Source organism: Sitophilus oryzae, unplaced genomic scaffold (genome assembly GCF_002938485.1).
Source record: "Sitophilus oryzae breed Bouriz unplaced genomic scaffold, Soryzae_2.0 scaffold_1274_pilon_pilon, whole genome shotgun sequence".
Taxonomy (NCBI): domain Eukaryota; kingdom Metazoa; phylum Arthropoda; class Insecta; order Coleoptera; family Curculionidae; genus Sitophilus; species Sitophilus oryzae.
In genome coordinates, this window is record NW_022145920.1 from 1592950 (window position 1) to 1881307 (window position 288358).

Consider the following 288358-nt stretch of genomic DNA (forward strand, 5'->3'; position numbering starts at 1 on the left):
GAGATTTGTAAGCACTGTCTGTTTAACATATCCCCATAAAAAACTCCCAGACTAGATAAATCAGGAGAATTTAAGTATTCTATGAACGGGTGAATGTATGTACACTCCAGACATTAATTAATAGAATCATATCTCTCTAATGTTGGATAAGTTTTAATTTTCGGAAAATTTCTGAGAATTTGTTTTTTTTAACTGACACAAAATGATAGCTAGTTGTTAAAGTTGAGCTAATTTGACAGCTATGTTGAAGTAACGTCAGGCATATCACAGCCAACTAGATTTTTTTTATTAATTATCAAATAATAAAGATCTACTGACACCTCGACTGGCACTAAATCATGAAAATGAAAATATTTAGGAAAATCTTTGAGAGGTAGGCAACCTTGATAATATTTTGAAGGGACGTGAATTCTCCATAGAATATCGGAATTATATACTAGGTGTTCCATTTAAAATAGTCACTTACTTTTAAAGGTGGCCAATCTTCAATATTAATTTCGTCTCACCCTGTGTACTTTTTGAGTCAAGTTTTAATTTGATTTTAAAGTACAATGGCTATTTTAACCAAATATCAGGCTATACAGGGTAAATTGCAATTTAGGTAGCTTCTATTAAAATTTGAAATTTGTTCTTCGTTTTTAGAACATGTTAAATATTTCAAAAACCTTACATTTTATTCATATACTTCTTTAACAAAACACATCTCTTTTTCTCCTAGAATCCGAAAATCAATTAATATATAGGGTGTATCATTACAAAAAAACATTTTGATGTGTAACTTTTTATGGGGACACCCTGTAGAACTCTCTATATTTTTAAAAGATGCTTTCAATTAACCTACATATGCTCCTCAAATTTCATTTTGATATAAACTGCCGTTCTCCTTGAAGCCTCCTCGTCTATGAGAGGCGCCACCCTGTGCAGGGTGGGTCTTAAATATGTGAAAATGTTTTTAAGGGTAGTATATTTCGATCCTAGTAACAGTAATTAATTTTTTTGAAATGAATTTTAATTTTTTTTTAATTTTAAGTTAAAATAAATTAAAAACATATTTTGATAATATGGAAACATAGGTAGTAGATTAAATTTACAAGAAAAAAAAACAGAATAGAAAATTTAAGATCATATTTTTTTAAACCATGTTTTTTTTAATTTTCCAAGTAAAATAACTCGGTTATTTTGGATTTATTTGAAGAACGGTAAAACAAAAATATGTTTCTTTTATCAAAATCTACCAGCCCTGAAAATATTTGCATTTATTTAGACTCACCTTGTATAATGTATTTGTTCTAACTTTTGATAAAAGTCAACCAATATATCGAAACATCAAAACACATCGAAAATTAATATATACAGTGTGGTCCGAGTTGTATTCCGGAAACTTCGGTAGCATATTGTGCAGATAAAAATAACTAAAAAAGTTCGTATAAATGTATGTCCTAAAATGCTCAGTTTCGGAGATACATGGTGTAGAAGTTTCATTTTTATTTCGATTTTTTCCAAATAATTTCTGAAGTAATGTCAATATTTAAATGAAAATTGGTGTCTGGGAGTTTTTTGACATGAGAAATTTGATTTTGATGTCAATATGGCTGCTACTTGTACATTAGGGTGGATCGAATAATCGAAGTTTTAACAATCGTTTTGGAATACTACGCAAAAGTTGCCAATTGGTATTAGAAAACTAATATCTATTTATAGTTTTTCAATTTTTTTTTCATCTTCTGCCCTCTACCGGACTTTAAAAAAAGTAAAAAATACAAAAATATAAAGTTTTGATTTTTAGCCAAAATTTCAGGTAATAAGTAACTTTTGTAATTAGAAATAATATATCTTATTGAAATATGACATTTTAACCCCCCCTACTTAGTGTACCCTATGTACCAAGGTCAAACAATTTTTTTATAAATACCCAAATATTTACACACTTTAACAAAGAGTTAAAATGTGCCGAGCAGAACATTTAGAGCCGTTTTTCGCTTGTTTAACGATATTTTATGTATTCAGTATTGTTAAACAACCCAGAACTCACCACGGGGAGGTAACTGCTCGGCGAGTTCCATCCCACCCTCCCTCATCCATTTATTTTTGCTCACTTACTGATTGTAATCTTTTTTTTTCTCAAATTGTGGCATAAGTTTGCGTCTCTCTTTTGTATGCCTAGAACTGATAAAGATGCTTCGGTTACAAGTTTTACGCATCTCTCTACTGATTGAGTGTGACATGCGACATGCTGATTGACATGTGACATGGAAATGCAAATGGGATGTTATAATTGTTTCAGAAGAACTAAAAATCATATTTTTCAAATCATCTACTTCTAAAGTTTGGAGCAATGGGGGACATTTTTTTGCCAGTCAATTAAATCAACATAGTCATCTACGTCAAAATGAATTTGTGGGATGATAAAAGGTCGGATATTGCGTGAACGATTGTCTTGAGTTTTTGCATTTAGAATGCGGCGAAGTGCATGCAAGCTCTCTTATATGTGGGCGAGTATCATGCAGCAAACATATCAGAAGATTTTCGGGATGGAGAAAATAGATATTTCTTTGTATTACAGGGTCTATAACACTTTTTAAATCTTGCTGTAGGTATCGGCTACATTTTATTGTTTTTAAAATATGTTTGGCACCATTTGCACATGAAGAGTTACATTTAATTTGAAACCATAAAGGAGCATAAACCTTGACAATAAATTTGGCCAGTTCCTGTAATTGTAATGTTGTATTTTCGGTACTAATATAAAGATGTAAGGTGCCAAAGTGAGCCATCGAGAACGACTTAACTTTCCTGGGCTTCGATTTAATAAATCTACGGAGCACTCACCTGTAGAAACCGCAACACAAATTTCATACAGATATTTCTGATCGGCACTTAAGTCAAGAAAATCCACATCTGGTAAATCACAGTCAATAATGGTCTAGTTTACAACTGGCATATTTTCGCACTGTTGTATTTGATTTCCTATAGTTCCTGCAAAAGCTCATGGACCTAGGGTTTGACCGTCAAGCTTTTGAAAAAGATGCTTAAAAGGTAACTCATTAGCGTGAAGCTGGCAGACCAATCTTTAAAGGGCGTCCTAATTTTAATTCTAATTGAGAAATTGCACCATTTTTCCCTGTATTCACCACGGTTCCGTCACATCCTACTGCTACCAGTTCTTCTAGGTCATATTCATTACTTTCTAAGAAGTTCACAATACATGCTTAGAGACGATCCAGAACTGGGAACTGTGTGACCCAAAAATATAGAACCCGGCTCCTGAACTAAAGAAATATGTTCTTCAAGTACAGTTTTTCTGTGGGACTTGCCTTCAATATTTTCAATAACATAGGTTTTATCTTTCCTTCCGTCAAAATAAATGGCCTTCAAAGTTTCCGATGAGTTTTGCTTAAAACTGTGGCAGAAGTTGTGATTTTATCAAAAAGTTGTAATATTACTTTTTTATTATTATAACCAAAGGTAACTTTTAGTAGGTATTCCAGATCGACTATTAAGAAAAAAAAACTTTTTTTTCAATTTTTAACAGCCGGTAGAGGGCAGAAGACGTGATTTAATCAAAAAATTTTAAATAAACTTTTTTATCAATATTACTAAAGGTAACTTTTGATAGGTATTCCAAATCGATTTTTCAAAAAAAATATTTTTCATTTTTTAAGGGCTGGTAGAGGGCCGAAGATATGATTTTATTAAAAAGTTGTAATAACACTTTTTTATCAACATGACCAAAGGCAACTTTTCGTAGGTATTCCAAGTCGATGTTTTAAAAATTTTAAAATTTTGAGATTTACGATCCACCCTATTGTACAGGGCACCACCTACAGTACGTCTGTCCGTTCCGTAGCTACGAGGAATCCGAGAGAGGGGAAACGATATTCTCTCAATGTTTTTCGTAAAAAATAGACGACGCGTCCCATCAATAAAAATTCAACAAATTTGCAAGTAGCTAATAAAAAGAGTGGGCGGAGCGATTTGCGGTGACGCACTCGTCAAATCGACGTATAAAATATATTGCTGTTTATTTAAATGTTTTTTGTCCGCATTCCTTTCATAGACACAGAACCAACAGATGTACTGTACAAGTGTTTTAACTGTTTTGAAGAGTAATAACTTTTCGTCCGTACTTGTATAAAACTATGGAGTGAAAAAATATACATTTCCATGACTTTTTACGTAAAAAATGTCCCTTGATAAAAATCACTACGAGCAACCGTTCTCAAGATATTTAGAATGGAAATAGTCAATACATGTCATTACTGACAAAAAATAAACATATTGAGTAGATAGTTATTTGACTGAAATGATTAATTTGGAAACTTTATTTTTTTTAAATTAATCATAAATTTTTCTTCGAAAATATGATGAAAAAATAGCTTCTGTTGAACTTTTGGCCCAAAAACATTTCGAATTGATGAATTCAGAATTTCGAATTGAATGATTTCAGTCTAATAACTATTTGTCAACATGTTTAATTTATGTCAATGATGAGAGGTATTGATAATTTCGATTCCAAATATCTCAAGAACTATTAGTCGTAGCGATTTTTACCAAGAGACCTTTTCTACGTTAAAAACGTCGTAAATGTATATTTTTTTACTCAGTAGTTTTATACAGGTACGGTCAAAATGTTCTTAATATTCAAACCAGTTAAAAAATATGTAGGCGGCGCCCTCTACAAGTAGGAGTCATATTGACATCAAAATCAAATTTCTCGTGTAAAAAAACTTCCAGACACCAATTTTCATCTAAATATTAACGTTACTTCAGAAATTATTTGGAAAAAATCGAAATAAAAATAAAATTCTACACTCTGTATCTCCTGAACTAGGCATTTTAGAACATGTATTTATACGAACTTTTTTACTTATTTTTATCTGCAGAACATGCTGCTGAAGTTTCCGGAATACAGTTCGGACCACCCTGTATACTCAATGTAAAAAATACCTCTTGCAATTATAAATATAACTAACTTAAGGATTCTGTGCAAAGTAATTGTTAAGTATATTGTTCCATTAAACTACTAAATAACAATGTATTTTTACACAGTACCCTTTATGAAATGTGGAAATACAATTTTTCAACACTTACCTTAGAACTAAGCCAGAGAAGCTAAAGGAAAATCATAATCGGCCACTAAACATTATATTATACATATCACTTGACCCGATTTCTTTTCACATGGCGTACACGAGGCAAAATATTGATTATTTTCCAGTAGATCTACAATAGTTTCCACGTTCACATTGCAAAAATTACCCTACGTCCATTGCGCTTTAAATAAAAACTAAAAGTTTCCTTTTTTTAATACAAATTAATAAAATGAATGAAAAATATTAAAATTCCTCAGTGCTTAAAAGAAAGTTTGTTTCGATTTTTACAATTAAGAAATAATTCTAGTTTTTATTTTTGGAAATAAACTCGTTAATTCTTACTTGAATAAGAGAATAAGAATTTTAATTAAAACGAGAATAAAAGATTAAATTTTCTTTGAAGCTTTTTTTATTAAAAAACTATATTTTATTTGGTGGTTGGTCAGAAAATGGCAAAATAATACTCAATAACTTTTTAAGAGCAATAAATGATATTAAAAAATACTTAAATTTTTATTGAAAAAGGCGTACTTACTGTGCAATTAGATTAAAATACAATTAATAGAGTAGTGCTAATAAAAATGTGTTATTGTAAAGGACTGCAGCTGAATTAAAATTTAATCATCTAAGAAGTATAAAAATATTTTTATGATAGTTAACAGAACTTAAACGTGGCTGTTTTTTTAGCAGTTTAGACGATTAAAAAATACTAACTATTGTTTTAAAAAAGTTATTCTTGTTTGTTGTTTATTTACTATTTATAACTAACAAAATTTTAAATTATTTAATATACATACACGTTAGGACTAGAACAACTAGTAATTACCTATACCATAAATAGAGATTTATATTTTATTGCACACTCTGATGAAAAAAAAATTTCAGAATTAACAGTGGATGGGTATCACAGTTTCTTTGATCTTTGAGTACCGAAACCATTAATCAAATTACATTTATTTTTGAATAATAAAGTTCTAAATTATCATTATCCAATAAAAGACGATAGTTTTCTTTAAAATACAGAAATTATTTATTAAATATTAATTTTCCTAAATTATAAAAGTCTATTGTAGCACTATAGCGTAGAATTAATGCAGTTTTTGTAAAATACTGTTATTTGTCCAAAATATCAGATCATAGCAAAGTATTTTTTTAGGCTAATAATTATGAAAGGAAAGCCAAATTTTAAGTAATAATAATTATAACATAATTTTTCATATATTAAAATAGCTAAGTTTAGTTACTTAAATTGTCACTTTAAACTGCTCATTTTATTCTGGGGGCAAAAACTATAATAGAATAATACATGTAATAGTATATGCAGGATGAGTCTTAAATAGAGAAATAAAGTTCTTTTTCGCGAAAAAAAAAAATGTTGGAATTTTTTTAGTTAAAAAACATTATTCCTTGTTTCCATTCTTGTTATTTCTTGTTGTCATTCTTAACCCATAAAAGATCCTCAAAATTTAAGCAAAAAATCTTTTTTTTTGGAAATTTTCAAATTAAAATAAACTCCAAAGGAAAATATATTTCTTTTATCGAGTTCTACCAGTCCTGAAAATATTTACACATATTAAAGACTCACCCTGTATAACAATATATATAAAAATTATTTCGTACTGACTTTATTGTACAAGATTTTTTGTTGTAATATAAAATGCATACATAGAATCGTTGAAACCAATTTAAAAAAAAATCCAAAATACTTCAGTTGAAATTTAATAACATAAAATTTTAAATTAACGGGGGATTATTATTACAAAAAATCGCCTGATATTAACTTAACTATGAAAACGTACAACAGCTTTAAAAATAAATTTCCTTTGATTTACAAAATTAATGACTTGAAAAAATTAGTAGTTTGCGTGTGTTGAAAATGTATAGTCTGCAGTGAATGCACTTATTTGATATACCGGGTGTTTTTCAAAAATGGCTCAACCCCATACCTTTTTTTTATTTTTTCAGATAAAAAACCAGATTTGGTACGTTAGTGTATAACATAAATCAGTACTGATTGACGTACTCAATCATTTTCGTATTTTTTCCTGTTTCACTAGAAATTACTGTAACTTTTGGTTTTTCAATGACACCTTCGTTCCATTTGTAAAAATTGATATACGATTAAAAATACACCTTGCGCATCTTTTAGCGGGCCAGGACAAGACACGAAAAAACATTAACGATCACCATCTATTTTTCCAAGGCTTCTTGACTAAAAATTAGTGTTCTTAACACAGTCATGGCACTCTAGATTGAAATTTAAAATACGATTTTTTTGTAAGCGAATACCCCGGGTTTCATTTAAAAATCAAAAATAGCAGTAATTTCTTAGACTTAACTGAAAAATTAAAAAAGATTTTCTTCAAAAAAGTAACTTTTGAGAAACAGTAGGTATAATAACCAGTAAAAATAAAGTAATAAATACAAGCTTAAATTTTATAACAAAGAATAATTTAATTTCCTGCTAATTACTATGAAAAATAATTTATATATTTTTGAGAATAAGATATTCTAAATTTAACAAAATAAAAACATAAGAATTAAGGGTTTACATGCGTCAAAAATGTAAAGTGTGTAGTGATGGCAGTTGGTTGATTTATATTAATTAGTAAGAACAAACCAAAAAAAAAATAATTTTTATTGAAATATCTTCAAAACAAACTTAATTTCAAGCACTAAGACTGATTTATATTCAACATTTTATACGAAAGATAGGTGTGAAGGGATATATACGTAGCGAATATACGTGTGTAAAGCACAATGTAAAATGTGACTCGGCGAAAACGATTAGGGGCGTCGCGACGCAAGACTAGACTACTACCGACGCCGGCGGCTTTCCGTGACGGACTGACGGTAGCGTCGTCGATGACGTAACAAGCGCCGCGGCGGTGGTACACCCATTTTCTCTCTCTCTGCTTTGCGTACAGCGGAAAACAAAAGAAATATTCTCCCTCCTGCGATACACGCGCGGTTGGGCCAGAAGAAAATCCTAAGCAGAAAAGGGTTAGACGGAATGTAAAAGGTAAGAGTGACTAGACACTAGACAGCTCAAGTGATTAATTGCGTTCTAGATTTTTGTTCTTTTTTTTTGTCTCTCGTAGAATAATATTCTACTATCAGTTGATCCTCTTTAAAAAAATAGAGCGCGTACCGGGTGTTCCACTATGAATAGCTCACGGAAAAATATTTACATCTAAAGAAGCCACGAGAAAATTGCTGGAAGTTACTTTCAAGTTTGTAGAATGGTCGCTAGAGGGCGCAACTGCTACAGGAAATAAGTAAATAAAATGCTTATCTACGAACTAGGGCTTATTTAAAAAAGCATTCTTTACACTATATTATAACATATAAACAATTATACCATATAAACAATAATAATAAGGTGCCCGGTGGCGTAGAGGTACAGGCTCTCGTCTACCAATCTCAAGGTAGTGGGTTCGATTCCCACACCCGGCATTGCATCAGCCGACTATTTTTATTAAAATAAAAATAGTTTGGGTACCTAGGTCGACTCAGCCTTAAATGAGTACTTGGGATTCACAATCCTGAGGTAATAATAGGCGGATGAAGCGTAGTGCTAGCCACATTACCTTCCTTGTATACCGAACGGCTCTAGTATGGCAAGCTGTACCTTGCTACTCCCAAGGCGTTAAACGCTATATACGGGAGCTATTATTATTTCATTCCATTCTCTTCTCGCCTTCTTAATTGCCGGTAATAGGTGAATCCGGGTCTCAACAAGAGACCTAAGGTATTCACCCTAACACCTTTCGGAGTATGTGTGCTGTTCCCAGCAAAGCTATGTTCTGTACTTCGTTCGTTGATGGGTGGCCAGGTATAAGTTTGATGAAATTACTATGACCTTTAGTAAGCATACCCAGTGCACCAACTACTACTGGGACTACTTTCGACTTCGTGTTCCACATTCTGCTGATTTCAATTTCAAGATCTTTATACTTGCTGATCTTCTCTGCTTCTTTCGCTGATATGTTGTTGTCGTCTGGAACAGACATGTCGATCAGGAGGCAGATACTGTTTTTCTTGTCATGGAATACCAGGTCCAGCCTGTTGGTTAATATTGTTCGGTCTCTGATAATTGGTACATCCCATAGGACTACAGTGTCGTTTATATTTAGAACTTTCTCGGGAACGTGTTCATAATACTTGTCCTGCACCTGTACACCTAACTCTCTGCATATAATCCAATGTATGTATGCTGCAACCTTGTTATGTCTATGGGTGTATTTGTCGGAGCAAGTGTGGAGCATCCAGCTACCAGATGGCTGATATGTTCTTCCGCTCTATTGCACATTCTACATTTGCTGTCTATAGATTGTTTTAGGATGTTTTTCTGATAATATCTGGTCTTAAGTGCTTGATCCTGAGCGGCGATGATGAGACTCTCTGTTTCTCCTTTAAGTCCCGAACTTCTTAACCATGCTGTACTTCCTTCCCGATCAACTGTCGGTTTATTCAGATTTCGGTAGAATTGTCCATGCAAACGCTTTTGTTCTAAACTCTCTATTTTATTTCGATCTATACTATGTTTTAAATTTTCAATATTTTGTGTAGGTGTTTCTTGTTTAGAGAATTTGGCTAGGATATTGATAGCTTCTTTTTGAATAGAGTATTTGGCCTTCTTTTCATCGTGGGTTGCTATTGCCTTGCAGCATTTATCTCTGTTAAGAGCGATATAGTTGCTCAGACTTGTGATAGCAGAGTTGAAAGCCGACTCAATTTCTATTAACCCTCGTCCACCATTTCGTAGTTTAATATACAGCCTATGCACATCGGCCTTTGGGTGATGTAAGCCACCTATGGTAAGAAGCTTCCTAGTTTTGCAATCCACTTTTCCAAGTTCGCTTCTTGGCCAATCAACAATACCAAAACTATAAGTCATGAGCGGAACAGCTAATGTGTTGATCGCTTTTATTTTATTCGTTGCGTTTAATTCTGTACCTAATATCTTCCTTACTCGCCGGTAGTACTCTTTTGAAATTTTTGTCTTCATTTTATTGTTATCTATCCCGTCCATTTCTTATTAACAATAATAATAAATAAATTAGCAATTATCAACAGACGTTGGGGGACTCTGTCTTATAATTTAACAAACATTGCGCGCTTTTTTTCTAAACATTTAAATGCAATAGTATATATTATGTAATTTTCGCTGACATTAATGTGGGAGAAATAAAAGCTTAAAAAAGCAGCAAAATCCGCATCTTGATATATTTTTTTCAAATCAAAGATATTAACCTTATATTAGCAAAAATATAATAAATGTGAAAAACCATGCTCTTAACTACTTTATTTTTATAAGACGATATTAGTAGCCCTCTTTTATTATAAGATTAATTAATGGCAGTGAACAAAAAATATAAAGTATTGGTAGACTTTAACAAAAAGTTGCTTTTTAAGTATTAGTTAGATTCTATCGAGACCTCTACTCCAATGAGATAGAACCAAATAATCCCTCTTTATCACTACCACAAATCACTCGACGTGTACGAAATGGATCGAGGACTGTGGACAGATACAACACTCCTTCAGGACGGACTAACCTGGTATACAGATGAGTGAGAGACCGCCGAAGGAACAGGAGTTAGAGTATTTGGGGAAAGACCAAGAGTAAGCTTATCCTTTTGCTTGGGTAAATACTCAACCGTAGTCCAGACAGAAATATTTGATACTCTATAATGTGCGAGAGAAAATAACAGACGAGCTTATTCAGGTAAGCTCATCAATATATGTTCAGACAGTCAGGCGGCACTTGGGGCGCTTATGATTTTGTATGTAAAGGTGTATATAAAGGTGCCATCGAGACTCATCTGGGAATGCCTAGGTGAACTTCCCAGTTCTCTCGCTCTAGCACGAAGTAACAGAATTAACTATTCTGGGTGCCACAGCGGCATCTACGGCAACGAAAAAGCCAATGAGCTAGCTAGGCAAGGATCATCGGCATCCTATCCTGGTCTAGAGCTAGTATTGGGAATACCCAAATGTTAGACCCGTAGTGCAGTTAAACTCTGGATCAGGGAACAGCAGAATGTCCACTGGAGAAACAGAGGGGGCCACAGGCACAGCAAGGCCTTTATCCAAGGATCCTTTATCCTAGCTCTAAACCCACAAAAGAACTGCTAATGCTTAGCAGGTATAAAGTGCGGATTGCAACAGACCTCTTTACAGAACACATGGCTGTCTTTGCTGCAGACTCTGCAATAAAGCTCCTAAAACAGCGGAGCACATGATACGTCACTCCGGGGCTCTGGATCGCAAGCGACAATTTTTATTTGGGAAAGCTAGGCTATAACCGGAGGAACTATGCTCCCATCCTATCAAGGACCTGCATAAGTTAGTGCAGGGTACAGGGATAAGAGAATGTGTGCAGATATAGAAGGGGAACAAACACAATAGGCCTCACATGTCGAGTTTCCGGCAGAGGACTGCCCCCCTTGTTATTGGAAAAAAGTAGTTAGTTTTAAGTTTTAGTTTAAACATCAAACTATATATAATTATCAACATTTTGGCAGTTTCAGCGACATTTATTATCATTTGATTGATTTTCTAAAAATGTCCCTGCTACTTGAAGAAGCGGTTGATATCACTAGCTACGGCCGACTTTAGTCTAACGCTCGCGTTACTAGGAATTTGACAGATTGTTATAAATACAATACCCAAGTCTCTGACAATTATCCTGGTACTAACTTGGAGATCTGCACATTATGCCAAAATATGTACCCTGTTTTAAATTTAGTTCGACCTCTATATCGTCATCTACAAACAGGGCAATGAATACTTCCCGTAGTAAGAAAACGACAAGCCAAACGGTTGAACATTCTTTTGTCGTAATAGCGCCTTTGAAGATATTGAATTTGAAGTTTGGCAATATTTGCTATCTACTGCTTCTTCAACCAATGCCATACATTTTGAGAAAGCAATCAAATGATAAAAAAATGCTACTGAGACTATCAAAATGTTGATCTAATACCATCCTGACGTTTAAGCTACTAATTCAAAATTAACCTATTTACAAAGCTTTTAATATCTTTGATATCATTTGATTTGAAAGATGGGTCATGTATCAAGATGCAGTTTTCGCTAGCTGTTTGTTAAAATGTTTGTTAAAAAGTAAGAGGGAGCCCCTTAGCGTCTACTTTTAAATGCTTATTAAAATTATTGTTTATATGATATAATTTAGAGTATAGTCTGTCCAACGAGAAGATCCTTGACAGTGATAGATGTGTCTGTCATTTTAATTTCAAAGTAGTTTATTTTATTTTACAAAGAAATAAGTTGGTACAACTGGAACGCATAGCAGGAAATATTTAAAATTTGATTGACAAGATGACAAGTGATTACTTCAAAATATTGTGAAAAAAACTGTATAAAACTGAAAAAAATGTAATCGAGTTATTTTATTTAATAAAACCGGTATGTGTTAATACAAAACAAACAAGAACAAGACACTACATACCAAAAAAATATAAAAAAGAACTATTTTTTACTTTCAAGCTTTATGAAACTACCCGCATTTATGATTATATTTATTATTATTTATCAATATAACTTATGTACAAATACAAATTTGTAATATTCCACAGGAATAAATAAAACAACATAGGTAAATAAAACAAACTATTTTATTAATAATAACACCTACCAAATTTTATATCTTAAAGGTTGATTAATTAACTTTAATCTTAATTTTTTTAAACCAGTACCTTTTGAAATTATTTTTCTGCAGTACTAAAATCCATTATTTACCTATCGTGTGATGTCGATGTTTTACAGCTACTCCAGTTTTTAGTATGTGTTTAGTTTGATCCTTCTACCATATACGAGATGCACTTATCTACGACGAGATGGTATACAAACTTTAACGATGGCAACTTCTTTGGTGTATAAGACTTTCTGCCTGGGCAGCGAGTATTAACCATAAACTGTGCTCTGGGTCTACAGGTAATTTTCACTCGATTTTTCCTCCACTTGACTTCAAAAGACACAAAACACACGTAATAATACGAATCAAATGCATCATCTTCCAAAACGCAGGGTATTTAACAAAGTTGACACAAAATTATAACCTATAATTTGGCAAGACTTTGACAAGCGTCAAAAATGACAAAAATCTAAAGGCGAGTTCATACGCATCGGCGTCCGTTTATCGTTCATCGTTCCGTCAAACCAATAAAATTGAAATACGATCTGTCATTTTTAAATAAACCAATAAAACTGGTTAAAAACAACAAGACACGACGCATGACGGATTTATATTTAAACCCATCCATAGATAACTTAAAAATTATTAGAAACTTTTTTTAGTAAAATAAATAGATTGGTATGGGACGTCATCTGCTTTTCTTCTGTCATCGTCTGTCGAAATCTTACCTGAGAAAAAAAACAGAGTATAAGTAATTATATTTTAAACGAGCCTTAGTTCGTTGGATTCTGATTACCCACTGCGGAGTTATTAACATATAAATAAAATCAGATTTAACCACTACTTCATTTAGCAGATAGGTCAAACTTGTTTAAACAAAAAAATCCGAAATTTGCTTAGGATTATTACGCCATTATTTATAGTACCTTGTTTAAGCAAAATTTTGTAAATATTTCTTTTTCTTATATCACATAGCAGTTGCACGCTCTATCGGCCATTCTACCTTACGGCTAATACTTTCTGAGGTACAGCCGAAAGCTATTCTTGAAAAGCTATAAAGTGGAACACGCTGTACATATTTTTACTAGATATTTTTCGATAAACCGCTTTTTTTAAGAGTAATTTCGATATGCGGGGATTTTGAGTTGTGAGAGAACAAAAACTGATTTAACAAGAGCAATCCTTGGATTGAAACTTCGATTAAAACGTTTACTAAAATTTAGTTATCACCACCTTTTTTAGCGAAAACAGACTCAACTAATATCTTACCAATTCGGTAACAAATAAAAAATGTTATGTTTCATTTGTTTGAACCGTTAGTTGCTTTAACTAAGGGTTTCAAAAGGTTTTAAAGTTGCTTTCAATACTAAGAATTTTAGTTGATATAAATAAAAATTATAGTTCTTATAACTAAAATATTTATAATAAGAAATGCCCTTTTATTGCAGCAACTCATAAGTTAAGTAAGATGTAAGCTTTCGCACACACCGGCAAAATCGGTGTCGGAATATACTTGATATAACATTGTTTTAAAAGAACTTTTTCATGTCTGAGACAGTTACCTTTAAAACAATGTTATATCAAGTTTAGGCTCCGACTTTGTCCATTTGTGTGTAAACACACTGAAGATGGACTTTAAATAAGAGGTATAAACTTTTACAACAAATATCAATATTTTTATTAATACCTATTTATTTAAAAACCAAGTTCATGCATTACTAAACAAAAGGTGTCACCTCAAATGATGACACCTTAAATAAAACCACTAAAAGAGAAATAAGAAAAGATCTAAGGGAGTATAAGAGAACCAACCAACTTTTGGAAACAATTGAAAACAATAGAAGCATGAAAGTGTTAAGACGTAAGCAAATGCGCGGAAAACAAAAAATAATAAAGATAAGAAACACACATGGCATTATCACAACAGACAAACATGAAATTAGAAATGTAATATACAAATTCTACGAACAACTTTATCAGTCTGTTATACCAAACGAAGATAGAGTACAAAAACACATTACAAACGTAGGATCAGAAGACATGCCAGAAATATCAACCACAGAAATTAAATACGCACTTCAACAAATAAAAAATGGTAAAAGCCCAGGAGAAGATCGCATTACACCTGAAATGCTAAAGATGGGCGGATAACCAGTAGTGGATGCCGTAAAAGTATTGTTAAATAAATGTCTGATGAAGGGTAGAATTCCGGACGCATGGAAAAACGCAGAAGCTATTATACAAAAAGGGGATTATACAAATATAGAGAATTATAGACCAATAAGCCTTCTCTCGCACCTATACAAACTCTTCACTAGGATTATCAACAACCGACTGTCTACGAAACTAGATTCGTAGAAGGTTTTAGTATCATCGATCATCTACAAACAATTAAAACAGTCAATGAAAAAACAACTGAATACAATATACCGCTACATACTACCAAAAAGTTTTTAACCGCTATAGACTACCAAAAAGTTTTTGACAGCATCGAAACCTGGTCATTTCCAGCTGCAATGGAGCTTTACTTTATATGGTATTACCCCAATTTACTCTCTACATTAATGACCTTTGGTATTTTTATTTTAAAGCTAATTACCCAGATAGTATTTTAAAATATAACACATTATATATATATATATATATATATATATATATATATATATATATATATATATATATATATATATATATATATATATATATATATATATATATATATATATCCATTCCAATATCTAAAACAACTCAAACATAAAAGTTAGTTGTTTTAGTAACAAATACATGAATAATAAACTTCATATACGTACACTTGGCTGACTATGCTGAATATGCCGTTTTAAAATAGAAATATTTGTTTCATATATGAAGCGTATATTTACAAAGGGACAAGGTTTCAGCCACATTACCGTTTATTTGATTAAAAAACTTCCAAAACGAGGTTCGTTTTTTGATAATTTAGACTTAATCATTTAGTCACAAATTTAGGTACTTATTTAAATATTAAAGCAATGTAATTATAAAATTGCAACAAACAAGATATCGAAAATGTAAATTAAATTTTACTTGTAAAAATATAATTATTAAATTTGTTTTTTATTAAATTTGATTTCGAATGGAATCTGGTGATTGTCATTGCTTTGTCTATAAACATGTTGATTATCCTATTATACGTCGCTCTTTTGATATGTATATGTTATGGCTAAAATAGATACTGGCTAACTATACCGGGTGGTGCATCGTCGTTGGAAACATAGGAAATCCCATACAAATTTGCAAATAGATCTTTTTAAGGTCTACGTTTTGTAAACACACATGCCAAATTTGAACATTTTTTTTCCACCGATTTTGAGTAATTTGAAAAACTGAATCCATTTTTAAATTAAAACTGAATAGGTAACAATCAAACATCAGTCAAAAATCGATAGATATGTCTTAAGTTGTCAGCGTCATTTTCGAACGTAACGTAATTTTAATAAAAGTTTAATATTCAGTAGATACTAGTAATAATTTATTGTTATACACATGAAGAAAAAGTGAGCATGATAAAATGGTACTACGCGGGAAATAGCTCCGACAGTGTATCCGACATGTTTCAGTTAATTTTCCCTAAATATTAAAATTAAATTGTTTTTGACAATGACAAAATCATAGTCTGACCTAAGGTATGTCAGTTTTTGACTGGTGTTTGATTGTTACCTGTTCGGTTTAATTTAAAAATAAATACAACCTTTCTTAGATTACTCAAAAATCGGCTGATCCAAAATTGTCCAAATTTGGCATGTGTATTTACTTTTATCTTGTATAAACCTTTAAAAATGTATTTACGACTTCGGTCAAAGGGATGCCTGGCTAGATAGAAGACTAGTCTTTACCGGTCTCAACCTTGGGGCACCAGGGGACACCCCATTGTATTTACCCCTTACTTCTACATGCGCGACACTGTAGAAGTGGACTGATTATCACTAGCGACTCGTGGGAACACTATGAAATCTAGTATTAAAAACACCACCGGTGAAGCTGTGGGGAACCCCACTAGCGACACTGGGAACATTACTAATAAAAGTTCCAAGGGACCCAATTCAAAGGAAACTACAAAAGGGTCGGCTGACACTTGCTTGAGATCTTCATCCTCCACAGTGGTTCACAAGCTACCATCTTCTCCAGCAAGGGTCGGGAGCCTACCTCTAAATCCAATAAGCGACACAAGCTAAAGTTTCGTCTACCCGGCCTGGGTCAACCAGGGGGGCTAGACCATCCTCTGAGAGTAGATCTTAGCGGAGCAGAAGCACGAAGATACCTCCGACTGCTCCACGAAGGACTTGCTTCAGAGGAGTTAAAAGCGAAAAAACTCCTCCGAAAAGGCGGAGTAAAGAAACCAAGAAACAACCTGACTCAGCTCCACCAAAGGGAAAGAGAGGGAGCGAGAACCTCTCTCCTCTTCTCCGGCAAGGAGATAAAAAAGCCAGGATGGAAAGTCGTCTAAGACCGGGAGGCAAGCAGCGACGTATCACCAGCTTTGTCGCTATTGCTGGACAAGTGAAAATGGCGGTGCTGCCAAAAGATTTCTCAGAGGTTGCTTTGACTACCGACCAGCAAACGTCTCTAGAAGAGGCTATACTGGACGAAGTAATGGCGATCGGATCGCAACACAACGATCTACAAAATGTGGGTCAGTTGCGTTTTGCGGGGATACATTTTCGGGTGGTTTTTTTTATTTCCATTGGTGGAAATCGCACCTAAGCTTAAAAATTGGCAAGGGCCGCAACTGGTTGCAGTGAAGGGAGAAAACATCCCTAAAGGGGCGGCCATCACGGTATTTTTGCCGAGTAGTAAGGAGAAAGACACCACCTACCTGCAGAGCCTTATCCAGGATCAGAAGGGTCATGGTCAGGTCCTCACAATAGGAATTGACCTCAAATCCGAGGAGGTAATAGGGAAAGAGGGGCATATCCTCTATTATAGATACGGGACAACACCGATATCAGGTCTAAGGAGAGACCAAGTTAAAGAGGTGGAGAAAATGGAAACAGATCCTCCAGCCTATAACACCTAACAGATCTGTTACACGCACAGAGGCAAGTTCCTCAACTGTGAATGGCACGGAGGGCCAAACTCCAATCGTGGAAGGGTACCCTTGGAGGAAGGACATCTGTTGTCAGAGGAGGATACGAAATACCCTGTCCCCTCTACAACAGAGGTATGATGGGTTATAGACTGTGTTCTGAGTCAAGGAAGGGGGGCACAATGGATTTTAAGGTCGCAGTGATTAACCCCCCTCTCACTCATTTTACATTCTACAATAGTGCGTGTCAAGAGATTTTATACTCTTGCACCAGTTTTCAGACTATAAGTTCATACACTCTCAACATCTAACTAATAAACGGAGGCTAATTTAACAAGTTCGTGTTTCAAATTAATTTATTTTTTTAAATAATATGTAGGATACCTACCGAACGACTCTACATTAACAGGAAACGAATATGTTTTGTATACAACTTGGTAAGTATCTAAACTCATCAACTATTTTAGCTGACAAAAAATGTCTATTTTCATCAAAAAACATAAAAAGTATCGCCTTCAGGAGATTTTGTTTGCACACTAAGCAAAATATATTGTTGCTTGACATTCTTTCAGCTTCTACTGAAGTCCCTTTAGCTTAAGTACTAATATGTGATTTAGATTATTGTAGATTGTAAACTAGAAATTAACTTAGACTGTAAAACTTAGATTGTAAACTAGTTGCTGATTACAAAATAATATGCAATAATGAGCGGATTTCTTCGAAATAAGAACACTTTTAGTTAGTCTCCTATTAGCTGGTTAGTTTTAAAGTATCCATTTTAGCACTAACATGTTAATCAGTAGTTGTCATTTAAAAACTAAACTAACCTCGTTACTACTACATTTGAAATTACCAATCGAAATATCGCCAATGAAGTAAAGATAATTGTAACATCAAAGTTCAAGTAATACTAATTAGAAATGTTCATGTACGGAATCTGCAAACTTTGAATAGAAATGTTGAATTGAAAATTAAACTCAGCTGTCAATTTTAAATGTACAGTTAACTTTAACCATCAATTAGTAAATATCGGTTCCTCACATAAACATAGTTTTTATTACTTTAATAATATAGTATCCTGGCCATCAAATGATGTCACATGTTTGGTTTGGTAATTGTTATCATGTTATCGTTTGTGCCTATAGCCCACTTCATATAGTAATTACCAGAGGCGCATATACGGTAAGTGTGATCAGGAAGAAATTTATAAATAAGATGAAGTTTGATATAAAAAAATTGTGATAATAGAAATTAGTAATACCAATCAAAACAGAAAATCCCGGCCAATCCAACTACAATTCAAACAGTGAAGCCTAGACTGCCCCCACCCACTCTGCCCATGTAACATGACCACATCAGTAGAGGGTGCCATGGTATGACAGACAGGGTAGTCCCATCCGTTACATGTCTAGGTGAAATTTCCAGGTCACGACACTACAGCCAGGAACAAGATAGCAAGATAATTCTAAAATCCAACCAAAATGCCAGAGGGGATTCCCTCTAGGATATGACTAGGAGCTTTCCTACCAATGGTAAAGGTCATTTTTTACGGAATTTTTTCAAAAGGGTAATACAAATTATGAATATTTTCATAGAATTATACAAAAAAAAATCGTAATAAAAAATATCGCAATAAATCTATTGCTGTTGTAATAAAAATTCGAAATGAAATAAAAACTGAACATTTTCTGCGTTCTAGAAAATTTGGCTTCTGGCTTCTACTTTACTATACCGAATACGTCTCAAAAGTGGCTCACCCCTATAACTTTTTTACTTTTTCAGATAAAAAAACGACATTTAGTATGTTAGTATATGACATAAATTACGATTGGTTGGCGTACTCAATTCTTTTCAGTCACTTCCTGTTTCATCAGAAACGACTACAATTTTTGATTTTTAAATGGCACCCTCAGTATATTTTTACTTTATTCGATAGAAAATGATACTCTAAATATAATGGCATATCATATGTCAAATTTTGACAATTTTGCTTAAAACAAAATTGTATTTTAAATTTCAATCTAGAGTGCCATAGCTGTGTTAAAAACGCTAATTTTTTAATCAAGGAGCCTTGGCAGATTTGATCGTCTAATGTTTTTAGTGTCTTACCCTGGCTGGTTAAAAGATGCCCAAATGACATTTTAAATCATATCTCATTTTTTTCAAATGGAACAAGGGTGGCTCATTACCATATTTTGAAAAAGCATTTTTTACGAATAATTTGGTACCACACACTTGGTATTTTCAGTCAATTCGTCGTTATGAATCGCATGTTGCAATTTCAAGTAAATTATATATTTGTAATAATAATTGTATATTTTATATTCGAAAAAGTCAAAAGGTTGATATACCGGGTGCGTCTCAAAAGTGGCTCACCCCCTATAACTTTTTTATTTTTTCAGATAAAACAATGAGATTTGGTATGTTAGTATATGACATAAATCTGGATTGATTGACATATTCAATTGTTTTCGGTCACTTCCGATTTCACCGGAAATGACTACAACTTTTGATTTTTAAATGGCACCCTCGGTATTTTTTTACTTTATTCGATAGAAAATGACATTCTGAATAGAATGACATATCATATGTCAACTTTTGACATTTTCGCATATGGTTTATTTGACATTGTAACCTGCGGTTCATAACGAAAATTTGACTCGAAATACCAAGTGTGTGGTAACAAATTATTCGTAAAAAAATGTTTTTTTCAAATATGCTAATGAGCCACCCTCGTTCTATTTGAAATAATTGAGATATGATTAAAAATACGATTTGGGCATCTTTTAACCCGCCAGGACAAGACACTAAAAACATTAGACGATCAAATTTATTTTTCCAAGGTTCCTGGATTAAAAATTAGTGTTTTTAACACAGCCATGGGACTCTAGATTGAAATTTAAAATGCAATTTGTTTTTGAACAAATATGTCAAAAGTTGACATATGATATGTCATTCGATTCAGAATGTCATTTTCTATTGAATAAAGTAAAAAAATACCGAGGGTGCCATTTAAAAATCAAAAGTTGTAGTCATTTCCGGAGAAACAGGAAATGACCGAAAACAATTGAATACGTCAATCAATCTCAATTTATGTCATATACTAACATACCAAATCTCGTTTTTTTACCTGAAAAAATAAAAAAGTTATAGGGATGAGCCACTTTTGAGACGCACCCGGTATGTGTCATCATTGATGTATATGTCATTCTATTCAGAGTGTCATTTTCTATTGAATAAAGTAACAAAATACCGAAGGTGCCATTTAAAAATCAAAAGTTGTAATACCACTTGATATTTCGAGTCAAATTTTCGTTACAAACCACAAGTTACAATTTCAAATAAACCATATGCAAAAATGTCAAAAGTTGACATATAATATGTCATTCAGAGTGTTATTTTCTATCGAATAAAGTCAAAAATACCGAGGATGCTATTTGAAAATCAAAAGTTGTAGTCATTTCCGGTGAAACAGGAAGTGACCAAAAACAATTGAATACGTTAATCAATCCTAAATTACGTAATATACTACTTTTGAGTACGCCACTTTTGAGACGCACCCGGTATTTTTATAGTATATATTTATTTTTTAGTTACTTCCGAAATTACCAGTATTTGAAGACGATTTTCCAGTAATATTTTAGGGCGTTTTTGGACATTTAGCCGATTAATCAATAATCCGCTAATACAATCCCTAATTAATTATAATTATTCATTTAACTGTCGGACAATACATTTTATCTCTCCTTAAATAATTAATCCAATACTAGATTTACTTAAAACCAAAATATTTATACAATTTCAAGAAATCCTAGTATTTATCTAGACAAATTGATAGTTTTATACGATCAAAATGAACAGATCAATAAACTAGATGGAAGACCTTGTTTTGGTACAGTTAGTTATTAAATGAAAATTTATCTGTATCTCAGTTTGAATGGATGGTTTTATTATAAGAGACGTCATGGAAATTAATGCCAAACTTTTAGGATCCAATTAGATGGCTCAATTTGAATAATGCTTAAAGTTTAGATACTGTAGAGCCGTTGTAAACCAACTGGATATATGTAACATTTGAAATTTGTAATCTGGTTAAGATCTATCACAAATATTAATTAAAGTTTTCAAAATTTTATTAAATATCGTAACATAAATTTTCATTTATAATTACGATTTTTATCATTAAGAATAATAATTTGTTTATTTAATTTGCTCATTTTATTATAAGATAGGATAAACTTTAAATGGATCTACAGGGTGCTACAAATTCGAGATACGAGCATTGGTATCTCGAAAACCGTAATAGATACGAAGATGGTTTAATTGGGGCAAAGTTGCGCCTTGGGATGTTTACCAAGATGCCATCAAAAAAGTTTTCAAAATTTCAAGGATTGCTGAGTTTTTTTGGAAAAAACGGATTTTTTTGAAAATAATTTTTTTTTCCTGTCGTTACTTTTTAGAAAACCAAAAAACTAATTGCATATTCTCATAGCCACTTTATTAGGGCTCACTGATTGCATTTTTAGATTTTCAAATTAGCTGATAATTTGTGAGATACCGAGGCCGACCTATTTTTTTTAAATACGGACCTGCATTTTTTATTTCAGTTGTTGGAAGAACTCGGTCTCCTGAGTACAATGATATGCCACACTTTATACTTTTTTTTGTTTTGGGTACCTTAACAACAACAAAACTATTTAATAATTATTTAAAATATTTTAAAGCCCGGTCCCGGTTTTTAAATTATTTAATCTGATTATACTCATCACAACAATATTGATCAGCGCTAACTAACATTGAATAAGGAAAATCGAGCCAATTGATTATTTCAAATAAATAATATCCGTGTCAGCAATTTAAAGGTATTATTTTTAACTTTTTTTATTGTAAATTTGAAATCTCAGTGAAATAAATCAACTTCTACATACTAGTTTCTAACGCTCTCCATGTTCGGAGGGGTTACCACCCTACCTAATGCATGTAAAATCGCTTATTTTTGGGGCTTACTCAACCGGGTCTCACAATGCAAATTCACCTCAAATATCCATTTAGTTGGTCATTGGCAAGCACTCTCTCATTGTACATGAAAATAACAAAACAAACATTTACTGATCTGGATAAAATTGATAGTTAAATAATAAGACTCACCCGGGGGTACTTCGCCCCCTAGCCACTGACATCACTGACATTCTATTCAATATCTCATTCTATATTTTCCATCTAATTCAAATATTATTCGGATTTATTGGTTAATAATCTTCAACAACTAGCTAGTGTCACCTGAAATAGTATAGGGGCTTCTCCGGACGCAAATCTGCCGCTAAACAGATTCGCATCCCAATCGAATAGCTTAATTGGGGTAGCTCACTACCCCAACGCCACATCGTGTCAATCGAGAAGACAAGGGAGACCTCAAACTCTCAAGACCAACCTCGAAGGCAAGACGTCACAAGAGGTTTTCTTCCGGTCAAACGACCCATTGCCTTACAGTACTTGCAACGTTTATAGTCAAAAGACTCTCAACCCCCAAATATCAGCTCTTTGACAAAACACAACACAACAGCCTGCCGGCCTATCAACAACTGATTCGCCTCAGGCAAGCTAAGCCTCCTCTTACATCACAATTTTACCGGATCGTAAATATTTACATTACTTGCCAATGAATCATACTATTTTCTCTAATCGACTTTAAAATAGAGTGTTTTAGCATTACTAGATAAATAAATAGAGAGTTTCCGAATTATAAAACCATTATTATAACCAACTTATTTTCCAAGTTTTACATGCACAAATTTTTTTTTTCAATCTTATTTTGAACATAACTTCTTCAGAAAAAGAATGTTCAGAATGCATTTTGTACTCACTATTGTAAATGTTGAAATGTATTCATTTCACTTTTACAAATGATGCCAAGTAATGACCCATTAGTTATTGCATTTGACTTCTACAAACTAGTTTCTAATGCTCTACATGTTCGAAAGGGTTTCCACCATGCCTATTGCACAAATGTATTATTCGTTCAATTTTATTTATAGTTCTTTGAACATATCTTCTTCATATACTTCCTAATGCATTTTAAACTCTTTATTGTAAATATTGAAAAAAATATTTTTAATAAATAAAAACTTTTAGAAATGACTCGCTGGCCATTATATTTCTCTACAATTTCGAGTTCGTCTTCCGGGGAAATATTTGATTGATTATATTACATTATATTTATATTATTTATTTGATATTAATTTTTATTTTTTTATTGTATTTGATTTTTCGTATTCAATGTTTTACCCTAGGTCATAGTTAAGTTTGAAGGCTTATCAATATTGTAACAATGAATAGATTAAATATTAAAAAAAGCCGGACATGAAATTAGTTTAAATAAATTGTGTTCAAATGTCAAAAAACAAAAAAAAAGTATAAATTGTGGCATATCACTGTACTCAGGAGATCGAGTTCTTTCAAAATCTGAAATAAAAAATGCAGGTCCGTATTTAAAAAAATTAAGTCGGCCTCTGTATCTCACAAATTATCAGCTAATTTGAAAATCTAAAAATACGATCAGATAGTCCTAGTAAAGTGGCTATGAGAATGTACAATTAGTTTTTTGATTTTCTAAAAGTAACAACAGGAAAAAATAAAATTGTTTTTTAAAAAAAATCGTTTTTTTTATGGCATTTTGGTGAAAATCCCAAGGCGCATCCAATTTAACCATCTTCATATCTATTACGGTTACCAAATACCAATGCTCGTACCTCGAATTTGTAGAACCCTGTATAGAGTTAGTAGGCCAACTAGCAAAAAAAATTGATATCTAAAATTATTGAATTGAAACATAACAGTCGAATAGCGTCTTAAGTAATATATTATGTTTATATTAAGCGACTTATTGCGATTATTTTCTTTTAAAATAAAAATTTTTGTATTGATTTATTTTATCTCACCGTATGATCGGAAAAAACCGGCAAAGACGGAAATGGCAATCGATAATATTTTTGTCGAGGTCAATCTCTAGACGTCATTTATTAAAAAAAATTGACACTTTTTAAAAATTAACACTAATTATGAAAAGATTAGAAAAGGATAGAACCGTTTTCAGACATACAAATATTTTCCAGAAAATTATTTTTGCTCGAATTTTAAATTGCACCATTTAGAAATTATTTTTACTGGCTATAAAAATAAAATACAACCTTCTTAAGACCAACTGGTAGTAAGTAGAGCTGTACGGATCCGAGATTTTTAACGGATCCGGGATCCTTTAAAAAATCCGGATCGGGATTTATCCGTATCCCGATTTGAATATGCGATTCGGATCTGAGATTCGGATCTTAAAATCGGATCTGAAATCCAAATGTCAAATTCGGATCCCATATCCCGGTTATGGTAATTTCGGGGATAATTTATAAATTATGGGCATAAAAAAGTAGTTTAATTTGCATCGCAACATATTTAATTTTCAAACAAAACAAAACATTTTAATTTGATGTACCACCACTATTTTCATATAAAAATACTAGTATGTCTGTATTTTCCGAAGAAAGGCAACTTCTCTTAGCGCGAACAATATTCCCTGCTGTTGAAAAGTCGAAGTATGCGGATGCGGCATGCGCTTGTTATGCATGGAACGACGACTAGCAACAGTGAATACGAATACAACGATCCTTGATCCAGATCTTAAATCCAAATATTTAGACCCAGATCGATCCGATTCCGGATTGTACACCCTAAAAAATCCGGATCTGATGTACAGCACTAGTAGTAAGCGCTATTATAAAATAAAGAAGAGTACCCACAGAGGCCAAGTAATGACGTCTAGGGCTTGATCTTGCCAAAAATATAATCAATTGTCACTCGCCAACCGTCTCTGACACCGTTCTTGTTTCTATCATATGTTTTTTTACAATATATCCAGTGACACACTTTATAAGCAAGTACACTTTATAACACCTGTATACGTATAGTAGAACGTATACATGTATTTAAGAGTTCTATAGAACTAGTACCGTATGATCGAATAAAAACGGTGTCAGCGATGGCTATGAAATGAAGATCGCTGTCATGAGATTTATATGGAAAATGTCATCGATTGTCATAGTCATCGCTGACGCCGTTTTTATTCGATCATAGGGTAGTTGCAACGTTATAAAGTATTGTTTGTCTTAAAAGAATATTTTTATGTTCAACTGCCTTACATTATAAAAACTTGTCAATATGATTATGTCAGGAAAAGTGGTATGTAATATTATTATTATACAGTTTTATCATATGACAATTCATTCTAAAATGAAACATTATTATATATTAATTAGAATATCACAACTCCAAGCCGCGTTTTTAAAGATTTTATGTTTAAAACTTACTACATCATTATGACTTAATTAAAGGTTTTACATTCAATTGCTGCGGATGACCAGAGATTAACTAAATTGTGAGAACAATTTGTTTGAATATGGAAATAGTGTAGAAGACGATTCTCTTCAGCAGTGGCGTAGCTATCATAGGGCAGTTCGGTGCAAAGCACCGGCGCCTCAGGAAGCTCCCCCCGCCATCTATTCCTAACCTTATTTATGATAAAGATTTTATTAAAGTAATAATTCATTATATTCGTCTTGATTTTATAAAATAAATCACACACACATTTTTTACTGTTTCTAAAAAATATATACTATTCATATTTTAGTTTTTTGCTCAGGGGCTCCAAAAAATATCTTGCACCGAGGCCACCTGTTATCAAGCTATGCTCCTCCTCTGCAATTGTTCTTCCGTGTATACTGCATGTCCTTGATTCACAAGGACACATAATTTATATATTTTTTTTTGTTTATTTTTGTATAGAAATCATACAACTTCAGACAAAAAGTAATTTGTTTTATATTAATTAGTTATCGCACATATTTCTGCAATTTTCAGAGTATACATAGGCGACAAACAAGGCGTCAACAAACAATGTCAAACATACATCAGTGTTGCCAATTATTTGTAGCTGTGTTTCCAAATAGTATTTAAAAATATTTTTAGAACACCAATTTAGCATTATATGATTTTATTTTTGTGTCAAATTTATTTTTAAAGTAAATTAATAAGAATTAATAATATAGCATAAATATTTCCAAAACAATACACAGGGTGATTCACGGCTATGGCACGTTAGACGTTTATAGAGAACCGGTGATAGGATGTATTTGAAAATTTGGATTTTTACATTAAGGCACCTGCTCCTAAACTACGAAAAGTTGTAAGAGCCCGTATAAAACCAAGTCAATCAAGTTATTTTAGTTTCTATGGAAGTATTTTAGTTTCTATTCAACAACTTTGTTATAAATATTGTTATCTAATCAGTTACTCATAGATACAGGGATAGAGGGGTTTCTGGCAAAAACTCCATTAGTCAAAAAATGGGTAAAATGAGTTAATGGCGCTATCCGACAGTAATTTGTTAGTCATAACGTACCTACCAAACGAATTAGGGAAAAGTGCTATAAGTCAGCCCGTGGCATACGATCAAAAATACCATAATTCCGCAAGAACCCCACAAGTCACGATTCTTAACGGCAAACTCCACTAGTCCGCTACTTTTGTTGTGGTTTGGTTGTTTGTCGTTCGTAATCGTCCGAACAGTTGCTAAGAGGACTTCGTTGTTTCCACGGTTTTTGCCAAAATTCCAGCAAAAATACCACAAGTCAAACAAATTCACCCCCTTCCTAACTTAAAAATAAGAAAAAAATAAAGAAAACTAGTTTTCTGTAATTTCAGATTATAACCAGAGCTCACACAAAAAAAAACGACAATTTAAATTTAAATGGGACCAAGATATACGTTTTTTTTTAGTTTTTCCAAATTTCGAAATATCTGACTAATGGGGTTTTTGCCAGAAACCTCTCAATTATTTGAGATCGCGTACGTTTTACGCGATCTGGCACTGCTATAGCGGTTTGCTTAAAATAACCACAAACAAGGTTAGAAAGAATTTTCTCTTGTCGAAGTCAGAATCTTTAAAAATTATAAAATCTTCTAAAATTTAAACCGCCCTCATTGAAAAAAATACTATCTTGTGATATTAATTTAAATTTTATTTACACAAACCCCGTGATAATTATAGAAAAGTAAAAAATATTATAGGTATTATGTTAATTATTTTTTACTTCAAACTGCTGTTTTTATAGTTTTTCTAATATCTTTTAGGTATTTTATACATGTCCTTTTAATTTATAAAATTCAACAAAGTAATAAATTTGAATACATATTTGACGACATAATTCTGGAAAAAGCCGAATCACTCCGAAATTATCATTATAATTATTAATTATAAATTATGATATATTTGGGTCGCACCAGTTGCAAGAATAGCGCCAAATATTTACATTGTCCATGAGCACTTTCCAATCTAAACTTGTTTTATTTATCTACGCAATTACCTGAATACATTTATAGTGACCGTGTCCAATATTTGACAGCTATATATATTTCTATAATAACTATAATCACTTGACTCTCGCACGGCACCATAATTACAAAAGAATAATCAACCCACTATTAGTATTACTAAGTTAATCTAGATAGTTCATTTAAGAAAAAAGTATTTTAATTAGTGGCAGTGGCGTCTTAACCATGAGGTCAAATGGTCAATGCATCCCAAAAAAAATCAGGAGAAAATTAGAAAAACTTATTTTAATTATACTTTTTGTAAATCACTTTTCTTCCATCCTAAAATATTCAAAACTATTCCCAATTTGTCTAATTTTCGCTTGAAAACATTTTATTTCTCCCATTTTCTCTACTGCCGGTCAAAATTTCATTTTGTCCTTCGTTCCCGCTATGTTTTAGACGTTTAAACTCCAAGTGCCGCGGCTCGTGACGCCAACAAGGTAAGGTATACTACGTATAGAAAATATAATGAGTTAAGGTGCGATAGATATAGTTTATATTGGCCACTGACCGCGTCATTTATAAAAGGATTTGTAAGGTAGGCAACTTCATATACACTTTATATACACTATTTGGTGGTTTACTGACAGACGATATAAAAAGTGGCGATTTTTGCCTTTGTCTAGAAAGCAGCGTATTATTATTGTAATTTGTAATATTGTTTATTAGTTGAGAATCAATTTAGTTGATTAAGAAATATCGAGTGCATTATTTCTATATAAATATATTACAGGATTTCAGTCATACCGCTGGAAAAATTTTGCCGTTTGGGCAGTTTGGGTATTTATAAAAACTCAAATTATAAAACAACCTAGGTTTTTGTATCGTTTATCGCGTATAATGTTTGGTTTAGTCAATATAATCATAATATCAATAGTCAAATTTTTAATATCGAAAAAAAAATTAGTTTTAGTTGTCGTAGCTTTGTCGTAGCCAAATGTTTGAGATGCAGTTCGAAATTTGTGTAGGTAATAATTCATAATTTTCTGGTTCTGGATAAATGATGAACTCTTGTTGACTGATTTTGGAATAGATATTTTTAAATAGTGTGGTGTTTAGGTGTGGTTAACAACATATGGTGTTTAGTTTGTAAAATCGTGCGGTTAAATGAAAACAATTATTGCCTAAATTTCGAAAAACGTTTAGAGAAAGAATTTACTTAAAATATAAAAAATGTGAAATAAAACTTTTAAAAATGTGTATGTATTATTAAAACACATAAAAAAAAACTTTAAATACATATGTATTTATATTTTTGTGACATTATTATTTAAGTGTCTTTTAAATCCTACGGTGGAAAATTTGTGTTAAGAACATTGACTGGATTTTTAGTGATTGCACTAGACCACCTGTTTAAAAATGTAAGGGTAGGTTTCATTTTAACATAATTTGTATTTATTTTTAGATTTATTTTCCTTTAACTAAACGTACAAGTACCTTGTAAGTTACCAATTAAATTTGGTCGCGTCTTAAAAAAATCGACGCAATATTTTTAGATATTGACCTCCCTACAATAATAACCACGAGCCGCCACTGATTAGTAGTCAGTAATAGCACAAGTTGTCTGTGGTACTAGTCAAGTCATTATAGTTATTAAAGAAATAAGGTGTCTAATATTAATAGGATCACTATAAATATTGATAGGTAATTGATTTGATATCAATTTATAACAAATTTCTTGAATAGGTGCTTCCATAGACACTAATTAAAATAACTGAATTGGTTTTACATGAGATCATGAGATCTAACAACTTTTTGTGGCATTTTTTCAAATTTTATGTTTTTAATAGAATTTTTGTTTCTATAGATCATTGACATAAAATATAAAAATTAACGTTCTTTGTATTCTACAATTTAATGCGGGAAAGTAAAGAAAAATTAGTGCATTATAATTATTTTTGTCAAATTTGCTTTGCCTTATATGTTATTCATACAATAGAAATATGATTTTTTTGAAATATGTTTAGATTTTTAAGATAAATTTTTATTATTTTATAAGATTTAATTTTATATATCATTAAATAATTTAAGGTAATAGATGAATATATTTTCAAGTATATGCAAGTAGTGAAATATACATTATCTTGCGCATTCGCCAAAAAACAAAAATTGTTTTAAAATAAAACCCTACATATTTTACACAAAACGGACTTTATTTGAAAAAATAAACTACACAACAACACTGGTTTTATTTAGGTTTTTGCAATTGGTCATATCACTATCCGTATTGTTATTTTCGCCTTCTAGTTCTTGTGAATCATTTGCTAGTTCTACAGAGGACGTGGTAAGCTCGGTACTTGGGGAATTAAATAACGGACAATCGTCTGCAGGTGATATCGCATCGCTACCTGAATTAACTAAAAAAAGTATTCATTAGTGTATCACGACTCTAAAATATTGATTTATTAATTTTATAAATACAGTTCATACCAAATAAACTTTTAGTCACGTGATTAAGCTTGACAGCGTTGCCCACTTTTACATATTTTCTTTTAATCAAAATATATTTTAGGAAACAAAAATAAATTAATTATAAATATATAAACAGTTATTATTTACATCAACAAAACTTAAGTTCTTAACAGCGCTTAAAAGACATCATAAAGAGCCATTACTTCCGCTTCCCCGTTCAAAATATTTTAATAAAGTTGGGTTGAGCTTTTTACGGCTATTAAGCTATCTTGTACACTTCGCACTAAAGGAGGTATTTAAGAACAATGTTAGACTGCAAGGTCTGCTTGTAAACATTTTAAGTTTAAAGTATCACAACACTATTTATTTAAACCAAAAACTAGTAATACAAAACTAAAGTGTCAAAACGAATGACAATGTCAGGGAATAAATCAATAAATGCGGCAACTTGACATTTTTTACGGCAACTTGACATAAATTTACAGCAAAGCTACAACCTGAATCACCAGCGCAAAATTTTAATTCCAGTTAGTCAGCACGACGGCGCGGCGGCGCCGAACATGTCCATGGTTGGCAACAATGAATTTAAAAATCGCCTCCCCGATTACGTAACTAAAATTTGAATTGATATGAAATATATATTTTATATTTTAAACAGCAAAAAAATGGTTAAATTTTAACCACCTTTTTTACAATTACCTAGAAAAAAAATATAGGTTAATATTTTTTGGGGTAAATAAATACCTGAGAGAAATGAATTTTTCTTCAACCTTGTCTGATTTTCAACAATACTAACTAGTACTTCTGTAGAGCTACCGATAGCCAACGCGGGACTACTAGCTGCAACTATTTCTTGATCTTTGTTATTATCAGAAGGATATATCTTGCTCGAAAATGACAGTTTTCTTGAAGGGCTGTTGGATTTATCTTGAGGGGTATTTAAACAAGTTACATCTCTAGGTTCTGAGCTAGATTCTCTGTGAAAGCCTTCAGAAATAATATAAAATCAAAGAGAATTAGTTAAGAATTGCATAAAAATTGGTTCGTAATTACCAGGTAGATATTTTGGTTGGAGTGGCAAAGTTTCTATGCTCCCTGTAGTAGAAGGCCATATTACTAAACTAGAAGAGGTAGCTGGTAAAGCTGGTATTGCATCTATAACAATAGTAATACAATATTATGTGAACGTTTTATTTAAACAGGACATAGGTTGCTTAAATTAAATATAATTTCGATCCTGCTAAGTTGCTGTATCTCCTCTGCCAATAAAATTTTGAATAGAACTTTTACACGAAAATATACAGGGTCGTCCGAACTGTATTCCGGAAACTTCGGCAGCAAATTCTGCAGATAAAAAGAAGTTAAATGTTCTAAAATGCTTAGTTTCAGATATACAGGGTGTAGAAGTTTTATTTTTTTTTAGATTTTTTCCAAAAAATTTCTGAAGTAATAACGTCAATATTTGGATGAAAATTTCTGTCTAGGAGAAACTTGATTTTGATATCAATATGACTCCTACTTGTAAAGGACGCCACCTAAATATTTTTAACTGTTTTGAAGAGTAATAACTCGTCCGTATCTGTATATAACTATTAAGTACAAAAATATATATTCACGAAATTGTTTGCGTAAAAAAGGTCTCTTGGTAAAATTCGTCACGAGTAATGGTTCTCGAGATATTTGGAATCGACATTATCAATACCTGTCATCATTGACATAAATGTTGAAAACATGTTGAATGAAAAGTTATCAGACTGAAATCATAAATTTAAAAAAGTTTTTGTGCCAAAAGTTCAACATAAACTGTTTTATCATCATTGTTTCGAAGAAAAAAAGAAGATTAATTTAAAAAAAATAATTATTTAGAAAAAAATCGAAATAAAAATGACACTTCTACACCCTGTATCTCCGAATCTAAGCATTTTAGAACATACATTTATACGAAATTTTTTACTTATTTTTATTTGCAGAATAGGCTGCCGAAGTTTCCGGAATACTTTCGAACCACCCTGTATAGTACAGAGGAGTCGCGAATATCTGAGGTAATGCATGCGGGAGCAACCTCGGATAACTGAATACTAGGATAATCCAAAATTTAAGAATTAATCGTAAAAATACAACACAAAAACAATGTCAATCTCGTATATGCGATTATTATTATATTTTAGGTTAAAGCTAATATATTGTATAAATACCGTATGATCGAATAAAAACGGCGTCAGCAATGGCTATGAAATGAAGAGCGCTGTCATTTTATATATAAATTTATATGGAAAATGTCATCGATGTTCATTTCATAGCCATCGCTGAAGCTGTTTTTATTCGATCATACGGTAAATTTAACAAGAAATAGCTCAATAATAGAATAATAAGTGAAAAATTTCTAATCAAAATACGCAAAATAGGCACAGAAATACAAAATCGCCCAAAATAAAGTACTTTATAAAATAGAAATAAAAACTGCAAATCATAGTCCTTGAAATTATGTAACTAAGATCAAATATATCTGACTACTTACAACATTTAACAAATATTGTAATCTAAAAATTAGTTTCCAAAAAAGTATCCAAAATGTAACAAAAAAACTACTATAACTATTTTTTGCTATTTTTAACATAATTTGGTGGTCATTTAGAAAATACTATTATACCAAACCTTCCTTAAAAATATTCTGGGTTTTTTGCTATGCAAAAATCTACAAAATAAAAGTTATTTTTGTAGCACCATTAAATTCAACTTAATATTATAAACTTTATAAATGGGCAATAAAAACTTATCTCATGGTCTTTAAAATTATTCAACTAAACTAAAATACAATCGTCGTGAAATGACGATTCGATAGAAAATTGACATTAGGACGGAGATAACAACCTTTCCAAACAACGCAATATGGGTAAAAGACCATAAACAATTTTAGTATCTTATTTCTTTCACTATTTAATAAATAATGGTTCCCAGGTATTTATTTTAATATTATGTGATAACAAATTATTTTAGATGTAATAAACAGAGCAACATAACGATTTTTGGCTGTGCTCTACCTTTTTTTTTATAGAGGAGGAGGAAATCTTGCATAAGACGGCGTGTCAGATTCCTACTGACTAAAACCACCTCCCCTTCTCTACGACACATCACGCCCGTACCGCTTTCGCATATCTTCGACGTGAGGACTGTCTACGTATTTCTACGTGCTTCTTCCTCTTTAGTTTTTATGATTCCTCTTATCACTGTATAGGCCAGAGTCCAGTTTTTTTCTCCTCCTTTCAGGCTATTCATCATAGTTTCTGCTGTAAAAGGAATGTTCATAGCTATATAGTACTGATGTCTTAGCACCGACCATCTTGGACATTCAACAAGGTATGTTGAGCATCATCTAACTTGTTACAGTATACACAGTGGTTTGTTGGTGATTTCGTTCGATTAAATAGATAACTTTTGAAACACCCATGGCCCGACAGGGCCTGGGTGGTATAATAATCTACTTCACCATGTGGCCTCACTATCCATTCTCTAATATTAGGAATTAAACTATACGTCCACCTTCCATACTTGCCGTTGACCCATTCTTCTTGCCATTTTATCCATAGTCTATTTCGAGCTTCAGTTTTCAAAGTTCCTTGGTAGGTTTCAACTCGTTCTTGAATCAAGAGATGCATTGGGGGTATACCCGTTATAACGCGAACAGCCTCTGCAGAAATGGTTCTGTAGGCACTGCTGACTCTTATAGCCGCTGTACGCTGTACACTGTTTATTTTCTGCCTATATTTATTATTTTCCATTGCTTTGTACCATATAGGTGCAGCATATAGAAGTTGAGAGTGAATGACCCCCACTAGAACCCTTCTCTTAGAAGCTCTTGGTCCAGCGGCATTTGGAAGTAGACGCGACAGTAGGAAGTAGACATAGCATTACGCGACAGTAGGAAGTAGCATTTGGAAGTAGACGCGTACAGCTAATGTTTTGCTTGCTTTGGTTACCGTTTTATCAATGTGCTCGCCAAATTTCATTTTGGTATCAAGCCATACTCCTAAGTATCTATTGGTTTTGCTGAGTTTAATTTCTACGTCTTCAAGGTTAAAGTGTATTTCTGAAATTTTCCTTTTGGTTGTGAACAAAATTGCCTCCGTCTTGTATGCGGCTAATTGAAGTTTATTTTTTTTTCATCCAATTTAAGACTCTAATCAAACTAGTGTTGGCAGTGTTCATCAGTGCCTCTTCAGTTTTTGCCACTACCACCATTGCCAGGTCGCAAATCCAATTAGTTTGGTACCCTCAGCAATTTTTGTTTCAAGAAGGTCGCCGTATAAAATATTCCACAGAGTGGGACCCAATACCGAGCCCTGTGGTACCCCACTATTAATCTCCACAGTTTTAACCTGGTTATCTGCTGCTAGTATCAACTTCCTGTCTGATAGATATGATGCGATAAGTCGCATTAATCTCTTCTCGATGCCTCTCCTTTTTAATCTATCCAGAATAATTTGCCAAGATGCGCTATTAAATGCGTTTCTTACATCTAGAGTTATCATAGCACATAGCTTTCGGTTGTTCGGTGCGTAGTCCGCTGCTTCTAAAGCCTTTTTTAGCAATTCAGCAATTGCTCCAACCGTTTGTCTGCCTTTTCTAAAACCAAACTGATAGTTTGAGAGCCCTCCTGTTCTGTCTAGTTCTTCATTCAGTTTATTTAGTATCAAGTGCTCATATAGTTTACCCTGTAGTCGACTAATCGGACGGTAGGCTGCTGGACTTCGAATTGTACTTTCACCCTTTTGAAGTAGGATCAGCTTTGATTTTTTCCATTCCTCTGGGAAAATTTGTGCCATTACTAATCTATTATATACTTTTAATGTATATTCTGGTAGGTATAAAACTGCTTCTTTTAGTATCTCAGCGGGTATATTGCTTGGTCCTGGAGTTTTGCCATTTTTAAGTTTATTACAAGCCGCCAGTAGTTCGTCCTTATTAAAGCTTAGTATTCTATCACAGATCGTTTTATTATTATCACTATTATCACATTTTACGGTTTGATTTATATCACAGACGTTGTTATCACAGAAGTTATCACGGACTTTTGGGTGTATAGGGAAGAAGTAAGCTACTACTTCTTCCATACAATCCATATCCAAATTTGGTCTTGGTTGAAAACCATTTATCCATCTCATCACTGTGCTCTACCTAATTTTAATGTTACTGAGCAAACTATATTGTGTAAATAAGCTAGAATAAGTTATAATAAATTAGCTAGAACTACTTACATTATTTCGGCAGAAATAGGAATTTAAAAGTTTGTTACGACAAAAATATCTAGGACCTAAGAGACAAAATATATCATAATATTTAAATTTAACGTCATGGATCAAGTAATACTAAACAGAACAGGTTAGGTTAGGTTAGGTTGAACAAGTATTTAAATACAAATTTTTGTATTTAAATACTTGTTCTGTTTATTATTATATCTGTTTATTATGTTCTGTTTGGTTTGGTTTGGTTTGGTTAGGTTGTTTATTTACAGATTTTATTCTTAAGTTAATCCTTTTGATTATATTGAGAATAAAAAGTGTAAATCATAGTTTTTGAAATTATGTAACTCAGCTAAATTGCTACCGACAATTTACTACGTTTGACTGAAAAAAAAAGTTAAATATAATAATTGTCGCAAATAATGCCTAAGATTTAAAAACCAGTCTAAAAATGTTCGCTTTTACTTACGCAATTATAATATTACTGAGCAAGTTCTATTAAGCAAAACATATATAGATTAAATTAAAATTAATTTTAATGAGTTTCGTTAATAAACAAAAAAAATATGTCATATTTTTTGAATTTAAGTAACTAAGCTAAACTATAATTAACTTATACAACATTTAGCATTATTATTATTATATTGATATACTCAGCAAAGTTATTATTTTTAGCCCTATTTTATCTAGCTATTTATAATTATATCAACTTTAATTCATAAACTCAGTTTTTTATGAAGTATTTGACATATAATACAGGTTTAATCGAGAAGTTGTTTTTTTCCCTAACTTTAAAACACCCTGTAAAATAATTTCCTTTGTAATTTTTCCTAAGTTATAATTTTACGGTCAAAACCATGACTTCTAAGCATTTTTTTTATTATTGTCAATAATTTGCAATTTTTTCAATTTATCATTACTTTTTGATATAATTTTTTAATATGTTGAGATGGTTTTGGTATTGAATACTCTATACTAAATTTAAAAAAAACCTAAAAGCCTAACGATAGAGTCCTGATTTTAATAAACATTAATAGATAACAGAACCAACGATATTAAAAAAAACATCTGTAATACTCAAGTATACAAACAGAAAAAAAATGTAAAAAATACCCTAATAGTTTATCATATTGTGTTATATATCATATTGTGTTATGTTTTCCAATTCTTTTTTAAGGGCCAAGCGAAGTTCATTTAAAGAAGCTGGTATCGCTTCGCGACCTCTAACCCTCCTGTCAAGCATTTTCCAAACGTCGAACATGATGGGCAGTTCATAGTAATATATAGTTCACAAATTAGGGTAAAAAAACAACCCCTCGATTAACCCTGGATAATATACAAAATACTAAAATTTATAAAAAACTGAGTTTACGAATTAAAGTTGATATAATTATATACAGCTTGCTAAAAAAGCATGAAAATATGGCTAAAGATAACAAAAATATAATACTCTAAAAATATAAGCCGTTTTTTTTGCATCTGAGTGTAATACTTAATCAAATTTTAATATGCCAGAAGGGTGTAATAACTGATCAATATAAAATTATTTGCATTTTCTACAAAATGTTATTAATACTGAGTAAATTAAACATACACACACAGAACAAATATTCGCAGGAAAAAACGACATACCGAGTAGGACATAAACCTAGCATCGGGTGCACATCGGGCAAAAAAATACCCGTTAAGTTTCTGTTCGTTCGTCTGTATGTGTCTTAGTGTTAGCGGTTGGAATCTCCATGAATATTTGTAGGCATATAAATTAATATATTTTTTGGTGCCTGAAGAAACGACAATAAAGTCGCAAAACATAATTGTTTTCTTTCGAGCCTTTCCAAACACCCACGATTTTTTTTCTGCGTACTAACACCTGGGAACTAACAATAATCCGAGGGGTGTCTCACTTGGATAAAAAATGTACATGTACTGCCAAAATATAATTTTACTTTCAAGAGACTGCCACCGACTGTGAAGAAGACTGCCTATGATTGCCATCTAATTATTATAGGCGACTGCCGTACGACTGCCAATGACTGCCAGCGACTGCCAAAAAAATGTAAATTTAATTCCGATTTAAAGTGTGAGGTACCCCTCGAAATAATCATATTAGAACATATATTGTTCAAATTAAATTTAAGTTTGAGAACTTAATAAACGAACTATAAAAACGGTATATCATAATCTTTGAAATTATGTAAAATACCTTACTTATATAAAATACCTTACTTAATTTCAAAAGTATCTTAAAAGTTTGCTGCAAAAAAATACCCCAGGATTGTAAGCCACAAACACAAATTCCATATACAATTTTTTTGCAATTTAATACAAATATTTTTTTAGATTTTTTTTCCACTATCTAATAAAGATATGCAAGTTAAAAATATAAATAGATACCTTCGGGGGATTGTATACTATATGGTCCATTGTGAGATAATACTGCTAGATTAGGTACTGAAGGTCCTTGCAAAGATAAATTTATTACTGGTACTCCATTAGCATTACCTAAAAATTTAGATATTGTTTCTAAAAATTACAACAACCTGACAATTTTCTATAAAATATTATTGAGAGCTACAAATAAGTTTTTAAATATAACATCTCAAATAAGAAATATATCCTGTATGAGCTGGCGCCCTCTTTTACTGTTAGCCTCAAACATAAACCTGATACAAGGAAATCAATTTTACCTCTTAGCTGTTTAAATTTTACGACAGAGAACGTTTAAATATTTTAGTACAAGACGTTAAAATTAGGTAAGTTAATATAAAATAAAAATTATAATAAATTTTATGGCGTAATATTTATTAAAAGATAAGAAATCTTATATTAATTAAATAGTTATACAGTGCTTTTATTTTAACGGTGAAAGCAAAATAAAAACACTAAATCACCACAATACACCAAAACACTTTTACTTTTGCACTGGACGCGCGTTTCGCTAACCATGTTAGCATCATCAGCAGATGATTATAAACTTTATATTATAGGCTATGTTCACAGTTAAAATAAAAGCACTGTATATACTTAAATAATAAAATAGTTAATACTTAAATACTAAAAGCATTACCAATCTTGGTAGGTCCAAATGCATCTTTAATGATAGCTGGATGGTGATGTTTAATGGCATTTACTCTTCTATTTCCAACATTGTCGGTTTTCTTTCTTCTGGGCTGCTCTACAGGTAATACCCTTCTTCGACGCTTTGGTAATTTTGCTCTTGCCTAAAAATTTTCAACATACGATATATTATTTTTCATTTGTGGAAATTAATTACGGCGTTATTTTAGATAATTATACATTTTTGTGTCAGAAGGCGAAGAAGATTTAGAAAATCCATCTCAATCTATTTATTCGTGGAGATGTAAAATTTAGTTTTTTACATAACCAATTTATTAAAAGATTATTATCTTTTATTAAAAGATTATTAATGGAGAAAAATGACCTACTTTTCATACAAATTAGAATATATTTTAATCTCTAGAAGTATATCTCACCAAAATTAATATACATTTTTGTGGGGTATACTTTCTCTTTAAAATGTATTTTTTAGCCGACCATACCAACAGGTATGGTCGACAATTTTTTCGTTGCACTTCCACTTTAACCAGAAAAAGCTTTCTTACTAAAAATCTCTACTTAAATTTCTATAGTATTTTGTTAAACATTATATCAGGAGCATAGAATTTTATGCAAAATACTAAAATTGGATTATCTCAAATAGAATCTTCCATTTTTGTATTTTCCATTTTTTATCTTATTCTGCGTCAAAAATTTAAGGCAATCTTGTATAAAGTTGTTTTAAAAATGTATATATTATTTTATTTACAACCACATATATGTAATACTGACACTACTGACTTTTAAAAAATTTGAAAGTGTCATATCATCTACATTTCTTCCCTCTTCCATTTCTCTCATCCATTTCCCTCACTCGGTTTTTCTTATTTCTTGCCTCATTTAATTAAGCAAAATATTCTTGTAATATCTTTATTAAATACTTATCTAACATCAACAAAAATAAACAAGAAGATTAACAATAATAATTGAAGATTTTAATACATTTATTTGTTGAAGGTAAAAATGCTAGACTTCTTTGGCTTAAAACCTACATTCTGGCGTTTTAAAAAAGCGACGAGTTTGTGATATTTCGATATGTCAGTCTTTTCCCTTAATTCTAGCATTGTCCGTATCACGCTGTACGTAGCCTAAAGAGTAGATAGTTTTTCTTGCCTTGCCATGTCAATAAATATGGCATCAAGACTGTCTCCGAAGCAATATTCTTAGCATTTCTTTCGGCACACCATTTTTAATATACTTTCAATGCCATTTCATATCGTCCCCTACTTTTCTCTGGAAGTAAACTGGCTTCTGCTCTTTTTGCAGCTTCTGTAAGTTCTCATGGAATACCAATATTAAAGCAGTCTTCATTATCAGAACTTTCCGACTTCAAAATAAAATACTGTCCCTATTTTTTAATTAATGATGTGGTTGTAAATAAAATGGTATACAAACCTCGGAGGAAAGTTTTCATTATTGTCTCGAGATTTAGCTAATCTCGACGTCTCGATTAACAATATCAATCTCTAGAGATTAATGGGACACTTCCCTCCTCGGTATGTAATATACTATTAGTTTGCTATTAGTAACTTTTTCTTGTTACTAATATTGTATTTCTTTACATAATAGTAAATAACAGAGCACAACTAGCATGACGACAAATATCAGAAAACATTAACGATAAATAAAATATCGCTCATGTATTATCGATATGTTGCCTTTATTTTTATTTAACTATCGGATTTAGGTTTTATAGACAACTTTATACAGGGTGGCGCCTCTTATATAACGTGGAGGCTCCAAGGAGAACGACAGTGTGTATTCAAATGAAATTTTGTGAGCATATGTAGGTTATTTCTGAGCACTTTTAAAACTAAAAAAATATAGAGAGTTCTACAGGGTTTCCCCAAAAAAAGTTACACAATCAAAGTTGTGTTTTTTGTAATGGAACAGCATATATATTAATTGATTTTCGTATTCGAGCAGAAATAAAGGTGAGTTTTATTAAAGAAGTATATGCCTAATATATAAGGTTTTTGACATATTTAATATTTTCTAAAAATAAAGGACAATTTTTAAATTTTAATAAAAGCTGCCTAAATTGGAATTTACCCATATGTAGTTAACATAACTATTGTACAAATCAAATTAAAACTTGACCCAAAAAATTATACAGGGTGAGAAAAAATTAATATAGAACAATGGTTATCTTTAACCTACCTAAAATCAAGACCGAAATAGTAGCAGCTGACTACTATTATAATCATTAATATCACAAAATTGTACTTTTTACATTTGCATACGTGTAAATTTGGTTAGCGTCATCCATATAACTTGTTCCACAATATATCTTATAAGTTTAGAGATAACGCCTTGCTTTAATATTAACAATAATAGACCTACAGGTCATTACTCTGAATTTGTGTTCTAATATTGTATTTTCAAACTTATAAATTTCTTAGTACTTTTTGAAACATGAAATAGCTTTTTGACCAATAAAAATAGTTTTCCAATATAATAAACATGTTTTAGGTGAAAAAAAAAACGTTTGTAAAGTTAAAAAGGAAATTCATGTTCAGTACAAAGTAAACAAAATAACGTACCTGTGTGTGGGAATAAAACATGGAGAAGTTCGATACTATAACTGGAACAGGTAAGGCAATAGTGAGCACCCCGGCAAGCGCGCAAAGAGCCCCCACGAACATGCCCGCGTAGGTCTTAGGGGCCATGTCCCCATAACCTACCGTTGTCATGGTAACTATAGCCCACCACAGGCCTTCCGGTATACTTTTGAAGCTGTTCTCTTTATTATCCTGTCAATAAAAGAAAATATTATTTATTAATGTATGAAAAAACTAAAGTCCCATATTTTCTCCATTTGTAGATATATTTTGTACAGACATTTATGAACGAAACATATACAGGGTGGTCCGAACTGTATTCCGGAAACTTCGGCAGCATATTCTCCAGATAAAAAAAAAGTAAAAAAGATCATATAAAGTTCTGAAGTAACGTCAACATTTGGATGAAAATTGGTGTTTGGGTTTTTTTTTGACATGAGAAATTTGATTTTGATGTCAATATGACTCCTACTTGAAGGGGGCACCACCTACATATTTTTTAACTGATTTGAAGAGTAATAACTTTTCCTCCGTATCTGTATAAAACTACTAAAAACTAAAAAACTAACTAAGTAAAACTAGTAAGTAAAAAATAACTAGTAACTTAAATCGTTCGACGGCAGATGTTCGTTTTTAAAAATATATTTATTTTCAAAAACTTAGAAGCTAGTGTACAGTACGACAACAGAACAAGGAATGATTTATTAATACAATGTGATTTAAAAAGTAAACTACGTTTCCCACGATCTTGCTGAGTTGCAATGTCGATTCCTGGGACCAGAGTGATGATGCTCCGGTTCTCATGGGAATGGTCACATAACTCCTCCCTCCTTAAGATTCGAAAATAACGGATGTGGTTTTCGAATTCGGACCAATCTTCTTTTTCTTCGATTTATTGATCATTGATCTCCAAAATAATGCAATTTTCTTTCTTCTTATAATTATTAAGACAATAATTAATATAAAGCAAATACTGATTAAAATATTTATTATTGAAGTTTGATTATTTGTTGTTAATTCAATTGGTGGAATCAATTGATTTGCCATATCTTTTAACTTATAGATTTGATCAAAATTTTATTAATTAAATCTTTGAAAATATTTTGAAATTATAGCTCTAATTCAAACTTGCGTCTTTGAATCAAAATTAAAATTTCCGTTTCTTAAAAATAAAATATTTTCATTATATTGATCTAGAAGTATTTTGCGCTACTTTAAAAGGTCAAGTAATATTTTCCTAGCCTAAAAATTAATCAATAAACTTTTTATTTGTTTATTTTACTTTCTATTTTCTCTGAAATAGCTTTCGTTTTTTTTTGCTTATTTCTACGTGTTTTTGCCTTCAATAGACTGAACTAAATCTAATTTGCCCTAACTATTCCTATCGACGGCCTTAAACAGAGGATCAATAGGGTAAAAGAAAATGGCACTAACCTTAGGTTTTTCCAGTCCCTTTCCGACCCCTTGCTAGTTGTGGTCTGGTTCTTTTCGGATCACACTGGCGGATTTGAAAACCCGAGTAGGATTTCTCTCGATATACAGTCGAATTTACAGTTAAAGAAAGCACTACCGTGTAATCCTACCGTGTAATCCTACCGACTGCGCCACTTAAATCGTTCGACGGCAGAAGTTCGTTTTTAAAAATTTATTTATATTCAAAAACTTAGAAGCTTAGTACAGTACGACAACAGAACAAGGAATGATTTATTAATACAATGTGATTTAAAAAGTAAACTACGTCTCCCAGGATCTTGCTGAGTTGCAATGTCGATTCCTGGGACCAGAGTGATGATGCGCCGGTTCTCATGGGAATGGTCACATAACTAGTAACTACTAAAGTAAAAAATATACATTTACGACGTTTTTTTACGTAAAAAGGTTTCTTGGTAAAAATCGCTACGAGTAATGGTTCTCCAATTCCAAGTATCTCACTTGGAATTAAAGTTATTGTAGCTGCCATTATTGACATAAATTAAACATGTCGACTAAATAGTTATTAGACTGAAATCATAAATTTGAAATGTTTTTGTGCCAAAAGTTGAACAGCAACTCTTTTATCATCATTTTTTTCGCAGAAAAAATTATGATTAATTTAAAATATTATTTCCCAAATTTATTATTTCAGTCAAATAACTATCTACTCAACATGTTTATTTTTCGTCAATAATGGCATGTATTGACTATTTCCATTCTAAATATCTCAAGAACGGCTTCTCGTAGCGATTTCTACCAAGAGACAATTTTTACGTCACGGAAATATATATTACTATTAGTAGATTTATACAGGTACGGACGAAAAGTTACTACTCTTAAAAACAGTTAAAAGACATGTAGTTGGCGCCCCCTACAAATAGGAGTCATATTGATATCAAAATCAAATTTCTCATGGCAAAAAACTCCCAGACATCGATTTCATCGAAATATTGACGTTATTTCAGAAATTATTTGGAAAAAATCGAAATAAAAATGAATCTTCTACACCCGGTATCTCTCAAACTCAGCCTTTTGGGACCAGCATTTATACAAACTTTTTTATTTATTTTTATCTGCAGAATATGCTGCCGAAGTTTCTGGAATACAATTCGGACCACCCTGTATACGCGATATCAATTAAGCTTTTTGTTATGTAATCTAGGGCGCGATTTTTAAACCATTTTTGCTCACCAAGGACATATTCGGCGTCGGGCTGACTAACTGGAATTTAAATTTCCCGCTGGGGATTCAGGTGCCAGCTCTGGTATAAAAAAAGTCAAGTTGTCACATTTATTTATTTTCTAACATTTTAATTCGTTTTGACACTTTTGTTTTTGGTTTAAATGAATTGATTGTATTGTGATACTTTAAGCTTAGAAATGTTTACTAGCAGACCTTGCAGTCGAACATTGTTCTTTTTAGAACCTCTATTAGTGCGAAGTGGCTACAAGATATCTTAATAGCCGTGAAAAACTGATCGCAAACTTTTTAGAATATTTTGAATGGGAAAGCGGTAGTAATAGCCCTTTATGTCCATTGAGTGCTGTTAAGGAAGTGAGTTTTGTTGATGTAAATAATAACTGTTTATATAATTATAATTAATGTATTTTTGTTTCCGAAAATAATAATAATAGCTCCCGTATATAGCGTTTAACGCCTTGGGAGTAGCAAGGTACAGCTTGCTATACTAGAGCCGTTCGGTATACAAGGAAGGTAATGTGGCTAGCACTACGCTTCAACCGCCTATTATTACCTCAGGATTGTGAATCCCAAGTACTCATTTAAGGCTGAGTCGACCTCATTTAAGGCTGTTTCCGAAAATATTTTGATTAAAAGTGACTAAATCACGTGACTAAAAATTTATTTGATATGAACTATACAGACATGTATAGGCGGCTATAGACATGTAGGTATAGGCATAGTATAGGCGCAATAAAAGAGCACATTTAAAAATCTTATCTATCGTATAAGGGTTGGAATCTTAGGGTGATTCAAAAATATTTAGTATTTCAAATGCATAAGAAAATTATCCATCACACAAATCATACAATAAAGTCACGAAACGTCACACAAAAAACACCCTTTGGGCCTTTCCAATACTCAAACTACTAAATATTTTATATAGCATATGAGTGGTTTTTGAAATATGGCCCTTGGAAAATTATTTACTAACTAATAAAATGAATTTTAAAATTTTGAAAGAGCTTTAAATTTGCAGAAAATGATTTCTAGTAGTGTCCGTTTTAAAATCAATAAGTAACCATAATTGTATGATACCTATATGTATTTTGCTACATTATCTAATAACGCTTCAATATTTAATATAGAACTCCTTATTCAGGGTGTTTCCAAAAACATGTGCCATCTTTCGTGGGAAGAATTCTCACGTAAAAATAATACTTATTTTTTATATCAACATACGTCCGATTCTACCCTGGATTCTACTTTGTTTCGTAGCTACAAGGTGTTAAAATCATAATGGTCTCTCGATTTATTATAATTTTCTCCCAAGTACTTGTAGTAATTCGAATGAAATTTTGAAGGTAAAAGTTACTATAAGTGCTACATATTTTAATACTAAAAAAGTGTCCATATGGGTTATCACTGGAATATTTGGCATGTGCGCCACTGACTTTTTTGATATCAAAATTGTGTAAACCGTTTAATGCCAATTAAAAGTTATCTCTTGATATTTTGTCGAATTCCGCATCCTTGATGAGATAAACGTAATTTTATTAATCACAATTAATAAAATTAAAATAAAAATAAATTAATAAATTATATATTTTACCTAATTTATTATTAAATAAATTATTACCATTAATTATTATAATTCTAAAACTATGCATTTCCATGTACATGTTTATAAGAACATTTTTTCATATTTTTTGATGGGAAATCAGTGAGTACTTAGGTATTTAAAGCTTTCGCAAGTTAATGATATAAAAACATTTTAACTATTAGACTTGGATTAAGGCTTTTAATGCAAATTGTGCAAATTAATAAAATTGAGTTTATCTCGTTAAACAGACCGAAATCGACAAAATATCAAGAAACATTTATAATCGGCATTAAACTGCTTAAACTATTTCGCTAACAGGAAAAAAGTCAGTAGCGTACATGCTTTTTTTTAAATATTCCAGTGATAACCCATATGCATGTCCCTGGTGAGTATGTCGACACTTTTTTATCTTTAAAATATGTTGCATTTATAATAACTTTTACCAAAATTTAATTCGAAATGCTAAAAGTACTTGGAAAATATTATAATCAACTGAAAAAGTAATAAGATTTTAAAACCCTGTAGTTACGAAAAAAAGCAGAATCGAACCTATGTTGATATGAAAAATAAATATTATTTTTACGTGAGGAATCTCCCCACGAGAGATGGCACATGTTTTTTGAAACATCCTGTATTTTATCTTAGTTACATAATTTGAAGAACTATGATTTGCAGTTTTTATACCTCTTTTAAAGAAAAGTACTTTATTTTAAGCGATTTTGTGTTTCTGTGTCTATTTTGCGTATTTTGATTACAACTTCTACACTTCTTATGTTATTATTTAGCTATTTCCTATTACACTATTTTGTATCCAAATAAGTGTTCTGAAACTAATGTTTATAACCAAAACCAGTGTTTGTACAATAATTTTCTGTTTTTATAGTGATTATTTATTTTTTGCCGTTCAGCACAAAAATCATATCTACTAATTCACCAGATAGATATTTAATGTAAGATTAATTAACTTTTCAACAAATCAAATAAACCTTCATTTACTGACAAATATTTGATTTATAGAACGCCACTGGAACTCAGAATCCTCGTAGACACAAATACCTCGTGTCTCTTTACTTGAAACAAAAGCCACAAAGCACATTTCAAAGAGTATATTTTCCCTATTCTCGGAAGCAGAAAGATAAAACAATTTAAAACATGGACGACAAAAATTTAAACGGTGTTTGTTACAAATGCGTCATTTAGTTTTTGATGTTCCTTTACTAGATAACTTCATTTGATGTCAACAATTACCCCCTAATGCAAGTTACTGAATGAGTTAAAATCTTTGATGTAGACAGACTTTGACTACAACATCGTTGCAGAGGCTGCCATTTAATTCCAATTTATCAATGAATATGAAACTTAGATTTAAAAAAAATTCTACTATACAGGGTGCTAAAAATTACAGGGTATGCAAAGTTACGCTTTGGGATGTTCACCAAGATGCCGTAAAAGTTTTAAGAATTTCAAGAATTGCTGAGTTTTTTTGGAAAAAACGGATTTTTTTGAAAATCAATTTTATTTTTTCCTTTTTAGAAAATCAAAAAACTAATTCCACATTCTCATAGCCACTTTATTAGAGCTATCTGATAGTATTTTTAGATTTTCAAATTAGCTGATAATTTGTTGAACTTATTTTCTTTTAAATACGGACCTGCATTTTTTTATTTCAGGTTTTGAAAGAACTCGTTCTCCTGAGTACAAAGATGTGCTACATTTTATATTTTTTTTTGTTTTGGGTACCTTAACAACAACGAAACTATTTAATTGTTATTTAAAATAATTTCAAGTCCGATTCTGTTTTTTTTTAAATCTGATTATATTTATCTCAACAATATTGATCAGCGCTAATTAACATTGAATAAGGAACATCGAGCAGAAAAATGATATTCAGGTCAGCAACTTAAAGATATTATTTTTAACTTTTTTTATTTTGAATTTGAAATCTCAGTGTGCGATCTAAATAATATGCATAATATTAATCGTAGCTATTATAAATAAATCAACTTATTACAAAGTAGTTTCTAATGCTCTACATGTTCGGAATGGTTGCCATCCTTCCTATTGCACAAATTTATTTCTCGTTCAATTTTATTTATTTTTTAATATGACGAAGTGGCTTTGGTGACTACTGTCGTAATGTAATATTATTACGTCACAATTACATTTTGCATACCTACGATTGAATGTCGTTAGTGTGGTAGATTGTGGAAAAGCCGTTGCTCTTGTTCAAGATGAGCTAAAATATGAATATACTTGGAAAATTTGATATTCTTGAACCATGTTTCTAAATATTCTAAAATTTTTGATTTTCTTGGGATTTAGGTTCGGGAAAAAACGCTGATTAAGTTTTAATTTGATTTTTCATTATCTTTATTTAGTTAAAAAAAACGTTTCGGCTAACATTCATCAGTGTTGTTTCATATAAAAAAAAAGTGTCGAATACAATCCAAAAAATTACAAAAATATTCATACCACACACCACATAATCTTTGCTGCAATTCATAAACTAATATAAACTTGTCAAAAGATGACCACATATTTTTTAAAATTATTATTCTTAACGCGAAAACTATCTACACTGACTATGGCTGAAATACCACATAAAAAAAATGGCTGAAATACCACACAAATACCACACATACTGTACGATTGTACAGTATGTGTGGTTCTGTCCGAAAAATAAAGTTTCAGTAAAATTTACTAATGAAATTATTGCACAAGGTTTTTTAAAGTTAGAGTAACAAACAACCCTTCGGTTAACTCTGTATAATAATGCAAATACTAAAGTTTATAATAAACTGAGTTTACGAATTAAAGATGATTTATTTATATACGGTTTGCTAAAAAAATCATGAAAATAGGGTTAAAAATAAAAAATATATATCACTTTAAATTTGCCAGCGTGTGTAAAAGCGCTGTAAGAGTATAAACTAAAAAATGTATAAGGCCCTGTATAAATTCAAAGTAGGCAATACTTTTCAAAATGGCGGAGTACAGCGCGCACCGGTTTCATTCCAAATTCCGTTTGACAGAATTTTGTAGTCAGCCGCAGCAACTCTCTACCGGCTTACGCAAAACTGCCTAATGAATTATACAGAGTGGTCCAAATTTTATTCGCGAAACATCGCCAGCATATTCTGCAGATAAAAATAAATAGAAAAGTTCGTATAAATTTATGTCCTAAAATGCTTATTCGTTTCGGAGATATAGAGTGCAGAATTTGTATTTCTATTTTATCAAAATAATTTCTGGACTAACGTAGTTATTTAGACAAAAATTGGTGTCTGGGTGTTTTTTGACATGAGAAATTTGATTTTGACGCCAATATGACTTCTACTTATAAGCGACCCACCTACATATTTTTTAAATGATTTGAAAATTAATAACTTTTCGTCCGTTCTTGTATAAAACTATTGAGTAAAAAAATATAAATTTAAACTATTTTTACATAAAATTACCTTTTAACAAAAAAAGCCACGTGTAACCGTTCTCAAGATATTTGGAATGTAAATTACCAATAAATGTCATGATAGAAAAAGATAAACAGGTTGATTGACAACTAGATTTATTTGGCAAAATTTATAAATTCGGGAACTTGAACCTTTGGCGCAAAAACATTTCCAATTTGTAATTTCAGTATAATAACTATCGTACATCTAACTATCTTAGTAACATGTTCAATTTTTTTCGATGGGGACATGGTATTGATAATTAACATACCAAATATCTTGAGAACGGTTACTCGTAGCGATTTTTGACAAGATGCCTTTTTTACCAAGAAAATAGCGAAAATGTACTCAGTAGTTTTAAACAGGTACGGATGAAAAGTGATTGATAACTCCTACTAGATGTAGGGGGTTCCCCCTACAAGTAGGAGTTATATTCACATTGAAGTCAAATTTCCCATGCCAAGAAAGTCTCAGAAACCCAATTTTATCCAAACGTCGACGTTAGTTCAGAAATTACTTGGGAAAAATAGAAATCAAAATAAAATGTTTACATTCTATTTCTCCGAAATGAAACATTCTAAAACATACATTTATACAAACTTTTTGACTTATTTTTATCTGCGGAATAAGCTGCTGAAGTTTCGCGAATACAAGTCGGATCACCCTGTACGAGTAAATCATTTTGTTAATTTTCATTCAGTAAAATAGATATTTATGGTTCATATCAAATAAACTTTTAGTCACGTGATTAAACTTGACCGGCAGAGCATTGCCCACTTTTATATACTTTCTTTTAATCAAAATATTTTAGGAAACAAATAAATTAATTATAAATATAAAAACAGTTATTATCTACATCAACAAAACTCACCTTCTCAACAGCACTTAAGAGTCATTACTACCGCTTTCCTGTTCAAAATATTCTAATAAAGTTGCAATGAGTTTTTATGGCTCTTAAGCTATCTTGCACTAAAAGAGGTTCTAAAAAGAACAATGTTCGACTGCCAGATCTGCTACTAAACATGTTTAAGCTTAAAGTATCACAACACTATTTATTTAACAAAAAACTCGTAATATAAAACTAAAGTGTCAAAACGAACGACAATGTCAGGAAATAAATAAATAAATACGGCAACTTGACATTTTTTACAGCAGATCTACCACCTGAATCCCCAGCGCAAAATATAAATTCTAGTTAGTCAGCCCGGCGCCAAATATTTCCATGGTTGGCAACAATAAATTTAAAAATTCCGCCCTCGATTAATAGTATAAGAGCTAGCAACGTTTTCGAGAAAGTATTTTAAGACATCTGGCTCTTTGATATATCTTTTATTATGCTCTTTGGAACAGCGTGCAGGCCGTCTGGCTGCCGATACACGTTGCGTTCACTACTGCGCATCCAAAGAAGATCCTCTATTTTTTACTTAGCGCTTTAAATTCTAGTATTGAATAAAAATCCTGCAAATCTCCATTAACTCGGCGCGTAGAGCTTTCGCCTATGAAGCGAAGGTCAGTAGTTCGATACCGGCTGGGGTGTAACTTTTTATTTTTTTTTCGTTTATATTCTGATAGTAAAGTATTAAATATTTGCTTTTTTATCACCAGAACGGATAGCGTTTATAAGTTTATGATCCGTAATGTATATAAGTAGAATTTGATACTGTCATTTGTTTTGAAGGATTATTGTGGTAATTAATTAGGTAGGTTGCGTTCACTACTGCGGATCACATGGGTACAGGCTGTCTCATTTTCGTGCGTTTTTTGGGATTTAGGATATCTTGGATTTCTCGTTTATGAGTGAAGATACAATGATGCATTTTTTTTCACATTACTTTGCTAGTTTTTTATGTAACTAAATATTCTACCCTTAGATTTGCGCATTTTATACACATTAACATTAATCAATCTTGTTTAGAAAGTATTATTATTTTATTTTATTTAATTTAACCAGATAATTTTGTTTTCCATCGTTATCTTAACAAACTGAACTGAAAATAAACTTGTGTAGCTTTTAGATAACAATCTGTTAAAAAGTATTATTAAAATGATTATTAAAATAATAAACAACAGCTGAAAAAAATATTTTGAAGAAAGACAGGCAGAAATTACCTTAATAAAGCATTAAAATGTTAATTTTTATATATTATGTTTAAATCTTTAAAATGAAATTATAAACGAGAAATCCCAAAACACGCACAAAAATGGGACACCCTGTACACATGTGATGCGCAGTAGTGAACGCAACCTACCGGCGCGGCAGTCAAACCATCCTAAACCTGCCTAATAATTAATTACCACAATAATCCTTCAAAACAAATGAAAGTATCAAATTCTACTTATATACACTACGGATCATAAACCCATAAGCGCCATCCGTTCTGGTGATAAGAAAGCAAATATTTAATACTTTACTATCAGAATATAAACGAAAAAAAAATAAAAAAGTTCCACCCCCAGCCGGTATCGAACCACTGACCTTCGCTTCATAGGCGAAAGCTCTACGCGCCGAGTTAATGGAGACTTGCTCGATTTTTATTCAATACTAGAATTTAAAGCGCTAAGTAAAAAATAGAGGATCTTCTTTGGGTGCGCAGTGTGAACGCAACGGGTATCGGCAGCCAGACGGGCCGCATGCTATTCCAGAGAGCATAATAAAAGATATATCAAAGAGCCAGACGTCTTAAAATACTTGTTTTCCCGACGTTGCTAGCTCTCGTACTATAAGTAACTAAAAGTTTAATTGATATGAAATATAATGTGTCATTAAATAAGAGAAGTTTTACTTTTTGTCTAAAATGTACAAAATTATTTTTTTTTTCTCGAAATTTAGAATTGAAAGCGGTCCTATCAAAAATATTAGACGAATGACGTCTTATAAGTATAAAGTCTGATATTGTAATGTATTTTCAAAGACTAAATAAAATAGGCCAATAAAAAATACACTAAAATAATCATTTGTTGATTTCTCGTTGAGCAAAACAAATTTGTTATTAAATAAAAAAATAGTTATTGTGTGAAATGTTCAAATTAATTAATTATTGTTTTTGTATTAAGCAAAATACAGGGTGTCCCAATATTCAATTGACATAGAGCTACTACGTATTTTTGGAATTAAAATAACTTTATTGAACACAATTTACCTCTATACTTGCTTCGATTGTTCGTTAGAGGGCATCAAACATTAAAAAAATAAACACATTTTTTCAGATATTTTAACAAACGTTATTCCGATTTGACTGAGATTTCGAGTGTCTATGTTTTGCTAACTGCTCTAATATTTGACTTTCACAAAATTCGAGAAAAAGTGCGGGAAAGGTGAAAACTACTCCCACCCCTATCTAAATTTTAGTATAAATATTATCCAATTCCACCGACGGCCGATTTTCTTTTCGTAAAATAGTCCTTCTAGTATTTACTACTTTTTTGTCTGGTATATAAAACACCATCGTGCATATTTTTTGAGGAAAAAAATTATTTCTAAAAAGCTGACTTACAAAAAATGTTTTTGTCACATGAAATTATGGAGGTGTATGGTACCATATTAAAACCATAACAAATTATATTTCACGATCAGCTTCATAAAAAGGCTAAAAAAATAATAATTTTTAAATTAATTAACGTTCGAGTTTATCTTTGATTGATGCCCTCTAATGGTCAAACGAAGCACTTTTGTATAAAGGGAAATTATGTGCAATTAACTTATTTTGATCCAAAAAATACGTAGTTGTTCTATGTCCATGCAATATTGGAACTCCCTGTATATTTTTAGCTGTGCTTTGGAAAAATAAATTCTTTAAAAAAATTATCACAAAAACTATGCGATGTGGCGTTTTTTTTTCAAGACACAAAAAATGTATTAACAACTAGAAGGACCATTTTACGAAAAGAAAATCTGTTATCGGTGGAGTTGGAAAATATTTATACTAAAATTTATGAGGGGTGGGCGTAGAATGTAGAATGTAGAATGAGTAAGAGGGGGGGTTAATCACACAATCAGGGGAGTCATCACACAATCTATAACCCACCATACCCCTGTTGTAGAGAGGACAGGGTATTTCCCATCCTCGTCTGACAACAGTTTTTCCTCCGAAGGTACACTTACCCTTCCACGGTTGGAGTTTGGCCCTCCGTGCTGCTCTTCATAGTCGAGGAGCTTGCGTCCGGCTGAGGAACCCGTGAGGTGGAGGCTGGAAGATCTGTCTCCATTCTCTCTACCTCTTTAACTTGGTCTCTCCTTAGACCTACCGGTGTTGTCCCGTATCTATAATAGAGGATATGTCCCTCTTTCTCTATTGCCTCCTTGGATTTGAGGTCAATTCCTATTGTAAGGACCTGACCATGACCTTCCTCCCTCGAGTTAATGACTCGCCAACTCGATGTTCTTACATTGAAGTTCTGACCTCGGATAAGGCTCAGCAGGTAGGTGGTGTCTTTCCCCTTGCTCCTCGACAGAAAGACCGTTATGGCCGCCCCTTTAGGGATGTTTTCTCCCTTCACTGCAACCAGTTCCGGCCCTTGCCAATTTTTAAGCTTAAGTGCGATTTCCACCAACCAATTCGCCGATTCTTGAGATACACAATCTATGAGGATCATGCCCACTCGAAAGTGTATCCCCGCAAAACGCAGCTGACCCACATTTTGTAGATCGATGTGTTGCCATCCGACCGCCACTACTTCGTCCAGTATAGCTTCTTTTAGAGACGTTTGCTGGTCGGTAGTCAGAGCAACCTTTGGGAAATCCTTTGGCAGCACGCCATTTTCACTTGTCCAGCAATAGCGGCAAAGCTGGTGATACGTCCCTGCTTGCCTCCCGGTGTTGGACGGCTTTCCATCCTGGCTTCTTCTCTCCCTGCCCGAGAAGAGGTGAGAGGTTCTTGCTCCCTCTCTTACCCTTTGATGGAGATGAGTCAGGTTGTTTCTTAGTTTCTTTACCCTCCCCTTTTCGGAGAAGTCTTCAGGTATCTCCGGTCTTAGCGGAGCAGTCGGAGGTATCTCCGTGCTTCTACTCCGCTAAGACCTACTCTCAGAGGATCGTCTAGCCCGCCTGGTTGATCCAGGCCGGGTAGACGAAACGGTAGCTTATGTCTTATGTCGCTTATTGGGTCTAGAGGTAGGCTCCCGACCCTAGCCGGAGAAGGTGGTAACTTGTGTGCCACTTATGGAGGATGCCGCCCCTCCTGTAGTTTCCTTTGTGGTCCCTTGGAACTTTCATTTGTAATGTTCCCAGTGTCGCTAGGGTGCTTCCCCACAGCTTCACCGGTGGTGTTTTTAATACTAGATCTCATAGTGTTCACACGAGTCGCTAGGGATAGTCGGTCCACTTCTACAGAGCCCCGCATGCAGAAGTAAGGGGTAAATAAAATGGTGCGCCCCCTGATGCCCCAAGGTTGAGGCCAGTAATGGCTAGCCCTCTATCTAGCCACGCATCCCTTTGACCTGGTCCCGCCATCGTAGGATTTAGGTTTTTGGTGAGGTTGTCTCCTCTTGGTTCAGGCGGTTAAGCCAAGACCCCCCCCCACACCCTCTATCCGCGAGACACGACCAGAGTCAGTAGAGGGTGCCTGGTATGAAGGACAGAGGTAGCCCCGTCCAGCATCGTTATATGTCTTTATGCAATTCCCTGGCCACGACACTACAACCAAGGACAAGGATTAGACATGATGCTTCTTAGAGCGCTACGGATGTATACCTGCTAGAGAAGATTCCTCCAGCACCTGACAAGGAGCTTCCCCACCAACGACAAGGTCTTGCATCTCCTAGGGCAAGAGGGGTGGGGGTAGTTTTCACCCTTCCCGTACCTTTTCTGGAATTTTTTGAAAACCAAATGCTAAAGCACTTAGCAATACACAGACACCCAAAATATCATTCAAATCGAAAAACGGTTCTTAAAATATCTGAATTTTTTTAAAGTTTGATGCCCTCTGGCGGACAAATAAATCAGTTTTGTATAGAAGTAAATTGTGGTCCAATGAATTTTAATTCCAAAAATCCTGGATGAGATTGAGACATCCTGTTTTGCTCTTTGTTTGAAATATCAAAATTGATTCAATTTGTTTTTCAACATTTATGATAAAAATCAGTCATATTCCCTCTTCAACCCCCAGTCTAAATAAACTAGATAATTACTTCGCACGGAATAATAATCATTTCGTTTGTATAATAAGTTCCGGAATATATTCCGGGAGATAAAGTATCCCAAAGGATGAATACGCCCTCATGCAGACATTCTGATACACAGGATTAGGTCAAATCCTCACAAACTCTGACGCCCTTTCAATGCATAAAGCTAATCTCGCAGGAATGACGTTAAGGCAGCTCAGTCAGTATACATCCGTATGTATAAAATCTGTATATGCTTTTAATACCCTCCGCAAATATAACTTGTGTTTATATTTTTTATAATAAAATTGCTAAAGTTGGTTAAATAATGAACTCTTGACACTTTTGTCACCTTGTTTCTAATTATTAAAATTAAAAACCAATTCAAAAAACATCTAAGTATATTTCTTTGAAATCTATATTAAACATGATTTAAGAGTATTTCTATATTTTATGATTTATTTATTCATAACCTTAAAAAGGTTTCATATTTTGCTTATGTTAAATGTTCTCCTATTTACATACCAATTATTTATTTATTCTGTAAAATTGGAAATTTGTCTTTATTAAGAAAAATTAATTATATTTTTTATATTAACATGTTAACATTAATTAAATACAACGTTAGTGATAATTATTGAAATTATAATTGCGTTGCATCGCCTGACCTGAACATAATAAGAATACTCCTGAAGATAAGAAACCTGAACATAGGAAATTTATATTCTGAGGGGGTAAAATTAGGAGTAATATTTTTTAACAAAATATAATTAAAATCACTCCTAAGAATATGCAATTTTGCACACAGGTTCATAAAGTAACTGAGTACTAACCATTGGCGTAACTACAGGGGTGCCCGGGAGTGCCGCTCCCCCTGGTACCGCTGGGCACTGTCCAGAGAAATCTTGAATTTTGAGTGAACGATGACTCTTGGCTAAATATTAATTTTTATTTGCTTGTGATGTAGTAAAAATTATGTTTTCCATTTTTATTTATTACAATAATTCGGAAATTGTTGAATAATACAACATGTACCAGGTGTCCCACTAAGAATAGCTCTCGGCTGTATCTCGGCTTACGGAAAAAAATATTTATAACTAAAGGGGCTATGAGAAATTGCTGGAAATTATTTTCAAATTTGTAAACGGCCGCTGGTGGTGCAACTGCTATGAAAAATAAGAAAATACATTTTTTACAGAATTTTGCCTAGATAATGGGTACTATAAATAATAGCTTCATAATCTTGAGTAAATTTTGGGTTGTTTTGTTAGAACCATTTTCCCTTATCTGCTAAAATAAAGTGGAGGGGGAAGGTTAGATCTATCTGTATTTAAATGTTAATAACTCCGGACTGGATGATCAGAATCCAACAAACGAGGGTTCGTTGATAAGAACGAAAGTATTAATATCAAATAATTAAGATATTAATAATAGTGAACAAGAAACGATGATTCAGTGAAGTCATGGTAGGCTTTGGAAAAAAGTTGCTTTTTGCGTAATTTGCCTTTATTATTTGAAGTAGTTGAAGTTGTTGGCATTTTGAAGAAGTAATCAAAAGATAAAAAACGCTGCTAAGACTATCAAAATGTTGATCTAATAACAATTTGACGTTTATACTATTACGTCAAAAGTAACTTTTTTCCAAAGCCTACCATGACTTCACTGAATCGTTTCTTGTTCACTATTATTAATATCTTAATTATTAGATACTAATACATCTGATATTATGATATTGGGGTATATCGTCGATTTTAAAATAAACTAACTGTTTTCTATCTTATTTTTAGGTTAGAATGGGCATAATCAAGAGGGCTACTGATACCGTGTTGTAAAAATAAGGTAATTACGGGGCTTATTTTTTGGTATTTATTATAATTTGGCTAATATCTTCTGTTTGAAAGAAGATATCAAGATGCGGTTTTTTCTGACTTTTTAAGCTTTTACTCCTCTTTTAACTATCAGCTAACACTACATATACTATTGCATTTAATTTTTTTGAAAAAACGCTCAATATTTGTTAAATTGTAAGACAACGCCCCCTAGCGTCTACGTTCAAAAGCTTATTATTATTGTTTATATGGTACAATATAGAGTAAGAAACGCTCTTTTAAACGAGCTCTCGCTTGTTGGATTCCGATCATCCAGTTCAGAGTTATTAATATTCAAATAAAAACAGATCTAACCTTCCCCCACCACTTTATTTTGGTAGATAGGGGAAAATGGCTCTAACAAAAAATATTCAAAATTTACTGAAGATTATGAAGCTGTTACTTATAGTACACCTTGTCTAGGCAAAATTGTGTAAAAACTCTATTTTCTTATTTTTTGTTGCAGTTGCGCCCCCTAGCGGTCGTTCTACAAACTTGAAAATAATTTCCAGCAATTTCCAATAGCCTCTTAAGTTATAAATATTTCTTTCTGCAGCCGCTACGGCTAATACTTTCCGAGATACAGCCGAGAGCTATTCTTAGTGGGACACCCTGTACATAATCATAATACACACATAATGTACGTAAATTCAACAATTTCCCAAATATGAAATTTTGATTTTGAAATGTTAAACGAAAATTTTGTAATTTTGAGATTTTATATAATCTTATTTTATACATCTATGAATGCTAACTTTAAAACTAATGTCAAATATTATTAAGTATTATAGTTAAGAGGAGGTATAAGTATTATAGTTAATAGGAGTATTATACATAGGAGGAAGAAGAACATCAGAATCGTGGAAATTCATAAATTCCTTTCGAAATAATAAGAAGACCAAGCTAAAACTTCATGTATAATTGCGAACGATAGCTGGAAGGAATAGTTCGAAAAAATGTTAAATGAACACAGAGATGAATATAAATTACAACCAGAAGAACTACCATTTAATTTAGAAGGTGAAAAAGTTAACATCGAATTAAATCAATTCAAAACGGCAATTACCCAACTTAAAAATAAAAGATCAGCCGGCCCAGGAGGAATCCCCAATGAATTAATAAAATGTGGCACACCAAAACTTCACAATATTATTAAAACACTCTTTGAAAATTGTATAAATGGTCAACAAATACCACAGGAATGGAACGAAGGATGGATAACTCCAATACATAAAAAAGGCGCAATTAACATATGTGAGAATTATAGAGGTATTTCTGTTAACTGTTCATTGTATAGACTCTATGGAAAAATACTTAGCACATTAATAACAAACGACTATGATTTGTACCGAATTTTGACAGAAGAGCAGTCGGGTTTCAGAGCCGGTCGCTTAATGGTAGATAATATTTTCTGCATAACACAACTGAGTGAAAAAGTGTTAGCTATAGGTGGAGAGATACACATGATTTTTGTAGACCTAACCAAAGCGTATGATTCTATCCCAATAAAACAACTTTTTCACGTACTCGACCGGTCACCAATAAATATTACCCTAATAAAAGCAATAAAGGAAATCTACAAGAACCCGCTAGCACGAGTTAAAATTGGAGCCGAACTCACAACATCATTTAATATAAGTAAGGGCCTCCGACAAGGATGTGGTCTATCTCCAATTTTATTCAATATTTACTTAGATGCAGCACTGGAACAATGGAGACGAAAATGTAGTGGAATGGGCATACCACTCGAAAATAAAACAATATATACCATTCACTACGCCGACGATCAAGTAATACTGGCCCGAGATGTAGATGACATTGAGTACATGTTTAGAAAATTAAATGAGGAGTATGATAGATGGGGTTTACAAATAAATTTTAAAAAGACAGAATATCTATGCGTAGGCAACAAAGGACAAGACCTAGAAATGGAAAACGGAAACAAAATAAAATCATGTACAGAATTACACATATCTAGGTACCAACATACATAATAATGGAAAAAGCGACAATACCATCAATAATAGAATCAACAAAGCTAGAAACATTACAGTGGCACTAAATTATATTCTTTGGCAAAAAAATATAAATACCACAACAAAAACCCACATATATGACACTATAGTTAAGAGCACACTTACTTATGGCGCTGAAGTATGGCAGATGAGCAAGTCTATGGAAGGAAAGCTTTTAGCAACTGAAATGGACTTCCTCAGAAGATCGGCAAGAAAATCAAAATTGGAAAAAGTGCGAAATGAAGAAATAAGAAGAATAACGAAGAAAGAGATAACCATCATAGAAGAAATCCAAAAAAAACAATTAATCTGGTATGGGCATGTAAACAGAATGGGAGAAGAAAGGCTACCAAAGAATATAATGAAATGGATCCAAACTGGAAAAAGAAAACGAGAAAGACCCCGAGAGACATGGTTAAAGGGGGTAACAAAGGCAATGTCATTGCGCAGTTTACAAGCCGATGACTGGATGGACAGAAGGCAATGGCAGCAAAGAACCGGAAGGCGGATCACGCTGTAGAACCGGACTTATATATTATATATATTATAGTTAATAGGCATCGTTAAATAATGAAACCGAACACATCGAAATTAATTAAATATCGAATTGTTTAAGTGATATTTTCAAAAAGCCAATAACTCGGAAACGGTTGGTTTGAGGTACATTATGTGTATCTCGATTTTTGCTTAGAATTGAAGGAAGAACCGAAATATGCAATAATATACAGGTGGTTCCAATTAAAAAAATTAAACCTTGATGTGCCACAACTTTATGACCGACCCTGTTTACTTGAATGTATTACCCGCTAATAGATCTTTAAAAACCCTATAACTTTTATATTTAACTTTTTGCGGTACCTTTTATATTTTACCTAATAATCCACCGTTTCCATACATATCAGCGACCCTGTATATGTTATCAATTAATTAAATGCAACAGACTATTAAAGGACGTTCCTAACATTTTATTATTTAAGTAAAGGAATAAAATTCCTTTTATAACCTGTAGTAAAAGAACAGTATTAAATTACGTGGCCGTTGAACGGAAACAATAGAAACTTGCGCGGGCAAATTTTTCTCATCAAACCAAAGAGAAATACTTGACGGCTCTCGAATAATTCAGAACGCTGATCTAAAATCATATTAAAATTAATTTCAACAGAAAATATTCAACGTCATTATTAATTTTTCCATTATACTTTTTAGTTTATAAAAGAGTTTAGTTTATAAAAGAGTTTAGTTTATAAAAGTTTCAGATGTACCTATATTAATATAATTTGTTTTGTTAGAAATTAACTTTAGGAATATATATCAAAAGGAGAAGTTCCAGTGCTTTGTTATAAAATGACTTAATTTCTACAGTTGTAGAAAAATATTAAGTAATTATAATATTATAGTTGAATCAATTTCGCTTTCTTCTAAACTTACCCAAAATCTTCTCAATTTTTTAATTATAATTTTAAATTAAACCCTATGCATATTATTTAAAAAATTGACTGTTAAAATTGCTTTTCAAGGATATATAATTTTGCAGTACAACCATTTAAAAGAAATAGTTTTATTATAGTTTAATTTTAAGATGCTTTTGCTTTTGCACACTAATGCATCTGTCTTGAAAAAAAAAATCAAATAAAATTAATACTACTTTATAGAAATTTTAATATAATATTAAATTAGCAGTTTTAACTTTTAGCTGAAGAGAATAGTAGAATTTTTAGGTAGAAAATTAAGTATAACAAACGGTGATCCATTCATATTAAAATATCACGTAACCTAAAGGACAAATAGCTCTTTAGATTTCATGGTAAATTATTAATAAGAAGTATCTACTATATTACTCGCTCTACTACTATAATACACACTCCGATAAATAATAAAATATGTATATATGAAGGGTACATGAGAAAAACATATGCATTGCATAAAATATATTAATTTTTTTCAATTAAAATCACATGTATAATTACGACTCAAGTGCTCTACAGTAGAGCCTCTACTGGTTTTGCGGATTCTGCTGCTAACGCATAAAACACTCATTTTCTCTAATTCGGCTAGCGAAGGCATATCGAAGAAGGTGTCGAACTGAAAGCGACAGTGTTGCCATATTAAAATGTGTAATATCTGTAATACGTTTGACGACAATATCTTTGGATGAAAAATCTGCGTTATGTCCGGTACGTATTGAAAATCTATTCGTGTGTATTGAAAATTTATTAATGGTAATAAACAATAAAAATAAAAATTCTTTTATATAGGTACTGAATATTTCGTATTATCGAAAAAAGTCGTTTATTTGGATTGGAAATGACGAATTGTTGACGTTTGCCAAAATATTTTACCTATGAAATAGCAGCAATCTTCATTTCCAAGCAAACTCTGACGCCGTTCTTTATTTAATCATATTTGTTTTATTTGCTCTATCATATAATATTATATTAAACTGTTTAATGATAGAAAATCCGTATCATTAAGGTACTGTACCAAAATCCGTAAACCTACGAATTAATCCGTAATTCTGGCAACACTGTCCTCAGTAACCACCCACTCTGTCAACTCAAATTAGAACTACTGTACAGTAACTCTTTATCCGCTGCGCTGTAAATCAAAGGTTGTAAACGACTATCAGCGCGCAGGGGCGCAGGGCTAAACTAAATCTCGGACAGGTTGACTAGCGGCGACGGTATCGATAGCTACATCTCGGACAGGTTTTGTGCCACGAAATCGCCCATAAGGTTGCGCATGTTCTTACTTTTTCAATCAACGCTACATTGATAATCTAAGTAATCTAATGTAATAAATCTAATGTAATAAATCTAATGTAATAAATCTAATGTAATAAACCTAATGTAATAAATCTAATGTAATAAATCTAATGTAATAAATCTAATGTAATAAATCTAATGTAATAAATCTAATGTAATGAATCTAATGTAATAAATCTAATGTAATAAATACATACAATTTGTTAATTTGTTTATTACTCGCGGCAAGAGCTTTATGGTTGAAATATGGTAATCTCGGACCGCTCGTCGAGAGACGACGCAACGGTACGAGTCGGCAGCTTAGCTTAGTACTCGTTTGCAATGTAAACAGTGTTGCCATTCTGTTCCCTAATAAGTAACCGTCCAGTTAACAAAAAGTTATCGTTTAAAAAAAGTCAATCTACACTAGTGTTTCGACTACTGGCATGTGTATGACAATAAGTGCAATAGGTGTCATGGCGTTACTTAATGCTTTCTATGTTCGTTGTTTAATTGGGACGGCCCACGGTGGGGTATTAGCATGAAAAAGGTGATCGAAATTCGAAAAAGCAAATGTGTTTAAGATTTTCCTAAAAAGATAAATGATAAGTTAAATCATCTCTGCCATGAATGGCGTTGCTATGGGTGTGTTTAGTTGCATTCATTTGTTTCAACGAAACGTCAAAGTTGTTACTTCTCACAGATAAGAAGTAAATGGCTAAATTTTATGTTTAAAATTATAAATTGTTGTTGTTCTTGTGCTCTTTTTAGGTTTATATTATTGTTGTGATTGAAAATGGCTCAGCAAGCTGCAGGTATGTATTCTACAAAAACGTATTATTTATTTTGATATTCTCTATACTAACGATTTTTTTTGCAACTAAAAGTTAGGCGTTCAGAAAATTTGATTAAATTTGTGACATTTTTATTATACTTAGAAATTTAGTTGCGCATTTCGAAGAATTCAGCATATTGTCTATATACGTTTTACTTAGTAAACATTGGGCTTTCATACAGTAAAATAAAATACTGCGACTTTTTGCGACTTTGCTGATAAAATGAGAAAAACATTCTTGGTTTCCTCTAATTTGCCAATCAGTGATATACTAATGCCAGGTGTAAACCGCGGTAGCATTGTTGTGTACAAAGCGATCGCGTTAGTGTCATTAGCAGTATAGCACAATTTGGCATTAGTAGCGACTTTAGTGGTATGGGCATTGCTCGCGGATCAGTCGTAGCATTAGTAGTATTAGTTGCGATATTACTACTGACATTAGTGGCATTGACCGTGGAAACACTGGAACAGTGATTTTTCTTTCATTTTTTAGAATCGACGAATTATCCTTTATTTTGTTCATATTATTTCCTCTTTAATTGAAAATAGCAATAATTTATATAAAGTCTACATAAAAAAATTTCGATCAAATATCTGTGTCAAATACCCCACTGTGCGGCCGGTGAAGACACCGCGCGCATTCCACGCGTATTTATCAATGACCATTTGTATTTTCTTTGAATAAATTCCCTTTTTTGTGTTTTTTCTTTAAATATTGTTTATTAATGGAGTGTTTAAAGAGTCGCACTACTCATCACTAAAATTGCGTAGTTCTTCTCGGACGATAGAGACATGATTAACGACGAAACGAATGTTCGCGAGATTTCTATGGATCGCGGGATGTTCGTTAAAACAATTAACGCGGGGCCAAAGTTCTGCGCGCGCTCCGCGCGTTCGCGGCGCAGCGCACCAATGTATACGTACCATATTAATACAACTAAGCCTCGAGAACAAAATTATTATTTTCGAAAACTACATAATTAATAATAATAAATTAGTTTACCTACTTTAAATTAAATATATATGAAACATCCAGATTTGAATTCTAAAGAAAATTAAAGAGTACCTATAAAAAAAAATTGGAAAGTATTTAAATCAAATTAAAATATGTATATATGGAATTATTGTTTTTGTTTATTGCATTTCATTATGCAAATAATAATATATCTAACAGATAGGTGACGAAAGCCATTCACTTTATTCATAAATATAATGTGACATAAAATGGTAATCTTTCATAAAATGTTACTTAATACTAAATTTCTGTAAAATAATTATCCTAAACATACCTGTAGTTTTTCAGCATAATACACTAAACTTGCAAACACGACAATTCCCAATACAAGAAAAAACACTAAAAGTGCCAATTCTTTCGCTGACGCTTTGAAAGTGTGAATAAGTATTTTCAGTCCTGGAGAATGCCTAAAAATAAACTCGTCTTTAGTTTAATAAAATATAAATACTAGTGTTGGGAAAATTTGAATTAAATAATACGACTAATTCGATAGTAAATTAAAACTAACTAATTCGAATTATCTTTTTCGATATAATCGAGATAAAAATTAGTAGTATTTTATATTATATCTGTGGTAACCGAATTACAAATAAACATAAAACATAACCTCTTATGGACGAATACGAATATTAGTAATTAGTATAGTACTATTAGTAGTATTCTTTCGTTCTGAACGAACTGAAAATTTTCACTTAAACTGATTTATAAAGGGAATGGACAAAGAAAGGAACGATCCGATGTAGAAAAATCCAGAAATCATTGTTATTTCCTATACCACGTAGGAATATATCAGTTTAAGTGAAAATTTTCATTTCGTTCAGAACGAAAGAATACTACTATTATTTGGTTCATTTCCATCTCACCCAAATTTCACCGAACACCTGCCGAACACTAAAATTAATTTTCTTCTTTTATGTAACTAATTATTGATTGCAACTGATAAAATAAAAAGAAATACGAACCGCACGTAAGCAAGGACATACTTATATCGTTTTAGAAGAAGCTTTTATTTTAGATATGAGATTTTCAATAGGAATTGAAACAATCATAAACTCGGCACTTTTAAATTTAAAACTTTAAATTATGGTTTAATTTATTAAACGCCTTCGGCACAGTTAATAGAATACATTGAATAAAGAATATTTTTTTTTATTTTTTATTCAGTGATAGAATATAGATATGGCAATGGTTCAGAATTTGTTTAAAATAGCCCCTAGACGAGCACTAGCTGGGACGAATTTATTTTTAGGTTAAATTTATAATACTACTAAATAATTCGATTGTGAAATATGAATTATTACTAATTATTCGATGGTGAAAATAATTCGATTATTCCCATCACTAATAAATACTTGATACAAAATATAAAACATAAACACTGATGCTTATATTGGCCGTTGTACAGAGATTGCAGTAGTTGCCAATAAAAATATCACATGAATTTTTCCATCTAGAACGAAAACATACAGTTATATCCCCTGTAAATAATTTTAGAAAAATATATGTTAATTTGCACAAAATAATACGTATACGTTATACAGGGTCCAACAATAGTGCGTCGGGCATCTAGAGCTCATAGAAAAAAAACTTGAGAATTTGGTGCAAACCTAAAGTATGTAATAGATCGTATTTCAGGAAAATACTTTAACTTCTCTAGGGTGGCTCAAAAAAGTGTAAGAGAAACGTGATGTTTTTTTTAAATTTAACATCGTGTATACAGGGTGAGAAAATGAACAGTATTTAATATTGCCTCTACCGATGATAGTATGAAAATTTGGCGAAACACGTCAATTTACATATCAAGGGGGACAATTTTTGAAGCATTTGTTGTCGTGTTACTTTCAACCCCTTGACCCCCAGGGCACCTACCCCTAAAATGTTAAATAGCAACCCCTATTTCTTTTACCATTTACTGTGTTTCTTATAGAATTCTATATAAACACCATTATTTTTTAAATATTTATAAATATTTTAAAATTATTTGCCATGTATATCACAATTTGACTGCCTTAACTTTATAACCTCAATAAAACTATCGTTGCAGCGAATATTTTACGTTGTAACATATAAAAAGATATTAAGTAGTCGGTAATATTGCCACGCTGGGTTTAGGAAGTTCATATATTTTATATTTGTGCTCTTCCACGCAACCATCCAAACAAAATAAGTAAGAAAAGAGTAGTAAAATGAATAATCAAGCTATTACAGAAATATGATTAAGGATCTACATTATTCAATAATTAAGCCAGTGAGACTCCCTAAAGCACTCCGATATGTGATCAAATTTCCGTAAGTTATAAGAGTATCTTACACAAGCGCTCTCTAATTTTTGTAATGAATGCCGATCAACTAGACACAGAACAGGCCAATAAACTACGTCACAATATGAAATAAGTGAAAGAATTAGAGAGTCGTATAAACGGAGTTTAATTAGTGTGCTAAGAATGTCTCTGTATTTATAAAGTAATTTAAATTTCATATATGATTTTTTTAATATATATGTTTAACATGTGTTGAAAATCTTAAGTCAGTATCGAAATACAGGGTGGCGCCTCTCATACGCCGCGGAACCTCCAAGTAGAACGGTAGTTTATATCGAAATAAAATTTTGGCAGCATATGTAGGTTAACTGAAAGCATTTTATAAAAATATATACAGTTATACAGTTAATACAGTTTAATACAGTTATACAAAAAAAGTTACACATAAAAGTTGTGTTTTTTCTAATGGAACACCATATATATTAATTGATTTTCAGATTCTAGGAAACAAATAAAGCTGAGTTTTATTAAAGAAGCATATGCCTAAAATCTGAGGATTTTGACATATTTCACATATTGTGAAAATGAAAAGTAAATTTTAAATTACGATAACAGCTACCTAAATTTTAGTTGACCTTGTATAGGCTAATATTTAATTACAGTAACTATTGTATGTTAAACCAAATTGAAATTTGACCCAAAAAGTTATACAGGGTCAAGACTTGCAACGGTAGATAGGGTTGATACTGTTTTTGATCAGTATATCCCGGAAAGCTTAAAAACAGGGACAAGGGAGGCGAGAGGTTCTGAAGATAGGGTAAGCATAAAGTCCAATGTAGTAATTCCCAAAAATTTTAATTCCTTTTTGGCACACAGCCAAAATAAACAGGACTTGTTTTGGTTTTTGGCTCAAAACTTAGTAAAGATGGATGTACCGATTGGAAAGAAAATAATCTGCACATATGAGAACTTGGTCATTAGTTCCGATAATGGGGTTTCTTATAATCATATTTCCCCAACATTTCATGAAGAAGCAGATGCTCGACTCTTACTACATGTATGGCACGCTTCCACCTTTGAAGGACATACCAAAATTACTACATATAAAAACAGTAGATAGCGATGTAGTTGTTCTTGCAATATATGCTTTTCCGATGTTAGAGAACATGGGTTGAATATGGAACGGGAAAACTCTACAGTACCTTCCAGTTCACCAAATTCAGCAAAAACTTTCACCTGGTGTTTCAAACTTGCTTCCCTTCTTTCATGCTTTTTCGGGGGCAGATACTGTTTCAGGTTTTAGGGGAATCCGCAAAACTACAGCATGGAAAACATGGATGTCATATAGAGAAGTAGATAAAGCTTTTCTTAAATTTCAGAACATACCCTGCACCGAGACTATATTCCAAAACGAGAAAAACTTTTATGATTATTCAAAGATTTGTGGTACTTATATATCATTCAAAGCACTGCGGAAACTGTAAATGAAGCAAGGCGAATTCTTTTTTGCCAACATAACCGTTCCATCGAACATATTACGCCAACGTGTGAAGTTTTGCTAAATCATTTTAAAAGAGCAATTCTGCAGTGTTTCGTGTGGAGAAATTGCTTTCAACGAGATGCAGAGCAGCTAAATCCAGGCGGTTGGGGATCAATTTGAACCACTTTGGTCTACAAGTTCCGATACTTCAATGGAAAAATTACAAGAGCTTATCGCCTGTAAATGCACCAAAAGATGTACTTCAAAATGTCGTTGTGTAAAAAATACCTTAAGGTGCACAATGCTCTGCAGATGCGAAGGTCAATGTACCCGCGAATAGTTTTCTTTTATTTGGGAATATTGTACATATTATTATTAGTTACTATTTTTAATTATAACGAGGTTTTAATTATAACGAAGTTAAGTTAATTTTAAGTTATTTTTAGTTTAATAATGTATCCTCCCAAGTTATTTTTAAGAACATTTTTAGTTATTTTTTAGGAGAATTCAGAAGAACTTTCAGAGCTGGACAATACAATGCTCTGTAAACGCGAAGGCCATGCATCCGTGAAGTTTTCTTTTTTTGGGAATATTATACATATTATTATTAGTTACTATTTATAATTATAATTAATATGAAGTTAGGTTAATGTTAATTTTTAGTTTAAAAAAGTATCCTCTCAAGTTATTTTTAGGAACATTTTTATTCATTTTTTAGGAAGATTCAGAGGAATTTTGAGGGCTGGACAATGCTCTGTAAATGTCATGTACCCGCGAAGTTTTCTTTTGCTTGGGAATATTGTACATATAGTTACTATTTTTTAGTAATAAAATTAGTGTTAAGGTATTACTTTAATATTAATCTTAGATTTATTTTTATTGTTTAAGAAATATGTTATCGCAAAAGTTATTTTTAGCTTGAGAAATGTATCTTCTGAAGTCATTTTTAGGAAAATACTTTAAATACATATAATACTATAGAAAATCTAGAAACGCTATAATACTATACATATATACATTATACATTTTGATAAATTTTTAGGTGTATATGGGTTTGAGGGGTGGACAGGAACAAAAAAGAAAAGACTTAAGAGGAGTGTAGAAAAAATAAATATTTAAAAAATATTTATTTTTTGTACATTTTGTTTCTTCAAATAAAAAGTTTTATTTTGCTTTCAAAACAAATTTGTAACATTTCATAGACAAGGCAAGGGAGAGGGGGGTGTCGATGGGGGGAGGGGGGCAAAAAATAGTTAAAATTAAGAGTAATGTACGTAATAAACAATTTTTTTGTTTTGTTGTTTTATCGTTTCAATTTGTTTAGAATAAAACCGTCATTTTTCATTCAACCAAACCAAACCAAACCCCTCCTACAAAAAAAACTGAATATAGTTTTTTTAGCAAATTATTCAAGCTTTAAAATGAGCTAATAAAATCGGTTAAATATTAACAAAGTTACAAGTGATAATCCAATTTTATGCTAAAAATTTGGTCAGCCATTTTGACGACGTCATCAAAGGATGATCCGAAGATGCGGGAGATTGTCTCCCACCAATTTTTGAAGCCTTATTATCTCTAGAAAGCGTGTGCCAAATTTGGTGCTGGTGTCCGGCACTGAAATATTTTTAGGCTAACGCCACTGACTATTTGTTTTCTAAGCCAAAGATATTTTGCAAAAATTGTACAGCTCTTTTAGATATATCATGATAATATAACTTTTTATATAATAAAGAGTGGTTTAAATTATCAAACGCCTTACTATATATAGTCGAGTAAAATTAAACAAGTAATCAAACATTTATCCGTAGCAGTGAAAATATCGTCCGAAACTTTTAGTTCAGTACATGTACTATGCTGTGGAACTTATCCGGACTGAATAGGAGGTAGAATATTAGTTTGCGATATATATTCTCTTACTTGCTGTGAAATAATTTTCTCCAGTACTTTCGAAATGGTTGGCAAAATACTAATAGGCCTAAAATGTGAAATTTTCGTAGGGTTATTATTTTTAGGTATAGGTATCATATATGCCTGCTTCCAAACGTCAGGAAAAGTTCCCCTAACCGTTTGGTTAGGGGAACAATGGAATAAAGGTATTTACAATGTGTGTTAAATATTCGGTAAGTGTAGGAAAAAGATAATTCAGCATTTTCAAGGCATGGTTATCTGAACCCATGGCATTGCTCCTCAGAAGGCCAACGGTTTTAAAAACATCCTCAGGTGAAACTGTGCTAAAGGAAAATTCTCCAATTTCGAGAATTTTACGTTGATTCTCATAGCGATCTAAAATATCAAAAGTAATTTGAGGGTTTTCTTGAATGTTATTGGGAGAAGCACCTAAAAAATGGTTGTAAAGTATGACAATTGAAATTTGAAAGAAGATTGATATGTAAAGCATCAAAAACTGAATGGTTTAAATGATTGGAGGGGCTTTAAATTGTATATTTTTTGAGATAAAACATTTATTAAAAAAAATTGTAGGTTTCTTCTTGTAGGCTTTAAAAATAGGATCAACTGTCAAAAATCGGATTAAAAAAGTAGTATTCAAGTCCTTGTGCAATGCTATAAATATTCCAACATACAGATCAATCATATAGCTTTAATATCTTTGTTTGATCAAACAAAGAGGTATGGTTTTCCTAGGTTTCATTTTATTCTCTAATTATTTCGCTATACTAGAATATACTCATATGTAACTTCTTAAACCAGGATGGCATAAATATAATCCTTCTACTTAATAACTTTGAATCTTAGCATGTAGTAATATGTTTGCTGCATCAAAAGTTTTGATGGTATAAAATTAAAAGGCAATATACATTAATAATTAATTAAAGTGCTTTAAAAAAAAGTAAAAGGTTGATTCACTCAAAAAGTCTGATTTAATAATTTATTAAATATATGAAGGAAAGTATCTATTATACAGGGCTTAAATGTTTTTTTTTCGAAAAGAGGCCTTTATAAAATCAAGAAGTTTTCAAATAAAATATTTTTACATTCTGATTTTATAAATATCTTTAGGAATTAAAAGTTAGGCGTCTGGGCGCTACCGGCAACTATCTATCCAGTCGACAAAAAATTAGAAGAAGTTATTATAATTATTATTATATTTCTTACACAGAGTTTATAATTATTATAGAAATAAAGATATCTAATATTAATAATTAAAATTTATAACAATTATATTGAATAGGTGCTTTAATAGAAACTAAATAGAATAAACTGGCTTGGTTTTATATGTGATCTCACAACTTTTTGTAGTGGAAAAATTGCGTTGCGAGATTTGGCATTTTTACATTCAATGTTTTTGATGGGATGTCCTTACAAGATGTTCAAACATTGCAGGTTTCATTTGCAATGTTTAAGTATAATTTTTATCTCCCCATTAATTATCAAAAAAATTTGTGCGCTCATATTTGTGTGTGAAACTTCTTACTAACAGCCTGTTAAATTGAAGGATTTGAAGGACATGATTGGAAAAGTATAGTTTGAAATGTTGAAACAGTAATAAACCAAAAAAATATTTTTTACGTCTACCAAATAGTTTTTTACACGTAAAAAATAATTTTTGCGTGTAACAAATAGTTTTATGTGTAACAAATAGCTTTTTACACGTAATAATTTGATTTACTTTCACATAATTTGTATTAAAATATCGATATTTTTGATAAACATGTGGACTGCTCACAAAGTGACGTCGCGTCACTACGTATTTCTGTAGGCTGTCCTTACCACTTTTTCCATCGTTACCACTAGCTCATGTGTCACGGCCTTGAATTTTTACTCCCAGGACACGTAAAGAAGTTTCAGTTCAATAAAAAAAATCTACATCATAGCAGCCAATTTAGAAACGTCTTTGCCTCTACATAATTTTTCCACTTTGAACAATTAATTAGCAAAAATATATTATCAATATTAGTAATCTTATTAAGCCTAGGACAGATTCTTTCGCATTCGTTCGCATCAATTTGCACGTTAAATCTTTTGAAAAGCATATATGTAAAAAAGCTCCCTCATTTTTAAAAATGTAACCACCTCCTGAATTTTGTCGCGCATATTTATTTACACTCTGTATATTAACTAAAAGCATTAAAAATTATATAAAGGATTTATATAATTTTGAACTCTTGCGTAAGGGTATAAAAATATTTTTGGATTGTTATAAAAGGGATCACCTATATCAGAACTAAATTAATTAATTGAGGAGCAGACATTCTAGATGCATTTTGTCCATTTTTACGAATTTTGGCAAACAAAGAAAAGCTGCCACGCTTTTTGCAAGAAACTTACCGAAAAACTAGCATACTACTTGAAAAATGGATAAAAAATCATAAAAATAGTACACCTACATGTGAAAAATCTAGTTCTGATGATATCTGAAAAAACTGAAAAAAACTGTTGACTCTCCTTTAGACGTCAAATTTCTCTTTATTTTTCTGCTGCCACTGTCCGTATCTTCAACTACATGGTCCCCAGTCCTAGTTCCATTCATTATTTTAAGTAATATTATTCAAAAAATAGAGAAGTTGTAGTACAAAAAAAAATTCTTCATTTGGCAATGACAAACAAACAGCAGTATGTCAACAGCACACAAGGACATGGACATACAGTACATAGAAAGTCTGAGGTATTTTCGTCATTTAATTCGAATGGGGTAAAACGTATTTAACACGTCATTTCTGGCATTATATTGTAACTCCGTGTATGTCGTTTGCAATGCCACCTTTAGTTGAAAATTAAAAAAAAAAGGACAAAATACATTTCTTTGCAGTCTGCTCCTCAATTATGCCATTTATATGTTCTGGCATTGTTCCATAAGGAAGTTATAAAACTCGTAATTATATTCATACATACTTCTAATATTTTCCAAATTAGGTTCTGACATTACAATCTGTCGCCACACATATAATACCGTATGCTCGAAAAAAAGGCGTCAGCGATGGCTATGAAATGAAGATCGCTGTCATTTTACATGTAAATTTATATGGGAAATGTCATCGATCGTCATTTCCTAGCCAACTGGACGACGTTTTTTTCGATCATACGGTATGTATTTCATTTATTTAACAGTAGTTCCGGACATGCACGATGCATGCATGTTTTTTTCCTGAAATTGAGTATTTTATAATCAACACATAATACCTATATAAAAATTTTGTACTGAAACAACAAAAATTTCCAGATTATATAAAATTTAATTAGACTTTACCTTAACTGATACGTTTAATTTTTTTATTCTTATAATCATTTCATTCATAACAATACATTAGTTCCATTATATTTATAAAAAATAAACTGAGAGGATCATATTTTAAAATATTTTGAAGTTTATATAAACTGAAAATGGAAAAATATATAAGCTAGTTATTATAATGTCCCTGTAAAACTTTTGAATAAAATTTTATAAAGGGAGACATTTTCTCCGCTTTGTAGCGAACAAAATACAATTTTACTATGCAACACGATGAGATATGATACAGGAAAACATACTTAGATATATTGACGATCTGTATGTCTATTCACAAATATATCTGTCGAAGAAAAATAACATTTTAAAGCTTTTTGTACCGATCTTCATGTAAGTCGTTATATTTCCAATAGTTTAAGTTAAAATAGAATGCACAAGTATACGCCGAGGGACTCTAATCAATTTTGTATTCGATAGATTAACTAACATAAATATTTGAATTTATGTTTACGTTAGTTTCAGTACTATATCATATTGGATTTTAAATTAATTTAGATCCAGCAACTTATAGCTAACATACAAGTATCTGAAGTATAAATATTAAATTTAAATTATAAGTGTTCACCATATCCAGTTATGAATTCCTGTTATAAGTTAACGTTTAGCATATCTATAAAGAAATAATAGACGTAAGTCTCATAAAAAAATAAACATCAGTTATTTTGAAGAGGTCACCTAGAGGATAATGTACAGGGTATTTTATTTCGGTTTTCAATCACTTTGCTACTTTTTTATGAAACTAAAGCTGCTATACACAGACTGTCCAAGCCTTCTTGTGATCTAAAATACAGGGTGAATTTGAAAATGTTGCCAACCCCCTTCTTATGTCGATTATCTTTTAACTTATCTAAAAAGGGAAAACTTCCGTAGCTTCGTTCCGTAGCTTTTTTCGCGTAAAATTCTAGTTAATTACTAATTAACTAGCTTTTTGCTGGGAGCTATCAGTTTCGAAATATAACCCATACTTATGTTTTTCTTATATATTTTTTATTTTATTTACTTTGTTGAGCTGTCTAAAATCATAATATACTCTATACTTTATTTTCATTAATAAGATAAAAAAATGCGTTATTTAACTTTTTAACATAAATCAACCTACTTTAAAAGAGTAGATCTTATTATTTTATTTAATTCAACCAGACAATTTTGCTTTCCATCCTATTCCATCGTGTATCTTAATAAATTGCACCGAAAATAAACTTGTTCAGCTTTTAGATAACACGCTGTTAATCAGATTGATATTTTTTATGCACTTGTGCAATAAACCTACTCACAGAAACTAGCGTGTAATAGCCAATAAACAAAATTTGACGTCGAATAAATAAGTTGATTGTTTCGATTACCTAATTTAAACCGGATGCCTATGTTAAAAAAGTTAAATAATTCATGTTTACCTTGTTCGTGAGAATAAGTATAGAATAATCTACATATATAAAATGTTAATGTTTATGTGTCTTCTCTACTGAAGTAACGACTTGCTCGAGAAAGTTGCTTTTTTTACTAAAAGATAGCTAATTGGCTCCTTTAAAAACTGTCGTCGCGGAACTTTTTGTTTTTCATTTAATTAAAAAAAAATAAAAAGTATTTTTTTTTCTGATGTCGTGGCGGATGCACCAGGCTTCAACTAGTATATTATATTTTTAGAAAGCCAATAAGAAGGCAAAAAATAAAAAAAGATAATATACAGGGTATCCCATTTAAAAAAAATTGGTCATTTACTCAAATGCAAAAAAAACGCAACGGAGAAATTTTTGGTAAAATTTAAAATGTTAAATTTTTCTTATTTTTAGCCCTATTTTCATGATTTTTTTAGCAAGCTATATATAATTATATCAACTTTAATTCGTAAACTAAGTTTTTTATAATCTTTAATACACTTAGATCCATTTTATCACATACTAAACCAATAAATACAGAACAACAAACAAAAAATGTAATATACCAAATACCCTGTAAATGCGATAAATTTTACATTGGTGAAACATCTAGACCCTTAAATGTTAGAATTAAAGAACATAAAGATGATATTTAAGAAAGGGAGATTTTCACAAATCTAAGATTTGTCAGCATTCATGGGACACAGGGCACAGAATAAATTTTAATAACGCCAAAATTATAATGAAAGAAGCGATAGCCTCTAAAAGAAAAATAAAAGAGGCTTTTTTAATTCAATCTAATAAAAATAAATGTATTGCTCATGCATCTGTAGATGTTAGTAATGTATGGCAATCGCTTCTTTGATTTTAAAGAACATAATATAAATAAACATAACACACGTAAAATTTAAAAATAATCATACAGAAAGTTTGGGCTTTTTGGTTTTACCTTATTAAGTAATTGTTATCAGGTAGTAATTGTTAATTTTGAAGTTTAACTTAATATGTCATTTTAACAGAACGTCAACGATTTCTTGTAGACGTATCTGTTTTAAAAAGTAAAGTGTTCTCGAATAGTTCAATTTAAATATTTTAAATTGTTTTTTTCTTGATTCTTTATATTTTTTTTGCTTCCGACGACGGAAAGAGAAAACTTTCCGAAACGTTAAGCATTTTTTTCTTTGTTAGGCAAATTTTTATTACTGTAAACACAACTTCTGACAAGCAGCGTCCGTTTAGGTTTAACCCTTGTTTATATATTCTTAAAGTTGTTCAACCGACTAGACAAATTGTGCTGCCAACTGGAGGACAAATCGTGAACCTTTCGAGGCGGAGTCAAAAATATCGATTATTTTCGTTATTTTCCTCAGAGTAATGTAATAATATAGCCCCGAGTTTCTGCGAGCTTTAGTAGTGATCAGCTGATTAAGAAATTTAAACGAAACTTTTATTTTATTGTAAATTGTGGATTATTTTTGCCTGTTATTTTAAGAATTCTAAACCGAATTAACAAAGAAATTATTATTTCGATATGTTGGTACATTATTTATAATTTATGATAATGCTAATTGCTGTTAATTAATATTTAAAAAAAAGTTATATACCTATTTTAATTTGATTTAATGCAGGTTTATAAAAGAATCATTTCATTCTTAGATTATTTTATTCTAAATTGAGTGCTTTACCAATTTTACGATATTTTTTTTTGAAAACATAAAACTTTTTACATTTTTGATGACAACTAATTGGCATGGTATTATTGGTATGGGAATTAGCCAAGAAAGAAAAGAATTGGCTATAACTTGTAATTTTTCGAAAAAAACATATTATACCTATATCGCTGAAAAGCTTAAAGAATTGGGCTCTTTATGAAGTCATGGCCAACTAGGGTTTCCATTTTAAAAAGAAACTTAATGTTTGTGTCATATGTCAAAAATGACAGGCTTTAGAAAAAAAAAACAGAAAACACAAACTCATTAGCTATGTGATTATCTACAACTTTTATCTGAAAACTTTTTGTCTAAAATACCGTATGATCGAATAAAAACGGCGTCAGCGATGGCTATGAAATGACGATCGATGATATTTTCCATATAATTTTACATATAAAATGACAACAATCTTCATTTCATAGCCATCGTTGACGCCGTTTTTATTCGATCATACGGTAGATTATAATAGAATTAGAGACAAGTTTTAAAATAGCCAAAATTTGTTTTTTTTCGTAATATCTAGTAAGCCTTGAACTTCACCGAAAAATCCGAAAGGCGCATATTTAAAACCCCACAAAACTGCAGTTCTTTCCCCATTTAACCGACTCTCTGTCTCCAGTAGTTTCCGAGATACCCATAGCGAACATCGTAGGAAACTCACCCTGTATAGTATTTAGAAACTAACTATTATTATCATTTAACTAGATTTATTTGATTAATAAGACTCGATTAATTTATTTTAAAATAAATTTGATCAGATTTTTTTTTTCGTATATTCTACTACCAGAAAACCAAAATTATATGATAAGCACTTTTCAACGAAGTTGAAAGAAGATATAGTGTATCAATCACAATACTTAATAGAATTACTACAATTAGAAGAAAAACAAAAAGAAAAAATACCCAAATACCTTCACCACTCATCTACAAAATAAACGAATATAATCTCTTATAAAAACACTACACAACTACTTCTTGTACTTTACACTAAAAAAATGATCAAACTTACTAATTAACCAAACAAAAAGAAAAAATAACTAAATTATCCCTTCAATTCATCCTACTACTTAACTACAAAATAATAAACTATAAAAACACTACTAAACTAATTCTGGTATTCTACACTAAACATTATAATTAAACTTAATAAAATTAATCTAATTACTACAACCACAACAACTACAAAGAAATAAGAACATTTTTTAAAACTAGAAGAAACAGAACTTCGATACGTGCGACCAGTATAATAGATCAGGCTGACAAAGAATACAAAATACTTTAAAAATGTGCATTCAGAAAGAAAAAATATCTCGAAAATTATCTAAACAAACAAGTTTTTTTCTTATCAGTGAAAAGCATAGGCCTCGTCGGCCTTGCGGAATTTGTCGGGTATTTACAATGGTCGAATTGAATAATTACCAGCTTTTATAGCATATCTAATAGACAAAAAGTATCTGGTCGATTAGTAACCAATTGGCACAGTCCGAAAATTATCGATTTTTATTTTCTCTGTTTTTATTGGTCGCTTCAAAATTCAGAGTAACAAAAAATATTTTTCTGTAGTAAAAGACTGTGAAATACGCCCCGCCATCTGGCGCTTTACATCCATAAACGTCTTAGGTTGAGCTACTTTAAAAATTCATATACAAGGGTTTAACGCCAGAAGTGTTTACAAAAAATAACTATTTTATTTTGTAGATTTTTCTTGCAGTGCAGTGGCGAAATACCCATAAAGAATTTTTTTGGATAGATGAATCCGCCACATAGGTGTAGACATTTTTTATAATCTTTAATATTTGGCATATTATACAGGGTTAATCGAGGGGTTGTTGGTTTACCTTAACTTTAAAACACCCTGTGCGTAAATTTTTCTAAAATATAATTTTACGGTCAGAACCATAACTCCTGAGCATTTTGTTTTTTGATTCACGTCAATACATGCTTTGGTTAATTTTTAACAGCGAAATGAACTGATCACGATCCATTTTCAATTTTTCAATTATCATTACTTTTTGTTGTAATTTTTTAATATGACGGAATGGTTTTGGTGGATATTGTCATAACATCGTAATACGCTGCATTGTATACTCTATACTAAATTATATATCATTTTATATATCATTGTATACTTGTCACGCGTTTTGGCCTTAGCTTGGACCTTTTTAATTTTAAAAAAAATAGAAAAAAAATTGTACAAAAAAAATTAGAGCTATACTAAATGAAAAAAAAAACATTAAAAACTAACGATACAGTTCGGGTTTTAATAAACATTAATAACGATAACAGAACTAACGATATTAAAGAAAAAATCTGTAATACTCAAGTATACAAAAAGAAAAAAAAATGGAAAAAATACTCTAATACCTACTTTATATTGCCTCTACCTACTTTATATTGCCTACCTACTTTATATTGCCTCCTACGTCCGTTTATACTGTCATTGCAGCTGCATATATCATATTGCTTTATGTTTTCCTATTCTTCTTTAAGGGCCAAGTGAAGTTCATTTAATGAAGCTGGTAACGTTTCGCGACCTCTAATCCTTTTGTCAAGTATTTCGTAAACGTCGAACATGATGGGCAGTTCATAGTAGTGTATAGTTCACAATAATCACAAAGCCGCCTTGTCTTATTGAAAAATAACTTCAAAAAGAAATGATAATTGAAAAAAATTGCAAATTGTTGGGGGCAAGTTCATTTCGCTCTTAAAAATTAACCAAAGTATGTATTGACATGATCCAAAAAACGAAATGCTCAGGAGACATGGTTCTGACCGTAAAATTATAATTTAGAAAAATTGACACGCGAAATTATTGCACAAGGTGTTTTAAAGCTAGGGTAAAAAAACAACCCCTCGATTAACCCTGTATAATATGCCAAATACTAAAGTTTATAAAAAAACTGAGTATACAAATTAAAGTTGATATAATTATATATAGCTTGCTAAAAAATTCATAAAAATAGAGCTAAAAATAACAAAAATATAACACTTTAAATTTGACCAAAATTTTTTCCGTTGCGTTTTTTTTGCATCTGAGTGTATTTATTAATGGTAAAATACGAGCGAAAAATCGCCATATGAAATATAAAACCGCGAATATCTGCGAAACCTTTAAAAATTTTGAAATACTGTAAATACAAAAATTGTTTAATTTTTAAATATCTATCTATTGAAAAAGTTATGTACAAGGTGTTTCATTTAAAAGAACGAAGAAGAATTATTTTCTATTTTAAGAAATTTGGCGTAGAATTTTGAACACCCTGTATAATTTACAATTACCATATTTAGCAAAGTAAGTACAGGCCATGTAAAGTAAATAATTAATATCGTTTTGATTTCAGGACAGTTCTTGTATTTTTAATATTTTTTTTTAAGAACAGCTGAAAAATAAATATTTTTTATTTATTTATTAATATCTCTAAAACTATCGAAATAAATTTACACATATCTTAGGATTACGTAAAGTAATCTGAAATGAAGCTAAAAATGCGGTGATATACAGAGTGTTCCATTTAAAAAAAATCATCCCGATACACTCACTTTTTTGAGAAACCCTATGGAAGTTAAAATATTTTCTTGAAATAGATCCGAGTACATACTTTAAGTTTGCACTTAAACAAAATCCCCAAGTTTTTTATTCTAGTAATGAGATACAGATGCCCGACGCACTATTGCCGGACCCTGTATATGTCGATGACTTGCAGCTCGCGAATGACATTAGAGTGCAATAATTTTTTTAAACACAATATATTTCGGTAAACGGAGATTTTAGTTCTTCTAATAAAAAAGGATTCTTTGATTTGCAGCTTTAAGATGATGATTTGATAGCTCAAAGAGTGCCTTTTGGGCATGGTTACTTAACAATTTTTTTCAAAGTATATATATATATATATATATATATATATATATATATATATATATATATATATATATATATATATATATATATATATATATATATATATATATATATATATATATATATATATATATATATATATATATATATATGCCAGTATATGTATATGTTTTCTTGTATATGCCTGTAGGTGTAACATGAACTGTTTCTCTATCAGCTTTTCGTTCATGTTCCTATATTACAGCCTTCATAGAACTGAAAAATATTCACCAAAACGATAAAACAATATAAATATCTCTTTTAATTTGCTACACATTTATTTAGGTTATGGTTTATTAAATCTTATTTAGCTTAATACATAATACCCGACAGATATAGAGGTTCTCATTATTTTGCGTTTTATTTCTATTTGTGTGTGTCTATTGTGTAGTAAATACTAATCCAATGTTTTGATTAAATATTGGAATAAATCTAAATACGAACTGTACAGGTATTTGTCTGGTCTAATTCTTACCTTGTAAGTTTAAACAGCCTCAGTATCCTAATAATGCTGAAGAAGTCCAATATTTGAGATTTCTTCTCAAAAATTAGAATCATATCGATGTAGAAACTCAAAGTTGCGGCGAAATCGATTATATTCACCGGTGATTTGCTAAATTCGATTACATTAGGGGAAACCTACAAAAAAAGAGTAAAGGAAAAATCAGGAATGTCATTGGAAAAACTAGATATTAATTATAAAAACTAGACCTAATTATAAAAAAAATCCATTCTATGAGGTTAGAGCAGACATTTTTTTATAATATACCTACTTATAATGAACGTAATATTAATTCCAAATACATTAATGGCAACGAGAAAATATCAAGTAAGTTATAAACTAGTCAAAACGAATTATGGATAATTTTGATAAATTTTATTTAAACACAGAAAATATATTTATTTAAATTATTATTATTATCATGACCCATCTAAGGAAGAAGTGGCGAAGGAAATGACTTACCTTGGGCGTTAAACAAATGTCGCTCACACTGGAGAAGCTTGTTACAAAGGATAAGACCTGTATAAATCATAATATGCAACGGAAAAAGTCCATTTCAACGCAGACGGGCTCTATAGATCACCAAAATAGCTTTTATAGATTCGCCAAAAAAAATAGTTTCACCCGAAATAGTGTCATCGCAACCTCCTAAGGCCGCCATAAGAGAAGACTCGAATTATGTGGTGGTGTCCAGAATTCCACCTCCTTACACAGCGAATCAACTTGCGCACTATGTTAAGGAACAGCTAGAGATCCACCGATTTCATCAGATGCTTTCCAATGCTGAAAAGTAGACAGTTCCCATTCCGATATCAAAATTGGAGTGCAAAAGAGGTGTCACTTAGTGCAGCATAAGCTACCTCACCTACTTGACCCACCACTGGCAACTATGCCAAGGGAGGTAAGAACTATTAAGATTGGTTCTGATAGGAAGGCTATAGCTGCTTGCAAGTCCCTGGCGATGGAAAATCCAGTGCAGGGAAGTCCAGTGCAGCGCAAATAATTGTGCAGGGAAGTACGAAGAGAGATTGTTTGGTAGTTATGGACCCGATGACTCCACCTATGGCTGCCACCGTGCCACCGTGCGGCTGTCTCAGGACTCAGATGCGGTAAATGGACGTTACGTGTTGGCCAGGTTGAGGGAACCCTCCATTTTGAAATCTCTTAGGCTATTTCTTGCCTATCTCCACGACTAACCATCCAGTGTATGTTTTGAAGGACACACTAGTACTAGCATCAAATTGATGCTTGCATCAGAAGGGCTACCTAGTGACCTGGACTCCTTAAGTAATTTGTACTACCGCTTCCACAACGCCTATGGTATTGGTTCAACCGAAGTTGATGCAGATCTTTCAGCCTTCAGGTCATTCTTTTCTGCGGAGAGCCTTCTACGACTTCAAAAGATTAGGGAAAGTCATGGCAAATATTATTCCAGTGGCTCCCCAAATAAGAGTAAAAATTTTTAGTTCAATTGACGCGAACAGAGGATCAAGCACCCTCTGAAAAATTAAGCGATAGTAAGCTTGGTATATTCCTTATTAATATTCAGTCCTTAACATATAAAACAGATGAATTATATCTTTTACTAGAAGAATTTGAATTTCCAGATATCATTGCCATAACTGAGCACTACTTAAATTTTGATGAGCCTGCGTTGTCATCTTTTGATCCTAACTCCATCGCCTGCAACGTCTTTAGCTCGGGTCTCTCTGATCATAAAGCAGTTTTAACTGAATTTTCGATAAAGTCCAAAAGCAAAAATGCCTTTCGTAAATTATGCCGTATTTTTAAAAGAATGCTCAAAAGTTCAGCCACTTATGTAAAACAACCAACTGGGATACTCGCTCTTATGATGTCGACACCGAATTTTCTATTTTCGAAAAAACAAACAGTCTAGCGTTCAAATCCTTTCCTCTTAGGTCTATCAAAAATAAGCATAATAAACCTTGGGACCACTAAAGGTCTACGCATATATTCTAAAAACATGCGTTCATTATCTCACTTAAAAAAATTCTCTTTACACACAATTACGTAAAACTATACAGAAAAATTTATCATAAGACTATAAGGGCCGCTAAGGACTTTTATTATAATAGGAGAATAGTCAATTCTGGTAATGTTGCTAAAGAGATATTGTCTATTGTGAATGATTTGAGAAACAAAGCTTCTTCGTCAATATCTCTACCTCACCTGAGAACCTTAACGATTACTTTGTAAATGTAGCGAAAAACTTAACTAATACCATATGTCCTTCTCATGATCCACTTTCATATCTTTCTAATGATAAACTTACACAGTTTCTTTTTTTCGCCCGTAGTTTTAGAAGAGCTTCGCAGTACAATTAATACCATCAAAAATAAATCCTCATCTGGGACCGACGGGCTAACTTTAAAAATGTTTTCGAATCTGCCAGAAAGCACTCTCAATCACCTAACTACTTTAATAAACATGTCATTCCAAAATGGTATTTTTCCAAAATGTCTTAAGACGGCAATAATCATTCCTCTGCATAAAGGAGGAGAAGAAGATCGCCCAATTGCACTAACTATCGCCCAATTGCACTCCTTCCAACGCTATCTAAGATCATAGAAAGGTTGGTTAAAGGAAGGCTAGTATCTTTTTTGTTTAAGTACAAAATATTTACTGAACATCAATTTGGTTTTCTAAGCAACAAGTCCACAAATGACGCTGTGTTTTCCCTCCTTAATAAAGTTTACTCCAGCCTAAATAACCATCATTCTACAGCAACAATTTTCTGTGCTTTTTGTAAGGCGTTCGACTGTGTAAATCATAAGATCCTAATTAATAAACTGCATCACTATGGGTGCAGGGGAACATCTCTCGAATGGTTTAAGTCGTAACTGAGCAACAAACCAAACCAAACCAAACCACAACAGGAGTCAACTTGTGAGGATGGATACCACGTTGTCTTCTAGCAAGCCAATAGAATATGGAGTACCACAAGGCTCAGTACTAGGCCCTATTTTGTTTCTTCTTTTTATTAACGACATTGCTAACACAAACATCAGTGGCAAAATATGTCTTTTTGCGGACGACACTAGCTTCACTTGGAGCAACAAGGACGTCAAGGCACTTCATAGGATTATATCAAATGACTTAATCACCATTAAATTTTGGTGCGATTCGAACCTCCTGAGTCTCAACATTTCTAAAACTAAAGCTTTGTCGTATACAAACTCGCTGCAACCTTTTGTACTTAACAACACCACCATTGACGTCGTAAAATCTGTAATTCTTAGGGCTTGTTGTAGACAATTCTCTGAAATGGGACATACATATCGAAGCTTTGTCGAAAAAATTGAGCTCTGCCTGTTTTGCATTAAAATCTGTTTCTAAGGAGCTTAACTTGTCAATGGCTAGAACTGTTTATTATGCAATTTTTGAGTCGCACATCAGGTATACCCTTCCATTCTGGGGTACGTGTTGTGCGACTCAATTTGACCGCATTTTCAAGCTCCAGAAGAGAGCTGTTCGATATTCACTGGGACTAAACAGCAGAACTCATTGCCAGGATTAAAAATATTAACTCTTTCTTCCTTATTTATATTTGAATCCGTTTGCCTAATACGTAAGCATGTATCTCAAGAAAGGCCATCTCACATTTATCCACTCAGGAACGCGGAGCAAGATCATTATCTACCTACCCCACGCTCAGAGTTAGTTAGAAGTTCAATATTATACAACTCGAAAAAAATGCACAATCACCTGCCATTTGAAATCAAATCCATAACATCATTTTCTTCATTTCGCAAAGCATTGAACTCTTATTTACTAAACAAGGCTTTCTTTTTTTTACGCCGCAAATGAATTATATTTTGAAAATCGAATTTGATCTTGTAAACACTGGTCTAATGTTTGCTATTGCTATATTTACCAATGACACCGAAATAAATTTATTTAGAGGTCATTGATATTTACTATAAACTAACTAAATACTTTTGAATTTTATTTTTATTTTTTTTTATTCTTTGACATTGTAAACCTTTATAAATTTTTATTTTAAACGATAAGACTGACAATATTATTTGTATAATGTGTTTCTTTACTTTACCTTTGTCTACAAATTGTAAATTTTTTTGACAATAAAGGCATTTATTTAAACATATAAACTTAGCAATATGTTCCTTAGGAATTAAGATTGAATGTAGTGTATGCACCTTGGTGTTTATGACGAAAAAAGTTGTCAAACTGCTGCAAATTTTATTTTTATTACGTTATGAATGACTACGATATGTATCAAAAACAATGCTAAAGAAATTTTATCTACGGTTTCTACGCACTTCTGCACACCGATTTGTAATAGACTGAATGAGACTCCGAATAAGCTCTTCAGGAAAGGCGTTCCACTCATCTCGAAGATCTTCTACCAAAGTTTGAAGATCTGGTGGTTGCGGACGACTTTATAGTATTCTCTTTAGTAGATCCCAAAGGTGCTCAATAGGATTGAGATCAGGGCTATTAGCAGGCCAATCCATAATTGTGATATTAGACTCTTCAAGGTATCGAGTAACGACCCTTGAAGTATGAAGCCTGGCATTATCCTGTTGTAAGATTAATTCTGGACCATGCTAAGCAGCAAATGGAATAAAATATGGTTCGTTAATATCATTTTTGTATCGTTCAGGATTAAATATGCTGTTTAGAAACACATCCAAGTCCGTACGCCCATTTAAAGTTATACCTACCCCATACAATGACAAAACCTCCAACAAAATGAATCGCTTCTCTGACTGTTGTGTCCAGATACCGGTCATTCGGTCTTCTATAAACTCTCCACCGGACAACATTATGTCTTAGCGAAAACGGGAGTCCTCCGTAAAAAAAGGTGCCTCCACTGATCCACACCCCAGTGAAGATGTTCTTGAGCAAATATCCTTCGAGTCCTACGACGATTAGCAGTTAAATGCGGCACAACAACTGCTCGCCTTCACCGAATTTTAAATTCATGCAGCCTATTTCTTATAGTCTCAGTTGATATTCGAGTTCCTCTGGCGATCGTAAGAAGATTTTATCGGTTTCTTGCGGTAAGTGTTCTTTCAGGAAGAGTGGCTTGAACAAAATACCGATCTTCCCGCCTCGTTGTCCGCCTAAAGGTTGATTCTCACTATACCTTCCGTTTCCATTCCATATCCATTCCATATCCGTTCCGTATTTTTTATTGTATTGACGCTATACGTAAGCTTCCGTTCCGTATCAGTCCCATACATTTATATCATTACGAAAGTTTAATTTTAAAAACTTGTCTTTTGAAAAAGGTAATAGATTTAATTAAGAGATGAAAGAATAAACAAATATCAGCAAAATGTTAACAGAGCTGGCACAAATGTAAGAACTTGACAACGCTGTTTCCGATACGCTTCAGTCCGTCCCCCAAAAAAATGTATGGAAGGAAAGGATATGGAACGGAAGGGAAACGGAATGGAGCTGATACGGAAGATATAGTGAGAATCAACCTTTACTCGTTGAGAATATGGTTTGCGGACAACAAAACCATATTCTGTGTGTCGATTCCATAGTCTGGAAATGAGCGATCGTGTAACATGAAAAAGCTGCGACACGTATCGTTGCGACCTTCCCTCCTACAATAAAGTTGTGGCTCTGATGACTTCTTCAGTATTTAAACACCTTCTAACACCATTTGATCTTCCCAAAACAATAAAATTTGCCATATTTAACACCAATTTTGACGATCATAAGGCAAAATCACACTAAATAAAAACTGATTTTATGAAATTTATGCGTTTTCGAGTGTGTCTTTATTGTTATTTTTTATGTCGGGAAATATTTTCGTTTTTGTATCTATTTATGCATGAAAGTAAACGAAATCGTTCTGATTATATGCTGCTATAAATATACGGAGATCGGTCTACAAATATAGTAAATACAGATACACATAATATTGTATGTGATCCCTAATTCGTTTTGATTAGTTTAATTTTCATGAAGGTACTTAATTAAAGTTCCATATTTAAAATGTCCATATAATATAATGCACAGGAATAATAAATCAATATTTACTAAATATACCGAATAGGTACCCATAAATTACATTACATGTAATATTATAATAAATAGCATTATAATATTACTGATATATTATTGTCAAAGCCGCCTATAATAAATTGCTAGCCACTTTATTAAACGCGGCCAGATACCAATTATTAACAATTTGCGTACAAAAAGGACCTTTATTGTGCTGGTAATTTTAGCCATTTTTAAACGGGCTGGCCGGTTTATAAAAGAAAGAAAAATTTCTTAAAGAATTATGAACCGATGCCTTGGAAGTATTAACTACAGTACCTAACAGGAATAGGTTTCTGTTAATTTTCCTTTTGGTGAGTATCAAAACCGCTACAATCCTAAATAGATTCATTAAAAATTGATATTTTAACTATACTTAAACGGAGAGGAACTTAATTGGTAAGTCAATCAAAATATTAAATTTGCAAAATATAAACAAGGTATGGCAATTGAAAAATACATAGGTGCTATTGATAGATACCTATGTGCTAAAAGATCCAAATAACAACCCAAACATAACAACCATTTTAAGAACCGTTATTCTGATTTGAATGAGATTTGGGATACCTCTATGTTAAGGCCTATGTTAAGGTTTAAACCTAAGCGTTTTTACATCGTTTAGGTTAGGTACCTTTCATCGCACTTTCACAAAAATCAAGAAAAGGTACGACAAAGGTAAAAACTACTCCGACCTTTACATAAATTTTAGTAGAAATATTTTCCAACTGCACAGACGACTATTTTTTTTTGTAAAATGGTCCTTCTAGTATTTACTACTTTTTTAGTATTAAAGTATTATTTTACGTTTTGCCTCTTTTTGAGAAAAACATGCTTTTGAAGCTTTTTTTCCTAGGAAAATTTCTAGGAAAATAATATATAAACAACATTGTGTTTTCAATTGGATACTTAAGTAAGAGGTTTCCTAGGAAAGTGATCTCTTTGGACGCATCTCTTGGATATTCCCGTAGGAAATTTTGCAGCACTACAACTTAAAATATCTAGGCTCAGGTTACCGCTTGGGCGCCTAGGGTTTTAAACTTTATCTACTTGTATAAGCTAAACAGAATTCAGTGTTATTTGTAAAATGTTAACAAATAGAAATAAGAGAAATAATATAAACAAGATGATTAATAAATACACTTGGAGTGAAAGAGGACGGCAGTCGCTCATTGATTATACTTTAGTAAACGAGAATCTTATGAGAAATGTACACGATATACATGCATACAGGGGAGCAGAAATAAACACAGATCATTATTTAGTTGTCGGAAAAATACAAATTAAAAAATATAAAATAAATCAGAATAAAGACAAAGTAAAAGAATTCAGATATAAAGTAGACCTTTTACAAGATCCTTTTTTAAAGATGGGTTGAACGATACTAATTTGCCATTTAGACGATGTTTTAGCGAACGAAGATCCTATACCAGAGTGGATTAAATAAATTCTTACAACACTACCAACAAGCGACGACATTGAAAAAAACGTAGAAAACATACAGACGGCAATTAAAAAAGCAACAGAAAAAGCCTTAGGTAAAACACTAAAAATAACTAGAAAAGAAGGACTAAAAATATGGAATGACGAACTGAAAACAGTGATACAGAATAAAAAGAACGCTTATCTAAGGTGGATTCAAAACAAGGAAGATCAACATTCACATGAAGAATATAAGATTAAAAGAAATTTAGCTAAACGCGCTGTTCGAGAAGCACACCAACAGAGCTGGGACAAGTTTGTAACAGACCTTGAACATGATTTATACAACCAACAAAGAAGTATATTCAAAATAGTAAAACATCTAAATTCAGATGAGAAAAATACACTCAAAATAGATAATATAACAGAATATGAATGGTTAAGATTCTTTACAGAACTATGGACAGACAAAAATATAACAGGAGAAAATGATATTGATGAAAATTACAGAGGATATATAGATCCCCTCACCTTGGAAGAATTGAACGATGCTTTGGAGAGATGTAAAAATAAAAAAGCAACAGGCTCAGATGGTCTAAATATAGAACTTTGCAAGTATGGTGGGCTTCTCCTTAAACACCGTTTACTACACTTATATAATAATTGCTGGTACCATGCTAAAACATCGTTTAAATGGCAAATTACTATCGTTCAACCCATCTTTAAAAAAGGAAACAGATAAATTTGCAGTAATTATAGAGGTATCAGTCTTCTCAATTCAGAATATAAAATCTATGCAAAGATGATCTGTAAACGAGTACAAATAACATCAGAAAATATATTACTCGAAGAAAAGTAGATTTAGAAAAGGTCGCTCTACGATTGATAACCTTTTCTCATTACAGCAACTAATAGAAAAAAGACGAGAATTTAACCAACAGACCCACTTAGCTTTTATCTCGGCTTTTATAGACCTAGAAAAAGCCTTCGATTATGTAAATAGAGACAAGTTATGGAAAATAATGATAAAAAAAGGATTCCCCATGCATTTAATTTATGTATTAAAGAGCTGTTATCACAGAACTTATATTAAGATCGTAAAAGGGGATAATACAATAGAAGTTAATAGAGGCACAAGACAAGGATGTCCTCTATCCCCTACACTTTTTAATATATATGTGGACCAGGTTATAAGAGAATGGAAAGAAATAGCACCAAGAGGTATCCCAATAGACCGACAATATTTTCTGAATATACTACTGTTTGCAGACGACCAAGTGATAGTCGTACCAGACGAGGATACCTTACAAAGGCAGATTCATCTCCTAGACAAGATAATAACAAAATATGATGGAAAAATATCTACCGAAAAAACAAAAGTGATGGCACACTGGGGCAAAGACGGAATCCGCACCAAAATAGGTTTAAGAAAAAAACCACTAGGTATAGCAAATATCGGACTTCAACTTCTTGGGATGCCACATAATCCATGATAAAGATAATGACTACATGAGAAAAATAAATAAATTCCAATCAGTGTGTGGAACTATCGCAAAAACTTTTAAAAACAAAGCACGGCTAGAAACGCAAGTAAGACTATATTATAATACATTAACGGTACCGATAGTATTATACGGAAGTAAAGCCTGGACTACCACAAAAGTTAAAGTACAAAGACAACGGAGATGACGTTCAGAACAACGGAGATGACGTTCTTACGAAAAATAAAAGGAATTAGTTGAATTAATGGTTAAATTAAAGTTGAAGTCAGGTGTCATGTCTACAGTTTCTTTATTTTTTTAAGACCAATGCGCTAGAGAATACAATTCTTAATTCCTGCTTAAATATTCAAAAAGTTAAGATAACTTTGTACTTTCTTGATAATATAAATCAGATTTTTCATCAGACGTCACTTTTGCTTTGTCTAAAGTCGTTTCCCCACTAAATAATTACCATATAATTTCAATTATTTTCTAAAAACTCCCAAGCCATCTAAGTTTATAATCAAATAAAACATGCACCATTACTACACTGAATAGATGAATTATATTTTTAGCCGACCATACCTGTGACCATACCATCAGGTATGGTAGCTATTAAGATCGGCAAAAAAAAAAGTTTTTTTAATTTCACTCAAAATTAGTTATTTGGGTCATAAATGACATAAATACAAAATATTTTCATGGTGTCTGTCTGTCTGTCCGTCGGTAACACGATAACTCAAAAACCGTTAAACCGATTTTAACTAAATTTGGCACAAAAATACTGTGGCACCCGAGAATCTGGCTATTAGTTTTTGGTGGCGGTGGGGGTTGTTAAGGGGGTATGGGAGGGGGTTAAAAATTTTAAAAAATCGTAACTCCAAAATTACAGTAGCTAGCAAAACGCGGTTTTCAATTTAAGATTAGGAATAATATTTGCAACAAAATTTGTAATAACATCAAAATCAGTCAAAGTCGCAGTTTTTGAGATAAAAAAATTGGAAAATTCCTTTACTTTGAAACTAAAAGAACTGCCTACCAACTTTTTATTAACATGTTTTAGTATGGGCGGCTATACGTGCCCCCCGGCGCCAATTTTTTATTTTAGTTTTCTTGGGTATTAGGTTCTGGTTTCTTCTTTTCTCTAAATTAAGTCATAGGACAAATAAGGAGAAAAGCTACTTTTTTTCGTGATCTTTAATTTTCAAAAAATTATTATTTTAATTAGGACAAAAAAGGAGAATAATAATAATTATTATTATTGTTACAGAATGTCAAAATGTTAACACTGATGAAGGCTTTTGGCCGAAACGTTTGCTTTTGAAGATTAAAGATCACGAAAAGAAGTAGCTTTTCTCCTTATTTGTCCTATGACTTAATTTAGAGAAAAGAAGAATCCAGAACCTAATACCACAGAATATCTAGCTACGCAACAGAAAAATACTCGAAATGAAAGAGCTAAAATTGCACAAATAGAATACTAGATGGCGCGACAATATCATAATCAGAATATAATTAGAAATTTTGAACTTTCGGTTTTGGATCGACGGCTCGTCGACGGCCTTGTAGCTCGGCTAAATATGCACAGTTGCCAGATTCAAAAAGACTTGAATTGGCATCCCATTCTTTTTATTGTGTATAATGCAGTATGTGTTTCTTTCTATTCTTCTTTTCTTATCAGATACACTTATATTAATTATTCCTTTGGCTATTAAAATAGTTTTAAGTATATTGTTACAAAACATATACATTTTGAATATATACTACCTTATAATGTTAACTAAGAAAATACCTTTAATTACCTTTAAAATTAATAATATACAGGGCGATTGATAGTGATATTTATTAATGCTGGAACGTTAGTAATGAAATATAAGTTTAATAATAATGGAAATAATTTATTAAAATGCAGTACAAAAAATGTTAACTGACTAAAAAATACTATAATAACAAATTTCTTCGGTTTGCCACGTTATTTATATAGACCTAGGTAGATTTTAAAAAGTGACACAGGTACAATTAATAATATATTAGTTCGTCATAAAAATTGCTGTCACGACATGACGACATCGAACAATAAATAAAAATTCGTAAAATAAATTAAAATTATTAATTAAACAAATCTTTATAAAGAAACGCAAGTATACCAAATTTGGGCCCAATCGAACTCCAGGAAATGATATCATAATAGTGTACTATATTATGGTACCACTCGATATGCTTTAAGGTACCATAATATTGCAATGTCACCGAAAATCCGTAGTATACCAAATTTAAGAACAATCGAACGCCATGAAATGGTATCGTAATATGGTACTATATTAAGGTACCACTTTATATACATAATAGTACAATCATATTAAAATGTAACCGAAGATACGTAGTATACCAAGTTTGAGCCCAATCGAACGCCAAGAAATGGTATCGTAATATGGTACTATATTAAGGTACCACTTTATATGCATCATAGTACCATCATATTACAATGTCACCGAAAATACGTAGTATCCCAAATTGCCCAATCGAACGCCATGTACGTAATATAGTACTATATTATGGTACCAGTTGATATGCTTCATGGTACCATAATAATGCAATGTCATCAAAAATACGCAAGTCTATATCAAATATGAGCTCAATCGAACGCCAGGAAATGGTATTGGAATATGGTACTACATTAAGGTACCACCTTATATGCATCATAGTACCATCATATTACAATGTAACCGAAGATACGTAGTATACCAAGTTTAAGCCCAATCGAACGCCAGGAAATGGTATCGTAATATGGTACTATATTATGGTATCACTTGATATGCTTCATGGTACCATAATATTGTAATGTCATGAAAAATAGTATATATCAAATACCATATGATACCGAAACAAACGGCGTCCAGCTGGCTGGAAAAGGACGATCGATGACAATTCCCATATAAATTTACATATAAAATGACAGCGATATTCATTTCATAGCCATCGCTAACGCCGTTTTTTCCCGATTATACGATATGAACTTGGTATGAACACAATCGAACGTCAGGAAGTGGTATCATAATAGTAGAACAATACTTATTATATTGTCGCCGAATTACAATGAAAATTCAGGATTCAATTATACAATCAAACGTCAGGAAGTGATTGTAATTTAGCTCATAAGATTTAATTCCAACTAACATGGCAAACTGAAAAAATCAGCTCTGATCTATTTTAATATGTTTAATGATGTAGCAAATTTGAAGGTAGGCTTTATCAGGAAGTATTACGATATGAATTACACAATGGCAACACTGCACAAAATTCTTTTAAATTTTGTTTGTAGAAAACTGTTTTCTTTTAAATTTATTGCCCTCTATTATGTAGTAGCGAAACTACCACATAAAAATATCTGATTTGGAGACAGGCTTTAAAAGCCTGTCTCCTTTTGCTACCTACAATTTTATACATGTAACGAGGCTTCTGTTGCGTAGCTAGATATTCTGTGCTAATACCCAAGAAAACTAAAATAAAAAATATATTTTAAGGAAAAATATATTTTAAGGTTCAAGAACTCTCCCACCTTCTAAATTATATTTTATGTACTTATGTACTTTGTAATAATAGGTAATTCTGAACTACTGTCTAAATACCTCCGCTTATTTAAATTCATTATAGAATTACTCCGGCATGGTTTTTAACCCCTAAAATACAGCACTCGACGTCTACCTCCTTACGACGACGTGGAGAAAATTCAATTTTACCCTGAAGGCTTTTAAACGACAGCTAAACGCTATTAAAAATTCGGCTTTGCTCCGTGAATTTTCTCAAAATTTCTCCCTATTCTCCGTCTGAATGGAAAATGAGCGGCGAAACTGTTAGTACTCGGGCAATTAGCTCGAGCTGACACTCTGGAAAACCTAATTAAAAGCAAACAAACGAAAAGGTTGTGAGTTCTGCCCTATGGCTTGTTATGGACTTACAGCAAAAACGTTTCGCAGACAAATTGTTTTTAATTGCAGTGTATTTCAGTTTCTATCTCTTTTTTTAAATATCTACTATTAGAATTTAAATTAAACATATTTATTTATTCCAATTGATAAACTGTTGATATTTTACCGGATAAGATTTTCTTCACCCTTCAATATCAGTCTGTAAATAAGTAGAGATTTAAGTATATTTTTAATACACATTGCCTTTAAAATGTTAAGTATTTAATATTTAAAAAAAATAAGTGACCTTTTTTCTAGAAAATAAAGCCGCAAATGACCGAAAAGAAAAACAATCTTACTCGAAAATATTATAAAATAATTCAGCCATTTTTTGTTTTGCGACCCTTTAGTCTATAAAGCGGCGCGTCATCGGCAGTGGGCAGGCGAACGAGGAGCTGAACGAAAATCGCAGCCAGCATTACGATTGCGATTTTCGTTGGCACCGGCGCGGTGCGGCGCGGCGGCGCACAGTGTTGCGGCCCACGGACAAAAATACGAAAATCGAAATTTTGATTCTAATTTAAAAATGTGTTATTTTAGCAGTAAAATATCCGTACTTATTAAAAAAAAGTAAATAATTATCAGGAATGCCTTTAGATCACAAAAATTTGTTTATATTTCTACAAAAAAATTACTCGATAAAGCAGTAAGTGTTGGAACGATTTTTGCTGTCACTTTAGTAGCCGATTGTTTCTTTAATAGTATTTATATAAGTTTTGTTTTGCTATATTTGCTTTTAGTGAAGGTAAGTGTATTAAAAATAGTTAACAGAAATCGTGTGAGTTCATCACCCTAAATTTACAAAAAATTTAAACCAATCGTAGTTCAAAATATATTAAATAAAAGTATCAAACTTCAAGTAAGCTTTAAAAAAACATATCAAACAGATTTTGTGGATAAGTAGCCTCATATTTGGACATTATAAATCTGTGATCCGTTGCTGCTACTAACATGCACTTTTTGAGTTTTTTTCTTTTTTTAAGATAACGCAATTCTTGTTCCGAACACGGCTTTATTTGATATTATGGTATCAGCAAAAAAAGAAGACGATCTTCGAATGCTAATAAATAAATTAAAATTGGAAAAAACTTTTCAAATAAAAGATGCCCGGATGATATTTCGAAAATATTAAATGAAAAAATTAAATATTTTTGTTTAAATGTGGCAAGGCTTTGGAGAGATTGCTCTAGGAATACTCTGCGAACGAAAATCGCAATATTGTGATTTTCGTTCGCAGCTCCCAACTCATCGGCCTAGACTAGATCGCAAAATCACATTCGCAATTTAAAAAAAAAGTTCCCAAATTTATCATTTAAGTCAAATAACTATAATATACTCAACATGTTTATTTTTTGTTATTAATGTCATGTATTGACTATTTCCATTCTAAATATCTCGAGAACGGTTGCTCGTAGCCATTTTTACCAAGAGAAATTTCTTACGTAAAAAATCACGCAAATGTTTATTTTTTCACTCAGTAGTTTTATTTAAGTACGGGCGAAAAGTTATTACCCTTCAAAACAGTTAAAACCAAAAGTTAAAACACATGTAGGGTGGCGCCCCCTATAAATAAGAGTCATATTGACATCAAAATCAAATTTATTATGTCAAAAAACTCCTTGCTACCAATTTTCATCCAAATATTGACGCTACTTCACAAATTATTTGGAAAAAATCGAAATAAAAATGAAACTTCTACACCCTGTATCTCCGAAACTAAACATTTTCGGACATACAACTAAACGAACTTTTTTACTTATTTTTATCTGAAGAATATGCTGCCTTCTAACCCATAGTAATTAAAAAGCGGCTTTTTCACGAGGAAAATCGTCCCAGTTTAAAACTAAATAATTCACCGCTAGGTGTCATCCGGATTAGAAATGAGCAAATTGAAACTGCGATTGTGATTTATAAATCGCTGCGACTGAAACCTGCGATTGCGATTTTGATATTTTTAAATTGGTACGCTGTAAACTGGGAAACTCAATCCCAAAATTTTCAATAAAAACAGAATAAATAGCGGAATCATTTTTTTTATAAAAACTTACAAAGAAACTGTTGGGTGTTTCGATGCCATGTGCCTTTTAAAATTTGTAGTGCTTGTTTTTTATGATATTTTTGCTGCACACATATTGTACTTAAAATTTTCATCAATTACCAAAAAAAAATCCACAATTAACTTAGTTTTTTTTTAAACATGTTTGATTAGAACAGAATAAATTTAAAAGGGAAATTAAAAATACATAAAATGTTCAAAATATTCGAAAGTGCTTTTAGACAGTCTGTAGGTATACTAACGAAAAATTTATTATAAAAAAGGTTGCCGCCCACCTTACAGATAACTAGAAAAAAAACTGTTTATTTTTTCTTTTTTTCTTTTAAAAACATTTTCTATATGTAACTCAAAGAAGCCGACGCGCGACGCCGACGCGACGGTTTTGATACGGCCAGTTAAACCTAAGGTCAAACCAAGTGCAAACTTTCCAACTTTTAGATAAATAAAAGGACAATATTACATTTTATTATATTTGAAATTTCTCTAAAATTAAAAAACTGATTGTAACGGATGTATTTAAATTAACATAGCAGCCGATCCACAACTGTTAGTTAATATTCAGAAAATTATATTATATTATGGATTGTTATAAAAATGTTTATAATATAATATATAACAAAATATAATGAATAAAAAGGGCTGAAAAAAGTATCCATATTAAAAGAGTTTCTTTTCCGTACTCTATGTCTTCTAGTAAATAAAGGCTAAAAATAGATATTTTTTTATAATTTGAATCCAAAACTGTCCTTATGAATCATTTGTAAACAATCTGAATTATACCTGGGAGCAACTGTACTATAATTAGTCATAACCGAAAACAAGAATTTTTTAACCTTTTCAATCCATAATTATATTATAAAGCTAAAACTATTATCAAAATTTAAAACTAATAAATTATATATATTATGCTGTACATAACATAAGCCTATTTTCCAACGCTTCATAAAAATTACGGGGCCCCGATTGCGAATGTGATTTTGCGATCTAGTCTAGGCCGATGAGTTGGGAGCTGCGAACGAAAATCACAATATTGCGATTTTCGTTCGCAGAGTATTCCTAGAGCAATCTCTCCAAAGCCTTGCCACATTTAAACAAAAATATTTAATTTTTTCATTTAATATTTTCGAAATATCATCCGGGCATCTTTTATTTGAAAAGTTTCTTCCAATTTTAATTTATTTATTAGCATTCGAAGATCGTCTTCTTTTTTTGCTGATAGCATAATATCAAATAAAGCCGTGTTCGGAACAAGAATTGCGTTATCTTAAAAAAAGGAAAAAACTCAAAAAGTGCATGTTAGTAGCAGCAACGGATCACAGATTTATAATGTCCAAATATGAGGCTACTTATCCACAAAATCGGATAAATGGATGTCTTAAAATGCTTAGTTTCGGAGATACAGTATAATAAGGGTGTAGAAGTTTCATTTTTATTTCGATTTTTTCCAAATAATTTCTGCAGTAACGTCAATATTTGAATGATATTTGGTGTTTGGTGTTTAAAAAATTATAGATATAGAGTGTATCCAAAAGCAGATAACTAACACAAGTTTAAAAAACTTCAACATCAGAATAATATTTTTATTTATAAAATAAGTAGATAAATTATAATGAAATTTAAGTTTATTTAATATTAAATATATTTTTTGAACACCCTGTATAAATCGGTCCAAATTTCTGTACAGCTAGTTTAAGATACACTCTATATCAATATATTGTGGGCCTATGCAAAATGTACAATGCCTTTCGTACCATTTAGGACCAAATGTATGTCTATTGTTTACAGTCCCGCAATTTTGCGGTTCCGCGGAATTGATTGCTTTAATCCCGCAGGTTTGCGGGATTGAGATTTTGGTGCGGGATTGCATTCCCTAATCCGTACCTGTACAAAACTACTGAGTAAAAAAATATACATTTACGACGTTTTTTACGTAAAAGGGTCTCTTGGTAAAAACCGCTACGAGTAGTGATTTTCGAGATATTCGGAATTAAAATTATCAATACCTGTCATCATTGATATAAATTAAACATGTTGACTAAATAGTTATTAGACTGGGATCATAAATTTGAAATGTTTTTGTGCTAAAAGTTCAACAGAAACTGTCTTATCATCATGTTTTTGTAGAAAAATTTATGATTAATTTAAAACAATAAAAATTTCCCAAATTTATGATTTCAATGAAATAACTATCTATAGTCTGTCCAACGACAAGATCCTTGACAGTGATATATGTGTCTGTCATTTTAATTTCAAAGAAGTTTATTTGATTTTACAAAGAAATAAGTTGGTACAATTGGAACGCATAGCAGGAAATTAAGATATTTAAAATTTGAGTGACAAGTGATTACTTCAAAATATTGTGAAAAAAACTGTATTAAACTGAAAAAATCTTTTAAGTTATTTTATTTAAAAAAACGGTATGTGTTAATACAAAACAAACAAGAACAAAACTCCACGTGCCAAAAAAAATAAAAAAGAACTATATATTACTTTCGAGCTTCAAGAAACTTTCCGCATTTATTATTATATTAATCAATATAAGTTATGTACAAATACAAATTTGTAATATTCCACAGGAATAAATAAAACAATATAAATAGAACAAACTATTTTATTAATAATAACACATACCGAATTTTAAACCTTAAAGGTTGATTAATTAACTTTAATTTTAATTTTTTTACAGCAGTACCTTTTGACATTATTTTTCTGCAGTACTAAAATCTATTATTTACCTATCGTGTGATGTTCTTATTTTACAGCTACTGCAGCTTTTAGTATATTAAGTTTAGTACGATCCTTGTACTATATAAGAGATGCACTTATTTGTGACGAGATGATATACAAACTTTACTTATGGCAACTTTATTGGTGTATAAAACTTTCTGCCTGGGCATCGAGTATTAACTATAAACTGTGCTCTGGGTCTACAGTTAATTTTCCCTCGATTTTTCCTCCACTTGACTTCAAAAGACACAAAACACACGTAATAACACGAATCAAAATGCATCATCTTCCAAAACGCAAGGTATTTAACATAAGTTGACACAAAATTATAACCTATAATTTGGCAAGACTTTGAAAACTCTCAGAAATCTAAAGGCGGGTTCATACGCATCGGCGTCTGTTTGTCGTTCATCGTTCCGTTAAACCAATAAAATTGAAATATGATCTGTCATTTTTAAAATAAACCAATAAAACTGGTTAAAAACAACAAGAGACGACGCATGACGGATTTATATTTAAATCCATCCATAGTTAACTTAAAAAATATTAGAAACTTTTTTTTAGTAAAATAAATAGATTGGTATGGACGTCATCCGCTTTTCTTCTGTCATAGTCTGTCGAAATCTTACCTGAGAAAAAAACAGAAGTGTTTATTTTTTGTGAATAATTACATGTATTGACTATTTCCATTCTAAATAAATATCTTGAGAACGGTTGCTCATAGCGATTTTAACAAAAATATATTTTTTACGTAAAAAGACACAGAGATGTATATTTTTTCCCTCCGTAGTTTTATACAGGTACGGACAAAAAGTTATTACGCTTCAAAACAGTTAAAACACATGTAGGTGGTGCCCTCTACCAGTAGGAGTCATATTGACATCAAAATCAAATTTCTCATGTCAAAAAACTCCTAGACACAAATTTTCATCCAAATATTGACGTTACTTCAGAAATTATTTAGAAAAAATCGAAACAAAAATAAAACTTCTGCACCCTATATCTTTGAGGCTAAGCATTTTAGGACATACATTTATACGAACTTTTGAACTTATTTTTATCTGCAGAATATGCTCCCGAAGTTTCCGGAATAGAGCTCGGATCACGCTGCATATTCAAATTCCGTTTCCAGGACTATATTAATTGGATTTTGTTATTGCATAACGGAACATATTTTCAAAACAATTATTTCTAAATTTTTCTTTAAAATCCAATTTGTCACAAAATTCCTCTACAGAATTTGTCTTTTCTCCGTAAGAAAATAGTACATTTTCCCCCAATAAAAAGAATGGACTTCTCTAATTAAAATTTTAATTCAAGTTCGAATCCAGGAGTTATTTATTGGCAAAATAGAACCGAGAAAAATAAATTTTCTCTCGAGGTCGGGAAAAGAAAAAGGAAAGTTTGATTAGCGCCAAGGAAAATCCGTGTTTTATTATATTTTGTCGACTGGGAAAACACGGCTTTGTTTTTACCTTAATCTAAAAAAGGAAGTTACCAAATGATATTTTAATACAAACATTTCAAAATCTTTTAACAAAATCCAACAAAATATATATACAGATTGGATTTTCCCAAAGAAAGTATAACCAAAAAAATGACTACGCAATTATTTTTTAATGTAGTTAAAGAAAAGTTTACACATAGTGTATTAATAGTATTTAAAAAGTTTTAATGTTATTCCGAAAGCAGAATTTGTTGCCTCAAAAAAACACAATAGTAAATGAGGAGTATGTAGTAACAAGTAGGATTTGTCAAGTAGGATTTGTCAAGTAGCAATTGGAATATTCCTTCGATAAAAAATATTTTTTAAATGCGAGGTTCGTATTAAAAAAAGTTAAGTATTTTTGTGTGATATATCGTTGAAAACATTGTTGATTTCTCTCTACAGTCTTAAATGGCCACTACACTACTCGCGAACTGGACCGAATTAGGTCAAAGTCGTTGGTCCGGGTTGTAGTCAATTGTAGATGAAAAAATCTAAAAACACGGTTGTGTAGCTGGATAAAAGTGACGCCTACAGTAAATATGTTTTAAAAATAAAAGATGCAAGTATCGCACTACATAAAATAAATTGCAGTAAAAATGGCATCAAAATCAAACCAAAACAATGCTTGGATAAGCCCAAAAATAAAAATATGATATATAAAGGGGCCGGCAATGGTGCGTCGGGCATAGCTCCTACTATAAAGAAATTACGGATTTTGTATATGTGCAAACCTAAAGAATATATTACAGGAAAATACACACATGGTCAAAATTATTGCATATAACGATATCTTTATTTTATTTTGGACCTAATATGATTCTTTTTATATTTTTGGACATATTGGCTTACTACACGACTAACTAATATCTAGGTGCAACTAGGCTGTTATTATAATTTTATTTCATAATGAGTGAAAATCAACAAAAACAAATTTCATTTTAAACAGAAAATATTGAAAACAATTTTAATTATTTCTCACAACTAATAATAGTCTGTATTGCCTCCTCGAGACTAAATGCAAGCTGTGAGAAGACGTGGCATGCTCTCAATTAAGTTGTCCAGAAGATGTTGAGGAATGGCTTCCCATGTTTCGCGCGCAGCAATTTTCAATTCATTTAAGGTACGGGGGAGGGGGATCAATCCTTTTGGCAATATTGCGTTTTAGCATGTCCCAAGCATGCTCGATCACATTCATATCTGGAGACATCGATGGCCACCACAGTTTTCCTTATACCCTCTTCCTCACAAAATTCGCGAATCGCTAAAGTGCGATGGGGAGGAGCATTATCGACCATGTAAACAAATTCATCCCCCACTGCCCCTCGAAATGGACGCACAATAGGCTCTAAAACGTCTCGAAGATATGAGGCACCTGTCATTGTTCCATCAATAAAAACAAGAGGAGTTCGTGCTCCGTGCATTATACCTGCCCATACCTTAATACTTCCCCCTTGAAACGGGACACGGGGTTGAGCTGCATTCAAGCGTGCTCGTCTTCCAGATGCTCTCCATACCAAACTTCTAGGCCTATTCTTGTTTCATCACTAAACATAACGAAACTCCAGTTAAGTAGGTCTATTTGTTCTTATCTCCTCAGCCCATTGTAGTCGCGTAATTTTGTGCTGTAAATTAAGCTTCGGAACATGTAGAGGCCTCCTTAAATGTAATCCTCTGTCATGGAGTCTTCTTCCTATGGCCTTTCTTGAAACATTTACTCCTTCAAGGCGAGCTAACTCGTTTTTAATAGCAGTACTAGAAAGCAGGGGATTACGTCGTGCAATATTTGACGGTCTTGCACAGCAGTAGGAACTCTCTTTCTACCTGTTCCAGGCCGGTCTGCTTGGTAACCTCGTTTGTCTCTCTGAATTTTTTTAATATTCGCGAAACATCGCTTTGGTTAACTCCTACAATTTCAGTGAAGAACTTTCAGAACTTAGACAGTGTTACTATTCTTACTCTATTAAACTGTGAAATAATGTTTCTAGGCATTTTAAGGCCAAAACAATGGTCAAATTTCTTCTGAAACCCAAGAGATCGCAAATCGAAATGTGCAAGAATTTGTAATAATATTGGGTCTGAACATTAAACATTGTTTACCATATCCATTTCAACAAAAAAAATGTTTATTACAGATTATCAAAGATATGTATAAAAAAAGATTCTTTAAATTCCTTTCCCTATATTTTTAAACGATAAATGCAATAATTTTGGTCAAGTGTATATTTTAACTTCTACAGGATGGTTCAAAAAAGCGTAAATGCATCGGGATATTTTTTTTAATATAACATCATGTACGAATATATTATGCCTTTTTGGCTTCATTATATATGCATTTTTGGCTTCATTTCTGATCACTTTATACGTATATATCCTAAGATATTTTATTTAATCTGTTTTGATCGTTTCAGAAATATTAATCTCTGAATTATCTCTATCAAGATATATTTAACAATATCCTAGGATTATGTGAAGTGATCAGGAACGAAGTCAAAAATGCAATAATATACAGTGTATATACACCAAGTGTTCCATTTCAAAAAAATCATCCCGATCCACTAACACTTTTTAAGCCACCCTGTACAAGTTACAATATTTTTCTGAAATACATCCTGGTGCATATTTTAGGCTTGCGCTTAAACAAAATTCTCAAGTTTTTTTATTGTATGAGCTACAGATGACCGACGCACTATTGCCGAACCGTGTATTTTCATATCAAAATTCCATCCCCAGCCTATCAAACAAAAAATAAAGAACAAGAACTGACCACAATAAATCAGTTTTATACCTAAGTTATAATATATACTTACAATTAATCTCGTGGACAATTCGAATGTGAACCAGGCATTGCAGACGTGCTCTATCGTATGGAAATATGGATGGGGCTCTGTGCAATTTACCTCTTTAATGTTATCGCATTCGACTCTCATTCCAGGGTGAGTTTTCAAGCAGAAGGAAAATACTGAGACACATATGAAGAAAACAGAGGCACCCGCAACTATCTGAAAAGTAAAAAGAGAATCTGAAAAAATAGTTGATAGTTCAAAGATTGATCGGATTTATAGAAGCGGTAATAACACAACAGCGGAAAGTCTGGTTGTGTGAGAGAGTGCAAAAGTTCGTCTACTAGTTTGTTTGTTTGCTATTATTACTCTATTACTGGAAAGACAGTGACATATCACTAAAGGAAATGTGTTTCTCTACTCTAACTACGTGTTCAAAGAAAAGTTTTCACTTTTGTCTCCCTACGAGGTTATTCGTGTTGCCGGCCGTAGAGCAAGCAGTAGTGTGTCGATCTGCAGTGCGAAAGGTACTGGGTTCGATCCCGAGCCAGTACGGTCGCTTTATTATTTAAATGCAAATATTAATTTATCTAAATAGAGTGACCAACGAGCCGCCTCCTCAAGGAAGGCAATGGCAAATCACCTTGAGTATATTTGTCTTGTACAGCCACTCAAATAGTGCCGTTCGGATTCGACGATAAACTGTAGGTCCCTTGTACTTGTGTCCCATTTTCGTTTGTTTTACAGAGTAATTTGCCTTGTCATGAGCTTTCTAAAAATATAACATACCATAGACTTATTTTCATAAAAAGGTAAAATATACATTTTTTAACTTTTTAACATAGGCAGCCGTTTATAATAGTTAGTCATAACAATTGAATAATTTATTCAACGTCAAATTTTGGCTATTGTCTTTTCCGTGCTAGTTTACGTGTTGTTTTTCTTTATTCACTGTATGTGCTAAACGTGACAGAACAACAAAATTTTTATTATTTTGAAAAATATGATAGGAATAATGTTTTACATTAGCCAACGAAGATTCTGATCAGCGGCATCAGAGCTCTATTTAAACAGATAGGTTACTAGGTACAGGTTTCCTTGTAATTGAAACATTGCAATGTATGTACACATGATCGTATTCCAGATATACCGAGAGAAGATATGCAGATAAACGCATATTTCGAAAAATACAGAGCAACCTATTTCAATATGGATGAACAAACCCAGATCAAAAAAATATAACAAAGAAAATAAAGCATTTGGGGTAAATGTTTTGGCATCAGTTGAAGCTACACCAGAAACATCTACAAGATGCATAGAGGAAGATGTGGGTGTATCTAAAACCCAAATGCAAAAAATTTTAATTAATTATTAGGTATATTACTTTTTTTTGAGTAAAAGTTCCTAAATTCACTAAATTCATTATTTCAATTATCCTTATACAGGGTGAGTTTCCTACGAAAATGGGTATCCCGGAAACTACTGGAGATAGAGAGTCGGTTAAATGGGGAAAGAATTGCAGTTTTGTGGGGTCATTAATATCCGCCGGAAAAGTTCATGGCTTACTAAATATTTCGAAAAAAACAAGTTTCGGCTATTTTAAAAACTGTCCCTAATTCCATTTCCAGACAAATTCAGATAAAAGTTGTAGATAATCACATCCTTCTATAGATCGTGTCCTCCGCTTTTTTCTAGAGCCTGTCATTTTTGACATATGATACAAACATGTTTTTTTTTAAATGGAAACCATAGTTGGCCATGACTTCATAAAAAGCGCCATTTTTTAAGCTTTTTAGTGATATAAGCTATAATATCTTTTCTTCGAAAAATTACTGAGTTATAGCCAATTCTTATCATTTTTAAACAATTTCACTTAGTTAGCTATGGAAACAAGTTCAATCACCGTTGCTCTCAGAAACGTGACACATCCAAACTTTGTAAATTCATCCACATCCAAACTTTGTAAATTAAAATAAACAAAAATTGTAAATATGAATTTTTCAAATAAAAAAAAGCGCGTAGATACTCGCGCATCAATAGAGTGGTTCCAACATGACTTTCATTATGACACACTACCCCCCACTCCCCCATAATGAAAGAAATGTTAAAAATTATATCATAATTATGCAAACGCAGGGATAGGAAGAGGAATTTTTATGCGGTATGGTTAGCAATAAGATTTACAAAGTAACTAATGAATTAAGAGAGGCACTCGAAGTGGCGGTACGAGAAAAGTTTAATTAAGTCCTTCTGTGAGAATAGGTAGTAATTCAGTTTTAAAAAGATGCAACTCAAATCAATGGCGGATTTTTTGAACATTTTTTAAAACTTAAAGTGTATGTAGTGATATTATTTTTTTAAACTTTAGTTTGTGTAATGAAAATTGTAAAGAACCATTTAGTAATATATTCTGACTTTTTATAAGTTATAAATCATAACAGAATAAAAATACCATGCAATCTATGTGAAATTAGTCAAGAAAGATAAGAATTGGCTTTAACTAAATTTAACTTTCCTAACGTTTTTTGAAAACCGTTCTCTAAAAAACGTAACATTCACCGGTCAACGTATCCTCGAAAATGTATGGTCAAGAAAAGTTGAACCAATAATCCTACACGCTTTTCTTCATTTGAAAAATTCATATTTACAATTTTTGTTTATTTTAATTTACAAAGTTTGGATGTGACAGCTTCAAATTTATGAAAGCAAAGACGATTAAACTTGTTTCCATGGCTAACTCAGTGAAATTGTTTAAAAATTATAAAAATTGGCTATAACTCAGTAATTTTTCGAAGAAAACATATTATAGCTTATATCGCTGAAAAGCTTAAGAAATGGCGCTTTTTATGAAGTCATGGACAATTATGGTTTCCATTTAAAAAACATTTAAGTTTGTATCATATGTAAAAAATGACAGGCTTTGGAAAAAAAAAGGAGGACACAATCTCATTAAGGATGTGATTATCTATAACTTTTATCCGAAAACTTTTTGTCTAAAATAGCTTATAATGGAATTAGTGACAATTTTTAAAAGAGCCGATATTTGTTTTTTTCCAAATATCTAGTAAGCCATGAACTTTTTCAAAAATCTGAAAGGCGCGTATTTATGACCCCACAAAACTGCAATTCTTTCCCCATTTAACCCACTCTCTATCTGCAGTAGTTTCCGAGATACCCATAGAGAACATCGTAGGAAACTGTATAATGGGCGGCCACGGTGGGGCAATGTGGGGCAGTGGCCATACCCTAGCTGGCTGGCTTATACTTATATTTTTGTACTTCAAATTCATATTTAATTAAACAAAAATTTTAAGAAAATTTTAATAAAAATTTTTAAAAGCAATGCACAGAAATAAGAATATCCCATAAGCCAATTAAAATAGCACAAAGCGTTTTCTAAAAAAAAGGTATTGAATGGCGTATTTCTTGTTCATTTTACTTTTTGTCAAATCAGCAATACACACCGAACAAGTATTTCACTTTTCCTATTATATTTTTCCTAGATGGAACTTAGTTTCCAGTCCAAAAGAAGACTAATATGCCTTAATTTTCTGGGCCATTTTACTGGCGTCAATTGATGGAACTCTCGATTTCTCTGGTCTAAATTTATGGAGCCCATCTTTGTACAGAAACTTTGTAAATGAAGATTAGTATTTTCATCTTTTTTTAAGATTGGTATCTGTCAGATGCTCCATTTAAAGTTCTTTTAAATACTGCCAAGTACTTTCCGTCTTTCTTTCTGTGTTAATGTGTCTATGGTAAAATATTTTTATGAGGTAAGAGATTCCTCTTCTTCATAATAACTAGGCAAAAAATTCAGATATGAAAAAAATAATAAATTATATAAAAATATAAAATAAGTAATTAAATATTTTTAATTTCTAAAATATATTTTAGCATCAATGCATTTATACAGAGTGGTCCGAACTATATTCCGGAAACTTCGGCAGCATATTCTGCAGATAAAAATAGGTAAAAAAGTTCGTATAAATGTATGCCATAAAATGATTTGTTTCGGAGATACAGGATGTTGAAGTTTCATTTTTATTTCGATTTTTTTCCGTAGCGTCAATATTTTAATGAAAATTGGTGTCTAGAAGTTTTTTGACATGAGAAATGTGATATTGATGTCAATATGATTCCTATTTGTAGGGGGCGCCACCTACATGTGTTTTAATTGTTATGAAAAGTAATAACTTTTCGTCCATACCTGTATAAAAGTACTGAGTGAAAAAATATACATTTCTGTGATTTTTACGTAAAAATGGCTCTTGGCAAAAATAAAACAATCGTTCTCAAGATATTTAGAATGGAAATAGTCAATACATGTCATTATTGACAAAAAATGAACGCGTTGAGTGGATAGTTATTTGACTGAAATTATAAATTTGGGAACTTCTTATTTTTTTAAATTAATCATAAATGTTTCTTCGAAAAAATGATGATAAAATAGTTTCTGTTAAACTTTTAGCACAAAAAGATTTCAAATTTATGATTTCAGTCTAACAACTATTTTGTCAACGTGTATAATAATTTATATGTCAATGATGGCAGGTATTGATAATTTCGATTACAAATATGTCGAGAACCATTACTCATAGCGATTTTTACCAAGAGACCTTTTTTACGTAAAAAACATCGTAAATGTATATTTTTTACTCAGTAGTTTTATAGGCTACGGACGAAAAGTTATTACTTTTCAAACCAGTTAAAAAATATGTAGGTGGCGCCCTCTACAAGTAAAAGTTATATTTACATCAAAATAAAATTTCTCGCGTCAAAAAACTTCCGGACACCAATTTTCATCCAAATATTGACGTTAATTCAGAAATTATTTGGAAGAACTCGAAATAAAAGTAAAACTTCTACACCCTGTATCTCCGAAACTAAGCCATTTTAGGACATACATTTATACGAACTTTTTCACTTATTTTGATCTGTAGAATATGCTGCCGAAGTTTCCGGAATACAATTCGGACCACCCTGTATATAAATTTATGTTCTCTTTCTTTTACAAAATGTATTTTCTCTACTTAAATTTTTACTACAATTTATCAAATATTATATAAGGTGCTCACAAAAATTAAATACACATTTTACGTTAACAAAGCTATAAAGTCAGTTTATTAAAACGCAAACATCTATTGCTCTTTTGTTTAGTTTATTTATTGGTGGTTGAAATTTTAAATTTCTCTGAAAAAAATTAAGGAACTTCGTTAAAAGACCTAAAAAATGTCTAAGCTTAGGTATATGAAAATAATGTCTATAACTTTGTGGTATATGATCTTATACACAAAATGTGATCGGATTTTCATGAAGAATTCAAAAACCAAAAAAAAAAATAGGTTCTATTTAAAATAAGCAAGATGACAGAAAATGGAAATGGTTTAAATACAAAGCACACTTGGAACATTCAAATTTGCGTTTAAATTATATTCCAAAAAAAAATAATGGGCCAGTTACGTAAAAACTGTATATTGCGTCATAAAAGCGTCATAAAAGAAGAGATGAAAAAAAAATCATCGTCGATACAATTCGAAATAAGTTTTGAGATAGATAGATTCAGAGTATCTTCTATTACGTTTTTTAGAGTATCAAACTAAAGAATTCAACAACAAATTCAATTAAATAACTTCCACTAAACAACGGAGTCAAATAAAAAAACAACAAAGTAAACACAAACATACGAATTATTAAACCAACAAAAGCGTAGGAAGGTAAAATAAACGTATTAGCTTAAGAAACTTTTATTTGGCCCATTTTCCTCTGCGAAAACAAACTTGTTTTAGAGAAATACAAACACGTCTCGCTCAAGTGATCATCAACTTTGACAACTTGTCTTTCACTCTGCCTCGGATATAATCCAGATATCAGCTAAAGTAAATTGAATAAAGTATGATTTATCATACTGTAAGACACGAGCTTATATACAGGGTGTTCCTTAATGGCATACTAATATTTAAGGAGGTGATTCTTGGACTTATTCTAAGAGAAAAACTTAACTTTTTATATACAGGGTGGTAAAATTTTGTAATGTTTTTTTCAAAATTACAAAATCTTTCATGCATCAAAATGCTTATTTTGATATACAAAAAAATTGTTTTATTGCTTAATTTCCTTCCAGCCGATGCAGAAATGATTTCCACACAACAGTCATCGCAACATATTTTCATTTGACCCTGAAATAAACTGACTTTTATTTGTTGAGCAAAAACTATGCGTTGGACGAAAAAAATCAAGAAACAAAAAATGTTTAGAAATTAATGGGGATTTTGAAAATAATTTTTATTTTAAGAAAAGTCAGTTTTTTCTCCAAAAATATTCAACGTAAAACCCGTATGGACGGCACTGGTTAAAATAAATAAAATCCTTTGTACACCAAAAAAGGCATTTAGATGCATAGAAGACGTGTATCAAGTTTCATAAAGGTATTTCTAATAAAATCAGAGTTATTATGAAATAAAATGTTTTTTTTTTAAATTTACCACCCTGTATTTCCGAAATTAAGATGTTTAGGACATACATTTATATGAAGTTTTTTTCTTAGAATAGGCCCAAGAATCACCTTCTTAAATTTTAGCGAGGAACACCCTGTATTATTCTTTAAAAAAGTTACAGTATCAATAAAATCCTTAAGGAAAGCTGGAAATCTTTAAATAAAAATACATAATATCTTTGTTCGAAATAAAACAAATTAATATCCGCATTTGCATTTCCGAATGTTTAAAAATTGATAATCAGTAAAAGACATCAAATTTTTAAAACTTTAAAATTTAGAGAAACCTACTACTAATTATTTGTACTAAATTAAATCTACATATGTTTCAAAATCACTCAATATACTTTACGACGTAGTGATATATTTGGAATAAAATAATGAAAAGCTGGAAATGTTTGAATAAAAATAAATACATGTTTTTTCTTCTTTTTCCTCAATTAATCTTCTATATAAGTTTTTTGTTTCAATCTTATTATACAGATGACTGTTTTGATAGTTTGTTTTTTGGTAATACTTGTTCTTTATATTTCTGTTTACATTTTGACTCAAATATTTTCTATGTATTTCAATATTTGAATATGCTATTTTCCGTTGAATTTCTATTCTACATCTAGTATGTCAATAATTTCACTTCTGAATGTGAGTCTTTTATTTAATGAATCTGAATCATTTATTACAAATAAGCTATCAGGATGAGTGACGTGAGCTAATTGCGTGATAAATTGCGGAAGATTGCGGAGAATTTTCTAAAGCTAATTTATTTAAGAATAATTAATTTTCTGTATATTTTCTACCATGAGTTATAACCAGATTTTAATAATTATTCTGCTATTCGGGCCGAAGACGAAGTCAACAAATAACAGATCATAACGATCGGTTCAATCGTTTTTAGATATAATTGGTGTAACTAGAATGTAGAATGTTTAGGAGGGGAGTTAATCACCGCGACCTTATAGATCTATTGTGTATTCCGCTTCCTTGAGTTATAACGAGTTATAACTCATCGTACAGTCTCAGGGCTTTAACAAAAGCCAGTATCTGAGACGGCTCCACAGAGGCCAGCTCTTCATCTCCGATATCAGCCGTACCAAAGTTCATGGCACGAATGGTCGTCGTCTCGGCGCACTCAATGATAAGGTATTCTGGTGTTTCCCCATTTTCCCCACAGAATCTGCATTCGCCGTTGTTTCTCAGCTTCAGCCTACTGAGGTGTTCATTGAGGAGACAGTGTCCTGTTGGAAACCCCGTGACAATCCGAAGATTGTTTTTACTTTACTCAAAGAAAACCTTTTAGTTCTCTCGGTCATAAGTTCTAAGGAACTTTTTCGAGTGTCTTAGACCGTTGGAAGACACCCATTCTAAGTTACGGATGGAGTCTTTCAGATTCTTTAGTTCCGCTATCAGTTGATTCCCCTTTGGTAAACAGGACGGTTCTGGTCCAGTTAGTGGAGTGTTCGCTCCTTTTCTGGCTAGATCATTTGCTTTTTCATTGCCTTCTATCCCTTGGTGAGCAGGCACCCAGAGTAGGAGGACTTTATTTTCTTTGCCTAATTTGTTGAGCTTCTCTAGGCATTCTTTGACCAACTTCGAATTGATGGTTACTCAGTTGATCGCGTTTAGTGCTGCTTGACTATCGGATAGGATGGCAATTTCCTGTTTTCGATAGTTCCTATCTAAGATAAATTGTACGCATCTTTCGATAGCATACATTTCTGCCTGAAGGATACTGGGGTAGGTGTAAACTGGTGTAACTAACCCAACTTTGTTTTATTTATTTAGATTTTGAGAAAAATTGTACTCTGTATCCATAATACTGGAAAAATTATTAAATAAATCATTATACATTATTTATCATTATAAATAAAAGACGATATTTTTGTTAAATATTACAAAACAATAATCTTCATAAACATCAAAATTATTTTTTTTTAATTTCGGAAATAACTGGTTCTCCATAAACACTCAACTTGCAATTATTACTATACTTTTGTACGATGTGTTGATCGATATGCTAAGCTAAACGAAGGGAATATAACCAGGTATAGAAAACAAGCTAAAAACAAACCAAATCAAACCGAACAGCTTCAAACAGCATCTGTCTCAGTAGTAGGCGGCTGATCAATTTACTCAACAACCCGTCTGACCAGCGTGGAAATAAAAAATGTGACCTGATCAGATCTGAGAAAAAACAGTGATTTTTTTACTCAGAATTAGGAACAAGGAGGGAGATATTTTACCGTGAATCTAATATGTCCATTTGCGTAATCGGATGGAGTGAAAGGTGATTAATATAGAATAGGATATACATATTTATTTCCTAATTTAATACTTTAATAAAAATACAGGGTGAGTCTTAAATAAGAGCAAATATTTTCTCTTTACCGTGTTTCAAATAAATCTAAAATAACCGAAATATTTTACTTTGAAAATTTCCAAAAAAAAATATTTTTTGCTAAAAGTTTGTTTTTAAAACTACTGGATCTTTTCTGGATTTTCTTTTTTGTAAATTGAATCTACTACCTATTTTGCCATATTGTCAACAAATTATATTTTTTAATTAAAAAATAAAAAAAAATTTAAAAAGTTTTTCAAAAAATTCGAAATTTTCAAATTTTTTTTCGCGAAAAAAACTCATAATCGCATTTCTGGGGTCAAAATATACTACCCCTAAAAATATTTGCACTTATATAAGACTCACCCGGTATTCTCGGTAAGCGATCTGTTCTAAATCAAACTTAATTTATTCTAAAGCTCTATATTTTCACATTGTTTATGCATATACATATCAAATAGTACTTTTAGTTAATATATATATATATATATATATATATATATATATATATATATATATATATATATATATATATATATATATATATATATATATATATATATATATATATATATATATATATATATATATATATATATATATATATATATATATATATATATATATATATATATATATATATATATATATATATATATATATATATATATATATATATATATATATAGGCAGAAAGTAGTCTCTGACTGACTAGTGAGAAAGAAAATCTGGGATTTAGTGGGGTTGCAGTCGGAAGGGTTTGACAAAGAATTAATACACTTTGTTAATTGTCAAGCTTTCGGAATTTATTTATTCCTTCTTCAGGACACTAAAATGGAAATACCGGGTTTCCACCCGGAGATTTTTTGTCTCATTTCGTTGTTTATGTACGCAACGGAATTTTGACCATATCTTTTATAGATGCTATGTAATTTGCTAATCGCCCCTTCCCAGTCCCTCTCGGACTGTTTCAAGGTATATGCACTAATACGTTTCCAGTGCATATTACCATAACAGGTGCCTGTGTGCACTTGTTTTTTGTCTCTTTTTTTTTACCCTCCCTTGGTTCCTTCAGAACCAACGGTGGTTTTACCTTTGATTAAATGTTTTTTAATAATAATAAGCAATTTGCGTGGAGTGCACTGTCAGTTTGGTGCATTGCCTTTTCTTGGATTGTCCAAGCCGCACATTGTCTTTACCTTGTCACTCAACCGTCTTAATTTGCTGATTTTGTTTGTTCCCCCCTTTTTGCGGAGTGTGTTTCTGTAGTTTTTTACACCTTATGTAATTTTGTAATTTTGGAAGTATTGCCAATACTATGAAAAGGTTTGGTTCATGAATTTCCTGTGAATTTAATATAAAAAATTGTGAAGGAAAAAAATTTGTACAATTTAATGATTTTTTGTGACAGTTTTTCACATTGATTAATATGAACATTATTGTCATATTTTCCTCATTACCTTCTTCACATTTGGCCTTTTCTAAGTGTTTGCATTGCACCTCTTGTCTTTTTTCAGAATTTTTAGCACATCCTAATGTTTATTCAATTGCTTATAAGAAAATTCTTTTTCTGATTGCGCTCGGTGTATTTCTGGTTGCAGATATTTGGTGACATTTTCTGAATTGTAAATGTAATTGTATTTTTACCACCTAATTGTTTTTTGTCTCGTTGCACGAGTAAGGGTGTTTTATTAATGTTTTTTAGTGTTTTTTTAGTGTTGTGCCTTGATCACTCCACTTTTCTACATGACCACCCACACCATTGGTTTTTTACATGAATACAATGATGGACATGCCACAGCCTTGTTCGACATCCATAGATCACTTTTACTAACTTGACTTCTGACAATTGACTTTTGACGTTTGGATGTCGCGGTTGTCGCCTGTCAATTGTTTTGCGCCTCCACGCTTCGGATTGAGACGCAAAAAATTCTTTAATTTAAAAATTTCTAACATCTCTTAATTATTCTAATGTTCTAACTTATATTTGGCGGCTTAACCGCCTTATAAGAGTCCTTGTGGTTGACTGGTCAGCGATGCTTTCACGGTGGAGTTATCAACACAAACCATGTTTAATGTAGTTTTTATGAAGGTATTTTCTGTACCACGTTAAGTAAGTCTTATTCTTAACTTTTATAACAGCAATTGTCTAACTTGTATTTCCATTTTGTGTCCTGAGGAAGGAATAAATAAATTCCGAAAGCTTGACAATTAACAAAGTGTATTAATTCTTTGTCAAACCCTCCCGACTGCAACCCCACTAAATCCCAGATTTTCTATATATATATATATATATATATATATATATATATATATATATATATATATATATATATATATATATATATATATATATATATATATATATATATATATATATATATATATATATATATATATATATATATATATATATACATATATATATATATATATATATATATATATATATATATATATATATATATATATATATATATATGTGTTTATGACTTTCTCAGGAGCGTAAAGAATTAGAGTTATAAAGTTATATATGTAACAGTAAAATTTGGAAATCAGTGATTGTTAACAATTACTAGTAAAAGCTCACATTCACTGATTTGCTAAAACTACGCCAATAAAAGTTCAACATCTTTTTTTGAAACCAACTTTTACTAGTGAGTGATAGCATTGCCTGGACGATGACAGTGAGTTTGAAAGATTCAGTTAGCGGTTGTCACATGTTGTAAAATACAAATATGGATAAATAAGGATTAGTTGAATAATAGACAATAATATAAGGATAACATTAAATTGGGCTAAACGTTGGCAACGTTGGCAGACATCTGGCGTAAATTCGCTTTGTTTTTTGTGGTTATGTATAATTGTTTTGTTATTATATTGTGTTGTAAAAAGCGCTGTACGGTATTTTCCCTACGGAAGAAATTTTCTGTGAAAAATTAAGGTAAACCAGACACTCGCAAAAATGTAACAGTGCTTGTTTTACATTTTTGCAATATAATGAAGTAGAATAGCAAAAGTTAAGCGTGCAAGAGAAAAAAATATTAAGGAACCTAGTGACTATAAACTTTTTGATATGCTAACATTAAACGTTTTGATATGCTTGAAGTAGCGGGTTTGAAAAAACGAATAACTCCCGGTTAAAGAAAATTCGGGCATACCTTTATTTTGTCCGCGATGAAGAACTTTATTAAAAAAACCTTGTACCAATAAGTAATCTTATGTTTATGAATCTTTTTTTAATCCTTTTGTACAATTTAAAACGTTTACTATGGCTTTTAATATTTAGAAGGTTATGTCGTTATTTTCTATAATTTTTAATAAATATACTAAAGAAGTAAATTGTAATTTTAAGATATGTGTATCAGCTTGAACATTGAGGTGATCCAATATTCTTAAAAGCTTTATTTGTTCTAACTTCCACCAACATTTTTCCTCTCCACACTCGTCCTGTACAGGGTGAGTCAACGATAGCGTAAAGTCCATTATCTCATTTGTTTCAAGGTTTACAAAAAATGTTTAATATAAAAGTTATAGGGATGGTTAAGATACACATTTTAAAATTATTATAGAGTATACAAGGTGCTTCAAAAAGTGTGGCGGCTATAACATGTGTTTTTTTTAAATGCAACACCCTATTTTTTATTTTATTTTTAGATTCTGCATAAAATTCCATAACTTTTTTATATATAATGTTATATACCTGATTAATAGTTTTTGTAATATTTCAATTTATTTAAACAAATGTTAAATTGCAGTGTGGTATAAAATTATCAGTGGTGCCATTGTTTCTGAAGTTAGAGTACCAAAATTTGGTAGGAGAGTTTTGTAGAGATGAAAAAAAAAAAATATATATATATATATATATATATATATATATATATATATATATATATATATATATATATATATATATATATATATATATATATATATATATATATATATATATATATATATATAAAGATATTTTAGTTAAATGATACAGGGTGTTCAAAATATATTTATGAATTTCAGCTACATAAAATTAAAAAATCTAAAATTTTTTAAATGGGACACCCTATATATTATCATTTCTTCTGATAGATTTGACATAACTCTTCAACTTTTATTGAGTATGTCATATTCCTATTTTTAATAGTTTGCGATTTATTCCCATTTTTTCTATTTTTACCCATATTTTCAATACAATTACCCTATAAAATCAAAGTTACCATGACAAAACAAAACTATTTATTACTTACATTTAACAAGTAGCTTCATAATTAGTTACAATTGCTGGTATTAGTTAAAATTAATTAACTTTACTCAAATAAACTAAATCGCAGAGGGAATTTCTTGGTGTATTTCTATATTTATGAAAGATGACACTTGGGATTTTTCGTCGGGGCGAATAGCCACAGATTAGGGTAATACTAGACTACCTAATTGCTGAAGACTACTGATATATGAATTTTCTTCGACATGCAGTAAAGTTTTTCTCGTAGTAATTCTGGTTTATAATTCATTTGGTAAAGCCAATATTACTACTGCCGCGAAACCGTCCCACTACACACTGAAGATGTTCTCTAGATAATATATACATCTATTTTTAGTAGTTAGCAAAATACTGTATAATATATAGTATTGATCCAAAAAATGTGGTTTTCTAAGCTTGTCCGTGTATATCAATCACATTGACTAATTCATTTCAGGAAAATCTGTAACTATTATCTCTACCATTTATACTTATTACAACAAATTAAACTAAAAATCAAATTTTGTTCTTAACTTGCTTAACAGACATGAATTTGTGATTATTATTACTTTTTGTCATGGTAACTATGATGTTATAGCGCAATTGTATTAGAAATATGGGTAAAAATAGGAAAAATTGGAATAAATAGCAAACTAATAAAAATAGGTATATGACATTCTTAATAAAAGTTGAAGAGTTTGGTAAAATCTATCAGAAAAAATGATAATATATAATGTGTACCATTTAAAAAAATTGAAATTCCTTAATTTTAAGTAGTTGAAATTCCTAAATATATTTCGAACACCCTGTAACATCTAACTAAAATATCTTTACATAGGTCTTTTTCTCTATCTCTATAAAATTCTCCTACCAAATTTTAGTTGTCCAACTTCAGAATCAATGCCATCACTGACAATTTTTTAACCCACTGCAATCTAACATTTGTTTAAACAAATTTAAATATAACAAAAACTATTAATTTTAGGTATATAACATTATATATAAAAAAGTTATGGAATTTTACGCAGAATCTAAAAATAAAATAAAAAATTGGGTGTCGCATTTAAAAGAATGTATGTTATAATCGCCACACTTTTTTGAAGCACCCTGTATACTGTATAATAATTTTAAAATGTGTATCTTAACCATCTCTATAACTTATATATTTAATATTTTTTTGTAAACCTCGAAACAAAAGAGATAATGGACTTTACTCTATCGTTGACTCACCCTGTACAATAAAATAACTTTTACTGGCGACCTTTAGTAAATGGTACCTACTTTCACTCTAGTGATGTTAGAAATTACTAGGAAAAGTCGACAAATCTCTTTAAAATACCACATTCACTGGTCCAATGCGTAATTGTTAGCATTTCCTAGTGAATGTTAACAATCACTGAATTTCCGACTTTCACTGTAACATATACACAAAATACATCAGAAGTGAAAAACGAACATGAAAAATCAATTTAACTTATTTTTCATGTTTGCGGTTGACACAACCCTAATGAGGAGAAATCTTTCGCCCACACAGATTACAACAGGATGTAAAGGATACCCAATCGAAAGCCAATGACTGGTTTCTGAGCAACCGCCTCTCTAAAATAATGCAAAAACAAATACTAAAAAAATCAACAATTTACCTAGATACAACATAACGTTATATTTTATGTATTCAATTTTATTATGTATTATTATTAATTAAATTATTATTACTATAATTAAACCCCCATAATTTTTTTATTAGCATGCCTAATTTCCAGAAATCTATTACGTTTATCTCAATCATACATAGTTTTTTTTTCTCAGTCAGTCATATCATCGTCGACTAAAAGCATGAAATATTAAATTTGTTATCACTGCTATTTTTAGTCAACTTCATATGCTGCATAGTACTGAAATAATTAATTAAATAATAATATAATAGAGTTGAATTCGACAATATTTGATTTTGATATGCTAAAGAAATATATTTAAAATTAATGGAATATACAATTATTATTGTTTTGTTTACGCAATTTAATTATTCAACAGGTTTTATTTTTTTATTGAATTAAATTTGCGAATGTTAAACAAAATAAGCATAAAGAAAATCAAATTTCATTTGACATAAATTATCAAATTGATTATACATATTTAATTTCACCGCAGTCAATATGTATTAATATTCAATTTTAAATATGTATAGGTAAATAAATAAATGGTACAAAAATATTTTAAAAATGAAATAAAAAGTTATAAAAATATTAATATGCAAATTATATTTTCTTGTCTCAACACATGACACTTCTCCCATCTGCTAAGTATTCTCATTCTTTCGAGACTTGGGTATCACCATGTGAGCAATGCCTTAAACGATGTGCGTCTCCCGGGAGGGGATGCATAAGGATCCACCGTTAGATTTATGCTCCTTCCACAATACAGAATAGGTAGCCATAAAAAATATATTATAAATTTCAGGTAAATTATAATCATAGATAACGGGACTTTTCCTTTTAAATAATTCTTTTATTACTGCTCTAACCTTTTTATAAATGCTCATCGATCAAACCTCATTTTAAACGACAAAAATGAAAAGTCCTTAATATGATATAAAAAATTAAATAAAAAAATGATAATAATAACTGGGCTTTCCTATTACGATTTTATATAAATTAGTGGCAAAGGTAGAAAAACTGTTTAACTGTCAATGTCCAAAACACGATTAATTAATAAAACTCAATTAATTGTACTTTAATATTCATAATTTGATTACTTATGATACACATTTAATCTTAAATAACTCTATTTACTTAAAAGAAAATATAGGAAAGAAAGATAAATTATTTTAAACGTATTAATTAAACATACTATTATAAGTTAATATAAACTATATATTAAAATGCAAATTTTTTTAAAAATTTTTAATTATAGTATTTTTATTTGTGATATTTAATTTTTAAATAAAAGTTAATTAATTTCTTATAATAATACTATGTATGATTATATTAAAGTTAATTAATATAAATAATTTTTAGTAATTAATAATTAATATTTTAATTTATTCACAATATACAGGGTGGCGCACCTCATTCGCCTCGGCTGATTATACGCAAACGGAAAGATATAGAAACAAAATATTTATAGGTATATGTGGGGAAACAATGTGCACAATTTAAAATTATTTTGAAATATACAGGGTGTTTCAGAACTAAGATCCATACCAAAGTTATATTTTTTCTTATTGAACACCCGGTATTTTATTTCATTTTTCGATTCTTGAGTCCAAAAAAAAGGCATTTATTATAAGGGTTAAATATGTTTAAAATCTTTGATTTTTGAGATATTTAAAGATATTTAAATTTGCATGCTATAATAGAACAGATTATTAACACCTTGTACATTACTTTTCAGAATTAATTCTTATGCCGAGTTTAAAGGTAGAAAACTTTACTGAAAAACGGTATTGCTTACTTAAATTTATACAGGGCTATCTAAAATTGCTGATCTATTTTAAGGATATATGTTATATAAAAACTATTTTTTTAAATAAATCGAAGCAGATTCAAATACTCTTTCAAACTATATTAGGGTTTCCTATACCTATCTAGCTCAGATTTTGAATAAAAAGCGATTTTTAAATAAAATTGCAATCAAGATGGCTGGTGTTGCCATTGCAATTTTCTAGTGACAGTTAGTAACTGTCTAACTAATACTCATAAAATATTTTGTTTCTACATCATCCCGTTTTCGTATAATCAACCGATGCGAATGAGGTGCTCCACCCTGTATACAAACATTTAATTACTACATATTATAATCTAATGAACTTGTATTTATCAAAATATTTATTGATTGTATATATTTTAGTATAGTAGTAATTAATATTGTAAGATATAATGAATTTATCATGGTTACAAAATATGTATTATATTATTTTAAAAGTCTAAAATTCTAAACTAGGTACCTGAATATATTTTGTACGAAATAAAATGAATTTAGGGGCTGTTTTATACTCCCAAACATGGTTTAATTCCAGAACATATATTCAAACTCGCACGTTTGCTAATGCTAATATGTGTACAGAATGATAAATGTTGGTTTTAAAGTTGAAATATTAAACCGTATTCATCAATTAAGCTTATACCATTGAGTAACGCTCAGCTCTACAGAATGCAATGTAATATAGATTTACAGATTTTACTCCTAAATATTATGTTTTTAGATGTCTCGATAAGGCCCATAAAGTTAAAAAATATTTTATATAGTATTATACAGGGTGGCGCACCTCATTCGCCTCGATTGATTATACGAAAACGGAAAGATGTAGAAACAAAATATTTTATGGGTATACGTGGGGAGGTAATGTGCACAATTTAATATTATTTTGAAATGTACAGGGTGTTTCAGAACTAGCATCCATACCAAAATTATATTTTGTTTATGGAACACCCGGTATTTTATTTCACTTTTGGATACTTGGGCCCAAAAAAAGGCATTTATTATGAGGGTTAAATATGTTTAAAATCTTTGGTTTTTGAGATATTGAAAGATATTTAAATTTACATGCTACAATAGAATAGATTATTAACCCCCTGTACATTACTTTTCAGAATTAGTTCTTGTGCTGAGTTTAAAGGTAGAGAAATAAACTTAACAGAAAAATGTTATTCCTTCCTTAAATGTATACAGGGGTATCAAAAATTGCTGGTATATTTTAAATATTTATTTTATATAAAAACTTCGTTATTTCAAATACAACACTATGTATTTTTTTAAATAAGTCGAAGCAGATTTAAATGCTCTTTCAAACTATATTAGGGTTTCCTATACCTATCTTGCTCAGATTTTGAATAAAAAGCGATTTTTCAATAAAATTGTAATAAAGATAGCTAGTGTTGTCATGGCAAGTTTCTAGTTATAGTTTGTAGCTATTTTCAAAATCGAAATTAGTTTATGGATTTCTTTAAATTTATACCAGTTTACTTTTATTATGAACCTGAATTTAACTTACCTACAATAGTTTAATAAATAATATTTATTAAATATGTGTTTATTATTCTATGAAGAAAAACGAAGAAGTAGTCTTTGAATTATTTTACGATGACTTGTAGATACATGGATATTCTATAAAAGAGCCAATTATGGCAAATTCATTTTCTTCACTTCCAACGACAGGCTTCTGCCTATAGGTTTTTTATAAACCACACTACCAGGCGAAATAGGACATGAAGTTTTTCAAAGAAACTCTTATCACGAAGATTCCTATTTGGATATCTTTGAGCATAAACCCTTGAGGTCAAGAAGCAATTTTCCTCACAAAATAATATCACTAGTAACATATCTATTCGTTCCGCTAGCAGATACTGCTTTATTTCTCTTGATAAAATAATGAATACTTGCTTATTAAACTATTGCCTGTAAATTTAAGTAAACTGTTATAAATTATAAATAATAATGTCCATAAACTAATGTCGCATTTGAAAATAGTTACTAACTGTCACTAGAAAATTGCAATGGCATTGATTACAATTTTATTTAAAAATCGCTTTTAATTCAAAATCTGAGCTAGATAGGTATAGGAAACACTAATATAATTTGAAGGAGCATTTGAAACTGCTTCGATTTATTTAAAAAAATACAAGGTGTTACATTTAAAATTACAAAGTTTTTATATAAAATATATCCTTAAAATAGATCAGCAACTTTTGATAGCCATGTATAAATTTAAGGAACCAATACCATTTTCAGTAAAGTTTATTTTTCTACCTTTAAACTCGGCATAAGAATTAATTCGAAAAAGTAATGTACAGGGTGTTAATAGTCTATTCTATTCTAGCATGCAAATTTAAATATCTTTAAATATCTCAAAAACTAAAGATTTTAAACATATTTTACCTTTATAATACATGCCTTTTTTGGGCCCAAGAATCCAAAAATGTAATAAAATGCCGGGTGTTCCATAAGAAAAAATATAACTTTGGTATGGATCTTAGTTCTGAAACATCCTGTATATTTCAAAATAATTTTAAATTGTGCACATTGTCTCCCCACATATACCCTTAAAATATTTTGTTTCTACATCTTTCCGTTTTCGTATAATCAACCGAGGCGAATGAGGTGCGCCACCCTGTATACTTTATAGATTAATTTTAATTTTCATTTATTTATTTACATACGGTCTTACAGGTTAAAATCCAGCACTTTTTGACATTGAACTGAAGACCGTTTTTCAATGACCAAAACTAAATATTATCTAAATCATTGTGCAGTCGAATCGCCAATCAAATTGATCTTAGTAAAATGTTTTACATGATTGGCATACAGGAGATTGAACACCAATATTTTCAGCTATATATTTAATAAAGATATTAAAAAATAAGGATCATAATACTCTTTCTTGGGCAAAAGGCCAAATCCGTAACTTTTAACGTTCTTTTAGTTTTCTCTTTCAAGAATTACTTAAATATTATAATTATTATAATTATCCTGTTTGCGATGGAGCGGTATTTTTTTGCTTTCTACCGTTATACAGGGTACTACAAATTCGAGGTACGAGCATTGGTATCTCGGTAACCGTAATAGATACAAACAGGGTTAAATTGGGGCAAAGTTGTTTGTATTGGGATGTTCACCAAGATGCCATCTAAAAAGATTTCAAAATTTCAAGGATTGCTGACTTTTTTGGAAAAAACGGATTTTTTTGAAAATCAATTTTATTTTTTCCTGTCGTTACTATTTCGAAAATCAAAAAACGAATTGCACATTCTCATAGCCACTTTATTAGGGCTATCTGATAGTATTTTTAGATTTTCAAATTAGCTGATAATTTGTGAGATACAGAGGCCAACTTAATTTTTTTAAATACGGACCTTCATTTTTTATTTGAGGTTTTCAAATAACTTGGTCTCCTGAATACAATGATATGCCACACTTAATACTATTTCTTTGTTTTGGATACCTTAACAGCAACAAAACAATTTAATCATTATTTAAAATAATTTCAAGTCCGACTCTGGTTTCTTAAATTATTTAATCTGATTATATTCATCCCAACAATATTGATCAGCGCTAACTAACACTGAATAAGGAAAATCGCGACAAATGGAAGATTCAAATAAATAATATCCACGTCAGAAATTTGAAGATATTATTTTTACCTTTTTTATTGTGAATTTGAAATCTCAGTGTGCGATCTAATAGTATGCATAATATTAATCGTAGTTATTATAAATAATTTAATAATTATAAATAAATCAACTTCTACAAACTAGTTTCTAATGTTCTACATGTTCGAAAGAGTTACCACCCCCATTTGCACAAATTTATTTTTCGCTCAATTTTATTTATAGTTCTTTGAACTTTCTTCTTATACTTTCGAATGCATTTTGTACTCTTTATTGTAAATGTTGAGATGAATTGATTTCACTTTTACAAATGACGTCAAATAATGTAGCCCCTTGGCGATAGGTCCAAGAACCTCGCTGGACATTATACTGCTCTACCACTTCCAATCCATCTTCCGGGAAAATTATTTGATTGTTTATATTATATTATATTTATATTACTTATTTTATATTATTTTATTGTATTCAATGTTTTACCCCGCGTCATTGTTAGGTTTGAAAGCTTATCTCTCAATATTGTAACGATGAATAGATTAAATATTAAAGAAAAACAGAGCCGGACTTGAAATTAGTTTAAATAAATTGTGTTCAAATGTCTAAACAAAAAAAAATTAAGTGTGGCATATCATTGTACTCAGGAGACCGAGTTCTTTCAAAATCTGAAATAAAAAATGCAGGTCCGTATTTAGAAAAATTAAGTTTGCCTCTGTATCTCAAAAATTATAAGATAATTTGAAAATCTAAAAATACTATCTGATAGCCCTAATAAAGTGGCTAAGAGAATATGCAATTAGTTTTTTGATTTTCTAAAAAGTAACGATAGGAAAAAATAAAATTGATTTTCAAAAAAATCATTTTTTTTTTTTCAAAAAACTCACAATCCTTGAAATTTTTGAAAATTTTTTGACGGCATCTTGGTGAACATCCCATAGCGCAACTTTGCCCCAATTTAACCGAGTTCGTATCTATTACGGTTACCGAGATACCAATGCTCGTACCTCGAATTTGTAGCACCCTGTATACTTATCCCATAGTATTTCATTTAGCATTGAAACTGATTTACTGCCTTGTATGTTTCTCTCTAATATTACCTTCCCTCTTTAGATATTTTCATTCCGAGATATTTATAGCAATTGCAGTGTCTGATGATTTGTCCTGTTGTTATCTGTAGATCTTATTGTTGTCCACCAATGCACATATATTTCTTTTTTAGGGTTCCGTACCCAAAGGGTAAAAACGGGAACCCTATCACTAAGACTTCGCTGTCCGTCCGTCCGTCCGTCCGTCCGTCTGTCACAAAGGTCTATCTTATGAACCGTTATAGCTAGACAGTTGAAATTTTTACAGATAATGTATTTATGTTGCCGCTATAAGAACAAATACTAAAAACAGAATTTAATAAATGTTTATAAATAAAAAAGTACTTTCACTAAACATTATCTTTTAAGTAAGAATTTTACATAGAATCTTTCAAGTCCTCGGTGGCCGCGTGGTTAAAGGCGTTAGGACTTTACGCTTTACGCTGCTATGACGTTGGAGCTGTAGTAAGGCAGGTTCGAATCCTAGTCAAAGCGACTTTTTTTTAATCGTTTTTTTTTTAATTTTGCATATTTTTACATATTTATTTTTACTTTTTACATATTTATTATTGATTAATACAATTTTTAGTAATTTGTTACTTCATTTTTTTTTAATTACTTATACGCGCATTCAAAATTTCAGCTATATCGGAAAAAAAATTATAATAATATAGAATCTAATGTTGTATAGATAATGAATGGTACGGAACCCTTCGTGCGCGAGTCCGACTCGCACTTGACCAATTTTTTAAATATTAAGTTATAATCATCATATCTTCCAAGTCATATATATCTCGTTCTACCACAGTCTAATCATCTGTGAAAGATAAGGTGTACACGTAATATCATCTACTGTTAATATTATATTGATAAAATGTATAACTACTGTAAAATATATAAACTAAGATATATAAATTCATTCTACATTCTATGATATATGAAAACTCTGTATTTTCTAAGGTTTTCTTTTAAAAATAAACTTTTTACTTGACCTCGGTTGTTTACCGGTCTATTCTTTATAAATTGACCCATCGTTTTTTCAATGTTTTCTTTACTTCAAAGCAACTTCCATTAAAGTGAATAAAAAGGTAGAAAAGAAAAACTTTCGCTCCCCCTGATTCTTTTACCACGAACTACGTTTACTACGTTTTTTTTTTTTTTTAAGATATCAAATAAATATATATACGGCGTCGGAGTTCACTTAGAAATGACGATTGCCGTCACTTTGTATTAAAATTAGTTGGTAAATGGTTGTTATTTCCAAGATCATATTTATAATAGTTTTACAAGTATCTGTTGTCATATGTAATTAAATATTTGTATAAAATTTATTTAAAACATACTTTTTAAAAGAATCTGATTTCAACAATATTTTATATTTAGTACATTATTCCTATTGTATGAACAAACTGGAATCGGTGTATACCAATTCTAAATTCACTCTTCTCTTAAGTGCTGATTGCTAAATAATAATATTTTTAGATATTATTTTTATTTAGCTATACAGGGTGAGCCTTAAATAAGTGCAAATCTTTCTAGGGGTAGTATATTTCAACCCCAGAAACCTGTCTGTGAGTTTTTTTCGCAAAATTTACTTTGAAAATTTGGAATTTTTTGAATTTTTTTTTTGGAAACGTTTTTGGTAGTAGATTCAATTTACAAGAAAGAAAACCCAGAAACCCGTCTATGAGTTTTTTTTGCAAAATTTACCTTGAAAATTTGGAATTTTTTTGTTTTTTTTTTGGAAACGTTTTTGGTAGTAAATTAAATTTACAAGAAAGAAAGCCCAGAAAACATCCAGTGGTTCTCAAAATTTATGCAAAAAAATAATTTTTAAATTTTCAAAATAATATAACACGGTTTTCGATTTTTGGACTTAGTTTTAGATAATTAATTTGTTAAATTCTTTCTATGTTTTATATAATCTAATTTTAAAGTATAGTACAATAATTATAATGCCTACATTTATCGTTTACTTCCTTACATTCCTTGAAATTGAAAATCGATCCTCAATCCACCTGAGGGACCTAAAAATCGTGAGTTATTTTCCTAAAACCGATGTGTATTATTCCCGCAGGATTTTTTCTCAATGGATAGTTTTTACCCTTCCAGGAATATTACTCAATTATATAGGGTAGTGACAATTTCGATTTTCAACAATAAAATATTATAGACGAATGAATTTCTATTTACAAATTCTGGTACATTTAAAAGAAAAAAAATTGGCATTATTATGCAAAAGAAAATCGTCATTTAATTAGAGAAAGCAGACCACAAATAATCTGATTTGTTGATATACATAAGAAAAAAAACTTGGCTGTTGTTGTGCAAAATCTAGAAGGCTTAGAAATTTTCTGAAAACGACATTTAACTGGCCGAGGTCAAAAATATAAAACTACCAACTTATGTTGCAATAGATACAATAGTTTTGAAGATATTGTCATTTAAAATAAACGTATTATTTTCCTTTTTTTACATAAATCCGAAACTAATCAAGATACCGGGGTTTTCTTCATAGGTGTGTGTCAAACTTCTAATTACGCAACTTTTGTCCGATTTAACCGACTTCGTATTTCTCGTAGTTTCTGAGATGCCAATGTTGAGCATCGAAATTGTCACCACCCTGTATAAGTTTCAATATAAACGTAGACCGGTATAAACTTAACTTCTTCTTACAGTGTCATACTCTATAGGTATATAGAGCGTCGTCTACCTCTCGCATGTACTTGTGATGTGTGTCATCAGTGTTTCACAAGTACACGGGGCCTACAGTTTATCGCCGAATCCGAACGGCACTATTTGAGAGGCTGTACAAGGCAAATATACTCAAGGTGGTTTCCCATTGCCTTCCTTGAGGTGGCGGCTCGTTGGTCGCTCTATTTAGATAAATAAATATTTTTAATTAAATAAATAAAGCGACCGTACTGGCTGGGGATCGAACCCAGTACCTTCCGCTCCGCAGATCGACACACTAGCGCTGGAGCTACGGCAGGCGCTTAACTAATAAAAACTTAAAAGCTAAAATAAAGCCTAAACTTAACTAATAAAAACAAAATATTTTATAAGTTAAGAAAGTTATGTTGAACTTGCATCGTCTATATTTTGTTATTTCTATAATTATGACTTTCGGCATGGGTTATATCACTTCTATTTTAACGAACTTAAAAACACAGTGCATTGACGAGGTTCTAGACTAAGGAGACTAAAAACCTGAAGATCTTCCTATTATAAAGCGATATTTTGGAGATTAAAACTTAAAAAGTGGAAACAAATTTTTAATACCAATTACCAAAATATCGTTGGATAGCGTGGTGGAAATTATTTTATAGTGCTATTGTGAATGTTTTTTTTTTTGTTGTGTTGCGTTTTATTTCATCTGATTGTACAGGGTGGCGCCTCTCATACGCCGCGGAAGCTCCAAAGAGAACGGTAGTTTATATCGAAATGAAATTTTGGCAGCACATAGTTAACTGAAAGCATTTTATAAAAAAATATATAGAATTATAGAGGGTGTCCCCAAAAAAAGTTACACATCAAAGTTGTGTTTTTTCTAATGGAACACCCTATATATTAACTGATTTTCGGATTCTAGGAGGTGAGTTTTATTAAAGAAGCAGACCTAAAATCTAAGGATTTTGACATATTTCACATTTTGTGAAAATGAAGAGTAAATTTCAAATTTCGATAATAGCTACCTAAATTTTAGTTGACCTTGTATAGCTTGATATTTAATTAAAGTAACCATTATATGTTAAACCAAATTGAAATTTGACATTTGAAAAGTTATGTAGGGTGAGACAAAATTAATATGGAACATTAGTCACTTTTAAAAGCAATTACTCCTGTATTATAAATGGAACACCCAGTATATTTTCCGGTATTCAATGGGTAATTTATATATCTTCAAAATATCGTTAAGGTTGCCTACCCCTCAGACAAAGATTTTCCTAGATATTTTAATTTTTATGATTTTGCGTCAGTAGATCTTTATTATTTGAAAAAAATTTAGGGTGGCTGTGTGATATACCTTTTGTTAATTTAACAAAAACAAAGATTGTAGAGTAAAATACTCCACGGTAATAAAAAGATACACGTTTAAAACATATTTTAATTATTACAGAATTAAAACTAGATATAAACCTATAATTATGTGACAAAAATTAGCTAGATGAAATCAAATGCTCAAAATGCTTCCTTTCCTGTTGACTGCATATGATTGTCTTTTCTAAAGGATCTTTTCATTTTAAAAGGCATATGTGGAGTTCTGCCTCGAATGTTGTCGACAATAGTTGATCGAGTTTTGTAAACACTGTCTTTAACATATCCATATAAAAAAAAACAGACTCGATAAAATCAGGAGCATTTAAGTATTCTATTAATTGGTGAATGCACACTGCATTCACCAACTCATAGAATCATATCAATTCCCTCTTATGTAGGATAAGTTTGCATTTTCGACAAATTTCTGACAATTTTTTTTGTTTTAACTGACACAAATTGATAATAAGTTGTTAAAGTTGTTAAAGGTCTAATTAGACAGCTGAGTTGAAGTAACGTCAGGCATATCACAGCCACCTAAATTTTATCAAATAATAAAGATCTATCAGATTAAATCATGTAAATGAAAATATCTAGGAAAATCTTTGTTTGAGGGGTAGGCAACCTTAATAGTATTTTGAGGAGACATGAATTCTCCATTGAATATCTGAATAATATACTGTGTGTTCCATTTAAAATAAAAAAGTAACATTCCTTTAAAAGTGACCAATGTTCAATATTAATTTTGTCTCACCCTGTATAACTTTTTGGATCAAATTTTAACTTTATTTAAAGTACAATAGTTAATTTACTTACGTATTAGGCTATACCGGGTAAATTCCAATTTAGGTAGCTTTTATTGTAATTTGAAAATTGTTCTTTATTTCTAGAAAATGTTAAATAGGTCAAAAACCTTACATTTTAGTCATATACTTCTCTTATAAAACTGGCCTTTATTTTTCTCCCAGAATCCGAAAATCAATTAATATATAGGGTGTTCCATTACAAAAGACACAACTTTGACATGTAACTTGTTTTAGGGACACACGAAGTCTCTCTATTTTTAAAAAGTGCTCTGCATATACTCACAAAATTTCATTTCAATAAAAACTGTCGTTCTCCTTGGAGCCTCCGCAGCGTATGAGAGGCGCCACCCTGTATAATATTTTATAAATAGTTCCCCAATTTCTTCTAGACATTTTTAGTAGGAGTAGTGGTCTCTATTAAACTCCCACGTAAGGCGCCCATGCAATATCACGCAATAATTGAAAAATTCTTCAGCTCCTCTGTTCTATTAATTAATTTGCATCGTCCAGAGACTGTAAGCCTATTAGCCCCTTCCCCGTATATAACTGACCAGTGACTAAATTGAACCATACTTGCAATGAAAATTCATTGTTAGTAAGCGACAGGATGCTCGAATATTAATTGGAACTATATTTAGGCCATTTATGTAATAATCAATCTAAATTTTACAACTTCAATAGACCAAGATTGAGAAATAAAAATTAAATATTAGACTAGCGAGCAAACTTAAAAAAATTAGACAAAATAGCATTTACTTTACTCTGTGAAAAAATCAAGACGTATAAGTATTTATGTGAGAAAATAGAATATACACTTTCAAATTTAGTTTATTGTCTCGAGCTGTTTCTATTTTTACAGCGTCTAGGTCTATAAACCTCAAACATTTTTATATTACGGTCAGGCTATGCGCACTCTTATTGGCATTTTGAAATACTGTTTTTGGCTTTCAGGCCGTCTGATATCGCTAATTTATACCAACAGTGCTCTGTAATAGTGTCATCTGTCAACCTATTTTGTTATGTCGAAATTCATAGAAAGAAACCTCTGAAAGAAACCAAGTCCCAGCCATAGGAAAGGAAATAAATTTAGATTGGAAAGCCCGTCAAAATATATAATTTTTTTGGGTCGCGACCGTTGTACGCGATCTGGCGCTGCTATAACGGTTGCTAAGAACGACCGCCGAACAATAACAGAAATAATTTTCTCTTGTCAAAATCAGAATCTCCAAAAATTATAAAATCTTTCAAAATTTAAACCGCCCTCATTGAAAAAATACCGAAAAGTGTTTAAAGCGTCCATTCTCAAAGTAATTATTGCTATCTTGTGAGTTTAATTTAAATTTTACTTACTCAAACCCGTGATAATTGTGAAAAAGTAGCATTAAAAGCTAAAAAACTGTGTTGTGAACTGTGAACTGCAAAAATCATCGTGGATCGTGGTATAACGTCGGTTTCCAATGTTTCATAGGTATTTCACATACGTGTCCTTATATAAATAAAGTTTCTTGTATTCAACGCACTATATTTTATTTATAAAATTAAAAAAAAATAATAATAAATTTGAATAAATAATATTTGGCGACATAATTCCGGAAAAAGCCAAACCGACCGGAAATTATCAAAAGCTTTGGGTCGCGACCATTGCAAGAATAGCGCCAAATAGTGTTTACATTGTTCTTATGGGCACTCTCCAATCTAAACTTGTTTCATTTATCTATAGTTCCAGCTGATCCGTGTGTCAACATCAGTCAACATGTGTCGTTTTCTGTTTTGGTAAATTTATTCTGTTGTGCCGGCAAGCAGCGCCACAGACGGGTATTTTACTACTCTAGCTGGCCAAAAGTCGATTATAAAAAGTATAAAATGTACCAAAAAAAATTATCAGACGGCTTCGACAAATGAACAGAGATCACTTTTTTGTGGGTTTTACTAATGTTAAAATAAATTTAGTTCCTCCTTATCAGTCTAAACTTCGTCTTTGTGTCGAGTATATTTAGCGATTTTTGATTTAAATTTAAGTTCATATATGTATATTCCTTGCGGTTTAGTGCTACGTATAGTGTATTAATTGTCTAGGAAATAATGGAAGGTGATCAAGCAGGTAAACGACTATCAGCATTACACAGCTTTATTTATCCTGGAGATATTTTCAATATTTTTATGCATTTAACCGATCATTGTTCATTCTTGAAATTTTCATCTATTTTTTTTTCGTTAAGAGAATTAGTTTATTTCCGGGTACAATTATGGAATTAAATTTGTGGCAAAAATATTCTACAAGATTGTAGTTTCTAACAGTGAAAAAAACTATTCCACATATTTCCCCCTTTTCGAAGAAATTTATAAGAAAATTAAAAACTACAAAAACTTTGTTTTCAGAAATATTTTATTTTAGTCTACAACATAGATTTTCTGTTATTTCAGGTTACTCCAATGTAAAATTTTTACCCAATTGAAGTTGTACAACTTAATGAGAAGACAGAACTTACCAACTTTCAATGACAAATTGAACTATTTAGAAAATTATCTTCTATCCGTTGAATCATTTTCTGGTGAAGAAAAGCTTTTTATAAAACAAAAGTTTTCTCATGAAAAATTTGAATTTAAAAGGTGTTGGGTGGCTGCTCATTACATAGAAGAAAGATTTTTAGAAAAAAATAACTTATGGTTGCAAAAAGTTCTCGGAATTCCTAAGCCGAGGGCTACTTCAAAAAGGCCAGAAAAAGCCTTTTCAGACTTGAGTGAAAGGAGTAAGAGGCGAAAGACCGAAGAGTTGAGAGGTAAATTTAGCCCGGAAATTATGGGCTATGCTACTCAGATGCAGCTAAGATCGGAAGGCCATAAAAATGCAAGTTATGTTGTAAGGGAACTAATCAGTAATCCTGCAAAAGGCACCGAGTATAAAAACGCTATAATTAGAAAAGAGCGAAAAAAAAACGATTTGCGCATTTCACCCTTAAATGCGTTGTCAATGCTGGTGGAAGCAGATCTATCTAGGCGTCAATATGAAACTATAAGAAGTACAAACAAAAGGCTTTATCCCTATTATAGTCTTTTGCAGAGCGCCAAGAAAGATTGTTACCCAAATAAAAGTGCATTTAGGGTAACCGAAACTTGTGCTGAAATTAGATTACAAGATCTAATGGATCATACAGTTTTACGATTACTCACTTATCTTGAGGACGTTTTGGAATTGCTAAGTGAACAAGAATGTACAAATCTAGTTTTGATATGTAAATGGAGATGTGACGGATCCCAGAAGTTACAATTTAAACAAAAGTTTAGTTGCGAGAAAGATTCTGACTGTAATATCTTTCAAAGTTCTTTTGTACCAATCAAGCTTATATGTGACTTGAACCAAAATGTGATTTGGCAAAATCCGACGCCATCATCCCCTAGATTTTGTCGACCAATTAGAATTCGTTTTATAAAGGAGTCTGTAGATATTACCAAAGAAGAAATATGTTTTGTAGAAAATTCGCATAAGTCACTTAAATTACCGACATTTTACTAAAAAATAAGAAGTTCTGCGTACAGCATATTATGTTGCTTACTATGATCGACGGAAAGGTGTGCAACGCAGCCACAGGAACTTCATCAAAGAAACATCAAAAGATTTTAATAATTTGGCTTTAAACAAACCAGAAAAGAAAGAAAACTTGGCATTTGGTTTGTCCGTTTTGCATGCAAGAATTCGAATATTTGAAACATTGTTGCACTTGTCATATAAACTCACTATTAAGAAATGGAGACTGCAATCACAACATGAGAAAGAAATAGTTAAAGAAAGAAAATCCCAAATCCAAGAAGAATTTAAGATCAGATTGGGACTTCTTGTAGACATACCCAAAGCTGGTTTCGGTAATAGTAATGATGGGAATACCAGTAGAAGATTTTTTTCAGACGCAGAAATTTCATCTGATATTACTGGATTGGATTTTTCTCTAATCTATAGATTTAAGGTTTTGTTAGAAACGATTTCAAGTGGATTCAAAATTGATAGCGAGAAGTTTCATACGTATGCAATGGACACAGCTAAACTATATGTAGAATTATATCCATGGTATCCGATGACACCAACCGTCCACAAGATTTTAGTTCATGGTGCATCTGTAATTGAAACTGCGCTACTTCGAATCGGACAATTATCAGAAGAGGCTGCTGAGGCACGTAACAAACATTTTCGCCTTTATCGTCAAAATTTTGCCAGGAAGTTTAGCCGTGAAGTTTGCAATTTAGATGTTATCAACAGACTACTGTTGAGTTCCGACCCTTTGTTGTCAAGTATGCGACCAGCACCAAGAAAAAAATCAAAAAAATTGTCCAAAGAAGCGTTAGAAATGTTGCTACCAGAAGATCCTACAACACAATTCATCATCGGATGAAGAAGGGGAAGGGGATGAAACAATGGATACATTTGAAGAGGAAATATGTTCTTCATCCTCCGATCTCTAATAGAGTATCTTATTTCTGTATATCTTATATCTTATTCTTACTTCTGTTAATTAACCTGGGCAAGTATATTTTATATTTTTTTCACGTTCCATAGTAAGTAGTCATGCTATTACTATCCAGGTAGTAAGTTAAAAACTGCTTCTTTTTCTTTAAATTAGCCCAATTTAGCATCAAGTTTTATATAACACCCAAAAACCCTATTTGATAATTTTAGCCAGCCTAGAATGTTAAAATACCTGTATGTGGCAGCGGTACCGGTACCACAGACGGCGTTTATAAATCGATATTAGTATATGTGAAAGAGAGTTTTTATAGTGTAGTGTGATTAAAAATTATTATTAAATTTTGATTGTTTATTAGTGTTTCTTAAACACACACTTCAAAGGTAAAAGTGCCGTTAAAACTTTTGCAAGGCAATTTTTAACAGTAGATATTTTGCACAATCCTTCCCATGAAAAATTACCAACTAAATCTAATGGATATTAGTTTTATTGCTACTCTAAAGTTTACCGGTGGTTATAAAACCGGACTTACTAATTTATTAAATAAAAGATAAATATAAAATCAAAAATTCCGCCTAAAGAATCCTGGGTAGTATGCTTGCAAGCCGAGGGAAACATTATATTATCCCCATCTATAATAAAACGAACTAAGTGTCTATATGTATTATACGGGGTGTTTCAAAAAACATGTGCCATCTCTCGTGGGGTAAATAAGATTTATTTTTCATATTGTAAAAATAAGATTTATTTTTCATATCAACATAAGTCCGATTTTGCTTTGTTTCGTAGCTAGAGGGTGTTAAAGTCTTAATATTTTTTCGATTTATTATAATTTTCTTCCAAGTGCTTCTAGCGTTTCGAAAGAAATTTTGAGGGTAAAAGTTACTACAAATGCGACATATTTTAAAGCTAAAAAAGTGTCGACATATTCACCAGGGACGTGCATATGGGTTATCACTGGAATATTTTTCTGAAAAAATAATGTACGCCACTGACTTTTTTTCCTCTTGTTAGTGAAATAGTGTAAGCAGTTTAATTCCGATTAAAAGTTATCTCTTGATATTTGTCGATTTCGGCCTCCATGATGAAATAAACGCAATTTTATTAATTTGGCTTGATCGAAGCAACCCTTAATTAAATTAATATTGTTAAATTGCGAAAATTTTAAATAAGTACTCATTGATTTCTCATCAAAAAAATATGAAAAAAAATCCTATATATATATTGCGTTTATCTCACCAAGGAGGCCGAATGTGACAAAATATCATGAGACAACTTTTAATTGGCATTAACCCTTTCGCTGCGGGTGCCGCATATAAGCGTGATTTTATTTGCGTGTCACCTCTGCGGATGACGCATTTATGCGAATGGCTTCCCCGTCTCGCTGCTGTAGACGGATATTGTCGAATAATGGTTTTTACACTATTTGTGATGAGAATGACCCAATCGCCAGATGACCTGGCTGATGATGATTTTTTCTTTATTTTAGAGTTTTATTTGCATTTATAAATAATTTATTTAATTAAATAAAGTAGCACTAACAAAAAAATATATACTAATTAAATGAAATACAAAGACGAAACAAAAATTAAATTAAAATTTTGAAAAATTGACGCTTTAGTGCGGATGACGCATATTAACGCAGCACTGAGGGAATTAACGTCGCGTCGAGCGCGCCGCAGCGAAAGGGTTAAACGGCCTACACAATTTTGATACCAAAAGAAAAATCAGTGGCGCACATGTTTTTTTTGAAAAATATTCCACTGATAACCCATGTCCCTGATGAATATGTCATGACTTTTTTAGTATTAAAATATGTAACTGTTATAGTAACTTTTACCCTTAAAATTTCATTTGGATCACTAAAAGTACTTGGAAGAAAATTATAATAAATCGAAATATTATTAAGATTTTAACACCCTGTAGCTACGAAACAAAGCAGAATAGGACCCATGTTAATATGAAAAAGGCAATCTTATTTTTACATGAAGAATCTCCCCAAGGGAGATGGCACATGTTTTTTGAAACACCCTGTAGAATATATCGTACCCTCTACTTGCAATTTTTAAGATCTGCAAAAAAAAAGTTTTTTTAATTTCACTCAAAATGAGTTATTTGGGTCATAAATGACCTAAATACAAAATATTTTCATGGTGTCTGTCTGCCTGTCTGTCCGTCTTTCTGTCCGTCTGTCTGTCCGTCTCTCTGTCCGTCTGTAACACGATAACTCAAAAACCGCTGAACCGATTTTAACCAAATTTGGCACAAAAATACTGTCGCACCCGAGAATCTGGCCATTAGTTTTTTTTTGGTGGGAGTGGGGGTTGGTAAGAGGGTATGGGAAGGGGTTAAAAATTTTAAAAAATTGGAATTCCAGAATTACAGTAGCTAGCGAAACGCGGTTTTCAAATTAAGATTAGGAATAATATTTGCAACAAAATTTGTAATAACATCAAAATCAGTCAAAGTCGCAGTTTTCGAGATATTAACATATTTTAGTATGGGCGGCTATGCGTGCCTCCCGGCGCCAATTTTTTTTTCTAGTCTCGCCAAATAGAAGAATCTTGTAAAAAAATAGGTTTTAATTTTGACAGAAACATTGCAATCTACTTATTATGATTCAAATAAACTTGACTTAGTTTTTTATTTAGTACAAAAAACCGGAGGATGCCTACAACAATATGTGTCCCATAATTTGGCAAGTTATGTATTCAGAAAAAATTGTTCTCAAAAATTTAGCAGTAAACAGAAATATTTGATTAAGATCTGAATAAAATATATTTCAATTCAACTGATAAAGTATACACTATTTAATATCAAATTAGAAGACATTAAATAACGGTTAACGTTTTAGGCGCGAATCTCACTATAACGTACAGTCACAAGTAAAAGAGAGATGGACGTTGCCACGACGCGCGTCGTTACGGTTAGTGTGAATATGTTCATTGTTAGTAATTTAAGAATATTTACTGAGGTAGCAGGCGGCATGCTGGCGACTCGACGTGACGGTGGCATGGTGGTACGTTATAGTGAGAATCGCGCCTTAATCCAACTAGTGAGTGAAGAAAAAATGAAAAAAATTAAAAAATATTCATGAGGAAAAAATAAATTTTTAAAACATTTCGAAATATTTGGAATCATTTTTAAATCCAAGTCAAATCCTCTATAATTGTTGAAAAAATAAAGGTACAGTGATATTTATATTTCATACAATCTTCACTTTTTCAAAAAAATTATTTTTCAATTCGGACATTGAATATATTAATCGTAGTATGCATATTAATATGTATAAATAAGTAAATCTACAGAATATAATATAACCACAACAATTTTTTAATTTATCAAAGAAAATTAGGTACTTATAATAATAAAATTGGCATAATAAAAAATCTAAAGCAAACTAACAGAAGAAATAATATAAAAAATATAAAGCGTTATAATACCTAAAATGTATAAATATTAGTGATGAGTAAAACCGATTAATTTCAATAATCGAGTATTCGAGTCTCAAGCAAATTTAAAAATCGAGCGATCGCTCGAGCGAAATTTCGCTCATATTAAAAATACGGTTTTTCGCCCGTCGCTTGTACTTGCAACTCGTAGCGCCAAGCAGTAAGCTGCGTGCGCAGAGCACATATTCTTTCGGTGATGAATGGCAAGTAGCAAGTGACGAGTAATTGCTTGATTTAATTTACTTTGAATTATTATCGATGCGAGTTGTAAAATTTTGTAACGCAACGGATAACGTCGTATAAATTTGCTACCTGCAATGTATGTAGAAAATTCGCTTGGCTTTGTATCGAGTATGCCACATTAAAATCGGATTTCAATTTATTTTATTCTAGGATCGCTTATTTCAATAATGGAGTACTCGAGCGAATTTTTGCTTATACAATGTAATATTTATTAGTGAGTTATCCCATCACTAATAAATATTACATTGTAATATACTGAAACCTAGAAAAAAATCTGATTTCGGACTTGCATGGTTTTTATTAAACACTGTAGGGACGTTTCCAATAGGTAAATGTCTGAAAATAATCAAAATAAAAACATTTTCTAACTCAACAACGAACATAAATTCACTTACTAGAAACGTTGCTATAAATTCTATTAAAGACAATGCAGGCGCCTCAAATCAGAGTTTTTACTAAGATCATACACAGTGTCATCAGCTTTAAAAAAAACATTAAGAAAAGATGTATACATAAAAATAGAAAATTAAGACTCCATTTGAGAAGTACCGTTTTAACAGATAATGTTACTTTTAAAACAACAAAATGGCTATCAGAGCCATATACATTGTGTATCTTACTGAAATAAAATTTCTATGAGTATTTCTCTATAATATTATTATTGTATACGTAATTTCGGGTCCATGGTACCATACTTATTTATTTTTTCTACAATTATAGTTTTACCTTCACATTTCTTCAAGAATATCGACACTCGATCTGCTCAAGACATCTATAAATCGTGAGATATTTTTTTAGAACTAGGATGGTTATTATCCCGATTGCCGAAATCATTAAAAAGTTCTTTGGTTCCCCTATCCAGGGACGGGTATATGCATCACATCTTTTTTACGTCCTGTAAATTGCAGTATACAAGTAAAAATGCTTTTACGGATAAGTAAACTTCTCATTTAATATCATAACTCTGAATCACTGTTAAACTTAATTTATTTGTGTAGAAAGTAAAATATAAGTCAAACTAATCGGAAAATATTATACAGGGTATTAACCTCATATGATACGGATTATTGTAGCCACATGATTAAATTTTTAGAAATTGTGAGTGATGGGATCGTTGGAAAACTACTAAAACTAAAATGCAAAATTATTTTTGAAAGGTACATTCCAAATAAATAAAAAATATCAAAGTATTTTTTTTATTTTTTTTAAATAGAACACCTTGTATATTAATACATTTTTAGTTTTTACGGTTAAAATAAAGGTAAATTTACTTAAGGTTTGCTGCACTTTAATCTTACCGTTTTTGACATATTTACGATTTTGTTAAAATACGATAACAATTTTAATGCTTTATTTCTCTTCAACCTATTGATTATACATATAAAATTTCATCAAAATCGGTTAAGCCGTTTCGGAGGAGTAAAGTAACAATAAATGCGCAAATAACAACAGCTTGCGTATATCTACAAAGAACATGCGCTCATTATCTCACCTTAAGAAATTCACGGACAGCGTCTTCTTTCATAATTACGTGAAACTTTATAGAAAGATTTATCGTAAGACTATAAAAGCTGCCAAGGACATTTATTATAATGCGAGGCTAGCCAAAGCCGGTAATGTCGCTATGGAGACTTGGGCTATTGTAAATGACTTAAGGAATAAGACTTCTTCGTCTGGCACAGTTTTTAATTCACCCGAAAATTTAAACACTTACTTTGTTAATGTGGCTAAAAATTTAGTGAACACCATAACTCCTTCCCATGATTCACTTTCATATCTCCCTAAAGCAAATGAGAATTTACACAGTTTCTTCTTCACGCCCGTAGCATTAGATGAGCTCCGTAGAACAATGAATAGTATTAAAAACAAATCCTCATCTGGGACTGATGGGCTTACTCTCAAAATGTTCTCTGAACTTCCTGAATGCACATTAAACCACCTTACTACTTTAATTAACGAGTCATTCCAAAAAGGAGTTTTTCCAAACTGCCTTAAGACAGCAATAATTATTCCTCTATAGAAAGGAGGTGATAAAGATGAAGCTTCGAACTATCGCCCAATTGTGCACTCCTGCCCACATTACCTAAGATCATTGAAAGATTGGTTAAAAAAAGGTTTCTATCTTTTCTTCTTAAATATAAAATACTTACTACCCATCAATTTGGATTTCTAAGTAACAGTTGCACAAATGATGCTATGTTCGACCTTTTTAATAATGTATACTCTAGCCTGAATAACCATCACTCTACAGCTACAACTTTCTGTGATTTCTCTAAGGCTTTTGATTGTGTAAATCATAATACCTTAATTAACAAATTGCAATACTATGGTTTCAGGGGAGTGCCGCTCGAATGGCTTAAGTCATATCTTGGCAACAGAAGGCAGCTTATGAGGATTGATATGTCTATGTCTTCTTGTAAGCCTATATAATGTGGTGTCCCTCAGGGTTCAGTACTTGGCCCTATTTTGTTTCTGGTGTTTATCAACGACATTGCAAATCTAGACATTAGCGGTAAAATCTGCCTCTTTGCGGACGATACTAGTTTCACTTGGAGCGGCCCAGATGTTGCGGCACTATATGATACTATATCCAGTGACTATAGGCACCATTAAGTCTTGGTGCGATTCTAATCTCCTATGCCTCAACCTATCAAAAACGAAAGTTTTGTCATATAAAAGTACTATACAACCTTTTGTACTTAATAACACCACTATTGACTCGTGGACTCTGTGAAATTCTTAGGACTTGTTGTAGACAACTCGTTAAAATGGGACTTTCACATCGAAGTTCTATCAAAGAAACTAAGCGCTGCCTGTTTTGCGCTAAGATCAGTTTCTAAGGAACTTAACTTCTCAACCTCTAGAATAGCCTATTATGCTCTTTTTGAGTCACATCTTCGTTATGCCCTTCCATTCTAGGGTACTTGCTGCGCAACAAAATTTGATCGTGTTTTCAGACTTCAAAAGAGAGCACTTAGATATTTATTGGGACTGAACAGTAGAACTCACTGCCAGAATTTCTTTAAAAATTTGAAAATGCTGACTCTTCCTTCTTTATTCATTTTTGAATCCGTTTGCTTAATCCGCAAGCACATATCTGCTATTCCTGAAAGGCCATTTCATAACTATCCACTTAGGAATGCAGAGTACGATCTTTATCTGCCAACCCCGAGCGCAGAACTAGTTAAATGTTCAATACTGTACAATGCCAAAAAAATGTACAATCATCTGCCTTTGAATATCAAATCGCTTTCATTCTTTCCCGCATTTCGCAAAGCTCTAAAATCATACCTACTGGAGAGAGCCCTATATGCGGTAAACGACTTTTTTGTTGATGCTTAATTATGAACAATTTTGAATTTTAAAATTTTGATCATCTCGCACACTGGTCAAAGGTATTTAATATTTTGTAACTCTAAAATTATATCTATTTACTGCGTACTGTTCTAAAATTATCCATGTATATTCTTTTTGTAATTTTAAAGACTTAAATTTTTTTGAATTGTATTATTTGTATTGTGTATTTTTTGTTGTTTGTATTTTTTTGTGATTTTGTTGTTTGTGAGTGCTTTGTCGATGAAGCTGTTTTGGCTTTTTGTACAATACAGCGTTGTTTGTTTGTTGTTTGTTAGTTAAAAATAAAACCGATTAAAAAATTGGGGTTGATGGTAGAAGGGTGAAAATTTAGGATTGTATGTATTTTTTAATGCCAAATCATAAGAAAATAAAAATAATAAATTTTGTCCGAAAAAAAAAATAGTGGGATGGGTCACCTTTATCACTTAGGGGTATAAAAATAGCTAACTACCTATTTTCAGACCTACTAATTATACATATAAAATTTCATCAAAATCGGTTAAACGGTTTCGGAGGAGTAGAGTACCTAAAACTGTGACACGGGAATTTTGTATATTCAATTTATATGTGTGTATAGACTATAACAACAGAGACGTTCACTTTCATAACTTATTACTATTATATTTATTTCTGATTCAAATCCACATTTATTTAGAATAATTTATTAACTAACACAATTAAATAATATGTAATTAATTAATATTTGAACGAAGATAATGTTCGTATATTTAATTGATATACTCTTTTACAAAGATTTAAAGAGTTTTCTTTTTGTAAACAAATAGGCTAGCTTTTCTTTTGAAATCAAAATTGTGTAGGCCATTTAATGTCAATTAAAAGTTATCTCTTGATATTTTGTCGAATTCGGCCTCCTTGATGAGATAAACGTAATTTTATTAATCACAATAAAATAAAAATTAAAATAAAATTAATAAATTATATATTTTACCTGATCTATTATTAAATATTATTATTATTAATAATAATATTTACTCCAACGTACAGCAATTTCAAATAAAAAAATAAGGGTATGTAAGATAATTACAAAAAAACTAATTTCAAAAAGTTTTAACATCCTGTAACTCTAAAACTATGAATTTCCATTTATAGGAACCTTTATTCAGATTTTTTGATGAGGAATCAATGAGTAGTAACTTTTGCAAGTTAATGATATTAAATTTTTTAAATGTTGCTATTAGACTTGGATCAAATCAAATTACTAAAATTGCGTTTATCTCATCAAAGAGGCCGAAATCGAGAAAATATCAAGAGACAACTTCAAATCGGCATTAAACTGCTTACACTATTTCGCTAGCAAGAGAAAAAAAGTCAGTGGCTTACATTCTTTTTTTAAAAAATATTCCAGTGATAACCCATATGCACGTCCCTAATTAATATGTCAATATGACACTTTTTTAGCTTTAAAATATGTAGCATTTATAGTAAATTTTATCCTCAAAATTTCATTGGAATCGGTAAAAGTACTTGGAAGAAAATTATAATAAATCGAAAGATTATTAACACTTTAACACCCTGTAGATACGAAATAACGCAGAATCGAACCTATGTTGATATAAAAAATAAATCTTATTTTTAGGTGAGGAATCTTCCCACGAGGAATGGCACATGTTTTTTAAAACACCCTGTATGTTTTCCGATTAGTTTGACTTATACTTTACTATACTATTTCTACACCAATAAAATAATATATTTAACAGTTTAACAGTGATTCAGAGTTAACAACGATATTAAATAAGAAGTTTACTAATCCGTAAACGCATTTTTTACATTTTCATAAAATGTAAAAAGCCGACCAAACAAAAACTATATTTTTATACGTAAAAAATGCTTTTTACCCCAACATCTTTGCCTCTCCCATATTAATTAAATTCTCCCGTCCAGGGTTGGTAAAACTATGGCCCCTTCCCCGTAAATTACCGACCTGTGACTAAATCGAACCATATTTCCAATGAAAAGCTATTGTTAGTGAGCGACAGGACGCTCCAAGTTTAATTAGAACTATTTAGTCAAGCCGTTTCTGTCATAATCAATCTCAATTTTTCAATTTTAAATAGGTCGAGATGGAGAATGAAAATTTAAACGATAAGAAGTCGCATATTTTTAGCTTGAACTATTTAATGCCAGCAAACAAATTTAAAGGAAAATTTACTCGAAAAATATTTAGTTTATTTTTAGAATAATTAAAGATGTATGTAATGTTTCAGTCAATATTAAATAGTATTTTTACAAAAAAAATTGGCACCGGGAGGCACGTATAGCCGCCCATACTAAAATATGTTAATAAAAAGTTGGTAGGCAGTTCTTTTAGTTTCAAAGTAAAGGAATTTTTCCCAATTTTGGTCCGCGGTTATTTCCGCTATCCGCCACCTGATATGTGATCGCGTCCGATGGGAGTTGGAGTTCTTTACACGGATTTTCTCAAAAACGGACTACGGAAACACGGAATATTTCAAAAACTGCGACTTTGACTGATTTTGACGTTATAACAAATTTTGTTTTGACTGACACCCAGATACCAATTTTCATCCAAATATCGACATTAGTTCAGTTATACTGGTTATACGAACTCTTTTACTTATTTTTATTGGTTGAATATGCTGCCGAAGTTTCCCGAATACGGTTCGGACCACCCTGTATAAAAAAAATTATTCGGAAAATGATAGTGTTGTTAAAGCGAAGTTTAACATTCCAGTGATTTTTTTAAGTCTATACTTCTTTCACAGTAAATTTCCTGCCAATGGTCTAAGATAATTTTTTTATCTGGAAACGTGGACCGAAGACCGAAGAGAAAAAGCATACGAACATATCTGTTGTAAATATTATTATACATACTCCAGGGTTGTCGCAACTAACGTCGCATCCCCTAACAGCCTAACCGCCACCTGTTACGATCAAAAACATCTTCCTCTTCCAAATTACGGTCCCTTCCGGTTTCTTCTTCCAAGTTACGGTATTGCCCCTCTGATGGCCTCATTCCAGGATCTTCTAGGCCGTCTTCTTTTCCTTTTTCCAGGAGGTGACCAGCTGTAGATACAGTAGGGCCATCTTTGGTGTTCCATGCGTAGCAAGTGTCCAAACCACTTAAGGCCCCTCTGTTCGACTCTATCCACTATTGTCTGTGTGGCATCCATTTTGGCTCTGATTTCCACGTTTCTAACTCTGTCCAGTTTAGATACTCCCGCACTGCGTCTCAAATAATCCATTTCGAGTGCATTCAAAGCTCGCTTTTGTTCAGCTTTTAAGGTCCAAACTTCACACCCATAAGTTACTACCGACTCCACTAGAGCTCTTCCAATATGTACTTTTGTGTTTGGTCTTATGTTTTTGTCCCACCAGATGCCATTCAGTGCTCCTATAATCTTCCGCCCTTGTTCTATTCTAGCAGATACTTCTGTTTTATTCAGTCCCTTTCTGGTTATACGTGCCCCCAAATATTTAAACCATTCAACTTGTCTGAGCTTTGCATTGTTAGTAATAAAAATGTCAAATTTATCATCTAAATTGGTCACTAGGTATTCCGTTTTATTAATGTTCACAGTAAGGCCCCATTCCGTGTATGCCAAATTTGCAATTATTTTGCAAATATTATTCCTAATCTTAAATTGAAAACCGCGTTCCGCTAGTTTGGAGTTACGATTTTTTAAAATTTTTAATCCCCTCCCAAACCCCCTTACCAACCCCGCACCCCCGCCAAAAAATAATGGCCAGATTCTCGGATGTCACAGTATGTTTGTGCCAAATTTGGTTAAAATCGGTTTGGCAGTTTTTGAGTTATCGTGTTACAGACGGACAGACGAACAGACAGACACCATGAAAATATTTTGTATTGTAGTTATAGTTAACTTATATATTACCATGACTATTTTAGATGATTCCTTGTGCATTTGAAAGTAAAAAATAAGAGTCAATATGTATTATAGAATTTATCGTACTCTCTACTTGTAATATTTTTACAGCGCGGGTGGCGAAATACCCATAGGACTTTTTTGAAGAGATAAAACCACAACAAAGGTATAAGCATTTTTTATTTTTTTTAGTCTCGCCAAATAGAAAAAAAACTTGTACAAAATTAGATTTTAATTTTGATAGAAATATTGCTATTGTAATAATTGAATTACACTTTTTTATTTAATTAAAAAAATAGGATGGATGCCTACAACTATATGTGTCTCCTAGTTTGGCAAGTTATGTATTCAGAAGGACCCTATTTTTAATTAATCTGAAAAATTTAGCAGTAAACAGAAATATTTGATCTAAAATCTGTCTAACGTTTTTCTAAAGATCTAAGTTATTCTAATCTAAAATATAAATTTACGCTGGAACATGTAACATTAAAACAACAATATAGAACGAGATTTTACCTCTATACATCAAAACACTAAATGCGGGTTTCACTATGTTATCATCATTAGCAAATTATTAAATTTAATTAATGCCTAGTTTTATTATTTGCTGCTGGTGCTAACAATGGTTAGCGAAATACGCGTATAATAACACCAGTATAGTGTTTTGGTGTACAGGGTGGTAAACAAGAATTTTATTTTCCTGTACGTTTATATAATTTTTTTTCGTAATAAGAAATATTAAGTACATAAACATCAAGTCGGGTGATGTACCTACTTATTCCATTTCACTCTTCGGCACAAAATTCCGCCACTCTAAAAGTTTGATGTTTCATAATTTTTTATTTTGTAATCCGATTTGTATGATTATGGTACCAGTATGAAGATAAATTTATTTCTCTATTGGCTTATATTCTTGGGGTAGGTCGGATTATACCGGGGTAAATCAAAACGTTGTTTTTTGCAATAAATTCAAAAAAAAATACGGAAAAAGTGAGACGGGCATTTTGTATAAAAAACACTTTCTTGTAATCTTCGGTATACTCCTAACATTTCATTTTTTGAATTATCCCATTATCTCTATTCTTTTATGAGCTAGACATATTTTTAAGTAAAATATTGATTTCAGATTTTTTTTATTGGAAAAATCAATAATTTTAATAGCGTATATGTCCATTTCTCGCAGCAATAACAACTCGAGTCTTCATCTTATCGAATGAATTAGGATAGTTACTCCTTCTTGATAAACAGTTATAGCTATATAAACGGGTCTGTACTTGATGAATATCAAGCTATAGATCAAGAAAGCCCTTTACAAGAGCTAAGGCTAACATTAACGGAGGAATCTCGCAGTTATATCTCGCTAGCCATAGCTCTTGTAAAGTTTGTGGTGGAATAAGACAAGGACAAACAGCTCTTTTAAGTTCATCACACAAATGTTCAATTGGATTAAGGTCGGGACTACAAGGAATCCATTACAGTCTTTGTAGTCCAACCTCATATAACGGTGGGCATTGAGAACTCCAACAAATTCAAGATTGTAAAAATATCAGTCCTTTATTTAAAAATGTGTAACTCATAAAAGAATAGCGATAATAGGACAATTCAAAAAATGAAATGTTAGGAATAAATCTAAGAATACAGGAAAGAGTTTTTTTTTTATCAAAAATGCCAGTCCTATTTTTTTCACAGGGTGTTTTGATATAAGCCATTAAAGTAATAAAAAAATAATGCCAACAAATGTATCTACAAACTAACACCATAATCATAAATATCGGATTACAAATTCAAAAGTTATGAAACATCAAACTTAGTCAAAATTTTAGGGTGGCGGAATTTTGTGCCGAGGAGTTTATTTCATATTATAATATCAGAAGGATAATCAAAGGACTCATTATTAGTATAAATAATATATAATACTGTAAATCTATAGAGCGTCCACACACGGGTCGTCTGCCTTTTGAAGCGGAAGGGACTCGAACTCCTATCTTTGTTGGTAAATAATAGTATCATGCCGGGATCCCATTAGGCCACACGCCACGCTATCCCACGTGGGCTCAACTGAGCCCACGTATTGCGAAGAGGGAAAGAATGTACACATGAGATCTGCGACAGAAGAATCATACGTGTGACAGCGTGGGGAGTTGCCTGGTATGTACGCAATACATGTAATTAACTGGAAAAGCATACGCACATATCTTCATGACGTGGGGTGGCATCGCGTGGCGTGGCGTGTGGCATAATGGGGTCCCGGTTTCAATCACTTCGACTCCGCGTCGACCACCAAACGATCCGTTCGTAGACCTACTATTATTTACGTAGGAAATAGAACGTAGGGAGATTCGTTCCAAGTTCGGAGACAGTCCCGCTGCGAGTTTGAAACGACCCGTGTATGCACGCCAGTTCTTATTTTTCCATAAAAATTCAGATTAAAAATATTCTAATCTGAGAAAAATATAAGTGAAAAATATTTATGATAAAATTAACGGATTGTTTACAAATTGTATTATTAGAATAAATGTTTTATACATAACAGATTTCCTTACGCAACAGCACTTTAAAACAGAACAGCAGATAAAAACAGACGCAGAAATGGCCTTCTTTCACTTTGTATTTTTTTACATTCCAATTGATATGCCATCGAAGAAAATTATCCTTGTTTAAGAATATCATATCGTCGATCAAGTCATTTTAGACTATGTATCTATTTATATAACAAATACAACAAGAGAAGTAAAAAATAAATAAAATAGTATATTAAACGTAAAATATTTTGTATATTATTTAACTTATTATATATATATATATATATATGTATATATATATATATATATATATATATATATATATATATATATATATATATATATATATATATATATATATATATATATATATATATATATATATATATATATATATATATATATATATATATATATATATATATAATATATATAATATAATAATATATAATATATTATTATATAAGAATTTGAGAATAATATAATATATTATTCTCAAATTTTAAAGGAAATTTATAAGTATCTAACACAGACACGTTTTTACAAATAATGTATATACTCGATTTACTCAATTTTTCCTTAACAAGCAATAGAATTCGATTTCGTCTAAAGGGTATTTCTTGTCGTTGGAGGTCCCCAACGATTATTGGAAAAATATATTTGAACATTTAACATAGTCGGCCATAAAATTCACATTTTTATCGATATGAATAGAATATTTTGTCATACTTTGATAAATGACCTTCAACCACTGTTTTTTCACAAAAAAAATGCTGAAACTTAAAACAATAAAGCCCCTAACACACTATGCGCTGATGTAATTCGTTGATGGGGTTTGTCAAAGCGTCGATTTGTTGCACTAATGCGTTATATTCAGCGAACTACCAAACTACCCGTAATTTATAATTTATGTGTTATTATGATGTATAAGCTATATTATTGTAAAGTTTTATTAAAATCCAAGTTAGTTAGTAGTTTTTGCGTGAAAGACTAACAAAGATCTATACATCCATACATCCATACATCCAAAGAAACTTTCGCGTTTATTTATTAGTAAGGATTGCCAAACAATTAGAACATACACAAATTATTTATTATCCAACAAAACTATTCATTTGCCAACATTAAGAATACACACAAATTAATCTTGTTTATTATGCGAACCACTCACGAACAACTTCAGGCAGAAATTTACGCTATTGAACGATGCGTACAATTTCGAAACAGGAAATTGTCATCCTATCCGATAGTCAAGCAGGACTCAACGCGATCAACTCAGTAACCATTAATTCAAAGTTGGTCAAAGAATGCTTAGAGAAGCTCAACAAATTAGGCAAAGAAAATAAAGTCCCCCTACTCTGGGTGCCTGCTCACCAAGGGATAGAAGGCAGGCAATGAAAAAGCAAATGATCTAGCTAGAAAAGGAGCGAACACTCCACTAACTGGACCAGAACCGTTCTGTTTTCCAAACGGAAACCAACTGAAAGCGGAACTGAAGAATCTGGAAAACTCCATCCGTAACTTGGAATGGGTGTCCTCCAAAGGTCTAAGACACTCGCAAAAGTTCCTCAGAAATTACGACCGAAAAAAATCAAAGGTTTTCCTTGATTTAAGTAAAAACAACCTTTGGATGGTCACGGGGTTTCTAACAGGACACTGTCTCCTCAACGAACACCTCAGTAGGCTAAAGCTGAGAAACAACGGCGAATGCAGAGTCTGTGGAAAAAATGGGAAAACACCAGAACACCTTATCACTGAATGCGCCGAGACGAGGACCATTCGTGCCATGAACTTGGGTACGGCTGATGTCAAGGATGGAGAGCTGGCCTCTGTGGGGCCGTCTCAGATACTGACTTTTGTTAAAGCCCTGAGACTGTATGATGAGTTATTAACTCGTAGTATACAATACTAATACATATTTGTCATTATTAACAAAAAAGAGAGGTTACAAAAATATTTCAATAATTTCACTCATGTGGACTAGCTACCAGACCGTAATTAAAAATTAGTTGATTAGAAGTAATTGAAGAAGCAGAGATTTGAGAACATAGATTTTAAACAAAGAAGTCACATACAAACATTGCAAGTTAAATTAAAGCTTGTAAAAGAGACATGCAGTCTAAATATACTTAGTACTACATTACTACAAACTTTACTAGATCATTTTTAAAGGAAAGAGGTTTCCTAAATATGATTGAGTTAGTAAAAATATATATTCACATTTCGATGATGCACATTGACGGGTGGTACCTTTGCGGAGGCCGAAGAATATGGTTCGTCGAACAACGCCCATATTTTTGGCTTGAGCCTTTGCCATCTAGTAAGAGTACCTGCATGGTACGCTTCTTCGTAACCGAACATTCTGGCCACTTCCTCGTCATTTGGACGTTCTGCATCTATATCTAGTTTATCTAGAATAGCTAGCGTAGCCTGAAACAAAAGAAAAAGAAATTTTACTAAACTATTTTAGTAACTGGTCCGTAGATCTGGGAGCACGGCAGTGCCCCCGCCAAGTCGAGCACAGCCGTACAGTCCTTTACTCGAAGGTATTAGCGGCACTTTTGACCACCCTGTAACTTCGTTGTGGATAAAGCAAGAATATTAATTTTCACTACACTTGAAGACATACTATAGCTGGCTAGGTTGCCAAAATATCTAGTAATTATCCCTCAGAGTTTATGAATTATCGCTTGTCAAAATTCTTTAATTTCGACATTGACTCACCGACAGATCATCAAAATTCTAAGGTACTTCTAGATGTGTCACAAACTCCAAATTTAGAATTTTAGGTAGCTTTAAGCTTATAACCAAACAAAAAATGAAAAATCTCGAAATATCCTTATGGATTAAAAGTTAGCTGTCTAGCCGCTACCGGTAACTGGCTTTCCAGTCAAGAAAAAGGTAGAAAACTAGAGTTAATCGGAGCGGTCTCCCCTTCTGATTTTATTTATATATCATGTACCAACAATTCAAAGATTATGATTTTTTTCTAGTCAGACTTTAACTTGTAATGAAGTCCCTATTTATTTTTTTAGTTCAATATGTTAAATGCTAGGCTTGAACATATATCGAGCAATGCTTGATAGCGCGGCGCGAAAGTATTCCGCTAGTACACCGGGAGGCCCGAGTTCGAGGCTGCCTCGGGGCATAATTTTGTTTATTTCATTTTAATTAATGATTGTAAAATATTAACAACATATTATCTTAAACAATAATTCAAGGAATATTATTTTTTTCTAGTCAAACTTCTTTTTTCTACTCAAACTAGTCAGTGACTCACTCGCCGTTATCAAAATTCTAAAATACTTCTAGATGTGTCACAAACTTCAAATTTTGAATTTTTGGTAGTTTTAAGCTTATAATGGAAGGACAAAAAAAATCTCGTCATCTTTATTTCTATAATAATTATAATGACTTAGCAATTGCACGATATGCTATTCTATATAGTAATTAAAAAACTTTATTCTAAGTGCACCGTTTAGATTTGCTTAGTAATCGAAATAGTAGATTATTCTTTTTTATAATTATGGTGCTGTGCATGCAAATGCCAAGGCATTATAATTATTATAGAAATAAAAACGACTAATATAGATACTAACAATTTGTAACAAAATTGTTGAATTTGCTTAAAGAGAGACTAAATAAAACAAATTGACTTGGTTTTACATGAGATCTCACAACTTTTTATAGCGGAGGAACTGTGTTGCGAGACTTGGCATTTTTTTACATTCTATGTTTTTGATGGGATTACTTTTAACAAATAGATTACCGAAGGAGAGTCAAATACAGTTTTAATAAGCGTACATTAAAGACGTAAGCCACTTAACTAAATGTAACTAATATGAGACATCTTATTTATTATTTGTGACGTTACTCTTAACAAATTTTATTTATTGCTAGTTTGATGCGTATATCTACAGTATGTCCCCGGATTGTCTTTACAAGAGGAAATACTTCTTTATTATTGACATTTTGAGAAAATGCATTCTTAACAAAAAATTTTGCTTGTTCAAACATGGTTAATTCTGTTTATACTGTTATAAATTTCCATACAGTTTTAAAGAAAAGTAAAAAAAAACATGAAAATATAGTTGAAGTCCAAAAATCAAAACGGTTTTTTAAAAAAAAATTCTGCGGTTATATAATTTCGTTTTCATTCTTTGATAGATTTGATTATTCTTTGATAGATGATAGAATTTTAATTAATGTCATTTTTTTCTGTTTTAAATTGTTAAAGAAGCACAAAATTTATTTAGTTCAACGCTACAGAAAGTGTAATAATAGTTTTCGGAAAAAAGGAAAAACATCACAGAAACAGCCAAAAATATGACGTTAATTAAAACTAATAATAACCATCTATCAAAGAATGAAATTGAAATTATATTACCATAGAAACGCCTCTTGATTTTTAGAATTTAGAAAAAATTCAGCCATATTTTCATGTTTTTTTTTATTTTCTCTAAAACGGTATGGAAATTTGTAAAAGTATAAACGACATTACTTACTACTCGCTGACGAGTATTTGACACGCATCAGAAGAAAAAGGCGTTTTCTTTCATAAGCTTTTCTGTGATTGAAAAGCCCGATACGTGATGTTATCTCTTTCGCACTCCGGACATTCAAAAATTTCATTACATTTGTTGCCTCTTTACTTTTTGGTTGTCGTGGTTAACTGAATTTACAATGCTCCTCCATTGCGTTTTATTGTGCGCTGCTTCCTTCCACTGATACTGCATACTTATCTTTGTATCTTTTGAGTTGTCCACCCGGTTTCCTGTTACCCTCTACAAACTCACCGTAAAGAAGAGATTTCGGTAGGCGGTTTTCTTGCATCCTACATACGTGGCCAGCCCACCTTAAGCGGGATTTAGTAATCTTGACTTCAGCGCTCTCGCAGCTTGCTTTTTCAAGGACTGATACGTTTGAGGCATTAACCATTTTGGAACAAGCAATTTTTGTTATGAAGAATACATTTTTCTCAAAGTATCAATAATAATAAAGTTTTTAATTAACGCCTTTTGTAAAGAAAATCCGGGGACATACTGTATGTTTATTTTCTGGAAAAGACATTCTGGAAACACATATGGTGGGGAGTTAAATTACAGTGGGATTATTGTCAATCTTAGAAAGTGGCTTTAGAAATAATCACTTGTGCTATATGGACCCGTTTCCTCGTTAATATTGCTCGTTAAAAATAATTAGATTGTGTCAATTTTTTACTACCAAACCAACTTTACTTGGTTATTTTTATTTTTATAGCATCTTTATTTTTGTTATTAAGTTATTACATTATTGTACTTATTTTTGTAAAATATATATTTTCTAATAAATTTTTATTAAAATTTACAGTTATTGGTTAAACGTAAAATAAAATGAGCAATTTATAACGTGGACCTAATAGTACGAGAGCTAGCAACGTCGGAAAAACAAGTATTTTAAGACGTCTGGCTCTCTGATATATCTTTTACTATGCTCTCTAGAACAGCATGCGGCCCGTCTGGCTGCCGCTAAACGTTGCGTTCTCTACTGCGCATTGAAAGAAGATCCTATATTTTTATTAGTCCTTTAAATTCGAATATTGAATATTAATCGAACATGTCTCCATAGCGCAGTGCGTAGAGTTTCCGACCACGAACCGATGATTCAGTGTTCGAATCCGGGTCAGGGCAAAGACTTTATTATTTTATTTTCGTTTATATTCTGATAGTAAAGTGTTAAATATTTGTTTTTTTTAATTTCCAGAATTATTTAATACTTTACTATCAGAATATAAACGAAAATAAAATAAAAATGTCTTTGACCTGACCGGGATTCGAACTCTGAATCATCGGTTCGTGGTCGGAAACTCTACGCACTGCGCTATGGAGACATGTTCGATTTATATTCAATACTAGAATTTATAGGACTAAATTAATAAAAAATATAGGATCTTCTTTCGATGCGCAGTAGTGAACGCAACGGGTATCGGCAGTCAGACGAGCCGCATGCTGTTCTAGAGAGCATAGTAAAAGATATATCAAAGAGCCAGACGTCTTAAAATACTTTCCCGAAAACGTTGCTAGCTCTTAGACTATAAGTTGTTTATTAAGTTGTTGATGTCCTTCACTACTTTATTTAGAGGCTCCTTCATTACTTTATTTATTTAATGGTAGATTAACAGAGAAACAATTGATTTTTAAATAAAATTTGTTGTTCAATTTTATTCCTTTTATTTCTCCGATAATCATTTTCTTCTTACATTATACAGAGTTGTTCGCCACATACGACACGGAGTATTGTAGATTAGATTTTTGCCAATTGTAAGTTTTGGCTTCGTTGAAGGACTATTAAAGCTACAATTTAAAAATACTTTTCCAAGATACAGAGTGTCCGAAATAAATAAAAAATATCAAAGTTCTATTTTTTTAAATGGAACACTCTGCATATTATTACATTTTTAGTTTTTACGATTAAAATAAAGGTAAATTTGATTAAGGTTTATTACACTTAAACCTTACCGTTTTTGAAATATTTTCAATTTTGTGAAATTGCAGTCAAAATGTTAAGTCTTCATTTCTCCGAGGGCATCAAAGTTTTTAATACTAAATATTTGCTGAAGTTTATTTATTGATCAGATATTGTGTTGTAATAATAAAAATTATACTACCTTATACAGAGTGTCTAAAATTTTATTTTAAATAATTACTAGCTTTAAACGGCAAACACTTGTTTAATTTAAATAGAACACCCTGCATATTTTATAAGAATCAGATGCACAATTTAATTGTCTATCAAATTGCATTATACCATTTTTTACCTATCTCTTCAAGTTTCCGTAGAAAAGCCATCTTCTTGTAATTTAGAACTCATTTATCAACATACGCATGGAATACTGACATTTTAGATTATTTTTAAAGATGTACCAAATTTTTAAAGAGTACAGATGTTGTACAGTGATGATGATTGTTTATTTCATTAAAAAATAAAAAAAACCTGTTTAAATATTTGTTAAAGACGACCAATTAATATGATTCCAGTATTCAAACTGCATTAATTGATTGTTTGCGTTTATTAATATTTGCTCCAAATACTAAAAAACTGAATTTGGTATGTATGTGTATTATAGACAGTGTGGTATATTTCTCATGCATGTTTTCTTTTTTTCTTTTACAACTATTTGTTTGTTTATATATGCTTATCTCTGTGTATGTTTTATAGAATGTATTCACATATCCTGTATTTGTGCTTCTCATACGAAATAAATAAATAAATAAATAGACAGTGTGGTAAAAAGTAACACCGTAAAAATTATATTTCATTTTTTGACAAATGCTTATTTATAACAACAGAGACATTAATTTTCATAACTTATTATTATATGGATTTCTGATTCACATCCACATTTATTTGGAATAGTTTATTAACAAACACAATTAAGTATGTAATTAACCCTTAACTGGTCCGGCGTCGTCTGACAGACTACGCCAAATAATTAACTCATTCTCATTAGTTACTGGGACCGCCTACAGGATTGGCGTTCCAGCTAATCCTCCCCCTTACGGCCAACAACTGATAGGCATATTTATGCCCAAACTGGATTAGTTCTTTAGAAGTTCTGGCAGAAGTTACTTAAGCCGTAGTCTCTCAGACGACGCCGGCGCCGGACCGTTTGTGTAAGATTTTGTTTGTGACAAACTTTTGTAAAATATGGCCGGGCCTTCGAAAAGAGTGCGTTTAGGAGACTCTAGTTATGAAGAAACTCTATTAAAATGATATGATGAGCACTGTGACTGTGGCAATATGACAATCAGCCAGACAAATGCGTTTGACAATATCAAATATTCCACAAGAAATACCCCTTTAGAATTGGTAGAATACTTCCAATTCCTGTACAACTAGAACATGCCTACAGAGATATTCTTATCCTAGTTAAATACAATGTTATGTCCTAGTTAATTATTTTTAATGCCTAGAATGTACGAATCCATTGTGTAAAACAAGTTTAGGAAAACAATGAACTTTGCCACATGCTGTAACTAAAAACTTTGTCTTAACTCTAGTTTTATAACTTATTTTTTTTATAATATATAGTATTATAAACTTATTTCTATATTGTAATGACTGTTAGTAATTTGGTTTTATTTTTTAAAGCTTAGTAAAAACCTAATTGATTTTTTTTCAAATTTATATGTATGTTATTTTATTTTGTACTATATTTTCTTAAAGTTAATATTAATTGAACCATTTTTGTCTAGATTAGTTCAATAATACATAATATAATATATAATGAAATAAAAATTTGTTATTTTTTAGTTTTTGTGTGTTTTTTAAACTTTTTAGAAGGCGTAGTCCTACAGACTACAACGGACCGTTTATGATACATATCTATTACCGGACCAGTTAAGGATTAATTAGTATTTGGGCGGAAATAATGGTGGTATATTTAATTAATGGTATACTATTTTATAAAGATTTAAATGGTATTCTTTTTACATACAAATGGGCTAGGTAATATTATCATTTTGCTAAAAACGATAATATTACTAGCCTGTACATTTTGTACATTTGCTGCTTTAAAAACAATCTAAAATGTCAATATTCCATGGGTATATTGATAAATGAGTTCTAAATTATAAGTAAATGTATTTTCTACGAAAACTTGAAGGGATAGGTAAAAAATGGTATAATACAATTTGATAGACAATTAAATTGTGCATCTGATTCTCCTAAAATATACAGGGCGTTCCATTTAAATTAAACAAGTTATTGCCGTTTAAAGCTAGAAATAGTATAAAATAAATTTTTAGACACTCTGTATGAGGTAGTATTATTTTTATTATTGCAACTCAATAACTGATCAATAAATAGACTTCAGTAAATATTTAGTATTAAAAACTTTGATACTCTTGGAGAAATGAAGCCTTAAAATGTTTACTGCAATTTCACAAAATTTAAAATATTTCAAAAACGGTAAAGTTTAAGTGTGATAAATCTTAATCAAATTTACCTTTATTTTAATCGTAGAAACTAAAAATGTAATAATATACAGAGTGTTCCATTTTAAAAAAATACAAGTTTGATATTTTTTATTTATTTTGGACACTCTGTATCTTGTAAAAATATGTTTAAAATGTAGCTCTAATAGTCCTTCAACGAACCCAAAACTTACAATTTCTAAACATCTAATCATTTAGCTACAATACTCCGTGTCGTATATGGTGAACAACCCTGTATAACAGTAATATTAATATTTTTAAGAATCACGTTCTTTTCAAAAAATATTGAAATACAGATTATAATTGTATTACAATAGCACTTTAACCCCTCTGTTTTGACGTCAAATGTTTGCTTTGACCCAATATAAATGCAATTATCGTAGTAATTACTCCAGCTGAATAGGTTCAACTGCAGCTGTTATCAATCATTTAGATTATTTTGTCGATGTTCATTATCAAACAATTCAATATTGATCATAATTGTACAAATCTCAAACTAGATATATATTAGCCTCATGTATAAATTAAATAATAATCTTTACATACATCCCTATTAAATAAATAGCAAAACATAGTTTTTGCGATAGAATTAGATAGATTTGTGTATAGAATTCCCTAATTTATAAGTAAACAACAGAAAAGTAGTAAAGTAAAGATTTGAAGTTAACGTCTCCTTTTTGCTGCCAGGGCTAATCTGGACGAGGCCTACATTGTTTACGAGGAATCCGAACTGCGGTCCTCGGCCATATCATGGTCAATGGCCTACCGACTTGGCAATTGTCTAAATCGACTCTTACTCACGAGATATCCGATCTCATCCGGCCTCGAACCGGCGTGAATGAGCAATGTGTGTCAATAGATTTTACACTTTTGTCATTATTGGGCAACAGCACGATACAGAGTTTCGAACCGGTCACCCGTCCATCCACTAGTATCGCCTTATGTCGCTTAACTTCGGTGTTCTAATGGAAACCGGTGTTTCGAAGTAGCTAGGCCGTTGCCTAGTAAACAACAAAGATTTATAATTATTATCATATTAAAAAAAAATTATATAAGTATAGCGGCAGAAGACTACTTTATATTAAATATAAAACTAACGGACCAATATAAAAATTATTCCTGTAACTTAAACCTACTCTAATAACTATGCTTTCTTTTCCGGCTCAGGGAGGATTTCGACAGACAATGACAGAAAAAATGCAGATGACGCCCATACCAATCCATTTATTTCACTAACAAAGCCTATCATACAATTTGATCGAAAAAAACGACGTCAGCGACAGCTATGAAATAAAAATTGCTGTCATTTTATACGTAAAGTTATATGGGAAATGTCATCGATCGTAATTTCCAAGCCTAGAACTAGACGTCGTTTTTTAGATCATTCGGTATTTTATAAGTTAACTATGGTGGGTTTATATAGGGTTGTCCGAACTGTATTTCGGAAACTTCGACAGCTTCTTCTGCAGATAAAAATATGTAAAAAAGTTCGTATAAATGTATGTTCTAAAATGCTTAGTAACGGAGATACAGGGTGTAGAAGTTTCATTTTTATTTGGATTTTTTCCAAATAATTTCTGAAGTAACGTCAATATTTGGATGAAAATTGGTGTCTGGAAGTTTTTTGACGTGAGAAATTTGATTTTGATAACAATATGACTCCTACTTTTAGAAGGCACCACCTACATATTTTTTAACTGGTTTGAAGGATAATAACTTTTCGTCCGTACCTGTATAAAACTACTGAATAAAAAATAGAAAAGGTCTCTTGGTAAAAATCGCTACGAGTAATGGTTCTCAAGATATTTGGAATCGGATTTATCAATACCTGTCATCATTGACGTAAATTAAAGATGTTGACGAAATAGTTATTAGATTGAAATCATAAATTTGAAATGTTTTTGTGTAAAAAGTTGAACAGAAACTGTTAGGTTAGGTTAGTTAGGTTAGGTTATCACCAGTTATCACCATTTTCTGGAATAAAAATTTATGATTAATTAAAAAAAATAAAAAGTTCCCAAATTTATCATTTTAGTCAAATAACTATCTACTCCACATGTTAATTTTTTGTCAATAATGGCATGTATTGGTTGTCTCCATTCTAAATATCTTGAGAACGGTTTTTTTTGGAGGTGTAAAATACCTTTACGTACGGAGTGTGGGACTCAATCTCTCCTTAAGCTGCCTGGAGGACACTACCCACTAAACGTCACCCCCTTGCTCCTGCCACGTCTACCTGGACCCGCTGGACGCATCTCCTCAAGTAGACGCTGGACTGTTCCTTTTTTGTCATTACCCCTGCTCTTCGCTGTATTTTGCCTCTAGTATATTTTGGGCCAGTTTTGAGATGGCTTCAAAGTTTTCTCTTTTTTCTGTTACCGATTTTAAGAAGGTATCTGCAGAGATGTTGCCACCAATCGTCATGCGTGCCTCACATCTTTCCTGTTCCCATCTTGGACAAGCAAACATTGTGTGTTCTGGAGTATCATTGGGTTCAGCACAGTATCGGCATTCCGCGACTTCCCTCTTTCCAATTTTACACAGGTAACTCCCAAAATTTCCGTGGCCACTCAATATTTGAGTAAGATAGAAGTTTACCTCTTCATGCTTTCTTTTAATCCACATATTTATATTTGGGATGAGCTTATATGTCCATCTTCCTTTTTGTGATACTTCCCATTCTGCCTGCCACTGCTGCACTGTGCGGTTTCTCTCCATCTCTCTGCTTGCCCTGGTTTGTACTTCACCCTTGAGAAAGAGTCTTTCTCTTGAGAGAAGGGCACCAGACCCGATATCACCAAGGCTGCCTCAGTTGAAGTTGTCCGATACGCCGAGCAGACCCTCACAGCCATGACTCTCTGTGCACCTTCAAGTCTTTTTTTATTTACGTGCATATTGGTTGCTTCGTTCCACACAGGTGCTCCATACATTTGAGATACATTTGAGAACGGTTGCTCGTAGCAATATTTACCAAGAGATATTTTTTTACGTAGAAAATCATGAAAATTGTAAAACTTGGAAAATAAGTTGGTTATAATAATGGTTTTATAATTCGCAAACTCTCTATTTATTTTTCTAGTAATGCTAAAACACTCTATTTGAAAGTCGATTAGAGAAAATAGTATAATTCATTGGCAAGCGATGTAAATATTTGTGATAAGGTAAAATTGTGATGTAAGAGGAGGCTTAGCTTGCCTACGGCGGTTCAGTAGTTGACGAACCGGCCGGCTGTTGTGTTGTGTTTTGTTTTGTCATAGAGCCGACATTTGGGGGTTGAGAGTCTTTTGACTATAAACGTTGCATGTACTGTAAGGCAACGGGTCGTTTGACCATGAGAAGAAAACCTCTTGTGACGTCTTGCCTTCGAGATTGGTCTTGAGAGTTTGAGGTCTCCCTTGTCTTCTCAATTGACACGATGCGGCGTTGGGGTAGTGAGCTACCCAAATTAGCCTATTCGATTGGGATGCGAATCTGTTTAGCGGCAGATTTGCGTCCGGAGGAAGCCCCTATACTATTTCAGGTGACACTAGCTAGTTGTTGAAGATTATTAACCAATAGATCCGAATAATATTTGAATTAGATGGAAGATATGAAATGTGATATATTGAATAGAATGTCAGTGATGACAGTGGCTAGGGGGCGGAGTACCCCCGGGTGAGTTTTACTATTTAACTATCAATTTTACCCAGATCAGTAAATGTTTATTTTGTTATTTTCATGTACAATGAGAGAGTGCTTGCCAATGACCAACTAAATGGATATTTGAGGTGAATTTGCATTGTGAGACCCGGTTGAGTAAGCCCCAAAAATAGCGATTTTACAAAATGTATATTTTTTCACCCAGGAGTTTTATACAGGTACGGATAAGAAGTTATTACTCTTCAAAACAATTAAAACACATGTAGATGGCGCCCTCTAAAAGTATGAGCCATATTGATATCAAAATCAAATTTCTCATGTCAAAAAACTCACAGACAGCAATTTTCACCTAAAAAAAATATTATTGAAAAAATTTGGAAATTATTTGGAAAAAATCGAAATAAGAATGAAATTTCTACACCCTGTATCTCCGAAACAAAGCATTTTAGGATATACACTTATACGAACTTTTTTACTTATTTTTATCTACAGAATACGCTGCCGAAGTTTCCGGAATACAGTTCGGAACACCCCGTATATGTATTCTTTTGAATCTGACGCACAGTGCTTCGTCCCATGGACAAAAATCGAAAAATAAGTTAAAATTTACTAATATCTGGATATGTAATTTTATACTTATAGCAATGTTCAACCATCCTGTATATTATTTTTCATAAACAGCGTTTTTTGTTAGCAAATATTTTCACTAAAAATAAATTTTGCGACCATTATCTTATCAGTGAAAATAATCACAAGATTAAACGAACTTACCTGAAGTGAAGTTCAATCTTGATTATATGAAGGTCTCGTCGAAATAAATAAGTACAATGTAGTACCCTTTTCTGCGTACTGCGACCACACATTTTAAAGCCTAAACAAACAAATTTCAACATGCCCCTCGCTTCCCTGCTCCCTTACCTCATTATATGCCATTGCATCATTTCTTATTTAGTCAATTTAAAGATACTTATTATGTTGTTGTAAATTGAGGTTGAGGGTGGGAGGGAACTTATTTATTTCGACGAGACCTTCATATAATCAAGATTGAACTTCACTTCAGGTTAAGTTCGTTTAATCTTGTGATTATATACGGTCTCGTCTCATAAATAAGTACAATGTAGATTTTTAAAGTAATAACAACAACATAATCTTTTCTCCCATTTCTATATTGAAAATATATAAAGATTAATTTCTCAGCAAAACTATTCTCATTATCCATCAAGGATCTATTGTAAACAGTAGCGAACATTCTAGAATTTTTAGACCAACCAGCAGCGAGTCTGATGGTATCAAAATTTAACCCTTTCCTGGCAGCTGCTGAAGTTACAGCATGCCGTGTACTATGAGCGGTAAAATGATCCGTATCAATCCTACTCTTATTTAGGACAATTTTAATCCAGCTCCCCAAGGTTTGAGTGGATGTTTTCTTATGCGGTTTCTTGATTGTTACGAAAACAGAAGTTATACTTCCTCTAATGCTCTCTGTTCGTTTTAGATACTCTACTAACGTGCTAGCTACGCATAAATTAGCGTCTTTCTTGAAATAAGGTAAGCGTAAAAAGGGTTGCGGCTTATTTCTACCGAATGTTTTTAATCTTGCGCTAATTTTTATATGTATTTCCCCTAACTTCCGAAAAATTTCCCTTATATCAATAAGCGATAGTGTTTGTAAACGTTGACCCGATGCTAAGGCCAGTAATGTCACTAATTTATGCGTAAGCCCCTCCAAGGTTAACTCATAATTATTTTTTATTTTTAAATAATTAAGTACTACGTACGTAGGATCCCAGGTATTTTCGGACTTGGGCTTATTAGGTCTCAACATATATATTCCCTTAAAAAACCTTTGCATACGAAAATCTTGTAAGAGGTCTGGGCCCGCTATCTGTGCTATGGCTGCTCTATAAGAACTTAATGAGCTAAAAGATGCGCCTTCGTTAAAGAGTTGAGTCAAAATATTAGAACGTTGGAACCCGAAACCGAGAAGGGATCTAAGTTCTTAACGCTACAAAATTCCCACCATTATTTAAGCCCTGAGTTAGACTGTTTTAAGGTGTTACTTGTTATTGAAGACATGCAAATTTCCAGCGCTTCTTCTGGAACATTCCCTAAGAGCAAGGCTTGCCTGATAGCCGGACCTCCCGTCAGAGAAAGATGTTGGCTAACGGGTGGGGAGATCCGCTAAAAGAAGTAAATATTTATTAATTTAAAAAAATAATCGGCTCATCTATTAACATCGCCCTTAAAACCGAATACCAAGGTTGCGAAACCCAGTTGGGTACAACCATTATACCTTCTGCCTGATCAGAAATAATTTTTTTTCTTTTTGCAGAGCCTTTGGGACCATTGAAAATGGAGGGAAAGCAAAAAATAAAATGTTTCCCAGTTTGTTGTAAAGGCATCAATGGCGTACATATCTGGGTCCCTGTGCCACGATATGTATTTCTTGCATTTAGCATTTATATGCGTAGCAAACAAATCTATTTCCGGTAAACCCCACTTATAGTGACCAATTTCCCAAATGCCCAGCTCGCTAAACTCCATTCTGTCTCGACCTTAAATTCCCTGGAAGCCCTGTCAGCTTCCTTATTCTCTTGAGATCTAATATAAGAGGCTACGATAAATAATCTCCTTTCCTCACACCATTGCCAAATTATTCGAGGGATATTGTTTAACTTGGAAATTGAACACATTATGTTCTATGTAATATAGGTATATGCCAGTGCAGTAACACTACTGCACTGGCATATAGGGTAGACAACACTGTCTACCTTGCACAAGCTAGAAACGTTAGATAAGTCATTAGCAAAGCCTTTCAAGCCAAAATAAACAGCTTGTAACTCCCTAAAATTTATGTGTTCTTCTCATTCGTAGGTAGGCCAGAGACCTTGAGAACTTATGTTATTGCAACAAACACCCCATCCAATATCTGATGCGTCAGAGAATATTTCCATAGAGTATTTACTATATGATAATAAGTTTTTGCTAATAGGTATGTTTCGAATCCACCAATCGGTATCAACACATAACTTCTTAGAAATTTTCATAGTTCCGTTATAATTTCCTTTATTACTCTTTAACGCTAAATTTTTTTCTCTCTCGAAACAATTTGGTATATAAATAACCGTACTTATGGCTGGACATATGGATATCAACTTCCCTGTTAGCCTTACAAACTCCCTTGTAGTGCATTTCTTCCATCTTAAAAACTTTTTTAAATGCAAAATTATTTTTGTGATTTTTTCCTCTTGAACAGAAATAGTCATATCCATAGAGTTTAATTTAAACCCCAAAAACGTCACAATTTTTTGTGGAGATAATACTCTTTTTATAGTTTACAATAAACCCCATATTCGAGTAGTCCAATTGTTTCTAATACATTTGCTAAACATGCATCATAAGAATCTCCTAGTAATTAAAAATCATCTAAATAAACAACTGAAACGTGAATATCTCTGTAATAAACTGATTTTTACATGGCTGTGCCTTAGAAATAGCCCCTATACTAAGCAATCTCCGAACGTTGCCCTCAATTGTCTTATGTTGTTGCACCGACCATTTATGTCTACCTGAGATTATGTTATGTGATGGTCTCGTCACAAACGGAATTTTAAAACCTTGCAACCATGCCATAATACATCTATTATCCCTATACATCTTCCCTGAGAACGCGACCTTACGCCGAAGTGTTGTATTCGGTTCCAGGTCCGCCTTTGACGTGGGCGGTTGTAGGAAGTTTCTCGAACATTGAGTCTGTCCCGTTTCCCTCCCTGCTGATGTTGAGGCAGACTTTTGAAGTTTAAATGCGGCGTGGACCGAGATCTGGCTGCATTTGATACGATTCTTCCTGGAGTACTTCTGACAGTCTTTAACTGACTGGATGACAGTTAAAGGCGGACAACTTTTTGCCCGCCTTTAATCTTCCTTCCAAATCCTCACCAAATAACCAGGTATCCAAAGGGGATTCCGTTAGGGTGGTTTTCCAATTTTTATTTAAATCGAAAGACACTAGTTCCCTCCTCGATATTGGCTCGGAATGGATAACACCGGTTATAAAACGTTCTGTGTCGTTTAGGGTCTCTATATAATGCTTTATATTCCTTTCTCCCCCCTCTCCTTTTTCCTCTAAAATTTTTGCCATTACTTGGCCTATAGCCGACAAACTGGCTGCTAATCTTGATTGAATTTTAGCCAATTTCATCTCTGCACTCCACATTATCATGTATGGCCTGTTTCCCCATTAAATTTAACTGTGGTGGTCCTAAAGAGGTGGCATTCTCTGGAGAGGGGTACTTCTCCATTAATAGGTTAAGAACGGGTTATTAATAGCTTCAAGGCCGGTTTTTGCGATGTGTATCCATCTTTCTGCAATTTCCGGTTCAATCGGTGGTGTCGTGGTATTTTTCCCGTCTACCTTATCTCCTAAAACCGCTAATAAACCTTCCTTGAAAGGTTTAGGTAAGCTCTTTCCAATACCTTTTTCAATAAGTGTACTAGCGCTTTCACCTATAAGAAAATATCATGATATGTAAACACATATTGGGGCTAACTCATGCTTAAGGAATTTATAAATCTTATACAGCTAGCTTAGCAAAACGTCACTCCATAAGGACAACCACCAACGTGCCCTTATGGGATTACCAACTTTGAAAATAAAAGCAAGACAGCCATGCGATAAGTATTCACTAATAATACATATATACCAAGCTAGAGTAACCACCAACGTACTCTGCTGTATTAATGTAATAAGTGGGAAAAAACTAGGTAATATAAGCATTCACTGAGGTATTCGCCAACAATACCTACACACCAAGCTAGAGTAACCACCACTGTACTTCGCTACAATTAACGTGAATAAATTTAATGTCCTATAAACCAAGCTAGAGTAACCACCAACGTACTCTGCCATATTACTGTAATAAGACAGCCATGCGATAAGTATTCACTAATAATACATATATACCAAGCTAGAGTAACCACCAACGTACTCTGCTGTATTAATGTAATAAGTGGGAAAAACTAGGTAATATAAGCATTCACTGAGGTATTCACCAACAATACCTACACACCAAGCTAGAGTAACCACCACTGTACTCCGCTACAATTAACGTGAATAAATTTAATGTCCTATAAACCAAGCTAGAGTAACCACCAACGTACTCTGCCATATTAGTGTAATAAGACAGCCATGCGATAAGTATTCATCAATAATACATATATGCCAAGCTAGAGTAACCACCAACGTACTCTGCTGTATTAATGTAATAAATGGGAAAAAAACTAGGTAATATAAGCATTCACTGAGGTATTCACCAACAATACCTACACACCAAGCTAGAGTAACCACCACTGTACTCCGCTACAATTAACGTGAATAAATTAAATGTCCTATAAACCAAGCTAGAGTAACCACCAACGTACTCTGCCATATTAGTGTAATATAAGTATATAATATATAATAAGTAGTATATAATAAGGATAAGTGGAAAAATCTAGATAATATAAGCATTCACTAAGGTATTCACCCACAATACCTTAGAAGAAACCCAAGCTTAGAAGAAATTTCCCCCTCCTATTCAGGTATTGTATATGTATATGTCATATGTTTATTTACCTTTATTTCTAACATCTCAAACACTGCTTCTAATCTCGTCCTCAGAATCTTGCGAATAATCACTACTATTCGCCTGCCTCTCAAAACTTGTTACACTTTCCTCTTCCGAACTTGTCACTAATCTTTTTCTTTTATGCATGTTTTTATTTTCTAATAACTTTAATCGCTTATACATCCGTTTAAGATAATCTAAAAACACTCCGCTCTTCGGAGCGAGAGCGCGATCGATATCTTTTACGCGACATTCGATGTGGGTCGTACCGCACACAAAAAAAGACTAAATAAGAAATGATGCAAGGGCATATAATGAGGTAAGGGAGCAGGGAAGCGAGGGGCATGTTGAAATTTGTTTGTTTAGGCTTTAAAATGTGTGGTCGCAGTACGCAGAACAGGGTACTACATTGTACTTATTTATGAGACCAGACCGTATATAATAACATTCATAGTAGTTCTGTATATTATGGAGTTAAACGGTACGTACTTAACTGAAAGCCACTATGGATATTGTTAAACAAGGTATGTACTTTAAATTTATTTCTAAACAAGTTCGTGATTGTTTAGTTTTTATTTATTTTTTTAAGATGATTCTTAAATGGGTATAAAAACTTTACGTTTTCAAACTTCAAAAGGCATATAAAAAAACATATCAAAACATATCGTATTTATTGAATATTTTGTTGTCATATTCATACACTTTTAATTTTTGTATAGTTCACCTGCGTCTGCTTGCGACGAACTTTATTTTATAATACTTTTCAGATGGAGTAAAATTGATAAGCAATGCCGATCTGGTTAATACTTGGCTTGATCATAAGGACAAGAACTCAAAATTATTTGTATTTCAAAAAATGTGTCCTTTATTAGATGTTGATGAACCTTCCAGTCAAATGAGACACAAGTGCCTGAAAAAGTCCACTGTTGGAGCGAAACGTCGCATAAAAAAAGTTTCCATCTTTCAGTTTTTTATAAAACCTCATACCCAAGAAAAGGAAAAGATAATATATGGATATGGTCTATTAAAGGGGTAACTATTAACATTCGAACCCCTCATACCAACAAAAAGAACAGTAACAACGCGAAGAAGTAACATATTAGAAAATGATGTACAGAAATATCTTATATGTGAGGATATTTCATCTACCTGTGATTTGGATACTATAAATTTGGAAGATTCTGTCAGCAGTGATTCTTCTGAATCAGAGTAGTTACGATCTATGCATTTTGTTGTCCTAAAGTAAATTTATAGTATCTTAAGTTTTTTTTAATTAAATATAACATTAATGTTTCTTTTTCAATAAAGAAAATATTTTTTATCTTATATTAGGCTTATATTGTAGGAATCATGTTCTAATGTTATTTCAATTCTTTTTTATCACAAGGATTTATTTAATACTTACACCGTTTTCATACTATAAATTATTATTTGCTTAGATGGAACACAGCTCCAACATTTTTATTATTTATAAGATTTTTTTTCATAAACGTGGGACTAAGAACATCATCATTTAGTACAATGAGCGTACTCATCATTTGTGTCAAATAAACCTAGTTTGAATAAATTGCCTACAATGAAAGAGAAGTTTTGGATTTTTGTCCTCTAGAGCCATATGTTCGAAGCACTGTGTGACGTGGCGTCGTCTATTGTTGTTTTAAACCAGTTTTTATGCTTTTAAACCAGGTTTATTTAAAAAATAACAAATCATATCAATATAATTGGAGTGACGAGACGAATAACGACGCACGGACGCAGATGGTGAACTCGACTTAAGATTTTTGAAACTTGTCAGTCCCTTCTCAAATTATAGAATATTATTTGTCTCAATTTATGTCAAATAATCAGCGTTCTGGAGAATGATAAGTATTTGTAAATTGCTATTGCATTTTACTTTGCGTTAATAGTTAATTTAAGTATTATTAAAAAAATAGCAGGTTTAGTCGTGTCTGACTAAGTTAAGAAAAAACTCAAAATTTAAGTATGGATGCAGTCAATAATCATCTCACAGGCTAATAAAACTACTTTTTCAAATTTGTCAAGCTTTCGAGAATTTTATTCCCATCATCAGAACAGTTTGACTGAGCCAATTAGCAAAAACAATATCCTCTGCACACAAAGTCAGTTCATGGTGGCATGTATTGACTAAAGAGTGGGTCCCATGGGGACTCTCCACTGAGGCCGCGAGGGCCTATTTTGGCTCAGTTTCTACACGCTCTAATTTACAAGAGCGTCAAAGTTCACCCTCAAGACCCAGCCTCCTAATATAGGCCGTTATGTCTGAGATCCTTTTTCGTTTTTGGATCCGTTCGTGTACCAACACATTTCCGCATGTAGTAAACCGTTTCCCGGCTTATCCCACTCGTCCCTATTCGGAAACAGGACGTTGTAGGTGCGCGTCAAGAGTTGGACTGGTGGTGTAAGATCCGAGATCATTCCCAGAATCTCATCCGACTGTAGTTCTTCTACTAGCCGGTTTTGTATGAACATAATTGTTCCTTGGCTTCCTCGTGCTATATTTAGAAACCTATATGTAGCCCATCTCGCCTCTCTTTCCAAAAGAATTTGAAGAGGAGGTAGGTCGAGTAGGGTTTCCATAGCTTTTGACGGCGTGGAATGGAAGGCACCAGTCACCGCTAAGCATGCTTGTCGTTGTAGTTTCGACAATTTATTCTTTGCCGTTGTTTGGTTGGCTTTCTGCCACCAGGCAACTGCACCATACGTGATAATAGGTCTGATGGCCGTTACGTATAGCCAGTACATATTTTTGGGGTTTAATCCCCAGTTCCTACCACAAATTCGGCGGCATGCCCATAGAGCATAGCAAGCCTTTTTTGATGTTTTTTCCAGATGAGAGGTCCAGCTAAGTTTTTTGTCCAGGTTTAATCCTAGATACTTAACTTCCTCCACAAACGGAATTGTCTCACCAAGAAGAATGGGCGGTTTCAGTTTGTCTGTTTTCCTTCTTCTGGTGAATGGTATGATCACGGTTTTCTGTGGGTTTACACTTAATTGTTCCAGTGTGCACCAGCCGTGAATTGCATCTAGGACTTCCTGTACTTTTGAGGAGATGTCCTCCTCTTTTACTTTATTAAACAGTCACTGTTTGATCGAGCTCGAAACAACATTGTAGAAATTAGTCTTAGTAAATTAAAAAAAATTGTTTTAAAAAGTAATGTCGTTGGGTAGGTATTTTAATATTTTATTAAAAAAAATCCTTGTATTCCAATGTAATATGATGCTAGTTTTAAAGGCTTTCTTGTGCAGAGGATGTTGTTTTTTGGACTTCTACCAACCTAAAGAGCAAGCTGGTTTCCGTTCCGAATTTGGTACCAACGATCATCTGCAGTGTTTAAAAACCTTAATAGAAAAAACCATCAAATACAATCGTCCCCTAGCACTGATATTTGTCGATTATAAAAAAGCGTTGGATACGGTAGAATTACCGGCCATCCTAACAGCGCTACAAGAATGTAGAATCGACCATCGATATTGTAACATAATAATAAACATATACGACAATGCTACAACAACTGTAAATCTACATTCCACAACTAACCAGATAAAAATAAAAAGGGGAGTTAGGCAGGGCGATACCATGTCGCCAAAATTGTTTATTACTGTTCTTGAGCATGCATTCAAAATGCTAGCTTGGCAACAAAAAGGAATAGTTATCGATGGAGAGAGACTCAACCACCTACGCTTTGCAGATGATATCGTTATAGTGTCAGATAGTCTGGGAGAGATCAAAGACATGCTTCAAGAACTTAACGATGCATTACACGAGATTGGACTAACAATAAATTTTGACAAGACTAAGATAATAACTAATATGGTGCCCAGCGAACACATGCAAATTCAAAACAACAGAATAGAATTAGTCCACAAATATGTATACTTGAGCCATGAGATCAAAATAAGCAGAGATAACCAAACCTGTGAACTGGCTGGACAAATTACCTTGGGATGGGCGGCTTACGGAAAAATGAGGGACATCTTTAGAGCAAATATCCCAATACACCTGAAAAGAAAGGCATTTAACCAATGTATCCTCCCGGTTTTGACCTATGGCGCAAAGACACTCACTCTAACAAAAGCAACCGCAGAAAAATTGAGAGTGACACAGAGAGTTGAGAGTGACACTATGATTGGCCTGAAGGAAATGAAGAGATACGCCGACGTACGGGAGTGGAAGACATTATCCAGCGAATCACAAAACAAAAGTGGAGATGGGCTGGACACATTGCTAGAATGGCAGACGGGAGATGGACCAAAAGACTTATAGAGTGGAGACCAAGAGCCGACAAGCGTAGCCAAGGCAGACCTCCCACCCGATGGACCGACGACCTGAAACGAATAACAACTAACTGGATTGCAACAGCTAAAAACCTAAAAACCGCGAGAACTGGAGACGTTTGGAGGAGGCCTATGTTCAACTATGGACGTGAAAGGGGGCTGCGTGATGATGATGATGATGATGTTGTTTTTGTTAATTGACTCAGTCAAACTGTCCTGATAAATAAAATAAAATTCTCGAAAGCTTGACAAATTTGAAAAAGTAGTTTTATTAGCCCATGTGGTAATGACATGATCCAAAATGACTGCATCCTCACTTAAATTTAGAGTTTCTTTAAGTATTGTTATATAGATAAATATAATAATAGTAAATGCAGAAAGTTTCTTGAAGTGTGAGAGTAAGAAATAGTTCTTTTTTATAGATTTTTGTATGTGATGTTTTGTAGAACACACACCTTTGTTTTGTATTAACACACACTCTAAAATCTCTTTTTTTAATAAAAATTGCTTGATTATATTTTTCATATGGTTTTATACGATTTTTTCATAATATTTTGAAGTAAAAATTTATCACCTAAAATTGTAACCACTCCAACCACCATACCATTGTACCAGTTTATTTCTTTGTAAAATAAAATAAATTGATTTGAAAATTATTGGCAGATCACACACTATCACTTTGAAGGATTTTGTCGTTGGACAGAATAGATACTTTTCATTAAACAGTTTTTATAAGATATGGAGTATATATTATGTGTATAGTTTTATCTAAATACATTCAGATGCAAAAAAAAACGAAGCGAAGAAATTTTGGTGTGTCAAAATTTCAAAACACAAAAAAGTGTCATATTTTTATTATTTTTAGCACTATCTTCATGAATATTTCAGCAAACTGTATATAATTATATCAGCTTTAATTCGTGAACTCAGTTTTTTATTATAAACTTTAGTATTGGCATATTATACAGGGTTAATCGAGGGGTTGTTTTTTATCCTAACTTTAAAACACCCTGTGCTATAATTTCGTGTGTAAATTTTCCTAAAATATAATTTTACGGTAAGAACCATGTCTCCTGATCATTTTGTTTTTTGGATCATAGCAATACATGCTTTGGTTAATTTTTAAGAGCGAAATGAACTGATCACGATTATTTTGCAATTTTTTCAATTATCATTACTTTTGATGTAATTTTTTAATATGACAAGATGGTTTTGGTGACTATTGTCGTAACGTAATATTACGCTGCATCGGATACTCTGTACTAAATAAAAAAAACGTTAAGGACTAACGATACAGTCCTGGTTTTAATAAACATTAATAACGATAACAGAACTAACGATATTAAAGAAAACATCTCTATACTGTATACTAAGTATACATCTGTATACTAAAGTATACAAACAGAAAAAAAAATTGTAAAAATACCCTAATACTTTGTATTGCCTCCCCTAGCTGCTATAACTGCCTGTATACGTCCGTTCATACTGTCATTCTACAGATTGTAGAATCTGTAGTGTAGAATTGTAGATTGCAAACATCATATTGCGTTATGCTTTCCCATTCTTCTTTAAGAACCAAGCGAAGTTCATTTAATGAAGCTGGTACCGCTTTCTGACCTCTAACCCTCCTGCCAAGCATTTCCCAAATGTCGAACATGATGGGCAGTTCATAGTAGTATATAGTTCACAATAATCACCAAAGCCCCCTTGTCATATTGAAAAAAAACTTCAAAAAGAAATTATAATTGAAAAAATTGGAAATTGTTGGGGGCAAGTTCATTTCGCTCTTAAAAATTAACCAAGGCATGTATTGACATGATCCAAAAAACAAAATGCTCAGAACCATGGTTCTGATCGTAAAATTATATTTTAGGAAAATTTGCTCACAAAATTATTGCACAGGGTGTCTCAAAGTTAGGGTAAAAAAACCCTCGACCCTGTATAATATGCCAAATACTAAAGTTAATAAAAAACTGAGTTTACGAATTAAAGTTAATATAGTTATATACCAGCTTGCTAAAAAAATCATGAAAATAGGGCTAAAAATAAGAAAAATATAACACTTTCAATTTGACCAAAATTTTCTCCGTTGCGTTTTTTTTGCATCTGTGTGTATAAGAAATATGACAAATAAATAATATCGAGTCATCGACCGTTTCATTAAAGTATATTTAAGTAGTGTATTAAATTTATTTATAGTTCAAAAGTAATGATGGTTTTTTTGTTTAATAAAACTTGAATTATTCTGGAAAAGATTAGTAAATATATTTTTCATTGGTTTCTTTTCATAAAGTTTTTCCTGCCTCTCTTTGAAACAGTAATTAAAAGAAGCACTTTAGAAAATTAAGAACTTTAATACAGAGCTCTTGGTGGCGTAATTTTATGCCAGAAATTCTGGTTTCACTGATTAACATAAATCTTACGATTTTCATTTCTACTGTCATTTGTAAATGAATATTTTTGAAAATATGAATAATATTACGAATAATTCTTGTTTTCTTCAATTTTAATCTTCCATAGAAAGAGACTAATTATTTATTACTAGACATTAAATATTAATTTTGGAAGGAAAATAAATTATTCTCATACTATTTTTGTTTAATGTCCCTGGTTATAATTGGAAAATAATAGATATATTTTAAGTAAATGTCTCCTTTTCGCTGCCAAAGCAAATCAGGACTGAGCCTACTGCGTGTACTACAGATTCTAAACCACTGTACTTATAATAGCCAACCGACATTGCCGAATGTATCGATTCATACGAGATATCCGATCTCATCCGGTCTCTAGCCGGCCTGAATGAGCAATATGGCTCAATACGTTTTTATTCTTAACTTTTGCCTTCATAGATCGACATAATTTTAGATAGGTTCAGCCGACCAAATGTTTCATATAGGAATTATTTAATGACCAGTATGTCTATAATCTTAAACCTATTTTTAATTACACATTGAATTTATCAGGCAATAATATTGGTTTAGACCGTGCACAGACGTGTCGTCTTAAAAGCGAAGCGGAAGCTTCTCGAACTTGGAACGAATCTCCCTCCATTCTACTTCGTACGTAAATAATAGTAGGTCCACGAACGGGGCAATTGGCGGTCGACGCGGAGTCGATGTGATTGATACTATTATTTACATACAAAGATAGAGTGGAGGGAGATTCGCTCGGAGTTCGAGACGCTTCCGCTTCGAAAGCCAGACGACCCGTGTGCTAATGCTTTTATATATTAGAATATCAAAACATGCTTTTGCGGGTCACCCCAATACGATAGAGGAAAACCCTAAAATAATATCTTTTTTTATTAAAAAAAATGAAAATTTCATTCAATATTTTTCGTATTAGAACCAAGTGGTGTAAAATTGATAAACGCCATATTTAGGTCGAAAATGAGATATTCGAATAGAACTACTGAAAACTTATATTCAGTCAGTTTTCCGTTAGGAACATTTAACAATAAAGGTCGATTTATAGATTGAAAACGGTGCGGTTCGACGTTGCGGTTGCGATTATTTCTATTGGCTATTACTAACGTTTCAAGATCAACGTTCCTGTCGAAGTTAAAAGTTGGTTAACTTTTGACGTAAAACGTCAACCGCAACAACAACCGAAAAATTTATAATCAACAAAACATCCTGCGTATAAACGAACTTTTTACCGACCGTAACGTCGGGCGTCGAACCGCGACGTTTTCAATCTATAAATCGATTAATTGTTAACAGATCATCCCCATAATTTGTATCTAAGTTTAATCTTTGTGTGATAAATCATGAAAAAACTGAATATACAAATGCATTGTCTCGTTTAGAGGTTTGAAACTTTTGATACTGACTACAAAACCATAAAATAATTAACTAGAAAAAAGTGTCAACTCTGTGTTAAATCGTGGAAACACGATACGCCACCGAAAGCCTTCGTTGTCGTCTGGAGAACTAATTTTCCAATTGACAGGTTGACATGATGGCTTCATTTTTATTTCCGTTTCCGGTTATTCAATGGCGGGCCCTCTTTCAGTTTAAATGTATTTTGTACTCTTTCTTATCATAAATAAAACAAAACAAAATTTTATTCAAACATATTTATTTGAAATATGAGACAACGGGACTAAATAAATATAAAAAATAAAGAATTGAATGATTTCTACAGCAATTACTTAATTATATGCAATTTTAACGTAAATTAGTAAGGTATAAGCATGACTTACAGTAATTTGTAAATAAATACGCGTATTCACAGACATCAAGGATAGAAAACGGGGGCAGACATGAAAACGGGAGCCTTATACAAAAATCTGAAAACAGAAAAACAAATTTTTTTATACTAAAATTAACAATGTAAAAATATCAAGGTATAAAATATAAATATACTGTTTAAAAAAAGCGTCCATTATTCCCAAAGAGACCTGGTTTGTAAATCAAAAAGAAGCAAAAAGAGACTTTTAGTCGGATAACAATCAGATTGTATCAGTCAGATTTACTGCATTATTGACAATAAATCGCACATACTGGAGATAACTAATGTTGGCTATAGTTAAAAATGATCTTACCTTGCTGTAGATTGTTTCCATTTTCAAAAAAATCGCCGATCATAAACATAACAAAATTTTCTTGCATCTAAAAAATACAGAAATAGTGTTTATTTACTACCTATTTTTAATATACATGGGACATACCTAGTACTGCAGAAACGTCTTTTTCTCCAGGATTGTTCATGTAATAATATATTTTATATGCTTTACTACCTTTATATTTATAAATTTCTGCCGAAATATCAAACTGAATTTACAAAACAAAACTAACCGGAAAGAATTAAAATGGCGTCGAAATTTGTTCTAGAACACAGTTCTAAAACAAATCTGAAGTTGTCTCTGAAATCTGTCAATTCTAAACTGTGAAGTTAGACAATAGTTAGAGAGAAACATTGCTGTCGTTGTCTAGGCGGCCATACTTGTCGTCAGGAGATGACAGGATTGACACTAATGACTGTTTCCAATTTTCCTATTTCACTGTCACCCCCCTGTACAAAACTATTGTCGGGTAACGTCAGTATAAAGTGTTTATGTCGTCGCGTGCCTTGATACGGTGCATGGACTAGAAATAATTTCTGAAATATATAAATAAATTTGAAATATTTTTGTGCCAGAGGTTCAAGAGAAACTTTTTTGCCGTTTTTTTATGTAGAAAAATTCATGATTAACTTTAAAAAATTAAAAGTTCCCAAATTTATCATTTCAATCAAATAAACTCGTAGCGATCTTTACCACAGAACAGATACAAATCAGAAATTTCACTGATGGGATTTTCGTTGTCAAGATTTAATTTTTTATGTTATATGCGCGCAGAGGGATCAAAACCATGCGCAAGGTTTTTGTGAGGTTGCCAAGGTGACCCATAATTCTCAGTACTTGAAAAATGTATTTTTATATTATAATCCTACGGCTACATTTCTTCACTCATTTAGCATTTCTTTCACGAAATAAGTAACGCAAGTATACAAGAATTACCGAATATCCATAATTATGAGGAATTTGATATATTTGGAAAATTAAAGTATGCCTAAAAATTAACATTATTATTACGAAAAACGCGGCATGGCAACGTCCCTTGAGTGAAACATTTTGCGACGTAGTACGTAATGTAACAAAAATGTACCTCATTTTCTGTACAAAAAAGTTAAAAAATATCATTGAAATATTTAAAACAAAATAATTGAAATTGATTTTAGAATAAATAAAACCAACGGACATCGTCAATTTTGCACTCTATTTTGTTTTACTGCTAAATATAAAAAAAAATATTACTGCAATGGTAATTAAAGATTCAGGAATTTCTTTGTTAAAATCTGACAACTGACAACGTTGCTCAACATTTCTAACCTAAAAATATGAATGCATATTGTCATATGAACGGGCGGAAAAGTAAATTAAAATAATTTTAATTTACTTTGTGGTGTGTTTGTGATATTTTGTGACTATATTTGTTTGACAATTTTGATTATAATGGGCGTTGGTTACTGCTGTGTTCCCGGCTGTTTAAGCAATACGGAGGCTGACATGGGTCTTAGCTTCTTTTAATTCATAACTTCTTTTAATTAAATAATTTTAATTTACTTTGTGGTGTGTTTGTGATATTTTGTGACTATATTTGTATGACAATTTTGATTATAATGGGCGTTGGTTACTGCTGTGTTCCCGGCTGTTTAAGCAATACGGAGGCTGACATGGGTCTTAGCTTCTTTTAATTCCCATTGGATCCAAAAAGGTACATAATTATTTTTTATCTACACAATAAGGAATGTATCCTCTAGAATTTTAGACAATCTAGTAAGATTTTTTCGAAATTCTAGTGTTTTTGACAGACTCATGTATGTACAATCATCTATTAAATAACGAAAAATATTTTAATAAATTCTAGATGTTCTGAGTGGGTTAAGAACTGAAACAGGCAGGATTTTAGAGCAAAATCACTTGTAGATTTGCATAGAGGGTATAGAGTTCGTGGAAAACACTTTCAACCTACCATGTTTGCGGGAATGTCTCAAAGCCGTCTGAAGAAATTTGCTGTTCCAACTTTATTTATGTCAGATAGGTTCATAAGCATTATTATTAATTTTACTTGTTATTTTTTTCAAATCATCAGTTGCTTGTTTATCTGCACAATCGATTCCCTTGCACAAACGAACATTTAAATAAACAAAAATTGTTTATAGATAGACACTTAGAAAATCCAGTTTCAGTCTGTTCGTGGTGGTTCTGTGTAATATTTTCAATATTTTTATGACCAATACTATATTACTGAAAAACAAAAACTTTTGACAATAACATTTAGCTTTCAATTTTGCCTCTTAAAATCGTGTTTGTGGTTTGGTTGTGATTCAGGTTGTTGCTCAAAAAAATTAAATAAGTTTATTTTTGTAGACAATTCCATGATGGAAGTTGAAGCTACTATTCCTGCTGTTCCTGTTACATCTGAAGGTGAGTAAAATACTATTTTTTTAACCTTTTAAACACAATGCAATAGAGTATAGAATTCTAGTTTTCAATAAATATTATAATTTATGTTTTCAGCTGTTTCAGAATCTACTTCACCAGATGTAATTGCTATTCCATCAACATCCAAGGAAGTTACATCTGAAGGTGAGAAAAATGCTATTATCTTTTAAACACAATGCTGAATATAAATCTGAACTGCCATACCAATATCGGGTATAGAATTTCAGTTTTTAATAAATATTTTTTTATGTTTTCAGCTGTTTCAGAATCTACTTCACCAGATGTAATCGCTATTCCATCAACATCCAAGGAAGTTACATCTGAAGGTGAGTAAAATACTTTGTAAGCACAAGGCTAAATACAGGGTGGCGCACCTCATTGGTGGCGCGCCTCGGTTGATTATACGAAAACGTAAAGATATAGAAACAAAATATTTTATGGGTATATGTGGAAAGGCAATGTACTTAATTTAAAATTATTTTGAAATGTATAGGGTGTGTCAGAACTAAGATCCATACCAAAGTTATATTTTTTTCTTATGGAACACACGGTATTTTGATTCTTAAACATAAAATAAGGTATTTATTATAAGGGTTTAATATGTTTAAAAGCTTTGGTTTTTGAGATATTTAAGACATTTAAATATGCATGTTATAATAACAAAGTTTGTCAACACCCTGCACATTAATTTTTAAGAGTTAATTCTTGTGCTGACTTTGAAGGCAGAGAAATAAACTTTACTAAAAAAATGTATTGTATCCTTAAATGTATACAGGGGTATCAAAAATTGCTGGTCTATTTTAAATATTTACTTTACATAAAAACTTCGTTATTTCAAATACAACACTATGTATTTTTTTAAATAAGTCGAAGCAGATTTAAATGCTCTTTCAAACTATATTAGGCTTTCCTATACCTATCTGGCCCAGATTTTGAATAAAGAGCGACTTTTCAATAAAATGGCAATCATCATGGCAATTTGCTAGTGACAGTTATAGTAGCTCTTTTCAAAATCGACATTAGTTTATGGACTTTATTTAAATTTATAACAGTTTATTTTTATTTAATTTACCTACAATAGTTTAATAAGTATTTATTATTTTATCAAGAAAAATAAAGTAGTAGTTCTTTGATTTACTGGTAGATATATTGGATTTTCTATAAAAGAGCCAATTAAGGCAAATTCATTTTCTTCACTTCCAACAACAGGTTTCTGTCTAGTAGGTTTCTACATCTTTCCGTTGTTGTACAATCAACTGAGGCAAATGAGGTGCGCCACCCTGTATAAATCTGTACTTCCATATTAATATAGGGTATAGAATTCCAGTTTTCAATAAATATTTTTTTTTGGTAGTTTGTTTTTATAATATTTAGAGAAGATCAATATTTCAAATAGATAAATAATATTTTTTTATTTCTTGTTTGTATAGATTTTTCACAACAGACACCTACATCCCTTAGTGCAGACAGTCCAAGAAAACATGGGTTAAGGTTACAAATTAGAAGTTGGAAAAGAAAGTTGGAATTTCATCCGGAATATTCATTCATATTTTTTATAAATAATATTTATTTAAAACGGTAAAATAAAAGCAAAATGTGTTATTAAAACTAAATTTTTATCGATTTTACTTTATATAGATATATTTTTAAATACGATAAATTCCTAAATACAAATTTTCTTTACAATTTAGATATTTTTAATAAGCAAGTAAGTTTAGTTAGATCATAGATATTTATCTATTCTTTTTTTTTTAATTTTTCATTTGTATTAATAAATTTTAGGATCATTTACATTTAAGTAATTGCATTAGATTTTGTACCTAATATCACATTGCTAGGATTATATGTATAATTTTTGCATATTTATAATAACAAATAAAATGTTATTTTATATCAGTCAAATTGTTTTTATTATGTTCTGTCTACATTTTCAAATGAAGGTATGTATTGAAAAAATTTAAAATTGCTGAATCATAAAATCATGACAACGTCAAGCTTATAGTGGGACCCTGAAATTTACATAAACATAGTCCCAAACTGCAGTTAAAAGTCGCTTATTCCTATAAAAAATTCACTACAAATTAGGTTACTGCAGCAAAATCCTTATTACTTATTGCAAATCCTGCATTTTTTCATAGGCCCCTTTACACAAGTAAAATATTAATACCTTACTACTGACGTTTTATCCATTTCAATTTCCTTACCTAATTTTAATAAAATAGCATATTATCTAATAAATCAAGTTAGGATGCAAATATCTTGGTGTAGCAAAACCTGCAATATGCATCATACTGCAACAAAACCTGCAATATGTATCATACTGCCACAAAACCCGCCTTGTCCGAATTGTTTTTGTGATTTTTCTCTTTAAAAATTAAATATTAATTTTTATTTCTAGAAAAACTAGATACAAAACAATGACTCAACTCAATGAACACGTTTTTTTGTAAAATAACGCTTTAAACATTTGAATCAATTGACATGATTTTTCGTATTATTTTTACACATTATTTATTTTGTCACTACTAAATATTACTTATTTCAAATAAATACTGTTAAAAAAACGAAATACGCTCCTGTTACGATTCACACGTATCTGAGTTCGACCCTGGCTCGTTTAAAGCCGTCAACTAATGATCAGCTGAGCGGCGCGCAGAGGGATGAAATCTGTGCGCGATGAACGGAATTCTTACAACACACTTGAAAGGCACCGACGTTCAGTGAAATTTCTGATTTGTATCTGTTCTGTGTCTTTACCAAGACACCTATTTTACGTAAAAAATTATGGAAATGTATATTTTTCACTCAGTAGTTTTGTACAGGTACGGACAAAAAGTTCTTACTCTGCAAAACAGTTAAAAATATTTAGTTTGCGCCACGTACAAGTAGGAGTTACACTGACGTCGAAATCAGATTTGTCGTGTCAAAAAACCCACAAAAACCAATTTGGATTCAAATATCAACGTTAGTTCAAAAATTATTTAGAAAAATCGAGATAAATATAAAACTTCTACACCCTGTATCTCCGAAACGAAGCATTTTAGGAAATAAATTTATACGAACCTTTTTATAGTTATTTTTATCTGCCGAATATGCTGCCAAAGTTTCCCGAATACAATTCGGACCACACTGTGTAAAAAAATATATTACCATCATCATCATCATTTTCAACTCATTCAACCAATTCCAATTATGGTATAGTCTCCCTCACATATTTAGTTACTCTCTTTGTAGTTGGACCAATTATTATTGTCTATTGTTGGCTATGCGGGCCCAAGTTATCCCTGCTCATTTTCTAATATCATGGTCCCATCTCAGGTTAGGTTCTAGGCTTTTCTTCTAGGCCTCCTCATTCCTCGTGAGTATCATGCTGTATTTTTTGTGGTCTATCTGTTCAACGTCCTTCTTGCCAGGTGTCCTGCCCAATGCCATTTGAGGGATTTGACTCTGTGGATGACATCTATTACCTGAGTTTTTTTGTCGTATCCACTCTATTCTTTTACGGGCTCTCTTGGTTATTCCTAGCATATTTATTTCCATAGAGCGTTGTGCAACATGGAGTTTCCTTATGATGTCCGTTTTAAGTGTCCAGGTTTCGCATGAATCGGGCATCACTGGTAGTACACAAATACAAATTAGTCGAATGTTTTCGTCTTTAGATAAGTGGCATTCTAGATTTGAATATGATTGAGTTTCTTCCATAAGTACTTTATGCTAAGTTAATTATTCTTTAGATGCTTAGTATCTTTGCTAGATTCTTAGTCGCATTTTTAATCATTTGTTGGTCCAGTCCAGTTGACGGAAGATTTCTTCTAGTGTTGCTGTAAACAGCTTCGTTGTTGTATCGCGTTTTTGTTCGGTTTTTTAATTTAAAACATATATTTTTTCATACATAAATAATGCTGTCTTAGTACACAGTATTATAGGTCTGCAACTAAATGGAATCCCCAAGTTCTTTGTCAAAGACTGAGATCTACCACAGTCTTGGAAGACACACCACAATTTTCCAAGCTGAATGGGTTAGGGTACAACGTTTCGGGACAGTCCCAAAATGGAACATGCCAAAAAAAATCCTAGCAGGGCCATCCAAACGTAGAAGAGGAGAACTCTTAAAGGCTGATAGGAATGGAGCGCGTACGGTCACTGCAGTATACACGGGCCACTGCCGGCTGAGATCGCACGTACAAAGGATGGGACTGGTGGAAGACGCCGAATGTTGAAACTGTATGGGTGATGACGAAACGATGAAGCACTTTATGTGTACCTGCCCCGCTGGGGGCAGGACCAGGTTTGAGATGTTTGGCAAAACCACGCTAGACCTGTCAGACCTAGAAGACATACCACCCTCGGATATAACAGCCTATATTAAAGGGCTGGGTCTTGAGGGTGAACTTTAATGTTCTTTTTCTATTAAAGAGCTTGTATAAACTGAGCCACAATAGGCCCTCGAAGTCGCAGTGGATGGTACCATTTGGAACCCACTCTTAGTGAATACGAATACGAAGTTCTTTGCTATAAGAGCTGTAGATGCTTGACATACTATCACTATATTATAATTTATATTGATTAGTTTTAGTATTAATTGTTTCTAAAATTGTGATTAATTATTTAGAAGCAATTGAACACCATATTTGTTGATCTTGATGGCAAGACACACAAGATATTTATAATGCATAAATATTATTTAATACAATATAAAGTCTCTTTATTCGAACAACGAAACATTTCCATAAAAGAGAATAGGAACGTTAATGATTAATAAACAAAAAACACACTTCTAACTCAAATATCAAATATAACACAAAATGAAAATAAATAAATTCCATGAAATATATTTTATATCAGGTTAAATATATATTAATGGAAAAAAGATTATTAATATTAACAAGAATTATACCTTCAGTCTACCTCTCGCTTGTTATCCTTCCATTTTATTTTCAAAGCAGACATATCTGGAAGTGTCCGGAAGGCATTAGGTTATTTATAACCGTTTCCTGTATTCCTTTTTATACTAAAAATAGTTCCTTCCACGTGCCGTAAAATCCTATGTCTTTGTTCTTTTTAAAAAGGAAGAAAATTGCAATTTGCTGGAAAACTCTTTGTGCTAACGTGAAATAAAATGCATGTCTCCGTTAGATAAAGTTAAAGAAACAAAATGTATCGAATTATTTACTTCGGGGATGTTAAAATTTATTTACGAAAGTTGAAATCCTAGTTTACAAAAGCAAATATAATGAAAAATGTTTATTGTTACGTGAATCTGTACATTTGTTGTAAACAAGTTGCATTTAGAGTTTGTCAATTTTAATAATTTAATGGATTAATTCAAAACTACATGACATAAAGCTTATTTATGTTATGTATTTTTGAATCCAACATTCTGACACAATAATATATACTTTTGTCGGCACATAATTTTTGTTCTAAATCACAAACAGGGAAAAGTTTTGAAAAGTGGCAGTTGGGAATATATCTTAGATAGTGATGAGCGAAACCGGTATTGGTCTTGATCTTGATTTTTGTTCAAGACCAAGACTAGCGTTAGTTCTAAAAGGGCAAGACTAACCAGTGCAAAACAAACGCAAAACCAAGACCGAGGATGCAAGTCTGTTGCGTTTTTTTTTTCACAATTTATAAGTCATTTTTCATATAACTCTTAAAAAATAAATATGGATTTTTTTATTTACCCTCATAATTTATTAATTTAATCTAATTTATTTATTACTATATATGATAACTTGATCATCATTATTTTTAATTTATTCAACCATTTACAATTATTATGGTGTAGCCTCCCTCACATATATAGTAGCTCTCCTTGTCGTCTATTGCTGGCTATTCAAGCCCAAGTTTTTCCTTTTTAATTTCCTAATACTGTAACGTTTTTAGTTCGTTATTTTTTATATATGATTTATATGATGTCTGGCGTATCGTCATCGGATTCGGTATCGTTCAGGCCGGATAATTTATTTGACGCGCTTGGCGTAATTTTTACGTTCTCTAGTCCACAACCCTGTTATCGTTTGACACAACCCTGTTATCGCTCTGTGGAGGCGCTGTCAACATCGCTTCTGTCAGCTGTCTGTGCAGTGGACTAACTTTTGCTTTTAGCGCTCTGTAGCCTAACCTAACCATCCCGGCTTTTAGAAATGCTGATTATTTAAATCTTGCTGTATAATCTGAATCAGCTGCTATTTCAAAGCAATAGGTAAAGATGAAATATTATCCTTTTAGATTCGATATTATTACTGCATATTTTTAGGGTAGAGTTTTGGGTGTCCCAACTTAACTTGGATTTGTATTTTGCTGGCACGTTGGCGTCCCTTTTCTTTTGTCCTCCAGAATGTTACATGGAAGAAAGGACAGTTCTTTTGTTTATTATTGAGCCCCCGGAAGTGTTTCGAGGTAGGTTTATTTTGTTTATTAGACCTTGTTTGGTTTTTTAAACAAGAGTTTCGTATTTTTAGGGTCTTATACACGGACTGTGTCCAAGGTACGGGTAGTGTTCCCCCGTACCGTTATCTTATGGACGTACATTATCTTATGAACGTACATTGTCTTATGGACGGACTGTGTCCAAGGTATGGGCAGGTGTCCCATATCTATGTATTGATTCCAAGGTTCGGGCATTATCCAAGGTCGTAGTAGTGTTCCAAGGTACGGGTAGTGTCCCCATATTGCCACAGTATGGATACAGCGTAAGCCCCATGCTGCTTCGCTCCCATTTGTAAGCCTAGTCAGTAGCTACGGCTGTATTGGTTCATGGTGTCTCATTCTGGCCCCTTTTGTTGTTTTGGCCAACAGGATCGCCGACAGACAGTACAGAGATATGAGCCCACCTCACGCTGCTACTCTTCGAAACAGGATTGCCTCAAGAACAGCTAAATGTAGATTTAGGTTCAGATTTTCAGTCGATTTTCAGTCTTAACTTAATAACGTACATTTTAAATAATATCGTACAGACTATATTTAGTGGTTAGATTATTAACATTATGAACATTTATGTCGATTTAGTAGTTACAATATGATTTAGATCTTAGGTTTCATTACATTACGTCTTGTAATGGTATTACTTTCATACATATTTAGTACAACTCTTAACACCATTTTTTTTGACATATAACCACTATATATTTATTAGAACTCTACAATGTCATGTACCAGCAAAGAACATCATGAATAAATATAGTCATTAGTTTTAAGTAATATACAACTGTGTTTTCTTTCTCTGTACATGCCTGGCGCCCAATATCTGTATTTTTTTGTTTATTGTTATTGATTAGTTTTCTCTCTAGTGAAATACCTTACCCACGACTGCTCTCCGATGAAAAGCTGCCGTTCGCAGTGGTAATGTTTTATAAAAAACGCTACAATACCATGGTCCTATCTCAGGTTTGGTCTGCTTCTAGATCTTTTAAATCCTCGTGTGCACCATGCTGTAATTTTTGTGGTGCTTCTTGACAAGTGTCCTACCCATTGCCCCTTGAGGCATTTGATTCTGTGGATGATATCTATTACCTGAGTCTTTTGCCCTATCCATTCTATTCTTTTGCGTTATCTTCTATCGTCTCTCTTGGTTATTCCCAGCATATTTCGTTCCATTGAGTATTGTGCGACCTGCAGTTTCCTTATAATGTCTGTTTTAAGTGTTCAAGTTTCGCATGCATAGGTCATGACTGGTAGTACACATTGATCGAATGTTTTCTTCTTTAGATAAAGTGGCACTATAGACTTGAATATGATTGAATTGCTTCTATAAGTACCACATGCTAACTTAATTTTCTTGATTTCTGGTAGTAAAGATCCCGAGCTGTGTATTATTTGTCCCAAATATATGTATTCTTCTGGTCTTTCCAGTGTTGTGTTATTTATTAGAATATTTTTCTGTCCACTAGTTTGTTGTACAGGGTGGTCGAAATTGGTCTGTTTTAACAGAGAAAACCTATTTCTTGGCTAGATAGAGCAAAACTGACGTAGATGTCATGGGCTCGATTTCTGAGACACGATTAGTGGCGTAAACCACCTGTTGATATTTTATATATTATATTATACTGCCAACTGAGATACGGGGTATTTGATTTTTTTACCATTTGGAAAATTGCCCATAACTTTTGTATTTCGTGCAATAATAAAATTCTGTAAAAACGTTCTTAAGGCACTTTTTTAAGCACAATTTAGTGGCGTAGTCAGTTTTTTTTCTATGCTTGCTCTTTTTGTCAGAAATAATGAAAAATATAACTTTTTAAATGGAAATCATAATTGGCTATGAACTTAAATAAATGCTGGCGTTTAACCCTTTCCAACGATATAAAGTTATAGGTATCTATTTCTAACAATGAGAGAAATATTAGGTTTTTTTAACTTTACATCGAAGCAGGCCTTGATTTTGTGTTGGCCTGTTTGCCTAATTATTTTTATCACAATTTAATATTCTATATTATTATTTATTTGCATAATTAAAGACTTTTGAGAAGGTAAATTACCATTCTATATTAGTATTAGTAATTACAATTGAAATCTATACAATAAACAAAGAAAAAAACTAAAAAGTATTTTTTGAGTAACGAATATAGTTTTCTAAAAAAAGTCACTGAAATCGTCAAGAGTTGAAACGATTTATTAGGCGAACTGGTGCAATAAGTCCAAAAGCTTGCCTAGTAGCCTTCTCCAATTCTTCTCTCGTCCCAGTGGTTCTTCTCTTATAAGTAAGGTCTTTTAATTTCTAATAAATAAGTAAGTTCTTTTAATCTGGTTATATTCATCGCAATAATATTGATCAGCGCTAATTAACATTAAATAAGGAAAATCAAGCCGATTGAAAGATTCAAACAAATAATATCCAGGTCAGCAATTTAAAGATTTTATTTTTAACTTTTGTTGTGAATTTGAAGTCTCAGTGTACGATCTAATAATATGCATAATATTAATCATAGTTTTTATAAATAAATCAACTTCTACAAACTAGTTTCTAATGTTCTACATGTTCGAAAGAGTTACCGCCCTCTCTAATGCACAAATTTATTTTTCGTTCAATCTTATTTATAGCTCTTTGAACGTATCTTCTTCTTAACTTACTTCCCAATGCATTTTGTACTCTCTATTGTAAATGTTGAAATGTATTGATTTCACTTTTACAAATGACCTCAGGTAATGAAAGGTAGGGAAATTAAGTTGGCCTCTGTATCTCACAAATTATCAGTTAACTTGAAAATCTAAAAATAATATCAGATAGCCCTAATAAAGTGGCTATGAAAACGTGCAATTAGTTTTTTAATTTTCTAAAAAGTAACACCAGAAAAAAATAAAATTGATTTTCATAAAAATACAACCAGTGGTTCTTCTCTTATAAGTAAGGTCTTTTAATTTCCCCCATAAAAAAGCCGAAAGGAGTTAAATCACAAGATCTAGCAGACCAAGATATGGGCCTCTTGTTCAAATCCAATTTTCTCTAAATTCTCCATTTAATAGTTCAGTTGTAACCCTGGCGTTTTAATTGTAATTGGTAATTCTAATATAGAATGTTGATTTACTCTTTCAAAAGTCTTTAATTATGCAGATAAATAATAATATCGAATATTAAATTGTGATAAAAAATAATTAGGCAACTAGATCAACATAAAATCAAGGCCCGCTTCGATACAAAGATAAAAAACCTAATATGTCTCTCATTCTTAGAAATAAATACACATAACTATATATCGTTGGAAACGGTTAAACCCCAGCATTTTTTAAGTTCATAGCCAACTATGATTTCCATTTAAAAAATTATATTTTTTATTATTTCTGACAAAAAGAGCAAGTATAGAAAAAAACTGACTACGCCACTGGATTGTGCATAAAAAAGTGCCTTAAGAACGTTTTTACAGAATTTTATTATTCCACAAAATACAAAAGTTATGGGCAATTTTCCAAATGGTAAAAAATTAATAAAGTATCTCAGTTGATAGTGAAAATATCAATAGGCGGTTTACGCCATTAAATGTGTCTCAAAAATTAAGCCCATGACATCTATGTCGGTTTTGCTCTATCTAGTCAGGAAATAGGTTTTCTCTGTTAAAACAGACCAATTTAGACCACCCATTACTTTAGTTTTTGCTAAGTTCATTTTAAGACCCAGTTTATTGCTGGCAGTATTTAGTTCGCTAATTTATGCTTGTAGTTCTTCAGAACTATTAGACCATTTTTTTGACAAGACCATTTGGACCATGTTATCTGCGGATCTTAAGTGGTTAAGATATTATCCATCTATTTTTAATCCTTTATTGGCCAAGTCCACTTGACGGAAATTTTCTTCTAATATTGTTGTAAACAGCTTTGGGGATATCCCTGTCGTACTCCTTTGCCATTTGGGAACTCTGGGGTTGCTGGTATCATTATACCCTTTCTTTGGCTTCTTTGTATATATTGGCGAGATAAGGCCTTTCAAAACATTGTTTCGCTAGGGCTTCTATTATTGCCTTAGGATATATCGAGTCGAAAGCCTTCCCAAAATCTAAAGGCTGTGGCTAATGGGTTTTAGTATTGTTTTGTTCAGCTGATAATTTCTCTTAGTGTATGTATGTGACCAATCGTGCTGAAGCCGCTTCTAAAGCCTGCTTGTTTTCGCTGTTGTGCAGCGTCTGGCCTTTCTATACTATTAAATAAATAAATAAAATTTTCTCTATTTTCAAGCACCATGCAAAGAGAAAGTTCAAATTAGGTCGTGGTTTTGTAAACAGTCGGTTTTGTTTAGCCGTGGTTTTGTAAACAAACAAACACCTTTTATCTTTTGTTAGATAATGGCAGGTAATTTTAATTAATCCTATTTCTACATTGATTTATACATCACGTTGATAAATGTAAACAGTGCAAGTTCAGCATTTCTGTTTTTAACTCATCACTTGCGTTTATCACTGTTACGGGTATTTTGCTCTTTTATTTCAAAAGAAAGTAAAATATATGGCGCGATCGTATTACGACTCTCTTCTGTTTTTGACAGGTTTTGTAGGACTAAGCCAAATTCACGGTCATTGACTCAGAAACGATACAAACCTCTCTGACAAGACCCTAAAGGTCTGAAGTGCATTAAAGTGTAATGGTCCAAAAATACACGTTAAAGTTTCAGTTTATTTATTTATATTGCTCTACAACAGTATCTAATACTCTACATAAGTATCTATAATAATTGAATGATAATAATTTTTAAAATGTGACTGTTGGTCTTTCAAGTTCAGTGTCTTTTACAAATGATTACTAACAGGTACACATTCATATCATTTACTCAAGAACTGGCCAATCAGAATTGGTGTACCAGTAAATTATATTCTCGATAGTCCGGCCTTTTTTAGAATAATTAATTATAAATAATATTAGGGATACACTTATTAAATTACAACAACTAATTTTAATTTAATAAATAAAGACATAAAGAAATAATAATGAACTTTGATGTATCAATTTGTTAAGTTGAGTATATTAATAAGAGAGTGTTTAGATTTTCCATACACTCACCGGCACAAAAAAACACCTTAAAATTTTTATGTATTTTAAAGTTTTATATATGGTTTACTAGTGGACCAATTTCGAAAATCATTTAAGTAATTTGTAGCTAAATTATTTGATTTTCGAGGTACGAGCATTGGTATCTCCCAAACTGTAATAGATACGAAGATGGTTATAATGGGGCAAAGTTGCCTCCTTGGGATGTTTACCAAGATACCATCAAAAAAGTTATAAAAATTTCAAAGATTGCTGAGTTCTTTGGAAAAAACGGATTTTTTTTAAATTAATTTAATTTTTTTCTGTCGTTAGTTTTTAGAAAATCAAAAAGCTAATTGCACATTCCCGTAGCCACTTTATCAGGGCTAGCTGCTAGCTGATAGTATTTTTAGATTTTCAAATTTACTGATAATTTATAAGATACAGAGACCAACTTATTGAACCTGTATTTTTTATTTGAAGTTTTGAACTTGATATTTTTGCGGTTTTTTGAACACTTGATACTTTTTTTTCTTTTGGGTACCTTATCAATAACAAAACTATTTAATTATTATTTAAAATAATTAAAGTCCCACTCCGGTTTTAATTTAATCTGGTTATATTCATCGCAATAATATTGATCAGCGCTAATTAACATTAAATAAGGAAAATCAAGCCGATTGAAAGATTCAAACAAATAATATCCAGGTCAGCAATTTAAAGATTTTATTTTTAACTTTTGTTGTGAATTTGAAGTCTCAGTGTACGATCTAATAATATGCATAATATTAATCATAGTTTTTATAAATAAATCAACTTCTACAAACTAGTTTCTAATGTTCTACATGTTCGAAAGAGTTACCGCCCTCTCTAATGCACAAATTTATTTTTCGTTCAATCTTATTTATAGCTCTTTGAACGTATCTTCTTCTTAACTTACTTCCCAATGCATTTTGTACTCTCTATTGTAAATGTTGAAATGTATTGATTTCACTTTTACAAATGACCTCAGGTAATGAAAGGTAGGGAAATTAAGTTGGCCTCTGTATCTCACAAATTATCAGTTAACTTGAAAATCTAAAAATAATATCAGATAGCCCTAATAAAGTGGCTATGAAAACGTGCAATTAGTTTTTTAATTTTCTAAAAAGTAACACCAGAAAAAAATAAAATTGATTTTCATAAAAATACAACCAAACCAAACCAAACAACTCAGCAATCCTTGAAATTTTTAAAACTTTTTTGATGGCAACTTGATGAATATCTTAAAGCGCAACTTTACCCTAAATTAAGCATGTTCGGATCTATTACGGCTACCGGGATATCAATGCTCGTACCGCGAATTTGTAGCACCCTGTATAGTACATGTTAATTAAGCCCGGTTGACACGATCCAAGTGTACTTTGATCAAATTCACTTTGACGCTGCGCGCGTCTCACTTGGATGCTGTTCGGATCGAACCAACTGATTTAAATTCGGTTGATCCAAGTGGGGTCCACGTGAAACGCGCGCAGCATCAAGGTGAATTTGACTCCGAATTTGAGCAAAGTACCCTTGGATCGTGTAAATCGGGCTTTAGTATTTGTAAACGAATAATATATGATATACCTAGAGTACATATTTTCTAATTATAACTATTTATTAATTGAGTTACACTTACTTTAACAACTAAATTATCTTTTTGTGTGTACTGCAGAATATCTCATATATTAAATGTATTAACTGTAAACAATTTCGTTACAATTATGTTCTCCGTAACATGACCTAGCTTTTCTAATTGAATACATTTATCCCGGGAGCAAGAGGGACGAGAAGGGTTTATCTGATGTCATTGCCGGTTCGGTCTTAACTAAATTTCCGGTCGGTTTCCTTTGATGATCGCCTGCACCGGAAGGATACAGCTGGCGAGTGTTATCACCCGTCGATTTTTAGAGTGATTTTCACGATAAATACTAAGAACAGTAAATAAATTACGTTAGTTGATATTCACATTCTTCATCCTTCTTTGTATAGTTTTTTTTATCTCCTATTCTATATTATAATGGTATTGTTTTTAAACAAAAAATGTCTACAACATGAAATAAAGTTTTATTATAGAATCTCAGAAAATAATTCTAATAATTTTAAATGGTACGTATTTTATGGCTAAAATGGATACTTGGCTAGTTTTAAAACTAGCCAGCTATTTTGCGAACTAACTAAAAGCGCTGTAATTTTGAAAGAATCCGCCCGTTCTTGCAAAATAGCAGGCAGCCCACGGCTAGTTTACAAACTAGCTGGTTAGTTTGCAAACTATATATTCGTATTGGATAATGTCATAATTTTATATTTTTGTTTGTCTCCATTAGTTTTAGTCACCCAAAATAGCAAGATTCTTGGCTAGTTTACGAACTAAAATCTTTGCAATTTAAAAGTGAGGTTATGCCTACATATTCTTCATGTTGAAGAGCTTATTTGTGTTTCTGTGTTTGTACGCGTGTTTATGTGATTTTGTCAACTTAAGGTGGGTTCAAGTAGCAAAATAAAATAAAAGAAAATAAAAAAGAAGAAATGATTAGTTCTGATATGGGGGCATTCAAACAGCCAAATAAAATAATAAATATACATTTTCAAATGAGCAATACGTTAAAATTGGATTAAAATTTAGCTTTCAGTTTAGTTGTTGTTTATGATAATTTTAGTATTTGCAATGTACTTATTTATTCAACGGCAATGTACTTCTCTATTTATATTGAAATTATGCAATAAAATAAATCCAAATCTTAAAAGTATTTATATGTAGGTTAAAAGCTCTTATTATACTTCAGTTGGACACGTCCTCCTAGATCACCCTGTAGTAATACTCTGTCACTGTTTTGAGCGCATGTTTAAAGCAATGATTCACCGCCTACCATATCACACCACTTTCGACAAGGAGATACGCGCGCCATACTAAGTTCTGTCCTTTATGATTATTGCCTTGTGCGCACATGCAGCAATGATACAAACTTACAAATTACAAACAAATAAAGAAAATCAATGAATATCTAAAAAAATTAAATTAGGTAAAAACCAACCAACACCACCAAATAACCAACTAACCAATGAACAGTGTTTCCAACTCTCAAAAATTTATCTCCCTAAAAATCTAAAACGCTCGCATCAAAAATCCCTAAAATATCCCTAAAAACCTAAAAAATATCCCGAAAAAAACCCTAAAAATATAAATAATAATAAATAAACAATTTGTTGTGTTTTAAGTGGTTGACCTTGAAACGTCTGATCACAGCAATGTAGCCAACTGTTCGAAACTTTCCATTAAAGCAATATCAAACCTTCTTAAATCAACTAACATCCCCACAACTGTTATCCAAGATTCGGTGATTAAAATAAATAAATTATTTTGTTTTATTTATACTTTCCTATTAATTTTGAAAAATAGCAGTAGCGGTTTTATCTCCTCTTTAGTAGCAGTATTCCATTGAAATTTTATCCCTAAAAATATCCCCAAAAAATCTTACTCCCTAAAAAAATCCCCATATAGATTTTTTCTCCCCAAATTTAGGGATAAAATCCCGGAGTTGGTAACACTGCCAATGAATTAACACCCACCAAATAACCACGCTAACCAGCCCGCCAAATAACTGAACCAATCCAACCAAAAAGAGTGAAAAGTGAAACCAATGCAATCAAATCACGCTATAAGCGTTTTTTTTATATTTTTTTATAAAAAAAAATATAAAAAAGTTTTGGTACGGTGTGAGATTTGAACCACAGACCATTCGCTTACGAAGCAATGAAATTCAAATTCAAATCATTTATTGAGTAGTTAATTCTTACAATATAATAAAAAGACTATATATACAATATATACAAAATTATAAAGTGTACAGTGGCTTGTTGTTTTCCTGGTGGAGCACTCATCCACTAAATCGATCCCTGTAAACAAGGGGGCCGTTGTTGTGTCCTTTATTTAGCCCTTTATTAACCAGGCGATGATTGCACGTTCCGCCTGTGCTCACACATGCATTTTCAGTATAAAGGCAAAGCCGTCATTCTTGTTTTCGAGCAGAATAGGTCGTAATTAATCAGCCAATCAGTTATATCTAAGGAAAAAACTCAAAAAAACCCTAGTATGTTTAATAAAACTATCTGTAAATATTGTAATGTTTTGTGTCGTTTTTGTCTGTAATTTGTCAATGCCAGTCTATTTTGTGAAAGCTATATATAAATACTTATAATACCATCAAAAATAGAATAGTTTTAAACTTGTATGTACTATTTATTTAAATATCATTATAGACGGGTAGTCTAGCATAGATTGGTGGATGTTTTGTGGGCGTCATATTATGTCGTCTTTGTTGTGTAATGTTTGTTGTTAGAGGGGAGTTATGTATTTGTGTTGTGTAAATTTTTTGTGATAGTGTATCGATATGTTCGTTCACTGTTGGTAGGCGGGTTATTTCGTGAAGACGAGTGAGGCGAATATACCGGTCACTACCCGTAATCTTACGTAACGTCTTACTTTGTAGTTTTTAAAGTCTTAGTCTTTGTTTGTCGGATATTTTAATCCAGGCTGGATAAGCATAGGTTAGGGTTGGTCGTAATATAGTCTTATATAACAGTATTTTATTTTTACTGACATATGGGATCTGGATGAAAGAAGCGGATAGAGTTTTTGTAAAGTCGCATATGTTTGTTGTATTCTGTATGTAGTGTTTAGTATAAAGGATAGTCTTCTATCAATCTTTACACCAAGATATTTGACACAAGGTTTTGGTTGGATGACTGAACCTTCAATTGTCAGTGGTTCATGTATAGTGGTGTTGCTTCTCTTATAAGAGAGTAGAAGTTCTTCTGTCTTGGTGGAATTAATTTTTATTTTCCATTTTTGAAAATAAGGTATTAATCTATGTAAGTGGTATTTTAACTGTTTGTTGGCTACGTTAGCGTAGTAAAATTATTTAGTTAAAAATAATAATTATGTTATGAAATTCTAAACAAAAACAAAAAACCGATCGATACACGCACGCTTGACACTTTTGACAGTCGCGAAAACAATCCACAAAGCATTCCAACGTTGATACTTTTTGCACCGTCACGAAACTATTCGAAGTCCGCGCATGCTAACAAAGTGCAAGAAAACCGATTCGAGTACGATTTCGAAACGATCCCGAAATGCTGGTTGGAACGAACCTATAATATTCTTCAATTATGCCACTAAAATTACATAAAATGATGAAATATGAACCAGAGTACTTTTTATATCCTTTCATATTTTATATTGTAAAACTACCGCATTTTTCTACCTTTGAAATATATGTAGTGACACTTTTCGGGATTTTTTATTAATGAATTCGTACTCACGTTTTAATATAAATCATGTTTTACTGCACGTTGATATAATCCGAAAAAGGCCGTTAAATAGATCGACGGCTTGTCAATTACAATATCACAGGCAATTTAGTGCCGCTTTTATCTTTTTACCGTTGGAAAATAAACAGACTGGATTAAAAATTGTGTAATTTGCTATATGCAGATATTAATGATTTATATTAAAAAATAACAACTGTATATCGCAACTAAAAGCCATAAATAAATTAAATTATACTATAAATAAAATAAATATAATTACTAGCTGACCCAGCAAACGTTGTTTTGCCATATAAATTCTTCCTAGTTTTAGCAATTAAATAATAAAAACACAGAACCTTTCCGATAAACTACAATTCAACACATTTAATCAACTATAAATAACAAATAATACGTCAGGAAACTTTAATAAACACAGACAGCATTGAAACGAGCGTGCTGAAGAGGATACATTAAAATACGCAACCAACCGTCCAATCAGATGAAAGAGGTACGTACCCTATCGTTGGGTATTGTGCAATCACGTGATGCTCATGTCGTATGACGGTTAAATCTTTGGTTAGAATTTTTGTTGTTGTTTTTACCGAAGAGTTTTTACCTGTTTTTACAGTTTTTACTTTATTTTTCTATTTACATCAGATTTATATTTTGTAATTGCCTATCAGACAATACGTATTTAGAAAAATAATAAGAATTAGGATCGTGTTTTTTTAAATCCTGGATATTAATTGGAACCCTTGGTAACATTACTGCTTTTGATATAAAAAGTGCATTTTTGATTATTTACTTGGGTTAGGATATTAAAATATCGGTTGGATTGTACGACATAAATAGATGTAGGTATGATTATTTATATATATGTATGTATTTATAAAGCTTACTATCTGTTTTGCATTTTCAGTTTTTGATCAGACATTTGATTTTATTTGTGAAATGCCCACAAAAAAGCTTCCAATGATTCAACATCAGTGTGTTTGCTGCATAATGGATCATTCCTGCTGAATTTTTAGATCATTTGAAGACTACACGGAAAAAACCAGATAATATGTTACATTTACATAGAAATTGACAGCGAGACAATTTTATAGGCAAGTGTTAGCATTATTCGAGGCACCATCAAAGAAAGCAATAATAATATGCTTAGTCCCAGAGATATTACAGCTTAGTTATTTTGCCCTACAGGAGAAAAACCAGAGTAGTTCACTTGTAATTGCATTTTCTCGGCTCCAGTTAAAATGAACAAAGCTGGTTTTTCCTGTGGTCTTCATTTGAAATAACGTAAATAAATGTTTATACATATGTATGTGATGATTAAATTGGTGTTAAGGAAATAAAAATGTCTTTCGATATTAATATATATTTTTCGATATTAATATATACCTAGGTATAGGTATATGTATATTTATTTTGAAATAAATTACACTTTTAACAGTTTAATGGAGTTTTTAAAGCCAGTTATAATATTTATATTTTAAAAACTTGAAATCATAATGTGGATGTAATCACGCATTAAACCACAGACTAACTTATATAAGTCAAAAAGTAGATTTTAGTGTTAACTTTATATAACTTGTAAGTAAAATAATATATAAAACAAATATGAAAAAACCAACAATTCTAATGTATATATTAAAATACAGTACAATAATAGGTATCTGATATCCTCACTTAACGTAGAATAATATTCTACCCAACTCAATACTATGTCCAACATGAGTTTCAAATATATCGGGCCCTAATCGTTCCTGAAAATAGTATTTTTTTACATTGTTATACCATATTCTAAACTATTTAATATTTCAGTCACTTAAAAAGTTAATTTGTATTGAATAATTGCCTACCATTAAAGCAAATTTGGACTAGTATTCTTAATGGGCATATTCTGTGTATGGATATAGGTACTTCCTCCAGATTTTGGGTTCAACCAATTTATTCTTAAAACCTGAAACATCTACATATAAAAAATAGACAGGTTACTAATTATAATAAAATTTACCCTTAGAATTATACTTCTTTAACAAATAATTTCCATTGGTATACTTTTCCATGACAAGTAATCAACTTCCTAACATTTTTTAATTGATGTAATACTTCCTCACGATGCGAAAAGAAAATCTTTTCTTTAGCACACAAAGGACAAACGATATGTTGGCTTACTTTCAGATTAGTTACTTTTCCATAGATATCCTCATGTCAATTCAAAGACGATGAACATGAAAATGATCATCACATGAAACATCACAAACTAAAAACCTAATAAACAAGTTTATATCGAATATAGAAATAAATTTAGTGTTCTTACCTATTGTCGTCCAAATCCACGTTAATAGATAATTAATTTTTTGGATTTTTATCTTTTATTTTTAAATATATCTTTCAAACTACTGGTTTTAGTAATTATTAAATTAAACGAACTAAAAAGTCAAAAATAATAAATAATAAACAATTAATTCTCTTGTCAATTGTCAATTTTCTCCAGGTACCGAACATCATCGATAACGCACGATCTACAACGATTACTCCTTTGATCTGATTGGACGGTTCAATGACGGTTGGTTGCGTATTTTAATGTATTCTGTGCTGAAGTGTCTCATCACACTGGCGCGACCGACAGCGGTCCGTGCTTATCTTCCCAAAAAATAAATCAATTTTGTTTATATAATCATATTTCTAACACGGCCAATTCTGACACGGACTTCGCTCTCGAAGTCATTCTATTCGGAATCGGCTATTGAATATCAGGAAGGAATTCTTCATTGCTATCCACCAAAGGTGATATTCTGAGTAGTCAGTTGTTCTTATAGGAATTGGTATCTTAATTAGAGAGTTTCTTTATAACGAATCCAGCTACTACTCTATTAGCTAATCAATTTACTCATAACCTTCCAGACTTTCAATACTCATTTATTACATTCTCAGAAATATTTTTTTTTCAATCTTATATGTTACATACTTATATATGTTACATGTTACTTCAACATTTAAACAACAGTGCAAAGCGTCCATTCTATCAACAGTCAAATATAACAACAGTGCAAAGCGTCCATGCTTTCAACACTCAAATACTACAACAATGCAAAGCGTCAATGCTTTCAACACTCAAATACTACCACAGTGCAAAGCGTCCATGCTTTCAACACTCTACAACAGTGCAAACCGTCCATATTTTCAACACTATACCACAGTGCAAAGCGTCCATGCTTTCAACACTCAAATACTACATCAGTGCAAAGCGTCCATGCTTTCAACACTCTACAACAGTGCAAAGCGTCCATGCTTTCAACACTCAAATACTACATCAGTGCAAAGCGTCCATGCTTTCAACACTCTACAACAGTGCAAAGCGTCCATGCTTTCAACACTCTACCACAGTGCAAAGCGTCCATGCTTTCGACACTCCATCACAGTGCAAAGAGTGCATGCTTTCAACACTCTGCCACGGTGCAAAGCGTCCATGCTTTCGACACTCCACCACAGTGCAAAGAGTGCATGCTTTCAACACTCTACAACAGTGCAAAGCGTCCATGCTTTCAACACTCAAATATTACAACAGTGCAAAGCGTCCACGCTTTCAACACTCTACAACAGTGCAAAGCGTCCATGCTTTCAACACTCAAATACTACAACAGTGCAAAGCGTCCATGCTTTCAACACTCAAATACTACAACAGTGCAAAGCGTCCATGCTTTCAACACTCTACAACAGTGCAAAGCGTCCATGCTTTCAACACTCAAATACTACAACAGTGCAAAGCGTCCATGCTTTCAACACTCTACCACAGTGCAAAGCGTCCATGCTTTCAACACTCAAATACTACATCAGTGCAAAGCGTCCATGCTTTCAACACTCTACAACAGTGCAAAGCGTCCATGCTTTCAACACTCAAATACTACAACAGTACAAAGCGTCCATGCTTGCAACACTCTACAACAGTGCAAAGCGTCCATGCTTTCAACACTCAAATACTACAACAGTGCAAATCGTCCATGCTTTCAACACTCTACCACAGAGCAAAGCGTCCATGCTTTCAACACTCTACAACAGTACAAAGCGTCCATGCTTTCAACACTCTACAACAGTGCAAAGCGTCCATGCTTTCAACACTCAAATACTACATCAGTGCAAAGCGTCCATGCTTTCAACACTCTAAAACAGTGCAAAGCGTCTATGCTTTCAACACTCAAATACTACAACAGTGCAAAGCGTCAATGCTTTCAACACGCTACAACAGTGCAAAGCGTCCAGGCTTTCAACACTCTACAACAGTGCAAAGCGTCCAGGCTTTCAACACTCAAATACTACAACAGTGCCAAGCGTCCATGCTTTCAACACTCTACTACAGAACAAAGCGTCCATGCTTTCAACACTCTACAACAGTGCAAAGCGTCCATGCTTTCAACACTCTACAACAGTGCAAAGCGTCCATGCTTTCAACACACAAATACTACAACAGTGCAAAGCGTCCATGCTTTCAACACTCTACAACAGTGCAAAGCGTCTATGCTTTCAACACTCAAATACTACAACAATGCAAAGCGTCAATGCTTTCAACACGCTACAACAGTGCAAAGCGTCCATGCTTTCAACACTCAAATACTACAACAGTGCAAAGCGTCCATGCTTTCAACACTCTACAACAGTGCAAAGCGTCCATGCTTTCAACACTCAAATACTACAACAGTGCAAAGCGTTCATGCTTTCAACACTCAAATACTACAACAGTGCAAAGCGTCCATGCTTTCAACACCTAAATATTACTAAAACATTACTAAATTATTACATTACTAACAGCACTCACACATTACTCACAGTGCAAAGCGTCCATGCTTTCAACACATTCATTTATAACACGTGCCATTCGTATTCTGATATCTACATTAACTAATTATAATTAATATTTTTATCATCATTTTTTTTATATTTCTGCAATACATACCAAAACTTAAGTAGACAATGACTAATAAACAAAACTAGTTTTGCGACATGACGCCGTGACTCATTTTCTTTAAAAATTTACTTTAATATACTCAACTGATTAACTGAACTATTAACTTTTCATACTTTTCCAAAGCCACAAACATCAACCAATAGTTTCAATTTGTTTACCTAATTAGAAACTTGTACTTATCTTATTCCAATGCATCCTCCACGTTTCACCATGCCACTCAAAAGCTTATTGTGGTGTAAGCTCTATCCCACTTCTGATTTTAGCAATTAAATAATAAAAACACAGAACCTTTCCGATAAACTACAATTCAACACATTTAATCAACTATAAATCACAAATAATACGTCAGAAAGCTTTAATAAACACCGACAGAATTGAAACGAGCGTGCTGAAGTGTCTCATCACACTGGCGCGACCGACAGCGGTCCGTGCTTATCTTCCCAAAAAATAAATCAATTTTGTTTATATAATCATATTTCTAACACTAGGATTATTTTAGTAAAAAAAATACTAACTTATTGGCAGTGTGTAAATTTTAAAAAATGTCTATACCTATATGGGGCTGATTCATCTCTCCAAAAAAATCTTTTATGGGTATTTCGCCACTGCACTGCAAGAAAATCTACAAAATAAAATAGTTATTTTTTGTAAACACTTCTGCGTTAAACCTAAACGGACACTGCTTGTCCAAAAAGGATTTTTGGGAGTGTGTAAATTTATTTGAAAATATCAGTGAAACAGTGAAATTATAATTGTAACGTCACTATTACCGTTGATTGAAAGAATTGGGAAGATACGCAACCTAATGGGCAAATTCGTGACAAGGCTCATTTGATTTCCCCTTACGCCTCAAGTGCTGTATGTAGACACCAATCGTTCTGCGGTCAACGAATAAAACACTTATTTTCTCTAATTCGGTCAACGAAGACATATCGAAGACGACGTGTATCTGAAAGCGACAGTGTTGGCCTGTTAAAATGTGTAATAACTGTAATACGTTTGACGAAATAAATATCTTTGGATGAAAAATCCGCGTTTATGTTTTGAAAATTTATTCGTGTTAAACATAGAAAAAACAACAAAAATAAAAATTCTTTTATAGGTACTGAATAACTCTAAAGCCGTTCTTTGTTTAATCATATGATATTATATTAAATTGATTTATGATAGAAAATCCGTATTATTAACGTAGTGTTCACAAAATCCGTAAATCTACGGATTAATTAGTAGTTCTGACTACACCGTCTCCGGCAAACACTCACTCTAATTTCGTTCCAACGACGGGAGAGAACCAATGACAGAAAATACTAATACTGGCTTCTGCGCAGTGGAGAAAAAGCGTTCCAACCAGGAGAGAATCGTTTAGTGAACGATAACTTTTGCGTTCCAACAAGAGTTGTCACCGTTAGTGGATCGATTCCGGAACCGTAATTTAGATACCAGCCTGAAGCAAGAATCATAGGGACAGATCTGCGCATTAAGAGTGTGTCAGCAGATTATTGTTTTTTTTCTGGACTCTAAATTCCTTTAGCCATTTCTCTTTTTAATTTTGACAGTTTATTTATATGTTGTTTTGACTACGTTTTAAACTTAGTTTAAAGTTTTATTTTAAATATTATACATTTATTTTAAATATTTCTTTATTTTTGAACTATGATGAGTGACGAAGGGGACAGTGATATCGAGTCTTTGTTGGATACCAGCGAAAATGATTTGAACGAATGATTCAAACCTACAAATATAAATAAATCTCCCTCCCAATTTATTAATTGTAAAATAAAACACTAAATCACAACAATACACCAAAACACTTTTACTTTTACACTGAACGCGCGTTTCGCTAACCATGTTAGCATCATCAACAGATCATTAAGACTGTCTTAATCCTTAGTCTTAATCATCTGCTGATTATGCTAACATGGTTAGCGAAACGCGCGTTCAGTGTAAAAGTAAAAGTGTTTTGGTGTATTGTGGTGATTTAGTGTTTTATTTTGCTGTTTAACACCAAAGGTTCAAACCCCCAACTGTAATAATTATTAGTTGTCTTATAGTGTATAGTTCAAGCACGTAAATACCGTACGATCGAGAAAAAACGGTGTCCAGTTGGCTTAGAAATGATAGTCAATGCCATTCTCCATATAATTTTACATATAAAAAATGACAGCGATCTTCAATTCATACCCATCGCTAACAACGTGTTTTTTCGATCACACGGTATAATACTCATTTTGAATCCCTTAGATAATAAAAATCCCATAAAAAAAATTATTTAACCTGTAGGGGCTCTAGTCGTTGAACTAAAACTCTCACTTGTTTTTACACTAATTTTATTTGGTTTATTTTTCAGAAAATTTAACAAAAACTTAAAATAATAACTCGAAGTAGTTCTTGCGTAATTAGCAGGAAATTATTGGCACCACAGATTCGTGTTGCTTGATTCTGATGACACCTGTCTTCTGTCTTACGTCAGTCATCACAATTGATCTGTGGGGGCTTGTTGCTACAGACCAATGTTGCCAACGGTAGTTTTCTGGTCGCCGTTGCCAAACCATTTTTATGAACAGCTGAGACGGCGGTGTTGCCGCAATACTTCCCCCGCGTGAGCTGGCCGGCGGGAATTTTGAAGCGAACGGATGACTTACTTGGTGTTTGTGCCATCGCAGTCGAAATTTGCTCTATCCAGTTGGCGTAGGAATGCTCTCCGCGAACAGTGTAGCTGGATGGGAGGTAGGCAGGCTTGAGTCGGTTAACTGAGATGTTATTAGGTTTTCCCTTTTCTTCGACTTTGTAGTACTTGGGTGTAAGACGTGGGCGTGGTTGTTTGCAGATCCGGGTGTACGAAAGCTTTTCTAACAGAGTGGTTGGATGTTTCTGAAGGTTTCAGTTCTTGCATCACCTTCCGGAGCTTGTCCACAAACTCGTGTACACCGGTGTTTGTTGGTGTGTTTTCGAAGAAATCTCCAGGCAACTTTAGTGTTGTACCATAGACAAGTTCTGCTGGTGTGCATTGGATATTTTCTCGATGTGTGTTTCTTAGCGCTAGCATGATCAAAGGTAGCTTTCATGTCCACTGCGGCGTTTTCGAAGCAACTATGGCTGCTTTTAGAGTCCTGTGGAATCTTTCGATGCATCCATTTGCCTGCGGATGGTAGGCCGTGATTTTTATGTGTTGGACGCCTAGCCTTTCGGATAGCTGTCTGAATAAAAAGCTTTCGAATTGACGACCTCTGTCCGTTGTAACTTTAGGAGGGACACCAAATCTTGATATTCAAGTATCGACGAATGCTCGAGCGATCGTTTCGGCAGAAATGTCCTTTAAGGGCACAGCTTCTGTCCACCGATTAAATCTGTCGATCATGGTCAGTATATATTTATGGTCTTCAGATGGTGGTAGTGGTCCTACTATGTCGATGTGGATATGCAGGAAACGCTCGTCTGGCATGTTGATCTTGCTTATAGGAGAATTTGTATGACGATTTATTTTTGCTGTTTGACATTGTAAGCCTTCGCCCATTTAGAAATATCACGCTTCATATTTTTCCATACAAAACGGTTGCTTCTGGTTTTGCATGTAGCTCGTTTACCAGCGTTTACCTGTGCGATGCTTAATTCCAGTGCTGGGTTTGGATAATTAAGTTCTGCAGCTGTGGCAAGGCTTTCCTTGGCGTTTTGGAAGGAGTCTTCTAAGACTGTTGTCCATTGAATGGCTTCTTTACCCGATTTGGTACTGACTAGGAGATTCGTTAGTGGTAATAATGTAGTAGCAGCATCTTTTATCTAGCGTCGGAAGGAGTTTAACATCCCGAGGGATCGACAAAGTTCTTTGACGTTCTTTGCAGGTGGAATTTCTCGGATGACGTTGACTCTTTCAGGAAGTGGTTTTATTCCGTTGCTTGTTACAAGAACGCCTAGAAATTTTACGATTTTGACCCCAAAAGTGCATTTGGATGGGTTTATTACTATGCCATTTTCACATAGTAACTTAAAAACGGCTTCTAGGTGCTCTAGGTGCTCTTCTTCATTGGAGGATGCCACCAAAACATCATCAACGTAGACGTAGGCAAAAGAACAGTTGCGGAAAATTTGGTCCAAGTATCTTTGTAGTGTTTGAGCAGCATTCTTGAGTCCGAATGGCATTTTCAGGAACTCGAATAGCCCAAAAGGTGTTGTTACAGCGGTTTTCTGGATATCATCTTGGTGCATGGGTATTTGGTAGAATGCTTTTACCAAATCGATCTTTGTCTGGAGCCAATCGTCTAGGTCTGCTGAACACTGGCGGTCCTGTTGTCTCAATGTGGTGGCAAACGTGCGAGCTGTTGGTCGACATAGGGGGAGAGCGGAGTAAGTTTGGATACTTTGCAAGTATTTCATGGTACTTACCGCCCCCTAATGCCATTTAGATGTCGCACGCTTGGACAACCTTGGAGATGCAGGCTGCGGAGATGGTGGTTGTACTGTCAATGAACTTGCCATTTCTAAATTCGACTTGAATACCAAAATGTGACAGGAAATCAGCTCCCAGGATCGGATGTGTGACTTGTGCAATTATGAATGTCCAGGTGAATTTTCGTCTTAGTCCGATGTTGAGGTTCAACGTTTTTGTTCCATAAGTCTGGATTTGGGACTCACTGGCGGAATACAGTGTTAGGTTGTTGTTTATTGGCCCAGTAAACTTGCTGCTGGGAAGAACGCTGATTTCAGCACCTGTGTCAACGAGGAAAGGACACTTTGGACACGTTGTCTTCGACAAATAGGCGACTTGATGTGTGAGGGTTGATTGTCGCCACTATCGCCCCTCGTTCGTGTTTTCCCGGTGGCTTGCTGTACAGGGCGAGACGCATTTTGTTGCAGCGCTCCCAAAACGGCGGTGGTACCAACATTTTCTAGCGCTGCTGCTATCCTTGGACTCTCTAGCACTGCTTTCTTGCTAAGGACGGCTTCTCAATGTCGATCTTTCTCTGAACAGTCGTTTTACAGCTGTGGTCAGTTCGGAAACTTGTTTTTGCAAAGCTTCGAGGCTGTTTTGCTCTGTTGTACTGGTTCTGCTACTGTTGAAGACTGCTTGGACGTGACCGTGGCCTACGGTTTCATGGATTCGGTCAGCAATTGGCTCTAAGAGTGAAAGATCGTTTCCGGATACTAACAATATTGTTTGAATGTGAGTGAGTATCCTTTCGAGCCACAGTGTTTGTAGGGTTTTATCTGAAACATGCCCCTCATTCAAGTTTTGCATCTTCATTAGCAACTGAGAAGGTTTCTGGTCTCCCAGAGTAAGAGTACTAAAAAGTTTCTTAATTTTCTTAACATCTTCTGCGAAACGTGTAATTAGCTTTTCCTTAAGTGAAGGGTACTTATCTGAGCTTAGAGGGTTTCGAATTATCTCTGCAACTTCAGCGAGTACATCACAAGTAAGGCTGGCTACTGTGTAGACTAATTTGGAATTGTCCGAGGTAATGCCTGCAGTTCGAAATTGGCATTCGATACGGTAGAACCATAGCTCTAGTTCGGATTTCCAGAATTCCGGTGCTTTAAAACAACGCGATGCACTTCGGGAGTTACCATTGGTAAGTTGGCGTCGATGGCGGTTGTTGGCATGGGTTCAGCCATCCTTTTTGTTCTTGGAATCCAAGTGGTGGAATAGAACAGCAGGAACGAAGGGTCACCAATTGTGGGATCACCAATTGCGGGATCACCAATTGCGAGGTCACCAATTGCGGGATCACGTCGGGGTCACCAATTGTGGGGGCTTTAGTCGTTGAACTAAAACTCTCACTTGTTTTTACACCAATTTTATTTGGTTAATTTTTCAGAAAACTTAACAAAAACTTAAAATAATAACTCGAAGTAGTTTTGCGTGATTAGCGGGAAATTATTGGCACCACAGATTCCTGTTGCTTGATTCTGATGACACCTGTCTTCTGTCTTACGTCAGTCATCACAATTTATCTGTGGGGGCTTGTTGCTACAAACCAATGACTAAAGAATACAAGGACATGTAACGGCCATATACGGGCTGCAGCAAAATTTGTGACCTTAAGACGCCATTTTTTTGGACATAACGAATGAATCATCAGCTGTTCATCAGCGACAATTTTAGCAATTTTTAATAGTTGGTTGTATGTAGTGAACTTTGTATAAACTTTATTACAATGGTAATTTGTTCAGCTTTCAAGTGTAAAAGGCGCATTGATAAGAAAGATCCAGGAGTTACGTTTTATAGGGAAATAAACAGTCCACTACACCTTTTTAGCGATTTTTTTATTGAATTCGATAATTATTCCTCAATTTCAATTAACATCTATATGTACTTGTTATGTGCTATACGTCGATACTAGTTTTGTATCTTTTGTTAAAATTTTAATACGTTTTTTTCGTCATTAATTAGTATGATACCACAGGACACACCAGAGGCGTAGTGAAAATATTAACCAAAAATATAAATATCGCTTCAAGCGGCTATGTTAAGAAAAATATGTGCCACGGCACTGTTTGGAAGAATGGTCACAGTTTGGTCTCGATTGCTATTTGTCCTTGTATTCTTTAGTCATTGCTACAAACCAATGTTGCCAACGGCAGTTTTCTGGTCGCTGTTGCCAAACCATTTTTATGAACAGCTGAGACGGCGGTGTTGCCACAAACCCTTTAATCTAACCAGCAACAAAAAATAAAGTTATAAATTGGATTCCAGCGTAAGGCGCCACAGCAGCCAGGGCGAATTCTAAAATTGATTCCCAAACCGATCCAACTGCATTTAATTTTGGTATCATAACAGAACTGTCCAAGTCGACACATGCGCACAAATTTGATCCCGGCAATACTATATAACCGTTCTAGAACTAGAAAGCAGCGCAGCGGCATAAAGCTAAACTAAATCTCAAAATTCTCGGATAGGTTGACGATAATGCCAGCTACGTCTCGGACAGGTTTTATGCCACGAAATGGCCCATAAGGTTTCGCATCTTCTTATTTCTTCAATCAACGCTATTGCGATTGATGCACAAACAATAATAATAATGGCCGAAAATTGTAGAGGGTGAGAAACGGCTTATTATGTTAAAGAGATCTTATGCTCCGTGCTGTTGACTGGGTGAGAAGTGACACCGGTACACCCCTGGCGGGGATGACTGATCAAGTGATATTTGATCAGTTATCGACCAGGGTTGAAAATTACTGAATTACTAATATCGCTATTAAAAAATAGGGGTTAATGGTAGAATAGTGAAAATTTATTGCCACATCATAAAAACTAAAAATAAAAAATGTTGTACAAAAAATAGACAGCAACCTATTCTCAGATCTACTGAATATACATATAAAATTTCATCAAAATCGATCAAACTGTTTCGGAGAAGTATGTTAACAAAAAGTGGGACACAAGAAGTATAATTATGTATGTGTAAATTTAAATATAAAAAAGTTCAAAAAATTCTATTAACCATACTTGGGAATATACATACATGGTGGTGAGTTTCCTACGATGTTTTCTATAGGTATCTCGGAAATTAGTGGAGATAGAGGGATAAATGGCATAAATGGGGAAAGAATTGCAGTTCTGTGGGGTCATAAATATGCGCCTTTCAGATTTTTGAAAAAGTTCATGGCTTACTAGATATTTCGAAAAAAACAAATTTTGGCTATTTTAAAAATTGTCACTAATTCCACTAGGATCTATTTTAGACAAAAAGTTTTCAGATAAAAGTTGTAGATATAATCACATCCCTAATGAGTTTGTGTTCTTCGATTTTTTCTAAAGCCTGTCATATTTGACATATGACACAAACATATGTTTTTTTTTTAAATGGAAACCATAGTTGGCCATAATTTCATAAAAAGCACCATTTTTAAGTTTTTCAGCGATATAAGGTATATGTTTTTTTTTTCGAAAAATTACTGAGTTATAGCCAGTTCTTATCATTTTTAAGCAATTTCACATAGTTAGCCATGGAAACAAGTGCAATCGTCGTTGCTCTCAGAAATGTGAAACTGTCACATCCAAACTTTGTAAATTAAAATTAACAAAAATTTTTAACATGATTTTTTCAAATGAAGAATTTTATGTATATTAGAATATTAAAAGAAATATATAAAAAAAACCCTTCAATTTTTTTTATTATATTGCATCATTAGTTTACATTCTCTTATTGCTGAAGTTATAAATTATGTAATTAAACAAAATAATTAAAAGTTCAAATAATTATGCCATGAAAGTGATTTCGAATCTAATTTGATAATAATGTCGTCTGATTTCAAAGAATATAAATTATCTTATGTTTAGCTTAAAGACAAAATCCTTATTTACTCCCTGTTCGGTAATCTCAGTAAGAATTAATTAGATCGCTATCCTATCTTTAATTAGGCCATTAATATCAGATTCAATCTTTTAATCAGACTTCAATTCAAATAAGGGTTTAGAATAACAAATAACGAAGATATATATCTTGAATACCACGAACATAAGAGCAGATTATAATTAATATACAATTAAAAGGATACAGACCTACTACAGTAAATACCTAATACAGTTTTGATTTGAGGACATTTCTTGTATTTTTAATAATTTTTTTAAAAAAGGCTGAAAATAGTTTTTTTTTTATTTATTAATATCTCTGAAACCATCAAAACATATTTAATAATATATTAGGATTATATAAAGTGATCAAAAAGGGAGCCAAAAATGCAATAATATAATAATAATAATAATAATAATAATAATTTAATAATCCGTGGGTGTTGCTGGATCTCCTATCGGACGCCTCCCTGTGCGAATTGGGAAACGCTCGCCAGATATGGAGGGTACCGGGGAAATAAAATACTCGGGGTGGACAAAAACCAGTAGTAGTCCCTGCTTGATGAGAATCAAAAGTCTAAAAGGGGGTCGGTATACCATTGTGATTATACCGACAGGTAGCGTTTGTATCCAAAGGAACAGCTACCCGATAGCGTCTGTCTCCATGTTAGGGGCGGCTAAATTTGGGCAATCGGAGGCCCGCTGGCAGTAGCTCTAAAATGCATTCCCCTATATGGTGTTTTAATGGTACGTACAAAAAATACGAAAACCAGAGGCGGGCCGGGGCAGCAAGACCCGGGTCGGAACCGTCGTGATGATTTACCTGCAAACGACAATGGCAACGGACATGGACAAGATACATCGCATACACCAGTAAGAACTCCAGCGCAGCCTGATAGTACCCAAACCCAGACTCAGTCTCAAGTTGGCCTATCTGGCAATGATGCGTCAGTGTCTGTTTTAAATAAGAGAAAAGCAAGACAGCAATGGACACAGGAGCAATATAAGTGTGTTATGTGGTGCTACTACTATGCAAAAGCTACAAAAATTGATGGAGGTGTTACTAAAGGTACCTATACGGTATGGAGGGAAAAAAACCCGGATATTTTTCCCCATTTAGATTCCAACTCGCTCGCAAACCAAAGACGATATTGTCAAGGATGGATTTATTCGATATATAAAATAACATATTTAATATTAATATATTTCGTAAATTAATAATTCGATTGAAAGGAAGTATAAAATAATTAAAGTTCATTGGCATTTACGCAACAAAAGTAAAGATTTAAAAATCAAAGTTATAAGCATAATTGGCAATTGCGAAAATATTTCCTTTCAATACTACGAATTATAAAATCATCAAATCAGCACTAACGCGGTCATCGCACCGGTCATCGCACCGATAGACCAATAATGCTGATTCGATGATTCGACGTAACGAACCAATAAATACAAAAATGTCACCTGTTGGGGGACAGTCGATAGTCGATAGTAAGTTCGATAAGGTCGCGGTCGAGATTCCGGCATTGGCGTTACACTACCCTGACACTACCCCGAGCCAGTGATGATGTTCGTCCATAAATATAATATGTAAGTACACATTTAGTTTTATAATTATTGTATTATTCGTAGATTAATTAAATTGATTATTAAGTTAAATTGAAGTATTTATTATTTGCTATGCCCCTAGTCATAACCCACAAAATGGGGTGTGACATATGTGGTGGAGGCGCCAAGCTCTCTTTTTGAATAATTATAATAAAATAAAAATTATATAATTAATTAAATAAATATTTTGACTATTTATAATTATATTGATGTTAGTTAATTTACGAATAATAATTATGTTTATGTTTATTGATTTACAAATGCTATTCTTTCCAAGTTATAACTATAATGTTTTAAGATAATTTAATTACAGTATACTACTCCAGTTTTCTTATTTATTTTTAATTTTATTTCTAAACACGTATTTATAACTTCATATTATCTATGGCAAAAATAAATAAAATTAAGGCTTTAGAATATCTCCGAGATAAAATTACCTTTATATAAATCAAGGGAATGAAAAAAGAATAGTTAAAATTCTCAAGAAACTCTTAAAAATTAAAATAGATATACAATGTTTAGAAAGAACGTTAATAGGAAAGACCGTATACAAACTGAGAAAATTAAACGGAGAAATTAAGTATTATGCTGATATTTTAATTGTAAATTGGAAGGAAATAGCACGAGCCGACTTCGAGTTAGAAAACTTCATTAATACAACTGTGCGAATCAGGGTATAATATATAGTATTGTCTATTTAGGTTCCTCGAATCTTATTTTAATTTTTTTTACTCCATATTTTTACTGTGTGTCTATTTTACTATGTTTCTTGAATATTTTTTACAGTTTATTTGATACCTTTAACCTATAACCTATAATAATCAATTTAGAATTTAAAAAAAAAAAAAAATGTATTTGTGCGTTAAAATTTAGATTTATACTTATGAGTGATGATAAAAGGGTAACTCGGAGTCAAAAAAATAAAGAAGCTGTAGAAAGTACTCCACCGTATCAAAGATTGTCTGAGATTGAAAATAATTTTAATCCTACTCACAGAAGTACTAGTATTAATCCGTTCCAACCAAGAGCATCTCTGTCACGTAGCCCTGAAAGGACTGCAACTCTCGATACAAATAAACTAAAATTTAGTCTTGTTTTACCAAAATATTGTCAGGAAGAAGCCATACCTTCATCTATAATCGTAACTGATAATTCTGAAATTATTAATTTAAATTCAATACCAGTTACAGAAAATAATACTTGTAAACAACAAACTCAAATTGTTAATACACCTCTAGAAACCACGTACACTTAGATTAAATAAAACCGAAAATATGGCTAACGCTAACAACACAACTTTACAAAACGCTCTTGCAGAACAAAAAAACCCGGCAACACCTAAATTTCTTTCACCCCCTAATTTTGAACCTAGTCTAGACTCTCCCATTTCATTCATTAAAAAATATGACAGAATAGCAAATTGCAATGGTTGGAGCGATGTTTATAAAATTACGTATCTTGGGAATTACTTGCAAAACTCAGCAAATTTTTGTGTCATTTACATTTTGTGTCATTTTTGTGTCATTTACATTTACATTCCATTGTCATTTACATTCCACTAACGAAATTATTATACCAAAGAAATTTCCGTGCATAGAATATCTAACTCCATCCAATACAAACGTAGTTCATATTATACCTGCAGTTTGGTCAAATCTAAAATCTTTTATTCTTAAACCAAAGATGTTACACGTCTCTCCAACTTTCAAAAATTTATCTGAATGTTTAAATTCAAACTGGACCCTTCAGGTGCCGCATCTCAACTTAACCTCAACTAAAACTAATATCGATACAGTCATAGATTCAATTAAAAATTCGTTTCCAATATTTGATTCTTATAGTGATACCTATGGCGCTCACAGTGATACTTTATTCATGATATGGAATATCGTATTATCTGTCTTAGTAATATATCTCTTATGTAATCGTAATAGACTAGCAGTTGCAACGTCATTAATTCAAATGGTTCACGGTCAAGGTGCGAAACTTGATCACGACACGTCTCATGACATACTTTTTGGGCTAGTTTGCACTTTTTTCATTGTTTTCTTTTTATGTTTAGTTATTTACTGTATTTGGCATTACTTTATAAAGTTAAAAAGGCAAAATAATAGGCGTTTAAAAAATTTAAATAGATGTAATTTTAACAATGAAAATAAAAATATTAAACTCTCTTGCGTATCTAGCGAAAATCGAACATTTCATTATAATTTAGAGCCAAATGATAATCAGAACCTCCTATCTCTATCTCCTGGGGATAAAATAAATGCAACTATTGAATGCATACAAATAGAATAAGTATTGTGTATACGTGTATTGGAAAGGCAACTCTGTATGCCCAAGTTAGTCTTCTTCAAAATAAAATCAAGATGGAATATTGAAATAATTGGAAAAAAGATATGTTTTTCTTAACATAAAATATTAATGATGTCTTTATTAATGACATGTATTATTGGAGCTCCCCTAGTGTGTAGGTTTTAAATTGATATTTAACCCTAACTGCGCGCAAACTCTAGGACAAATATCAATTTGAAACGAAAAGTATTGAACCACTAGAGTTAATTATTTAGCGCTTAATATAAAAAATAAAAGAAATAAAGTAAATTATTATAAACCCAAATGTAGGTAGGAGATAGAGGGCATACAAATTAGGTAGGAGTGTTCATAAATCCTACAAATTTGCAACGAAAATATAAGTTTATTGTTTGTTTTACGCCCAATCATATAAAATTTTTATATTCTCCCTTGCCGTCAAGAACAAAAAAAAATGATATTCTGAACTAAGTTGAAAAATGAAATTAAACAAACAAACTTAAAATAGGATTAAGTTTGATATACTTTAAGAACTAGTTTATAAGACATAATAATTTAATACAATAAGCTGTAAGTAAGAGCACATATTTACTCTTTGTTCTCTTTTTTCATGTAATTACTGGTCAAAACTGCCAATACCAAGCAACAAGTCAAGGAACACCACTGAGAAGAATCGACGTATGGACTCAACCCCGAAGGAGAAAGAAGAATGTAGTACCACACCATCATGCCTATACGATGCAAACTGCCTACCCTTGTTTATGAAGCTTTGTGAACAGTACACTATGGTAATGCAGTCCGAAGCAAGTAGTCCAATTCAAAAATGGGTTCAGAACGTGCTGTCAAATTTGGTTTGGCGATATAAGCAGCTACAGGAAGAGTTATTGTCTTGTCTAAAAACTGGTCTCTTCTTCGAAAGATGAATTCGACGCCAATCCAGATGACAAACAAAATCATACTGGAATTTTGTTTCCATTGTCAGCCTACACCGATATCAAGAAACAACTCCCTAAGGACGCAAGTATTGAGAAACAGCTTACCAAAACAAAGAGCTTTTCAAAGTGCAGGGAACGGGAGGCATGTGTGCATTCGTTAGGTTTATGATGTGAAGGTGGATACTACAATCAAAACTTCAGTTTTCAGCCTCCGTGAGCAGCCGACGAGATTTGTGGGTGGGTGTTTTATGAACGAAGTCAGTGCAAAGTATTGAAACTTAAAAACTATATAGGTATTGTGCAGTTCACGTTAGTGCCAGTATTAAAAGACATTTTTTTTTGTCTATATGTAAACGGCTAATCGCCATCCTTAAACTTATAGAGAAGCTTTTTTTTATATTTTTTTTTAGTTAGTAATTTCTTTAAAAACATTTTTTTTAATTTTTTTTTAATATTGTATACTTAAAACATTTTTTTATTATGAAACGTTAAGCACAATTTATTGCAATGTATAATAATTATTGTTAAAAAGTATAATTTCATAAATCTTGAATTATCGCTGGGGTCCAGCTTTAGAGGTGCGGGGGAAGTGTCAAGGATGGATTTATTCGATATATAAAATAACATATTTAATATTAATATATTTCGTAAATTAATAATTCGATTGAAAGGAAGTATAAAATAATTAAAGTTCATTGGCATTTACGCAACAAAAGTAAAGTTTTAAAAATCAAAGTTATAAGCATAATTGGCAATTGCGAAAATATTTCCTTTCAATACTACGAATTTATAAAATCATCAAATCAGCACTAACGCGGTCATCGCACCGGTCATCGCACCGATAGACCAATAATGCTGATTCGATGATTCGACGTAACGAACCAATAAATACAAAATGTCACCTGTTGGGGGGACAGTCGATAGTCGATAGTAAGTTCGATAAGGTCGCGGTCGAGATTCCGGCATTGGCGTTACACTACCCTGACACTACCCCCGAGCCAGTGTGATGTTCGTCCATAAATATAATATGTAAGTACACATTTAGTTTTATAATTATTGTATTATTCGTAGATTAATTAAATTGATTATTAAGTTAAATTGAAGTATTTATTATTTGCTATGCCCCTAGTCATAACCCACAAAATGGGGTGTGACAATATATCGAAAAAGGGAAGAAACTTACAGATATTGAGCTTCAGCAAATAAAAGATGATGTCGATGGTCAATTAAGTAGAACAACCCAACTAGAAGAAATAATTGAGACAGAGTCACAACCGCAAACACAACCCTGTCCTACAGAGAGATGCCAAACAACCATGGAAAAATATACAACAGATGAAGACGTATTGGTTATGGAGGCAAACATATCCCAGAAAATCTTAACGATTAAATCGGGTAATATGAAAGAGCGAAAACGAATAAAGAAGATAAAATTAACACAGAGGGTAAGACAACAGATTATGCAAGCCAATAATGCTATTAAGATGTTAAAAGGTGACCAACAATTAAATCTTACCGATATTAATAACATTATGTATGCTGCAGCGAGTGTTATAGCTGGTGAAATAAAAGAAAGATGTGAGCCTAAAGCAAAGCACAAGTCAAAGGAACCGGCCTGGAAGATGAGGATAAAGAAAACTATTGAAGAACTGAGACAGGAAATATCTATCATTGTTGAATACAAAAAGGGAGTTACGACAGCTCAAGTACAAAAGAAAGTTGATACGCTAATACAAAAGTACCGAAAGGACAAATGCATTACAGAGATAGAACAAACCATAAAGATGAAGCTTCAGGCCAAAAGCACAACGGCTTAGGAGGTATACGAAAAGGAGTAATCATTACCATCACAACAAAATGTTTAACGAAGATACAAAGAAATTCTACCGACAACTAAACAATGAAAACAATGTAATTAAACATCCGCCTACCCAACAACAAATTGAAGAGTTTTGGCGAGGAATTCTAGAGAACGAGGTGATACATAATGAAAACGCATTATGGATAAGAGCAGAAAGAAAGAGAAATACCAACATGTCAAGTCAGATTCTTGGCAGGACTTCACTACGGAAGAAATAGCAACAGTCATTAAAAAATTAAATAACTGGAAAGCACCTGGACCAGACAAACTACAAAATGTTTGGCTAAAGCAGTTTACCTCGCTGCATGCAGACCTAACAAATGCTATAAACGAAACTATCAAGAATCCTAATAATGCACCACAATGGCTTACCACCGGTAATACATTCTTACTCTCTAAAGGAAAAGACACCAAAGATCCGAAAAATTATCGGCCGATAACCTGCCTACCTACTATATTCAAAGTATTGACAGCAGCCATTACGAACCGCATATACTCCCATTTAATTGCACATAAAATTCTTCCAGATGAACAGAAAGGATGTCGAAAGAGCTTCGAGAGGTTGCAAGGACCAATTGTTACTGAGTAAAATGGTGGTATCTACTGCGAAAAAACGAATGCGTGGACTGGGCCTGGCATGGATAGATTATAAGAAAGCATTCGACAGTGTACCACATTCTTGGATATCAACCATGATGCAGCTATGTGGCATTAATCCAACCATATCCCAATTCATTAATAAATCGATGCAAACTTGGAAAACCGAGATGCTATTATTCTATGAAGAAGGCCATATTCAAACAGAGCCCATTAAAATCAAAAGAGGGATATTCCAGGGAGACTCCCTCTCCCCACTGCTATTCTGTATTGCATTGATTCCGCTTACCATGTTAAATAGTCAAAATATAGGTTTTAAGCTAGACGATAGTACCGAAATAAGTCACCTATTCTACATGGACGACCTGAAGTTGTTCACAAAAGATGAAAGTCAATTACGACTAGCACTCTCAACAGTCAAGGAATTCAGTGATGACATCAGAATGGCATTCGGACTTGATATATGTGTAAAGGTGGCAAGCTAATTAAGATAGATAATGTAAAATTAGACGAACAAACATCGATCAGAAATCTAGATATTGGTGAGTCTTACAAGTCCCTAGGGGTTGAAGAAATGGACGGGATAGATAACAATAAAATGAAGACAAAAATTTCAAAAGAGTACTACCGGCGAGTAAGGAAGATATTAGGTACAGAATTAAATGCAACGAATAAAATAAAAGCGATCAACACATTAGCTGTTCCGCTCATGACCTATAGTTTTGGTATTGTTGATTGGCCAAGAAGCGAGCTTGGAAAAGTGGATTGCAAAACTAGGAAGCTTCTCACTATAAGTGGCTTACATCACCCAAAGGCCGATGTGCATAGGCTGTATATTAAACGACGAAATGGTGGACGAGGGTTAATAGAAATTGAGTCGGCTTTCAACTCTGCTATCACAAGTCTGAGCAACTATATCGCTCTTAACAGAGATAAATACTGCAAGGCAATAGCAACCCACGATGAAAAGAAGGCGAAATACTCTATTCAAAAAGAAGCTATCAATATCTAGCCAAATTCTCTAAACAAGAAACAACTACACAAAATATTGAAAATTTAAAACATAGTATGGAACGAAATAAAATAGAGAGTTTAGAACAAAAGCGTTTGCATGGACAATTCTACCGAAATCTACATAAACCGACAGTCGATCGGGAAGGAAGTACAGCATGGTTAAGAAGTTCGGGACTTAAAGGAGAAACAGAGAGTCTCATCATCGCCGCTCAGGATCAAGCACTTAAGACCAGATATTATCAGAAAAACATCCTAAAACAATCTATAGACAGCAAATGTAGAATGTGCAATAGAGCGGAAGAACATATCAGCCATCTGGTAGCTGGATGCTCCACACTTGCTCCGACAAATACACCCATAGACATAACAAGGTTGCAGCATACATACATTGGATTATATGCAGAGAGTTAGGTGTACAGGTGCAGGACAAGTATTATGAACACGTTCCCGAGAAAGTTCTAAATATAAACGACACTGTAGTCCTATGGGATGTACCAATTATCAGAGACCGAACAATATTAACCAACAGGCTGGACCTGGTATTCCATGACAAGAAAAACAGTATCTGCCTCCTGATCGACATGTCTGTTCCAGACGACAACAACATATCAGCGAAAGAAGCAGAGAAGATCAGCAAGTATAAAGATCTTGAAATTGAAATCAGCAGAATGTGGAACACGAAGTCGAAAGTAGTCCCAGTAGTAGTTGGTGCACTGGGTATGCTTACTAAAGGTCATAGTAATTTCATCAAACTTATACCTGGCCATCCATCAACGAACGAAGTACAGAAGATAGCTTTGCTGGGAACAGCACACATACTCCGAAAGGTGTTAGGGTGAATACCTTAGGTCTCTTGTTGAGACCCGGATTCACCTATTACCGCCAATTAAGAAGGCGAGAAGAGAATGGAATGAAATAATAATAATAATTTGACTTTATTTACATAAATCCCAAAACCTACATAGGTGGCGAGGTCTAGCATACGCTACTCAATCTAATCACCTTAAAAAAAAAATACAAAATACAGACACAATACTAATACAACAATATAACAATTTTAATATAATATAAATCTAAATTATATAAACGAACAAAAAAAAGATATATAAAACACCCATACATGAGCTTAAGGTACAATTCAATAATACTTTTATAAAGTTAAATTGAAATCAACAAGAGATTTCCTGAAACCTGCAATGGACGGACAGCTTTTAATGTACGGAGGAAGTGAATTGTAGCATTTCGAAGCATGATACGAAAACGATTTTTCAAACAAGGCTGTTCGGTGTTTAGGCACAACATAACTGCTGCGCTTTCTGGTATTAAGATCGTGGAGGTTAGCTGCCTTGACAAGCATGTCGAACAAATAATGAGGCTCTCGAAATTTTTCTATTTTATAAACTAGTATATAAGTATGTTTAAAAGCATACTGTTCAAGTCCTAACCAGCCCGATTCTTTATAAAGAGGAGAAACATGATCAAATTTAGAAGTACCAAATGAATACCTTAAGCAAGAGTTGACAAGTTTTGTTAAGCTTTGATTATCCTTGTTAAGTAGAGCAGGCCAGTAGACAGTGTTGCAGTAGAAGACCAATGGAAGAATTAGGCTTTTACACAAGGTCAATTTAACATCTCTGTTAAGAAAATCTTTGTATAAATATAGTGTCTTTAACTTACAATACGATTTCTGCAAAATATATGATACATGCTTTTCAAATCTCAGTTTAGAATCAAAATAAACCCCAAGATTTTTGCAGTTTTTTTAGCGGTGTAATGGTGATATTGTCAAGTACGATATTTAATTTTTGAGAAACATCTGGCGAGTTCTTACCCACAAAAATTAGTTGAGTCTTATTAGGGTTTAAGAAAAGACCATGATGGTGTGAAATGTCGTAAATTATTCTCAGATCTTCATTTATTTTGATTTCGGAGGCTTTGAAATCTGTACTCAAGGAACAGTACACTTGAAAATCATCAGCATACTGATGTGAAGATAAATTTTTTAAATACGTTTTAAAATCTGCCGTATAAATAGAGAACAGAAGTGGACCAAGAATACTGCCCTGAGGAACACCACGATCTACAGGCAATAAAGTCGAAGGAGATTCTCTGATAAAAACTCTCTGTTGTCGACCAGCCAAGTAACACGCCATGAGTTTCAGTGAACAGTCACTGAAACCAAAATATTGCAATTTCTCCAAAAGTATCCTATGGTTTAACGTATCAAAGGCCTTTGAGTAGGCAACCAGTATCACCTTTGTCACATATTCTGAAAAGATCATCACTGACTTTCAGTAAAGCAGTTGCCGTACTATGGCGAGACCTAAAGCCGGACTGAGTGAAAGGAAGAATCTTAGAGACATTAACAAAATCCGTTAGTTGTTTATGCATAATTTTTTCTAATACTTTAGATAGGAAAGGTAATATGCTTATTGGTCGATAATCAGATAATCTGACAGGATTAGAGTTCTTTGCTGTGGGAATAATATTAGCAATTTTCCAGGCAGCTGGAAAATGATTTTTTTTAATACAAGTATTAATAATGAAAGTGATGTGACGCAATAAATGAGGAAGTATTAAATCAATCATTCCTTTATCTATCCCGTCACATCCCTTGGCATTAGACTTAATTTCCCTAACTACCCTCAAAATACTTTTCTCATCAACCTCCAAAAAATTAAACAAATTGGAATCATCCAGAAATTAAGAGCTCATATAAGTTTGTAAATAAGTATTAGTGTTATCATCAATGCACAATTTAGATACAGAATTAATAAAAAAACTCATTAAACTCATCGGCAGTACCAGTATCCTCATGATGAGATGGCATACCAGGATGAATATTCAAACGCCGTAGTGTTAGCCAAAACTCCTTCGGATTGGTCTTAAACTGATATGACAAGTATGCTTTCTTTTCATTTCTTAGACTCGAAGTTACCAGATTTCTAAGTTGTTCATAATCCTGCCAGGCAGCTTCAGTTTTATGTTTCTTGAACTTAGTAAGGGCTTTATTCCTTAAACGCATCATAAATTTAATATTAGTTGTAATCCATGGGGCCGGAGGCTTAGTAAAACGTACCTTCTTGTACGGCGCATGTTTATCAAAGAGGTATGTAACGAGTTTAGTAAAATGGTTGACGATATCATCAACCTCATGCAGAACAAAAATGTTATCAAAATCCATGTTGTACATATCATGATCAAATTCTACTAAGTTAAAATTTTTATAATCTCGAAATGTGCTAAATCTAACTCCAGCAGTTTTTCTCTGTACATTCACTTTACAAGTAACTAAACAGTGATCAGATATATCATCCATCAGAAGAGTTTCAGTATCTGTAATCATATCAGAACAAGATGTAACTATAATATCAATAAGTGAACTATTACTATTGGTTATACGCGTAGGAACTTTTACTGTTTGATGGAGACCATACTTCTCAAAGAAGTTCATTAAGACTATTTTACTGTTATTGTTTGTCAAAAGATCCACGTTAAAATCACTGCCAAAAACAAGCATATCATATGAGGGTAAGAAAGTAGAAATCGAATTTTCAAGATCAGTAAGACAACCCAGCAGGTTAACATTGGGTGGTCGATATAAAGTACCAAAACATATATTTTTGCCGTTAATCTTGATGGATATCCACAACTGTTCCAATCCACTTTCTGAGGCAGGCAACTCAAGATTTTGAAACTTGTAAAATTTTTTTATATAAAAAGCCGTGCCACCCCCCCTTCCAATTCTATCACTTCTAATTATATTATAATCAGGTATAGTTAAAGAAGAAGATGCAATCTTCTCAGACAGCCATGTTTCAGACAACCCAAAAATATCAAACTGTCCGTCCACTACAAAGTCGTGAAAAGCAACAAAATTAGAAAAAAGCGAACGTACATTAAAATGTGAAAAATTCAGCTTATCCATCTTTAAATTACTATTATTCACCATAATTTAGAATCAGTTATATGCAACTCTACTTTTCAATCTGGAAATATAATTATTAAGAACTGTGCATGTGCTGTCTCTAGTTGTATGATTAATTAAAAATGAAGTTTTATACTAAATTATGCTCGAAACAATTTGCACACTTTTCTTCACCAGTACATTCCTTTTCCCTATGATTTTCAGAACATTTACCACACACTTTAGACACTTTACAGTCTTTGGACACGTGACCATATCTGCAACAATTAAAGCAGCGCAATATCCGCAGGTGATCTTCAACCTCTGCTCTTTTCCATGATACCCATAAATAACCTCTGGCAAGTATGAATCTACGAAGTGTTGGGGTTACCTCTATGACCACATCCATCCTACCAAATCGTTTTAGTCTTGATACAACTTTAGGTCGTTCTTATCAAACTGAGACAAGTCGTTTAGAGTAAATATACTATGCATAATATCACTGTCGCTTGATTGCTCATCAGCTCGGACATTCTTTATTAGCATTCGTGGATTATATCTCCTTGATTCATTGACGATATAATCAGAACCTAGCTTCTTTGTAAGCTCTTTTTTAAGTGTATTCAAACCATCAGAATTTTCACAAAAAAGAGCAATACCATTTTTTATCTCTCTGGTGTCATTAACACAAACCTTTAATTCTACAGGCTTGATTTTACTAGTTACATCTTTGAAAATATCCTCCTTGGAGATCGATGGTTTGTTTATTTTTACCAGCAGTACAGCTGATTCATCATTATTTATTTTCGACGACAACGCCTCACTGCAGGAGATTCCCTTTTTTGTCCGATCATTTATATCTGCATTCTTTAGTTTATTTTGGATTTAAATAAATCTACCATAGTGTCCATTTCAGTTAAGAGTTTATTTAACAATTGTTATATACAAGGTGTTCTATTTAAAAAAAAATCATCCCGATCCACTCACACTTTTTTGAGCAACCCTGTTGAAGTTAAAATATTTTCCTGAAATACATTCTAATACTTACTCGAGTACTTATTTTAGGTTTGAACTTAAACAAAATTCCTAACTTTTTTATTTTAGGAGCTACAGATGCCCGACGCACTATTGCCGGACCCTGTATGTTAACAGAAATGTATGTCATCCAGTATTTACTATTAATGGTTGATTCTCGCTATACCTTCAGTATCCGCTACTTTCCGTTTCCCTTCCGTTTACGTAAAATATTATGTCATGTAAATAAATAGGACAATGCACACTATCCGTTCCATATCCGTTCCGTTTGGTTTGGTTACCGTTACGTTTAATAGTGTGAATACAATCAAATTATATAGAAGATATAAGGAACGGATATGGAAACGGAAGATAAGTGAAAATCAACTTTAATAATTCCTGAAAAATATACTGGATGATGTATCGTGCTTGGAAATATAGGAAATCCCATGCAAATTTTGAATTGTCCAAATGTTAGCTCCCCTATTAATTTTACGGCTAAGTCCGAAATAGGTTTTTTAAAAATCTGCTTATGTTAAACACACATGTCAAATTTAATCAGTTTTGAACAAGCCGATTTTGAGTAATTTAAGAAAAACCGCATCTATTTTTAAATTAAAACTGATTAACCTGTCAAATGTCAACAAACCTTAAGTTGTCAACCTATGATTTTATCAATGTTAAATGTAATTTATTGTGCTGTCTACACTACTACCTTATAGTACCTACGTCATTCTATTCAGAGTGTCATTTTCTATCGAATAAAGTTTAAATATACCCAGGGTGCCATTTAAAAATCAAAAATTGTAGTCATTTCCGGTGACCAAAAACAATTGAATACGTCAATCAATCCTAATTTATGTCATATAATAACATACCAAATCTCGTTTTTTATCTGAAAAAATGAAAAGTTATAGTCTGTGAAACGAATAACTTTCAATTTGACAGTTCCCGCGCGCTTTTCTAGTGTTAATTTTATTAGGTTAGCAACTTGCGGCCATGCTGACGCAATGCCGTCTCTAATAGAACAGCCTTGGAGCGAGATTTATGACGTCACGCTAGTTAGATACTACGAATTAATAAATGTTGGAGAATACATGGAAAACATAATTATTCCTCGTATTTTTGGTTTGTATTTTAAAAATGATATAGTTTACCTGAAATATATATTGTTAGAAATATGATTATATAAACAAAATTGATTTATTTTTGGGAAGATAAGCACGGACCGCTGTCGGTCGCGCCAGTGTGATGAGACACTTCAGCACGCTCGTTTCAATCCTGTCTGTGTTTATTAAAGTTTCCTGACGTATTATTTGTGATTTATAGTTGATTAAATGTGTTGAATTGTAGTGTATTGGAAAGGTTCTGTGTTTTTATTATTTAATTGCTAAATTCAGAAGTGGGATAGAGCTTACACCACAATAAGCTTTTGAGTGGCATAGTGAAACGTGGAGGATGCATTGGAATAAGATAAGTACATGTTTCTAATTAGGTTTACAAATTGAAAGTATTGGTTGATGTTTGTGGCTTTGGAAAAGTACGAAAAGTTAATAGTTCAGTTAATCAGTTGAGTATAATAAAGTAAATTTTTAAAGAAAATGAGTCACGGCGTCATGTCGCAAAACTCAGAAGCATTGCCGCATTTAGATTGAGCATTGCAGTGTTTATATTAAGCAGTTGGAACATTTAGCAATTTTAGAGCCTAAACAGATAGCCTGTATAAAGTTAGGGAGGGAAATATTACAGTGATTGTTATTAAAACAAGTATTTTCTGCATTATTTCATAGCGATTTAAGTTTAATTAAGTTTTTATGGTCTGAAATTGTCTGAATAAGTTTTAATGATCTGTTTATTACTGGTAAATACATCGGTACAGAATGGTTGGTTTAAAATATTATCCACACCGTTTAAATTTTAATTCGGAATAAGTTTTTTTAGTTGCATAACAAATAGCAATACAGGAAGTTTTTGTCAAAAACAATATTGATCGGTATTTATTCAGGCGAAGTGATAAATATGGTTGCTTTTGTTTGCAAGGCTGCTGTTGTTTTTTTACTTATTTCTTGCAGGTTAAAATAGTCTTGTTTTGTTGTTTTGGCTAAATTAGTCATTATGTCATACATGCGATATTTTGTTATTGGGTCATTCTCAGCAAGCGTTATGTTTTTATTTTATTAAAATATTAGGAAAATTAAACATTCTAAATGAACTTGTTAATTATTACTCGTAAATAGTAATATTATTCAGTTGCATTTGTTATGTTTGTTTCTATTTTTCTCAATTTGTTTTATTCAAAATGCAAAAAATTGAGAGTTTATTTTATCTGTGGTTTTATGCAGGGGATTTCAACTAATTAATTTTAAAACGCAAATTATTAATAGATGAGATGCATTACTGAGATGGCACTTATTTTTTGTATATGTGTCGAACTAGTTTTGTTTATTAGTCATTGTCTACTTAAGTTTTGGTATTTTATGTATTGCAGAAATATAAAAAAAATGATAATGATAAAAATATTAATTATAATTAGTTAATGTAGATATCAGAATACGAATGGCACGTGTTATAAATGAATGTGTTGAAAGCATGGACGCTTTGCACTGTGAGTAATGTGTGAGTGTGTGAGTGCTGTTAGTAATGTAATAATTTAGTAATGTTTTAGTAATATTTAGGTGTTGAAAGCATGGACGCTTTGCACTGTTGTAGTATTTGAGTGTTGAAAGCATGAACGCTTTGCACTGTTGTAGTATTTGAGTGTTGAAAGCAAGGACGCTTTGCACTGTTGTAGAGTGTTGAAAGCATGGACGCTTTGCACTGTTGTAGTATTTGAGTGTTGAAAGCATGGACGCTTTGCACTGTTGTAGTATTTGAGTGTTGAAAGCATGGACGCTTTGCACTGTTCTAGTATTTGAGTGTTGAAAGCATGGACGCTTTGCACTGTTGTAGAGTGTTGAAAGCGTGGACGCTTTGCACTGTTGTAATATTTGAGTGTTGAAAGCATGGACGCTTTGCACTGTGGTAGAGTGTTGAAAGCATGGACGCTTTGCACTGTGGTAGAGTGTTGAAAGCATGGACGCTTTGCACTGTGGTAGAGTGTTGAAAGCATGGACGCTTTGCACTGATGTAGTATTTGAGTGTTGAAAGCATGGACGCTTTGCACTGTGGTTGAGTGTTGAAAGCATGGACGCTTTGCACTGTTGTAGAGTGTTGAAAACATGGACGCTTTGCACTGTGGTAGAGTGTTGAAAGCATGGACGCTTTGCACTGTTGTAGAGTGTTAAAAGCATGGACGCTTTGCACTGTGGTAGAGTGTTGAAAGCATGGACGCTTTGCACTGTTGTAGAGTGTTGAAAGCATGGACGCTTTGCACTGTGGTAGAGTGTTGAAAGCATGGACGCTTTGCACTGTTGTAGAGTGTTGAAAGCATGGACGCTTTGCACTGATGTAGTATTTTAGTGTTGAAAGTATGGACGCTTTGCACTGTCGTAGAGTGTTGAAAGCATGGACGCTTTGCACTGTGGTAGAGTGTTGAAAGCATGGATGCTTTGCACTGTTGTAGAGTGTTGAAAGTATGGACGCTTTGCACTAATGTAGTATTTGGGTGTTGAAAGCATGGACGCTTTGCACTGTAGTAGTATTTGAGTGTTGAAAGCATTGACGCTTTGCACTGTTTTAGTATTTGAGTGATGAAAGCATGGAGGCTTTGCACTGTTGTTATATTTGAGTGTTGAAAGCATGAACGCTTTGCACTGTTGTAGTATTTGAGTGTTGAAAGCATGGACGCTTTGCACTGTTGTAGAGTGTTGAAAGCATGGACGCTTTGCACTGTTGTAGTATTTGAGTGTTGAAAGCATGGACGCTTTCCACTGTTGTAGAGTGTTGAAAGCATGGACGCTTTGCACTGTTGTAGTATTTGAGTGTTGAAAGCATGGACGCTTTGCACTGTTGTAGTATTTGAGTGTTGAAAGCATGGACGCTTTGCACTGTTGTAGAGTGTTGAAAGCGTGGACGCTTTGCACCGTTGTAATATTTGAGTGTTGAAAGCATGGACGCTTTGCACTGTGGTAGAGTGTTGAAAGCATGGACGCTTTGCACTGTGGTAGAGTGTTGAAAGCATGGACGCTTTGCACTGATGTAGTATTTGAGTGTTGAAAGCATGGACGCTTTGCACTGTGGTTGAGTGTTGAAAGCATGGACGCTTTGCACTGTTGTAGAGTGTTGAAAACATGGACGCTTTGCACTGTGGTAGAGTGTTGAAAGCATGGACGCTTTGCACTGTTGTAGAGTGTTAAAAGCATGGACGCTTTGCACTATGGTAGAGTGTTGAAAGCATGGACGCTTTGCACTGTGGTAGAGTGTTGAAAGCATGGACGCTTTGCACTGTGGTAGAGTGTTGAAAGCATGGACGCTTTGCACTGTTGTAGAGTGTTGAAAGCATGGACGCTTTGCACTGATGTAGTATTTGAGTGTTGAAAGTATGGACGCTTTGCACTGTTGTAGAGTGTTGAAAGCATGGACGCTTTGCACTGTGGTAGAGTGTTGAAAGCATGGATGCTTTGCACTGTTGTAGAGTGTTGAAAGTATGGACGCTTTGCACTGATGTAGTATTTGGGTGTTGAAAGCATGGACGCTTTGCACTGTGGTAGTATTTGAGTGTTGAAAGCATTGACGCTTTGCACTGTTTTAGTATTTGAGTGTTGAAAGCATGGACGCTTTGCACTGTTGTTATATTTGAGTGTTGAAAGAATGGACGCTTTGCACTGTTATAATGTTTAAATGTTGAAGTAACATGTAACATATAAGTATGTAACATATAAGATTGAAAAAAAAATATTTCTGAGAATGTAATGAATGAGTATTGAAAGTCTGGAAGGTTATGAGTAAATTGATTAGCTAATAGAGTAGTAGCTAGATTCGTTATAAAGAAACCTCTCTAATTAAGATACCAATTCCTATAAGAACAGCTGACTACTCAGAATATCACCTTTGGTGGATAGCAATGAAGAATTCCTTCCTGATATTCAATAGCCGATTCCGAATAGAATGACTTCGAGAGCGAAGTCCGTGTCAGAATTGGCCGTGTTAGAAATATGATTATATTAACAAAATTGATTTATTTTTGGGAAGATAAGCACGGACCGCTGTCGGTCGCGCCAGTGTGATGAGACACTTCAGCACGCTCGTTTCAATGCTGTCTGTGTTTATTAAAGTTTCCTGACGTATTATTTGTGATTTATAGTTGATTAAATGTGTTGAATTGTAGTGTATTGGAAAGGTTCTGTGGTTTTATTATTTAATTGCTAAAAATATAATATACAGTTAATAACTTTTTTAATAATATTAAATAATATTAATTTATTATTATTTATTGTTGTTGTTTATTTTTAATATTTTGTTTATTTTTTAAAATTCAAATCAAATCAAATCAAATTAAATCAAATCTTTTTATTAGGCCCCAATATAAAAAATATACAAAATACAAACCATACTTTGACTGACTAATAGCCTAATAGCCTAATAAGGAGTGCACCGCGATTATAAAACCGATTCACTGATTGCCAAAGGCATCAGTGTGGCACACTCCCTGTAAAAAATAACTAAACAGAATTTCATTTTTAATACAATAATATACCAACAACACACAAACACGTAAGAAAAACAGAGGACCACCGGCAAAGCAAAAAGAAACACCGAGCGCACAAATTATTATTCTTAACACTAAAACTATCTACATTGATTATGGCTGAAATCGTACTCCATCCTAACCTAAATCCCAAGAAAATAAAAAATTTTAGAAAAATTTTACATATAAAATGACAGCGATCTGTATTTTATAGCCATCGCTTCTTGATATTGATATTTAATGATATTGTATTATTTGCAAATATAATTTTTCGAACATTTATACTTGCAAAATATACTATTTTTATAATAACATAAATTTTGTGAATGCAAATAATAATACATCACTATTAGTAGATATTGAATGTTTTATGTTAAATTAGGTCGATTATATAATTTTTAAAATACAAACCAAAAATACGAGGAATAATTATGTTTTCCATGTATTTTACAACATATTTATTAATCCTTAGTATCTAACTAGCGTGACGTCATAAATCTCGCTCCGAGGCTGTTCTATTAGAGACGGCATTGGTTTGATATTTAGAAATGTCAAAAGCTGATGACATTTTACTTTTGGCAATTATGACATTTCGTGTTGATTTTTGCAAGAAGAGGAAGAACTGTCTTTGGTAGAGGGATTTTATATTTGCCATGTTGGTAAAAAATAACGGTCAAAATTCAAAGTTATTCATTTTATAGACTATAAAGCGGTGAGCCACTTTTGAGACGCACCCGGTATAGTGGTCAAAACCGACAATTTAAAAATATAAAATCAAACCAGGATTAAAAATAAGTACTCTTTACCAACAATTCCCTAAACAGATTTTATTAGTTATTTTATTCTAATGTTGATTAGTAGGTATTTGTTATGATATTATTATACATGTATATTATGATGTATTATACGAAAACGGAAAGATGTAGAAATAAAATATTTTTATTTTATTTCACAATTTAAAATTATTTTCAAATATACAAGGTGTTTAAGACCTAAAATCCATACCAAAGTTATATTTTTTCTTGTGGAACACACCCGGTATTTTATTTCATTTTTGATTTGTTGGGCCCAAAAAAGGCATTTATTATAAGGGTTAAATATGTTTAAAATTTTTGGTTATTGAGTTACTTAAAGATATTTAAATATACATGCTACAATAGAAGAAATTTTCAACATCCTCTACATTACTTTTCAGCATTAATTCATGTGCTGAGTTTAAAAGTAAAGAAATAAACTTTACTGAAAATGTTATTGCTTCCTTAAATTCATACAGTGGTACCAAAAATTGCTGATATAATTTAAGGATTTATTTTAAATAAAAACTTCGTTATTTCAAATACAACACCCTGTATTTTTTTAAATAAGTCGAAGCTGATTTAAATGCTCTTTCAAACTATATTAGGGTTTTCTATACCTATCTAGCTCAGATTTTGAATAAAAAGATAAAATAATTTTTTTTCAATAAAATTGCAATCAAGATGGCTGTTGTCGCCATGGCAATTTTCTAGTGACAGTTAGTAACTATTTTCAACATCGACAGTTTATAGACATTATCATTTAGATTTATAACAGATCACTTAAATGTATCCTCAATAGTTTAAAGTAATTAAGTAAGTATTAATAATTTTATCAAGAAATATAAAGCAGTATCTGTTGGCGGAACGAATGGATATGTTAAAAATGATTTTATTTTGTGAGGAAAATTACTTCTTTGTCTCAAGGGCTTATGCTCAATGGCATGAGGTGCGCCACCCTGTATAAGAAGCATACTTAGAAGTCGATCAATCAAATATTAAATACAAAAAGTTTGTAGAATTAATTTTACTTACAAAATAATTTATATTTTTTACAAAAAAAATTAAAGATTATTTCTGGATAATAGGAATACATTAATGCAATAAAGTAATATAAAGTGTCTATTGTATTACAAGCTTTGTGTGTTACCGTGGATAGATACCTGGCTTGAGTAATTCATTGTGCCACCGGTCAGTGCCACTTCAAAATTTACATTTATCCACCTCTAATTTATTGAGATCCTTCGTTTCTTTTGTATTTATATAGTATATCACATTAGGAGCTAACCTGTTGAATACAATTGACTTCCATATAATAAATAAATTAGCAGTTTTTATTCAATTATGTAGTAAAATGGGATATGGGATATAACTGTTGTTTTTATATACAGGGTCCGAACTGTATTCTGGAAACTTCGACAGCATATTCTGCAGATAAAAATAAGTAGAAAATTTCATATAAATGTATGCCCTTAAATGCTTATTTTCGGAGATACAGGGTGTAGAAGTTTTATATTTATTACAATTTTTTTCCAAATAATTTCTGAATTAACGTCAATATTCGGATGAAAATTGGTGCCTGAAAGTTTTTTAACATGAGAAATTTGATTTTGGTGTCAATAAGACTCCTATTTGTAGAGGGCGCCACCTACATATTCTTTAACTGGTTTGAAGACTGGTAACTTTTCGTCCGTACCTGTATAAAATTACTGAGTAAAATTTATACATTTACGACATTTTTTTACGTAAAAAAGGTCTCTTGGTAAAAATCGCTACGAGTAATGGTTCTCGAGATATTTGGAATCAAAATTATCAATACCTGTCATCATTGACATAATTAAATTAAACATGTTAACTACATAGTTATCAGCCTGAAATCATAAATTTGAAATTGTTTTGTGTCAAAAATTCAACAGAAACTGTTTTATCATCATTTTTTCGCCGAAAAATTTATGATTAATTTAAAAAAATAAAAATTTTCCAAATTTATTATTTTAGTCAAATAATTATCTACTCAACGTGTTTATTTTTTGTCAATATTGACATGTATTGACTATTTCCATTCTAAATATCTTGAGAACGGTTGCTCATAGCGATTTTTACCAAGAGACATTTTTTACGTAAAAAATCACGAAAATGTACATTTTTTTTAATCAATATAAATAAACTTTTAATCCGTACCTGTATAAAACTACGGAGTAAAAGTTATAACTCTTCAAATCTGTTAAAAGACAAGTAGATGGCGCTCTCTACAAGTAGGAGTCATATTGACATCAAAATCAAATTTCCCATGTCAAAAAACTCTGAGACATCAATTTTCATCCTAATATTGACGGTACTGTATCTCCGAAATCAAGCCATTTTAGGACATACATTTATACGAACTTTTTCACTTATTTTTATCTGTAGAATATGCTGCCGAAGTTTTCGGAATACAGTTCGGACCACCCTGTATATGTATATACCGTATGATCGAGAAAAAACGGCGTCAGCGATGGCTATGGAATGAAGATCGCTGTCATTTTATACGTAAATTTATATGGGAAATGTCATCGATGTTCTTTTCCCAGTCAACTGGACGCTTACATCGACATACATCTGTACGAACATTTTTACTTATTTTTATCTGCAGAATATGCTGTTGAAGTTTCCGGAATACAGTTTGGACCATCCTGTATATTCCAGCTATACGAATTCAAATACAAAAATAATAAAGAAATATAGTGATATACATAACCAGATAATTTATAAGAAAATTATGGTTAAATATATTAAATAATTAAATTTTATTTCTATATTATATTTTTATACTCTTATTTATTAAATTTGAAGGGGGCGTATTCTTCAGCTATATAAAAAATACACAGGAGTTTACGATATTTATTACTTTTTATGAAATTTGAAATCGAATAAAAACTACCCTTAAGGATTTAACGCCAGGCGCTGATTGGCCGACATTACACTACCCAGATCACAGGTATATTCTCAATTGCCCGACGCCCCCACCACCGATCGCTCAGGTGAAGGATAGTTTAGCCCGCCCTTGTATAAGATAAAAGGTTTAGTCTGAGTTGATCTACTGAAGAGTTCTCTTGATCGTGATCCTCTAGCATTTTTGACAATTATTTTAATCTTAAAGTGACACGTAAAGCCAAGATGGATTTTGGGGGTCAGTGTGAAGACAAAAATACACATGGTTTAAGCAACGGCTTAAAGTAAATATACTTTTTTTATTCACAAGACTTTCTCTAATAAGGTGTTTTCAATACCTTTTCTTTTAAATTTGTGTGTTTTTTTAATTAACTGTATATCTTGACTTGTTGCAGCTCTGAATTTGGACTTCTTTCTCTCTACGATACCAACCCTCGTGATTCTGAATTACAGGACGTTCTTGAGGAAAAGCTAGTAGACGATGCGTTCTTGGAAGAATTTGCTAATGTTAACCTCTCCCAATCTACTAGTTTACCAGCCAATTTTAGCAGCCTTATGGAAAAACCACTCGTAGTAGCTTTTACATTTCAAGCCCGCAAAGTTTCTGACCTTCCCTTTAAAAAGAGATTCTCTCAAAGGTATAATAAAGATAAAATATTCAACATTAGAAAAAAGAAATTGTTGATGCGAGCATCCAAAAATGAAGATAGCGTAATGTCAGAATCAAGTGAGTCGCTCCTTTATTCTAGTCAGAAACGCAAGACTTTAGAGTCTGACACCTTTCCTCTTAAAAAGAGGAAAAAGGTTTTTTCCTAGAAGACAAAAAGTTACAATTCATATTATAAGACCTACATTCTAATATGATACTTTCTTTTGAGGTAGCCAAATTATACTTGAAAAGCACCTTAAATAATTTATATTTATTTTGTGTAATTAATAAAAAAAGGTTAATTATTTTAAAACGTAAAAATGTAAATGTGATATACAACCATTTCAAATTATAATGTAAATATGTGTGTTATACAACCCTTTTAAATTATAATAAACTTTAATATTTTATAGACTTTTTTTGTTTTAATTTCAAATAGCAATTAGTATTATATTATTATTATATTAGTGAGAAAATACATATTTTCAGTTTCTGTCAATTCTTTTCCGGATTTTAACTGAAACAGAAATTAGATAAAAAAGAAACTTAGGAATGTGTCTTTTGTTTAAAATAAAAATAGCTATAATATTTTAAGTTGGTTCAATAAAAAAGCGAGTAATAATTCTGCATTTAACGACGATAAAAAAAATCAAAACGATACAATCAAATGTATATCAGTTCGTATAATTTTTTCCACTATGTTAAATGGATCATCCTGTTTTTGTCTCTGTGATGCCCTTTTTTTCATGATACCGTACATGAAAACTTTTTTATAACTCTGGCGCGATGATATGCAATTTTTAGTCTGCAGACTATTTAGCTGCAAAATTAAAACAAAACTTAAGCGCGGCTCCATAAGAATATATTGGTTACAAATCTGCAACTAAATAATCGGCCGACTAAAAATTACATGTCAGAGCGCGCTAAAAATCAGTGAAAACTTGGCTTCAATCATTACAGTTGAGGGGTTGGCATCTTTGGGTAGGTGTAAAGGTATGCAACGGCAAAATAAAACACTAATTCACCACATAACCTAACTCTACTACTTAACATCTAACTACACCAAAACACTTTACTTTTGCTGTAAACGTGCGTTTCGCTAACCATCTTTGCTAGCCTCATCAGCAATTGACTAAAATTAAACAGGAAGGACTTCCTTCTAGTTCTCTGCTCCTATTGATGTAGTCTCGGTGTTTAATCATTATTCCGGTTGTTTTAGACTCGCCTGACTGGTTTTGCCACGCTTGCTCGGTGCAAAACTAAGCGCCTCTATAAACGCTCAATATGTAAATATTAGTTTAGTCTTAATTATCAGCTGATGATGCTAAAATGTTTAGCGAAACGCGCGTCCGCTGCAAAAGTAAAATGTTTTGGTGTATTGTGGTAAATTATATACTATAATTTTTCTCATGAAACCTAAGGTACTTTTTATCTGTGTGTCTTCATTATGCGCTAGTACTTGCCGCTTTACTATTTTTTTTTAATGTTATTATAACATAAATTATATAACTATTACTTTTAATTAAATTTACATTGATATAAAATCTAAATGTATTGCTAGGGATAACGGAAATCGTTGTAAGTTATACCGTATGTCGAAAAAAAACGGCGTCCAGTTGGCTGGGAAATGAACATCGATGACATTTCCCATATAAATTTACATATAAAATGACAGCGATCTTCATTCCATAGCCATCGCTGACGCCGTTATTTTTTCGATCATACGGCATAACTTACAACGATTTCCGTTATCCCTAGCAATACATTTAGACTTTATGGCAATGTAAATTTAATTAAAAGTAATAGTTATATAATTTATGTTATAATAACATTAAAAAAAATAGTAAAGCAGCAAGTACTAGCGCATAATGAAGACACAAAAATAAAAACTCAGATAAAAGTACCTTAGGTTTCATGAGAAAAATTATAGTATATAGCAATATAACATGGTCCGGCAATAGTGAGTCGGGCATCTGTAGCTCCAAGAATAAAAAATTTGAGAATTTTGTTAAAGTGCAAACCTAAAGTATGTACCAGGATGTATTTCGGGAAAATATTTTAACTTCTACAGGGTAACTCAAAAAAAGTGTGAGTGGATCGGGATGATTTTTTTAAATAGAACACCCTGTATATTATTGCATTTTGGCTTCCTTTCAGATCACTTTACATAATTCTAAGATATGAGTAAATCTATTTCTATAATTTCAGAGATATTAAAATATAAATCTAAAATATATATTTTTCAACCCTTCTTAAAAAAATATTAAAAATACAAGAACTGTTCTGATATCAAAACTATATTAGGTATTTACTATAGACGGTCTGTTCTTACTTTGCTATAAATATGGTAATTGTAAATCACACAGGATGTTCAATATTCTACGCCAAACTTTCAAAAATATAAAATAATTTTTCTTCGTTTTTGTAAATGGAACACCCAGTATATTATTTTTTTATTAGATGGGGAATAATTAAAAAATGAACATTTTTTGAATTTAAAGTATTTCAAAATTTTAATAGTTTTCCGGATACACGCAGTATTATTTCATATGGCGCTTTCAATGATAAAATACGAGAGAAGAATCTTTGGGTGGCTTTGATAAAAATTTACTGTGGAAAATTCTATATGAAATACAAAACCGGGAATATCTACGAAATCTTTAAACATTTTGAAATACTCTAAATACAAAAAATGTTCATTTTTAACCTCTTTATATAAAAATAAACGAAGAAAAATTATTTGATATTTTAGAAAGTTTGGCGTAGAATTTTGAACATCCTGTATGATTTACGATTTCCATATTTATAGCAAAGTAAGTACACACCATCTAAAGTAAATATCTAACACAGTTTTAATTTCAGGACAGTTCTTTTATTATTAATATTTTTGTTAAGAAAGGCTGAAAAATATTTAATTTTTATTTATTTATTAATATCTCTGAAATTATCGAAATATACCGTATGATCGAAAAAAAATGGCGTCCAGTTGGCTGGGAAATGAAGATCGCTGTCATTTTAAATGTAAATTTATATGGGAAATGCCATCGATCGTCATTTCCCAGCCAACTGGACGCCGTTTTTTCTCGATCATACGGTATTTACTCATGTCTTAGGATTATGCAAAGTGATCTGAAAGGAAGCCAAAAATACAATTATATACAGTTCTATTTAAAAAAAAATCATCGCGATCCACTCACGCTTTTTTGAGCAAAAGTTAAAATAGTTTTTATAGAAGAAAAAGTTTTTATAGAAGTTAAAATATTTTCCTGAAATACATTCTAGTACATACTTTAGGTATGTTGGTTCCCAATTCCCAAGTTTTTTTATTCTACGAGCTACAGATGCCCGAAGCACTATTGCCCTGTAGATTAATTTAGATAACGTTATAATTTAAAAAAAACCCTTTTTCTGTTTTCTAAGGTCAAAATTATTAATAGGCATTTCCTCATTCAAGCTATTTCTGAAAAGAAAAGTATCCGGTTTGACTTTTTCTAGTCACTGAATTTACAATTCCACCTATTATACGTTTTCGTTAGTGGATGCGCTAGTTTAACACATATTGGAAAGACTGGAAACAGTAAATTTTTTAACAACAAATGATATACACCTCTATTTTAAGGTCATAGATTACAGTCCGACTTTTTAAACAGGTTTTTGTTTTTAACATAGAAGATATTTTTTAACAAAGAAAAATTCTATTTCCTAATCATCCACTGAAAAAAAATATTATATTTAACTTAAAATATGTTAATTTTCTACGTTTGCTTCTAATGTTTCTCTTAATTAGGTACATTTAAAGAGAGAGAGAGGTATAAAATAAATAATTTAAAAGAATTATAAGAAAATCTGAATTTTAGCATCCTTAATACAAAAAAATTAATAAATAAATATTCCAGTCCTATTATTCAGACACGAACCCCAGTACTTTTAGTCACTTTTTTGTTATTAAATTAATATTTAAAAATTAAACATTATTAAATAGATCATATGTTATCTAATAACAAATTATAGTTATTAAACAATAAATTATAGCTATTAATTTAACATAGAACTTTAATACAAAATAACCAACTTATCAATTATGTGTTTTGGTGTATTATATTATATGTTAAGTAGTAGAGTTAGGTTATGTGATGAATTAGTGTTTTATTTTGCCGTTGTATACCTTTATACCTACCCAAATATACCAACCCTTCAACTGTAATGATTGAAGCCAAGTTTTCACTGATTTTTAGCGCGCTCTGGCATGCAATTTTTAGTCGGCCGATTATTTTGTTGCAGATTTGTAACCAATATATTCTTATGGAGCCGCGCTTATGTTTTGTTTTAATTTTGCAGCTAAATAGTCCGCCGACTAAAAATTGCATATCATCACGCCAGAGTTATAAAAAAGTTTTCATGTACGGTATCATGAAAAAAAGAGCATCACAGAGGCAAAAACAGGATGATCCATTTAAAATAGTGGAAAAAATTATACGAACTGATATACATTTGATTGTATTGTATTGATTTTTTTTTATTGTCGTTAAATGCAGAATTATTACTGGCTTTTTTATTGAACCTACTTAAAATATTATAGCTATTTTTATTTTAAACAAAAGACACATTCCTAAGTTTCTTTTTTATCTAATTTCTGTTTCAGTTAAAATCCGAAAAAGAATTGACAGAAACTGAAAATATGTTTTTTCTCACTAATATAATAATAATATAATACTAATTGCTATTTGAAATTAAAACAAAAAAAGATTATAAAATATTAAAGTTTATTATAATTTAAAAGGGTTGTATAACACACATATTTATTATTTACATTATAATTTGAAATGGTTGTATATCACATTTACATTTTTACGTTTTAAAATAATTATTCTTTTTTATTAATTACACAAAATAAATATAAATTATTTAAGGTGCTTTTCAAGTATAATTTGGCTACCTCAAAAGAAAGTATCATATTAGAATGTAGGTCTTATAATATGAATTGTAACTTTTTGTCTTCTAGGAAAAAAACTTTTTCCTCTTTTTAAGAGGAAAGGTGTCAGACTCTAAAGTCTTGCGTTTCTGACTAGAATAAAGGAGCGACTCACTTGATTCTGACATTACGCTATCTTCATTTTTGGATGGTCGCATCAACAATTTCTTTTCTCTAATATTGAATATTTTCTCTTTATTATACCTTTGAGAGAATCTCTTTTTAAAGGGAAGGTCAGAAACTTTGCGAGCTTGAAATGTAAAAGCTACTACGAGTGGTTTTTCCATAAGTCTGCTAAAATTGGCGGGTAAACTAGTACATTGGGAGAGGTTAACATTAGCAAATTCTTCCAAGAACGCATCGTCTACTAGCTTTTCCTCAAGAACGTCCTGCAATGCAGAATCACGAGGGTTGGTATCGTAGAGAGAAAGAAGTCCAAATTCAGAGCTGCAACAAGACAATATACAGTTAATTAAAAAAACACGCAAATTTAAAAGAAAAGGTATTGAAAACACCTTATTCGAGAAAATCTTTTGAATAAAAAAAAGTATATTTACCTTAAACCGTTGCTTAAACCATGTGTATTTTTGTCTTCACACTGACCCCCAAAATTCATCTTGAATTTACGCGTCACTTTAAGATTAAAATAATTGTCAAAAATGCTAGAGGATCACGATCTAGAGAACTCTTCAGTAGATCAACTCAGACTAAACCTTTTATCTTATACAAGGGCGGGCTAAACTATCCTTCACCTGAGCGATCGGTGGTGGGGGTGTCGGGCAATTGGGGAATAGTGTAAGAAGTTTAATGCCGCTTAAAAGTTGTCTCTAGATATTTTGTCGATTTCGGCCTCCTTGATGAGATAAACGCAATTTCATTAATTTGACTTGATAATGTCTAATAACAACCTTTAAAAAATACGGATATAGAAGGAGAGATATAAGGAGTGAAATGAGAAGACAGAAATGGAAAGAGAGGTAGAAATAGAAAATACCCTAAACTAAGAATGATTATATATAATTACCCTAAGCTAAGAATGATAAAATATAATTTTGTGTCAAATTATGTCAAATACCCTGCGTTTTGGAAGATGATGCATTTTGATTCGTGTTATTACATGTGTTTTGTGTCTTTTGAGTCAAGTGGAGGAAAAATAGAGGGAAAATTAACTGTAGACCCAGAGCACAGTTTATAGTTAATACTCGGTGCCCAAGCAGAAAGTCTTATACAGCAATGAAGTTACCATCAATAAAGTATGATTACCATCTTGTATATAGTACAAGGATCGTACTAAACATATACTAAAAACTCGAGTAGCTGTAAAATATCGACATCACACGATAGGTAAATAATGGATTTTAGTACTGCAGAAAAATAATGTCAAGAGGTTTAAAAAAATTATGATTAAAGTTAATTACTCGACCTTTAAGGTATAAAATTCGATAGGTGTTATTAATAATAAAATAGTTTGTTTTATTTATTCCTGTGGAATATTTCAAATTTGTATTTTGTACATATACATTTGTATTGATAAAAATAATAATAAATGCGGGTAAAAAAGTTTCTTGAAGCTTGAAAGCAAGAAATAGTTCTTTTTTACATTTTTTTGGTAAGTGGTGTTTTGTTTTTGTTTGTTTGGTATTAACACATACCGTTTTTTTTTAAATAAAATATAACTCGATTAGATTTTTTCAGTTTTATACGGTTTTTTGTCACAATATTTTGAAGTCACTTGTCACTCAAATTTTAAATATATTAATTTCCTGAGTTCCTGCTATGCGTTCCAATTGGACCAATTTATTTCTTTGTAAAATAAAATAAACTACTTTGAAATTAAAATGACAGACACATCTATCACTGTCAAGGATCTTGTCGTTGGACAGACTATACGTTATAGTACCTACGTCATTCTATTCATGTGTCATTTTCTATCGAATAAATAGAAATATACCGAGGGTGCCATTTAAAAATCAAAAGTTGTAATCATTTCCGGTGACCAAAAACAATTGAATACGTCAATCAATCCTAAATTACGTTACATACTAACATACCAAATCTCGTTTTTTATCTGAAAAAATAAAAAAGTTATACGGGTAAGCCACTTTTGAGACGCACCCGGTATAGTGCTCAAAATCGACAATCCATTTAAGAATATTAAATTAAAGCAGGATTAAAAAAATAATGGTGTACTCTTTACCAACAATTTCCTAAACAGATTTTATTAGTTATTTTATTCTAATGTTGATTATTAATTATTATTTGTTATGATATACAGGGTGGTGCACCTCATTCGCCTCGATTGATTATACGAAAATGGAAAGATGTAGAAATAAAATATTTTATTTTATTTCACAATTTAAAATTATTTCGAAATATACAAGGTGTTTAAGAGCTAAAATCCATACCAAAGTTATATTTTTTCTTATGGAACACACCCGGTATTTTAATTCATTTTTGGATTTTCGAGCCCAAAAAAAGGCATTTATTATAAGGCTTAAATATGTTTGAAAGCTTTGGTTTTTGAGTTATTTAGAGATATTTAAATATACATGCTACAATTGAAGAGATTATTAACATCCTCAACATTACTTTTCAGCATTAATTCATGTGCTGAGTTTAAAAGTAAAGAAATAAACTTCACTGAAAATGTTATTGCTTGCTTAAATTCATACAGTGGTACCAAAAATTGCTGATATATTTAAGGATTTATTTTAAATAAAAACTTCGTTATTTCAAATGAAACACCCTGTATTTTTTAAATAAGTCGAAGCAGATGCAAATGCTCTTTCAAACTATATTAGAGTTTTCCATACCTATCTAGCTCAGATTTTGAATAAAAAGATAATTTTTTTTTCAATAAAATGACAATCAAAATGACTGTTGTCGCCATGGCAATTTTCTAGTGACAGTTAGTAACTATTTTCAAAATCGACAGTTTATAGTCATTATCATTTAGATTTATAACAGTTTACTTAAATGTATCCACAATAGTTTAAAGTAATTATGTAAGTATTAATTATTTTATCAAGAAATATAAAGCAGTATCTATTGGCGGAACGAATGGATATGTTAAAAATTATTTTATTTTGTGAGAAAAATTGCTTCTTGGTCTCAAGGGCTTATGCTCAATGGCATGAGGTGCGCCACCCTGTATAAGAAGCATACGTAGAAGTCGATCAATCAAATATTAAATACAAAAAAATTGTAGAATTAATTTTACTTACAAAATAATTTATAATTTGTACAAAAAAAATTAAAGATTATTTCTGGATAATAGTAATAAATTAATACAATAGAGTACTATAAAGTATCTATTGTATTACGAGCTTTGTGTGTTAGCCTGGGTAGGTACCTATCCTGAAGGTGCCCATTCACGTTCAGTTGTCCGGCAGTTCCAGGACTGTCCGTCCTTACCGGCCGGCAATAGACATAACTCGATACACTCATACAGTTAAATACTTGGTGGTTGACCTTTAGTTCGTGACCGGATACGATATTTTCCGGACGTTTATACCTATTTCAGTACACACATTCAGTTTACGATCGACTATGTCGCAAGAAGAGTGTGCTGCTGCCCTTGTGGTAATAACAACCGAGAACAAGAAAAGAAAAAGAAAGAAAATTTGGGTGAAATAATGGTTGCAAAAACGTAGTACTTTGTCGCACATGGAACTTATAAAAGAACTTCGAAATTCAAGTGCAAATGACTTAAAAAATTATTTAAGAATGAACGATGAGTGTTTTCAGTTTTTACTGAATTTAATTAAACCAAAAATCAATTAGCCCAGAAGAAAGACTTTTAATAACATTGAGATATTTGGCCACTGGTCGCAGTATGGAAGACTTAAAATTCAGTGCTATTATTTCACCACAAGCGCTGGGAAATATTATTCCAGAGACTTGCAAATACATAAATTTGGTTCTATTGGCATATGCAGGGCTCTTTACTTGCCATAAACATTGATGTTTACGGTAAATTTCAATGAAGTCTTCTATAAAAGATGGTTGATTGGCCATATTCTTGATTATCTGAACTGAACGGAGAATAAAATTTTTAGCCAAACTAAAATTGTGCCGGCAGTCCACTATCGTCCGGCGAACCACTACACACGCTGGGTTTTTATTAACAAACGGAAAACGGCAGGTTACTGCCTGTGATCTACCTGCACGTGTGTGCTGAAAATCTGCCGGCCGGCATCGGCCAGTTCGGCGATAATCGGCCAGCCAACTGAACGTGAATGGGTACCTTGAGTAATTCCGTGTGATACCGGTCAGTGCCATTCAATATTTACATTTATCCCCCACTAATTTATTGGAACCCTTTGTTTCTTCTGTATTTATGTAGTATATCACCTAACCTGTTGAATACAATTGACTTCCATATAATAAATAAATTAGCAGTTTTTGTTCAATTATATAGTAAAATAACTGTTGTTTTTATATATAGATAATTTACAACGATTTCCGTTATCCCTAACAATACATTTAGATTTTACGGCAATGTAAGTTTAATTAAAAGTAATAGTTATATAATTTATGTTATAATAACATTAAAAAAAATAGTAAAGCAGCAAGTACTAGCGCATAATGAAGACACAAAGATAAAAACTCAGATAAAAAGTACCTTAGGTTTCATGAGAAAAATTATAGTATATAGCAATATAACATGGTCCGGCAATAGTGAGTCGGGCATCTGTAGCTCCTAGAATAAAAATTTCGAGAATGTTGTTAAAGTGCAAACCTAAAGTATGTACCAGGATGTATTTCCGGAAAATATTTTAACTTCTATAAAGTGGCAAAAAAAGTATGAGTCTCGGTTTGAGGTGTGAGTGGATCTGGATGATTTTTTTAAATGGCACACCCTGTATATTATTGCATTTTTGGCTTCCTTTCAGATCACTTTACATAATCCTAAGATATGAATAAATCTATTTCTATAATTTCAGAGATATTAAAAAATAAATCAAAAATATATATTTTTCAACCCTTCTTAAAAAAATATTAAAAATACAAGAACTGTCCTGAAATCAAAAGTATATTAGATATTTACTTTAGACGGTCTGTTCTTACTTTGCTATAAATATGATAATTGTAAATCATACAGGATGTTCAATATTCTACGCCAAACTTTTAAAAATATAAAATAAGTTTTCTTCGTTTTTGTAAATGGAACAACCAGTTATTATTTTTTTAGTAGATGGAGAATAATTAAAAAATGAACATTTTTTGTATTTAAAGTATTTCAAAATTTTAATAGTTTTCCGGATACACGCAATATTATTTCATATGGCGCTTTCAATGATAAAATTCGAGAGAAGAATCTTTGGGTGGCTTTGATAAAAATTTACTGTGGAAAATGCAATATGAAATACAAAACCGGGAATATCTGCGAAATCGTTATACTCTAAATACAAAAAATGTTCATTTTTAAACTCTTCATCTATTAAAAAAATAATATACAGTGTGTTATATTTAAAAATAAACGAAGAAAAATTATTTGATATTTTAGAAAGTTTGGCGTAGAATTTTGAACATCCTGTATGATTTAGGATTTCCATTATTTATAGCAAAGAAAGTAATACAAATCTTGGTACAAACCATCTAAAGTAAATATCTAATATAGTTTTAATTTCAGGACAGTTTTTGTATTATTAATATTTTTTTAAGATAGGCTGAAAAATATATAATTTTTATTTATTTATTAATATCTCTGAAATTATCGAAATATATTTACTCATGTCTTAGGATTATCTAAAGTGATCTGAAAGGAAGCCAAAAATACAATTATATACAGTTCTATTTAAAAAAATCATCGCGATACACTCACACTTTTTTGAGCCACCCTATAGAAGTTAAAATATTTTCCTGCAATACATTCTAGTACATACTTTAGGTATGTTGGTTCCCAATTCCCAAGTTTTTTATTCTACGAGCTACAGATGCCCGACGCACTATTGCCCTGTAGATTAATTTAGATCTATACTAATATATAAAATCCTTAAGTGACTGACATACTGATTAATCACGATCCTGCTCAAACCACTCAACATAAGAAGCTCAATTTTGGCATACAGGTTGATTCTAGGGTGTAGAGGTTCGATAAAAAGAGATTTTTCTAAATTCCAGTTCCAAGAAGGTGAAACCACCCCTCAAATATTACAATATTTTTTATTTAAAAAACGGTCAAGTTTCCGAAAAAACGCTTAAACAGGTATATTTTATTTTGTTTTTTTTACATATTTTAAGATTTTTTAAAAATGTATACAGGGTGTTTCGAAAAATCTGGTCCTTAATTAATCACGATCCTGCTTAAAGCGCTTGACGTAAAAAGCTGATTTTTGGAAAACAGATTGACTTTAGGCTGTAGAGGTTCGATAAGAAGGGATTTTTCGAAACTCGAATTCTAAGGGGGTGAAACCTTCAAATATTAAAATATTTTTTATTTAAAAACCGGTGAGTTTTTTCGGAAAAATACTTAAACACGTATATTTTATTTTGTTGTTTTACATACCTTAAGATTTTTTATAAATTTATACAGGGTGTTTCATAAAATATGACCATTGAGTAATCACGATTCTGCTTAAACTGCTTGACGTTTAAAGCTGATTTTTGGCAAACGGATTGACTGTGGGGTGTAGAGGTTCGATGAGGAGGGGTTTCTCGAATCTCAAATTCCAAGAGGGTGAAAACGCCCCTCAAATATTACAATATTTGTTATTTAAAAAACGGTTAGTCTTTCGGGAAAACGCTTGGACAGGCATAATTTATTTGTATTTTTTACATATTTTGAAATTTTTAAAAAAATCATACAGTGTGTTCCAAAAAAGGGTAATTTCTTAACCACGATTCTGCTTAAACTGCTTGACGTAAAAAGCTAATTTTTGGCAAACGGATTTTTCGAAAGTCAAATTCCAAGGAGATGAAACTACCCCTCAAATATTACCAAGTTATATAATAATATCGCCATATTGTTTTTTCTCATGCTGGCATAAATGTGAGAAAATTTTATCCAGTTTGTATGTTAATGGAAATTCTTGCTTTGCTGTATCATCACCATTACAAATGATTAATTCGACGCGAACGAAGTCGCTGGTACACGCTAGTAACGTTATAATTTAAAAAGCCCTTTTTCTGTTTTCTAAGGTCAAAATTATTAATAGGCATTTCCTCATTCAAGCTATTTCTGAAAAGAAAAGTATCCGGTTTGACTTTTTCTAGTCACTGAATTTACAATTCCACCTATTTTTTTTATTATACGTTTTCGTTAGTGGATGCGCTAGTTTAACACATATTGGAAAAACTGGAAACAGTAAATTTTTTAACAACAAATGATATACGCCTATTTTAAGGTCATAGATTACAGCTCCGACTTTTTAAACAGGTTTTTGTTTTTAACATAAAAGATATTTTTTAACAAAGAAAAAATTTATTTCCTAATCATCCATTGAAAAGAAATATTATATTTAACTTAAAATCTGTTAATTTTCTACGTTTGCTTCTAATGTTTCTCTTAATTAGGTACATTTAAAGAGAGAGAGAGAGAGAGAGAGAAGTATAAAATAAATAATTTAAAAGAATTATAAGAAAATCTGAATTTTACTTTAGCAACCTTAATCGAAAAGAAATTAATAAATAAATATTCCAGTCCTATTATTTAGATACAAACCCCAGTACTTTTGTCACTTTTTTGTTATTAAATTAATATTTAAAAATTAAACATTATTAAATAGATCATATGTTATCTAATAACAAATTATAGTTATTAAACAATAAATTACAGCTATTAATTTAACATAGAACTTTAATATAAAATAACCAACTTATCAATTATTACAAAATCATTTAGAATGCTTCAAAGCAACAAAAAAAATAGCAAAATAAGACACTAATTTACCACAATACACAAAAACATTCTACTTTAGCAGCGGACGCGCGTTTCGCTAAACATTTTAGCATCATCAGCTGATAATTAAGACTAAACTAATATTTACATATTGAGCGTTTATAGAGGCGCTTAGTTTTGCACCGAGCAAGCGTGGCAAAACCAGTCAAGCGAGTCTAAAACAACCGAGATAATGATTAAATACCGAGACTAGATCAATAGGAGCAGAGAACTAGAAGTCCTTCCTGTTTAATTTTAGTCATCTGCTGATGAGGCTAGCAAACATGGTTAGCAAAACGCACGTCCACAGCAAAAGTAAAATGTTTTGGTGTAGTTAGATGTTAAGTAGTAGAGTTAGGTTATGTGGTGAATTAGTGTTTTATTTTACCATTGTATACCTTTATACCTAACCAAAGATGCCAACCCATCAACTGTAATGATTGAAGCCAAGTTTTCACTGATTTTTAGTGCGCTCTGACATGCAATTTTTAGTCGGCTGATTATTTAGTTGCAGATTTGTAACCAATATATTCTTATGTATATATTGGTCTTATGTATTCTATATCTTTGATGTACTGTATCATGAAAAAAAGATCACAGAGGCAAAAACGGGATGATCCATTTAAAATAGTGGAAAAAATTATACGAACTGATATACATTTGTGCTTGCTTCATCCACGTTACCGTAGATGGAGCTAACAAGGCTTAGGTAGGGTATATATACTAAATAAACAAAAATACGAGTAGCAAAAAAGGGGCCAATAAACCCTACATATATGCTTATTCTCTGCATTAAGTTCACAGCTACCGCTAGATGGCGTAGAGCGTCTAGCACTCTCGCCATAGTAGTACGTTTGGTACTCAAATGCTATTCTCTGCTTTTCGTTGGTCAGATCGAGGGTTACAGCACAGTCGGCCTGACGATGGAGAAAAATCTCCGAAACCGGTCGTCGAATGGCTGTTCCCTTCGTTCTGATGAACTTAATGCAGAGAATAAGCATATATGTAGGGTTTTTTGGCCCCTTTTTTGCTACTCGTATTTTTATTTACTTATGATATACATTTGTTTGTATCGTTTTGAATTTTTTTATCGTCGTTAAATGCAGAATTATTACTCGCTTTTTTATTGAACCAACTTAAAATATTATAGCTATTTTTATTTTAAACAAAAGACACATACATTCCTAAGTTTCTTTCTTATCTAATTTCTGTTTCAGTTAAAATCCGGAAAAGAATTGACAGAAACTGAAAATATGTTTTTTCTCACTAATATAATAATAATATAATACTAATTGCTATTTGAAATTAAAACAAAAAAAGATTATAAAATATTAAAGTTTATCATAATTTAAAAGGGTTGTATAACACACATATTTACATTATAATTTGAAATGGTTGTATATCACATTTACATTTTTACGTTTTAAAATAATTAACCTTTTTTTATTAATTACACAAAATAAATATAAATTATTTTAGGTGCTTTTCAAGTATAATTTGCCTACCTCAAAAGAAAGTATCATATTAGAATGCAGGTTTATAATATAAATTGTAACTTTTTGTCTTCTAGGAAAAAAACTTTTTCCTGTTTTTAAGAGGAAAGGTGTCAGACTCTAAAGTCTTGCGTTTCTGACTATAATAAAGGAGCGACTCACTTGATTCTGACATTACGCTATCTTCATTCTTGGATGCTCGTATCAACAATTTATTTTTTCTAATGTTGAATATTTTCTCTTTATTATACCTTTGAGAGAATCTCTTTTTAAAGGGAAGGTCAGAAACTTTGCGGGCTTGAAATGTAAAAGCTACTACGAGTGGTTTTTCCATGCTGCTAAAATTGGCGGGTAAACTAGTAGATTGGGAGAGGTTAACATTAGCAAATTCTTCCAAGAACGCATCGTCTACTAGCTTTTCCTCAAGAACGTCCTGCAATTCAGAATCACGAGGGTTGGTATCGTAGAGAGAAAGAAGTCCAAATTCAGAGCTGCAACAAGACAAGATATACAGTTAATTAAAAAAACACGCAAATTTAAAAAAAAGGTATTGAAAACACCTTATTAGAGAAGATCTTGTCAATAAAAAAAGTATATTTACCTTAAACCATGTGTATTTTTGTCTTCACACTGACCCCCAAAATCCATCTTGGCTTTACGTGTCACTTTAAGATTAAAATAATTGTCAAGAATGCTAGAGGATCACGATCAAGAGAACTCTTCAGTAGATCAACTCAGACTAAACCTTTTATCTTATACAAGGGCGGGCTAAACTATCCTTCACCTGAGCGATCGGTGGTGGGGGTATCGGGCAATTGAGAATATACCTGTGAATTGGGTAGTGTAATGTCGGCCAATCAGCGCCTGGCGTTAAATCCTTAAGGATAGTTTTTATTCGATTTCAAATTTCATAAAAAGTAATAAATATCGTAAACTCCTGTATATTTTTATAATATAGCTGAAGAATACGCCCTCTTCAAATTCAATAAATAAGAGTATAAAAATATAATATAAAAAATAAAATTTAATTATTTAATATATTTAAACATAATTTTCTTATAAATTATCTAGTTATGTATATCACTATATTTCTTTATTATTTTTGTATTTGAATTCGTATAGCTGGAATATATACAGGGTGATTCAAAAAATATGTGCCACCTCTCGTGGGGGGGAATCCTCACGTAAAAATAAGATTTATTTTTCATATTAACATAGGTCCGATTCTGCTTTGTTTCGTAGCTACAGAGTGTTAAAGTCTCAATATTTTTTCGATTTATTATAATTTTCTTCTAAGTACTTTTAGCATTTCGAATTAAATTTTGAAGGTAAAAGTTACTATAAATGAAAAAAATAATTTTAAGGCTAAAAAAGTCTCGACATATTCACCAGGGACGTGCATATGGGTTATCACTGGAATATTTTTTCTAAAAAAAGCTTGCACGTCACTGACTTTTATTTCTCTTGTTAGCGAAATAGTGTAAGAAGTTTAATGCCGCTTAAAAGTTGTCTCTTGATATTTTGTCGATTTCGACCTCCTTGATGAGATAAACGCAATTTTATTAATTTGACTTGATAATGTCTAATAGCAACCTTTAAAAAATAGGAATATATATATTACTAAACATGGACGCCGCATACATCTCTCTTTCGAAATGGAAAGAGAGAAATGAGAAGACAGAAATGGAAAGAGAGGTAGAAATGGAAAATACCCTAAACTAAGAATGATTATATATAATTACCCTAAACTAAGAATGATAGAATATAATTTTGTGTCAAATTATGTCAAATACCCGGCGTTTTGGAAGATGATTCATTTTGATTCGTGTTATTACGTGTATTTTGTGTCTTTTGAGTCAAGTGGAGGAAAAATCGAGCGAAAATTAACTGTAGACCCAGAGCACAGTTTATAGTTAATACTCGGTGCCCAAGCAGAAAGCCTTATACACCAATGAAGTTACCATCAATAAATTTTGATTACCATCTCGTATATGGTACAAGGATCGTACTAAACATATACTAAAAACTCGAGTAGCTGTAAAATATCGACATCACACGATAGGTAAATAATAGATTTTAGTACTGCAGAAAAATAATGTCAAAAGGTTTAAAAAAATTAAGATTAAAGTTAATTAATCAACCTGTAAGGCATAAAATTCGATAAGTGTTATTAATAATAAAATGTTTTTTTTTTTTATTTTTCCTGTGGAATATTTCAAATTTGTATTTTGTACATATACATATGTATTGATAAATATAATAATAAATGCGGGAAGTTTCTTGAAGCTTGAAAGCAAGAAATAGTTCTTTTTTACATTTTTTTGGTATATGGTGTTTTGTTTATGTTTGTTTGGTATTAACACATACCGTTTTTTTTTTAAATAAAATATAACTCGATTAGATTTTTTCAGTTTTATACAATTTTTTATATCAATATTTTGAAGTCACTTGTCACTCAAATTTTAAATATACTAATTTCCTGATTTCCTGCTATGCGTTCCAATTGGACCAACTTATTTCTTTGTAAAATAAAATCAACTACTTTGAAATTAAAATGACAGACACATCTATCACTGTCAAGGATCTTGTCGTTGGACAGACTATACGTCATAGTACCTACGTCATTCTATTCATGTGTCATTTTCTATCGAATAAATAGAAATATACCGAGGGTGCTATTTAAAAATCATAAGTTTTAGTCATTTCCAGTGACCAAAAACAATTGAATACGTCAATCAATCCTAATTTATGTCATATACTAACATACCAAATCTCGTTTTTTTATCTGAAAAAATAAAAAAGTTATACCGGTAAGCCACTTTTGAGACGCATCCGGTATAGTGCTCAAAATCGACAATCGATTTAAAAATATTAAATTAAAGCAGGATTAAAAAAATAATGGTGTAGGTACACTTTACCAACAATTTCCTAAACAGAATTTATTAGTTATTTTATTCTAATGTTGATTATTAATTATTATTTGTTATGATATACAGGGTGGTGCACCTCATTCGCCTCGATTGATTATACGAAAATGGAAAGATGTAGAAATAAAATATTTTATTTTATTTTACAATTTAAAATTATTTCGAAATATACAAGGTGTTTAAGAGCTAAAATCCATACCAAAGTTATATTTTTTCTTATGGAACACACCCAGTATTTTAATTCATTTTTGGATTTTCGAGCCCAAAAAAAGGCATTTATTATAAGGCTTAAATATGTTTGAAATCTTTGGTTTTTGAGTTATTTAGAGATATTTAAATATACATGCTACAATAGAAGAGATTATCAACATCCTCTACATTACTTTTCAGCATTAATTCATGTGCTGAGTTTAAAAGTAAAGAAATAAACTTTACTGAAAATGTTATTGCTTCCTTAAATTCATAGAGTGGTACCAAAAATTGCTGATATATTTTAAGGATTTATTTTAAATAAAAACTTCGTTATTTCAAATGAAACACCCTGTATTTTTTAAATAAGTCGAAGCAGATGCAAATGCTCTTTCAAACTACATTAAAGTTTTCCATACCTATCTAGCTCAGATTTTGAATAAAAAGATAAAAATTTTTTTTTCAATAAAATGACAATCAAGATGGCTGTTGTCGCCATGGCAATTTTCTAGTGACAGTCATTAACTATTTTCAAAATCGACAGTTTATAGTCATTATCATTTAGATTTATAACAGTTTACTTAAATGTATCCACAATAGTGTAAAATAATAAAGTAAGTATTAATTATTTTATCAAGAAATATAAAGCAGTATCTATTGGCGGAACGAATGGATATGTTAAAAATGATTTTATTTTGTGAGGAAAATTGCTTCTTTGTCTCAAGGGCTTATGCTCAATGGCAAGAGGTGCGCCACCCTGTATAAGAAGCATACTTAGAAGTCGATCAATCAAATATTAAATACAAAAAATTTGTAGAATTAATTTTACTTACAAAATAATGTATAATTTGTACAAAAAAAATTAAAGATTATTTCTGGATAATAGTAATAGATTAATACAATAGAGTACTATAAAGTATCTATTGTATTACGAGCTTTGTGTGTTACCCTGGGTAGGTACCTAGCCTGAGTAATTCCGTGTGATACCGGTCAGTGCCATTCAATATATTTACATTTATCCCCCCCCTAATTTATTGGCACCCTTCGTTTCTTCTGTGTTTATAGGTATAGTATATCACATTAGGAACTAACCTGTTGAATACAATTTACTTCCATATAATAAATAAATTAGCAGTTTTTGTTCAATTATGTAGTAAAATAACTGTTGTTTTTATATATAGATAATTTACAACGATTTCCGTTATCTCTAACAATACATTTAGATTTTATGGCAATGTAAATTTAATTAAAAGTAATAGTTATATAATTTATGCTATAATAACATGAAAAAAAATTAGTAAAGCAGCAAGTACTAGCGCATAATGAAGACACAAAGATAAAAACTCAGATAAAAAGTACCTTAGGTTTCATGAGAAAAATTATAGTATATAGCAATATAACATGGTCGGCAATAGTGAGTCGAGCATCTGTAGCTCCTAGAATAATAAATTTGAGAATTTTGTTAAAGTGCAAACCTAAAGTATGTACCAGGATGTATTTCCGGAAAATATTTTAACTTCTGCAGGGTAGCTCAAAAAAAGTGTTAGTGGATCGGGATGATTTTTTTAAATAGAACACCCTGTATATTATTGCATTTTTGGCTTCCTTTCAGATCACTTTACATAATCCTAAGATATGAGTAAATCTATTTCTATAATTTCAGAGATATTAAAAAATAAATCTAAAATATATATTTTTCAACCCTTCTTAAAAAAATATTAAAAATACAAGAATTGTTCTAAAATCAAAACTATATTAGGTATTTACTTTAGACGGTCTGTTCTTACTTTGCTATAAATATGGTAATTGTAAATCAGACAGGATGTTCAATATTCTACGCCAAACTTTCAAAAATATAAAATAATTTTTCTTCGTTTTTGTAAATGGAACACCCAGTATATTATTTGTTTATTAGATGGAGAATAATTAAAAAATGAACATTTTTTGTATTTAAAGTATTTCAAAATTTTAATAGTTTTCCGGATACACGCAGTATTATTTCATATGGCGCTTTCAATGATAAAATACGAGAGAAGAATCTTTGGGTGGCTTTGATAAAAATTTACTGTGGAAAATTCTATATGAAATACAAAACCGGGAATATCTGCGAAATCGTTAAACATTTTGAAATACTCTAAATACAAAAAATGTTCATTTTTATACTCTTCATCTATTGAAAAAATAATATACAGTGTGTTCTATTTAAAAATAAATGAAGATAAATTATTTGATATTTTAGAATGTTTGTCGTAGAATTTTGAACATCCTGTATGATTTACGATTTCCATATTTATAGCAAAGTAAGTACAGACCATTTAAAGTAAATATCTAACACAGTTTTAATTTCAGGACAGTTCTTGTATTATTAATATTTTTTTTAAGAAAGGCTGAAAAATATATAATTTTTATTTATATATTAATATCTCTGAAATTATCGAAATATATTTACTCATGTCTTAGGATTATGTAAAGTGATCTGAAAGGAAGCCAAAAATACAATAATTATATACAGTTTCTATTTAAAAAAAATCATCGCGATCCACACACACTTTTTTGAGCAGAAGTTAAAATAGTTTTTATAGAAGAAAAAGTTTTTATAGAAGTTAAAATATTTTCCTGAAATACATTCTAGTACATACTTTAGGTATGTTGGTTCCGAATTCCCAAGTTTTTTATTCTACGAGCTACAGATGCCCGACGCACTATTGCCCTGTAGATTAATTTAGATAACGTTATAATTTAAAAAACCCTTTTTCTGTTTTCTAAGGTCAAAATTATTAATAGGCATTTCCTCATTCAAGCTATTTCTGAAAAGAAAAGTATCCGGTTTGACTATTTCTAGTCACTGAATTTACAATTCCACCTTTTTTTTTATTATAGGTTTTCGTTAGTGGATGCGCTAGTTTAACACATATTGGAAAGACTGGAAACAGTAAATTTTTTAACAACAAATGATATACGCCTATTTTAGGGTCATAGATTACAGCTCCGACTTTTTAAACAGGTTTTTGTTTTTAACATAGAAGATATTTTTTAACAAAGAAAAATTTTATTTCCTAATCATCCATTGAAAAGAAATATTATATTTAACTTAAAATATGTTAATTTTCTACGTTTGCTTCTAATGTTTCTCTTAATTAGGTACATTTAAAGAGAGAGAGAGAGAAGTATAAAATAAATAATTTAAAAGAATTATAAGAAAATCTGAATTTTAGCAACCTTAATAAAAAAAACCAGTACTTTTAGTCACTTTTTTGTTATTAAATTAATATTTAAAAATTAAACATTATTAAATAGATCATATGTTATCTAATAACAAATTATAGTTATTAAACAATAAATTATAGCTATTAATTTAACATAGAACTTTAATACAAAATAACCAACTTATCAATTATTACAAAATCATTTAGGATGATTCAAAGAAACAAAAAAAAATAGCAAAATAAGACACTAATTTACCACAATACACAAAAACATTCTACTTTTGCAGCGGACGCGCGTTTCGCTAAACATTTTAGCATCATCAGTTGATAATTAAGACTAAACTAATTTTTACATATTGAGCGTTTATAGAGGCGCTTAGTTTTGCACCGAGCAAGCGTGGCAAAACCAGTCAAGCGAGTCTAAAACAACCGAGATAATGATTAAATACCGAGACTAGATCAATAGGAGCAGAGAACTAGAAGTCCTTCCTGTTTAATTTTAGTCATCTGCTGATGAGGCCAGCAAACATGGTTAGCAAAACACAGCAAAAGTAAAATGTTTTGGTGTAGTTAGATGTTAAGTAGTAGAGTTGGGTTATGTGGTGAATTAGTGTTTTATTATACCATTGTATACCTTTATACCTAACCAAAGATGCCAACCCATCAACTGTAATGATTGAAGCCAAGTTTTCACTAATTTTTAGTCGGCTGATTATTTAGTTGCAGATTTGTAACCAATATATTCTTATGGAGCCGCGCTTATGTTTTGTTTTAATTTTGCAACTAAATAGTCCGCCGACTAAAAATTGCATATTATCGCGCTAGAGTTATAAAAAAAATTTGATGTACTATATCATGAAAAAAAGATCACAGAGGCAAAAACAGGATGATCCATTTAAAATAGTGGAAAAAATTATACGAACTGATATACATTTGTGCTTGCTTCATCCACGTTACCGTAGATGGAGCTAACAAGGCTTAGGTAGGGTATATAGGTATACTAAATAAACAAAAATACGAGTAGCAAAAAAGGGGCCAAAAAACCCTACATATATGCTTATTCTCTGCATTAAGTTCACAGCTACCGCTAGATGGCGTAGAGCGTCTAGCACTCTCGCCATAGTAGTACGTTTTATACTCAAATGCTATTCTCTGCTTTTCGTTGGTCAGATCGAGGGTTACAGCAAAGTCGGCCTGACGATGGAGAAAAATCCCTTCTGACTGTTCCCTTCGTTCTGATGAACTTAATGCAGAGAATAAGCATATAGGTATGTAGGGTTTTTTGGCCCCTTTTTTGCTACTCGTATTTTTGTTTATTTATGATATACATTTGTTTGTATCGTTTTGATTTTTTTATCGTCGTTAAATGCAGAATTATTACTCGCTTTTTTATTGAACCAACTTAAAATATTTTTTACATTATTTTAAACAAAAGACACATTCCTAAGTTTCTTTCTTATCTAATTTTTGTTTCAGTTAAAATCCGGAAAAGAATTGACAGAAACTGAAAATATGTTTTTTCTCACTAATATAATAATATAATACTAATTGCTATTTGAAATTAAAACAAAAAAAGATTATAAAATATTAAAGTTTATTATAATTTAAAAGGGTTGTATAACACACATATTTACATTATAATTTGAAATGGTTGTATATCACATTTACATTTTTACGTTTTAAAATAATTAACCTTTTTTATTCATTACACAAAATAAATATAAATTATTTAAGGTGCTTTTCAAGTATAATTTGGCTACCTCAAAAGAAAGTATCATATTAGAATGTAGGTCTTATAATATAAATTGTAACTTTTTGTCTTCTAGGAAAAAAACTTTTTCCTCTTTTTAAGAGGAAGGGTATCAGACTCTAAAGTCTTGCGTTTCTGACTATAATAAAGGAGCTTGATTGATTCTGACATTACGCTATCTTCATTCTTAGATGCTCGCATCAACAATTTATTTTTTGTAATGTTGAATATTTTCTCTTTATTATACCTTTGAGAGAATCTCTTTTTAAAGGGAAGGTCAGAAACTTTGCGGGCTTGAAATGTAAAAGCTACTACGAGTGGTTTTTCCATAAGGCTGCTAAAATTGGCGGGTAAACTAGTAGATTGGGAGAGGTTAACATTAGCAAATTTTTCCAAGAACGCATCGTCTACTAGCTTTTCCTCAAGAACGTCCTGCAATTCAGAATCACGAGGGTTGGTATCGTAGAGAGAAAGAAGTCCAAATTCAGTGCTGCAACCAGACAAGATATACAGTTAATTAAAAAAACACGCAAATTTAAAAGAAAAGGTATTGAAAACACCTTATTAGAGAAAATCTTGTGAATAAAAAAAGTATATTTACCTTAAACCGTTGCTTAAACCATGTGTATTTTTGTCTTCACACTGACCCCCAAAATCCATCTTGGCTTTACGTGTCACTTTAAGATTAAAATAATTGTCAAGAATGCTAGAGGATCACGATCAAGAGAACTCTTCAGTAGATCAACTCAGACTAAACCTTTTATCTTATACAAGGGCGGGCTAAACTATGCTTCACCTGAGCGATCAGTGGTGGGGGTGTCGGGCAATTGAGAATATACCTGTGAATTGGGTAGTGTAATGTCGGCCAATCAGCGCCTGGCGTTAAATCCTTAAGGGTAGTTTTTATTCGATTTCAAATTTCATAAAAAGTAATAAATATCGTAAACTCCTGAATATTTTTTTAATATAGCTGAAAAATACGCCCTCTTCAAATTCAATAAATAAGAGTATAAAAATATAATATAAAAAATAAAACTTAATTATTTAATATATTTAAACATAATTTTCTTATAAATTATCTAGTTATGTATATCACTATATTTCTTTATTATTTTTGTATTTGAATTCGTATAGCTGGAATATATACAGGGTGATTCAAAAAATATGTGCCACCTCTCGTGGGGGGGAATCCTCACGTAAAAATAAGATTTATTTTTCATATTAACATAGGTCCGATTCTGCTTTGTTTCGTAGCTACAGAGTGTTAAAGTCTCAATATTTTTTCGATTTATTATAATTTTCTTCCAAGTACTTTTAGCATTTTGAATTAAATTTTGAAGGTAAAAGTTACTATAAATGAAAAAAATAATTTTAAGGCTAAAAAAGTGTCGACATATTCACCAGGGACGTGCATATGGGTTATCACTGGAATATTTTTTCTAAAAAAAGCATGCACGTCACTGACTTTTATTTCTCTTGTTAGCGAAATAGTGTAAGAAGTTTAATGCCGCTTAAAAGTTGTCTCTTGATATTTTGTCGATTTCGACCTCCTTGATGAGATAAACGCAATTTTATTAATTTGACTTGATAATGTCTAATAGCAACCTTTAAAAAATAGGAATATATATTACTAAACATGGACGCCGCATACATCTCTCTTTCGAAATGGAAAGAGAGAAATGAGAAGACAGAAATGGAAAGAGAGGTAGAAATGGAAAATACCCTAAACTAAGAATGATTATATATAATTACCCTAAACTAAGAATGATAGAATATAATTTTGTGTCAAATTATGTCAAATACCCTGCGTTTTGGAAGATGATTCATTTTGATTCGTGTTATTACGTGTATTTTGTGTCTTTTGAGTCAAGTGGAGGAAAAATCGAGGGAAAATTAGAGCAAAAAGCCTTATACACCAATGAAGTTACCATCAATAAATTTTGATTACCATCTCGTATATGGTACAAGGATTGTACTAACCATATACTAAAAACTCGAGTAGCTGTAAAATATCGACATCACACGATAGGTAAATAATGGATTTTAATACTGCAGAAAAATAATGTCAAAAGGTTTAAAAAAATTAAGATTAAAGTTAATTAATCAACCTGTAAGGCATAAAATTCGATAAGTGTTATTAATAATAAAATGGGTTTTTTATTTATTCCTGTGGAATATTTCAAATTTGTATTTTGTAACAATACAAATACATTTGTATTGATAAAAATAATAATAAATGCGGAAAGTTTCTTGAAGCTTGAAAGCAAGAAATAGTTCTTTTTTACATTTTTTTGATATATGGTGTTTTGTTTATGTTTGTTTGGTATTAACACATACCGTTTTTTTAAATAAAATATAACTCGATTAGATTTTTTCAGTTTTATACAACTTTTTTATATCAATATTTTGAGGTAACTTGTCACTCAAATTTTAAATATACTAATTTCCTGATTTCCTGCTATGCGTTCCAATTGGACCAACTTATTTCTTTGTAAAATAAAATCAACTACTTTGAAATTAAAATGACAGACACATCTATCACTGTCAAGGATCTTGTCGTTGGACAGACTATACCTTATAGTACCTACGTCATTCTATTCATGTGTCATTTTCTATCGAATAAATAGAAATATACCGAGGGTGCCATTTAAAAATCAAAAGTTTTAGTCATTTCCAGTGACCAAAAACAATTGAATACGTCAATCAATCCTAATTTATGTCATATACTAACATACCAAATCTCGTTTTTTTATCTGAAAAAATAAAAAAGTTATACCAGTAAGCCACTTTTGAGACGCATTCGGTATAGTGCTCAAAATCGACAATCGATTTAAAAATATTAAATTAAAGCAGGATTAAAAAAATAATGGTGTAGGTACTCTTAACCAACAATTTCGTAAACAGATTTTATTAGTTATTTTATTCTAATATTGATTATTAATTATTATTTGTTATGATATACAGGGTGGTGCACCTCATTCGCCTCGATTAATTATACGAAAATGGAAAGATGTAGAAATAAAATATTTTATTTTATTTCACAATTTAAAATTATTTCGAAATATACAAGGTGTTTAAGAGCTAAAATCCATACCAAAGTTATATTTTTTTTATGGAACACACCCGGTATTTTAATTCATTTTTGGATTTTCGAGCAAAAAAAGGCATTTATTATAAGGCTTAAATATGTGTGAAATCTTTGGTTTTTGAGTTATTTAGAGTTATTTAAATATACATGCTACAATAAAAGAGATTATCAACATCCTCTACATTACTTTTCAGCATTAATTCATGTGCTGAGTTTAAAAGTAAAGAAATAAACTTTACTGAAAATGTTATTGCTTGCTTAAATTCACTCAGTGGTACCAAAAATTGCTGATATATTTTAAGGATTTATTTTAAATAAAAACTTCGTTATTTCAAATAAAACACCCTGTATTTTTTAAATAAGTCGAAGCAGATGCAAATGCTCTTTCAAACTATATTAGAGTTTTCCATACCTATCTAGCTCAGATTTTGAATAAAAAGATAAAAAAATTTTTTTCAATAAAATGACAATCAAAATGGCTGTTGTCGCCATGGCAATTTTCTAGTGACAGTTATTAACTATTTTCAAAATCGACAGTTTATAGTCATTATCATTTAGATTTATAACAGTTTACTTAAATGTATCCACAACAGTGTAAAGTAATTAAGTAAGTATTAATTATTTTTATCAAGAAATATAAAGCAGTATCTATTGGCGGAACGAATGGATATGTTAAAAATGATTTTATTTTGTGAGGAAAATTGCTTCTTTGTCTCAAGGGCTTATGCTCAATGGCATGAGGTGCGCCACCCTGTATAAGAAGCATACGTAGAAGTCGATCAATCAAATATTAAAAACAAAAAAATTGTAGAATTAATTTTACTTACAAACTAATTTATAATTTGTACAAAAAAAATTAAAGATTATTTCTGGATAATAGTAATAGATTAATACAATAGAGTACTATAAAGTATCTATTGTATTACGATGTATTACGATTACGAGCTGTGCGCGATAGCCTCGTGCCTCCATATGGCGCGGAACAGTTCTGAACTTTATGACTCAATTGGATGGAGTGAGATTAGCAGAGAGATAGATTATTCAGAGCTGCACAATTGCGTGAATGGAGGACAGTAATTGTCGTGTGTACGAAGAGTACAGTCAATGTGTTCAGTGCAATACGATATAAGAGTAAGAATTTTCCCAAGCGCATGAAGTAAAAGTCGCATTAAGTGGATATAATAAACTTTGGATTTTTTTCTCTCCGATTTACAACATCGCCATAGCGATTCACTTCTACACATGTAGGTAAATGCCGAGGGGTAAGCCGCTGACCAATTTCTGTACACTAATACCACGTATAATGGAAAAAATGCCAACTTATACCACGATTAATACTACTAATACCAAGTAATGTCAACATCTTGTACACCAAAATACACCAGCGGTTTACCCCTCCCTCCGTAAATGCTCACCCAAGACCTTTATCCATTAGGCAAGATAGGCAGCTGCCTAGGGCGGCAGGCTGAATAACAAAATTTACTTGAATTTTATTAGTTGAAGGGGGCGGCAAAATAAATGGTGCCTAGAGTACCAAATCATCTTAACGCGGCCCTGTCCAAGCCTTTCTCTTGTCGATCCGGTATAAATCTATTATCTTAGCCTTAAATAAATTAGAATAAAATAAACTATGTTAAAAACTTTCATGTATACTAATGAAATGAAGATAATATATCTAAGCTAAATGTAATCTATTACAGTTGTAGTAAAATGAGTAACTAATTGTCGAAAATCCAGATACAACCCTGATGCAACATTTTTTTGAAACGTCTACTTATGCGGTTTGAAATTTTGATGCAAAATCCGGCAATACCGCGCAGAAGAAATGTACCCACCCATACCCACCCAACATTTTTCTCTTTTTAATACATTTGATTTGCCATTAGCTTTGTGTGTTACCCTAGGTAGGTACCTAGCCTGAGTAATTCCGTGTGATACCGGTCAGTGCCATTCAATATTTACATTTATCCCCCCCTAATTTATTGGGACCCTTCGTTTCTTCTGTATTTATGTAGTATATCACCTAACCTGTTGAATACAATTGACTTCCATATAATAAATAAATTAGCAGTTTTTGATCAATTATGTAGTAAAATAACTGTTGTTTTTATATATAAATAATTTACAACGATTTCCGTTATCTCTAACAATACATTTAGATTTTATGGCAATGTAAATTTAATTAAAAGTAATAGTTATATAATTATAAGAACAAACGACTTACCTGTAGGAAGTTCGTTCTGAATTATATGAGTATCCTCGTCCAAATAGATATACACCCGTAGTATCATTATCATACTTTATCGAGCACATTTTATTCCCAATTACGTAAAGAATGCATTTTTTGTTAGCCATAGGCCTTAGTCATCCGTACCCGACCGTCAGCCTTCTCATAACATTATTTTGCTTTTTAAATCAAAAAGAATTTCTTGGGAGGGCTAGTATCGGTAGGGTCGGGACCTATCTATTTGGACGAGGATACTCATATAATTCAGAACGAACTTCCTACAGGTAAGTCGTTTGTTCTTATAATTATATTTCGTATCCTCGTCCAAATAGATATACACCCGTAGATGTTGAAAGAAAAGAAATTCTTTTGTGGCAGTTTATATTTTGCTATTTTTTCCAACAGGTGATGTAAAATATACATAATCGTATAACATAACTATAAACGTATATTTAAATATAATATATCAAACCCACAAAACAAAAATATATATAATCTACTCCTACATACATGTTATTATAATATATAACAAAATAGCAACAAATTAATGTAATATAATATGCATCACATAATTATGATTCTAAATTAGTATAACACATAGTAGTAGTATAACACATACATATTATACTAAGGGTCGGCATTTTTGGTCTTGGGTGCCGGTTTTCATGTGTACGAAGAGTACGGTCAACACGCTTAGTAAAATCAGATGTACTGAATAAGACAGAATGCGAGTATTTTCCCAAGCGCATGGAATCTAACGTCAGATTAAGTAGTTATGTAATAAACACTTCGTATTTTTGCTCACTCCGACTTAGTAGATTGCCATAACGAATCACTCCTATACATGTAAACGCCGACCCAAAGGTTCGCTTGCCAGCGGGGTATTAGTATAAAACAAAAACATTTAATGTTTTTGTGTATCGGTTTTTATTTTTTATAAAAGCGCCACACAGTTCCTTTTACCTAATTTTTTGCTTTTTTTTTTAAATTTGTATATTAATATTTAAAAAAAAGGTAAATAAACTATTTGAATTTGAATTTGAATTTGAATATGAATATAAGTAATTAGAAAAATATAAAATATACTTATTAACACAATAAAGAGCAACTTACTAGAGCAGTTTATAATGACTGCACTTACTTCCTGCCTGTTTCTATAAAGTTATTTTTTTTCCTTTATTCAGTGGATGATTATAAATTGTTTGAAATACTTTTGATTTTGAGGTCTACCCTATGGTATTCTTTATTTGATCAATATTAAATCCCTTTCTGTAGGCCGCTGAAGACGTCGCGTATGTAATACTATGAGTACTAAACAATTTTGAACTTGCCACATTGTGTTTTTTTTTTTTTTTTTTTTTTTTTTTTTTTTTTGAGTAAAAAAAGATAATTCTCTTCTCCTCTTAATGATTCAGTTCTTTCTAAGTAAGCTTCTAAAGTGCTGGCAAACATAAATCTTAATAGAAGAGTCGTATACTTCAGCTATATTTTTTGGTGTCTAAACTCTCTGTCCAGTTGCAAGAATTAGGAGAGTAGCAAGCTTTTTTGTGAGCAATTCTAATGAAACATTTTCGAATGGACACCATCTTTTTATAAATTTAAGGACAAGTCAAGGACAATCGACCATTTCCAGATTTTAGTAGTGATAAAATTAAGGTGCAAATATTTTACACCTCCCATTTTATTAGTATATGATATTCTTGGTCTCAAAAACCTCTAGCGTTTAAATAATTACAATAGGTACCCTAACCCGATTTTGATGCATCAATAACCTAGTAAGTAAGAGTATATTTAGGAGGCATGAAATTTTGACCTCACATTCTGTGTTTCTGAGCCACCAGCCGTAAACTTCAGAAAAAAAACTTGTTGGCACAAAGAACGCGTTATAATTTTCAGTATTTTCCTCAAGGGCTTTGTATTTAGCTCATTCAAATCTCTTAGTATCTATAAAACCAGCTGTATTTATCTGCGGGACAGAAAGAAATTAAAGTGCTTGTTAGTTGCGAACAACCCATCTTATAGTTAGTATGGATACATACCATCTATATTTTTTGAAAAATTTCAGCACTAACTTTTTAATCTTACATTTCTTTGTGTCTGTAGGATACATTTCCATTAATTTTGTATTTAAGATAAAATCTAAGTATGAAATTTCTTGAGTAGACGTGAAGATACTTTTTTTTTATTTATTTATTATTCTTTTTTTTTAATTTTATTTATATAATAAAAGAACATCGTGAAGATAACAGTTTTTAATTACCGGTGTTCAGGGTGTTGAAAAACATATGCATAGTGTAAATTCCAAGAAAAAGAGCTTAATTTTTTTTTTATTACTATTATTATTATTATTATTTATATTTTAAAAGTATAATTTAAATTCCAGTTTTCTGCAATGAGAGTTTCTGGATAACTACTATATTGTTTAGGTTAGTCTAAAATTTTAGGTTTAGGTCTAATAGTTTAGGACCTAAAAGGTATCGTAATCGTAACCATATATATTATAACCTTTTAAATAACTTAAAACAAGTTTGTTATGTGTTATTTTCAACCATTGGCTGTAAATAGTCAATTATACGAGCATATTTGTTTTGAGTTCTAACCTGAATTATTGTCTCCTCCAATATATTCTGCCTTCTTTGGAATTCTTGTTCCCCCCTCGTTCTTTTTAAAATGACTCTTCTAGGAATTTTCCACTTCTTATCTTCTCATTATTCTGTCTGTGGACCTTCACCTGGATCTCAAAACACTCATTTTTAAGTGTTTTGATTTCTGAGATGAGCCTGCTAGTATTTTCAAGATTCTTGGCTTCTTTGCATTTTTCACTAAAACTTTACTAAAAAGCATATCATCGCTTATTTGGCCAATCGCCACGCTTTTAATTTTGCTATTCAAGTGTGAATTTAATAAAAAAAGAAAACCTTACAATGGTTCGTCAGTAGGATGCTCCTAACATAACGATTTCTCTAAATCTATAAGATTTTAAGGGCCACTGCAACCTTGGTTATTTTTTTTGGAAAGTTCCACTAACCTTGTAATTGTTTGGTCTAGTGGTGACATTGTTTTTCCTAAAAACGTGCTTTAGGTCTATCAAAAAATATATTTCTTACTTTCTGTTGAAGAAAACATGATTTGGACCTCCGGATTTAACCTCGGTCCTTAAAATATACTGCAATTGCTGGGGATGGGAAAAATATTTTAGACTGTCTTTTGTTTCTGTTACTAATTATAAGATAAGCATCCACCTAATTTCAAGTGTGTCACGTATTTTAGGTCCTACTCCTACACAGATTTCTCTCTCTCTCTCAAATTTGGATTAATTGATTTTTTTCTAGATTTGATTCCGAGGACGATTGGAATTAAATAAATATAAGTTTATTGTAAGCCATAATAATGTAAATACAATTTTTTAACCAATTTATGCTTTATTGCAACCAAAAGATCTCTTAATTTGTAATGTAATTATATAACATGTAATTCTAAGACAAATCCTAATATAAACTCACTATCTGAATCTGTACCTTTAATAAAAGGCAAAAAAAAATATTTTTGGAAAGCGTTTAAAATATTTTATAAACTCAGCCTAAGCCTTGTATATAAGAATATATAAACAAGAGCCTAAAGTACATTTGTGTAACTTCAGCAGTTCCCCGTCCCCATAGCAAGAAGTTTAGTTTAAGCCTTGGTTTAAGAATCGATAGCGGTCACCTAGGTACTCATTTTTGTAAACAAATAGCTTTGGGGTTTTTATTATTAAACAGATTCAGATTCGTTTTGACCTGTCTAAAAAAATAAAGTTCAATATTTTATCAAAAGTGAGCAAAAAACACTCTAGAAAAAGGTAAACAAACAACAATGTTGCGTCACCTTGCCCTGTAGAAAAGCACTCCATTCGGCGTTTTGTGGCCGGGTATAACATAATATTACCTTATAATATCTTATATATAAATAACTTTATAATATAAATAACTTAATTATTACCTGTTTGAGTACAAGCTTTTATTTAATCAAAACTGCAAAGCAGATTTTTCAAATACAGTCACAGAATAAAGGATCTGATATCTAGATCATTTTAATAGTTCTCTGAGACATACTAGCGTGCATAAGTCAAATTATACTATGCTGGGTTACAATGTGTATATGAACATATGTTTACATCCACAAGGTGGATTAACCCAAGCTAGTAAATATTAGACAGAATCATAATACTTGTCTTACCATTTTCCAATTCCAGCCGGAAAATACAGATCATGTTAATGTGACCCACGTGTATATAATTATATCCACAGGGTGGATTAACCCAGGCTAGTAAATTAAATAAAGTAAATCTACTTCTACTCTTCTCTCTAAAAATATATAATTACTTACTTATTACGCCCCCTGTTGGCAAAAAATAGCTTTAACAGTTATAGCTATTACCTGCAATTTGAGACTTAACAGTTATGTCTCTTTTTATATTTGGCTTTAACATTTATAGCCAGTAACTACGAAAGTATTTAGAACTCACTTTCGTTCTCATCACTAGTACTACTGTATACTCTTATACGCCGTTTTCGATCCAAAAAATCCAATTTTTTCAAGAGATGTCTTCTTTCCCTTTCCAGCCTTTCACTTTCATCACCACTAGCACTTAAGGTACGTTTCCTTTTACTATATTTCGGCATTTTTATTTTCACTTCTAACTATACTGTTTACTCGACAAAGCACAATAATGTTATGGAAAGGCTGACGGTCGGGTACGGATGACTAAGGCCTATGGCTAACAAAAAATGCATTCTTTACGTAATTGGGAATAAAATGTGCTCGATAAAGTATGATAATGATACTACGGGTGTATATCTATTTGGACGAGGATACGAAATATAATTTATGTTATAATAACATTAAAAAAAATAGTAAAGCAGCAAGTACTAGCGCATAATGAAGACACAAAGATAAAAACTCAGATAAAAAGTACCTTAGGTTTCATGAGAAAAATGATAGTATATAGCAATATAACATGGTCCGGCAATAGTGAGTCGGGCATCTGTAGCTCCTAGAATAAAAAAATTGAGAATGTATGATGTATTTCAAAATTTTAATAGTTTTCCGGATACACGCAGTATTATTTCATATGGCGCTTTCAATGATAAAATTCGAGAGAAGAATCTTTGGGTGGCTTTGATAAAAATTTACTGTGGAAAATGCAATATGAAATACAAAACCGGGAATATCTGCGAAATCGTTAAACATTTTGAAATACTCTAAATACAAAAAATGTTCATTTTTAAACTCTTCATCTATTGAAAAAATAACATACAGTGTGTTCTATTTAAAAATAAACGAAGAAAAATTATTTGATATTTTAGTAAAGTTTGGCGTAGAATTTTGAACATCCTGTATGATTTACGATTTCCATATTTATAGCAAAGAAAGTACAAACCTTGGTACAAACCATCTAAAGTAAATATCTAATATAGTTTTAATTTCAGGACAGTTCTTGTATTATTAATATTTTTTTTAAGAAAGGCTAAAAAATATATAATTTTTATTTATTTATTAATATCTCTGAAATTATCGAAATATATTTACGCATGTCTTAGGATTATGTAAAGTGATCTGAAAGTTCTATTTAAAAAAAAATCATCGCGATCCAGTCACACTTTTTTGAGCCACCCTATAGAAGTTAAAATATTTTCCTGAAATACATTCTAGTACATACTTTAGGTATGTTGGTTGCCAATTCCCAAGTTTTTTATTCTACGAGCTACGGATGCCCGACGCACTATTGCCCTGTAGATTAATTTAGATAACGTTATAATTTAAAAAGCCCCTTTTCTTTTTTCTGTTCTAAGGTTAAAATTATTAATAAGCATTTCCTCATTCAAGCTATTTCTGAAAAGAAAAGTACCCGGTTTGACTTTTTCTAGTCACTGAATTTACAATTCCACCTATTATACGTTTTCGTTAGTGGATGGGCTATAGTTTAACACTGGAAACAGTAAAATTTTTAACAACAAATGATATACACCAATTTTAGGGTCATAAATTACAGCAACAGCTCCGACTTTTTAAACAGGTTTTTGTTTTTAACATAGAAGATATTTTTTAACAAAGAAAAATTTTATTTCCTATTCGTCCATTGAAAAGAAATATAATATTTAACTTAAAATCTGTTAATTTTCTACGTTTGCCTCTAATGTTTCTATTAATTAAGTACATTTAAAGAAGTATAAAATAAATAATTTAAAATAATTATAAGAAAATCTGAATTTTAGGAACCTTAATAAAAAAAAATAATAAATAAATATTCCAGTCCTATTATTTCGACACAAACCCCAGTACTTTTAGTCACTTTTTTGTTATTAAATTAATATTTAAAAATTAAACATTATAAAATAGATCATGTGTTATCTAATAACAAATTATAGTTATTAAACAATAAATTATAGCTATTAATTTAACATAGAACTTTAATACAAAATAACCAACTTATCAATTATTACACAATCATATAGGATGATTCAAAGCAACAAAAAAAATAGCAAAATAAGACACTAATTTACCACAATACACCAAAACATTCTACTTTTGCAGTGGACGCGCGTTTCGCTAAACGTTTTAGCATCATCAGCTGATAATTAAGACTAACCTAATATTTACATATTGAGCGTTTATAGAGGCGCTTAGTTTTGCACCGAGCTAGCGTGGCAAAACCAGTCAAGCGAGTCTAAAACAACCGAGAAAATGATTAAATACCGAGACTAGATCAATAGGAGCAGAGAACTAGAAGGAAGTCCTTCCTGTTTAATTTTAATCATCTGCTTAAGAGGCTAGCAAACATGGTTAGCGAAACGCACGTCCACAGCAAAAGTAAAGTGTTTTGGTGTAGTTAGATGTTAAGTAGTAGAGTTAGGTTATGTGATGAATTAGTGTTTTATTTTGCCGTTGTATACCTTTATACCTACCCAAAGATACCAACCCCTCAACTGTAATGATTGAAGCCAAGTTTTCAGTGATTTTTAGCGCGCTCTGATATGCAATTTTTAGTCGGCTGATTATTTAGTTGCAGATTTGTAACCAATATATTCTTATGGAGCCACGCTTATGTTTTGTTTTAATTTTGCAACTAAATGTCGGCCGACTAAAAATTGCATATCATCACGCTAGAGTTATAAAAAAGTTGTCGTGTACGGTATCATGAAAAAAAGGGCATCACAGAGGCAAAAACAGGATGATCCATTTAAAATAGTGGAAAAAATTATATGAACTGATATACATTTGATTGTATCGTTTTGATTTTTTTTATTGTCGTTATATGCAGAATTATTACTCGCTTTTTTATTAAACCAACTTAAAATATTATAGCTATTTTTATTTTAAACAAAAGACACATTCCTAAGTTTCTTTTTTATCTAATTTCTGTTTCAGTTAAAATCCGGAAAAGAATTGACAGAAACTGAAAATATGTTTTTTCTCACTAATATAATAATAATATAATACTAATTGCTATTTGAAATTAAAACAAAAAAAGATTATAAAATATTAAAGTTTATTATAATTTAAAAGGGTTGTATAACACACATATTTATTATTTACATTATAATTTGAAATGGTTGTATATCACATTTACATTTTTACGTTTTAAAATAATTATCCTTTTTTATTAATTACACAAAATAAATATAAATTATTTAAGGTGCTTTTCAAGTATAATTTGGCTACCTCAAAAGAAAGTATCATATTAGAATGTAGGTCTTATAATATGAATTGTAACTTTTTGTCTTCTAGGAAAAAACTTTTTCCTCTTTTTAAGAGGAAAGGTGTCAGACTCTAAAGTCTTGCGTTTCTGACTATAATAAAGGAGCGACTCACTTGATTCTGACATTACGCTATCTTCATTTTTGGATGCTCGCATCAACACTTTATTTTTTCTAATGTTGAATATTTTCTCTTTATTATACCTTTGAGAGAATCTCTTTTTAAAGGGAAGGTCAGAAACTTTGCGGGCTTGAAATGTAAAAGCTACTACGAGGGGTTTTTCCATAAGGCTGCTAAAATTGGCGGGTAAACTAGTAGATTGGGAGAGGTTAACATTAGCAAATTCTTCCAAGAACGCATCGTCTACTAGCTTTTCCTCAAGAACGTCCTGCAATTCAGAATCACGAGGGTTGGTATCGTAGAGAGAAAGAAGTCCAAATTCAGAGCTGCAACCAGACAAGATATACAGTTAATTAAAAAAACACGCAAATTTAAAAGAAAAGGTATTGAAAACACCTTATTAGAGAAAATCTTGTGAATAAAAAAAGTATATTTACCTTAAACCATGTGTATTTTTGTCTTCACACTGACCCCCAAAATCCATCTTGGCTTTACGTGTCACTTTAAGATTAAAATAATTGTCAAAAATGTTAGAGGATCACGATCAAGAGAACTCTTCAGTAGATCAACTCAGACTAAACCTTTTATCTTATACAAGGGCGGACTAAACTATCCTTCACCTGAGCGATCAGTGGTGGGGGTGTCGGGCAATTGAGAATATACCTGTGAATTGGGTAGTGTAATGTCGGCCAATCAGCGCCTGGCGTTAAATCCTTAAGGGTAGTTTTTATTCGATTTCAAATTTCATAAAAAGTAATAAATATCGTAAACTCCTGTATATTTTTTTAATATAGCTGTCTTCAAATACGCCCTCTTCAAATTCAATAAACAAGAGTATAAAAATATAATATAAAAAATAAAATTTAATTATTTAATATATTTAAACATAATTTTCTTATAAATTATCTAGTTATGTATATCACTATATTTCTTTATTTTTGTATTTGAATTCGTATAGCTGGAATATATACAGGGCGATTCAAAAAATATGTGCCACCTCTCGTGGGGGGGAATCCTCACGTAAAAATAAGATTTATTTTTCATATTAACATAGGTCCGATTCTGCTTTGTTTCGTAGCTACAGAGTGTTAAAGTCTCAATATTTTTTCGATTTATTATAATTTTCTTCCAAGTACTTTTAGCATTTCGGATTAAATTTTGAAGGTAAAAGTTACGATAAATGAAAAAAATAATTTTAAGACTAAAAAAGTGTCGACATATTCACCAGGGACGTGCATATGGGTTATCACTGGAATATTTTTTCTAAAAAAAGCATGCACGTCACTGACTTTTACCTCTCTTGTTAGCGAAATAGTGTAAGAAATTTAATGCCGCTTAAAAGTTGTCTCTTGATATTTTGTCGATTTCGACCTCCTTGATGAGATAAACGCAATTTTATTAATTTGACTTGATAATGTCTAATAGCAACCTTTAAAAAATAGGAATATATATTACTAAACATGGACGCCGCATACATCTCTCTTTCGAAATGGAAAGAGAGAAATGAGAAGACAGAAATGGAAAGAGAGGTAGAAATGGAAAATACCCTAAACTAAGAATGATTTTTTGATTAAGTTACTCTTTAAACAAAAATCTGAGGTATCTGTTATTCTGTACGAATTGGTTTATATCATTATCGACTAATTTAGTGTTCTTAATGACCTAATACGCATCTCGTCCATATGGTAATTATGGTTCCCTAAAAGTAATTCTGACGGCGTTAATGATCGTAGGTCTAACTTTTTGTTTCAAAGTTAGGATGTTCTTCGAACGAGACCCCTTTCTAACATAGATATTAATTTCTTGATAAATTTATTAAACGACATTCTTTATATGAATCTATATAGTGCTCAAAATCGACAATTTAAAAATATAAAATTAAACCAGAATTAAAAAAATAATGGTGTACTATTTACTAACAATTCCAGATTTTATTAGTTATTTTATTCTAATACTGATTAGTAGGTATTTGCATTGGCGTAACTACAGGGGAGCCTGGGGGTGTCGCCCCCCCAGGTACTGCTGGGCACCCCCCAGAGAAATACTGAATTATGAATGACTCCTGGCTACGTATTAATTTTTATTTGCTTGTGATGCAGTAAAAATGACTTTTTTTAATTTTGTTTAGTTAATATTATCACAGATTATAAACTTTGTTTTTTCTTTATTGTTTTTCGTGGTTCCAATTTTCGGAATCGGATACTAGTTAGGTTACTAGTTTGCGCACATAGCACGCCCACTTATGGCCTCAAAATTGTGCACAGCGCCTGACCGGCCCAATTATTAGAGAGATAACGGAAAACCGAATAGAGTCATGCAGTATTTAAACGTACCTTATTTTGACAGTTAGAGAGATATCGGTAAACCGAATAGCGTCATGCAGTATTTACGCGTACGACCTTATTTTGACAGTAACGATATGCGCGAGTCAATTTTTAACGCAACGCCCGCTAATAACGTTATCGCCTGACGTAATTTGCGGATCAATTACACCAAGCGCTATTTCTAAATAACGTTTAAAAATTGCTTAAATGAGCATGTGCGGGTATTTGACATTTTGACAACCGGGGCCGTCCGGCGAGATCTTTTATTTTAGGTTATGTTTGAATTGTTTTGAATTATTACTTTAGTTTTATTAAGTAATTTGATATTTAAGCAGCTGGGATTAGTTTTACTTAAATAAATATGGCCCAAAATATAGATTCCACCTCTTCCAATATTAAAGCACCTATAAAGAGGCTTAGGTTTACAGCAGATGACGACTTAGTCCTTCTTAGGGAATTTGTTGCCCTAAACCCACTGGCAGACGTTGAACAATAAAGCACTGGAAAAAAGCACTTTAGCCCTTTAGTTTTGAAATACCTAGTAAACAAAACAATTTCAAAGTTTTAAATTCAAAGTTAGGTTAAGTTTAAAAGCGGACGCGACGCGAACAGAATTCTTTCCGATCCGATAACTATAAATGAAGAGAGTTAATACCACCTCACGTAAAGGAAATAACACCTGGCGTTATATTATTAACGTCCATGCACGCTATTCGGTTTACCGATATCTCTCTATTACGCTGTTTATTGTTGTTTTACGCGAGTTTATTTTTGCGGACAGGAAATTTTACTCGTTTGCTCATCGTTACAAAAAACAATTTTCGCACCACGAATTAGGTATAAGATTTTTATCTGTATAGTATCTGTACATACCTAATCTGTGATATTATTTTGTGTTCAAAAAATGTGTCAATTTTTATTTTTTTTTAAATTTGTAGGTATTTAAGTATCTACGGGAACACGGTTTGATAACCAAGTCTATGAAATTTATTGATAGAGAAATGCATGTAAACGTTTTATTCAAAAAATGTGTTTTTTAAAATTATTTTTCATTTAAAAAAAAAAGCCCTAGGCCCCTATGGGCTCAAATACAGCCCCCCCAGGCCACCCCAGGATAAATTGCTAGTTACGCTAATGAATCCCATGCAAATTTTGAAGTGTTTCGGTTCCTCTATTGGCTTTACAACAAAGTCGTAGATAGATATTTTAAAGGTTTATTACATGTCAAAAACATGCCAAATTTGAACAATTTTGTACCAGTCGATTTTGAGTAATGTAAGAAAGATTGCATCTATTTTTATATTAAAACACAACAGGTAGCAATCAAACACCAGGCAAAAACCGACATACAAACTATGATTTTGTCATTGTCAAAAGTAATTTGATAAATATTCAGGGTAAATTAACCGAAATATGTCAGATACACTGGTCTAAGCTATTACCCGCGTAGTACCATTTTATCAAGCTCACTTTTTCTTTATGTATATAACAATAAATTTTTAGTAGTGCTGAATATTAAAATTTTATTAAAATTACGTTACGTTTGAAAATGATGTTGACAACTTAAGGTAATGTCGATTTTTTACTAGTATTTGATTGTTTAAAAATAGATGCAATTTTTCTCATATTACTCAAAATCGGCTTGTCCAAAATTGCTCAAATGTCGCATGTGTGTTTACCTAACCTTTAAAAATTCTATTTACGACTTTTGCTATAAAATCAATAGGGGAGTCAATATTTGGGCAGTTCAAAATTTGCATGGGATTTCCCAGAGAGAACACTAATAACTAAAGTGAGAGAGCGATCAACGTTAATTTTTGAAGACTGTGTTAGTGGCGCGGCCTTTGGCGTCTAACCCGAACTATGAGCGCATTATCGATATAGTAGGTTGCATTCATACCTATATACTGCCGCCAAAAATTTAAAATTTGTATATTTGAACCGAATCTTAATTTTTCAAGTTTATAATAAGAAATCTTCGTAGTTTTTTTAGATTATTTTGTTGACAACGAAAATTTATTATTAGACTTTAAAACATTAAAACCTATAAATAAAATACTGTGTAGGAACATAATAATTTATTTAACTCCATACTCCTTGCCATACTCCAACTCAAGGCTGCAATCTTCAGTATCTTTTTTATCTAACTTGATTGGGAGCAAAGATTGGGAGTGAACAGGGAAGCACGGTTGGGAGCTCCCATAGAGTATCAGTAGGTATCTCGTAGGTATTCAATGTTTTTGATAGTCTTTATTCTATAACAAGAACCTAGCAGTTAAAGAAAATAATTTGTATTACTGGAAATAATACCAGGTATAATACCTAGTCGTTCCATAGGTATCAGAAAAGAATGTGATGTTTTAAATAAAAAAAAATAAATTAGCAATGTACGATTATTATGTGCACTCACTATTACTATTAGGTATGTTAAAATAATTACCGAGGTAAAACTTACCTTTAAAGGAAAGTCTGGGTCTTTGTCTGGGTCTCAACCACAAAACAAAAATTACAAAAATGCCGAATAATCGTGGAATCTGAAATAATCAATAATGAAAATAATCTTCTCTTCTAACAAGCTAAAAGAACAGGCACGTTCAGTCAAAAACAATTTATTACTCCGATTTGCTCCGATTATCAACATATTTTAGTTATCTCCTTCTAGAACTAAGAAATAGAAAAAAGCTACTGACAATCTAATTAATCCTGTCAAATGTTTAACTTGCAAAGTTGAAAACTTCCTTTTTTGACCGCCTAAACGCTATGCGCGTCTGGGATGCGCGGTGACAAAATAAACTTGTCTACGAAATGCCCTATTCCACAAGCCCTCTCACTTTAGTTATTAGTTTCTCTCTGGGATTTCCTATGTTTCCAACGACGATGCACCACCCGGTAAACAGTTTTATTTGTATCCATTTTTGTCTACACCTGCTCTCTACTACCCCCTGTACTATTTGTAAATTGATTTGTCTATATTGTGTTATGTATCAAACGATGGCGACATCTGTTACCTATAATGTTTGTTAAAATCTATATCGGTCGATAAAATGTATTTTCTTTTCCTGTCAATCAAGATTATCGATCGGTAAAGATGCTTTCTAAATGTAATGTTTGATCTCCTCGACAACGAAAAACAAATAATAATTTTTAAAAATAACTTGTCAAATAACTTGTCTGTTGAAGATTCGCCTTGAATCAATGTAAAAACCTTTTGCCACCAAGGCCTTGTAATACTTGTAACCAAATACAGTCCATTACGTAAATATTCAAAATTAAACAGTGCATCCATCATAACCCGGTAGGCATAGAAGCTTCTCGTCCAAGCCTTTTTGGAAGCAGACATAGATTTAGGAAGAACAGATATCACATTATGCAGTTTAACCCGATCAAACATTCGGAGGCTGACTACGTACTGTAAAAACCAACTGAGATAGAGAAGGCGACATTGCCACATATCAAATTTGCGCCTATCTACTTAGTTTGATTTGCAGAAAAGGTGATTTTAAAACCTTCACCGGATATCAATAAATCTCAATTTCTTAATTACATTAATAGTTTATTTTCAAAGAAGCATGCGTAATAATATGTTATTAACCAGAGGTTATATGCGTTACTATTAAAGGACATGTTTACTGTTTAATGTGCTGAAACGTCTAGAACTATTGGCAACGTCGCTGCTAGTCTTCCTGAATGAAATGAGCCGTCCGTCCCACCACCCCTCGCGACGGCCGCTATTGGTCCGTTATAGCGTACTACACGTTTAGCTTACGGTGTGTTTGAAGTCGGAATCAAGTCCGAAGTGAACTTTTCAGTGTTTTTCAGTAGTTTTTGTTTTTGTTTAACGTACTTTTGAATCTGCAAATTTTCAATATGGTACGACAATATCAAGTGTGTGAGAAAATAAGCTCAAATTACCCGAATTGTTTTGACGTTTTATATATCCGACGTATTTGTACATAGGCGTCCCACAAGGGAGCCTCTCACAATTAAAATAATTTCTAATTATATTTGTTGAATTTTGATCTATTAAAACAAGAACGTAGTAGCCGGTAATTGAATTATAATTCGTCTCAATTACTACCTAACTGTTGTAGATCCTAACAAATTTGAATATAAACGTTGCATTTGAAACTTTATTATAAGCCAGAAAGTGACATTTTTTTTCTTAAAATTGCGTCATATTTTGGTCATTATATACGATATTCTAAAGGAATTTTGATCAACAAATAAACAAAGGTGTTTACCCGAACTTTTTTACATTTTATTGCTTTATTATATCTGCCCCTTCGGCCTTATTTAGACAATTTTTTACCACCGTACAAATACATCTTCCTAGAGTTATTTGTACGGTGTGTTTAACTTTTTTTAGAATAGGACGAACTGTAAATAATTCTTAGGCTACTAGTTTTATACATACCTATATACAGAGTGACCCAGGCCTTCAAAAAGCTTTTTACCTATTACGATTTTGGTTTGTGATTTTTATTTCAATTTTTTACATAAGTTGGGGCCATTGTAACGCACATTTTCAAAATATTTTTGTCAACATACAGGGTTATTCAAACCGCAATACATATGCTTAATACAGTTCATGAAGATTGGGACATTTAACTAAAATTTGATTATCTGATTAAGCTACCTTTAAAAGTAATGGATTTGTAAATAAACGTAATAGATATTCATTATTATGCGACAGAAATCCCATACTGTAGCACACAGATTTTATACTTTTAATGAAATAATGAAATAAATTGTCAATTGAAATAAATTGTAAAAGTAAATAATGAATAATGAATTTTCAAAAAAAAACACAATTTTCTCATTAAATATTGATTTTAGGTATAGAAAGTTATTAATAATACAAGATTAAACAACTATTACACAGTACTTCACAGGAAGCTATCAATTGCGAACTAACTAAATCGTTACTAATTACTAATTCTGAAAAGTTCTTTTTAAGATAAGAAAAAGGTAAAACTAAAACCATCATTTGAGATTAAACGGGAAGTTCTAAATAATGTTGCCTATTCTAAACAAGAAAAATTGATTTATAAGTTTTATAACATTCCTAATTAAATTTGAACGAAAAGAATATTTCTGTTTGCTGTAGGTAATTTTCTCAGGGAAAATACGTAAATAAAAATGACTTTTTAAGTCAAAAAAGTCAAAAGGACAAGTTATTAAAAAAAAGGACTGTCCTTTTCAAAAAAGGACAAGTGGCAACCCTAGGTATTTCTGGAATGGAAATTTAATGGCAAATCTACAACTTTAGTTTGAAAATATGTTCCGGCCACCTATGTTTACAAAAATGTCTAAAATGTACTTTACCATTACCTCCATATTCTAAAAAAAAATTGAAAGAAAAGTCACCAACTACAAACCTAATATAGAACTGAAAGTTTATATAGAAGTAACTGAAAGTTTAAATTGAAAATCGACGTTGGAGTGTGGGATATTAATTATATTATTATATTAGACCTTATAACAAAACTCATCTGGCGAAAAAATGTTAATGTACCGTATGATCGAAAAAAACGGCGTCCAGTTGGCTGGGAAATGACAATCATTGACATTTCCCATATAAATTTACATATAAAATGACAGCGATCTTCATTTCATAGCCATCGTTGACGCCGTTTTTTCTCGATCATACGGTAGTATGTTAATATGGAGTAAAAATTTTACTAATTACTTTACTTTTACTTTACTAATTAAATTCGTTCCAAAAAACGATACGCCACTAGAGGCCATTAGAACAATCCAAATGCGCCCATAATGCGCCTAGTTGCCGGGGTCGGAAATTTTAGACTTCTCTGTCTTTTCTGTACTTGTTTGACACATTGGAATGTTTGATACACTACCAACGAGTATTCAGGAATGAGATGTTCGGTCTATCTTTATAATGTCTTTGGAAGCAGAGAAAACTATCCTACACCCGGTATAAATTACTACTAATGCATATTTAGAAGTCGGCGTGGAAGTCAAAATTTAAATTCTAAAAGTTTGTAGAATTAATTTTACTTCCAAAATAATTTCTATTTTTACAAAACAAATTAAAGATTATTTCTGGATAATAATACCTAAAGATTAATACAATACAATACTATAAAGTATCTATTGTATTACAAGTCTTGCGTCTGTCAACTTGGGTAGGTACCTGGACCTGGTCTGAGTAATTCTGTGTGACACCGGTCAGCCCCACTTTAATATTTACATTTATCTTGATAGCGTTCGTTTCTCTTGTATTTATATAGTACCTACATCCCATTAGGTGCAACTATTCTGTTAAATACAATGACTTCCATATAATAACTCAATTAGCAGTTTTTAACATTGAAAATGTTTCTGTTATCCTATATAAGGGAGCCCAAATCGAATTAAAATGCTACATTTGCCACATCATGACGTCATATATACAAGGGTATAGGAAATCTCGGCGCAGCGGCGGCAGTCGGCCAGCGCGCGCAAAAACCATTACATCGCTAATTGTTTATTGATATATCTTTATTAGTTTAAAAGCAAAAAATATGGGGTTTGCTTTGATACCTTGTCAAGACATAAGCGAAACTTTTAAATTGTTTCTTTTTTTCATTTAGGCCTTCGTTTTTCGTTAAATGAAAGTTATATTAAAAAAAATCTATTTTAAACCAAATTTTCGCATGATTGAAATGATTATTCATGTTTAAAGTTTTTTTTTGATCATAAGCGCTAATGGAAATGTTTTTTCGTAAATAATTATAAAAAATTACTCCCTACGAAGACTTTATTGTGTACTGGATCAAAAAATAAGTATTTGTTTTCTCTATACGGTGGTATTAATATATCGATTTTTGATGATAGTGCCCTTTTACCCGGTCTAATTTTGTACAACTTTCGGAATAAGGGTCCCCATATCATGTACTGTACTTCCATCCCTGAAAAATTCAGCTTGTGACACCGAAGAGGTAACGTCAAAATAAGTTTAATCTACCTACATCATAGGTAGGTGTAGGTACTCTAGGTATATTCTACCTAGACAGTAGCTGAACTAGCTGACAGTAGTAATTAATTTGTTATCCGATAAGTAGTTGTCATTATATAAGTTTAATCATCTTATACCTCCTATAACGGTAGGTTTTGGATTTTTCCTGATTGGTTTGTTAAACAAAAATATACTGGGCATATAAATGTCTGTTACAGGTTAATTCGTTAAAGAAATATGTTACACACATATTATTTTAATAATAATAGTATAATAGTAATGGCTATATTATGTTATAACACATACATATGTATTGAATGTACTTATTTTAACCAATGCATTGTTTTGTTTTTTTAATCTCACAAATAAGAAATGTTTTATAGTTTTTATTATAAAAAACAGTGATTATACAATTTATTTACACCCCTTACACTGTTTTCTGTAAGGGGTGTAACCAGGAGTATATTTCGTAACCTCTTACGATATAAGAGGGCACAAAGTGTTTTATTACTTAATGCTTAAAATTTAATAATATATTTGTACATAAAATAAAATAGACTAGAAAGTCAATTAATTAATATTGACGTAATTACTAAATAAGTACAAGATTTTTTTTCTAATTATTTTAGTGTATTTTTAGTCACCTAATTATAAAGGAGAGATATCCAACCATTGCATTATTTTACTCACAAATAAATGTTTTATGGTTTTTATTATAAAACAACGATTAATTTATTATACACCCCTTAACCCAAACACTCCAAGGAGGATATTTCGTGACCCCTTATTTAAAGTGGACAAGCTTTATTAGTCAATGTTTTAATTACCCAGCGTCTTTAATAAAAATCTAATGTAATTTTTCATAGAAATGATCTGACATAAAAAGCAAATTTTATCAAAAAACTTTTTGATTATCTACAAGGAGTAAACCGCTGACAAATGTCTGTATACTAATGCCAAAGTAATGCCAAAAATACAAATTAAATACCAAAATTTCTCATATAATGCCCCACTAATGCCAAGCTGATTCCAATATAATACCACTAATACCACGAATAATATGTAACACATTTGTTTCACGAATTAACCTGTAACAATACTGGTAGGTACGTGCACAGATTTTTTCCTAGGTAACTTAAAAGTCGTTAAAAAGTCTAATTATATTTAAAGAAGATATAATTCCAACAAATTACATTATAAGGCCAATAATGCACAAGTAATACCATTAAAATTTTAGCGTTTTTAACTTGTGTAACATATTTCTTTAACGAATTAACCTGTAACAATAGTGGTAGGTACGCGCACAGATTTTTTCGCTAGGTAACTTATTAAGTCGTTAAACAGGCCTATAAAAGCTATAACAACATAGGTAACTAATATTTATAATTTAATTCGAGTTTTAATCTCAAATAATAAATGTTTTTACTGGTGTATTTCTGAAGTGTTCATTATTAAAAGTAGATATTCTTCAAGTTATGCGAAGTAATAAGTAATGTTTCCGGTGAGACCGCGTATATGTCACCGGATTCTGGTTAGTATAAAGACTTTTTCTATAGAAAGAGTTTTTTCTATATTTTCCTTTCAAAATAAGACTAATTTCTTCTTATTCTTTTAAATATTACAGTGTTTCTTTTTCCTAAAATGTTATACTTAATTTTCGCTTAAAATTAAAAAATCACAAATGGAGGAAAATATACGTTATTGAATAAAGTTTATACAAATCACTTTACCATAACAAAAAAGTAAAAACATGTCATGGCGGAAGATATTCAGGTGGCATTTCACACATTTATCTATTAAAATCGAGATTAAAATAATAAACTTGCGTAACATGTTATACACGAGATAGAAAGTTTCAGAATCGATTAATACGCAATACGCTACGCAGTCAACTTATTCCTATGCGCGGATGAGCGTCTTCAAGACTCTTCCTTCGGCCAGGGTCACGACGCCGCCGAAGAGGAATCGGCCTACGTTTGGCTAAACAGGCTGGACACGGTGGAGTACGATATTGGCGAGTCTGAATATTTATAAAAATTTGCAAAGTAAAATATGTTGGAAAAATAATTAATCCATACATATATAAAAGCTCAAAGGGTTTTTTTGTTGCATCCATCCCGCCGAAACCGCTTTACCAATCTTGATGATTCTTTTTTTAAATGAAAGGTATATATGTGTAGATTTGTTATGAAGTATTTTTATAGTGCTTAATGGCTATTTCTTTGTGTAAAACGACTAAATACTAAAACATACCTGAAAAACACCTACACACAATACCTCCAGAAATAAATTATTTGTCATTGTCAGTGTGTCAGTTAGATTACATAGTGTGTCAGTTGTCATAGTGTGTGTGTGTCAGTGTGTCAGTTAGATTATATATTACGTTTTTAGATATTTTAGAGTGAGTTCATGCCGCCAGCTTTACATACATAAATATTAGCACAAAGGTTCCTTTAAACGACATTAGTGAATTAGCTACACAAACCATACAGTATAAAATTTTATACAAGGGTTTATTTAGTGACATCATAACGAAATATATCTTCCTCAATTATCCTTCAAAGAATAAAAAATAACCTATAAAGAGAGTATTAGTGCTCTTAATAAATAAAAAAAGATGAAAAATAAAAAACATCTATGCTCTATAAAGAAGTAAAAAATCATTTAAATCAATCCATGAACGATTCGAGGTGTAACGCGAACGTAGTCGCGAGAAAAAGCTAGTAATTTATTAAATTATTTTATTTAACTCATTAATTTTCATTGAAAAGAAATTTTTGTAATTCGCCACTATATTAGTTAAAAACTAAGAAACTCATATCAAATTTAAGTTTTGGGATTTTGACTTATACTTTTTAGAAAATCTGAACACATTTTAAAAGAAAAAAAGGTTTTGATAATATTTGTGTAGTTTGACTACAAGTTGTATAACATAAATTTCTACGACCGTTCTACCTAGTGGTTGCAGCATCGCCTTGTGGTGCAAACGTGGGCCTGTTAATCTGTGACGTGACGCACAACAGCCAAGAAAAACAGAAGCGTGGCTAAGAATTTAGTAATTTAAAAAAAAGTCTTTTAGATACAGTAGTAGGTATTAAAAAGTTTTGTGTTTAAATGGGGTTTGCCTTTAACAGTTAAAAAATTATATCGTAAAGTGTAACTTTCCGTAAGAATTCTTTTTTTTGCTTGCTTGTTTCACGGATAGGTGCGATCGCATAATTATTATTGATAATGTTTTATTTAATTTTAACATTACTACTTTTTCAGTGAATCTTTAAATCTGTTGTTTTTGTTAAGTTCGTTATTTAAACATATGTATGTAATACACTCATATATTAACACTAATCATATTTTTACGTTTTTATTCATCATTTTCAATGCCCCCCCGGTTGCATCTTTGTAAAGGACTGTGAATTTTTTCAATTACGTTGATATAGTGTTTTATTTTGCTACGTAGTAAATTGAGATAAAAAGTATCTTAGGTTTACACAAAGAAAATTATAGTATATAATAAGCAATATAGTTTAATTTAGTTTAATTATTTCCCTTTTTCTCTTTTCTCAGGTCAAAAGTATTAATAGAAATGTCCTCATTCAAGCTATTTCTGTAGATAATAGTATCCGATTTGTCCTTTTCCAGTCACTAAATTTACAATTCCATCAATGTTATACGCTTTCGTTAGTGGTTGTGCTAGTTTAACACATATTGGAAAGACTGGAAACAGTGAATTTTTAACAACAAATGATATACATCTATTTTAGGGTCATAGATTACAGCTGCGACTTTTCAAACAGGTTTTTCTTTTTAACATAGAAGATATTTTTTAACAAAAAGAAGAAAAATTTCATTTCCTAATCATCCATTGAAAAGAAATATTATATTTAACTTAAAATCTGAGAATTTGCTACGTTTGCAATTTTCTGATGTTTTTCTTAATTAAGTAGGGTGGACCATTTTGGTTGTTTCTATAGGGTATCTAGGAAACCGTAAGAAATAATCACATTTTGATACTGCAGTATCGGGTTCTTTTTTTGAAAAAATCACAATGCCGCAAACGGATCGTGGGTATCTTGATCGGTTTCGAAGCTACAGGGGGATTCTCAAATTTTGTACTTTTTGAAGATGTTCGATAGTTTGTTTATTTCAGCAACTACGCAAAAATTAATTATACATTCTAAAGACACTTTTCTGTGTAGAATGCAGTAGCTTAGTCAGACTTTTTTCGAAAAAAATATTTTTTTAGATATTAACTATACTTCTGTTTTTTTTTAAATAGAACCCCCTGTATATTTTTAAATTTCCTGATTCAGCTTGGCATGGGCTTCTCGAAAATATATATCACTCTATATTTATTTTCACTATTAACCTCAACATTTAACAAATTTTTCTTAAAATATCCAGTTAGTAGTAGGCCGCGCCGAATAATAAAGTAAACGGTTGTCATGGTGATCGGGACATACCTTTGATGGATGCGTGACATTTCAACAAATTGAAGTGTGTGTATTTTAAATAATAAAAAAAAAATGAGTAAATTTGAAAATTTTGTGAAACATAATATGTTAGAATGTTATATGGAGTCTAACAAACATAAGCAAATGGCAGCTGATTTATATTTTGAGCGGTATTTTGAGCGCGAGCAACCAAACCCAGCCTTTTTTAAAAGGTCAGAAAATAGTTTAATTCTAGCTACCTAGGTCACCTGATCTCACTTCCTGGGACTTCTTTCTCTGGGGCTTTCTGAAAAACGAAATTTATCGAAATGCAAATAGAACATTAGAAGAGTTACAACATTGTTTTGTTGTGGCTTTGGAAAGTGTAAACAACATGCATATTCGAAATGCTGTTAGCGTCGGCGTGCAGAGACGGTGCCAACTCCGTCTAGATAATAATGGAGAGCAGTTTGAACATTTAGTGTAGTCTTTGTGTTTTTTATATTAACTGAGAAGCCCAATTGAAGTAAACTGTTGAGTTTGTATTAAAATATGTTCTTTTGTTTCCGTCACACTTATTTTTTATTTGCTTCGTATTGTTCGAATTTATTTAATTACTAATACATGGATTAATTTGAAAGTGGATATTCGCTTGTTTCCTTTAATACTCGGCATGACCTACCAAGAGGAAAGTCGATATCTCTAAATAAATTGGAATTTTAAAGTTAATAGTGAAAATAAATATGTAGTGTTATATATTCTCGAGAAGCCCATGCCAAAATGAATCAGGAAATTTCTAAATATACAGGGAGTTGTATTTAAAAAAACATAAATATAGTTAATATCTAAAAAATATTTTTTTCGAAAAAAGTCTGACTACGCCACTGCATTCTACACAGAAAAATGCCTTTAGAATGTTTAATTCATTTTTGCGTAGTTGTTGAAATAAACAAACTATCGAACATCTTCAAAAAGTACAAAATTTGAGAATCCCCCTGTAGCTTCGAAACCGATCAAGAGAGCCACGATCTGTTTGCGCCATTGTGATTTTTTCGAAAAAAGAACCCGAGACTGCAGTATCAAAATTTGAATATTTCTCACGGTTTTCTAGATACCCTATAGAAACAACCATAATGGTCCACCTTGTACATTTAAAGAAGTATAAAATAAATAATTTAAAAGAATTATAAGAGAATCTGCTGAATTTTAGCAAACTTAATCAAAATTTTTTTAATAAATAAATTCCCCAGTCCTATTATTTAAACACAAACCCCCATAGTGGAGTGCCCAGAGACTTTTACCTCGGAATTCAATTACTGTGAATGTATTAATCTGAAACCTTCTGTATTGTGTTTTATAGATAAAATACTAAAATGTTTACCCATTTTTTTTCGTTGCTTTTAATTTTTTGTTTTAGTAATTTTAGTAAATTCTTAATTATTTCCTTCGTAATATTTTGATTTTTTTAATTCTTTTTCTAAGTAAATTTATTGAAATAAATATATCGAATGCATAAGCTATACCTATTCTGCTTATATTCTAATTATTGAAATTTTAATTGAAATCGAATTATACATGGTGGCGCGACATATACGACGCGGTTTTTGCAAGGAGAACAAAAGTTTGTATTGAAGTGAAATTTTGTGAGCTTATGTAAGTCAATTTAAAGCATTTTCTAAAATTATGTAGAGTTCTACAGGGTGTCCCCAAAAAAAGTTACACATCAAAGTTATATTTTTTGTAATGGAACACCCTATATATTAACTAATTTTTGGATTCTAGTAAAAAATAAAGCCATAAAGAATTCTTTTGAGTTGCTAGATAATTTGAAAAATATTGAAGTTCCACATAATGCAACACTCGTTTCTTTCGATGTCAAAAGCCTGTTCACTTCTATCCCGACCCATGAATTGTCCTCTATTATTTATGAACTAATTGATAAATCTAATCTTAATATAATAGTAAAATCAGATTTAATAACAATTATTGAAACTTGTTTAGAACAAAACTATTTTCAGTATAACAATGAAATATTTAAACAGAAAGATGGGTTACCGATGGGTTCCCCAATTTCACCGTTATTCGCAGAAATATTTATGGCAGATTTTGAAAAGAAGCTATTTAAAAACAAGAGTGGTTTAATATCAAAAATAAATTATTGGGCAAGATATGTAGATGACATTTTTTGTATTTGGTCAGGCACCGAGAGAAATTTAAACAGTTTTTTAACATTATTAAATTCAATTAACCCGAGAATACAATTTACTATTGAAAAAGGTATTAATACCATCAATTTTCTTGATGTTACAATTATAAAACAGTCTAATAGATTACAATTTGATATTTACAGGAAACCCACTACCACAGACACTGTAATACATAGTCAATCACACCAATCCTGGCAAATCAAAATGTCACCCTTTCATAGTTTAATTCATAGATTAGTAATGTTTCCACTGAGCCCAGAGAATTTTAAAAAAGAGTTAAATATTATTAAACAGATCGCCATCAACAATGGATATAAGTGTTCCCTTATTGATAATATGCTAAAGAAAAAACAAAACAAAATATTAATGAAAAATTTTTAATCCGCTAATTCTAAAGACAATAACAATTATCAACCTTTAAACTACATTCCTAATTTAACTAACAAAATATCAAATAATCTCAATAAAATAGGATGTAAAACTATTAACGTAAATAAAAGAAATTTAGGTCAAATTTTATTAAATAATAAAGACAAAACTAATGTCAAAAATAAGTCGGGTGTATATAGGGTGGATTGCAATGATTGTGATGCCGTGTACATAGGCCAAACAGGTAGAAATGTAGATATAAGGATTAAAGAACATGTAAAGAATTTTAATAATCTCCAGCATAGTTCTGGTCTTGCAACTCATTGTATAGTAAATAATCACAAAATTAATGAAAACTCAATTAACTTACTACACAGAGAAACAAAAGGTAGACGCTTAAATTACTTTGAACAGTTAGACATACTAAAATCTGTTAAAAACGAAAATAATGTTAACGACCAACAAGGATTTCTAAACACATTTTTTATTACCCCTATTGTAAACTCTCTGAACCCACCCCAATAGCAAATATATATATATAGTTACAGTGTAGTTAGACGATTAGTTCTTAAAAAACTCTTGAAAAAGGCCTAACAAGCCGAAACATATATGTAGAGTTAAAGTTACTCTTATTAAAAGTTTTTTGAAACATCTAAAAGCGTGCTTTATTAAAATACTAATATTTCAACGATGTTTCACAAGGAACCAACCACAGCTTCAGTACAATTTATAAAAAATAAAGGTTTGTTTCATTAGAAAAGTATATGACTAAAATGTCTAGTTTTTGAAATACATTCACCGGCACGAAAAATGGGCACCTTAAAACTTTGATGTATTTTAAAGGTTAATATATTTTGTTTTAATGGGCCGATTTTGATGATTTTTTAAGCAGTGTGTAGCCAAATTATTTGACTTTTTAATATCTTTTTCTAAATTAAAAATGAAACTCCCCATCCGTTAATTATACGAGGGAAAAATTCAAATTGTTGATATTTTGGTGAAAGTTGAAATACCCTGTGGAATATGTTAAACAGCAAGAAATTTAAAAATATACTACCCATACCAATCTATTTATTTTACTAAAAAAAGTTTCTAATAATTTTTAAGTTAACTATGGATGGGTTTAAATATAAATTCGTCATGCGTCGTCACTTGTTGTTTTAACCAGTTTTATTGGTTTATTTCAAAAATGACAGATCGTATTTCAATTTTATTGGTTTGACGGAACGACAAACGGACGCCGATGCGTATGAACTCGCCTTTAGATTTTTGACATTTGTCAAAGTCTTGCCAAATTATAGGTTATAATTTTGTCAGTTTGTAAGTCAAATACCCTGCGTTTTGGAAGATGATGCATTTTGATTCGTGTTATTACGTGTGTTTTGTGTCTTTTGAAGTCAAAGTGGAGGAAAAATCGAGTGAAAATTAACTGTAGAAACCAGAGCACCAGTTTATGGTTAATAATCGCTGCCAAGGCAGAAAGTCTTATACAGATACACCAATAAAGTTACTATCAATAAAGTTCGTATACCATCTCGTCGTAGATAAGTGCATCTCGAATATGGTAGAAGGACCATACTCTAAACCCATACTAAAACCTGGAGTAGCTGTAAAATATCGACATCACACGATAGGTAAATAATGGATTTTAGTACTGCAGAAAAATAATGTCAAAAGGTACTGGTTTAAAAAAATTAAGATTAAAGTTAATTAATCAACCTGTGAGGTATAAAATTTGGTAAGTGTTATTATTAATAAAATAGTTTGTTTTATTTATGTTTTTTTATTTATTCCTGCGGAATATTACAAATTTGTATTTGTACATAAGTTATATTGATAAATATAATCATAAATGCGGGAAGTTTCATAAAGCTTGAAAGTAAGAAATAGTTCTTTTTTATATTTTTTTGGTATGTGGTGTTTTGTTTTTGTTTGTTTTGTATTAACACATACCGTTTTTTATTAAATAAAATAACTCGATTACATTTTTTTAGTTTTATACAGTTTTTTTCACAATATTTTGAAGTTCCTTGTCAGTCAAATTTTAAATACATATATTAATTTCCTGCTCTGCTTTCCAGTTGTACCAACTTATTTCTTTGTAAAATAAAATAAACTACTTTGAAATTAAAATGACAGACACATCTCTCAGTGTCAAGGATCTTCTCGTTGGACAGACTATATAAACGAAGCTAAGAATATAGAAAGAAACGGTAACTAAACGAAAATAAGTTTCATCGGCCACTGGGAACGATTTTCGCTTAGTAGTCAGCTAAGTTAGCTGCGTTTTCGTATTGTGTCTCTGCTATCATAGAATTAATCGCTGCGAAAAAATCGCTGGAACCTGTCACGCACTAAAACGAGCAAAACTAAACTACGATTTGAATCTTCGTTCACATATTTTCGTTTAGTTTCGCTCAAGTGGCCGCTGATGCATTTAAAAGTATGGGAGCTGATTTTTAAAAATCTTATCTTCGCTTGGCTTAGTTTAGTTTCGCTCGCAGTGGCCGCCCGTCTTAAAACAACCGAGCGTAACAGCGAAACGCGCGTCCACAGCAAAAGTAAAGTTTTTTGGTGTATTGTGGTGAATTAGTGGTTTTATTTTGCTATTGTATAATCAAAGGTTCCAACCAGAGATATGGAAGTGGGAGAATGAGCTTCGACGAGTGCGCATCCAAATTTTTGTCGACGGCAAGATGGCAGACATCTTTCAGGTCTCGCTGTCACTTCCCCTCTTTAATTGACATCTGTTTGTTTTGTTTTTTTTTCGTTTGTGTTGTTATCTAGTTAAAATTTATTATTATCTCAATTATTCTAAACACTAATTCAAAAAGGATTGTTGTATATTCATAGTCATTCTAAGAAAGCTAATACGCCGGGAATAATGATTAGTTTTCATGTGTAAGTTTATACAACATAATTGTGTTTACAGATGATTCAAAACTGTTTATTTTTAGTTTTCCTAAAGGCGATTTGTAAAAATCGTGATTGTAATTGGGAATGGTCAAAAATAAGTGTATGATGTGGCCATTTAAAGAGGATGTTTTTATTACGTGTGGAGGAAGAAGATACTTGGAATCAGTGTTCGTGCTTCTGTAAAACAGTGCACTCTTATAGTGTCCATGAAAGCACAAGTTCAAGTGTACCAGAAATATATCAAATAAGATTGGTCCTTACTTGACAAGAAGATTATTTGGAGGAAAAGAAAACATAAGATAGGGTATTTTAATCGAACAGCGAAAATTTAACACTTTTATTGTAAAGTTTGTTGTAGGTAGTTGTAGTTTTGTGCTAAATATTTCTAACATTAGCAGCAGCCGTGTTCAGAGTGTCAAGAGGAGGAGAATTCAGTTAATTAGATTTATGCACAGTTACAGGTATGAAGGCTTTTTCAAACATAGTATCGAGTTCTATAGTCAACATTTTTAGTATTCCTACAACTGTAAAACAAGGAACATTGGACTGAAAAAATGGCAAGATTTATATAGGAAGAAAGGGTATTATGCCAATAAGAAAATTAAATCTGTAGGCAGAAGTTTCTTATTTAAAAACTGTTATGGGGCATATATTAATTTGTATCTGTGCCACAAATCACTGAGAAAAATCATATAATATTCATAATTGTTAACGAGATGATATTTAAAGAGTGTTAAAAATGAGACTATTAGTCATGAAGCTTACAGTGTTACTTTGTTTCAATATTACACTTTTATTCTTGTAAAATCTATGATGAAGTTCAAAAGCATTTTGCAATGGCCTTAAATTGTGAGTTGTGAGCCAGGATTTATAGTAAAGGTATTTGATGCAATGAAACTTAATCGGTACCTTCCAGTATGTATTTTAGTAAGGGGATTGTCAATCCCATGTTTTTAAATAGATAAAATACAGGCCAAAGTTGACAATATTACAGTTGAGAAGAAACTATTTTATCTTAAAAAAAAATTTCTTAAAATTCTGAGATCATATAATCTAATTTTCTTAATAATAAATTAGGTATATGTACATACAGAATTTTGTTATGGACAAATAAGGATCGACAAGCTTCTTTTGTGCAAAAAATAAATGATTTTTTCTAGTATTACGACAAACCATAATGTGTTTTACAAACTTACCGGTAACAGTTTTTGTTTATAATAAAATATTTAGGAATAATTTGGGTTGTTTATCAATATATTAATGACTTGAATTTTGACAAATCGAATTTGTATCAAAATAATTTTACGAAATATAAAATTGATGTTCTATTACAAGATTGAGTTTTTATTGTCGACAAAAACCAGGATAAATACTAATAATAATACCCTTAATAAAATCAATGATGTTTATGTATTATGAAAATATTTGTTAGAGGACATGTTATGTAACAGTTTTTGAAACATAATTTGAAGGGACGAATAAAAAAAATAAAACAAAAACATATTTTTTCTAGGTTTATATTAAAAATACAAGGTAGGTAATCATCAAAAATAATTATGAACCAAATGTTTTTTATGAATATACAACTTGAACAAAAAGTTGTTTAGAACAATTTTTACCAAATTTGCAAAAATTTTAAATTGAAACGCGTAATTCAGTACAAGTAAACATGAAATATTGTAAATACTTATTTAATATCATTTCGAGTGTTTTACGACGAAAAGATCATCTGTCCGTAGCGTCTTTTGTCAGAATATTCGTATATTTAGTGTATTATATACCAATATTGTACGCAGTTTTGAAACTGATAATTAAATAAATCATATTAATGTTAACTAACCATAATAAATGACAGAATTTCACTAAACTTAAATTGCCCCCCGTATGGTTGAAAACAGCAAATTGATATTTGATTATAGATTACCACCTATATATAAAATGACACGAAGACCTGGAATATGGCGCCCAACTTGATTAGACCTTCTGCGCATGCTAACGCTCATTCTCTATCCCTTCTATTTCTCTGGTTCCAACTCCCTAACTGTAATGATTGAAGCCAAGTTTTCACTGATTTTTAGCGCGCTCTGACATGCAATTTTTAGTGGGCCTATTTGTAACCAATATATTCTTATTGAGCCGCGCACACATGCATCTAAACAGTCAGCCGACTAAAAATTACATGTCATTGCACACGCTAGAGTTATAAAAAAGTTTCATATAGAGCATCATGGAAAAAACGGCATCACAAAAGCAAAAGCAAGATGATTCATTTAAAAGAGTGGGAAAAATTATACGAACTGATACATATATTTATATTTGATTGTATCGTTTTAATTTTTATTTATCGTTCGGTAAATTAAATATTACTCGGTCTTTTATTTAATAACTTAAAATATTATAGCTATTTTTATTTTAAATAAAAGGTAAAGTCTTTGGAGAGACACAAGGTTATTAAATTAAACAGGTTGCCTCGTAACTTGACATTAGCCGCCATATTGCGCGTCATCGTGTGGTACTCAGCAATTTTCAGCTTGTTTACCAATAAATTTACATTGTTTTCCTAAAGTTTTCCGTTTATTAAATGCATTTGAGTGCATTATAGGACAGTTTTAGTGGACATAATATATTTTTTTTTAATTTTAGTGTACTTAACGTATTATAATTGATGAACCAGATAGTTTTTTTAAAATTATTTATCAAATTTTCTTTAGAAATAGAGAGCATTCCTAGCTATAACAGCCTATAATGTTCAGTACTTTTTTTTGCTAAGTGATGTATATGTATAATAAATTATTTCGACTAGGTTGCAATAATTTAACATGGTAAAAAGCTAAAACTTTTTTTCGAATACAAATATTACTTAAAAATGTTAAATGTCAGCAAAATTAGATAAAAAAAAATTGGCCCCAGGAGGCACGTATAGCCTCCCATACTAAAATATGTTAATATCTCGAAAACTGCAACTTTGACTGATTTTGATGTTATTACAAATTTTGTTGCAAATATTATTCCTAATCTTAATTTGAAAACCGCGTTTCGCTAGCTACTGTAATTTTGGAGTTACGATTTTTTTAAATTTTTAACTCCCTCCTATACCCCCTTACCAACCCCCCACCCCCACCAAAAACTAATGGCCAGATTCTCGGGTGCCACAGTATTTTTGTGCCAAATTTGGTTAAAATCGGTTCAGCGGTTTTTGAGTTATCGTGTTACAAACGGCAGACAGACAGACAGACACAGATACCATGAAAATATTTTGTATTTAGGTCATTTATGACCCAAATAACTCATTTTGAGTGAAATTAAAAAAACTTTTTTTTTGCCGATCTGAATAGCCTATTGGTATGGTCCATACCTATTGGTATGGTCGGCTAATAATAAATATAGACTTTCTAGAAGAATAATTGAATTTGTAAAATTGTTATTATTATTAAACATCTTGATAATAGTTATTTTAAATGTCCCACTAGCTGACGTAATCGCGCCAATTACTGTGATTGGCCCAAAGTTACGAGGCAACCTGTTTAATATAATAACCTTGGGATACACATTCCTAAGTAGTTTTTTTTATCCAATATCTATTTCAGTTAAAATCTTGAAAAAATTATACAGAAACTGAAAATATATTTTTTTTTCACGTTACAAAAGTGTTAATTTTTGCGGCGGGATTGACAATATAAAAATAGTTATTTTTGTATCTAGTGCGCGAAGTGCTACTTTGGTGATCGATACTTGAATTTTTTAACGAGGCGTAGCCGAATTGAAAAATTAGTCGAGATCACCAAAGTAGTTCGCGCACTAGTGGCAAACAACATTTTTTCTAAAAACATATACGATAGGATACGTCAAGGATTCTATATCAACAATAAAATTCAAATATCAAATAAAATTTTTGAATGTCAAATACCGGGATCAAGTACCTCTATATCAAAATTGGATAGTGTCTCAAGTCCCAAAACCCCCATATCTCAAGCAAAATCAAAACTATCTAGTTTAGGATTAAATATTGGTTCGTGTACTGGTTTTACTATTAATGTTAATATTGTAAATAATAACTAGAATATGTATTAGTGTTAAATTTGATATTTGTTATTTGTTTATTCTTGAATATTTCGAAATACATAATTAGTTATATTAGTTCTTCATTTTCCAAAAATCAAAATTCCAAAATCCCATATAATTTACATGCAGTGTGCGAGATAGGCATTTCGCGCATTACTTCATGCGCCGTGTCATAGTAACGTAGGAAATTGAAAAAAAGTGTCACTTCACACATTGCTATCAATTCGCGAACCTTTTCATTTTTTGACGTTTGTAGAAAAATGTCATTTTAACGCCTAGGCATAAAAGTAAAGCACTTTTACCCTTAAGCATAAAAGTACGAAAATATAATGTTAAACGTAATATAGTGTCAAATTCAATGAGCGTAACCATAATTTCTCGATATATAATTGAATACAAGGTATGTCTGTTAAACCTTCTTATA

The 288358-nt window shown here is 31.8% G+C and overlaps 1 protein-coding gene and 2 long non-coding RNA genes across 5 annotated transcripts; 1 reads left to right on the forward strand and 2 right to left on the reverse strand.

Annotated features, from left to right (window-relative positions):
* Positions 1-30376: 30376 nt before the first annotated feature.
* LOC115874318 (potassium voltage-gated channel protein Shaw-like) lies at positions 30377-192886 on the reverse strand. Of its 3 annotated transcripts, none has more exons than XM_030889424.1 (11): positions 192864-192882; positions 148528-148707; positions 102311-102502; positions 80295-80458; positions 64122-64254; positions 41553-41762; positions 38960-39113; positions 38287-38394; positions 31706-31807; positions 31397-31639; positions 30377-30597 (listed from the first exon to the last, which is right to left on the reverse strand). In XM_030889424.1, exons 2-11 carry the CDS (start codon positions 148636-148638, stop codon positions 30410-30412), a joined length of 1605 nt encoding a protein of 534 aa, XP_030745284.1. In that variant the 5' UTR covers positions 148639-148707; positions 192864-192882; the 3' UTR covers positions 30377-30409. The 3 variants fall into 3 exon arrangements, with proteins under 3 accessions (XP_030745284.1, XP_030745283.1, XP_030745285.1); XM_030889423.1 differs by having other exon boundaries at positions 148498-148707; XM_030889425.1 differs by lacking the exon at positions 38287-38394 and having other exon boundaries at positions 148498-148707; positions 192864-192886.
* Positions 192887-193040: 154 nt separating this feature from the next.
* Positions 193041-193622, forward strand: LOC115874322. Its single transcript, XR_004048816.1, has 2 exons — positions 193041-193433; positions 193495-193622. It is a non-coding gene; the product is annotated as an uncharacterized LOC115874322 (long non-coding RNA).
* Positions 193623-194195: 573 nt separating this feature from the next.
* Positions 194196-194971, reverse strand: LOC115874321. The gene is made up of 4 exons (XR_004048815.1): positions 194896-194971; positions 194590-194846; positions 194435-194535; positions 194196-194338 (listed from the first exon to the last, which is right to left on the reverse strand). It is a non-coding gene; the product is annotated as an uncharacterized LOC115874321 (long non-coding RNA).
* Between the last annotated feature and the right edge of the window lie 93387 nt (positions 194972-288358).

Excerpts from the sequence above, each read along its gene's own strand:
- LOC115874318 (XM_030889423.1), bottom strand. The coding sequence starts at position 148,638 with ATGTTCGGTTACGAAGAAGCGTACCATGCAGGTACTCTTACTAGATGG. Across the intron at positions 41,763-64,121 it reads ATTATGCTGAAAAACTACAG|GATAATAAAGAGAACAGCTT; the intron begins GTATGTTTAGGA and ends TTTTATTGACAG. Across the intron at positions 38,395-38,959 it reads ATTTGGACCTACCAAGATTG|GTAATGCTAATGGAGTACCA; the intron begins GTAATGCTTTTA and ends CTAAATTTTTAG.